This window comes from Ahaetulla prasina, chromosome 1 (genome assembly GCF_028640845.1).
Source record: "Ahaetulla prasina isolate Xishuangbanna chromosome 1, ASM2864084v1, whole genome shotgun sequence".
Classification (NCBI taxonomy): domain Eukaryota; kingdom Metazoa; phylum Chordata; class Lepidosauria; order Squamata; family Colubridae; genus Ahaetulla; species Ahaetulla prasina.
In genome coordinates, this window is record NC_080539.1 from 179,561,233 (window position 1) to 179,849,590 (window position 288,358).

Below are 288,358 nucleotides of genomic sequence, written 5' to 3' on the forward strand. Positions count from 1 at the left end.
CATGCATGGTGGAGTTGAGCTGGGGCAATGGCTGGAGTGCCAGCAGAGAGGGCTCTGTGTGCAACCTGAGGCACGCGTGCCATAGGTTCGCCATCACAGCTATATACCAATGACTGCACCTCAAAGGATCCCTGTTAAAGTACTGAAGTTTGAAGATGCAACAGTCATTGGACTTATTCGAGATGGTGATGAATCTGCATACAGATTGGAAGTTGAACAATTGGACCTGTGGTGCAGCCAGAACAATCATGAAATGAACACACTCAAAACTATAGAAATGATAATAGATTTTAGGAGAAGTCCTCCTATTCTACCACCTCTTACAATATTAGACAACACAATATCAACAATAGAGACCATCAAGGTTCTGGGTTCTATAATCTCCCAGGACTTGAAATGGACACCTAACATCAAAATGTCATAGAAAAGCACAAAAATAATGTTCTTCCTACACCAACTCAGAAAGCTCAGGCTGCCGAGGGAGTTGCTGATATAATTCTACAGAATCATTGAGTCTGTCGTTTGTACCTCCATAACTGTCTGTCTTATGCACTGGAGACAAATTCTTTGTGTGTCCAATCACTCTTAGCCAATAAAGAATTCTATGCTACGCTATGCTATTGTCGTGTCCCACTCCTCCTCTGACGGCCGGGTCTGGGAAGTCTGTCTCAAGCGTGGCCATGAAGCCTCTGCAGCTTTGCCAAATTCCTGTCAGAGTTCTCAGGGCAGGCAGGAATCCAAGGTGTGACTTCAGCAACCAGATTAGACTTTGCCTGACTCAGGGAATGCCAAAAAGCAGATCCTTTATATAGGCCATGGGGTGTGGCTCCATGACTCAGCACTTATCCAGGCCTGCCCCTCCCTTCCTTTTGCTGACGTTGCCTCTCCATTCTCCGGAAGCGGGGATCTGTCCACATTTTGTCCTCCTGCTCAGCTGCCGGCAATTCTAGCTCGTGGCTGGCTTCTTGCTCACACGCTGTGGTGGGGAGGTTTATGTGCTCAGTCTGTCCGGACATGGTGCCAGTGCTGGGGGTTGGAGGCATGTCAGGCCATTCTTCTTCACTATCAGTCTCTGGCTCAGATAACAGGAGATGGGAGGGGCCCAGCTGAGGAGAGGGGGGCGGGCGAGGCACAACAGCTATGCTGTGCTATGCTATGCTATCCTTCTAAATGTCAGGGTTCCAAGTAACACCCCCAATGAAAGAAAACTCAGAGGCTAGCAATTCCTCAAAGTTCCATTTTATTAGAAATGTCATATTGGCACAAGTGGGAAAACCTGAATCTGAGAGTTCCGGGTTTTCCCCACCCAAAAGAAAGTCAAAGATCCATCCCCTAAACCTACAAGTCCATCACATGGTCCAATGAATTCATCGTCCCAACTGGAAACAACCCCCAGTCACTCCCATCCAGGTGCAGGCTCATTCCTCTCTCCTTCCATCCATCTCATTTCCAGCTCCTTTCTTCCTTCCTCCCCTCCCATTCCTATCTCCTTCCTTCCATCCATCTTTCCATCTCATTCCCAACTCCCTCCCTCCTTCCGTCCTTCCTCCCCTCCCCTCTTGCAGTGTATTATGTGTCATTCAGCAAAAGTCTTAATACTTTGGCTTTGAAAAATCTTATTGTTACGGTTAGTATTTTGTTATAAATATTACAAGTAGTATTAAATGCTTGCCATCACGGGGTGGGCGGGAACAGGGACTTTTTTTTTTACAACCTATCTGGTCGAATAGGTTGTAAAAAAATGCTTTTAAAAGTAAAAAAAGGCTCTGACAATCAGGCAGCTCAGCTGTGATCGTCAGAACCTTTTTTTACCTTTTAAAAGCATTTTTTTACAACCTATTCGCCCAAATAGGTTGTAAAAATGCTTTTAAAAGTAAAAAAAAACTCTGAAGATCACGCAGCTCAGCTGTGAGCCTCGCCATGTACCCCCCCAAGACAGCTCTTTGGCCAAGCGCAGGTCTCCCTCCCCTGCCGCTAGCATCGGCCTTACCTTCTAGATCTTCCACGCGCCTCTGAAGAAAAGGCGATGGCGGTGGTAGGAGAGGGCAGTGGCAGCGGGGAGGGTGAAGCCAGTGGCCTCGGTGGTGGATTCAGGAGCTGCTGGCAGACGGGAGTGGACTCCCCGGCCCAGCAAGCTTCGCAGCCATGGAAAAAGCTGCTGCCATTGCTGCCATGTTCTTCGCGCATGCACATCCCATTGGACTTGCAAGGCAATGGGATGCGCATGCATGATGAACATGGCAGCAATGAACATGGCAGCTGGGATGAGTGAGCGGCGACTGGTTTGGGTGTGTGGCCAGCCAGCCATTACTACCGGTTCTGCGACTGGTGGCAAATTTTTACTACCGGTTCTCCCAAAGCGGTGCGAACCAGGAGCAACACACCACTGTTGTGGGATTAATAGCAGTTAGCCAGCACAAAATAAAATACACAAGGCGTATTGAATCCATTCCAGTCTCCATCTCTTTAAATGTAAGAATAGAAGATGCTAAGATCTCACATTGTAGGATATCCTTTACATGTTAAAGAAGGCCTAATGTGAAGGATGGGACATGTAATGGCATCTCAATATTGCTCACATTTTATGAAAACAGAAACTAACCAACCTTCAATTATTCTGAAAAAGCCAACCAGGATCACATCAGGAAATCTTGGGGAATGACGGTGCAGGCAAGTTTAGAAGTTAAAAATATCCAAGATATAATGGGAAAACCTGCCCAATTGCCAAGATGTGGACATGTTTGTGAAATTATAGTCAACTCATGGAATCTCTTAAGCCTCTGTTGCGTAAATAGAAACTCAACATAGATAGACAAGAAAACTGTATGCAAGAGGAAGATTTATTTATTTATGAGATTGGCATGGCCATCCAATTCAAACAGTTGCAATTCTGGGCAATGTATGTTGTTGTTAATTGCGAAGTCGTGTCCGACCCATCGCGACCCCATGGACAACATTCCTCCAGGCCTTCCTGTCCTCTACCATCCTCTGGAGTCCATTTAAACTCATGCCTACTGCTTCAGTGACTCCATCCAGCCACCTCGTTCTCTGTCGTCCCCTTCTTCTTTTGCCCTCAATCTTTCCCAGCATTAGGCGCTTCTCCAGTGAGTCCTTCTTTCTCATTAGGTGGCCAAAGTATTTCAGTTTCATCTTCAGGATCTGGCCTTCTAAAGAGCAGTTGATCGCTTCTAGAACTGACTTGTTTGTTCGCCTTGCAGTCCAAGGGACTCGCAGGAGTCTTCTCCAGCACCAGAGTTCAAAGGCCTCAATTCTTTGGCGATCAGCTTTTCTTATGGTCCAGCCTTCACAGCCATACATTGCAACTGGGAAAACCATAGCTTTCACTATACGCACTTTGGTTGGCAGGGTGCTGTCTCTGCTTTTTAGTACGCTGTCTAGATTTGCCATAGCTTTCCTCCCCAGGAGCAAGCGTCTTTTAATTTCTTGGCTGCAGTCCCCATCTGCGGTAATCTTGGAGTCCAGGAAAATAAAATCTGTCACTACCTCCATTTCTTCACCATCTATCTGCCAGGAATTGAAAGGGACGGATGCCATGATTTTAGTTTTCTTAATGTTGAGTTTCAAGCCAACTTTTGCACTCTCCTCCTTCACCCGCATCAAGAGACTCTTTAGTTCCTCTTCGCTTTCTGCCATTAGAGTGGTATCATGTGCATATCTGAGGTTGTTGATATTTCTTCCGGCAATCTTAATTCCAATTTTTGATTCATCTAGCCCCGCCTTTCTCATGATGTGTTCTGCATATAAGTTAAATAGGCAGGGTGATAGTATACAGCCTTGCCGGACTCCTTTCCCAATTTTGAACCAATCAGTGGTTCCGTGTCCAGTTCTCACTGTGGCTTCTTGACCCGCATACAGGTTTCTCAAGAGACAAATAAGATGGTCTGGTACTCCCATCTCTTTAAGAACTTGCCACAATTTGTTGTGATCCACACAATCAAAGGCTTTAGCATAGTCAATGAAGCAGAAGTAGATGTTTTTCTGGAACTCCCTAGCTTTCTCCATGATCCAGCGTATGTTGGCAATTTGATCTCTAGTTCCTCTGCCTCTATGAAATCCTGCCTGTACTTCTGGTAGTTCTCGATCCACATATTGCTGGAGCCTAGCTTGTAGGATTTTAAGCATAACCTTACTAGCATGTGAAATGAGTGCAATGGTGCGATAGTTTGAACATTCTTTGGCATTGCCTTTCTTTGGAATTGGAATGTAAACTGACCTTTTCCAATCCTGTGGCCATTGTTGAGTTTTCCAAATTTGCTGGCAAATTGAGTGTAGCACTTTTACTGCGTCGTCTTTTAAGATTTTGAATAGCTCAGCTGGAATACTGTCTCCTCCACTAGCTTTGTTGTTGCTCAGATTTCCTAAGGCCCATTTGATTTCACATTCTAGGATGTCTGGCTCAAGGTTAGTGACCACCCCATCGTGGTTATCAGGGATGTTAAGCTCATTCTTGTATAGTTCTTCTGTGTAATTTTGCCACCTCTTCTTAATCTCTTCTGCCTCTGTTAGGTCCCTGCCATTTTGGTCCTTTATCATGCCCACCTTTGCATGAAATGTTCCCTTCATATCTTCAATTTTCTTGAATAGATCTCTGGTCCTCCCTATTCTATTGTTTTCTTCTATTTCTTTGACTATTCATTTAAGAATGCATTCTTATCTCTTCTAGATATTCTCTGGAATTCTGCATTCAACTGGGTGTATCTTTCTCTTTCTCCCTTGCCTTTCGCTTCCCTTCTTTCCTCAGCTATTTGCAGAGCTTCCTCAGACAGCCATTTTGCTTTCTTGTATTTCTTTTTCTTTGGAATGGTTTTAGTTGCTACCTCTTGTACAATGTTGGGCAATGTATACTAAACAAAATTAAAATAACTATAAATAGGTGCTCAGCAACCCACAAATTATATTAGAACACTCTACCTGGGAACTCCAAAGATAAGCAGCTATGTCACGTTGTGCTAAATATTACCAAGGAAGGAACATCAGCCTTGCTTTTCGGCAGATACTTCTGTTATGCTAAAAATTGATTCATTTCCACATTTCAGCATTATTTGCCCCAATATTGTTTTTCCCATAGTTAAAGGAAAGGAATGATTAAAAACTAGATGGTAGACAATGACACTATCTCTCCGCACTCCAAGTCCCAAACAAACATATTTTTTTAGAATATCAAAGAATTTTATTGCAGAGGATGGTTTTTTTCACACATGCTCCTGTGAAATTAAAATATAAATTCAAAAGACATTGAAGGTCTAATAAAACACCAAAGGGTTGGATAGTCATGGTATTTTTCCTCCCTGTGGGTCTTTTAATGCTGATGATAGCTGATTATTGTCACAGAGCTTACAAATTAGATTTGAAAAGATATTTGGAAACACACAATAGGGGCTATTGAAGATTTAACTGTGGAAAAATACAAGCAGCACATCTTTTACAACAATGTAATGAAAGAGTGAACATGTGACTATTTCAAATGCATGGCAATCAACTTTTACTGTGCCAAGGTGAATGTTTTTCTAGTCTGCTTGTGTCTGTGGAAGACTATGACTCAATATCCAGCTCTCACATTTTCCTCTACATGATTGCAAAATGTTGATAATGGTCCTCTAGGTAGACATGCAGGTTTTAGTTCTAGTCCTATCTTGGTCACAAAGCCAGCTTGATGACCTTGGGCTAATTATTTTCTCTCAGCCTAGGAAGGAGGCACTGGCAAACCACTTCTGAAAAACCTTGCTAAGAAAACTACAGGGACTTGTCCAGGGACTTGTCCATAAACTACAGGGACTTGTCCATAAACAGAGGGATAGAATCAAGATCACGTGAAGTGTTAGTACCACTTTATAATGCTTTGGTAAGGCCACACCTGGAATATTGCATCCAGTTTTGGTCGCCACGATGTAAAAAAGATGTTGAGACTCTGGAGAGAGTGCAGAGAAGAGCAACAAAGATGATTGGGGGACTGGAGGCTAAAACATATGAAGAACGGTTGTAGGAACTGGGTATGTCTAGTTTAATGAAGAGAAGGACTAGGGGAGACATGATAGCTGTGTTCCAATATCTCAGGGGTTGCCACAAAGAAGAGGGAGTCGGGCTGTTCTCCAAAGCACCTGAGGGTAGAACAAGAAGCAATGGGTGGAAACTGATCAAAGAAAGAAGCAACTTAGAACTAAGGAGAAATTTCCTGACAGTTAGAACAATTAATAAGTGGAACGACTTGCCTCCAGAAGTTGTGAATGCTCCAACACTGGAAATTTTTAAGAAAATGTTGGATAACCATCTGACTGAGATGGTGTAGGGTTTCCTGCCTGGGCAGGGGGTTGGACTACAAGGCCTCCAAGGTCCCTTCCAACTCTGTTGTTATGTTATGTTATGTAGTCTCTGAGATTGGGAGATGATTGAATGAAACAAAGAGAGAGAAAGAGAGAGAGAGAAAAGGAAAGAGGGAGGGGGGAGGGAGGGGGGAAGAAAAAGAATCTGGGTGGTGTTTTTTTTTGGATCAACCATGTGTTGCTCCCTTGGTTGTAACAGGAATTGACCAACTAGTTTGTTGCCCAAAGCATGATGCTGTGGGATGAAAGAGAGCCTGGCCTAGTCACCCAGCCAGCTTTCATACCTAATGTGGGACTAGAAGTCTTTGTATCCCTGTTTCAGTCTAGTGCCTTAACCATTAGAGCAAATTGTCTCTCCCTCTCTCTCTCTATATATATACCGGTATATGAATATAAGATTTTAAAGTGATAATTAATCCATGGTATACTAGTGCCTGATCAAACCTATGTGTTACATACTTGTGCCTCTGGGAAAAACCTCTGATTACATGAGTAATTTCCATCCCCCAGTGCCTTTCACAATGAACAGCTCTCTAATCTCCTATAATTATGATGACCCTACTTTCTTGGAAAAAAAGTAAAGGACAACCTGAAAAAGGGACAAATCTGAAAAGCGGTTCATAACAGTGAAAAATGTAACCGTTTATATTTGTTACCTTTTCTTCACAAAGGAAAATTCAACAGCCAAGACAAGAAAAAACTGTGCAAAAACCCATATTCTAAGATAAGTACATTTGTTTTAAAAAGACAATTCCATTTCCGTGTTTTTCACAAGACTGTGTGCATTATTGAGGGGTTCCCTGTATGCTGTAAAAGTTAAAGGACGAAAATAAAGGACAAATGTTGGTTTTTGAGAAACAAATAAATTTAAAAGACTGCTTTCTGAAATACAGGACTTTCCTTTATAATAAAGGGTGTATGGTCACTATACTTATCATATACAGCTTGCCTCTATAAATCCCTCTCTACGGATGATTTCACCCCGCTAGGCCTCTGAACGCGAGAAGTCCAAGCATCCGAGGGTCGCCGTTTGGCGAACTCCTCAGCGGAGTGGTGCCGGGCCAGGTGACAGCGAACTTGCAGGTGTGCGATTCGACAGAAGGGACAGGTGAGGCACGGGGCGGGGCGCTCTCGCCGCGCGTGGCGGGTGGTGCAGGTGGCCGTTCCGAGCGTCCCTCGCCTTCCTGTCTTCGCGGACTGGGGAGCAACTGTCGGAAGGAGGGTGGGAGGAGTCGGTGTGCAGAGTAACGCAACGCGGCGCAGCGCAGCGCAGCTCAGACACCCGGGCTGCAGTGCAAGGCCCCTAGTACCCGCCGCATCCCTGCAAGAACTAGGGAGGGAGGTAGAGAGAGACGCTTGCCTCGCCTTTCTTTCTCCGGAACAAGCGCAGGTTTTGTCCAGAATCGCCGCTGCGCCTGGAGACGGTGGAAGAAACAGCCTTACAGTGAGACTGGAATGGAGCGCCTGGAGCGAGTCTCCATCCATCCGTCGCCCCGAGAGGAGATGGCGAGTCATCTGACTTGAAGCGCCCGTAATCCCGCTGCTTCTTTGGGGTACTTTTCAGTGAATGTTTGAACAATGAGTGTTTGCAACTCCGGTTACATTTCATTTGCCCCGGTGGCTTTGGAGACAACGCTTCGGAGAGCTTGCAGGCTTCTTTCCCCGGTCGCTCCTGAAGCCGGAGCAACACGCTCATTGCCGTTTGATCTCCCAAGCCTGTTTCAGTTCGCCCTCCCCGCCGCCCGCAATAAATTAGCTGCTGTTTGAAAGAAGACCTAGTCATGCTTGTCTGTTGCACATGGTCTTTGCTTGATTTCTTCCCGGCAGACTTCTTGTTCTGGGTGGGAGTGTGTGTGTGTGTGTGTATATGCGCGCGCGCGCGCGTGTGTTTTGTTTGTGTCTTGGATTTGTGGGCGGTGGTGACGTTATGCAGCTACATCTTCCAACTGCGATGAGTTGCTTACAAGTAGTTCTTGCAACGGTTTGGGATAATGAAGAATCTGGCAGCCCACAGAGTAAGTACGGAGAAACGGGGAAAACCCTCGTTTTCCTTTGGGCTGGACTGAGCGGAGAACTCAACCTGAGCGGATAAAACCTCCTTTCCCTCAGCTTCGCCGTGACGGGCAATTTAGTGGAAATCAGAATTCAGAGGCGAGAACTGTAAGGAGGCTTTGTAATCACAGGCAGGCGTGTTGGAGGAAATCCTTTCGAAGGGCCCTTGCTTAACTCATAGAATCATCTATTGCAATGTCATTCCTGTTGAAGACTACTTCAGCTTCAATCGCCACAATACAAGAGCAAACAATAGATTTAAACTTAATGTAAACCGCTTCAATCTTGATTGCAGAAAATATGACTTCTGTAACAGAGTTGTTAACATTTGGAACTCACTACCTGACTCTGTGGTCTCTTCTCAAAATCCCAAAAGCTTTAACCAAAAACTGTCTACAATTGACCTCACCCCATTCCTAAGAGGTCTGTAAGGGGCGTGCATAAGAGCAAAAGCGTGCCTATCGTTCCTGTCCTATTATTCCCTTTCATTATATCTAATTAATATAGTTATTACATACTTATCCTCATATATATGCTTATATATTATATAGTTGTTACATGTCAATGCTTATATATACTGTTGTGACAAAATAAATAAATAAATTTACTGCTCCTCAGAGCTGTGATAATTTCTACCCAGAATTATAAGAGAAGGACTTCTTGAATGACCCTGGTGAAGATGAGGGATGCAGCCTTGTTAGGAATTTTTCCTTCATCGTTCTTCCTTTTAGTTCATTAGCCACAGGAATGCCTACAAACAAGTCCCTGCAGTTTTCTTATCAAGATTTTAGAAGTGACTTGCCATTGTCTTCTTCACAGAACTGAGAGAGAGAGAGAGAGAGAGAGAGAGAGAGAGAGACTGACCGCTGACACTTAGAACTCACAATATCCTGATTTCTAGCCCTGTGCCTTAAGAACTACACTAAATTGGCAGTCTTGCATGTTAGTTGTTCATAGGGCCTTGGAAAATTCAATGACAGGGAAAATGGTAAGAGTTATTCCTTCCTTCCAACAAAATCCACAGCAAGCATAATTTAAACAGTTGTAATTGCTGCTGGTATGTTTTGGGGAACAACTGATAGTCAATGGAGTGATCTCAGCTAGCTAGGCATCCAACCTGGAATTGGAAATAAGTTGCCACCAAAGGAGTGGATTTGAGCTGAGAGAGGCAGCATCAGTTCATGTGCTCCTGTTTTTTGTTTTTTGTTTTGCTATCTGTATTAGAACTGAGTTGGTTCAAACATCTAGCTCCTGAGGAAATGAGTTTGGCTTCATCTTTACTGAATTCGGGGGACTTTTAATAACCTGCAATGTTTGGGGATATGTGGGGGATTTTTAAAAATATTGTGTTGGGATATTATTCGTTTTTTTAAAAGAACATGCTTAAATAATAGCATGGAGGTTACTCATGAACAGAAAGGCAATTTATTAATCCTATTAGTTAAATACAGTTATACTGTTCCTCTCTTTCGCGATTGTAGAAAACTACTGCTAGTTTTTCTGAATGACTTCTAGTAGTTTTTTGTTCTTTAGTATACAATCTAAACCTGAGTTCCCTGTTTGGTCCTGAATCTCTTATGGCTTATTTATGACTTGTTATTTTAAAATTATTTTTTAAAGTTTAATTTTTGTACTGTCTTTTCCTTAGTGTCTTTACAAGGTTTTGTAAAGCCTAGTAAAAATTTCCTTAGTATCTTTACAAGGCTTTGATGAAAGGATAAAAATATTTTAATTTTAAAAAATATAAAAAAGTATTACTGTCACATGGACAAAAAAATGTTTGTTTATGCTTCTGGCATTGACTCCAGACAGTTTAGTACCAAGTAATTCTTGTTTCTTACTCCCAATCTCTAGTGCAAAATGGACAAGCCTGAATGAAAATTCAGGAACAATCTTAATCTGCAGAGTCTAGATTGGAAAGTCATTAAAGTTCTGGAAAATGAAGCTTGAACTGTTTGGGTACCTGATGCGTAGTTCATATGAGCATGGAGCGTTACAAGAAAATGGATTCCTACTGTTCAGTAAATATGTTTATTTATTTGATTTATATCTTGCCTTTTATTTTGTGGGTCAAGGTAGCATACATATTGTAGGGTTCCTCCATTCTGTTTTTTCCCACAACAACAGTCTATGATTTAGGGTGGTCTAGGATGGTGTGACTGTTCCAAAGTTACCCAGGAAGCTTCTAGATTTGAGGATAGGCTAAGATCTGGTTCCTGCTCATAATTCATCACCTCAACTACTACGCCACAGTTCAGCTGGGATTAGTTTTTTACTTCCCAATGTAAACATTATTATTGATGGAAAAAGTGGACTATTAGACATAGAATACATGAAGCTATATTCCATATGTTTCTGTCTCAATTATCAAACAAATGACAAATAAGTAAAATTAGAAGAGAAAACATGGAGCCTTGTTGGAAGTTGAACATTTTGGGAGTTGACATTCCAAACAGCTGGAAAAATACTAGCTTGGGAAATGGGACTCTTCAGTACAATACAAAATTATATTCATCCAAATGGGAATTTTTCTTCTTGTGGTTGGGCAGTTTTGGGACAATAGGCATAGAGTTTGGCTTGGATATCTGAATTTCTTAATCCTTGAAAATTCTGCAATATTCTGTAAAACTTCTAGAATAGGATTTTCCCCACTATAAACAATTACCAGATAATTTGTGCATAGAAACATTCGGTAAAGAATGCTGAGGTTTTGCCATGGCAAATCAGTTGCTTTCTTGGTAGTTGTGGGTCTATGTTGAGGTAAAGTTGGTATAGTGGTTATGACATCAGGCCACAAAATGCGAGTTCTGATCATGCCTTGGGGACAAAGCCAGCTGGGTAACCTAAGCCAGTCACTTTTCCTCAGCTCTAGGAAGCAGACAAGGGCAAACCACTTCTGAAAACTTTGCCAAGATAATTGCAGACATTAGTCCAGGAAGTTGTCAAGAGTTAATAATGACTCAACATGATAGAGAGATATAGAGAGATAAATAATAGATTAGGTTAAATTAGATTAGTATAGATTGGGAGAGGGAGAGAGAGAGAGAGAGAGATAAAAAGTAAAGTTGAGATAGAGAGCATGCTTATTAAAAATTAGATGCTTTGCTGCTTCCCATTTGTTATACTGGTTCATAGTATAGACCTCACCTTCCTGTTCTCTGGAGACTCAGAATGAGTTTTACATAATCCAGTGATGAAATACAATTGAAAGTGAACCATTGCTCTCATTTGTATTTTTTGCAAATTCCATTTTTTTTACATTTACATCTCTTTTCTTGCATTTTTCAGAATCCTATTTTTTTCCCAGTTCTTGGGGTTGTTTATATTTGTTTTCTTTTTTCTTTTATTAAAAAGCATGAACTTATGTGAAAATTCTCTTCAGTGCTACCTCATCATGTTCATCATTCCCTGTCTCCCCAGAGGATATTTAATTGATATACACTATACTTGATCTTAGCTAAAAGACTGAGAAGCGATATAACCCTTATGAGCATATTTTCTTGCTATGTGGAAAAAAACCCATACATTTTGCAATGAGCTTGGTTGAGTCATCTGCCTACTTGCATTTCTTTTCTGAGCTACATAGGGGAAGGTTGATTCCTTCCTCAGCTGCAAGCGGTGCTGGGCTTTTCCTTATTTTCTTTTGCTGAAATTTCCTCTGCTGAATTTCAGTGGCTAAATGATGAAATATCATTGACACAATTTCCCATCACGTTGAAGTTGTTTTTTACAGAATTATTAAAAAAATGTCCTAAAATAAGCTGATTTTTAAAATGATCATACATCTAGAAAAAACAAATGGAAAGCTCCATCCTCAGTGTTAGGTGGCATTAATTATCAAAATGTTTCCCAACCCTGTTCACAGTCTAGGATTTGACTGTTGAACAACAAAACAGGTATGTTGTTTTCGTTTTTTGGCAAAGTCCAGCTCACTGATTATACAAGCTATGTGTTCAGAAACAAGGTTGGTCGATAGAGTTGAAATAAATGCTAGTTAGATTGAAGGAAATATATGTAATCCTATTTCCCCTTTTGGGGGAATAGAATATGAATTGACACACTTGTTGTATTCCCTGATCTGGCGACTCAGCTTGCAAAAGTGAATCCATCAGGCATTTTTATTGGCCTCCTAAACATTAAGCAAGTTTTTATTGTATAAGAATAATGCTCTTTTTCACTCAAAAGGAGGCAAAAAGATACTAAGCCATTCTAGATGGAGGTTTCCATCCTATATTCAAAATGCAAAGAGAGATGCAATTTATTATTCTTGGATTGCCAATTCATCATAATCTTAATACTTTTTCAAATTGTTCACTGTTTTTATATTACTGATTTAAAGCTTTTTTTATTATACGCCACTCAGAATTTGATGGGCAGCCATGTAAATAGGCTGCCTAAATAAATAGTATGTGTGTAAATATTTAATACCTGGGCATATGTGTGCCGATGTTGGAGAGCAACTGTCCCAGTTGGGAGGATGGCTCAAGCAGGGAATTAGTCTGGACTCATTACATAAAAACAAGAAGGCAGTGTCTGACTGCCCCTGAATTTCAAAGAATCTCCTCAGGCTGGCAGCTTTGACCCTTATCTAGTCTTTCCCAGACAAAGCTGCCAGCCTGGGGAGATTCCTTTGAAATAGGCCTAGAACAATAAAGTAGCTAGTTTGATGAACCTCTACATGTATAGCTCTGGTTTGTTCACACTTGACAACCCATAACTGTTAGGTTTTTACTGCTGGTTGCTAGGATAGTGAGGAGTCTTGAAGAGGTACTTTCCTTAGCTTGAAGCAACCATTCAAGAATTATTGACTGTTGAATCTCTTGATATTTACCAAATGTGTGACTGAGCAGCTATTTCAAGGGCTTTTTAATTATGTCCATGGATGCAAAAGTAAAATAGATATCTGAAACAAAGCAAAGAATGTTGAGAGAGAATACCTTCCTGTTTCAAGCAGAACCACTACTATTAATTGAATCCATCTTTTAGTCCAGCTTTTGGTGGCCTTGCAAAACAGGCACTCTTCTTACAAGTCTACTGGACAGTGGAATCCTTATTATGTAACCTAGATGCTTATGTGAAGGGCAGATCTGAAAATATCTTCCTGCATGTTAATTATTGAAATGGCCCATATATAATTGAGTGGTCATTGTCATTCAGATTCTGTTTTCAGGTGTCTGTGTGCACTTCTGATTGAAGGTATCTACATATCTAGAAAAGGAGTAGAACATAAACAGTTCAAATTGACTTTATTTTTCAAATCAAAATAAATAGAAAAAATTATCAGGTTGTCCAGTTTGCTGTTTATGGAGATTATTTTAGTCATGTTTATACTACTGATTTGAGAGTGACACATAAAAATAATAAAATATTTAGAATTCCTTATCAGGCAAAATTTTTCTAATTAAAATACTTTGTGGTGGATCATATATAAAAAGAAGAAATAGAGGAAAGCATTTATTACCTGAATTCAAATTTATTTTTCTCCTAGAGCTATTTTAAAAGTAGGAGAGAAAAATATTCCAGATCCCAATTTTAAAAATAGAGAACTGGTGACTGGAAATTTTGGGAACAGTTTAAAAATTAAAAAGGGATAAATTCTGAGCCACAAACATTAGCTTTCAGAATCTACGACAGAAGGAAAGAGAGGGGTGAATGATTATGACCTGCATAACTGTCCTTCCTTCTGATTAGCATGATGATAGCATGAAAATGTGTTGAAGAGACACAGATTGTATAAATATAGAACTCAGTTCTTTTTATGTAGAATGTTGATAATGTTCATTATTAAATAATTTTGCAGGAAAAATCAACATGTGTTTATTTAGAATCTCTATTATAGTATGGTAAAAAAAAAGAAAAAAAGGATACTTGAGATATTTAAAAAAACCTCGAGATTTAAAAAAAATTTCCCACACACTCCTAATTATGTACACCAGACAGTGTCCTTTCCTGCCTGGTTTTTTTTTTTTTTTTTGCATTTGAGTTACCAGGCAACTTGCATACAAATGCTGTTGTTTAGGACTGAGGCTGAAATACATGCACTCTAAACTGAATATAGCTTTTCAGCAAAATGCTACACCCACACAGAAAAGAAGAGAATAGAAGCTTTGTGGAAGTGGAACAGTAAATGCTGACCAAGGATTTTTCCCTCTGTAATGTTAATTGCCTTTTGCTTTGTTCATCATTGGCACATGACAGCTGAAATTAAGCAAGTTCTTATTTTCTAATACTGTAGCCTGGAATCTGGCATGAAGGAATCTGTGAGTTTTGTTAACTTTCTCTTATTTTCTGTTTATTAAAAAATTTATTTATAACACTGGCATTACAATGCTTATTATTAATTATTGTTGTTTGCTGTTGTTGCTGTAGTTGAAGTTTGTGTAACTGAAAAATTCATCTCGCTGGTACAGAACAAGGAGCATAAGGAATTTTGGATGCTTCAAGAATAAATAAAACATTTCATGGAACGGAAGGAAGGAAGGAAGGGAAAGAAAAAGAAAGGAAGGAAGGAAGGAAGAGAGAGAGAGAGAAAGAGAGGAGGGGAGGGAGGAAGAAAATACTTGGAATCCTGTTGAGATAAAAGCTCAGATATATTTATTTATTGCAAGGTAGAAGAAGTTGTACCTATTGGTAGACTGCAGCTTTCTTCAACTTATTGAGGATGGCTAGAGTCAAGTTGACAGGATGAGCTCAAAGCCAGTTTCATATGAAGAAACACATGTTAACCATCACTAGGTTATGAAAGTATATGAATCTGATAATGGATGAACACTCTAGATTTTATCTTATTGAGAAATGTGTTTGATGACCTGTTTGAACAAGTATTTGGTATGCAGTAATTCAGTAAAAAGTAAAGCCTTAGTCAAGTCGAGATTGACTTATATGGACACATCTGTTCAGTGTTCTTGTCATCATGCATTGCCTTCTTGCAGGACTTTTTCCTCCTGATTTCCTACTCTTGCCCAAAGTGGTTTCCCACTCAAGTGCTAGCTAGGCTATTCCTGTATAGTTTTCTGAATTGGTTAAAGTCTGTCAGGTGGTGTCACTACTGATTCAATAGTTATAGAAAGTACTGTATAATAGCCAATTTTTTCTCTTGTAAGTTATTAACTGTAGTAAAAGACTAAAGATAAGTTAGGTTGGCATAAGGAAAAAAAATAGCTTAGGTAATGGATGTTGAAAATAGATATTTCTGCTCAGAAAACAGAAAACTATCAAAAACATAGAATGTATTAGAGTTATATTAGTATATTACTTTAACGTCCCTCCATCCAGGGATGAAATGCTCCCAGTTCGGACCGATCGCCCAATCTGGTAGTGATGGCAGCGGGTGGTTCAAAGAGCTGGTAGCAAAAATCCCTGCCTCCCCCCATGCCCAGCTGAGCCGCGCGATCATCAGAGGTGTTTTTTTTTTTACTTTTAAAAGCATTTTTTTTTCTTCGGTCGAAAAAATGCTTTTAAAAGTTAAAAAAAAAGCCTCTGATGATCATGTGGCTCAGCTGGGATTGATTCTAAAGGATTATAAAGAACCCTTTAGAAGCATTTTTTCTACAGACTCTTCGCCCGAAGAGGTTGTAGAAAAAATGCTTTTAAAAGTTAAAAAAAAAAGTTGGCTACGCCCACCCAGTCATATTACCCCCACCACCATCAACCGACGACCACAGAACTGGTAGTAACAAATTTTACATTTCACCCCTGCCTCCATCAGTGTGCTGTGATTGGAAAACTATAGTAAACTGATTCCCTCCGATTAGAAGCAAGGTGTCATAGTACAAAGCCAGTTGGGTGACTTTTGGCCAGTCACACTCTCTTTATCCCACCCACCTGACTGGGTGGTTGTAGGGAAAGTAAGAGGAGGAAAATGTGTTGGATATGTTTGCTGCCTTGAGTTATTTGTAAAAATAATAACATCAGGATAAAAACAAAAAACCAAATCACTCTTTTTTTTCATCTTACCCTAGTGCCTTCCTTTTTGTGAAATTGGATCAGAATGCTACACCTTTGTGGTCTGGTCTGTTTTTCTATTTGTATCCAAATTGTTAATTGAATTTGGAGATGTCTCTGAAACGAACCATTAATTTGGGATAGAACTAAGCATAATGCATACTCAAATAAATAAGTAAATGTGATGTACAGGAACATTTAATTGAAGTTTCTTCAACTGTTTCATCTATTGTTTTGTCAGCAATGAGAGTACAAAGAGGGCAAGAAGAAAAATGGGAATTCCTTCTTGATTTCAGTCTATCTAGGGTAAAGCTAAGTGTATATAATTTGTTTTATGACACTGGTGTTTTCATAATATAAAAAGCCTCATAAGTATATGAGAAAAAGAGACAGATGGATGCTCTTTCAAATAAATGCTGCAAGACAGTCTCTGATTTTTTTAAACTCGGCTTTTAATTAGAGTTAACATGACTATTAAAATTCCCCATGGCATTTTTTTAATTTGAAGAGAGAAGAGTATAGCAGATGCAATCCTCTTAATCTGTATTTGAAAGCAAGTCTTCCCAACACTTTAGAAACTTTTAACATGTGGTCAAAATTGCATGCTCTGGGTCAGCCTCTGTATGTTATATATATATATATATTAGTAATCATGTTCATTTGTTTCGTTCCCTCCTTAAGATCAAACATGGGCCAAGTGAACTCGTGAGAAGAATGATCCAGGCAAAAATTGTCCCATATGCTATTATCCAAGAAGAATGTCCCATTGGTGCCAGTAGGTTTTCACATGTGTGTATATAGGTATGTAGGAAGATATTAATATTAATGGAAGAGATGTTGGAAATTGGGAGGAAGGAGTTGAGCTGAGCCTTCCCACTCAAGTGTTACTGTCCTGATGAAATTGAGGATCATCTGCATTTATTAAAGGTAGAAAACAGCATTGTTTCCCAAGCTCATTTAGTACAGTATCACATTTAATTTGTTTTTTAGTGCTGAATGAATGAAATTGGCTATATGGAAAGGGATCAGCATTACAAAGCTTTAAAACAAATGGATTAAAAAAAATCATTGTGGGATTTCCTTTAATGTATACAAGTAATATATGCTGAACTTTAAGACATGAAAGTAGAAAATCAGGCTAGCAGGTTAATAACACTTGTCTTGAAATAACTGAAAGTAATCTGAGTTATTTGTATTGAAGACTTTTTTAATTGGGAACGGTGAATTACAGTGTGATTGAAATAGATTATGTAGTCTTTTCCCATTTTAAGAAAGGTGGAATCGTTTTACTGAAATCTAATAATGAGATACTATTCAAAAAGTGAATGTTTCAGAAAGAAACTTCCAGAGAATGAGGTCAGTGTAAAAAGCACTGAGATAGAGGTAATACAAAACTCAAGAACAAGAATATCACACAACAATAAGATTAGCAGAAATATTATTTTCCAAACAAATGAACATATTTCTCTTTAAGTATTCCTCATGATTTTATGAAATACGTCCATATCATCTAGCATCATGCTTAAAACATAAGCTTTAGAAATACAAGAATCCGTCCTCCATACTTGCCATTGAGATATCTGGCATGTTCTATTACGTTATGTTTCTGAGACAGTCACATTAGTCATTGCTCCAGTCATTACTGGCTCTGAGATTCAATACATGGTTAGTAATCTATGCAGTTTTGTAAATAGGGAGTATTTGAAAAGTATTCAAAGTAGGACCTAGGATGTTGAATTCTACAGTGATTTACTTGCACTGAATGTGCTAAACTTGAGATTTCAATCTTCGTATGTTGTTTCATTTTAGCTAAACTTGTTCTTGACATTTAGGGATACAGCATTATTTTGGATAATTATTACATAATTACCACTATGTTGTTGTTGTTAGTTGCGAAATCGTGTCTGACCCATCGCGACCCCATGGACAACAGTCCTCCAGGCTTTCCTGTCCTCTACTATCCTCTGGAATCCATTTAAGCTCACGCCTATTGCCTCAGTGACTCCATCCAGCCACCTCGTTCTCTGTCGTCCCTTTCTTCTTTTGCCCTCAATCTTTCCCAGCATTAGGCTCTTCTCCAGTGAGTCCTTCCTTCCTCATTAGGTGGCCAAAATATTTGAGTTTCATCTTCAGGATCTGGCCTTCTAAACAGCAGTCAGGGTTGATCTCCTCTAGGACTGACTGGTTTGATCGCCTTGCAGTCCAAGGGACTCGCAAGAGTCTTCTCCAGCACCATAGTTCAAAGGCTTCAATTCTTTGGCACTCAGGCTTTCTTATGGTCCAACTTTCACAGCCATACATTGCAACTGGGAAAGCCATAGCCTTGACTATATGCACTTTTGTTGGCAGGGTGATGTCTCTGCTTTTTAGTATACTAATTACCACTATAATATCACTACAATTATTATGTAAGAATGGGAGATTGATGATATAAACCCCACTATCTTTTGGAAGTAATTTTTGGGGGTGGATGTGGAAATAATTTGGGGCTACTGTGTTTGAAGACCCCTTATACCTCTAGCATTATTCTCCTTATTCTCCTTATTACCCCTTATTCTCTGGCATTATTTTCTGATGGAAATACTTTGAATATACCTGCTGTTTTTCCCTAAACCAAACTTTAGGAATAACTAAGCTGCAGTACTTTTTTTTTTTTGTAGAATAGTCACAAATGCAAATGGTAGTGATTTTTTTGAAAATTTGTTTCTTAAAACTTTGTTGTGGGCTTCAAATTATACACTTCCCAAATACATAAATTTCACAATGATTGTAATGTATCCAAATATTCTTTTCAGAATCAAGTGACTTTTAAAAAATGGAATAACAGTGTTAATTTTGATTAATAAATGGAAATCAACTTGTGAAAATCAAGGAAGGCAGCTTGATTGTTCAATAAAATCCATTTATGTTCATTTAGGATATAAGCCTGTAATACAACACACCATAAAAGAGACCATTATAGATTAAGCATCATTTCTTTTTCTTTTTTTAAATGGAAGCTGGGAATGCAGTTTTTGAATCCTAATTGAGTCCCATCATACCATCCTTTTTGCCACCTTTTTTCTCCAGTTGTTTGTCCAAAGGGCTTGACTTTGATAGTTTCTCTAAACATGGTGACATATAGAGATTGTAAATATTTGCCTCTGTGTATTCTTCATTTTCCTTCTTATTAATATTGTTCACATTCTTATCACTTCAGGAATCATCTAAATGATGACGGCTATTCTGGAACGGATCAGCACCTTGTCCATCAGTGGACAACAACTCCGTCGACTTCCTCAGCTCCTAGAAGGCGGCTTTCCCAAGATGCCTTGCACAGTTAAAGAATCTGATGTACCCCAACTTTTCAGAGAACCCTATATCCAAGCTGGCTATCGCCCCACAGGTCAGGATTGGCGCTATTATTTCCTCAGCCTCTTCCAAAAACATAATGAGGTTGTTAATGTTTGGACTCACCTTCTGGCTGCTTTGGCAGTGCTGCTGAGATTTAATGTATTTGCTGAAGCAGAGGACTTGTCTCTGGAGATCCGCTCCTTACCTCTCTTCATCTTTGTCCTTTCCTCTGTTACATATCTCACGTGCAGCCTCTTAGCTCATCTCTTGCAGTCCAAGTCAGAGATATCACACTATACTTTCTATTTTGTGGATTATGTTGGAGTCAGCATCTATCAATATGGAAGCGCCCTGGCCCATTTCTACTACAGCTCCGACCAAGCCTGGTATGACAAGTTTTGGCTTTTCTTCTTGCCAGCAGCTGCTTTCTGTGGATGGCTCTCATGTGCTGGCTGTTGCTATGCCAAGTACCGCTACCGGCGCCCCTATCCCATCATGAGGAAAGTATGTCAGGTGATCCCAGCAGGATTGGCATTCATCTTGGACATCAGTCCCGTGGCCCATCGTATGATTATGTGCCACCTTGAAGGCTGTGAGGAGTTGGCTGCTTGGTATCACACCTTTCAGATACTTTTCTTCCTAGTCAGTGCTTATTTCTTTTCTTGTCCAGTTCCTGAAAAATATTTCCCTGGGTCCTGTGATATTGTTGGTCATGCCCATCAAATTTTTCACACCTTCCTTGCTATTTGCACACTCTCACAATTGGAAGCCATTTTTTTGGATTACAAGTACAGGCAAGATATCTTATTGAAGCGACATGGTTCTCTCTCCATCATCCTGTCTTGTGTCTCCTTTTTTGGCTTAGTTGCTTGCAGTGCTATCACTGCACTCCTATTGCAGCGCAAAATCAAGGAGGAACTGGCCATGAAGGCATCCTGAGAGACTGACACAGAAACAGGGTTCAGTCCTGGTGTGCTTGAAGAAAAGTAGGAAGAGGGAAGTTTATTCAAGTACTGTATATAAGTAAATTAACCAAGTGGTTTTTCTTTATAAATTATAATCAAGGAATTGATTACAGGCAGGCACTAATTTATTAAATATGCCTTATGCCCTAAACATTTTTACTAACTGTGCCTATTGCTGGGCAAAGGGCATTTTGGATACTTAATTGAAGGAAGATTTTTTAAAATGGTCTTTTATTTATTTACAAAAATTTTCATTATATGAAAGAGGATACTAATCACTAACTAGAAGAGTAGAGGATTGCCATAGACTAAAGCTCTTATCTCATTGGGAAATTGAAATTGTGTCTAGGTTATACTACTTCAGAATATAAACTAGAATGGGGTCACATAAAAGAAAAAGATTCCTTCACACGTTGGGTCAAAGTTCCTAATTTACTAGTTTACATGTAGGGAATTTTTTTTTCCATGTTAAATCATAAGACTCAGGCTGAAATGGTACAGAGTAGTCATAGGCTTATGACTTCAGTGATAATTAGAGCAAAAGATTATGGTGAAGGTTAACCATAGTTAGTTGATAATCTCATTTGGTCCGTTTCATTTTAGCTGTGGCCTTGATACCACTGATATGTATACAGCTCAAGTAGTGCTGAATCTTCCCCTGAGTTGTAAGCTTCAGAAATAGTATGGTGGTAGAATAACAGTCATAATTTGATAGTTGTCACCTGTTAATCATTCAAGCCCAGGTTAGCTGAAGCAAAGAAGGGTAGAATTCTCAAAGGTAGCAGAAGTTACTAGCCTCTTCATGAGTTGTTTTATGTTAATGAAGAAATAGTCATTTGAAAACACAGGAAAAACAGCCCTATCATTGCTATCAAAATAGGATGCTATTTTCAAGGTTTATAGTGCCGCTCAAAGGCACTATTTTATCATTTTAACACTGATTAGCAGCTATGACTATAAATAATATCTAGTGTTTTTCCTGTTTGTTGTTGATAAAGCCTCTTTTCTTTCTAATTAATTTCTGCATGCCTTCACTCATATTATTGTCAAAATATTAGTTTTCCTGGTTCTGTCTTGATTTTGGTTATCATCAAGTCACTCAAACAAAGCCATTCGGGACTTTTACAACCTGAATGTTATTCTGGCAACCAAGATAAGGGTACAGCACTTCTTCCCTATTTGAGCACCAAGTTAAATAATTAGAGAAAGAGCAGTTTGATTGTAAAAAAGTATTATATGGACAAGTACCATGCGATAGTACCAACAACACATTTTCCTAACCAGTTTTATTTATGCTTTTCATCACCAGGAGTCCAGTTGGGTTATGCTTTGAGTCTCTTGTGGTATTTAACTACTAAATTTTTATTTCCTCTCTTCCAAACACAAAACACCATATCCAAACAGAAATTGCAGCTATGGAATGTTTTATTTATTTAATGTTGTGAAATGTTATTTGCACATAGCAGACTAGCATATAATTGAAAGGTGTGTGCCAAACTTAGTTTCTGGTGGTGCTAGGAAGTGGAAATCATTTTGACATTCATGACAATGAGTAACCCCATTTGCAGTCTGGCAATGGTACACTCAGAATTCTAATTCTAATTTCCCATCTTATTCGCCTTAATATGCAGTATATCAGTTATCTAAGATATCCAGATTTACACCTACTCAAATTTTGGTGAAAATACTTAACATATAGGTACAAAGACAAGTGCAGTCCAAGCTGGATTCAACAAAAATAATTAATAATAGTTTTTTTAAGTATTAGAAATGGGTCCAGTCACAAGAAATTTAAACTATTTTCTGCTAACATAGACACTGAAATTTTTTGTTAAGAATATATAAACTATAGGAAGAAAATAAATAAGTCCATTAATTAAATCTGATTCTTAGTTATTTTATATCACCACCTAGTGGCATAATCAACTAAGATTTTTCTAATAGCTGGAATGGCTTTGAGAATTTTAATTAGGTTGCTACTCAGCAGAGATACTTTTCATTAAGATGTTTCTAACTAAAGTCAATAAACAGACTGCTTATTTTTTCGTAGAACATACATTATTCTTACTGTGAACTAATTTGCATTATTTTCTGTGACTTCATAAATGATATCTTTGTTTCACAGCAGTTCTCATTGAACATGTATTTCATACCTGTAACTTGGTTGCTTGCAAAGTGACATACATTAAAAAGTTTAAGCTACTCCAATTTAATCCATTGTAAAATGTGTACTGTAATCAGCATTAGTCAAACTGCTGAGATCCCTCAAATATAATTTTAAATATGAGAGCACTCTTAGAATGTATGGCTAGTTATTTAAGAAAAATTGCTGTGTACTAAGTTTCTTAAAATTGTCCTTCAGACTTTTTCGGATATCTGCCTCTGATAATTCCCAGGTCCTTTTACTGCTAGTTCTGTATATAAACAAAATGTGAATGTGTTATTATTAGAAACAAATGTGATGAATAAAAAGACTGGTTTTTAGCACGTTTTAAAGAGTTGGTTCAGAATGTATAGGAAAGGCATCTTTTCAATTAGTTAAAGCAACCATGTCTTGAAAATGGTTCAGGACCGATTTTGGCTACTTATGCTTGCACAACCACTTTCCTTTGTTCGCCCCAAGTCCAGTTATGCAGAGATCATATGGAGCACTCCTGAAGCAGCCACATGCCATTTTGAGAGACTTTAGAAAGCCTTACTGGTTTTACTAATTATTGTTTTTTCATTCCAAAGTGATATGATCTGGCTGGTTTTAGATTCTGGAGACTGAAGTCTAGAATACACAGAGAACAGTAGGTTGGGCACTGCTAGTCTAGTATTAATAACAATAATTGCAGATACAATCCAAATTATTATTAGAGTTCCACCATTATGAACATTTAATAAATTAGCCTTGCTATCTACAGGCTTATGCCTATTTTGCAGTTGTTAACTTCAGCTTTATTTGGATTTGACATCCAAACATTGTGATAGCAGACTTACGTTATTTCCAATACTTCAAATAATATGTGGTGATTTCAAGTGTGCCTTGGATGTTTATATCTTTCGGAGGCAGTTTTAAAAATATATATTTTAAGATAAGCATTATTTGTTACTAAAATGAAATAAGAGTTTTTTCTTTCTTTTTTAAAAAAATGTTAGCTTTAGAATTATATGAACAACTTCTGTATTAAATTCTTGAAATCTGCATTGTTGAGAACATTTGAAAAATTGTACAGTGTTATAAACGAAGTGTAGAATGGGAAGAGGATAAGTAAAGTTTTAAAAATTGATGTTTGTGAAATTTGTTTATATCAAAATGTTTATATATCAAAATATGGCTTCTGTATAATTTGCAAGATTAAGGGAGAGTGTTAGTAAAAATTGTTTGGAGAAAACCTTGATGCTTCTGCAGACATGGTCTGTATTTAATGCTTGTATGCCATTTCCATTCAAGATTCTAATAGATATAATTATTACAACACTGAGTACAAAGTAAATATTGCACTGTTTCCCCCTGTAGAGACCTCAGAAATCAAATCACAATCCATCAGAAAGTGTTAGAATTGAGTAAATATTCAGGTGAACGATAATGATGTTTCCCTTTTACATCAAACAATCTCACTGTATTTGTAATAACAGAATATTCTTGTGATTAAAACAACCAGGAATGATTGAATTAGTCTAGTTTAGAGATTTGCACAATGCACTGAATGTGCTAAACCATATTGGGTAGCTTTTTGCAGGACACTGAGCCATAAACTATATTTTAGCTTAACATGTTGTGGAAACCCACATCCAAAGTGCCTTCACATTTCACATAACATAACATAACATAACATCAGAGTTGGAAGGGACCTTGGAGGCCTTCTAGTCCAACCCCCTGCCCAGGCAGGAAACCCTACACCATCTCAGTCAGATGGTTATCCAACATTTTCTTAAAAATTTCCAGTGTTGGAGCATTCACAACTTCTGAAGGCAAGTTGTTCCACTTATTAATTGTTCTAACTGTCAGGAAATTTCTCCTTAGTTCTAAGTTGCTTCTTTCCTTGATCAGTTTCCACCCATTGCTTCTTGTTCTACCCTCAGGTGCTCTGGAGAACAGCCCGACTCCCACTTCTCTGTGGCAGCCCCTGAGATATTGGAACACTGCTATCATGTCTCCCCTAGTCCTTCTTTTTGTTAAACTAGACATACCCAGTTCCTGCAACCGTTCTTCATATGTTTTATCCTCCAGTCCCCTAATCATCTTTGTTGCTCTTCTCTGCACTCTTTCTAGAGTCTCAACATCTTTTTTACATCGTGGCGACCAAAACTGGATGCAATATTCCAAGTGTGGCCTTACCAAGGCATTATAAAGTGGTACTAGCACTTCACGTGATCTTGATTCTATCCTCTGTTTATGCAGCCCAGAACTGTGTTGGCTTTTTAACAGCTGCTGCACACTGCTGGCTCATATCTAGATGGTTATCCACTAGGACTCCAAGATCCCTCTCACAGGTACTACTATTGAGCAAGGTACCACATATACGGTACTGGTGCATTTTGTTTTTGGCCTAAATGTAGAACCTTACTTTTTCACTGTTGAATTTCATTTTGTTAGATAGCGCCCAATGTTCAAGTCTGTCAAGATCTTTCTGTAACTTGAGCCTATCTTCTGGAGTGTTGGCTATTCCTGCCAGCTTGGTGTCATCTGCAAATTTGATGAGTTCCCCATCTATCCCTCGTCCAAGTCATTGATGAAGATGTTGAAGAGTACTGGGCCTAAAACAGAGCCTTGGGGTACTCCACTGCATACTTCCTCCATGTGGATGTAGTTCCGTTGAGGACTACACGTTGAGTGCGGTTGGTCAGCCAGTTACGAATCCATCTGGTGGTGGTGCTGTCTAACCCACATTTTTCTACTTTATCTAGTAGTAGGTTATGGTCTACTTTATCAAATGCTTTACTGAAGTCCAAGTAAATTATATCAACAGCATTCCTCTGGTCTACTAATTTTGTCATTTTGTCAAAGAATGCGATAAGATTAGTCTGGCATGATCTGTTTTGACAAACCCATGTTGGCTTTTGGTTATTACTTTGTTTGCTTCTAGGTGTTCGTGATTCGTTGCTTGATTATCTTTTCCAGAATCTTCCCGGTATTGAGGTCAGACTGATAGGTCTGTAGTTTCCTGGATCTGTTTTTTCCTTTTTGAAGATGGGAACTACATCAGCTCTTTTCCAGTCCTCTGGCAGCTCCCCTGTGCTCCAGGATCTTTGAAAGATATAGTTCAGTGGTTCTGAGATCTCGCCTGCCAGTTCCTTCAGAACCTTGGGGTGTAATCCATCCGGTCCTGGTGATTTGAACACGTCTAGGGTAGACAGGTGTTCACTTACCATTTTCTTCCCTATTTTAACTTGTGTTTCTAATCTGTTTTTTGTAGTGCTGTTTTTGATAGGTTGGATTGTATTTTCCTTTTGTGTAAAGACAGATGCAAAATATGAGTTAAGTAGATCTGCTTTCTCCTGTTGCTTGTCATCTTCTTGCCACTTTCTCCCAGCAATGGGCCAATTGTTTCCTTGACTTTTTCTTGTTTTTAACATGTTGGAAGAAGCTTTTTATTATTTTTACTTTTGTCGCTAGCCTTTGTTCATTGTGAGCCTTAGCTTTCCTCACTTCATCTTTACAGGCTCGGCTATTTGCTGATATTCTGCCTTAGTTATTTGCCCTCTTTCCATTTTTTATATTTGTCCTTTTTGTCTTTCAATTTGTCAGATAGTTCTTTATGCATCCATGCTGGTTTCTTTTGTGATCTACTATTTTTCTTCTTCATTGGTATTGTGTTAGACTGTGCTTTTATAATCTCACTTTTCAAAATTTCCCAAGCTTCTTGAGCTGTTTTCCCCCTGAGGATTCTCATCCATTGAATCCTTCTCAAGATCTCTCTAAGTTTATTGAAATTAGCTCTTAAAGTCCAAGACTCTAGTTTGACTTTGTTCTACTACTTGTATTTGCTTAATGTTGAATTCCAATATTGCGTGGTCACTTGCCCCCAAGGTTCCTGTAGCTTCAACACCTTCTATCATTTCATCTCTGTTAGTGAGAATTAAGTCCAATATGGCTGACCCCCTTGTCGCCTTCTCTATTTTTTGGGAAACAAAGTTGTCTGCTAGGTTTGTTAGGAACCTGTTGGATTTTCCACTTGGTGCAGAGTTTGTTTCCCAGTTGATGTCAGGGTAGTTAAAATCCCCCATTACTACTGTGATGTGCTTCCTACATACCTTGGTTAGCTGACTAGCAAAAAGTTCATCTACTTCCTCTGTTTGGTTGGGTGGCCTATAGTATAGACCTATGGCAATATCGTTTTTCACCCCTTTTATATTGACCCACACATAATACCCACACATCTAATTTTGTAACAGGGCTATTGTAAGAGTTCAGTACATGTAATACATTAAAGACATAGATCTACTGTGGATAGGTTTTCTCACTAATTTTCCCCTAAGGTAAGTATGCTTAGATATGAAGCCTTTTCCCATCTAATTCCCAATTTCATAATTTTCATACCAAGATTTGCCCTTGAAAAAAATGTAAATTTTCTGCTAATTTTATCTTTTCATATTTTTCTCACTGAGTGGAATAATCATCCTATTCAACTTTATGCCTCTAAAAAACTACACAGATTTTTCATAAGTCATACAAATGATAATCCATATAGATATACTTTCTGTGACTCAAAATAACTTCCCTCTTAAAGTTTTATGAATCCTGTGGGACACACGATTGGTGTGCAAAAATATTATGTAACTGTTCTGCACAAATATTTTCCTGAACACTCATCTAACAGTGCTTTATCTTTTTTAAAACAACGGTTTTCTATCAACTTCGTTTTTTTCTTGAATACCTTTGAACATATTGCTGTGTGGACCAATAAGTGTGAATCTAAAGATAATGACAAAATGGGGGTGAGTTCTGAGAGTGGATCATGGAAGAAGGAAATGAACCTGCTATGCTCAATTAATATTTGAGATCTTATATCAGCCTGGACAAATGGTTGTTCAGTTCTTTCTTGAAAACCTTCAGTGATGATGCATCCACAACTCTGGGAGTCAAGCTGTTCTGCTGATTAATTGTTCTGTCAGAACTTTCTCCCTAGTTCCAGATTAGAGGTCTGGAGAAACTTCCTGATAGTAAGAACAATTAATCAATAGAACAGCTTGCCTCCTGGAGTTGTGGCTGCACCATTGCTGGATGTTTTCAAAAAAGGATTTGTCAACTATTTGTTCAAGTTACTTGCCTTCAGTGTTCTTGTATTTAATCTCTGCATAGAAGTCTTGATGCACGTTCTTCCAATCTTTCTGGTTTTGCTGTAAGGGCACCTCTTCACCATGCTTCTGGATTTTCTGATTTGGTTTGTTGCTTGTCATGTATGGATGTACACAGTTTCAAGAAAGCTGTTTGTAGTGTTTGAGTTTTCTAGGTTTTTTTTTTTTTGTAAATTGTGATTTTTATGGAGATGAACCTCAGTTTATAGCAATCCTGATTTAATCAAAGGATTCATGTTCAATAGAAAATATGCGTTTCACTCTCAAATTTCCAAAGTCTGTCCAGATATTACATCTTTAAATGTAAATTGATGCAAGGGATACAAATTATATTATCTAAATAATTGTGCAAATGACATACATTGATATTACTGTAATGGCATGCATTTAGATTTAGGTTTACAGACATCCCCTCCCCACAAATCATCCATTAATTCAAGTTTCACTATAGATAAATTATGGCATGGTAAATAGAAATTGTATACTATTCCAGCTGGGAAAGATTTCTGGTGTGTGAAGGGCAGGTTCAGATGCTACTCTCCTTATTTTCCAAAATGGTCTGTACCACCATGCAAACAAGAAATTAAGCAATGTTATTTTTTGCAAATTGCATCTGAAGAAAAAAAAAACATGGTAGAATATTGGAAGTGGGAAGGGAATACTGCATTGCATACAGCGGATAATCAGGAAGGCTGCTAGAGTTCTAAGAGAAATAACGTCTTCCTAATATATATTCACATTCTTACCGTCCTAATTACCCAGTTTTTAAACCCATGCACCTACTCTCCGCATGCGCCCGAGGTAAACTTTGCTGCATTGTAATAGGCTTAATCTCTCGTGTCAATCCTCTACATAAGATCAAAGCTGCAACTGCCGAACCACAAGAAAAGTAATTACAGTAAAACCAAATTTCAAGCCAGCCTGTTTATATTCAGACATTTCTTTTCCCTCAGTCTAGCGCTACTGACAGACGATACGACGGGGGTGGAGGGTGGGTGAGAATACAGCGACTCGAGCCAAACTCATTCGCGGGTTGATGAAAAGCGGCACCTAAACCTACCAACCGAGCTAAGCGCCTCGATCGCTACTGCGCAAGCGCTCTCAGAAAAAAAAATGAAAGCCCAACTGTTGATGGTTACCGAGGAAACAGCGTTGCTTAGTTACCCGTAGTAGCGGATCCGTCTCTTGCCAAGCCCTTCGCTGCTCGACCGTCCATCATGAGCCTTCAGCCGGTGCAAGGCTTGCCGCTTGTTCCGGGCTCGTCCTTTCGGGACCCGACGGTGAGGAAAATCTCCTTTTTTCTGTCCACATCACATTTCTTCCGAAATAGCTAGCGGTATGGCCCATTAGACTAAGCGTCTCCCAGAGTCCCCCCTGAGTCTTGCGGACTTGGTCAGCGACTCCAATTGACGCCATCCTTTAAGAGTGAGGTACTTCATAAATAATCCCACCTTCCTGTTATTGAATGTGACAGCTCTAGGTCTCTAAAAGGGCTTTCAAGCCATTTTGTAGCCATCTGTGTTTTTAAACCTGATAGCTCCAATGTTAGATGATTTCTTAACAAAAGTTACAGAAGGGTGATAACATTTTAAGAGAAAAACATTGAATAGCCTACTTCCTTTTCAGCTCTTACTACCAAATATTAAAATGATTGAATGTTAATGAATGTTTTTAATGAACAGAATAGAATTCTTTATTGGCCAAGTGTGATTGGACACACAAGGAATTTGACTTGGTTGTTTTCTTGCAGGCTCTATGGAGATTCTCAGTCATCCAAGTCATGGTTGTCTCAAAGCTTTTTTTCCTTTTTTTTTTTTTTCAAGAGGCAACTGGACTTTTTGGCTTTTCTTTGAAGATGTTTTGCTTGTCATCCAAGAAGCTTCTTCAACTCTATTTTCTTTTCTTGCAGATGTTTCATTATGTTGGGACTGATGATGTTACCTAGTTTGGGTAGTGAAATATCTGTAAGAAAACAACCAGAAAGCACCAAGAAATCCTCATACATCTCATTAAAATTTGCATCAATATGTTAAATGTAGTCTAAGAGTATTATTAAAGAGTATTACTAAAACATATTTTACTTCAATGTTCCTTTTAATTTTATTTTTTTCTAAATATAATCCTCATTAAAAAACATTTGAAACTCTATGATCCTGGAAAGTTTAAAATTGTTTTAGAGGTTGTGAACTATTATTATTAAAATAAAATTACATATTTTTGAGAAAAAATACCTTAATGTATTTTTAAAATTGTTACTATATGGGAGGGTCATAAATGAAATTTAGTTTTAAAGACAAATATATTTGAGACAAGGCAATTGAAAAATAAATGTGTTATTTTAGATACATCAGTCTGGTCAGCATTTGAGTCTGTATTTTTGTTGTTGTTCTGTAGAAAACTGCTTTTCATCGTTCCCAAACTCTAGATTTCAAGAATGGTTTTGCCTTTAAGAAACTTCCAACTGTGGGGATAGGTGGAAATCGGCTTTATGTAAACCAGTTGTCTCAAGCTGAACTTGATGAATTATCCAACAAGAGACCCACCTTAACTTATGGTGAACCTAAACAAGCCCCACCTTCAGATTTCATCCCAGCACATGTGGCTTTTGACAAAAAGGTATTTTCTCAAACATCTGATTTCAGGTACAGGTATTTATTGCAAAATTAAGTGTTTAAAATTAGCTGTTTATTTCTGATATCTATTTGTTAGCTCATAAAAATAGTCCATATAAAGAAACAAACTTTCTTGATATAATCATAGCTTCTTGAAAGACTGTCATTCTTCCCTTTTTATAATATAGAGAATTAAAAATGTCTTTCTCAGGCTCACTTCTTTTTATCTATTAACAGAAAATGACATTAAATATCTTGCTTTCCTTCACCATCATTATGTCTACTTTCCTCTATACTATTAAAAGTTTATTTACATGTTTTAAGGCTTTTAGTGTAGAGCCAGATTCAAGTACATCCTTTTCCTTGCAGCACATCTCTGGGCCAGTCATTCGGTTTAGCCTACTTCATGGAGACAGAATGGACCAATATATGAGCAACCTCCAAGTTATACTTTGGGGGGGGGGGGGTGGGGGGGATTGTAGGCAGTTTAAATTCTACAAAAATAAATGTTACAGTGCAGAATTTAATAAGCCATTAATGCTGTGTAAAAAGACTTCTGCTTCTACATTTAAAGTGACAATAAAGTTATTCTAAGTCTAAGTCCAGCATAAACACTTACAGAAAATTAAAACATGTTATGTTGGTTGTATTCTTGTCAGTCAAAAGTTACTTATATTTATACTTGCATTTATAGCTTTATCTTCCACAATTGTTTATTTATTTATTTATTTTGTCACAACAATATATGTAGGTATCATACAAAAAAGATTATATAGTATATAAACACATATATGAGTAAATATAAGGGGGTATAAGCATATATATATATAGGAAGAAGAAAAGAAAAACAATAGGACAGGAACGGTAGGCACGTTTGTGCGCTTATGCACCCCCCTTATGGTCCTCTTAGGAATGGGGTGAGGTCAATAGTAGAAAGTTTTTGGTTAAAGCTTTTAGGATTATGAGTCAGGTAAAGTATTCCAAGCACTGATGATTCTGTTATAGAAGTCATATTTTCTGCAATCTAGATTAAAGCGGTTGACATTAAGTTTAAATCTATTAGTTGCTTAGTATTATTGCAATTAAAGCTGAAGTAGTCTTTAACAGGAAGTACATTACAATAGATGATTCTGTGAGTTAAACTTAGGTCTTGTCGAAGGCGACGGAGGATACCATAGTATTAGCCATATTATTAGCTTGGTGTTAAATAGAAATTCCCTTGCTTCTATAAAGATAGTGCAGCTTTTTGTAAACTTACATTTAATATTAATCGAATATATAGTAATACATTCCTGTCATTTGATGATCTCACACAGCATCAAGTGGGTTTCCTGTCATTTTTATCATTAATATAATTTTCCTTATATAAGGGTTTGTTTGTTTTTTGCTAGGTGCTCAAATTTGATGGATACTTTCAAGAAGATGTCCCTATGTCTACAGAAGAGCATTTCCGCATTCGTCAAGTGGGCATTTATTACTACTTGGAAGATGATAGCATGTCTGTCATGGAGCCCATTGTTGAAAACTCAGGGATTCCTCAGGGCAAGTTCATCAAGAGACAGCGTTTGCCCAAAAATGATCGTGGGGATCATTATCATTGGAAAGATCTGAATCGAGGAATTAATATTACTATCTATGGCAAGACTTTCCGGATAGTTGACTGTGATCGATTCACCCAGGTACTGTAATCTTGATTGCTAATCTACAGCATTACAGTAATAAACTATTCCTACTGCAGTATTTAATATGGGGATAAAATTAAGTTTTAATTCTATAGTAAAATATGCAATTGGAGACAGAAATTTCCACCATAAGTAGCATTATGTATATGTGATTTGTTTTTACAATTATGAAACGTATTTTTACCCATTGCTACGTTATCAGCTGAGTTCTCATAATGGTTATTTTTTATTCTTGTACACTTTCACAGTAGTTTTAGTAATTTATTTCATTTACATTTGATTGAAATCTCTGTCTCTGTCTGCCTGTCCCTCTCTCTAGCTCTTGATAATAGAGGAGGTCTGTTTTGAGAATAAAAACAATGGGATCTCTCAAAAAGAGCTAAACTTCAGTTCATTCATAGAGTAACATTTTACTCAGCTTTACTAAGATTAATAAAGCCATGGCAGATATGGCAGTGTAGGGTTTTTGTTTTTTTTGCAAGTTCTGAAGTTTCTTACCTTATTTCAGTAACATGGGAAGACATTTTTAGTTTGTCCACCACAGATCGCAGTTTCGCCCCCAAATGCAACTTTAAGGCAGTCTTGCTTTAAGATTTCTTACTGTGCTTATTTGTATATTAACAGTGTGATTATTGCTTTACAGACTTTTTTGGAAAGCCAAGGAATTGAACTGAACCCTCCAGAGCGAATGATTTTTGATCCTTATATAGAGCTACGTAAAATGCCTCCACGTATGTATGTCACCCCCTCAGATTTTGATCAACTTAAGCAGTTTTTGGCATTTGACAAAAAGGTGAGCTTTAGGTTTGTTTCATATTACACATAACCTACTTTTTTGTGTATTCAAAACATTTTAAGCAGCAAACAAAATCTATTCCTCCCCCCCCCCCGAGAAAATAAATAAAATTAGAGTAAATAAAGCTGTGAACAAGTAAGTAGCGAGTATAATTGTAAAAGATACTTAAAATGGGAGAAAATTAAATTATAGGGGCTATATAATTTGCATATATTTAGAGCATGCCAGAGGAGATGCTAAGAAGTGTAGTAGTGAAACTCTGAGGGCCTCTTTGTCAGTGATAATAAAGCTATGTAATTGCTGAGTGAGTTTTCTACTTTTCATCTTCAAAGATAGTAAAGATATTTTTGGTGAAGTTTACAAGTCATTTTACTTGTAGTAAAATTTTATAAATAGTAAAATTACAAATAGTTTTCACTTAATGGCATTTGGTACTGACATTTCTGTTGCTAAATGAGGTCATAAAGTGCAATGTCACATGATTGTCCCACTTAGCAACAGAAATCCCAACACTCAGACGCCATTATTAAGCAAATCACTGTGGGTTGTTAAGCGAGGACATTACACGGTTGCCTTTTGTGACGTTCTGCTGACTTCCCCATTGACTTTGCTTGTAGGAAGTTGGCAAAGGTCACAAACTGGGGTGCTGCAGCGTAATTGCAAACCAGGTATCAAGCCTCCAGTTTATGATCACATGACTGTGGGAATGCAATGCTGTCCATGAGGATTGGTCATACCTACCACTCATTCAGTGCCATCATAAAGTTTGAATGGTCACTGAACAAATGCTTGTTAAATGAGGACCATCTGTATTCTTTTGTCTTCAAAATCATATGAACCTGTGCAGTTAATAAATTTAATCAATGGCTTGCTATTTTATGTTGTTTTGTTGCAGTTGCAATGTGACTCTTTTTTGTCTTAACTGTAACTGTAAGGAAGATAATGATTTTGTCCTCTTTATTAAGTTGTGATTCACTTTGATTGTGAGACATCATGCTTATACGAGAAAATTTCTGTTCTTCCATGAGGAGAATTAATCCTTCACATTTTTTTTCAGGTTCTTCGTTTTTTTGCCATTTGGGATGACACTTGGAACATGTTTGGTGAAAGCCGGAAATTTATTATCCACTACTACTTGGCAGATGACACAGTGGAAGTGCGGGAAGTTCATGAACGAAATGATGGCAGAGATCCTTTCCCAGTCCTGATAAGACGCCAGCGCCTACCCAAAACTTTTGTGGAGAAGAAAGGTACTAATTTTCTCTAGTTGACAATTCTAGGATAATATGTATATAAATAAAAAGCTTAGTGCCTTCCAGATCTTCATACAAATATTTTTAGGTATAATATGAATCTATTAACATTTGCTACTCAAAGCATAAACTTGGGAATCAACTGTAATGTTTTCAGCCAGGCTGATATACTAAAATTATTTTACTAATTTTAGTACATGAGTGCATTTATTCAGTTAGTCAGTCAGTCAGATGCACTATTGAAGTACTCATTTCTAATTATACTGTTTTATAAAGTATTGGAATGAATCCATGCTTGCCTTTCCTCAAGTTAATGCGGCTTTTTCAGATGCTGACTAAATGATATTTGGCATTATGTTCTCACAAGCTATGGAAATTAGGCCCATGATAATGCATAAAACTGATCGTCTTAAAAATGTGAGCAAGCCAAGGAAGGACTGCATTTTCCAGTGTCTAAATGTCTTCATTTGGAATAAATAGCAGCAATCTTACTAAACTGCCTTTTTTTCCCCCCAAGAAAACTTCCCAACCTGTGTGCTGGAGATTTCTGATCAGGAGGTCTTAGAATGGTTTACAGCTAAAGATTTTGCAGTTGGCAAACCCACTACTCTACTTGGACGTACTTTTTTCATCTATGACTGTGATGAGTTCACTCGACAATTCTATCAGGAAAAATTTGGCATCACTGACTTCCAGGCAGTTGATGTAAAGAAGCCACCTCCAGAGGAAATCAAACAGGTAAAGGGGAAAAACAAAGAAGAAACTGCAAAAGAGGCCAGTTTTTAATTAAAGGGCAAGGAAATGGAGGTCAGAACATGGAGTAGGACTGAGAGGAAGGACTGACAAGCAGTGGAAATGAGAGTTGCTAGGGAAATTCCAGAAAGCAAGTCAGTCTTCATAGACACAAAGAATAGAAGTACTAGGAAGCATCACTTACACTAAGTCAAAATATTACTGTTTGATGTTATTGTTTATTATTATTAATGGTATTGTTTACTGTTTGCCAATGGATAAAAGTTTCAAAATACACAGTAGAGAGTTTAATTTATTATTGTGACAAAGACTGCTTTTCAAATGTTATTATTTATTTAGAAATAATAAGTAAGAATGCAGTAAAAGTTAAAAACAGGTAGGAAGTGTCAGATATCAATTCAGTTAGACTATGTTTTTTATTATCCCTTCCTTCTCTTCTTTTCAAATGAAGAATGCTTTTTGCTATTTTTTACTCTCTCCAAATGCAGTTCTTCTAGATGGAAGAGTGATTGGAGATGAACATTTCGTTTGCATCTGTCCTTTAATAAAATTTCCAGATTTATTAGAAACTAAACAATTCTACATTGAATTGTTTTGTCAGTGACTAGAGAACTAAGATGAACAGAAACATGTCAATGCTATTTTCTAGGAACAGAATCTCCTAGTTATAAACTTAATGGTGTCTTACACATCCCATTTCTCCTTTTACTGATGCTTCACAATAGAGTACAGTAAGATTCTTTAAAAAATTATTTAAATTTTCTTTTAAATATTTTTTAAAACTTTAAAACATGTCATTTTACAATATTGCGAGTGAAGTTTCATGGTTCAGTATTGTACTTTTTTCTTGGCTTATTTTATGTACAGATAATTCCTCCCTACAATGGTTATGGTTTCCTTGAAGACTCTCTTCAAAACTGTTTCAGTTTGATTCCGCAACCCCCTAGAAAAAATATTATTAAAATGTTAGAGAATGACCACAAAATTTTGCGCTATGCTGTTCGAATGGTGAGTTGTCATGATTTACAGTTTTCAGAGTGATTATTGAGTTGGGGATTAGAAGTTCTTTTAATTTTACCTCCAGAGGTAAAGGTCCAAGGAGTAAAATTTCAGTGTAATAAGAAGTATTCATATATACGAGTGTTTAATTTAAACTTTTGATGACTTTGACAACCCGATGAAATTGCTGAAAGAAGATCAATCCATAATAATAATAATAAAAACTCTAACTCTATTTCTCGGAAGTCAATGAAAAATAAAAACAGATGTTAAAATATTATTATATCAGATAGTTTTTCAATTCAAAGCACTATGGATGCATAGAATCTGATTAAAACTGAGAATTTTCAAACTAGGGAGTAATGGGAAACATTACATATACAGTACAGGGGTGAAATGCTCCCGGTTTGGACTGGCTCGCCCGATCCGGTAGCGATCACGGCGGGTGGTTCGGAGAACCGGTAGCAAAAATCCCTAGCCCCGCACCCTGCCTCTGCTGAGCCGAGCCATGATGGGGTTTTTTTGTTCTTTGTTTTACTTTTAAAAGCAGTTTTTCTTCAGGCGAAAACATGCCTTTAAAAGTAAAAAAAAAAGCCTTTGAGGATCCCATGGCTCAGCTGAGATTGTCAGAACCCTTTAAGTTTTTTTTTTTAACAACCTCTTTGGCTGAAGAGGTTGAAAAAAAAATGGTTTTAAAAATTTATTTATTTATTTATTATTTATTTATTTATTTAATCATATTTATATACCGCCCTATCTCCCAAGGGACTCAGGGCGGTTTACAGGCACTAAAAAAACAGATAAATAGAATATAAATACAATATAAAACATTTAAAAAACTTATTCCAAAGCCCGTCCAATTAAAAATAGAAATAAAACCCAATTTAAAACCCAAAATTTAAAATCTAGCTCAGTCCTGCACAATTAAATAAGTATGTTTTAAGCCCGCGGCGGAAGGTCCGAAGGTCCGAAGGTCCGAAAGCTGACGAAGTCCGGGGGGTAGATCATTCCAGAGGGTGGGCTCTTCTGGTGATCCCAGCTGAGTTCCTCATTACCAGAACCTTAAAAAACATGTTTTCTACAAGATCTTCAGCCGAAGAGCTTGTAGAAAACCTCCTTTTAAGAGGTTCTGGGCTGTGATGAAGTACTTACCTAATTAGCTGTTCCTTTCCGGCTGGGAAAGCCATGCTTTACATCAGTTGCATTAGCTAGTGACTGAATCTGCCTGCTTAAAATCCACCTCCTCAGTCAGCAACTCATCTGCCTGCTTTGCTGGCTGAGGAACTCTGGGAATTGAAGTCTACAAACCTTAAAGTTACTAAGATTGGAGACCCCTGATCTAAAAAATATAAATAAAATAATAAAATAAAATATTAGTGCAGCTTTCTGAGATTTGGTGTGTTTCTGTAGTGTTTCACTCTAACTACACAAACACGCAAAATCTCACAAAGCTGTTTGTGGCATTTTGTGTGTGTGTGTGAGAGTCAATTGTGTTGTGTTTTGTGTGTGTGTAAAGTGTGAAAGTTTGTTTTTGAGCTTTTTGTGGCTGTGTGAGGTTCCTGCTTGTTGCAGCAGCCATTTTGGGTGAAGTGCAGCTGCTTTTACATTGTGTGTGAGTCAGTTGTGTTGTGTTGTGTGTGTGTAAAGTGTGAAAGTTGGTTTTTGGTACCTCTTATTGTTTTTTATACTTTATTATTTTTATTATTTATTGTTATTGGCCACGCCCACCCAGTCATCTGACCACCAAACCACGCCCACCAATTAAGCGGTAAGAACCGGTAGGGAAAATTTTTATATTTCACCCCTGATACAGTGTAGTTTGCCTTGGCTGGTTGAGGATATCTACTTAGTTCTCAGTTTAACTAATTACAGTCCTTTTTTGTTGCTTTCATTTCAGAACACCCAATCATTTTATTACTGTAAAATTGCATTTCAGAATATTTTCAGTAGTGAGCGCAACTGTAATGTGTATAAAACCAGAAACAAGATAAAAGATAGATATCCTATCAAAGGAATAAGTTTCCATTAAGTACTCAGGTCTGCCACACTGTATAGGAGCTTGATTAAATCATAAATTACACAGGATCCAGCAGTGTTATGTGGCTGTTAAATAGGTTAATGAAGTCTTAAGCTGCATTAACAGAATTATAAAGTCCAGAAAATTTGTTTAAATATTAAGAGAAATTTCTTATGACTCAGAGCTATTTAACAGGAACACAGTTTCCCTTTACTCAGAGGTGGTAGGATATCCTTCAATAGAGATATTTAAGCAGAAGTTAAATAGGCATCTTCATGGAGAATGATGTAAATGTAATTTGCTTTGAACAGAGAATACATGACTTCTGAGGTCATTAAACTATGATTTGAACAATTTAAATAATGATTCAATTGGCTATTCAGCTGCTTTTTACACAATGGATTAATTCAGTATGACTTGAGAATTCTGTGAGTTTCAGTACCTTCAAGAAGATGCTTCAAGAAGATGATTCTTGAAGATGATTCTTCAAGAAGAATGGGCGTGGATAAGAGCACAACAGTGCCTACCGTTCCTGTCCTATTGTTCCCTTCATTATATCAAATTAATATAGTTGATGCATATTTTTTTTACATATATATATATGTATATATATATATTCTTCAAGATATGTTGTTTTATCTATGACAATTGTTTGTGTATATTGTTGTGACAAAAAGAAAAAAAAAGATGTCATGTTGGGAATAGCCAAACATGAACAAGCCCTTTTAAGCACAGCATATTTTGCAGCTTACATTTGACCTTTAATCTGTCCAGGAATCCTCAAACCCTGATGATAGCAAGAGACATTTTGTTCTCTCCTATTGCCTCGCTACTGACATGATAAGCATTTATGAACCACCTGTGCGCAATTCAGGAATTATTGGTGGCAAATACCTATGCAAAACCAGAGTCCCAAAGCCAGGATCTTCTACAGACGATCCTGTATATTATGAACCTGCTGATTTAACCATAGGTGCTATGATAGAAGGTAAGTAGAAAGATGGAGTATAAATATTTTAGAAGCAAATATTTCGGCACATATTCATTTTTCATTCTATATTTTTTGCATAAGAAATAATGTTTTTTCTTTGTTAGAATTATTCAAAAGAATATAGCATAGAGAATTATGTAATTTGCAGCTAAAACAAGCTAGATAAATTTTCTCCAATTCCCCTTGCTTTCATTAGGCACTGTTGAGCTATTTGAGCCATAAAGGTCACAAGTGACATAACTTTTCAGGTTAGTTACAATCTGGGTTTTTGGAGAGGGATCTGACTTCAATATCCCTTGGAATGATAAAATGCCATTTTACTGACAAATAAAGCACTAAGAAATGGCAGAGATAAACATATTGTTAATCCTCTTACAGTTTATTCCTATAACTGTACACATTTTCCTCAGATCAGAATAGAAATCAAAATGTTGTAGAAAGTAACGGTAGTCACGTGGTTCTTGTCCTGTTTTGGCACATATGGCTAGCTTTTTTCAGATTTTCCTTCAGTTGCTTTGCAAAACAAAAAACAGGTTGTTGAGCTGCAAGTTTAGTTAAAACCTTTTACTTCTTGGACTGCAGGCTTGTTCTTCTAAGAAAATAGCCAGTCATCTATGGCAAGGGTAGTTCCATACCATCTTTTCCATTTATAGAGCTTCAAGGATTCCACCAATGCAATTCAATGGCATGTTAATACTTTCCAGATTTCTATTTTTCACGTTTTCCCTGCATTATTGAAAAGGTTTTAAATAAGAACATTATGCTATTGCTAGTCTTAAAGCACTTTTGCGTGCTTTTAAAAATCTCAAAATACTCAGCTTTGCCCCTCCACCAATGCTGCTACATTACCACTGGTGGTGCTGAGAATCTACAAGGCTAAAAAAATGTGCACCATCCACACCTCTGAAAATGTTGCACAAGTTTAATCTATATTTCTGGAAGAGGCAGACAGTTGGTCATGAAGATGACAGATTGTTTCTTTTATGCAGTGTTTGGCCACAGGTTCATTATTGTGGATGCAGATCATTATGTGTTGAATTATATGGAAAGCAATTTGGAAAGCTTCCCAGCATCGGTTGTGCAGTCTATGAGACATCATTTTGCACCCCGCATGGCAGCAATAGAGGAACTAAAGAGGTGAGTACTTGAAGAAAATATCCATAGAAAATATTCCATACCTAATATTAATTATGCTGATTCAGCAGTTGTTGGTCTGAGGATGATGGAAGATATTCCGTTTCCCTTTATCATAGACAATAAATCAATAGCTATTATCATTTACCTTCAAACATCACAAGTAGTTGCAGTTTCATAAAGAGGGGCTTACACTATGGACCCATTCCAGTTACCAGAGAATAGTATCAGGAAAGGGTACTTGCTTTCATCCTCCACCAAAGATGCACATGGTTGGTTATTGTGAGTAAAATAATGCTAGACATGATAAACTATTCACATTTTTTTCAAGTTCCTAGATGAGTTAACCATCCTTGTAGATGATGTTCAGTAAATAAATCTAAAATAATCAGTACTGAACCGTTTTATTTATGTCACTACTACTTGCGTGGAACGAGAAGTAACAGTTCTACTAGAGAAAAATTGGAATTGAATTTTAATTAAAAAAGACACAGAGGAAAAGAATGGTGATTTACCTGGCAGAGTAAAATCAAAATCTGCTGTTTAAAATCTGATAAATCTGTGACTTTTATGTTGAAATGGTTTATGATTTGTTTTCAGCCACCTAATTAGTAGGCTGATTAAAAATTTAGTAGGGTGGCCAGAGTGCATTGCAAATTGGGGTATTCATTGTTAGTGTAAAATGTGCCTGCATTACTGTGACATAGAAGTAAATCTTAAGAATGGCTTTTCTTTTGAACGGCAGATGATAAATTTTGTCCGTTTAGTTGTAAGTGCTAATATCTCCTCAGACCCCAATGCTATCCATAGAGAATGTGCCTAAGCATAATTAGATTAAAATACAGGTGATTGATCATAGTTTTAAGAAGCATTTCAAGATGCTTGAGTCTTGAGGACATCATATGACATCCTAGTTCTTTTCTCCCTCTAGGTTAGCTTCCAATGAGCCTGACCCGCAGGAACTAGCTGCATTATTGGAGCAGATTCAGGAACACATGAGGAGGCATAATTATCTGCCCGACAGCAGTATGCAGGAAGCTTTCCTTCAGCAAGATAAAGATGGCTCAGGGCTTCTAAACAAAGCAGAGTTCTTTGCTCTTTGTGACCATTTTAAAATACCAACTGATGACCCAATTTTCCAAAAGGTAAAAAGTATGAGCTGGCAATCTGTTCTTTCTGTAAGCCAAGGCTGATCAACAGTGAGAACAATGATAGAAATGTTCAAAAGGAGAAATAACTGTATTTAGGCTTTTGAATTTGGAAATACAGGTCACAGGGTATTACTAATGTATGGAGATACTAGTACATCTGTTCCTTCCATAATCCTACCCATATGACTCAGAAACTGTGATCAGTCTAAAATCATTGTGGCTATACATTTGCTTTCATTTCTTTCTTTATAGTCCCGATAAAAAAGACAATTGTGGCATAATACAGAATAGAATACAGAATAACAGAGTTGGAAGGGACCTTTGCGGTCTTCTAGTCCAACCCCCTGCCCAAGCAGGAGACTATACCATTGTGGACAAATGACTGTCCAATCTTTTCTTAAAAACCTCCAGTGTTAAATATTATATGCTCCTATATCATGGAGAGTTACAATCTGAAATGTATCTTTATATAGAGATTTCTTGCCAATTCATATTGTAATAGAATTTTTCTAAGTTTATCAAAGCAGTGGAAAGTTATTGCATATTTTCATATGTGCCACTTGCCCGGTTTCTGTTAGGATTTTTTGAGTGACAAATTTTAGAATTTAGAATGGTTTTTATTAACCATTTTCTGAAATCCTTTTATTTATTCACAATTTAAGTATTATTAAATGATATGCTATTGCAGTTAGCGTGTGGCATTCCATGTTTTTAAAAATTGATTTATCTTATTTGAGTCCCAGTACTGGTGATTTGTTATATGATAATTGTCATTTGCAGCATTAATTATTTAGCTAAAATGTTCCAAAGTCATTCCCAGATTGTTATGTACAAATAGGTATGATGGCAGAATTTCATTGCTAAGCAATGTAGTTCTAAAACTTAATAGCATGGGACCACATTGTTTAGCAGCAGCAATTCTGGCACTCGCCATTGCCATCATTAACTAAATTCCATTGGTCATTAGTCAAGGACCCATCCTAATCTCAGCTTGATCCCTTTCAGCCCCAAGCCTCAGTTCTTCCAAGGTAAGGGACTTCCTTCCCTACAAATCCTCCCAACTGCCTATTCCCCCAATCTCTGCCCTCTGGGTCAACCTGCACCCTGTATTGTGGGGTGGCAAGCAGCTTCAGAACCTCACAGTTGTGGGACTGCTTGCTATGTTGCAGCTCAGAGGCTGCAAGAAACCCCTGACCTGCAGTCTGGCCCAGCAATGTGATGCAAAGCCCCAGCTATCCCAAGAAGCCCCAGCCATCCCAGCTTAAGTGACCCTGCATTCACAAGTCCCTGGTGCTGTAGCTGAACTTTGCTGTCTTCCTGCTGCTGCTGCTGACACATGCTTGGCTACTTGAGTCCTTCTTGCCCAGACTGCAACTTGTGACATTGGGAAAAGCCTCATGTGGTCAGCAGCAACAACCTTGCAAAGGCCCGGCATGCTAGGTCAACAGTGGGAGCAAGAATATGATTATAAGTTCAGCTAAGGTGGTGGAGCCCACAGTGGCGGGAGCTGTGGAGAACATGGAGCCAAAAAGGCAGAAATGGGAAAGATAGGTGGATGATGGGTGTTAAAGTGTCCCTGCAGTTGTGTGGGTGGGCTGCTAAACACCTGAATTTTGATCACGGGTCAAAGGGGGCCCTGCAACAGCCATAACTTCAGAGACCGGATATAAATACTATTTGGTCCGCATTGCTGTAACTTCAAACAATCGTTGAATAAAATCATCATAACTCAAGAACAATCTGTATTTAACTTAATTGTACATGTTCATTACAAATCCTATCGTTATTCTTTTTCATTTCAATTTAAAAGATCATTGATTATCCCTGATTTTTTTCCCCACTTTAACAAGTATGCTACTTAGATATCAGATTTTATTTGAATAACAGGGACTTTGTTTGGATTTTGTAATAAATAATAGATTTGAAAATGAAATTTAAATGCGAGAAAGAAAGGTGATTAAAAAATATTCTCTGAGTAAAACTGCATTATTTCAGTACTTGGAAGGCAGCCAATTGTTTCCTTCTCCCAATAGCATATTATGTCTATGTTTTAATCCAGCAATTAAAAAAAAATTAGAAAAGAAAACAGCCTGACTTTTGTTTCTTTCTACTCTGAAGATTAGAAACAAAAGTCTTACTACTGAAGATTAACTGTACATTTTTTTTAATATAAGTTTTTTTAATATTGGTTTTAAATGTATTGTATTTATTCATTGTTGGTTTTATTTTTGGCTGTAAACCGCCCTGAGTCCTTCGGGAGAAGGGCGGTATAGAAATTAAATTATTACTATTACTATTACTATTACATGCTCTTAGGACATGTGGCAATTTTTAAAAAATGAAAGTACAGAATTTGCAACTTTTCACTGACTTCTCTCTCTCTCTTTTTGCAGCTTATTAAAATGTGTTCTCACGGGGAAAATCAGATAAGATACCCAGACTTCCTTAGAGCTTTCCAGTGTTGATTAGTTCAAAACTAGCAGTTACCAGCTGTACAAGATCAATTTCAATTAAAAACGCTAATTATTGAAAGCTGCTTTGGTATTCCTTCCTTTTTCTACCATAAACTCAACTTATCAGTTTCCAGATTACTTGATAAAAACAGTTTATCACAGATCTGATCCTTCTAGTAGAGTGAGGGTGGTTATCTCAATGCATATAATTATGGGTAGATCTTTATTGCCTGGGAAGCAAATGACACTTGTGGGATTCTGTGTCAATGTAACTATCCTTTAGTCTTTTAGTAATAGACCTACTTTATCAGTTATAAATAATATGCCTGTCTCCCACAGTATATCCCAGATGGTTCAGGCAGGCAGGGTTGGCGTGCTCTGGGTTCCATCTTTCAGGTCCCTGGAAATGTGCCTTCTCTGTAGCCTGTGCCTGTGCCTGTGCTCTGGAATGCGGTTCCCCCAAGATTTGTATGACTCCCACACTACTGACTCCAAATGTGTGGCTTTTCACTGAGGCCTTCAGTGAGTGCAACTGACACTCCTTTCCTTTCTTTGTTTCCATCCAGAATTTGGGTTGTTACTTGTTTTAAAATGTTTTTACAATTTGTAAATCATCCGGAGTTGCTGGGAGTCGGGTGGCATGTATATTAATTTTATTATAACAAATGCACAGAAACGTTAAATCCCTTAACCATTCATCTTATGCCCCAGTGAAGTTGAAAACATGTATTACAAGAACCTCAGGATTCAGAACTTTCCAGTCCCAAAAGTGGGAGGGGAAAACATTTAATGGCAGTCTGTTGTTAATATGCTTTCCTTCCAGTTGCCTGAAGCAAGTAAAATTATAAGCCTTTAAGAAAGGATAAAACTTACTTAAGTTTACATATAAGAACCAAGCAAGCTTTATCTTATATGTTTCAACAGAGACACTACACTTACTCTGTCCAGAATTTTCTTCTTTGGGACTTCTTACAATCTTAGCATATTCCATAGGAGTTTCAAACATGTTCAAATATTCTGATATTACTCAGCCAGGCAAGCAGGAAGCCTGCAGCAATGAATACTAAGCTGATTAGGAACCATGCTTGCATAGTTCATGGCGAAGAATAAATTCATAGTGAATGAGCAATGGTACTTTTCATCATTCTATGCCTTTTTTATTTCAGAAAAATAGTTGTATCACAGATTGCTTTCATAAAAGCACTTTAACAATAACAAAAAAATCATAAACAAATTGGATTTTTCAATGGTGGGAATAAAACGTTGAGAAAAAAAATCCACAAAAATTGTCCCTTCCCTCCCTGCAAACCAGGAGACAACAAGATTAAATTTAAATATGCAAAATTAGGCTTAGATTTGGTCCATAATTAGAATTACTAATGGGAAGAAACCCAGCCATGTACACTTCTAATATAACATTTTCTGCTCTATACTGTCATTTGTAGAACAATTATAATACTTAATTTCTGAAGAAGGTCAACAAAACAAAGCCCTTAGAAATAACCCTGATGTAGCTGTGGTTTCAGGATAATAAAGATTTCTTCTTCTTCTGGAAGACACAAAAGAATGTATAGAGGTAAACGGTTTTCCACTTAATAGTATCAGAAACAGAACAAAATCTTAATTTCAACCAGACTGACAGCAAATTATCTGCAACCTTTACAATGCATTTTACATAACATCTACAATTTGTTTAAAAAACAAAGCCTAAAAAAATAAAAATTGTATGGATAGGATATTTAATTATTTTGCTAGCTGCTTTATCCCATGGATATTTCAAAGAAAAGCAAACCATACACTATTTCCAAAATCACAAAGATTTACTACTTACTGAGCTTTGGAACGCTTAGTTAGATCTCAATATTGTGCTACATATCTATTGATCCATTTAGGCCAGGGATAAGCAAATTCATGCCCATTGCAACTTCTTGAACCCCATCATGCTCCCTAACTTTTTAAAAACAGTTTCAATTTTTTTTAAAATTAATAAAATTGGGAAGGTGGCATTCTTTAAAGTGAAGCACCAGCCTCCAGCATCTGTAACAAATAATACCTTGGGGCTAGTTCACCATTTGTTAAATGGGTATTTTGTGACCAACCATATCTAACCTGACACTCATTCTGCAAATATGCTCAGCATACGTTCTCAAAAGTTCAAACATACTTTGACCCAAAACATTTGCTTACCCTTGACCTAGAACAAGAAAGAAAGGAAAGGCACTATGAGGTTCTCCACACTTAATCCTATGTTAAAGGAAAAATAAATCCCAGAGCTAATGATGTTGCCCCCAACCCAAACAAATATAATTACATTATAGAGAACTACTTTTTCCATTTCTTTCCTTTAAGATGAGATCACTCACAACAAATCATAAATCGATACAACCTTTTTTAATTGAGTAGTGGGAGAAGCAGAGTATAGAGGAACTTTGTAGAGGAATTAAGATTCTTATTATTTAACTTAGAGTGAGGCTATGCTTACTCATACAAAGGCAACCTTAGGTTAAATCCCATTTGTGTTGGTGGGTTGTCTCTCTTTAGAGCCACACACAATATCTACTGAGACAGCAATTTGAAGCTGACCATTAGTGCTGGAGAGGAAAGGTAACTCCCCCTAAGTTATTTTCACTTGTATTGTAACACCAACATCTTTTATTTCAAGAATGAAAGCACCCAAAAGTAGAAGGCAATTCTCCATAAAAAGTGGCACAAATTGGTGATGTCTTATGCATGTGTAACTTTTGCTTAGAATTGCAGTTTCAATGACCGCATAGTGTTTTTTAAAGGCCCCGTTCCTAAATAATTACAAAACTAAGCATAACATCTAATTCTTGCAACAGACGCTGTGAAAGATGCTCAAAAGCAGTTCAAAAAGTTTTAGAACTACAATGACACATCCAAAATTAAACCCAAGAGCATCTACTCTGCTATGGAAATGTTTATGATGTTATGGATTGTTCCATATTACAAAAGAGATTCTTGCATCTAGAATAGTTCCAACAATTACACTCATCAAGCAACTACTTACGGTCAAAAAGGCATAAAAATTGAAGCAAAGCATCCAGCAAAAGCTGCCCCCTTTTTGAATAGCTAAACGAGTGCATATAATATATGTGAACTACAACAATACATATACAAAGAAAAACCAATATGAAAGATAAAAAGATTGGAAAGTCTATGTGATAATGTAAGGCACTTGCGCAAAATTGTACTACAATTGAAAACCTGGTGCTGGATGAAAGGAGTTGGACTAACTGGGTCAGAGTAAGGCCTGTTTGGAGGCTTTTCTGCAGCTTTCTAGAACTAGTTCTTTGGGAAACCTAAGTCTTTTGACTGAGCTTGGTGCAAAGTCAGAAAGCTCCATTTAACTAAGATCAGAATTAACAAAAAGCATAAGGCATTCCAATTTAGAACACTGATGTAAAGAATTGGTGTATAAGAAAGTCTACAAATTGCACATATATTTTGGGACCCCCAAAGCACTCCCAAAAAGATGCAAGTAAAATATTTGGCTAGATTTTTATTTTTTTTTGCATTTTGGTGGCTTGGGGAAAAAACTGAAAAGAGTGCAGTGAATTCATTATGTTTCCAGAGACTCAAAACACTTAAAAATCAGGGCAATTTTATTACACCCACTATTGCAAAATAATCATCAACATGCCACACAGGCCCAAGAGTGGTTCTTCTGGTCGTAGTAACCATACATATCTGCTTTGCAATAGTGGTGGGCTTTCTGTTAGGCGCAAGCAATAGAGTTACCACATTCACATATGCATGTAGGTTGGCCCACCCTATCTGACCTACTTAGCACCATCACTAACCTAGTTTACTCCTTCACTCCTGTATAAAAATGATACAGATGAGGTATATTTAGAACTCAGTAAGGAGTGACAGGCACAATATGGTATAGTTGATTTCAGCTCAGAAGGGCTCTGATCTGAACATTTCAAGATTTTGGTGGGAAGAAAAAAAATAGCTCTCTGTACAGTCTCAAGTAATGCCAAGCAGCATTAAAGTCCATTGCAAGAGAAGGATAAAAAGAGACATATGATTCTTCAGAGATACAAATATTGTAAGCAGTTTATAGTCTTCTTCACCTCTTAAACTCCCTCAAAATTTTACAGCTAAGCCATATCCCTGACTCATGAAACTTATCATTACTCATTAATCATGCACTGCTGTCTGCTAAGACTACTGCAGTAATCCCTCTTAACATTTGATCTAAATGCAAACCAGAGATGCTCTGGCAGGATGAAACTCATGGCTAATGTATTTGGTTTGGCAGATCTTAACTTATGCAGACCTACTTTAGACACAATAAAAGCATTCACAAAAATGAGTAGTTGGGTCAAATCCTGGGACACCCAACCACTAAGTATATATTCTATTGATTTCATTCAATCTATTAATGAAATAGATATTTCTATTCCAAATTATGGCAAAAGAGCATAGAAATTAAAACTTTCTTCTTTGTATTATTTGAAAAGCAAACAACATCATAAGATGATCCAGTTACACTAGGGCTTAAAACAAGACATAGTCATGAAGCAACTCTGCTGAATAAAGTATGCTTAAACATACACAAAGGAGAACAGAAGTCACTTTTCATTAAAACAAAAATAATTAAAGATGTACAAAGTAATTCGTGAACAACCCCTATTTTTTTATAGGTGCCAAATCAACTTAACTAAAAGAAATGTAGGAATGGGTGGCTTCCGAGGTAGGTTTCACTTTTTAATATCATCCACCAGCTTTACAAATTGTGCTCTCCCCTTTTGAGACATTATTCCTTCTCTCCCCTCCCCTATCTTTCATAATTGAACCTCATTGAACTTGCTAAGCAATTAGGAACTAAATTTCCTTCAATCTGAATAAAAACAATTTCTATAGTTTTAGAAACAAGAACACCAGGACAGGCATGGATTCAGAACCTATTAGATGCAACTTAGAAAAAGACGTGCTTGGGAAAACAAATGACAGGTTGCAATTCTACCACAATGAAATGGAATAAGCCTCTCTGAATTTGCTGGAATGTACTTTTGAGAAAATATGCGTAGAGTATATTTCATAGACAAAATATTACTAGTCTATGATTGGATGGTGTTAAACATGAATGACTCAAACAACAAGGCTACACTAGCACTTCCTTAAGGTCAGCAGATAAAATCTTCAACATGAAAGATATTATCCTCTTGTGAATGTATCACCGTCTTCTCTTCTTCACTAGTAAAAATGCCCTGAGCTCCTTTTTAAATGAATGGAGAAGCTTCTCCCTTCCCTCAAGATGCTATAGGCTGAGACTTCCTAGGCGATGAAGATGAAAATCATACTTCATTCATATTAAACTGACAGGACAAGTACATTCTCCTTTTTTTAAAAAGAAATTTCAGTTGTTTCTAAGAAAACATTAATTCTGTTTTAGGACCAGAAGAGAAAGATAAGAAAGAGGACCATATCTGTTCCAGTCTTCAGAAGGTAGTTAAAGCTACAAATGAAAGTTTAACTTTGAAAACTGAGCATGATAAATCACAAACAGATAAAAGTACCATCTGTATCTTTCTATCACGTTTTGAAAACCTGACATATCCTAACCATTTTACAAAGCTTACTGAATGTGTAACATTTCTTTCAAAACTTATCCTTGCAAGAGTGAATTTTTTTAGAGAAACAAGAATTTACAGTCCCCCAAATTGACTCTCAGAATCAAATTCCATCATGGGCTGAAGCTGTAATCTCTCCAAGCCAAAAAACAGATGTAAGGAAGTGGAGAAAAAAAGGCATGTTGGGAACAGGGTTCTAAAAAAACCAACAACACATTTCTAGGGGCATGAAAACAAGCAGAACTTTTTTTTTTTTTGAATTGCACAATACACAACAGGACAAGGAAAAGCTTTTGGTGTTCTTAAGCCTCTCTGTCAAGGATGAAGGCCTTTTGGTTATTGCAAAAAGAGACAGAGACAGAAAGACATGAGGATGCGGGAGGAGAGAAAGAGAGCTTGTTCACTCTGTGGGCACATCACTTGAGGTGGAGCATTGTGAGGACAGAAGAGAGGAAGGTGCTTCTTATTTCCAGAGTCCTCATTCTTGCACCTCTGTCTCCTCCTCAAACATCCCATGTCGGCTGTGCTTTGGCTCTATGGAGACTTGAGTTTCTTGTTCCGTGGTGAGGTACCGTTTTCTGCCTTTACTATTCCATTTTCATGGTAACCTGTAATGGAGAGTGGGGAAGGGGAATAATAATGAGAAATTTGTTTTAATAGATTGGTTTCTCTATCATGTTTTTTGAAAGAGAGACAGTGGTAGCTGATAAGAGTTAGATCATGGAAACACAGTCTTCTTCAGAAATGTCATGTCACCTCATTGCCCACTGCAGATTTCCCCCAACCTTGTGATCCCTGAATGTGTAGGACTGAATTCCCTAGAATCTTCAACTAGCAGAGCTACTGAGTGAAATCATAGTGAAAAAGGCTCCCTTGAATAACCCACAACACAATGAAGTAGACAGAAGTAGCATCACAGTATTTCTAGCATAGCAGGACCATTGATGCCACTGCTGAACCAAAAAGCTTGAGCCACCATAAGTTACTTATTTACATGTTTAATTCAATAAAATATTTGCATATTGATATGCAATATATTATTCATCACTGCCTTTTATATGTATAATAAAAGTAAATTAAACTATATAATTATTATTATTTATTAAAATTTTAATATATAATAATAATAATAATAATAATAATAATAATAATAATAATAATAATAATAATAATAATAATAATATTTTAATTTGTATACCGCCCTTCTCCCGAAGGACTCAGGGCGGTTAACAGCCAAATAAAAACAACAAACAAACATACAATACAAATAAAAACCATAACTAAAAAACTTATTTAAATTTGGCCCAACTATTAAAATACATTTAATACCCTAAAAAGCTAATTAAAAAATTAAAAACCCATAAGATCATCTAAAAATTCTATGCCAGTCCTGCGCGAAAAAATAGATACGTTTTAAGTTCACGGCGAAAGGAGAGCTGTCAAAGTCCAGGGGGAAGTTTGTTCCATAGGGTGGGAGCCCCCACAGAGAAGGCCCTTCCTCTGGGGCCGCCAGCCGATATTGCTTGGCTGACGGCACCTCAAGGACTCCCTCTCTGTGAGAGCGCACGGGTCGGTGGGAGGCACAAGGTGGCAGTAGGCGGTCCCGTAAGTAACCCGGTCCTAAGCCATGGAACGCTTTAAAGGTGGTAACCAATACCTTGAAGCGCACCCGGAAGACCACAGGCAGCCAGTGCAGTTTGCGCAGGATAGGATATTGCATATTCATGGAAATAATTCCATGAATGAAATGCACACACTTTGGTGCTGGATGACTAGGTGCAAGTCACAGAAGGTCCATTGCTTAAAGGAAACATTTCCTTTTCCCTGCTTCCAAATTTTTGATATTTTTTCCTATGTAGGAAACTCGGTTCTTGTATTTTTTCATTCTTATTAAATACTGTATTTTTCAGATTATAAGACGCACCAGTGTATAAGACACACCAAGATTTCAAAGAGGTAAGCAAGCAAAAAAACGTTTTTGCCTTCCCCGACCCCCAGGAGCACTTTGCAGGCCTCTCAAACCCTCTGTGTGCCCCATGTATGTGAAAAACAGGGGCGATTTTGCCCTCCCCAGCCCACAGGAGCACTCTGCAGGCCTCCCAAACCCTCTGCGTGCCCCATTTATGTGAAAAATGGGCCCTTTTTTTAGCAAAAATGGGGGCATTTTTGCCCTCCCCAGCCCACAGGCCTCCCAAAGCCTCTGTATGCCCTGTTTTTGCAAAAAACAGGATGCTCTGGGTGGGGCTTCTGGAAGCCAAAAGTAGCTGTAGTCGGTGTACAAGATGCACCAACATTTCCACCCTCTTTTAGGGGTGGAAAAAATGTGTCTTATACTCCGAAAAATATGGTACTTTTATTAAAGTATTTAATTAAAAATCCACTTCCCAATTTGTTATTTTAGCCCATCAACATTTAGCAATTGAACTGATTAATAAGAGGCATTCTGCAGCTTTAGTACATGGTCAATCGGGCCGGATGCTCACCAGATTCCCTTTTCATTGTCTTTACTTGCTGTTTGAAGTGGACAGTGGCTGGAACCCTTTTTCTAGTGTTCTGCTCATTCCAGTATTCACGCCAGCGTCGCAACTGGAAATGAATGAAGCGCCACATCATCCAGGCCTGTGAGAAACACACCAGAAGCAACACGCCCATCCTAGGAGGAGGCAAGAAAAACATGTTTGGAATAAGCACATTTGGATCTGGTCTGTTCTAGGGTGAGAATCATCACCTGCATGCAGTCACAGTTCCTTCAGGGGTGAGCCACGGGGGACCTGGGAAGCCCTGGTCACTCTTCCTCAATGATCACTTGATCTGTTAACTGAGAAACAGGGAAGAGATGGCTGTTCCTCTGCTGCTAATGGCAGGACCCAGTGACCCTATTTAGCATTACAACTTCCCCAGGGAACTAAGCATGGTCAGCAGGAGGGATGGTAAAGCTTTATTGCAAAAGTCAAGACCAATCCCACAAGTTACAGCAATTTAACTCTCTTGGAAATGGTTTTCTTTTTGGAACGACTTAAGGTGAGAGAAATTGAGGTTGGCAAATCCCAAGAAGCCGGGTCCTCTCTACAGTCTACTTGTACATTGGTAGGCATGATTTTTGTTTTGCTCTGCAACTATGCACAAAATCTTTAAAATATAATAGCATCTTTATTCAGATGCTTCATCACACAAGAAATCATCAAGCTTATTACTTTAAAATTGTTGTCTTCATTTACCTAAAACATGAGTTCTATAATAATATCATTTTATAATATATATCACAACTTTAAGCATATTCTTCACACCCATTTTTTAATGCAATAAAACTCCAGGAATATAACAAAATAGTGACCAATTAATTACTTTATGATTAGTCAATCACAGAAGATTGGGCTGGGCTATGGGAGACTTCATGCCCACCACTTTCTAGAATGAGTTCCTTACATGCCTTCTTATTAACATTAATCCTGGTTAAGCATTGTATCAAGGTTAATGCTACAAAGTAATTTCCCCCTAGCAGGATTGCTTTGTCCATCAGTTTTAAAACAGTGGTGAAGAGGGGATTCCTCAACAAAGGCCAATCCCTACCAACAATGGTGTCACTGTACTAGTTAACAACATTAAAGCCATCAAGGCAAGAGTTTTTACTAAAGAAATATGTACAGAAGCAGCAGCAATAATGCTGCTACTTTCCCCCAATCTATTTATCATGAGTAAGTAATGTGAATAATTTACATCTATTCTAAATGAACAGAGAGATGAAATGACAGTCTCTATTTTTTTTAATCATCAAGGCCCCAAGCCATCTTTCTTCAGCATCCAGAACTTATAAAGAACTTACCTGAAAAGCAAAGTGTTGAAGTTTCCTTTTTCAGGGTTAAATGCCTGGTTCTCCACTCGAGCCAGCCCAAAGCCAATGACCAGCACAGAAAGGGTGAGGGTGAAAAGTCGTGAGATGACAAAAACTACTGCCCATGCATTAAACCTTATGAAATTAAAAAAAAAATGATTCTTGCATTAAAATGTGTCATATTTCATTTTATAGCAACTGTCACTAAGATTGTCAAAGTAACCCGACTTCTGCATCAGGAGATCTGACATATCAATCACTAAGAATGCAGATCTTCTAGTAACATTAAAAGCTGAGATCAATCATCTCATTTTTGATAAACAGATTTGCATCAAGTATTGAATGTTTGAGACAAAAAAATTTGTCCATGTATTTCTTTATCCTCACAGATTGAAATCTACGGTTTTTCCTACTTAGTAAAAAAAGGAATTTTATTCCCACGCTAACAAGCCATCACATTCAAGTTATGTTAGCAGTAAAACATGATACAGCATATTAGAAAGGACAATCCAGCTCTAGGATTACAAAAAGTTTACTGGTGAATTTTAGAATTCTTTGGCCACATTATCCAAAGTTCATCCAAGAGCACTTACAACTTTTCATTGTTTTCATCTGTGAAATAAAAAAGGCGAGCCATGTGGAAGAGGAATTCAGCAACATACTGCAGCAGCAACAAGATTAGTCCCAGGCGTGTGAGGCTAGAGACAAGGAAGAAAAATGTTTCATGTTTTTTGAACTTTCTCCACAAAAACTCTATGAGTGAGCAAAACTAGGTATGGATGATGGACAGAAGTATTAATAAATCTTTATCTCACCCTTCCCCTACAAAATCCATCTATGAATCCTGATGTCTTTTATCAAATACCTGCAACTCCTAGGTGAAAATAATATGATATGTACAATAAGGACCAAAGCCTATGGCCATGATGGTGAACCTGTGGCACGCATGCCAGGCCTCTCTGCCGGCACACGAAACCTTGCCCCAGCTGAACTGTATATACATCCAACAGGAACAGGAAGTGCCTCATAGGAGCAGATAGAGATAAATCCTAGAGGCGCAGAAAATGCATCACTGAACAATGGAGATGAACGCTAGAGAGGAATAAAATGGCATACAAGGCAGACATAGCACCTGTAACAGGTGTAGGCATGCGGGGGGGGAGCAGGGGGTCCCAGGAGGCTTCAGGGAGGCCTGCTACGCCCAAAACGGGGCACTGGGGTGGTTGCGCGCACATGCGCAGGGGCGCATGTGCTCGCATGTAGTGCACACATGCGCAGCGGTTGTGTAATGCGCGCATTGTACTATGGGTGTGGGCATATGTGCGCACACTGTCGGCATGCAAGGAAAAAAAGGTTAGCTATCACTGGCCTATGGCATTTGTTTCCGAAAATACTTATATTTTACAAAATGTAAAAGATTGGGATTGGTCCAAATTCACTCAGAGACAGCTGTTGTGCCTAAATTGGGATTGGAACTCATAGTCTCCCCGTTAACCTGAAAGTAACAGAAAACAGAATAACAGAGTTGAAAGGGACTTGGAGGTCTTTTAGTCCAACCCCCTGCTTAGACAGGAAACCCTACCCTTCACTTGAGACAAATGGTTATTCAACATCTTCTTAAAAACTTCCAGTGTTGGAGCATTCACAACTTCTGGAGGCGAGTTGTTCAACTGATTAATTGTTCTAACTGTCAGGAAATTTCTCCTTAGTTCTAGGTTGTCTCCTTGATTAGTTTCCACCCATTGCTTCTTGTCCTATCCTCAGGTGCTTTGGAGAATAGCTTGACTCCCTCTTCTTTGTGGAAGCCCCTGAGATTGGAACACTGCTATCATGTCACCCCTAGTTCTTTCTTTTCATTAAACTAGGCATACCGAGTTCCTGCAACCGTTCTTCATATGTTTTAGCCTCCAGTCCCCTAATCATCTTTGTTGCTCTTCTCTGCACTCTTTCTAGAGTCTCCATATCTTTTTTACATCATGGCAACCAAAACTGGATGCAGAATTCCAAATGTGGCCTTACCAAGGCATTATAAAGTGGTATTAACACTTCACGTGATCTTGATTCTATCCCTCTGTTTATGCAGCCTAGAACTGTGTTGGCTTTTTTGGCAGCTGCTGCACACTGCTGGCTCATATTTAAATGGTTGTCCACTAGGACTCCAAGATCCGTCTCACAGTTACTACTATTGAGCAAGGTACCACATATACTGTAAAAGTGCTCGGTAACACTTACTTTAAGAGATATGCTCCTGATATATGCACTAGATAAAGGATGATGTATTGCAACTGACGTGGAATTTCTTCCTAGGAAATATGGAAAAGCCAGTGTTAATTTTAAGAATACAGGAAACTGGTTGTATATATCTGCATTATCTTAAATTGTTCCCAAGGCAACTGGGGATTAGAATCAGGATTATTCATAAGCATTACACAAATCCATTTTCAAAACCTTCTGTTCAACCTGATCCTGTAGCTGAGTGGAGGAGAATGATTCTGTCCGGCAGTTTGGTTTCTGTCTGAGCTACAGGAGCAGGGGAGCCAGCTCCTTGTATTTTCTGCCACACTGGCAGATGATGCATTTATTTAACCAACTTGCTAACGGACTAATATCAGGGGTCCCTGTTGTAGGTGGAGAAGTGGTCTTATATAGGGAAAGAACAGTTTTGTAATAGTGAATTTGGGGGTAATTATTTCAGCCTCTGAAACATATCTTAAAGTAAGAGTGAAGAGAAAGCTCCTTGAATTGGCACTCACCTTTCGCACCTTCTGGAAATATAATTCAGGCAATGTATGCAGCCAATAGGACAACTGACAAAGGTAGAAAAACTTAACCTGGAACCTAGAATGTAACAAATAATAGCACTGAGCAAACAGTTACTATAAATATTTCTTCTATTCTTCCTACTGTGTTATGAACATCCCTTTAGGAAGTAGCCTGCTGTGAAGTTGTTTTAGGAAACAGCAACAAATTTACTTTGGAATAGAACAACTATCCATCAATATGTAGCATCCTACAATAGTTGGTAATACCTATTCTACTCCCAAATAATTAAATTACCAAGCACTGGTGGTGTTATTTGCACCATAATTTCTTTCTATGATGAAAACAGAAGGGAAATGAGCTATTTTTGTTAATTGTATGCAATACCCCACTATATTTTGATTCCACATACAGAGAAGCACATATCCACATTATATTACTATGCTTTCTCTAGGAAGAGATGCAAGTTTCATGCTTGAACAGGTTGTTACCTATATAATGGGCATGAGCATGACATCATAAACAGGAATCACAACACTAGTGGCAGTCCAATTTTAATTCAATGCAATTGTTTGGTTCCTTATAGGATAAAAACTTTAGAAACCCAGTGGCTAAATATACTCACTTTCTCAAACTACACACTGAATCCAAAGGATATACATGTAGAATCAGGTGGCAACCAAGCATATTAATAATATTTAGCAGTAGGAATAATGAAAGATATTTATGTCCCAGAGACAAGTGCTAGCCAAGAGTCCTCAGACTAGGAAGATCTTACTTCTATTTTCTGTTCTGAGAATCTTATGGACAGGTTAAAATCTTTCTATGTATCTGTGGAATACTAAGTAACTTAATGACTTTAAAAACTAGCGGCTTATTTTGCTGCTGCCTCTACCCACAAAAGGAAGATTAAAGTCCTTTTAAGATGTTTAAAAATCCTTGAAGTATAAGGAGAAATAGTAAGAGCTTCAGATATGGTTGAGGACAACTTGGCTCACTGAATTTTAGGATTTAATGAAAGGCACATGGTTAGAAAAGACTGTTAAATCATATTTATTTCTGAACTAGGCTACACAAAAGGAAGTATACATTTCTCTCTTCACACAGAGTAATTTGTTTTGGAAAAATGTAATGCATGTTATGGTCCTTGGCTTCTGGTAAAATAATCACCAGAAAAAGTTACCAGAGTAATAACCAAACAAGGGAGGATTACAACTGGAAGACAACACCTGTAAAATTATTTGCTTGCACTATAACATAAAATTCTTAATTGGAACACTTTCTCCCTTGGAGTTAACATAAAGCATGATAAATTCTTGGAGGGTGAAGAAATGATATTAAAAAGCATATTAAGAAACTGCTTGCTTCTTCGTATGTGCATGACTTGTATTACTATCATTTTTAGATCAATGTCAAGAGTACCACCTTTTCTTTCCTTGCTGTATGCTCTTTGTGGAGCTATTGACAGTGCAATTTAAACGGAGAAGAACATACATGGGTAGAGTGAGCCCACTTCTCCATTTAGCCAATGGTGCTCTTCTTGCCATTTTGTGAAAAAACTAAAATAAACTTGAGAAAGAGAGAAAAGAGAAAACTCCAGTCTTACCCAGATACATCAAGTGTCTGTAATTGCCCTGTGTCATTATTCTGCCCAATACAACTCCTATTCCTCTCAGAAACATGAGGTGCCTCCTCACTGCTAGGTAGACTCTGCATCTCTTGGAGTTTGGGATGTCTTTGTTCTCCTTAAAAAAGCTAAGTTTGTACTTGCAATCTTGGGATTGTTCACACGAGGGAGCTATGAGATTGCTTTAGAAGCTATGAAGCCCTGAATGCCCTGTTTTTGCCACTATTACTCATTGCTGACCTCAGATAACAAAGAGGAAGGAAGTGGTTTTGTTCAGTTGTACAATGGTTATGCTGTGGCTCTCGTGAAAGGTTGAAATAAAAATTACCAAAGCATTAAATACTTACGGGAGATGAACATGAGGGTAGCTTTCCCACAGACTTTTGGGGTTTGATAAGTATCCTTCCTGGAGAGAGGAAGAAAATCAGAGGAGACACATAAGACAGCAGCCATCTTTGCTATAATGACCCTTGCACAAATTCTTATGGCTCATGATAAAGTAATCATCAGCAATCCTGATAATCCATCTAGCTGTTTTCGATTGGTTCTTATGAATTCTTCTCATAATCCTAAAAGCTTTAACCAAAAACTTTCTACTATTGACCTCACCCCATTCCTAAGAGGACCATAAGGGGCGTGCATAAGCGCACAAACGTGCCTACCGTTCCTGTCCTATTGTTTTTCTTTTCTTCTTCATATATATATATATATATATATATATATATATATATATATATATATATATATATATATATATATATATATATATATATATATATATACACACACACATATGCTTATACCTCCTTATATTTACTCATATATGTGTTTATATACTACATAATCTTTGTATGATACCTACATATATTGTTGTGACAAAATAAAATAAATAAAAAATAAAATAAACTGGTTTATAAGTTCTCACTTTTCCTCAGAGGCAGAGGTCCACAGACCAGGGGTGAAATCCACCAGGTACTGACAGGTTCTAGAGAACTGTTAGCAGAAATTTTGAGCACTTCAGAGAACTGGTAGTGGAAATTTTGATTACTTCGGAGAACCGGCAAATACCACCTCTGGCTGGCCCCAGAGTGGAGTGGGAATGGAGATTTTGATATATCCTTCCCCCTGGAGTGGGATGGGAATGGAGATTTTGCAGTATCCTTCCCCTGCCATGCCCACCAAACCACACCACGGCCACTAAGCCACACCCACAGAACTGGTAGTAAAAAAAAAATTGGATTTCACCACTGGCGCAGACTCAGGTGACAGAAGAACTTGTGGTCTCCACAAGTAGGCTGGGCTGCTCATGTGGGGTCCCTTCCTGGCTGCCCTCTTTTTCTTTTTCTTTTTAATTTATTTGCATTTATATCCCGCCCTTCTCTGAAGACTCAGAGCAGCTTACACTATGTTAGCAATAGTCTTCATCCTATTTGTATATTTATATGCAAAGTCAACTTATTGCCCCCAACAATCTGGGTCCTCGTTTTACCTACCTTATAAAGGATGGAAGGCTGAGTCAACCTTGGGCCTGGTGGGACTAGAACCTGCAGTAATTGCAAGCAGCTGCTGTTAATAACAGGCTGCATACTGTGGCAAGGGATCAAGGAAATTCTGGGAATCCCAAGGGCAAGATCCAGAACAGGAGTCTAGTATGTTGGCTAAGCTGGAGGAAGAGGAGGCAAGATGGAACTGGCTGTTGGCCTCAGAACCGATTGTTGCTTAATTGAGATAATATTCCTTCTGATATCCAAGTGGCTGGCAACTTATGTATCAAAAGCTAAAGAGCCTTCTGCAAAGGAAAATCAGTTGTAGATGAGGATTATAGCTATTCTTTTCTTTGAGAGCCCAGATAATTCCTATCACTGAATGGTTTAAAAGTAAAGTCACGTTGTTTAAAAGAAATGAGAAAGGTGAATCCATCTTGGGGAAGATTCAATGTACAGGCAGTCCTTGACTTACAAACATTGGCTAATAACCTTTTGAAGTTACTATGGCACTGAAAAAAAAGTGACTTATGACTGTTTTTCACACTTAGGATCACTGCAACATCCCCGTGATCATCTGATCAAAATCCGGACACTTGGCAACTAGCTTATATTTATGGTAGTTTCACTGTCCCGGGGTCATATGGTCACCATTGGTAACATTCCCACCTGGCTTCTAACAAGCAAAGAAAAGGGAACGGGGGAAGCCAGATTTGCTTAACAAACACATAATTCTGAAGTGATTCACTTAACAACTGTGGCAAAATAGTCCTAAAATGGGAGCAACTCGCTTAACAAATGTCTTGCTTAGCAATGGAAATTTTTGGCTCAATTGTAGTCATAAGTCGAGGACCATCCGTATTTTAAAACTTAGCTTTAGATTATAGTAACAATTTCCCGAGTTACTTTATAATCTTAATCACTCATATAAACAATGTGGTGGGAAGGAGTATCTGCAAAGGGTACAGGATACCTCCAAAGATGGGAATAATTATTATTCTCCTTTTCCCCCTACACTCTTTTTTCTCCATGATACTACGTATGCTACTTAAAAGGTTTAGATGAAAGATCTCCAAAGTTTTGGGCAACTTTGGAATTATGAGACCATTTTGAGAGTATCTTCATAATTCTGGAAAGGCTTTCCTATTCACAAAATGTATGCAATGAGGATAATGTCATTTGCAAAACATTTATTAAGATTCTGTCACCTCTCCTACAGCCCTCATCCCATTCTGCAAAATTTTCATTACTTTACCTTTTGCTGGACAGATATACATATTTCAGCAGAAAGCAATAGAACTCCAACTCCTATCACATTTTTGTTCTTCTCCATTATTATTATTTTAATCTACATTTTTATATATAACTCAAGGGGACTAACACTCCTACCTTCCAATTTCCCCATTAGAGTAACCCTGTGAAATGGGTTAGGCAGAGAGAATGAGTAACCCAAACTTAGCCAGAAGAATTTCATGCCTAATGCAAGTCTAGAACTCCCAGGCTCCTAGTTTCTAGGCCAGCACCTTGATGCTTCACCATTACACCAACCCATGTCTCTTGGAAAAACTTAATGACATTCTTGGAAGCAAAGATACTTTTCATGAATGAAGGCAAATATACTTGTCTCAGGATGTTGCAAGATCGAATCGGGATTGGTCACCCAGAACCTCCCATCTGGTGACTGACCCAGATTGGATTTTGTAAAGATACTTCTAGATTCTACTGCTTTGTTTTGCAACGTGTTACTTTTCCATTTCTTTTAATTTAAATATGTCAAAAGTAGTTATTTATTAAATGTTCCCAAAGAAGACCCAGCTCTATAAGGTTATTCCCCCCCCCCTTTATAATAGGCTACTCTACGCAATTCAGAGCTATTTCATGTTTGTAGAAGATGATCCAGAATATGATGTAGTTCAACGTGTTAACCCCTTCTGAGTTTTATCAGTTCAGCTCCCAACATATGGGTTTCTGGATATACTGCAACCCTAGAACATGTTCATTTAGGAACACAAAGTTGTTCCTGTTCCAAGCAACCCAACATATCAGCCTATTCTACAGGAAAATCCTACAACATTACACATTCTCATGTGAAATGCTTTGTACATCTCTCACATGTCAGATGGATTGGAAATCTGGTAGGCCCAAGGAAGAGGTTTGGAGGGACACTGGTGCCTTCAGGCATCGTTTTTAAGACCATTGTGTAAATTAATAATAGAGATGCCAGAAAAAGTAATCCAACCAAACAGGAAGGAATAAAGCAGTTTTTATTAATTGTGTGATCATCAATCATTTGTTCTGATAGCAAATAAGACTGTCACAGTAGCATTTTTCTAACAGATTACCATTGGAAACAAACAAAGGAGATGGCTGCTAATTGTAAGCCCTATTTTTGAGCAGCATCATATATCTGCTTGGAAACAGAGAAAGTGGGAATAGAAAAACCCAGTGTCATCTAGCAAAAGATTCACACACTCTTATGACCCTGTTCCTAAAAAGCAAAGATAGTAGGAGCTAAACACACTAGTACCTCTTTCTACCCTATATACATAGGTTTCTACCAGGGTAGAACAAAAACTAAAAAAAAAAGCAAAACCCAAAATAGATTGGAAATCTAGACACCAAATTATCCAGAAACCCATCTGCTGAGACCTGAATTTATAACCACAGAAGTGTTTAAAGAAGCAATCCAAATTTCTAATATTATGGCTGTATAACTCGCAGATTAACAGTTTTAACCAACAAGGCAACAAGAGGCCCTAGTTAAGACATCAAGGAATAAAAGTGAGGCATGTGGAAAGTGCAGAAAGGGAAAAGCTTGATTTACAAAAGCCACAAATTAAAGTAATTCAGCCTGTTTCCTTTCAAGGCAGATGGACTGGAAGGTGTGAGAAATGGAAGCAATGGGACAGACACTCCCACCTCCTTCATTTTGAAAAGGACTTTTGGAAGCTCAGCTGTTCCTCTCAAAAGCCTTGCTTCAACTAATTAAATCAACAATTACTATTATAAATTATTATTAAATCAGTAATAATAGCTGCTTTTAAAGTGGTTTTCCTAGCCATTGCTGAAAACATTTGCCAGTGTATTTACAGAGCATCAAATAATTAGTGAAAAGTTAGGAAAAGAAAGCAGAACAGGAAGATTTGCTTGTATTTATTTATTAACTTACAAAAACTTATACAGCCACCTAATTCATTCTCAGTGACTCCATAACTGTAACAAAATATCTATTATACACAACCCACATCAAGAAGATCAAGGAACTGAACCAAATGAGATTCCTATATCATTAATAATTGAAAGCATACTTGGTTCACAGCACTGTATTCAACATTTTGCACATTTGGACAGCACTTGAATATATAGTTCCTAATTCATTGGAATACTTGCTCACTCTTAAGCACAGGATGCAAACATAACTAAGATGGGGAAAAGATATGTTCATAAGATTTAAAACCAGTTGAATTTCATCTAACAATCTAATTTGGCACTTTTATGATAAGACGCGTGCAGCATTTGCATCCAAAGTAGAAGGTAACTCAGATCCAACACTGGCATGCTAATACCTCCTTAACATGAATGTTATATTTTTTGGGGACTAGTCTGCATACAAAATGGCATAGCTTCTTAAGGTCATTACCAGCAGGTAAAACTGGCGTGCCTATGATGAAGTACTTTTCTTGCTTTGGAACCAAATGCACACCTCTAAGAAAAAGAGTTTTAATTACGTTTTGAGGTACTAAAATTTATCAGAATATTCAAAGAGGACTACAATTCTTGATTAGTGTCCCCAGAATCTGCTTCATAATAGTGCCACCCTGTCAATGATATGACAATACTGGACTAATTTTGGAGTGGTGGGAATTTAACACTGAAACTTCCCTTGATATACTATCTGTTATGCTTTGAACTCATTCTTCACATTATCTTCCCCATATTCCTAAACTTGCAATTTCTGTCATGCTTTCTGCTGCTGCGGCGTTGCTTTTCTGCTTTACCGCTCTCTTTCCTCTAGTATTTAATATCTTTGATCTTACTCTCCACCTGCCACTTTGCTTCTTCCACTTTCTCCAGTCATGTACAACAGTTCCTGATATATTCCACAAAGTACAATCACTGACGCCAAAAAAGTTTAATGTTGATGCATCAAAATGATTTCTTCACATACTATTGCTGGGTGAGTTGAAAATATGTCTGCTTCCAACTTCTGAAAAACCATATATTGTGAGCTGTCCTGAATTAATTTAGATTTGGGTGGTACCTAAATTTAATTAAGTAAATAAAACCAAACCATGCAGGAGATGGACATTCTCCTCAAATTCATCCCTGTTCTGACACAGAGGATTATTTAAGCCTCTATACTGCATGCAAATCCTCATTCAGCATAGTTCTGCTAAGGATTTTTGACATTTACTGCAAGCTAAATTTAGGTCTAAAATACCATATTTGATACTAGGGGAAAAAGTCAAGTAATAACTACTGAAACAAAAGACCTACAGATCTGGAATATTTTCACTGGCTATGAAGAACTCCTTCAATCAATATATCACTGTATTGTTTTTATTGTTCTATAAATCATTCATTTTCTGATTAATGCTTTGAAAGATGAAAATTCAGTTTTTTCTAATCATGTCTTTAAAACTGGTATAGACTACAGCCTGTCACATTCTTTTTCTGCATAGATTAACAGCCACTAATGCAGAAAGAATGTGTGTAGTAGCACTCTTATTAGCAGAGTTTCGAGGAGAGGGGAGAGAGGAGAGGAGGAAATGGGGAGGGGGAGGGAGTGGGAATGAAGGAAGGAAAAATAGATTAAGGTAACTTACTGTTATTATTACATATAAGCACCAAACCATAGAGGCAAGATGAAATGCTACCAGCTGTCCAGATTCATTGAATTTGCTGTGCTTGACTTTGGAAAGATGAAGTCGACGGTTAATTTTCTAGGGAAAAAGAAGAAATCAATAAAAGCAGGAAAACCCCCCCACAAACATTCCACCCCACTACCCAGGAAAAAAAGCATGGAAAAAGCATGAACAGAGCTTGACTGATATGCATTGCACCAGCTCAGGAAAATCAAGTAAATGATCTGGAGATTGGGGGCGTCACAACTTTTGACCTGGATTATGATTCAGCATCTATTATTGCTGCTGGTCATTTTCCTTCCATGCAAAATGAAACAGGATTCCCCACTTATTCATCCCAGGCTTCCCAGAGACAGGAACAGAATTTTATGAAAGATTTTGGATCAGGATGCAAAGACAGGCATGTTCATCACGGGTGACAGTGGCAACTCTATTTCACTTGGAAATAAGCAGAAGCTGCTGGATATTTTAGTATTGTTTTTATATCACAAATTCCATTTCTAAATTGAACAGTGTGTTTTCTAGGCAACAAAAGTGTTAACATTTAAACATCCTCATAATCATGGTCATATCAACATACAAACATATAGTAGATGCTATCAATCATTGTTATAAAGTATACTACCTTCGATATTAGCATCAATTATAAAAGGTAAAGGTTCCCCTCGCACATACATGCTAGTTATTCTTGACTCTAGGGGGCGGTGCTCATCTCTGTTTCAAAGCCGAAGAGCCAGCGCTGTCCGAAGACGTCTCCGTGGTCATGTGGCCGGCATGACTCAACGCCAAAGGCGCACGGAACGCTGTAAACTTCCCACCAAAGGTGGTCCCTATTTTTCTACTTGCATTTCTTATGTGCTTTCGAACTGCTAGGCTGGCAGAAGCTGAGACAAACACAGGAGCTCACCCTGTTACGCAGCACTAGGGATTTGAACCACTGAATTGCCGACCTTTCAATCGACAAGCTCAGCGTCTTACCCACTAAGCCACCGCGTCCCATATAACATCAATTATGTAAGCATCAAAATGTTTACTAATCAATTTTTCTTTCTCATATAATCCATATAGCTTCTGGATGTTTTAAAATTGCCTCTAAGCAGTAACCAAACATACCAGAAGATGCTTGAAGCAGTTCACAAAGGTCTTTGCCTCCCTTTAACCAAACAAGCTATCTTTACTAGGGACCCATGGACAGGATGGAGAAAACAGGACACTGCAAACACCAGCTGTGACCAGAAATTCTCTCCCACCCACCATATGGGGTGGGGGAAGAGAGGAAAAGCTTTTCGACTCCCTCCAACAAGAAGGAACATGCCCAAAGAGAAAACTGACTTTACCCCAGGCAAGGAGAATGAAAGGAAGGAAAAAAGGAAAAAATCCAAAGGCCTGATAGGTTAAAAGGAAAAGTTTATATAATTCAAGAAGGGGAAAATTCACATCTGCCCACCTCATGCTCCAATGAAGTTCAATGCAAAACGAAAACTTTGAAGTTACTTTACAATCTCAGTTGTAACACAGGATTAGAAATGTGGGGGAAGGGGAGGTTGTGCCAAAGCTTCATGCACCTTAGGTTTTCTATTAAGCCCGAGCTAAGACTTACATCCAGTGCATATTCCTGCACCACAGCATGCAGAATGATTGCTATGAAGATGTAGAAGAGGATTGTAACCAAATCCTTCAGCCCGTAGTGATAGAGAACAATTTCACCATCTAAAGGAAAGGAAACAGGGAGTGGGGGAAACAGATAAAAATCAAAAAATTAAGCTGAGAAATCATTTAGGAACCGAAGCTTTTCAAGGCAGATACAAAGAAGCAGAACCAAAGAAGGAAAGAGCGAGTTTAACGCTGGCAAGAGATAGAAATTAAACCTGTGAATATTAATCAGTTTGGTTGCATAGGGGGCAACTATGAATCTGCACAGATTTGTCCTGTGCTCCCACTAGTTCAAAATGAAAATTCATTTGATCATTCAAGTTATCTACAAGTATTTGTATGTATAGGTAATCCTTGACTTACAACTACTGCTTTACTGATTGCTCAAAGTTACAATGGCAGTGAAAAAAGTGATTTATGGCCGTTTTCCACACTTATGATTGTGGCATTATCTCCATGGTCATGTGATCAAAATTCGGCCCCTATGCAACTGGCATGTATTGATGAGGGTTGCTGTATCCCAGGGTCATGTGATCAGCTTTTGCAACCTTCTGACAAGCAAAGTGAATGGGGAAGTCAGCTGCACTTAACCGTGGCAAGAAAAGTCATAAAATGGGGCAAAACTCACTTAAAATTGTCTTGCCTAGCAACAGAAATTTTGGGCCAAATTGTGGTTGTAAGTCTAAGATTACCTGTACATATCAGCAGGCACATATATCTGTTGTCAATCTCAGAACTCATTGTCTGTGCTACATAAGAATTATGACTCATTCTAGACTGAACGGCTTTAAGATACTGAACAGATGCATTCTAATTTCTTTTTTACATCTTTTTTTTTACAAAATTTACTAACTTTGACCCTGTGTTAGATCATTTTACAAGATGATTACAAGATGAATTTACTAACTTTGGCCCTGTGTTAGATCACTTTTCAAGATTTATAGAGGAAATGACTACAGTATTCATTATCTGAGGTACACATGAAGGCTTCATTGTTTAGAAGCTACTATGTTGGGAACTAGTAAATATGTAGTTCCAGCACATCTGGAAGGCTGATTATTTTACACATATGGAAATATTTTTATTTTAAGTTTCCTTGGTTCTGTATGTTTATACAAACCTATACATGTGAGCATGTGAATTCTTATGTTTGCCTATTAGATGCACAGTAAAGATGTTTACCCCACAATTAATAGAAAGCCAGTTTGTGGTTACAACCACATAGGTTTCGAGTTGAGTGAAACCTAAGCATGCTGACTACCAGGCAAGGTTTTCAATTCAACGGACTATATACTCTTACCTGCTGTCAGTACACTGACATTATACTGAGGTAAGATGAACAAGAAGGCAGTCTTGGCTGTAACCTGTGAAGATAAAATACATTTCTGGGTTAGCTTGTTTCATTTCAATATCATAATGACAATTCTTCTCATCTATCAGTTAAGCATCCTTTCAGGCAAAACCAGATTCTCAAGTGGCCTTAAAAGCTTTCATGAAAGAGGACAGTTATAATGAAACCTACAAATGATCAAGTTTTATATATATGCATACATACATATGTAGTCCTTGCTTTACAACCGTAATGAGCCTGAAATTACAATTGTAAGTCATGGTGATCATTAAGCAGGTCATCACTCGACTATGCCCAATTTTATGACCTTTTTTGGCACCCGTTGTTAAGCAAGCACCATGGTCAAAAAGTGAACACATTGTCCTCAACATGACTTTTTTTTTTTTTGCCAGAAACCAGAAGTAAACAGTTGATTCTGGCAAGAAATGTCATTAATTGTGGCTATGTGACAGTGGATGCTGCAAACATAAGACATAAATGTGGGCCAATGGCTGAGTGTCCCAAATGCAATCATGGGGGGTGGGGGAGGGGCAGCCATTGCATTTTTGAATTTAGGTCATAATTGCCTTTTGGAAGGAGGTCATTGCAACCGCTTGTAAGTCAAGGACTACATGTAGTAGAAACAAAATATAATTTTAGCCTTCACGATTTTATGTTGACATCTGAAATAATATAGATTCCTTGAACTATAGATTGTAAGAAATGTTTTTACAACCTTGATTCTCTGTCCTCCACCACTCTAATCTTTAGGAATGCCTGAGTATAACAACTGAACAGGAACTTCCTCTTCAGTATGTGGTTTGCTCCTCCATACAAATAATTATTGAATCATATCAGACTGGCTCTGTCCTAGAAACTAGCTTTTGGCCCGGAACTACTTTCCAGTAATTCGTTTTATTCAAAATGTTAGCTATATGTGGAATATTATTTAGGTATAGGTGGAATACAGGTCTTTTATATAAAAGTCTCTGAAATACATGCATTTCAAACCTAGCATGCTATATTGATAAATATTAGAAGAATTGAGTACTGCGTGGACCCACTGGTCTGATAATCTAGCAATATGAGGTATCAGAAGTTTCTCATCATTGTACATCATCTGAATTTATAATTATTGTCTAAAACTTGTGGTAAATACTGAACACCAATTCATTAAAATTTTAATAGATTTTAAATTAGTTTTATAGCTGCATAAAAGTTATTGAGTGAAAAGTCTGCAAATTGTTTATTTAATTTTATTTAATCAATCACAGAAGCACCTTAATTAAATTAAATCAACTTTGAAATTGATTTAAACTATTATATTTAACTACATTTCATGTATGTACAAGAAGACATCCCATTTACTAGTGGTATCCTTTATTCTCCTGCAAAATTTACACAAACAAACTTTATAATATTTATTGCAATGGATTAGCTATCCTGGCAATATTAGTCGAGTATTTCCATTACAGTCTGAAGGTCTGGAATGCAGTTCAACAGATAACTACAAGTTTCCAAATTCTTGATGGCTGCACTTCATTAATAAACATATCTCCACAACACAAGTACATTCTCCAGACTTCACCAACCTTACTTGAATCTAGGAGATAACAACTGTTATGATAAATTATTATGCTTATAACCATACAGATTCAATGCAACTGATCTGAATGTTCCCTTGAATCAAAGAAGAGACTTAGAAAGTTAAAATAACATAGCATATGAAGAGAATACTGGCCAAACTGTTTGAAGAAAGATAAGGGGAGACTACAAACCTGCCAAGTAAATGTCCCTGAAAAGAACTAATCACAAAACAAAACATTTGCTTTAGATAAATAGTACCAGTATTTAAGGGCTATCCTCAGCCAAAAAATACTTGCTTGCAAATGATAATTTTGTTGTGTGAAATTTTGGAAGCTTATCCCTAAAAGATGAAGTTGCACTTGTAAATATAATTCTTACTTCAAAGTTTCAAGAACCGACCTTTTTACAAGGAGAGGGGGAAACAAATTCAAAGGAGTTTTGAAACAAACTTGCACCTTTCCCCTTACAACTGAATAGGTCTCATCATCCTAGAAGCACTTATGTGCTTAGAATTTTAATCTCATCCAGTTAAAAATTAAGAAATTACATCTATTAGTGTTTTCCCAGTATGGGTCAAGAAAAGCCACAGCTCTCACTTCAGTCAAAATCTTGAGTAGCTTTGAGTAACTAGGCCCTGATTAAGCCCAACTCAAATCAGGCATTATTCTAAAGGGTGCAAACCAAATCATAAAGTCAGTATTGTTTGTTTGTTTATTTGTTTAAATTTGTTTGCCACCCATCTTGCTTGAAAACAACTCTGGGAAATTTACAACATTAAAAGCAATAAAACCATAAAAGATAAATATTTCTAATTTTAATAAAAATTACAATCCAAATGAAGTTGCAGTTAACAAATGGGGAGGGAGGAAGAAGGATGCTGGGGAGGGGGAGATGGGATTTTGTTGTAATTAATCAATCACAGAGGGGCCTCTGTGGCTCAGACTGGTAAGACAGTCTGTTATTAACACAGCTGCCTGCAATTACTGCAGGTTCTAGTCCCACCAGGCCCAAGGTTGACTCAGCCTTCCATCCTTTATAAGGTAGGTAAAATGAGGACCCAGATTGTTGTGGGGGCAATAAGTTGACTTTGTATATAATATACAAATAGGATGAAGACTATTGCTAACATAGTGTAAGCCGCCCTGAGTCTTTGGAGAAGGGCGGGATATAAATGCAAATAAAAAAAAAAATCATCTCCAGTGTAATACTTCTCTGTTGGGGCCCCAAGCCAACTGGTAGATCCAGGCTTTCAGGCCCTTACAGGTAGTTCACAATTTATGACTGGTAACTTGGTGGCCATTCAAAGTTACAATGGACTCTGCAAAGGTACTTAGAATCCAGTTCTGAAGTCCCAATGTACGTCCCCTGTGGTCACATGCTTACACTTTATGATTATTATTATTTTTTGCTGAAAACTGACATTAGCTTCTGTTTTTGGCAAAAATGTTCCATAACAAACAATATGTCCATTTTATGGCAATGGCATAACAACCATTGGCAATTATGGCAATTCACTTAACAACCATGGTGTTCACTTAAGAATTGCCAAAAACAGGTTATAAAATTGGGTCTCGTCTATTATAGTCCTAAATGTGGCTGCAATTTCATTAGTTTCAACTGAATTTAAACAGCCAAGGAAAATCCACAAATAAACTTGCCACCAAACAACTGGAAAAAATTCTACAACCTTTCCCCGCGAGCTTAAGACGTATCTATTTTTCCGCGCAGGACTGGCATAGAATTTTTAGATGTTTTTATGGGTTTTTTAATTTTTAATTAGTTTTTTTAGGATTTTAAATGTATTTTAAATTTGGGCCAAATTTGAATAAGTTTTTTAGCTGCTGTTTTATCTGTATTGTGTGTATTTGATTGTTGTTTTTATTTGGCTGTTCACCGCCCTGAGTCCTTCGGGAGAAGGGCGGTATACAAATTAAAATATTATTATTATTATTATTATTATTATTATTATTATTATTATTATTATTATTATTATTATTATTATTATTATTACAAGTGATATTTGCTCAACTGCCCACCTCTGTAGGCACATTCTTATTACCTGTATACTCCAGATAGTTCAACACCCAGAACTTCCCTGCCAGCATCACCATTGCTCAAATTTCAGCAGTTGAATGCCATACATCTGGAAGGTGTCTAGGCAGAGGAAAGACTGATCTACATATTTGGACCATATATAGAAAATGTGATAGAAGGTCAATGTTTTCTGTAAATAGAGCCTCAGCTTCCTATATTCGTTCAAGCTTCCTTTATTCAGGGAATAAAGCCAGTTTTGGGAGAACAAAACTTGTGACAGTACTGATAAGGAAATGTTGACTTCCACATGTTCAAAATTATGGAACAAATAACACAACAGAAGAAAAATGCAAACATAAGAAACAGCTTTTAACAGGAAAGAGATTTGTTTTATCTGTTACCAAGTGGCTACTACAAGAAGAGGAAATTTATATCATCTAAATATTAAACTAAACTCTCATAATTCTTTCTTATTGACCCTGCTGGAATGGGGCAAATGAGACACTATGACATTGTGTACCCAGGATAAAAGTTTCATAGCTTTCATCAATTTGGAAAGGAAGGGAAGGAAATGCAAGAAACTAGCCAGTTTAGATAGTCAGAAATGCTATTTTAAACCCAAGGAAGGATAAAAAAGCATATTTAGTTGTTTCAGCTATCTACCCGTACTAGAAAGAAAAAATGATCATCTGTGAGGAAGGTCATATTCTCTCAGATAGTTGAGGGACCTCATCTAGGAGTGAAGAAGAAATCAGAATCAAAATCAGAATAGAGCTGGAAGGGACCTTGGAGGTCTAGTTCAACCCCCTGCTCAAGCAGAAGACCCTATGCCATTTCAGACAAGTGGCTGTCCAATCACTTAAAAGCCTCCAGTGATGAAAAACCCACAACTTTTGAAGGCAAGCTGTTCCACTGGTTAATTGTTCTCACTGTCAGGAAGTTTCTCCTTAATTCCAGGTTGCTTTTCTCCTTTAGTTTCCATCAATTGACTCATATTTAAGTGATTGTCCACTAAGACTCCAAGATCCCTCTCACAGTTACTGTTTTTGAAAAGGGTTTCACCTAATCTGTACTTGTTTTTCCTGCCTAAGTGTAAAATCTTGCTTTTCTCCACATTAAATTTCATGTCAGTATCTTTTTGGATCCTGAGCTTGTCTTCTGAGGTGTTGGCTATTCCTGCCATCTTAGTGCCATTTGCAGTTTTGATGAGTTCTCCTTCTATTCCCTCATCTAAGTCATTTATGAAGATATTGAAGAATACTGGGCCTAAGACGGAGCCTTGTGATTAGATATGGAACTTGGCACTTACATTTGTTTTAACAGAGTGGTTTAAATATATTAGGAAATAGACTCAGTCAATATGGGGGCAATGACCCTACGACTGATGATTTGTGAGATTATGTTGATGTTTTGCACAGAACCCAAAGGTCATATGAGACTGCAGCCACTTTGTGCTGGTTGCATGCACACCTCCATGTTTCATTTCTGCTGGGTTTGCATATTCTGTAGGAATCCCCATTCCCCAGCACAATGGAGTTCAATACATAAAATGCAATTTAGGGGTGCTATCAGTACTGCAATAAAATGTGGCGGTAATCTTCTTTACATTTTATATTAATTGAAACTTTTTTCCTAGCAAAGATACAGACACATTTGAATGCACTGCAAAAGAAAAACATGACTAACATTTATTGAAACCTTTTGGTTAAATTGCTTGTGTGTATTTTTCACTTCCAAAGGTATTATTGTTTCTCATGATAAGAGACTTGAAACAGAGACCCACAGCTGCATCCAGTCAACTGTAAGAAACAGATACTTTGAAGAAGAAAAAAAGGAAAGAGGAAAATAATCCATTAGTCCATCACACTTATCAGGCCAACATTTCTCTTTGAAAACTACTCCATAATTAAATATTTTCTACTATTAGCCTTTTTTGTATATTTTTATTTTTTCAATGGACTGTTTCAAAAAATAGTAACATCACAAATGGAATAAAAAGCAGTCATTTCAAGGAGGACCAGCATACTTCTGAGTTCTCCTAATATTGCTGGGCTATTCCACATCTTCTGAAGTTCAGCCAACATTGAGGCACAAGGAAAATGTTGCGAGCCGAGTTGGATACTTGGGCTGTACACAAAGTGAAAACTGTGCTTTCCTCTATGATCCGATGAAACACAGTGTGGCTAAGGAAGCCAGTTGGACCATTTTTTGTTGATCATAGCCCAACCAAAGTGGAAGATAGATCATTTAGAAGATGAGGGGTTCCTAAATGTTTGCTATCATACTGCCATTTAATCTTAATGTATACAACTTCTCTAAAAATCCAAACACAAATGAACAATGAGAATAATATGATAACATTTTGGGAAATTTGTACATCCCTATTCTACAACATTAATTTTGAAGCTGAAAGGCTGCTTTGCTCAACCTCCCAGCTTATTAGCTCACTCAGTTACTTGCTGCATTCAAGGCCATGGCACCTCCTCAACTTTCTGCTGCCCTTTTGACAATGAGTAACTGGGACTTTTGGATAATGAATTTAGAAAAGGCTCATGGAAGGTTGATCTTGTATATGGTAACCACAGAAAGATTATTATATGCAAAAGGATGGAAAAGTACTGAAAAGCCCACAATGCATGAATGAATCGTGACAATGGCAGAAATGGCTAAACTGAACTACAGGAAGCCCCTGTTTAGTGACCATTCAAAGTTATGACAGCCCCCCCAAAGCTGGTTCCAGAGTTCCATGGTTGCTTATTCCTCCGCTGTCACATGACCATATTTTGGGCATTGGTAACAGGTTCACCTTTATGGCCTGTTGCAGTGTTCTGTGGTCATGTGATCATGATTTGTTTGGTGGGGAGGTTGCTGGTTTCCTGCAAAAATGCCCATAGGAATACATGGATTCACTTAATGACTGCCACATTCAGTTAATAAACACCATGTTCACTTAATAACTGCCACAAAAAACTAATAAAATTGCATCCAGTCATGTAGGTACCTTGATTTACAATTGTCAAGACTTAGGACAAAAACTTTAGGCTCCATTATAATTGTAAGTCAGGGCAAAAACAATAAGTACTTTTCTAAAAAAACTGGAAACCTTTTATAGACTGTTTACTAAAAGAAGAATAAAAGTGAAATGATGATTTAATGACTGAAAATGATTAGGATTAAATAAGGGGCTGAAGGGTTGTAAGCAATAGTTAATAGGAAGGAACATGATGGGTCTGTTAATATCTGTTAAAGAGCGATTTGGAAACAATTTAGTTTCTTTAGTTATCTCTCTTTTTTCTATTTTAACTTTTTCTTTGTACTTTTCTTTTTTTCTTTCTTTTTAAAAACGTACCTTACCTATGTGAAAAAAAAGGCATTAATGAAAATTATTTTTTAAAAAGACATGAGGAACTTCTCTGCCCAATTACATCATTTTGTCCCACTCAGTCAGATAAGGAGAGTACGATATGTTCTAGATCCCATCGATTAAAGATTTTGCGTGGCAGGATCCAGGAAGAGAACCTTCTCTGCTGCAGCAGAACATCTTATCCCCAGAGGTAAGGCAGGTTCCCACTCTCTTGGCCTTCCCAAAGAGAGTTAAGACCTGGGTCTGTCAACTGGTACGTCTCTCAAAAACTGATATGCAACCCTGTGGTAGTTGGTGACATGACGGTCACTTCCCCCGCCTTTTATTTATTTATTTTTTTTATTCAAAAAGTTTTACAAAAAATTTTCCCCTTTCCCCAACCCTCTCCTTCACAAACCCCTCCCCTCCCCTGGCTTCCCGGAACAAACACAAGGTATAGTTAAAAATAAAACAAACATATGCTAAAAAATTTTTTTCCCAAAACTATTATACCAATTCTCCCTCTCTAGCTCTGACTTCCTCCTTACATAACCAAATCCTTCAAAAATTAACAATAAACAGTAATAAAATATATAAATCAGTAGAACAAATTAATCCTAAAATATTTTAAAACCAGCTAAAGCATAAAAATCCAATCCAGTTCAGAGAATATCTCCTTATAGCTTCTATAACCATATAACCATATAATTTCCCCAAGTCTTTCTTACATAAGATCTTTCAAGAATATTCTATTTAAAATTCAATACAACAGATTATAAAATTTATAAAATTTCAATAGAGAAAATTACAATATTATTTAATTAATTACAATATCTATTCAACTTTAGTCCTTCCTCATCAAAATCCAGTATGTCCAAATATCTAGTCTCTTATAATCACAAATTGTCTTTCGGGACACTAATATTTTGTCTATTAATATTTTAAAAACCTTGTTTCAAAATAATACTTTTGTCTCTTGCCATTTTTTGGTGCATTAATCTCTGTCTTTCCTTCGTTGCTCCTTTTAAAAGTCAATCACAATATTTCCTAGTAATTCCTTATGTCCAGAAATCCAAAATTACTGCCGTATATTCCATCAGTCCAAAAGAGAACTCTTGGGAAACATTAAGCTTGTGAGTCTTTTCCATTTGAGGACAATCTCCTGTAGCACAAATTCAGGCAGCTCATCCAAACTATTTAAAGAAAACTTCTTTAGATCACCTTGTTTCTTCACGATCAAATCTTCATATTTATCCACTTTTATTTGTATGTCCTCCATTCCATTTTCCGAATAATTGCACTGGTTAATTTGCTCCAAACTCTCATCCAAAACATCCCCATTTTTATCAATTCGTATTTTGAATAATTAAATACATACTTTCTGTGTAGTCCTGTATAAAGTCACGAATCCATTCTTCTGAAAGAACCTCCATAACAAAATTCCTGCTGAGAATCCCCTTGTAAAGTACTTAAACAGCGTAATATAATCCAACAGTCCACAGTCAAACACAATAAGATAAAATCTCCATTCAGTTTCGATTCAACAGCAAAGCTCCCTTTGATGTATCGCTCTGCTTTCAGTTTCTCTAAAACGAAACTGAAGGGGGGGCGGAAGTCAGAAAATCAAAAATACTTGCAAACCAATAATTGTTCCTCCTCCGCCTGCTTTTCGTATCCACAAAAAGAAATCAATTGCTAGCAGAAGTGGACACCTTCCTCTTTTCCTGCTTTTTCAGGAGCACAGAGAATACTGGAGGTTGGGGGAGGGGTAAATAAGGGGATTCGACCGTTCAGGACTTTGTATTACAAAAACAAAGCCCCTAGGGGAATCTACCCAATTCCTCCCCCTTGCTCTGTCTCTCTCTTTCAACCAGAGAGAGAAATGAAGCCTGGATCAGTTGTTAAATCCGGCTTTTACCATATTCAATGCGGAGTGCCATAAATTAGCACCCAGCGAGAAAGGTGGCGCCACCCAGAAGCCTTCCCCCGCCTTTTAAATTTGTAATATTTTAATATTAACTTTGTTCTTAATACTCTTTTATTTTTGTTTTTTTTTATTTATGCCTTTATGCCACTTTTTATATTTTTTGTGGTAAATGGCTCAAAGTCACTTAGATGAGACAGGCAGTATAGAAATGTAGCAAGCAAGCAATCCTGTGACAAAAACAGAGAAAGAAATTGAATTGCTAGCTGTTGCAAAAACAAACCTAGCGTCAGCCCTATGAGGGAGACATGGAAAACTAAACTTGCTACTTTTATTAGATTGCTTTGATAATGGATCTTCCTTGGATCATCCTCCTCTCTGTGAAGGTCATCCTCTTTACACCCTGTCTACATCCAAGGAGACAAAGATAAGAATGAGATCCAGACTGAAAGTAATTTTGTGCCCCCCATTGGTCAGCTGAGGTAGAACTAACCATTAATGGCAGATGCAGTCAATAATCCTCTTTCTGTGGACAATCATTGTATATGAAGCATGGGAAGGATGAATAAGCCCGGTAGCTATACCCCTCATTATCACCTCCCTCCTCCTATCAAACATCCAGAAGAAAAAACTCCTGAAGTAGCAGGAAGCTTCAGAAGGCTCACCACTCATTCCAATGCTGCTGCATACTGAATGGGAACAACTTGGAGGGAGGAGAATCTACTGTTCATCTGAATTCAAACCAACTCCCTAACTGGCCAGGGAATGGTGTGTGTGTGTATTTGTGTGTGTGTGTCTTGCTTCTTTTCTCTGTAATCTCGGTCTTGGAAATTATGTGGGCTGAATGAAAAAAAATGACTATACCTTCATAACTTCAACTTAAATAATGATATTTTAATAAATGAAACAGAAAAATAATCCATGAAATGAGCTCTTTTGTTAACCTAAATTTATTTTTCCTCATAATCACAACCATTCACTATGTATGCACTTCTACTAACAATGAGCAAAATTCTTAAAGCTAAAACAAAGGAACTCAACAAAGTTCTAAAAGTTCTTTCCAACAGACGCCCACAAAATTATTCCTTCAGTTCTGGAAATGCTCAATGAAACAGTGGAAAGCTGTGTGGTGTTAAATCTGGACTGTATAGCAAACTTTGCAATTGCCTCAACTCATGACAAATATTGTGGCAAGCAATTTAATCATTACACATTGAACACATTGTTCAAAGCATAGTCACAAATACCCACTGCAAGCTTCCATTTCACAAAAAATAGTAGCACAACCTTTTTTCACAGCAACCCACCATCAACTGAAGCAAAAGAATCTATGCTAAAGAACATATCAAAGCTTGTAAAACAACAGCACCTGTTGATGACTTATAATGGTGGAGGCACTACTTTTCATTCATATCGTATAAATAGAGAGCTGATTTTGGAGGGAGGAGATTGTATGTGATCATATAATCTCATTCTTTAGGTGGAATGAGTTAAAAATGTTCCAAAATTTTTTGCATGAAATTATTTGAATAATTGAAGTATTTTTAAATCAGCTATTTGAAATAGCATTATTAGCTATTAATACTATTAATAGGTTGTTTTGATCCACACTCAAACAGAATAATACTAGCTGTAATAATGTATACTGCATTTTTCTGAATTGCAACGTGAGAAATATTTTATAGTTGAAATGATGTTGTAGAATATAAACCATCTTCATACAGCTGGTGTTAAAAAGTGAGATTCTGCAGAACTTCTATGCTCTTGAAACAAACAAAGCCTTTGTACAACATAGCCTCTTTTCCTCATGCTTCTCAAGTTCTTCTGTCTTTTCATCAGACAAAAGATGTTTGATATTTTCAAGAAAACCAAAGCCAAAAAGTAGAGGTATGAGAAGTTCCTTCAATTCATATACATTCTCTTTCCTTAAACTCTAGATTTCAGAGCAAAACTTTAGTCCAAATTAAGGCACCATGCCTGTTTCAAACATGGTTTCTGACTGGGGGGGCGGAGAATTATTATTTTCAAATATGTGTTGACAAATATAAATTTATATTTATACCACATGTATACCTAATTCTATTTATCTATGATATACTTGGGATAGCAAAGTGGTTAAAAGAGTGTATTTGGCTGATCTCCTTTGATAACTGTTTCTCCAAAAGATCCAAAAGATCAAAATTCACTATTCTGCCATTATAACCAATGGTATCAAAATTAATAGCTAAAGCATATGACAGTTTCTTTCCTGGAACCAGAAGCAGAAATAGAGATTTTGCAAGCTCATGTGTGGAATGAGGACTTGGGCTTAAGGAATCACAAGATAAAGGGTTTGTCCCTAGCTGTACAAAATAAATTTTATTCATTTGTACCTTTAGTAGATGTAATGACTGTCTTTATCTCAAGGGTCAAAGCACAATGGTTGTTCAAGAGAGGGGGAAAAAAAACCGAGAACACTAGGCCAAGAGGAGAACAGAGTTTGTTCTATGAAGAGAATGTGGGAAGGGTTTGAAGCCTTAGCAACACTTGGGTCAATTTCAGATGTTATCAACATCCCGTAAGCCAGAAGGACAGAAGAAAACAGATCCTTGGTATCCAGAGTTAAGAACAGTTATGTTCAAAACAAAGAATATTTTGCTGCTATAAAGCTGTACAAACGAAGAAGCAAGACAATAATTAATAAAGATCCAGTACAATGAAGGCAAACTCAGGGGATTCCTCATTCCCCAGTTTACTTAGTTTTGATTGCTAGAACAATACAAAAGCCACAAAAGTAAATACTGACAGAAAAAAAACCGAGAGCTGAGAGCGGCCCCAACAGTACTTTGATAAGGTGATCATTTTTGGAGACGGGAAAGCTTCCAAATTACGCAATTTTTTCCAGTGAAGGCTATATATCAATCACCTTATCAGTGGTCAGGTGGTGATTACACAGTCAAATACATATTTGCATAGCTCATAGACCACTTAATGTAATCAATAATGGAAAACAAAAGTGTAATTAAATTAATCAAATCAATAGAGAAAACAAAACACTTATGACTTGAGCTTTCTACAATAACTTGGTATATTATTCTGTAAGGACGGAAGTATATGATGCGTCCATTTTTTTAATGAAACAACTACATTATAAAACAAAAGGCCAAGAATTTATGAGTATAGAGTAAGTCTTGACTTACAATCACAGTTGAGCTCAAAATTTCTGTTAAGCAAAACATTTGTTAAGTGAGTTTGCCCCCATTGTACAACCTTTCTTGCCATGGTTGTTAAGCGAATCACAGTAGTTGTTAAATTAGTCAAACCGTTGTTAAGTGAATCTGGCTTCCCTATTGACTTTGCTTGTCAGAAGTTCAGGACTGCCTGTATTTCAGCTTGGCAAATGAGTCACATTTATGATGGTTGCAGAATTGTGTGGTGATCTTTTGCAACCTTCTGACAAGCAAAGTCAATGGGGAAGCCAAATTCACTTAACAACTATGTTACTAATTTAACAACTGCATTGATTCACCTAAGAACTATGGAAAGAAAGGTCATAAAATGGGGCAAAAGTCACTTAACAAATGTCTCACTTAGCAACAGAAATTTTGGACTCAGTTGTGGTCATACGTTGAGGACTACCTGTAGTGAATAGAACAAAGGACGATTTGCAAAGGCAAAAGGTTTAAAGAAATAAAATAAATTATATTGGTATGTATTACTTTTATGTTTCCTTTTCCTTTTTCTTACCTCCTGTTTTTCTAATGGTCTAGCATTTTTTATTTTTTTTAATGTGCTTTTTATGACATTGCTTCTTTGAAAGGATGTCAGGGATATATTCATTACAAAATGTTGGTGCACAGATCTCAGTTTAGCAGATGCTGGATATATTGTAATAGGCAAAGTCAATTGTAACTAAAATAGTATGAATGGTTTGCATCATTTTTATCAATTTACACTATTGGACTTAGCAACACAAATTGATGCAAATGATACGGTGCATATTTAACAATTAAACAAATGTACATTGTATCATTTCTACTAATTTGTGTTGTGACAGAAATTATGCAAAATGGACAGAAATATCAAAAATCTGAATTTAACAGACATTTGGGAGTAATGGTCATAACATTAATTGGTCTGTTGAACTGAGGATTTAGTGTATTTATTTAGAATTAATTCTGCTTCCATAAAGTATCTAACTGTATGGCTCAAAAGTTCTAGACATTTACAATATTTTTGTGATTTCAAATACAGTAAATTAAAATAATAGAGAAGTCTGATAAAGTAGAACCAATATCTGGAGAAGCCTTGAGTTTTAATTTATGTATAGTGCAGTTTTAAAGAAGGAAAGTATAAGTTATATCTATCTTTTATGCAACTTTTTGTGTTTAAAATATTTTGCAAGATTTGTTTCCTCATACATAAGTGTCAAGCAGGACAACATTCACCCATTACAGAATTGAGAAGCTTGAAATGAAATGTACTTTCATTTCTCAATGAAATGTTGCAGATTGTGTGGGGGGGACTCATTTTAAGCTAAGTGTTAGTAATTTATGTAGCAGAAAGAAAAGAGAAGCACCCCAGTATTTCTTGAGGCTCACCCACTTGACTTTTTGGCTTATTTAAACTGAGGGAATATTCCAAGATCAACAAACTACTAATTTTTGCTAAAGCAGTTACAAGATCAACAGCACCTTTCATTGACTGATTATGTGATTTATCACTGTACATTTTTCATAAGGAAACTTATTTACTTCCTTTAGAAGCACACAAGACAAAACTAATCAATATTCTAGTTCACAAAGAGAAAAAGTCCTTTAGAATCCTTAATGCTTTTTTTTTTTTTAAATAAAAAAAAAACCAGTTCACATAGTTTTCTGCACAGGATTTCAGAATGAATATCTTTGCCAGCTCAGTTTTCTCACTAATTAAAAGGATCCTGTTCTTCCCTTCCCGTTCAAACCATTAATGTTTCTGCCCACTGGTAATGGCTTGAGAGAGAGAAAGAGAGAGAGAGAGAGAGAGAGAGAGAGTGAGTAGAGATTTTTCTCCAAGTTGCAAGCTTAAAGCCATCTGTCTCTCCCCCTCCCTTCTCACCTCAGTTTGCTTTGAAACGTGGCACTGAGTTGCAAGGGATGGGGGGGGGGGAGTCTGCATGCATGTTAACTGTCAAGTTCTCAATCACAGACTCCACTGAGCCTCTCGCAGAGGGACTGTTGGCAGGAGCAGCCAGACTCCAGCCAGGATAGTCTGAAGGACCCAGGCTTGTGTCGCAACAGCCAGACCCCCCCCCTCCCTTGCCTGGAAAGCAGTGGGACAGCAAGCTGGGAAGCCGAAGGCGGAGCTCAGCATTCCTGACATTTCTGTGCAAAGTGGCAGCACTGCAAGGCAAAAGGCCTCGGTCTGCCTGGAGGGAGCGCTTGGAAGGAGCCCCAGTGAGGCAGAGGAGGGGGAGAGAAAGCCTCCATTCACAACTCTCCAAAATCTGGTTGCAGAGATGGAATTTGGGATGGTCTGAAGTTCAAAAAGAAGCCTTCCAGCTGTAGCCCCAAAAGGCGGGCCAGCACTAGCAGCAGATAAGAGCGGAGTTCAAGAAGGGAAATGAGAGGAAACAAAAGCTGAGGGAAATGTGCATTTGGTTTACAAAGAAGTGGCTGGAGGGGGGAAAAAAACAGAAAGCATAAGGAGGACGGTGTTGAAATTATTTGGGAAGTAAAGCAAGTCAGCCTTTCTTAAAGCCAAGTACTACTGGCCTTCTTCCCCCCCTCTCCCTGTGAAGGGAGTTTGCTGGGCTGGGGGGACCCGGAAGAACAAAACAAGCAATGAAGAGGAGGAAAAAAAGAATGGGGGAAAAAAGGCAGGATTAGGGTCACACTGCACTCTAAGGTAGAAGGACACAACCTCAGTTCCAGAAAGCCTTAGGGGCAAGTAACAGAAGGGGGGAAATTATGAAATCCGTTATGTGTGTATAATCACAGTACTTCTCTTTAAATGGAAATAAATTGAAATGAACATAAGATCCAGGCATTTCCTGGCCTCATCCACTATGTTTGCTCTCTTCCCAAAGTCAATGTGACTCATTTAACAAAATGAGCACCTCATGCAAAACTACAGTATAGGTTGGGTTGGGTTTTGGCTTAGCAAGTTGTGTGAACCCAGAAAATTGTGGGGTTTTTTGTGGAATCAAGATTAAAAAAACACAGCTTAGTTTAACCCGTTAGTAACTTCTATAGAAGGCCACCTGGGTCAATATAGATCCAGAAAATGCATCTGCTGCTTTCCAAACAACACAAATTTGAAAGATTAAAATTAGTCTGCCAGAGTTTTCCTACTTGTGCATACAGAGTATGGAAGAAATAAAGTTATTATATAGCCAGGGGTTTTAATTGCAACTTTACCAGCCTGCATAAGTGATAGTAGTATAATCCACACCATAGGTCTTTTGGCCCACATGACAAGAAGCCAGTTGAAGAAAAAAGGCTTTTCCCAGGACATCTGCCATTTTCTGGGTCAGTGCCCCCATCATTTTTTTTAACAAGCAAAAGACAATCATCCAGATGCCCTAATCCCATGAATCAAACAAGTAAATAGAGCAGACACCCCCCCCATCCCAGGCATTGGTTTCCTCCAATGAACCAGAGAATGCTGGGAGTCATAGCAGAACTTGGATGGCAGCAGGTATGGGAAGGAGATCAAGTACTAACATGCACACCTATGGGACCAGTGCCAGTATTGCAACAATGATCAGCATTCTTTCTTGGAAGGATAAAACAAATACATCTTGGATTTGCAAATGCTCCCAGACAACCCAGAAAAGAGCCAGCTCCAACTTCCACAACATGCATGCATCCAAGACATCTACCTCCAAGCCACAACTGAGTTGATTATATATGGAGAGCTGATAGTGTGGAGAGTTGATGTGTCTGACTCCAGACCGCACTTCAAGGGCATAGACAGGCTAACATTTTTCCTGAGTTCTTGTTGCTGACATGTTGTTTTAAAACATTTCTACCTCTGTGCATGATACACTCACACTTTTGTTCTCTCTATATAGAGAGTCTATATATAATCTATATAGTCTCTATATATTGTTGGTAAAGTGATTATTCTAATCATTTCAAGGAAAGAGATTGGCATAAACGGGAAATATCAGGTTTTTTAGCCAAACCGGAAAAATCAGGGCTCATGTTTCATGGTATGAACCATTCAATACTGTCTCTGATATAACCAAATATAAGCTGATAATATTATGGGATGGATGGATTTGGATGGAGGATGGGTTTTTGGTTTTTTTTCAAACTTTCAGGCCACAGGACTTGTTAATTCATATCTGTCTGTCTCTCTCCCAAAATCCCTGATCAAGAGGCAGTTACTCTCTGTAAATCTATCCTACCTCATAAGGTTCCTGTAGGAAAAGCTAGGAAGACAGAAAGTAATATAGACCAATTTTACCCCCTTAAAAGGGTTAAATTGGGGCAGGATAAGGGCAGGATAAAAATCTAATAAATATACTAAAATAAAAGTAATGTCTTTCCTTGCCCAAGGAGAGAAAGATCTAAATAGACTGTCAGTTAATTGCATCAGAGAGAGCTCATGAACACATCATATCAGTGGATCAGCAACTCTTTTATCTTTAAAAAAATCTCTTTTACTTTCATGCTTTGAGGACCGATTACTGAAATAAATCTTTTCATCCATATCAGTCCTAATCTTGCTTCCATGTCCTCCTGCCAAATTAATTAGGTATATTGATGTAAGGGACAGAGTCATTTTACTAGTAACTCTACAACTGTGTAATACTTTCTCCCATGACTGCAAAGTTTTAAACAGGTTTTTAAAAATCAATAGCTCAAAATAATGCTGTGCATAACTTTTCATTTCATTCACTAATAATTTTATAAAATAATTTTATTTGACATTTTGTTTTATATGAAATGCAATATTGCCATTTATATGAATATAATATTGCCATTAAATAAATCTAAGAGGCTCAATTTAAGGTTGCAAGGCATAAAATCCAAAAGAATGCTTTTTAATCCTTGTTGGTATTATACAACAGTACATGATAGAATACAATTCCTTAGATTGTAGGATACTAGTGCTATGGAGGTGATAATATCTAAATCAATTTCTGCTGCATTACCAATTTAAAGATCAGTACTAAATATTACATTACTAAAGAACATTCTCAGAATTTTCTGGATTCCAAAGAATATTGAGTGGGACTGATCCAAGTACATTAGACAGCAATAAAATAACAAGATCCAATAACTGAACTCAACCATAATAATCTTGATAATGTAAGGCTGTTGGCATCTCTGTTCTTATAATATAAATGGTGAGACATAAAACAAAGGTTCTAAAAGCACATACCAGCCGCATTTGCTTGCTACTAGTGATCACATATAAACAATGTTCTTAGAATCCCCCAGGGATGCCCAAAAAGAAAAATTAATGGAAGACAAGGATAATAATAATGTTGATGTATACAGATCTCCTGCCCAGATCCAGAAGAGATCAGTTAAAATAAATCCGTGTTCAGGTCGAGGTAGGGAAGATTGAAGTAACATACTATGAAGACTGAGTACAGTAGGCAAATGAGCAAAAGAAGCCTAGTCAAAATATGGTGTTGAAAAATCAGGGAGATGCTTGTAAAAGAATATTGAGAAAGAGTAACAAGTTGGGAACAAGTGTATATCTCTTAATGAAGAGTCATGCCTGGCTCAAGAAAGCTGCTGTTACAGAAAAAGGTGGAAATCAGAAAAATCCAGATCTTCCAGACAGATTTTTTTTTAATCAATCCTCTTTTAAATTTAAGGTTGTACAATTATTGTACATTATCCATTGCAGAAGTCAAAAGGGAAAAATGAAAAATGGACAAACAAAATTTAGTATGACACGGCATTTTCTATCTTTTTCAACCTAAATCTGCATTTCACAATTTCAGCAACTTTAAGATGTTTGTACTTCAACTCCCAGAATTCCCCAGCCAGCCAGCCAGCCAGCCAGCCAGCAAGACTAGACTGGACTGGACTAGATGACCTGAATAGAGAGAATACATCAAAATGGAATGCAGTCAGCCAGACCTTTGCTACAGCATGAGTCCCTCTTCTACACATTGCTAGAGAACAGAATTAAAGCAAACAAATAAAGGAGGTGGCCTGAAAGCTGGGATAAATCTTAATACTTTCAGTCCCTCCCTGTCACAGTATTGCACATAAATTATGAACAACGGGATTTATTTATTTATTTATTTGCACGGGAGTCATTTATTTCAGGATCAATTCTGAGCAATATTCTGAGCCAGGATTCTGAACAAAACGGATTCAGGTTTGTCCACATTCTAAAGGGAAAATGAGAACGTGTCTAGAGTCATCTCACTGCTTCTCAAGACCCTGGCTTCAGATGCATCTGATGCACATCCTGATTGGCAACTAGTCCTCATGCCTAACTTCCTCTGAATAACAGTTGTCAGGGAACATAAACAGAACAGTGTCATTCTACTCATGCCCTGCTGGTGAGCACTGACTGTGCTGAGGCTAGGATGCTAGACTAGGTTGGCCTGATCCAGCACAGCTCATAAGAGGAGCAGGAACCAGGTTCAAATTGCTCTACTGGGTAGTAGAGATACAGGAAAGAAGCCATTAAACATTTAAACGGATCTCAATTCCATGAATTTCTCTTGCTGAGTTATCATAACTTTAAAAAGATCTGTATCAGTTCTTTGCCCTTAGGCCAAGTACACTCTGCCTAATTCTGGCTCCTAGGATCCTGCCAAATAGTAGAAGGAAGAGCTGCTGCCTCTCTCTGGTAGTTCAATGTGAAGGGCTGAACACACACTCTATCCAGTCTTAACAGCTGTACTATGGGTAGGAGAGAGGAGCAGCTGCTTTTAGCCGTTTGCTTATTTGAGTAGACAGCTGTGCATTAGAGGCAATTGCCTCTACTGCCGCACACCCTCTCCGCATGGCAGCAAGAATAAATCTCTTCCCAATTGTTTTTTATTCAGGGAAAGAGGACAAAGACTAAGTGGGGTGCTGTGGATTCAGGTCTTCCTTGCTGCGCCTCCATAGTTCACTCACTTTGCTTGAGCAGGTGAACAAATCAATCCTTCCCCTCCACCTTCCACTTTTCCTCCAAAGAGAGAAAAGCTGTGGTTTGTATTTGTTTAAGTCAGGGGTCCCCAACCCCAGGTCCCTGGACTGGCACCGAGCCACAGCATGCCAGAAAACACAAACAAAACCCCATCTGGGGGATACAGGCAGTAGGTGAAACCACGCCCCCTCCAATACACAGAAAAAACTCTCTCCATGGAACTACTTCCCTGGTGCCCAAAAGGCTGGCGGCCACTGGTTTAACTGAGCCCTGAAAGAAGCCACCTTTTCCTCTCTCTCTTTCTTTGGGCACTAGGGCTATGTGGAGTTGATAGTTACGTTCACACAACCTGCTTCGTCAGTAAATTGACAAAGTTAAGGGAGAGCTATGTGCCCTCATCTTAAACTGTTTCCCTCCCCCGCTGCAAACTTATTCACTACTAGGGCCAGAAACTTTCAAACTGTTTTGGGATTTCCCCACCCCCCAAATTCAAAACAGAACCAATTCTGGTTCTAATAATCTGATGCTGATTATTAAACCACAAATGACCAGACTAAGGTTTTAACACATACATCTTTGTTGATCCCTTCTGGTGTTTAGTTTGTTGGGTGAACATGACCCATGTTCGCTTTTCACCCAAGGGCAAAAATCAGCAGAATCAGATGTTCTTGGCAACTGTCTCTCCTGCTTGTTTATCTAAATGGGCCTATGAGTAACAGAGATGGGTAAAATAAGCTGCTGCCAGTCCCTTCACTCCCCCTAACGGCACAGTATATGAGATTGAATGCTGTGGACAAAATGTTACTCCCCCAGCCTTCTGGAGAAAAAGAGCAAGCAAATGAAGACTAGTTGTTTTTCACAGTTGCAGCAACATGGCTTGCTCTGTCACCCTGGCTGGGAATCAGCCATGGAAATGGTCATCTGCACCATCCAAAAGGGGGCTGGTTTAGTTAGATTTCTGCAGCATATTGAGCCATAAACCAAGGTTTACAGAGCACAGCAACTGGGTTGGATCACAAACCACATCATGACTTAGTGCAATGCTAAATCCATTCATAGGGTGCCAACAACAGGTGTTCCTTACAACTGATGCTCTTCCACTCACCATGGAGCAGTAACCTCCACCATGCCAAACCCAAGCCAACCAAGGGGAAGATGGCAGCTCCTCTGATCTGAAACTCCACTGTCTGCTTTGGTAGGCGAAGAGAGTTGCTGAAGAGACAAACTTCCCAAGAAGCCCTCCTACTGAGAGTGACAACACATCAAGATTTGGTCTTGGTGGCAGTTGCCTAGAAAGGCTGGCACTCCATGAAAGGCTCTGAATCAGGACAGAGCAAAGATTTAAAGCTCGGGAGAAAGTTCGGAGAATAAAGGGAGCGAAAACCTCAGAATGGAAAGCGGATTTCCAGGCTAGATCTTCAAATCCAGGCAGCCAAGTTTAAACTCCAGGGGGCGGGAGGGCTCCCAAGCGGGAAGAATAAATAGCGGTGTAATTCTTTGGTTTAATACCGTATCATCCAGGAATGGAACCCGGGAGAGTAGATTGAGAGATAAGAGAGCGAGAAGGGAGAGATGTCCCAAGCGGGAAAGACAGAGGAAATGGGAAAAGCCTTCGCGGTGGAAGGAAATCGCTTGATACCTCCCGCCCCCGGAGCCAGGGGGAGCATTCATCCTGAGAACATGCAGCCGAAGAACCCGGCAGGAGGACCCCCTTTTCCCAAGGAGAAGGCGACTGGTATCCCCCCGGCAGGGGCTGCTCACCTCGAACATAAGCGAGATCAACACGCAGAGTACCAGGCAGAAGCCGATGTCAGCGTGGTTGTGGATGAGAAACTCCTGGCTGAAGAGCGGGTGGCTTTTCGCCCGCCTGCGGAACGCCATGGCCGGCAGGGACGCGAGCGAGCGGCCCGGCCCCACCGCCCTTGCCTCCGCCCAGCGCCGCCAACTTCTCCCGGGCCCCTGGACAACTTCGTGAGCAAGGCAGACCGGGGCCAGAACCCGACCCCCACCTTGCGCAGGCGCCGCTCTTGCCGGCTGGCTGGCTGGCTGGCTGCTCAGCCCCGCCTAGCTTAACCCTCTATCTGCCTGGCCGGGCTGAGGCGATCGGGCGAGTGATCGGGCCGGAGGCTCTGGTCCTCGAGCGGCGTGGCTGGAGACGCCGCCTCCTGCCAAAGTCCGGCCTTGCAGATTCTCCCAGACCAGGACCTCCCCTGCTGAAGCCCAGCCTACTTTCGTGGCACCATCCTTCCCGGGAGAGTTCCTACTGCCGGGGAGGCGAGCAAGCTTGGTGGACGGGGAATCTCTGACCACGGTTAAAAGAACCCGCAGTTCCATCTAGACTCTACTGGACGGTAGCTGTTGACATAGCAGCTCGTTAGGGGTGCATGGTGAAAACAAAAAAGGGGATTCAAAAGTTTCAGTGTCTGAGATTTGGGTGTGTAGGGAGACAGTCCAATTCTACTCAGGTTTTATACTGCAGTTAATTGTCGTCGAGCTTATTTCCAAATGTACATGATTAGTGTGCCTCCCCAAAGTGAACTATACATATTTTCCCGTTGTCGCCCTGTTTTTTTTAAAAAAAACTTCTTGGGGTGTCTGTTAACTTTACCTCAAACTACCTTAATAAAACATAGATAAATAAGCTATTTTTACTGTATAGAGATCTTCCCCATAACTATCCAAGTTGCTCTGGATAGCAAATTGAGTGGCTTATATATGTCATAAATAAATGTAAGTAAAAAAGGCTAATCAGCCAGATAATGTGCCACACAGATAGGGCCTTAGGAGTTAGCTTCCCATGTCGAAAACCGATATAACTTATTTGTTAAAAGGAAAGGGCTTTCTTTTAAAGGTAGTAATGAGCACACATACAACAAATATCTGAATTATTATTTTTTCCTTGTTCTGTTGTTACACTATTACAACCACTGTAATAGTGTAACAACACCCTAGCTACATGGCTCAGTGGTTAAGACTCTGAGCTTGTTGATCAGAAAGGTTGGCGGTTCGAATCTCTAGTATAGGTCTCCCGCGTGAACAGGGGGTTGGACTAGATGACCTCCAAGGTCCCTTCTAACTCGGTTACTGTTATCTGCCTACCTTCAATAGAGCCTTCTATAATATCTCTGCTCCTAATAATTCTTGAGTTAAGCACTGTTAGTCATGCTGCTCTCTGCTCAAGACAGCAAATAAGGGGGAAATCTTGAAACTAAGGAGAGGGATGAAAACAGGATCACCTTTGAATAGAGACAAGCAAAAAAACACAGAATATCATTAAGAATTCATAAAGTTAATTTTGCACTATAAGGATAAACTTCACTTACCAATCAACTTGCTTAGTGACCATTCAAATTTATAATGGTGCTGGAAAAAGAAACTTTATGACCAGTCCTTGGATTTATGACTTTTTCAGCATCTGTGCAGTCACATGATTTCTATTTGCCTACTTCATAAGGGGCTTCTAACAAGCAGAGTCAATGGCAAAGCTGGCAGTAAATTCGCAAGTCACAATAATATGACATCTCACTTAATGATAATTTGCATAAAGGTGGCGGTAGAAATGACCATCGAAGTCACATGATGTCTCATTGACTGTGTCACTTAGCGACAGAATAGTTGGTCCCTGTGGTTGTTAAACAAGGTCTGTAATTCCATCTTCTGAAAAAAAATCAGGGTGGCTTACATGAGTCTTGTCAATAGAACAGAATTCTTTATTGGCCAAGTGTGATTGGACACACAAGGAATTTGTCTTGGTGCATACGCTCTCAGTGTACATAAAAAGACAAGATACATTCATCAAGAATCATAAGGTACAACACTTAATGATAGTCATAGGGAACAAGTAAGTAATCAAATCATATTAGGAAACAGTCAATATAAATCATAAGGATACCAGCAACAAGGTTACAGTCATACAGTCATAAGTGGGAGGAGATGGGTGATAGGAATGATGAGAAGATTAATAGTAGTGCAGATTTAGTAAATAGTTGAGGGTATTATTTGTTTAGCAGAGTGATGGAGTTCGGGGAAAAAACTGTTCTCGTATCTAGTTGTTCTTTTTTTTTTATTTCTTTTGTCACAACAGAATACACAAACAATTGTCATAGATAAAACATATTTTGAAGAAAATATACATATATGTATAAAAATATGCATCAACTATATCAATTTGATATGATGAAGGGGTTCTGGTGTGCAATGCTCTATAGCATCATTTTGAGGGTAGGAGTTGAAACAGTTTATGTCCAGGATGTGAGGGGTCTGCAGAGTTAAATGTTTGATGTATGTATCTTTTAACCTATTTATTATGATGATTTGTCCTGCGGCAGTTACTCTCTTTCAGGGGGCCCAAAATAGGAGGAGGGAATATACAATGGCTTGAACTCTTAAATAAAGTACAGGGTATAAACAAAAGCAGACAAATAAACCAATCTCCTTGCAGTCCAAATCATAGTTTAGATATTCTCTTCTAATGAAAGTGAAACTATAGTTTGAACTCTCTTACAGTTTCATGGCAGGAGGAAATTACTAAATTTAGAAATGGGCAGTTTACACCTGTCTAATATGTAGTGAGTTTTTTTGAAAAGTTTTCTGAGATTTAAATTCCACTCTGCATTGAGGCTTCCTTAATGTGTGCAGAGTGCAGTGCAGTCCTTAAATATTTATTCAGCAGTACGTTGTTGTTTTTTAAAAAAAAACTTAATTTCTTTGTACATTTGTGCCATGCCAGGCAAAAGGTGGAGGAAGTGGGAGGGAAATGTGACACTGGAATGGCATATGGTGGCAGATCAAGGTTGGCAGACATCTCAGTGGCTTTGCAGTTGCTCATGACTTGACCAATGCTTTTTGAATATTTTTTTCCCTTTTAAAGATTTATAATTTTTTTAAAAAAATAATTGGAGGGAGGGAAGACTGAGGTTCACATCCTTGGTGCTCTTGTTTTTTCTCTGCATAACCACACAAATAAAAAAAGCAGATGAAGATACTGTGGTTGGAATTTGGTTGCCACTCTGCCTCCTGTCTCTATGGCCAGTTGTCTAAAGATGTTTTACCTTAATCACACTTTAATCAACGGTGTGGTTCAGATGTCATGATTGTCCTGAATTCCATTTTGGTGACTATTATGATTTCAGAAATCCAAGCTTGTGCGTCAGAGCAACTAATAGAAGAACAAATGATTTTCATTATTTTTTATTAATACAGCTTTTAAATATCTATTATTTCCTTGTCTTGATTTTGAATCTAGGTGTTTCCAAAGTAATTTGGAAGGCATAATTGAACAAGCAGAGAGAGAATTAAGGTACCTCCCCAGATCCTAGATTTACATTCTGACAATGGAACAGCTGAGCTTGCTATATTGCTATCACTTAACTTCCATTTTCCATAAAAGGAACTAATGCTGGATTAGCTTTCTCTGTCATGGGACTGGCAGAAATTAGTTGCTGTTTTGTGAGTGTGTTTCTTTCTCTTAATGTTTTCCCAAAAACATCTGAAGTTCTAGAATTATTTTTTTTTTAATCTTCCTTGGAAATGCACATATGTTTTAAGTCCCTAAAGCTTATGTGATTCAGCAAAAAGGAAGAGACTGAAACAATCTGTTGGGCTGAGTTACATTCAACATTCCTGGTCTATTACGTGTCAGCCTGCTCCTACATGGAATTGGGGGAGTTTGTCTTTCAAAACTTGCTTCAATAGAGACATTTTACCATTGATAGTCTTTTACATTTCCCGAAACATGACAAAGAGAACAGAGGACCCAAAGGATTATATTTTCAAAATTATATGTAGATATGCAAGACTGCAGACATAACAAAAGGCTCAGGAGCTGTTGTGGAAAGAAAATCAACTGCTAGATAAAGGAGAGAACAGCAACTCCAAACTCCAAACTCAAGTATCAAGAAATACAGGAGAATTCTTCAACCAGCTATAAAGCCTGCTTTCTCAGCATTTACCGCCACTGATTTCTGCAGGAATTACTTTTAAGAAACAATTGGGATACAGTGCTAAAGCAGCTTAATGTATTTACAGTTGAATCCAACATTTCCACGCAAAAAGTACCACTATATTTTATGACATCAGGCTACAAAAATGTTTAGAACTGTAACTTTACCCATTTTCTATCCTCAAGTTAAACACATTCCTAGCATAAATAGGCAGAAAAATTCTCTCTTTAAGAAAAATTGGAAAAAAACAGATCCACGGTTTTCATTCATTTGGTTTATTAATCCAAAGAGACAAAATAATAGTAAATCATTGTCTTAAAATTCCATAGAGAAATAGAGGATACAGCTAAAATAAGCTGAAATGCTGTTGTATTTCTGTATCATATTAGACATCTGGGTTGTGACAGTGATTTCACCAGAGGGAAAGTCATATTTTTTAATTGATTTGGAAAATATCACAAGAGAATTAGTCCCTTCGAGCCTCTTATTTGATTGCTTTTACCTGACTGCTCTTTAGAAGGCCAGATCCTGAAGATGAAATACTTTGGCCACCTAATGAGAAGGAAGGACTCACTGGAGAAGAGCCTAATGCTGGGAAAGATTGAGGGCAAAAGAAGAAGGGGACGACAAAGAACGAGGTGGCTGGATGGAGTCACTGAAGCAGTAGGCATGAGTTTAAATGGACTCCAGAGGATGGTAGAGGACAGGAAGGCCGGGAGGAATGTTGTCCATGGGGTCGCGATGGGTCGGACACGACTTTGCAACTAACAACAACAACTATATCCGTGATGGTGAACCTATGGCACATGTGCCAGAGGTGGCATCCAGCGTCCTCTCTGTGGGCATGCAAGCCGTCGCTTCAGCTCAGCTCTGCTGTGCAAGCATGCGCACCTCCCATTGGTCAGCTAGTCTTCGGGTCCCTGCTGTGCATGCAGAGGGGTGTGCGTGCCTGCTTGGGGGTGTGTGTGCATGCATGGGGCCACACACGCATTGCACTTGGGGGTTTGGGCGCATGTGAGTGCATTCACGCACACACTTTGGGCACTCGGTCCAGAAAAGGTTAGCAATCATTGTACTATATTGTCAAAAAAGAGAGGGAAAATATACCACTAAAGTACTTCATCAGATCCTGCCATCCTACTTTGGAATGATTACTTACGGTGGTGACTACCCTCTGACAATTCCTGGGAAGAGTAGCACATTGTTTGTTTATTTTCTTTGTTTATTTTGGTTCGTTTGTTTGTTGATTTGTGCCTTTGAGTCAGGGATGACTGTGGTTTGTCATTGCCTTCTTGCTAAGGCTGAGAATGAGTGACTGCCCAAGATCACCCAACTGGCTTTGTGACCAAAACATGGTTAGAACTCACGGCCTCTGTCTTAACCCACCTTTATCTCTGTTATATTAAGAAACTGTTCACAAGGTCCATTATTTGCCCCAATCCAGGAGGGATTTAAAAGACATACCAAACCAGGAGAGACATATGAAAACTCCAGACCTTCATCTGAGAAATGATTGAGTTTTGAGCTTTTGCATGCTAGATTAGACATTTCAAAGCCACTTATTTCAAAACCTGAACAGTGACCTACAATATTTCAGTTTTTTTAAGGATAGTTTCACTAACCCCAGTTTTATATACAACGGCATAGCTTATATGATTCTCAAATATTTATGCAGAATATGTTGCTATTATAGATTAGAGGTTTTTGATGTTTAGCATTTGTTACGGCAATTAGTAGGCAATTAGTTGTTTTAATAAGAGTTACTTACCCTATTATGATTATAATCTGTAGATGCAGGATTATTTTAGCTCCAAGAAACCCTGTACTGAATTGCCATTCAAAAAAAGAATTTCTGTGAGTTACAGTAATCCTATGTCTAGAGATATTATAACTTACATTTAAAGACCTACAAGCCAGGACCAGTTCCCAAACAAACTGACCTTTTCCCAGAACCTTTCTTAGATGCATCTAATTGAAATCTGAGGAGTATTACCCAAATAGTAGCATCTTCATGCTGTGTAAATTACTCTGTACACCCACTGAAATGGATTATTATATACTGCTAATGTACCATGTATCTACATTTGGAAAATAATGCTGAAAGGCAATTCTATCTTAGACTCTACAGTCTAAGATTTCATTTCTCTTTCCTCATCACATTTTTGTTTTAACCCCAGGACTGGTCAGAATAAGTTGGTGCTTGGTAGACATCCCATCCCATGCCCTTTGTCTGATAGTTTACCAACATCAGAAAGAGTCAGCCTCAGAAAGGTGGAGGAAGTGGGAGGGAAATGTGATACTGGAATTTATCCAATAAAGTTTACTCTCTGATCAAAAGGAAAAAGGGATCAAACACAATTTTATTCCCTGGTATAATCAGCCTCTCTTGGAAAAAATGTGGGAGAAAAATGATGTGAAAAATGAGTGCCACCTATTGGTAGAAACACAGATGATAAATTCCAGAAATCAGCCAATCAAATGCAGCACAAATAGTAGTAATTGTACATAACAATGAATGGCATTTATTTCACCAACATAAAACAGTCAGTTCTTTTTATTCTTTGATGCTTACTTCCATAATCACAAGCATTGCTTTAGACTGCTTATTCTTCTTTCATTGGTGCCATGACCAGCAGAGTTCTTACTGCTTATATTTTCTAATGTCTTCAGCATCATCAACACAGCAGTTCCCCATCCCATTGTTGCATCGACCAACATAGACTTCGACAGGATGGCAGAGGGTATGTCTGCAAACCCCCTTTAGTCTTCTACATCGCCCGGTGCCTTCAAAGAAAACAGGAGGACTTGTGAATTTTGTATTTCCTTTTCTAATTTCCTGCTTTTAATGTCTTTGGCTTAGTATTTTTAAATCCTTTTCTACATTTTGATATTGTTGCTAATCAGAAAGGAACTGCTTAACAGGAATGTACATCTGAATTAATTTTTCTAGCGCTCCTATGCAGAAGAGATGTTATGAAACTTGAGAATACATATGCATATATGTACACTGATAAAGAAGATTAATAATTAGATTTCTAAGTAAGAAAAAAAATGTAAGGAAGGATTTAAAAAAAATTAGTAAGCCAATACCCTTGCAACTATCAAATATAGACAAAACCAGAAAATAATATGCAGAAATTAATTAACATTTTCATTCTGACTGATATTACCAATTATTTGTAATATCTAGTAATTGATTGCATTGGGAAGTCCATATAATTTTATTTTATCACAGAATGATGCAGTTAGTTTTAGAGTACATAGCCATGTTCTATACATCTTCATGTCCAATACTTTGTAATGGAGCACCATTTGTATGAATACAAATTATATGTATAATTGGTTTCCATTTGCAGTTTCCTTACCTGTACAGAAATCACTACAGGTAGTCCTTGACTTAGCACCCATTGTTTAACGACCCCTCAAAGTTACAACAGACTCCTCCCCCCAAAGGTATTAATATTAATCCAGTTTCAAAATTATGACACTGCCCCTCCCTGCAGTCACATGGCCGTATTTTGGATGCTTGGCAACCACTCCGCACTTGTAGTCGTTTGTAGCAGCCAGAAGTCACATGCCCGTAATTTATGATGGTTTGCCAGAAACTGGTGTTTACTTCCAGTTTCCAGTAAAACCCACCCCTTAGCAAATGATGGATTCACTGAACAACCATGACATTCATTCTATGGTTGAGGAATTCATTTTTCAACCGCTTTATTGATTGCCAGGCTCAATTATAGCAATAGCACTTAGACTTATATACCACTCCATAGTGCTTTGCAGCACTCTCTGAGCGGTTTATAACATCGGTATATTGCCTCTAACAATCTGCATCCTCATTTTATTGACCTTAGAAGGATGGAAGGCTGAGTCAACCTTGAGCCAGTCAGGATTGAACTCCAGGGGGCAGAGTTAGCCTGCAATACTGCATTCTACCATCAATTATAGTTGTAACTTGAAGACTCCCTACTAAGAATCTTTGGTATTACCTAACAGTTCAAATATTGTTGGTTTTTTTTAATGTAACAGCTTCCACATTCAGTTCAGTGAACTGAGCAAAGAATAATACACGTTCACACATGAAGCTTGGACTGTATGTTGCTCTTGAATATTTCTTCCAATTGTCACACTGTATTTTCTTCATCATCTGCCTCTAACCATTTTCTAGGATAAGTGATATAGCTTTACACAACTATGGTTCGTTACAATTACAATTACAGTTTAAAGTTCTAGTCTTATATACATCTCCTGGAAACAATTCCTATGGAAAGAAAATGTGTATGTAACTGGTTAGAAATTGTACAGAAATTTCACTGAGAAATACTCAGTTTAGAATTTAGAGTGAAATCGCATTGAACAATTGTTTAATTAGAACAAATTATCTAAATATTTCATCTAAATAAAACCTGAGAGTTAAAAATGGGAAAAAAATAATTTTGATTGCCTTCTAATGCAAACATGCATTTTTACAGTCTACAGAATGAATCCCACACATACTAGGCACAGAATAGATGGCAAATAAAATTAAAACAAATTAAAACTTGGAAATAATCATTCCTGTTTTTTTAACTGTCATAAAACACAAGTCAGTAGATAAAATAATGAAAAAGGAAATGTCTCCAAAAGGAAATATCTGAGAAATATTGGCATTCTTACCTGATTTGTCCAGGTACACTGAATGGAACAAGAAAAAGATAAGTAGAAAAACATAAAAAATCTTCATGCTGACTGAGGAATAACTGGGATTGGTATGTCACTAGAGAAAAGAAAAATTAAAACAATATAAGGACCCAATAGAGATAAAACATTTCACTACATTATTTGTATTTTAAGAACTTTCCTCAGGCTGAGTTTGATTTGTTTTTTTTGTTTGTTTGCAACCAAATGGATAGTCTGGGATTTTCTCACTGTACTTTCTCATGAAACATCGATTTCTGAAAAAATCTTTATTGCTAGTGGAAAAGTGTAACAGAATCTTAAAACCCTATCCAAGTAGATCTGCCAAATAACTCATAATTATGGCAGAGTTACTCTGAGTTTCTTTCTCATGGTCTCCTCCTCTGCTGGATTCAGGATTCTTCAATAACAGCCCTATTTCAACCCATAACTGTCTTGCTGTCTCAGTTGGACTACAGAGAAAGGACTCAGTCAACTCTGACTTAGGGGAGTTGGAGTACTGGGCCTAAGATGGAGCCTTGTGGTACCCCACTGCTTACTTCTCTCCATGTGAATATAGTACCATTAAGGACTACACAATGAGTATGGGTTTTCAGCCAGCTACAAATCCATCTGGTGATGATGTTATCTATTTCACATTTGTCTAGCTTACCATAAAGTAGATTGTGGTCTATTTTGTCAAATGCCTTACTGAAATCTAAGTATACTATGTCCACAGCATTTCACTAGTCTACTAATTTAGTGACTTTATCAAATAATGAAATAAGATTGGTTTGGCATGATCTGTTTTTAACAAACCTGTGCTGGCTACATGTTTCTACTTGTTCGCAGATCTGTTTTTTGATTATATTTTCCAGGATCTTCCCAGGTATTGATGTTAGACTGATTTTAGATTGAGGAAGCTTCAAGCACCTAATCATCTAAGGCTGATCAACCCAACAATCACCAGGAACAGTTGTTCCCCTCTTGCCCCTTCATATCCCCCCCACATCCAAAGATAATGAATTGGAACTGGAAAAACCACCTAACCCCCAGAACATCCTATATGCAACAGAATGCATAGCAACAGTGTTTTTACCATTTGTCTTTACATGTCAGATACTGTATGTTCCCAGCTTTAATTAAATCCACCAAATTGAACTCTATTTAAGAACAGCTGCTAGTTGACTTTGAGCCATGGCTGACAATCTATTCACAATGCTGATAATTTTGGACTGTGTTCCAATGACATGTCTAACAAATACATTCAACTATGGATACTGGAAATTCTTTACAGGTAAGTTTTCAGGAGTTTTGGGGACTGCTAAAAACTGTGTGTGTGATTGCACACTTGCCTGCTGCTGGTCACATTTGCATTATTTAAAGTAAAGCCTTGCAAATGAACTCTTTTTCATGGTGTAGAACAGGAGTAAGAAGCAATAAAGTATCAGAAGGCTGAGTAATATTTACTTCCTTCTCAGTGCCCCTAAGTGAAACTTTACCATATTGGGGAGGGATATGTTCTATCACCACTTCTGAAGAAAAATGTAACCTCCGTTATCCATATATGAAAATATGAGGGAAATTATCTTGGTCTTCAGCACAAGAAGCAAAATGCCAGTTTTATTTTTGATGGCTGCATATACCAACCTTCAGTTTGGTATGAGTAATATATTGTTAAATAACAACATGTGGTTGGTTATGATAATTTTGGAATTAAGCAGCTGCAACTGCCATAGGGTAGAGAAAACCATGGTTGAGGATGTGCAGCTTACAAATAACTGATACAGGTACTACTGATGCATTACTGAAAGTCACAGTCTAATGAAAACCGGGATGTTCAAAAACTTATATGTAAGTATGGTACCTGAGGTCTACTTTGAAATTGGTCAATGCAATTATATCTTCAATATGATTACAACAACTACCTGATTAGCATTTGATTATTTAATCCATGGTCCTGTTGATGAAAGACAACTCCCAGCATTCTTTACCACTGGCTATAGTAGTCCTTAAGTTGCCAAAGTATTCTCTAATTCGGGAACATTTGGAAAACCACAAGTTCTCTACCCTAATTTAATGTTATCATGCAAAAAGTTCCTTTTTATCAAATCCATACCAAAAAAAAGTGAAATGGCCAATTGAGCAATTGAGCTGGCAACTGAGCTGGCTGAGGAATTTGAAGTCTACAAGTCTTAAAAGTTGCCAAGGTTGGAGACCCCTGCTTTAGAAGCTGCATCATGCTATTCATGGCTTAACTCAATGCTCTCTCTGTATGTGTTGAACTTCAACCCACAGAATTCCCAGCCAATACAGCCTTTAAGAATGGGGTTTGAAGCAGGAGTGAAATCTAAAAATTTTCCCTACCGGTTCTGTGGGCGTGGCTTAATTGGTGGGTGTGGCTTGGTAGTCAGGTGACTGAATGGGTATGGTCAATAATAATAAATAATAAAAATAATAAAGTATACAAAACTTGGGAGGCCCCCGTCTACCTTCTTTAAAAATAGAGGCCCCAGTCTACCAGTTGCCTTTTACTGAGAGGCCCCGGTCTACCAAGTGCCTTTTTTTGGCAGGCACAGGTCTATCTTCTTTAAAAATAGAGGCACTGGTCTACTAGCTGCCTACAGCACTGATCAGCTATAGTGCGGTCTTTTGAAATGCCACGGCAGTCATTTAAGGCCATTTGCAGCTATATCACCACTGAGAGCTTCAGGGACAGAGAGGAGGAACAGCAAGGGATGGGCATTGGGGGAGGGGGCAGGGATTTTTGCTACCGGTTCTCCAAACTACCTGCCCCAATCGCTACCGGATCACATGATCCGGTCTGAACCAGGAGCATTTCACCCCTGGTTTGAAGTCCTCTCAAGCACACCAGGCTGGGAAAGACTGGCTTCAATATACAGAGGTTTTTGTTGCCTTTAGTTCTGGGGGTATTTTAGCATATTTTCAAAGGAAATATCACTCATGAGGCCAGAGCTTGCTTGGGGGAACTTGTTTCAACAAAGTGGCTTAGTAGGAAAATCTCAGCTGGCTTCCGGATTACTTAGACTGAAGCATATTACAAATATATGGATATGAATATACATCTGCCAATGAAATAAAGTAAAGCTTGATTCAGGAAAATAGAAATATATAGTTCTGGAGAGATTCAAAAGTATATTTTTTCAGGTATTCGAAAGTAGGAAAACAGGGAGTAAACATTCTAGAACAAATGAGTGACTGACTACTTTTAATTAAGTGGGAAAGTGTCCACAATTTATTGAAAAATAAAAAGCAACTCATCTCACATATGGCAAACTTTCTTTTCTTGTATCTCCTTTCTACCTCTTTTCCATGTTTGGTGTATGTATAGCCAAATCTTATTTATCACTATTCATTAATACATTCCAGTGAATTTGGTAGCTCCCCCGCCCAAAAAAAAAAGCTTCTCGGCAGATTTCACTGATTGAATAGTTTCTAAAAGTTGGGAAATTGTGGGTAATTTCCAGTTTGATTGGCACCCAACAAACAGTAGTCATTCCCTATATCCATATCATACATGCCACTCAGTTCAGCTGGGAAAAAATATAGCTTAAGGTTTATTTATTAAACACCAGCAAACTTTAAAAAAACAATTAACTGACAAAACCCAGATAAAAGGCAGTGAAAAAAGAGAGAGACACGAGTCACAAGCAGCAATTTATATTATTCCATCTATCATTATATATCAAAAGGCTTCATAGAGTAGCTTTTAGTTGTTCCAATTTTAATTCAAGAGCACAGCAATAGCAGAACAGAGATGGAAAGCAGAACATATGGTCACCTCTCTTCCACTCTATATCATTAAAGAAAGAATTTGATGGATGGGCACGAAATATTCAACATTACTGTTGAATATAATTCTCATCACCCCAATCATCAAGGCCAACTATGCCATCTTATAATGAAGGCACATGTAATCTAAAATGTCTGAAAATCCTGTAACACATTTGGACAATACCTAAGGAGCACCATCAAAAGCAATTAAATACAGCGGGTAATATCATATAGGAGTGACCTATGAGTGAGTTGGACAGCTATATAAATTAGTTTAATACAGTTGGACAGCTATATACATTTGTTTAATTAATAAAATCAATAAACATGAAACTTTACCTGATTTTTCCTGGTGATGAATCTATAAAAATAGGCTGTTCCCCAGCAAGATGAAATTGGAGTCTTTGTGGTATTTATAAAAATATATCCCACCCTTCAAGAGCAGCCACCAGCTTCTGCCACTAGTCTCAGTTTGGCCTCCAATGGATGCAGAATAGAACTTTCAGAGAGCAGCCCTGTGACATCATCATTTGTGACATTCCAGGCAAGGCTTTAAATAAGTCCCTCCCTGGCTGCCTGCACCAGAGGATTTGCTCATTTTAATGTTCTATATTTAATCTTTATTTATAATCCAAAAGGTAGGGAACATTATGTATCATTTCAGCAAATGGAGGAAATGTTGTTGTTTTTATTTCTAGAGCAAAAGATGTATTTGAACAATAAATACATAAAATAGGGCAGTAAAATAGGGCAAGCTATTGAAATGCCTTAATCTAGTTTTTTTTAATGTTGCTTTCTATAACTACACTGTGATTGTAAACCAACAATTTAAATTATAAGCATATTCTTGTTCTTTAATGTCATATTTCATTAATATACATATAAATATTATGTTTATTTTTTTTCTTGCATATGTCCATTGAACTAGAACCAATTAGTATATTCTCTGCAGACAAATATCAATTTGAATTGTATGAATTTGAATAATGCAATCATATCGTGGGATTCATTAATTACATTAATCAAGACCTACCTCTATATAGCAATTGACAAGGTGGTTGTAAACTCCCATAAACCAATAAAGAATTATGTCTCCATAAGGATTGAAAGCTAACAGGATGAAGCAGTGTTTGGTGCTCTAAGAACAGTTTTTCTCCAAGCCCAAGTTTCGTAAAATATTCAAATAATAAACGAGAGGTTATTCATCCATGTACTTGATTCTACTAAAAAATTGTCCAAATGGCTTCTAACATTTCCAATAAGGAAGTGCTATAATATCTATTCCTTTTTTCAACTGATTTTTGATGATAAGAAAGAAGATGGAAAATGTTATAGGAATTGTACAAATGAAAAATGGTACCCATGGCATTTTGATTAGCACACTAATTAAACATTACTTGGATCTCATGATTATTAAGAGGATACCTAACTGTCATATAAACTCTACTTAAAGAGTACTAATTAATGGTTCCTTATCATAGGGAAGGAAAGTATCAAGTGGAAACCTTCATTTTAATTCTAGGGCCTATTTTCCTCAAAAAATTTAATAGCATCTTGAACAAGGGAACCAAAGAAATGCTGATGAAATTTATACTTGATACAAGATCATCAGAAGATTCCAGACTATGCAGGAGATATGACACAAATTGGGTGGAATAAACAATATCCTGGAATACATAAATAAAATTCAAACTTTTTTTAAATAATGGGCTGAAAACAATAGAATGAAATTTAACAGTGACAAATGCAAAGCGATACAAATGTACAAAACTTTCTCACTATATCAGAAATATAGTGGTGCTTATGAATAATAAGTTCTGATTTTTCCGACACTACTCAATTTTCAGTTTTTTCAGATTTTCCTGTGGGATGGGTATCCTCAGTTTAATAGAATAGAATAGAATAGAATTTTATTGGCCAAGTGTGATTGGACACACAAGGAATTTGTCTTGGTGCATATGCTCTCAGTGTACATAAAAGAAAAGATACGTTCATCAAGGTACATAAAAGAAAAGATACGTTCATCAAGGTAACAAGAGGTAACTGTTAAATTTTATTTCCTTCCAGCAATCTATAAAACTTGAATATGGGGAGAAGAAGATAAGCCAAAAAGAAAATACATTTCTAATCATTGTCAGGCAAACTAACCCCCTGATTTTTGTTATAGATGTTTGATTGCATGTCAGATGATTGACTGATCTTTCACCCTTCTCTTCCCACTTCCTCCAGACAGCTTGATTTCCCAAGAAGCCCACCCAACAAGATTTCTACTTCTACAGCCAGGGAGCACTACCTCCCTGAGTATCTGAAAATACTCAGGCTTGGCAAAGTTTTTCTAAACGGGATTCAAAACCTTTAGTTCTTTCCTGAACACATCTCTAAGTTGGAGTGCACGTCCATCGGACTCCGTCCATGTTAAGCAAACGTCATGGGTTTTATTTCGTTTCCTAAAAGTATATTGCTCTTAAAGAAAATAAATAGTCACAAGGCAAACTTCTTAGCTTCTCTGGAAGGGGGAACTTAGTTACCTTCAGAATTTTCCATACCATACATTCAGAGTATTCTGAGTATTCAGTAGCTGACTTTTCTATTCAGCAGTGAGGCTTGTTGGGAGGGGAAAAGATGGCACAGAATACACCAATCACTCCCCTGAAACACAATCACATTAAATTGTGTAAATGGGACAAAACCGTCCGGCTTCATTGTTGAGGTGTGGAGAAGGTAGGCCTGAGACTAGGGAAATTTACTTTATTTTTTGGAGTATAAAACACTCCGGACTATAAGATGCACCTACCTTTTTTGGTGAGGAAAACAAGAAAAAGAAATCTGTCTCTGCGTCCCAGAAATTTTGCCTCCTTGCAGCAAACAGTAAATAGCCTGCTTTACTTTCATTTTTGTTTTCAGCATAGCTTGATTAGCACCAAAAAAAAAAAAAAAAGTTCTGCTCCCAGCAATTTACCTCCTTGCAGCAAGCAGCAGAGGCCCGTGTAGCAATAGGCAACAGCAATCCCTGCAGCCTGGAACAGCTGAGAGTCAGGGACAATCAACTTGTGCTAATTAGGCTGTGCTGAAGCTGAAATGGGCTGTTTCTTTTTGCTACTTGCTGCAAGGAGGTAAATTGCTGGGAAGCAGAGGCCAAAGGGTGGGGGCCAATTCAGTGTATAAGATGCACCCAAATTTTCATCCCCTTTTGGGGGGGGGGAGATATGTCTTATACTCTGAAAAATACGGTATGTTGACATATTTTTCTCCTAACCTGACTTTCCAATCATTATGGAGGCATTATTTAGATGAAAATATTATACATTTCTATGCTGTCTCAAATCAGAGATATATTTCTGATTTCCAATATTTTCATAATCCAAATGATTTCCTCTGGGTAACTACACCATGCGATTGAATCTTTCTGAGAATGTTTAAGAATGACAAATGCAGTGCAGAACTTGCCACCTATATGATGTTCCAAGCAAATCAACTTAGCTTTCTGAGCACAGCTACTGTATATTGGAAGTCTCTTTTTTCCCATGACATGGATACAGTTTTGCGCTTTGTGCACATGCAAGTTTGTTACCTGTTTCAACTATTTGGAAACAGCATGTTTGCCAGTTTATGAAGGGTATTGTTCACAGAAAATGGCAAATGGTGCTGCATTTAAAAAATGTTCTGCATTTACTGCTCTGTTCTTGGATTCTGTGAATTGGATGAAGAGCTCATTGATGCTCAGGAGGACTTTAAAATTATTTGACTTTCTGTATTACAATTCCCATCATAAGGTATTGAGAAATCACAAGGATATATTTCACAGAAATAATGGACGTTTCCTTTCTTGAATTGTAAGTCATCTGCTTTTTGTGGAATATGAGGAACTGGGTAGTTCTGCTTGATCAAGCATAGTGAAGTAATATGTTCTGATTTTCCTTTCCTTTTTCCCATATAATATTCCCACACTACTGACTTCCATAACTGATTCAGTCTCAGTTGTTTGTTTGACTTATATTACATCTTTAGTTCAGAAGTGTGACAACAACCACTGAAATAAGGTAGGGTGAGAAAGAGTAGTCAATGAGCTTTTATCACTGACTATGGTGTAGTAGAATCAGTTACTAATCACCTGTATTCAGAGGTGGTATTCAGCTAGTTCAGCCTGATTCAAGCAAACCAGTAGCGGAAATCGCGGGTGGCCCACCTGCCCCAGCTCTATGCTGTCATATTTAGGCACGTTTTTGAGGCCAGGTGCAAGCCCGGAAGGCACGCACACAAGCAAAGTGCATGTGCGGAAGGCCGGGCGCATGCACAGAGGTGACACGCTGCAAATTCTCTTCCTCCTTGCCCATCTTTTTATTTTATAAAAAGATTAACAGAATTACAGAGTTGGAAGGAACTTGAAGGTCTTCTAGTCTAACCTCCTACTCAAGCAGGAGATCCTATACCATTCCAGACAACTGTCCAATCTCTTTTTAAAAACCTCCAGTGATGGAGAGCATTCACAACTTTTGAAGGCAAAATGTTCCACTGACTAATTGTCAGAAATCAGCAAATTTTTCTTTAGTTCTAGGTTAGCTCTCTCTTTGATAAGTTTCCATCCATAACCTCTTGTCCTGCTTTTCAGTACTTTAATGAATAGGTTGACGTCTTCTTCTCTGTGGCAGTCCCTTAGATATTGGAAGGCTGCTATTATGTCAACCCCAGTCCTTCTCTTTGTTAAAGAAACTACCCAGTTTCTGCAGCTGTTCTTCATATGTTTTAGCCTACAATCCCCTTATCATCTTTGTGCTCTTCTCTGCACTCTTTCTAGGGTCTCAACATCTATTTGTATCATGGTGACTGTTAAGTTTGGGTATTGACGAGGCAGGAGACCAGGTTAGTGACAACAGCTCTTTAATAATTGGTGACCCAGCAAAACTCTGGAGAAAAACCTCTCCTTATATACACTTCAGCCTGAGGCTGCATCCAATCAGAGACGAGATATTTCCCGCCTAAAACTCCCGCCAAAACTTACAGTAATACATTACACTCCTTCCCTCCCAGAAGGCACTTTGCCAATATTTGCATACTACTTCTCTACGTAGTCCTGCAGGTACGTGGGGCGTCTCCTGACTCTCCCGGACCTGCGCAGTTCACTTTCTGGAGTTGAGTCGAGCGTGCCGGAGGGACTTTTTGTTCCTCTGAGCTCCTCCTCCCGGCCATCCGGCCCTGGATTATTCGCCGGCTCGGGCCTGCTGTCCTCTAGAGGGACCGGAGGGTGTCGCTGGACCTCGCCTGACTCAGATAAGTCTCTGTTTGGTTCTTTGCTTACGATTTCTGTGTGTTCTCGGCTCCAGTCAGCTGTGGGGTTAATTAAATCATAGTCAGGGCTGGTTTCGCCTGATTCTGCCTTATCGCTCAATCTGTTTCTTAATTGATCTATGTGGCGCCTCCAGACTCTGCCATCGTCCAGTTCCACTAGATAAGATTTGGGGCCCGTTTTGTCTATTACTATCCCCCTCTTCCAGTTTGGGCCGTCGCTGTAATTATGTGCCCATACTGAGTCTCCTATGCTTAACTCCCGGATTCTATCTGATTTTGTTTTGAACCCGTCCTGTACGTAGTTCGGGTGTAGCCGGTCTAGCGGGCACCGTAGCTTCCGCCCCATTAATAGCTCGGATGGGCTGCGGGCGGTGGCCACACAGGGGTCCTGTGTTGACGGTTAGGAATGCGCCGATTTGTGCCTGCCAATCGCCGGGCCGCTTCGTGATAGCGCTTCTTCGCACTCCGAACAAAACGTTCAGCAAGGCCGCTCGACGCAGGGTGGAACGGCGCTGAGAGGGCATGTCGTATGCCCTCTTCAGCCAGGTACCCCTCAAATAATGCTGCGGTGAACTGTGGGCCGTTATCGGACACGAGGGTGTCCGGTAGCCCGTGCGTGGCGAACAGGTGTTTTAGTGCTGAGATGACAGCTCCGCGTTGTGGATTTCATTAGGATGATCTCCAGCCTTTTGGAGAATGCATCCACCACAATTAGAAATGTTTGGCCGTGGAAGGGCCCGGCAAAATCAATGTGTATGCGGGACCAAGGGCCTTGGGGTTTCTCCCACTCCAAAACTGGGGCCGAGGTGGTAGTGGTCTGATTCCTGACATACTTGGCATCGGCCAACCCTGTCACTGATTTCCTGTCCATTAGGGGCCACCAGACATAGCTCCTAGCCAAACCCTTCATCCTCACAATTCCTGGGTGACCTCATGCAGGAGTTCCAGAACTTTTTCCTCAGTTTCTGGGACTACCACCCTATCCCCCAGAGCAGGCACCCCTTGCACAGACAATTCCCTTTTTCTTTACAAATTCCTTGAAACGTCGCCCGCGCAGCGGCCATCCCTTTGAACCCAACCGATTACAGTCCTCAAAACAACGTCCCGGTAGGAGGCCCGAGCCACTTCCTGCGATGTGACTGGCCCCAACCCAAAGAGTCAATTAGTAGAACGGTGTGCCCGGGTGGGTCCTCGATTTCTGGCAATGGGCATCTGCTCAATGCGTCCGCATGCCCCAGCTCCTTTCCAGGCCGATGCTGCAGCTTGTAGGAGTATGCGCCAAGAAGATAGTCCATCTGGTCAGCCTAGGTGAGAGTGCTACTGGCGTTGGGCGGTCGCCAGCCAGTAACCCCAATAGCGGTCTGTGATCAGTGACAATTTCAAATCTCGCCCAAAACGTATTCATGAAATTTTTCACCCTGACACTATTGCGAGAGCCTCCTATCTAGCTGGCTGTAATTCCTCTCAGCCGGGACATCGCTCGTGAATAGAATGCTATAGGGCTTCAGTGCCGTTTGGGAGTCTGTGGCTAAGTACAGCTCCTACCCCATAGGGAGATGCATCACATACCAATACTAACGGCAGTCTGTTGTTGTATTGTATTAACAGGCTTTCACCTGATAGCAAGTCTTTGACTGCCTCAAATGCCCTATTCTCTGGCTTTCCCAAGACCAAACAGAGTTTTTCCAAGCAATTTATGTAACGGTTCAGCAACGGTTGCCTTGTTCCTTAGAAATACTGCATAAAAGTTTACCAGACCCAGGAAAGCCTGAAGCTCTGTCTTGTTTTTGGGTGCTGGGGCTCTCTTTATCGCTTGACTTTGCTCTCAGTGGGTGAATTCCTTCTTGTCTATCCTATAGCCCAAAACTCAACAGACTCGACCCCAATCTGGCATTTTTTGCTTTGACTTTTAATCCTGCCGACCTAAAATGGCCAAAACTTTCCTTAATCGCTTCCCCAGTTCTTTAAATCTTCCCTGATACCAACACATCATCGAATAGGGCACGACTCCTGGTAGCCCTTGTAGGAGTCGCTCCATCAAATTTTGGAATAGCCCAGGGCCACACTCACCCGAACTGTAACCGAGTGCATTTAAAGGCACCTCGGTGCGTTACAATGGTCTGGGCTTCAGCTGTGCTAGCATCTACTGGTAGTTGTTGGTAGGCTTGTGCCAAGTCTAATTTGGCGAAAACTTGTCCGTGCCCTAGTGAGTGCAATAAGTGTTGCACTACTGGAACTGGGTAGGCGCTTTTGCAATGCTTTGTTCAAGGTAGCTTTGTAGTCTGCACAAATTCTTATGGACCCGTCTGGTTTTATAGGGTGACGATTGGCGTCTCCCATTTGGCATGGTCAACTGGCACTAGTATCCCTGGCTGACTAATTTATCTAACTCTTTGTCGATTTTAGGTTTGAGTGCAAAGGAACCCTCCTTGCCTTTAACCTAATGGGAGCTATTTGGGGTCTAAATTGAAAGAGATAGGGGTCCCCTTGTACTTGCCTAGGCGGTCCTCGAATACCTCTGCGAATTCCTCCATTAGGGCATTTTGCAGGTCGCATCCGTTCCGGTGGATGCCAGTCACCCCCATACCCAATGCCCGGAACCAGTCCAGTCCCAGCAAGCTAGGCAAGGTTCCCTCGACTAACGTGATGGGCAGGGTCTTCTTGTGCCGTCCGTACTCTACCCAGACGGTCGTTGTCCCTCGAACAGGGATGCGATTGCCTTGGTAATCTTGCACCCGGAGCCGTTGTTTTTGTAGCTTGCGCTTGGCGATGTGCGGCAAGGCTTTCACAAAAGTGTCCCAGGACATAATTGTGATTGCTGATCCTGTGTCTACTTCCAGTTGGCACGGCACGCCTTCAATTTTCGGGTTCGTGAAGATCTTTTCTTCGACGTGGGTAGCTGCGTGGTCTATGGTGATAGTCATTCTGTTTGCTTCGCTCTTTCTTTCCTGGCCAATCGCTGGTCGCCTCGCCGATCCTGCGCCCTGATTGGCTGGTTTGAAATTTCGCGGACTGTGGGTTTGCATTTCTGACTCAGAGCCGCTCTGATTGGCCGATTTGAATTTTCGGCGGGAAGGTTGGGGTGCTCGGCAGACTTGAGCCAGGTGCCCCTTCCTCTCACACCGCCGGCAAATAGCGTCCCTGAACTTACATCTTTGGCGCTGATGTCGCCCCCCGCAACTTCCGCATTCCTCCGGGTCTTCCCTTGTCGATTTTCCGGTGTAGTGGACGTCTTCCTCCTCTTCGCTGGTTGACTCACGATAGGTTTCTTCGTGGTGGACTGAGCTCGGCTTTGCGCCCGCCATCGTCGTGAGTCGCTTTTGTAAGGTGTCTGCTGCATGGGTGGACATCTCATGGGCTCTGGCTTCGTCCAGAGCGTTTGCCAATGTCAGGTTGCTCTTGGCTAGCAACCGTCTTCTCAAACGGATGTCTCTGACCCCCCGTATAAGTTGTTCCAGCAGCTCTTCGTCCAGATCGCGGTACTCGCAATGCTTGGAGGCTTGTCTCAGGGCTGCCATGTAGTCGCTGATGGACTCGCCTTCTTGTTGCCTGCGCTCTCCAAACTCGTACCGTCGAACGTATTTGGACGGGGCTGGTGCGAAATGATTCTTCAGGAGGGACTGAAGGGTCTGCCACGATACGGATTGTAGTGGGGTTGGTTCCGCCAGGGCTTCTGCGACGGCGATGACCGCGGACCCACAGTGGCTTAGGAAGTAAGCCCGTTTGCGGTTGTCGGAGACTCCCTGTAGTTCGTTTGCCTCCAGGAAACTTTCGAAGCGGGTCATATATATTCCCCACTTTTCCTGGGCAGGGTCAAACGGAGCGGGTGGCGTGTAGCCGGTCATCGCTGCATTCGCCATCTCCTTGCTGGGTTTGATTCTCGTAGTGAGTTCAGCTCTGTTCTGGTGCTCTGCCTCAAGATCCCATCCTCGTCGCCAATGTTAAGTTTGGGTATTGACGAGGCAGGAGACCAGGTTAGTGACAACAGCTCTTTAATATAGTGTGACCCAGCAAAACTCTGGAGAAAACCTCTCCTTATATACACTTCAGCCTGAGGCTGCATCCAATCAGAGACGAGATATTTCCCGCCTAAAACTCCCGCCAAAACTTACAGTAATACATTACAGTGACCAAAACTGTATACAATATTCCAAGTGTGGTTTCACCAGGGCAACATAAAGTGGCACTAACATCTCATGTAACCTCAAATACAAAAGATAAAGATTACAAAAAGTAAACAAATATTGAAATAAGAAAAACAATTAAAAAAACCTCAAAATGACTAAATGATATTTTATACTTTTTCAATTTCTCAAAATAATTCTGTTACCGTCCAGGATTGCAATACTTTTGTCTCCTTCATCGAAAGGGGAATATCACAACCAGGCTATCCTTTTACACAATAGTAGATATAATTACAGTTAATCCTGGCGTATTTGATACTGGGCCAATGATTGTTAAATAGACCCCATAGAGTTTCTTATTATATTAGAAAGGATGTCAAAATTTGTGGTTATCATTAGATTTGCCATTAGATGGCAGTAGCACTTCTCACTCAATGAGCAAAACAGTCACGCTCAAATACAAGGCATTGGTAGAATGCCTGATTATGCACACTGATGTTTCTCAAACTTGGCAACTTTAAGATACATAGACTTCATGTCCTTGAAGTTTTCAACCACCTGTTTGAAGAAGGTGGAGAAACATTGCCCTAAACAGAGAAGCTCAACTGATGGAACTGAGCCAGGTATTCTGATCAAACTTAGCCTATGTCCTAATTTGAAAATGAGATAAAGTATTTGAGGGAGTGAAGACATTGGGAGAAAGCACAGCTGCACCTACAGAGGAATTCTTATTGACTCTGGCCAAGACAGATTTGTAAGAATATTTTTTAGTTTGAGGTTTTAAAAGTGTACAGTTTCCCAAATCCATAGATAACCAAAGTTGTAGCTAAGTTGGGAATCAAAGCAATATTGCAGAAAACAATCACAAACTATTCTCTATAATGATCAAGAAGACTACATGGATTTATCTATAAACTCACCCCTGAACTTTAAAGAAGGTTTTTTTCCACCGTGATACATCAACAAAACCATGTTGGCTTCCATCACAGCAGAATTATGATTTGGCCAAGTAAGAACAAGGAAAATATGGAAGAAGGGTAAAAAATGTCAGAATGGCAACAAGCAGTTTGACTCAGAATTAGTTGAAAAAGGGTTATTTGTTCCCTAACAAAGAAACTTATTTGCTCATTTCAACTTGGCTTTGAGAACCAATGAAGAATTGGTTGTGGAACTGGTGAAGCCTACACCAACCAACCAAAATAAATTTAACATAACGTAACATAATAGAGTTGGAAGGGACCTTGGAGGTCTTCTAGTCCAACCCCCTGCCGAGGCAGGAAACCCTATACCATTTCAGACAAATAGCTATCCAACATTTTCTTAAAAATTTCCAGTGTTGGAACATTCACAACTTCTGCAGGCAAGTTGTTCCAGCAGCTCTTCGTCCAGATCGCGGTACTCGCAATGCTTGGAGGCTTGTCTCAGGGCTGCCATGTAGTCGCTGATAGACTCGCCTTCTTGTTGCCTGCGCCTCCAAACTCGCATCCGAACGTATTTGGACGGGCTGGTGCGAAATGATTCTTCAGGAGGGTCTGAAGGGTCTGCCACGACACGGATTGTAGCGGTGTTGGCTCCGCCAGGGCTTCTGCGACGGCGATGACTGCGACCCACAGTGGCTTAGGAAGTAAGCCCGTTTGCGGTTGTCGGAGACTCCTGTAGCTCGCTTGCCTCCAGGAAACTTTCAAACGGGTCATATATATTCCCCATGTCTCCTGGGCAGGGTCAAACGGAGTGGGTGGCGTGTAGCCGGTCATCGCTGCATTCGCCATCTCCTTGCTGGGTTTGATTCTCGTAGTGAGTTCAGCTCTGTTCTGGTGCTCTGCCTCAAGATCCCACCTTCGTCGCCAATGTTAAGTTTGGGTATTGACGAGGCAGGAGACCAGGTTAGTGACAACAGCTCTTTAATAATTGGTGACCCAGCAAAACTCTGGAGAAAAACCTCTCCTTATATACACTTCAGCCTGAGGCTGCATCCAATCAGAGACGAGATATTTCCCGCCTAAAACTCCCGCCAAAACTTACAGTAATACATTACAGTGACCAAAACTGTATACAATATTCCAAGTGTGGTTTCACCAGGGCAACATAAAGTGGCACTAACATCTCATGTAACCTCGAATACAAAAGATAAAGATTACAAAAAGTAAACAAATATTGAAATAAGAAAAACAATTAATAAAAAAACCTCACAATGACTAAATGATATTTTATACTTTTGGGAGGGCTTATTTTTTTTGGGGGTATTTAGCTCAAGATATCCTCAAAAGCCCGATTGGGCTTATCACCAGGGGATATCTTATTTTCAGAGCAACAGGGTAGTTAGGGAATTGGTCCTCTCATGTCATGCTAGTTCACTATTATGCCATTTAAATGTTCTACTATTAAATATTCTTGAAAACAGTTTCACATGCAAGTGTCCAGCTCTTTAGTGAGAGACCATAATAGAATGAGAGCAAAGAAGGCTATCTAATGGTCAGAGCACATTTGAGAGTTCACATCAGCTTGGAACAGCCATTTAGAACCTCCCATCCATTTCTGATCATCTGACACTGCTACTAATGTAATGTCCAGTATGGTAAAGCTTAATATAATTCGTACATCCTGTGGCTGTTGTGGTTGCTTTTAGACAAATGAAGAATATAGAATTTTAACACTTTTCTAACTAATGACAATTTAAACTGTCTAACTAATAGGCTGGGCATAAGTTAGAGGCAACATTATGGGGATATGTCAGAAAAAGAAGATACAAAGCATATTTGTACCATGGTTTGGTAAACATGAGAAAAGACCAATTTGATTCTCCTCCAAATGAATCAGGGTAGTGACAACAGCTCTTTAATATAGGTGAACCCAGCAACAGGCTGGGCGAAAACCTCTCCTTTTATATAGTTCTGTTGAGGTTTTGACCAATCAACAGCGTGCTGATTTCCCGCTCAAATATTTAAAGGTACAGCATTAATACATAACACTCCTCCCCTCCCAGAAAACACTTTACCTCTATTTACATAAATATTTACATGTTATTTTTCGACGTAGTCACGCAAATAACCTGGGCGTCTCCTAGTCCTTTCTGACCTGCGGTTCAGTTCTGGGTGGTGTTTTGAGCTGGTCGGAGGGGCTGTTTTCTCCTCCCAGCTCTTTCTCTGGGCCAACGGCTCCGGATTGTTGGCCGACTCTTTTCTTGGCCATCGGGCCTTGGATTACTTTTCAATTTCCTGCCGCTTCCTCGGGAACCTGATGGCGTCGCTGGAACTCAGGGACCTCAGCTAAGTCTTGCGCCTCCCCCGGGTCATTGTTGGCTGTGGAATCAAATTGGTATTGATCATGATATGTTTCATTTGGTTCAGTTTGGTCGGTTATTCGTTTCCTTAACTGATCTATGTGGCGCCTCCACACTCTGTTGTCGGGTAGTTCTACCACGTATGATTTTGGTCCAGTTACTTTAATTATTTGTCCTGTGAGCCAACTAGGGCCGTCCCCATAGTTTCGGGCCCACACCTGGTCGCCTATGCTCATTTCCCTGGTCTTTTCTAGTTTTCCTTTGTAACCCTCTGGTGTGTAATGGGGATTCAAACGGTCCAGTGGGCACCGGAGTTTCCGTCCCATTAGCAATTCGGCTGGGCTTTTCCCGGTGGCCGTGCTTGGGGTTCTGTGCTGGATTGCTAGGAAAAAGTCTATTTTTGTTTGCCAGTCACCTGGCTTTAGCCTGGACAATGCCTCCTTAGCGCTCCGGACGGAACGCTCTGCAAGGCCATTCGACGCAGGGTGGAAAGGCGCAGAGAGGGCATGTCGGATGCCTTCCTCTGCCAGGTATTCTTCAAACTGGGCTGCCGTGAATTGAGGCCCATTGTCGGACACCAGAGTGTCCGGCAATCCGTGATTCTTGAATAGGTGGCGCAGGGTTGCGATTACTGTTTCGGCCGTAGTGGATTTCATGAGTATGACCTCCAACCATTTTGAAAATGCATCCACAACTATTAGGAATGTTTGGCCGTGAAAAGGGCCAGCAAAATCAATGTGGATTCTTGACCAGGGCCCTTGGGGCTTTTCCCATTCTCTGACTGGGGCCGATGGGGGTAGAGGTCTGGATTCTTGGCAAGCCTGACATTTCCCTACCCTTTCAGCAATCTCTGTGTCCATAAGTGGCCACCATACATAGCTTCTGGCTAACCCCTTCATCCTTACGATCCCTGGGTGACCCTCGTGGAGGAGGTCCAATACCTTTCCCCTTAACTTTTCAGGAATTATTACACGATCACCCCATAACAGACACCCCCCTTGAGCTGAGAGCTCATCTCGTTTTTTGACAAATTCTTTGAACCTTTACGCGCAGCTGGACACCCTCTCTGTACCCAACCGAGTACAGTCCTTAACACAATGTCCGGTATGATGCCGAGCCACTTCCTTAGATGTGACTGGGCCAGAGTCAAGGAGTCAATAAGTAGGATGGGTGTCCCTGGGTGGGGTCTTGGTCGCCCCAGGTAATGGGCATCGGCTTAATCGTCTGCATGCCCACTTCTTTTCCTGGTCGATGTTGCAGCTTGTACGAATAAGCGGCTAAGAATATAGTCCATCGGGTCAATCGCGGCGAAAGTGCCACAGGCGTTGGCATCGCCAGCCAGTATTCCTAGTAACAGTCTGTGGTCAGTCACGATTTGAAATTCGCCCAAATACATACTCGTGGAATTTCTTGACCCTGATACAATGGCTAGTGCTTCTTTGTCTAACTGGCTGTAGTTCCTCTCTGGGGAGGACATCGTTCTCGAATAGAGCGCTATAGGGGCTTCTGTACCGTTTGGAAGTCTATGGCTGAGTACAGCCCCACCGCATAAGGAGGCGTAAAACTAACACTAGGGGTAATGAATCGTGATATTGGATGAGCAGGCTATCACTTGAGAGCAGGTTCTTTACTGCTTCAAAAGCCCTATTTTCCGACTTTCCCAAGACCAAACAGTATTTTTCCCTAAGAGCCTATGCAGCGGTTCCATAGCAGTTGCTTTGTTCTTTAAAAGACCCGTAAAAATTAACCAATCCAGGAATGCCTGCAGCTCTGCTTTGTTTTTGGGCGCTGGAGCCTTCTAATTGCCTTAACCTTGCTCTCAGTAGGGTGAATTCCTTTCTTGTCTATCCGGTAGCCCAAGAAATGATTCGACCCGATCTGGCATTTGTTTGTCTTGACTTTTAACCCGGCTGTCCGGAAAATGCTCAAGACCTTTCTTAACCGCTCCCCCAGTTCCTCCATGTTTTCCCCTGAAATTAGGACATCATCGAAGTAAGGAACTACCCCTGGGAGCCCCTGCAGTAGTCGTTCCATCAGGTTTTGGAACAGCCCTGGTGCCACACTGACCCCCAATTGTAATCGGGTGCACCTGAGGGGACCCCTGTGCGTCCACAATCGTTTGGGCTTGGGCTGTGCGGGCGTCTACTGGCAGTTGTTGGTAGGCCTGGGCCAAGTCTAACTTTGCAAAGACTTGCCCTTGCCCCAAAGAGTGCAATAAGTGTTGCACTACGGGAACCGGGTAAGCGCTTTTCTGTAAGGCTTTGTTAAGCGTCGCCTTGTAGTCAGCGCAAATTCTAATTGACCCGTCCGGTTTTATGGGGGTGACGATTGGCGTCTCCCACCTTGCGTGATCGACTGGCACCAAGATCCCTTGATTTATGAGCTTATCCAGCTCCTTATCAATTTTTGGTTTTAGGGCAAAGGACTCTCCTCGCCTTAAGCCTAATGGGGCTACCTGGGGTCTAAGTTGAAGGAAATAGGGGTCCCTTTGTACTTGCCCAGGCAGTCCTTGAAGACATCTTGAACTCGTTAAAGAGAATGTCTTTCAGGTTACAGTCACTTGGTAGATGCCAGTCACTCCCATGCCCAGGGCACGAAACCAGTCTAGCCCCAACAGACTGGGCAGAGTTCCTTCGGCGATCGTGATGGGCAGGGTCTTTTATGTGGACCATACTCGACTCGACGGAGGTGGTCCTCGAACAGGGATGCGATTCCCTGGTAGTCGTGCACTCGTGGCCGTTGTGCTTGCAGGTGGCGCGCGACGGACGGCAGCGACTTCGCCAGAGTGTCCCAGGACATGATGGTGATCGCTGATCCCGTGTCCACTTCAAGCCTGCACCGTACTCCCTCGATCTTGGGCTTTGTGAAAATCTTCTTTCCACTTTGGTTGGTAGCGGCCTATAATGACAGTCGTTTGGTTAGACTTCGCCTTTCTTGTTTGAACCAATCGCGGGCCGCCTTTCCGGTTCCGCGTTTTGATTGGCCGATTTGAATTTTCGGCGGGAAGGTTGGGCCGCTCTGCAGACCTGAGCTAAGTGCCCTTTCTTCCCACACCGCCGGCATGTTGCGTCTTTAAACCTACAGCGTTGGCGCTGATGCTGCCCTCCGCAGCTTCCGCACTCGTCACGGTCCTCAAAGTCGCGTTTCTCAGTCCGGCAGACCCCTTCGTCCTCCTCGCCCTCACCGTCGGATTCGGACTGAATCTCCTCCTGGTGTACTGGCGTTGGCTTTGAGCTCGCCTTGGATTGAAGAGGCTTTTGCAGGGTCTCTGCTGCTTTAGTAGACATTTCGTGTGCTCTGGCTTCGTCCAGGGCGTTGGCTAGTGTCAGGTTGCTCTTGGCTAGCAGCCGTCGCCGTAGACGGATGTCCTTGACCCCTCGGACGAGTTGTTCGAGTAGCACCTCGTCTAGGTCTCGGTATCCGCAGTCCTTGGACGCTCTTCTTAAGGCGGCCATATAGTCACCGATGGACTCGCCCTCCATCTGTCTACGTTCTCCGAATTCAAACCGCTGCACGTATTTGGACGGCGTCGGCGCGAAATGGTTCTTCAGCAAAGTCTGCAGAGTCGGCCACGATACCGATTGTATCGGCGTTGGCTCTGCCAGGGCTTCCGCAATCTCGATGACCTCCGGCCCACAATGGCTTAAGAAGTAAGCCCGTTTGCGGTTATCCGGGATCCCCTGTAGTTCGTTGGCTTCTAGAAAGCTTTCGAAACGGGTCATATACGTTCCCCATTTCTCCTTGACCGGGTTGTACGGTGCGGGTGGCGTGTTTGCCATTTCCGCGTTTCTGCCCTGAATTTGCTGGGTTCGGAACTATCGTGCCTCAGCTCGGTTCTGGTTCTCCTTAGCCTCGAGATCCCATCCTCGTCGCCAATGTTAAGTTCGGGAAGTAACGAGGCTGGAGACCAGGGTAGTGACAACAGCTCTTTAATATAGGGTGAACCCAGCAACAGGCTGGGCGAAAACCCTCTCCTTTTATATAGTTCTGTTGGAGGTTTTGACCAATCAGCAACGTGCTGATTTCCCGCTCAAATATTTAAAGGTACAGCATTAATACATAACAGTGACTTTGGACCAATCATTCTATCTCAGACCACAATGGCAGGCTCATATAAAAAGCCAGTTGATCAATTTCTGTCACAGCCAATAAAACTGTCTTGATTTGGGGGGGAGGGGAAGGATTCTGCAGGTGTGGGAAAATGCTAGAAAGAAAAAACAATCAATTTAAAAATGCATCATAAGTAACTTGTCCAAAAAGCCACCAAAGGTCAATGCTTATTTCAAGTTTCATACAGGAATCTCTTTCACTGAAAAAATTGTGAACTTATTAAATGTATTGTGTATATTAGAACAGATGAAGCAATATAACAGTATATCTAAAATACAGACAGTTTATGTGTTTAATTGATAGAAATGTGCATGTGGTTATCATACCTGAAACCATAATTAAATATGCAACCACGTATGTAAATTAAGTGCTATCAATATAGCATCTTTCAATAGCTGTTGATACTGGAGCTTTTTCTTGAAAAACAAACTTGTGTCTTAGAAACTTAGAAAGGGAAAATGAGGACATAAATTTAACCTCCTGCCAAATTTCTGATTGATGGCATATTATTTATTTAATTTTAGGATTAGGGTTTTAGTTATAGTTTTGAAATTCACTTTAAGTTCTATCATGACTTAGCTAAAGTGTTAAACTTGTCTCTTTTACATTTAAACAATGTGGTTGGAGATCTTCCAATTATGCTAGCAAAGAAGCTATAAAAATGTAGACCATAATCTAGTCACAGAGAAAAGTGAGTAATGGATAGTAAGTAAATATAAAGACTGTATATTCTTTCAAATCCAGAGTAAATTCAACATATTTTATCTTGTTACAAATCACTGTTGGAATGTTCTACGGAGATACTGTATATTACTAAGTTGTAATTCTCATTGCATCAAAAACACTTGAATGTTTTTATTCTTTACACAGTACATGGTATGAAGGGTTTCTGTGCACCTGGCCCAGGTTGCTTACTCATTTTATTGGTAGCTGTAAAAGGGGATAAGTAGTAATATTATTTTGTACTTTTAATTACACACATTTGAGTTTCCTGCAGAAATTCCTGTATGGCTTAATTTCTGAGACAATGATACCTTTGTATAAACTGAAATATTATATGTACAGAATAGAATACTATTGCCATTTAGGACTTTCGTATCACTACGTGATTCTTATTATAGGCAATAATGCATATATTTAGGATTTGTTTTAGAAATGATTCCTAGTTCTGTACCAAGGAAAGAAAATAGAAGAACTTCTTGCTAGATATGTTTATAAAAACTGTTTATAAAATCGAAACAAGGAATCTCAGATATAATGTTAGCTCTTGCAGTTTATAGAGTATCAGTAGCACCATACTAATCTATTGTGGCAAAAGCTATAACCTGAAAAACTAACAACTTTTTGCTAACATGAGTTTTGGTGGACTGAAGTGTGTGCTAGCACATGCGTCACCTGATTCCAAAATATGATTCGGCTTTTCAAATATCCCATAGAATTTATTTTATCCCATAGAAATATAGTGCTGTTGAATGCTGGCAGCTCATTAAAGCATTCTACTCCTTCTGAAATAGTTTCTCATTTTTTTTATTATTAAGGTTATGCGTGCATGTGGGTATTTAATAAATCAAGAAGAGAACAGTGAACCGAGTGACTTTTAAGAATTCTATAAAAGGCAGACAGCCTTATTGAATTATGAAGAAACAAGACAATGCATCCAATCAGCATTCAATTTGGCAAATAATATCCCTATCATGCGGAGGAAGTTGACTTAATGCCACAGGGGAAATTTTGATTTGTTTTGTGGCATATTTGTACATAGCCTTAATACAACATTATCTTCTTATCATTTTATCATTACTTGCAGAAGCCCTCCCAAATAATACAATTGACTTGAGGAGAGAATTAATCTCATTCTGGGGGAAGTCACAATGCCAGATTTTAACCTGGTGACACATCAGCAGTATGTAGGATATCTCACACTCATTGTTGAACACAGACATTTAAAAAATGAGAAGCAAAGTGTACACTCCCACATATCTACATCACTTATATAACATGAACTGTAGTGCCTTTGGATTGAATATGGTTACTGATTAAGCACGCCTGAGGTAATGTATATATCCTGTATTTTATTCTGGCTGTACACCGCCCTGAGTCCTTCGGGAGAAGGGCGGTATAAAAATTTAATAAAATAAAATAAATAAATAAAATAAATGTTGCTTGGTTACCTTGGGCTGCCCATAGACCAGCATGTCCACAGAAGCTGGAAAGTCCATTAGAATCACAATGCAATTTCTGCCTCTTAGGTCTGTGTATGCAACTTCTCAATCCATATGTAGAAGGCTTGGAGTTTGGGTTAATGTTGCAATGCATATTTTGCTGTTTCTTCCCCCCAAAGTCCTTGTGGGTGCCAGTGCCTGTATATGCTGCAGTTGTTGCAGTCTCTGAAATTAGTCCTTCCTGAAATTTCAATCACACACCAAAAAAGGACACTGATTCAAGTGTCCTTTGTTCAATCAATTAAATCAACCACATTACTAATCAAGTATGTAAGGGTAACATTTTATTGGCTATATTTAAAATCAAACCATGCTGTTTCTCTAACATTAAAGAGGGAAAAAGCCATAGACAAAGATGGTTCAATTCAGCTAAAATTACTAAGTTACAATCTAAAACTACTTATTTTCAATTCAACTACCGTATATACTCGAGTATAAGCCGACCCGAATATAAGCCGAGGCACCTAATTTTACCACAAAAAACTGGGAAAAACTATTGACTCGAGTATAAGCCGAGGGTGGGAAATGAGGCAGCTACTGGTCAATGTAAAAAATAAAGATAGAGCCAAGTAAAATAACATGAATATTTATTTGAACGAAAAACAATAAAAGTGCAAAAGGGGGAAGGAGGATTCCCAGCTCTAAACAAAGGGAAATCCCGGAATGCCAGCGCGAAAGGCGGTGCTCGCGTTCCTCCTCATTGCTCAAAAGCCCCAACATGATATTGGAATTGGATGCCATTATATACCTGCTGAGGGGATAATTTGAATAACTTGAAAGATATAAAAGCTCTAAACATATTTGTTTAAAAATCTAAAATCTATACTTAAAATAAATGAATATAAAGTAATAAAGTTCTTTAAAGTTGTAATTCACTTTGCTGCTGAAAAAGAAAGGAAGCTTAACACCTTAAATGGTATTTATTAACTGAAATATCATCAAATCAAATATATAATGAGGTATATTATAATGACCTTTGTTTTCAGAAAGAAGCATGATGGAAGTTTTTCAATAAAGGGAAATATAGAAAAACTTAGTGTCATGCTCATATATCATCTTTACAGATGTTGTTAACACTATACTATGGCAGCATATGATGGTACAATGTTTCAATCAATTTCAGGATGAAAAACTCATCAATGAGGAGGAGGAGTATAATTTATTAACCTTGTATGATATCAGTTTCTCAAGGACTCTAGAAGGACCCGAGGAAGAAATCTCTGCCCCCTCCCCACTTTCCCTTTCCAACCCAGCCTTCCAAGGGGACCCGAGAGGAAGAAATCTCTGCCCCTCCCACTTTCCCTTTCCAACCCAGCCTTCCAAGGGGACCTTTGAGGAGAAATCTCTGCCCCTCCCACTTTCCCTTTCCAAGGCAGCCTTCCAAGAGGACCTCTCGAAAAGAGCTTTCTCCTGGTCGTTTACCACCACCATACCCTCCACGCCCGGCCATCCTAGGCTGGGTTAGAAACAAGGAGGGGGAAGTTCAAGGACCACATCGATGGCACGGGCTCAGATTGCCGGCTGGGGGTGATGGGCGCTGCAGTGCGATCTCGGGAGAGACTAGGGGGGAAGAAAGAATGACTGTTTCCCCACCCTAGGATTGGGAAAACATTGACCCCCCTTAGTTGCGGGAGAAGGTTGCGCTTCAAAGCGGTCGCCTCCATCCATCAATCCATCCTTCCTTCCTTCCTTCCTTCCATCCTTTTTTTTCCCAGCGAGCGGTGCGTGTGTGTGACATGCAAGCAAGTCGTCTCACGGGGCATGTGAACTGGGTATGTCTAGTTTAGGGGTGACATGATAGGAACATTCCAATATCTCAGGGGCTGCCACAAAGAAGGGGGAATCAAACTATTCTCCAAAGCACCTGAGGGCAGGACAAGAAGCATGGGTGGAAACTAATCAAGGAGAGAAGCAACCTAGAACTAAGGAGAAATTTCCTGACAGTTAGAACAATTAACCAGTGGAACAACTTGCCTCCAGAAGTTGTGAATGCTCTAACACTGGAAGTTTTTAAGAAGATATTGGATAAGCATTTGAAGTGGTATAAGGTTTCCTGCGTAAGCAGGGGTTAGACTAGAAGACCTCCAAGGTCCCTTCCAACTCTATTATTCTGTTTTTTTGTTCTGTTTTCTTTCTAATCTATCTATCTATCTATCTATCTATCTATCTATCTATCTATCTATCTATCTATCTATCTATCTATCTATCTATCTATCTAATTAGCTAGCTAGCTAGCTATCATTATCTCGCTTCAAAAGACAAAACCTAAACACGAAGTTGTAGCTGAATAGCCCTACATAATTTAGCTTTTTCCAAGCTGGTGATTTCCAAAGGCTTTGAAATGCGACTTTCCTCATCCTCTGCCAGGATAAGCTGATGTGCTCAGAAGGCTGGGAATGGTGGCATTTCCCTACATTTCTTGTGGGCAGAAGGTGGACCCCTATGTTTCCTTGAAAACACCTCCCAATATTTATTAGAGTGACTTCTCTCCCCAGAAGAAAGGTCTGGCTGTTTAACAATCCCGTCAGCTAAATCCTATCGAGTCAAAGGGCCAGTCAATGGGGCTAGGATGAATTCTGGGTCACCAGGGACCCTTTTTGTGCCGTTCCCCAACCAGGCGGGCCAAGCAGCCGCTCTTTAGCGGCTCTGGAATGGATGTTGAGGTAACCCGAAGAGGCAGCCTCTTTTCAACTCCCCGCCCCTTTTTAAGCGCGTCCTGCGGGCGGCGACAGGGCCGCGGACACCAAAAGCGCCCGTTCTTCTCCGCTCTTTTATTTTATTTTAGTATTCAATCGGCAGCAGAGGCTCGAGCCTTCTGGGCGCCGGGAAAAGGAGCCGAGGAGCTGCAGCAGCGTTGCAAGAGAGCCGAAAAGAGGGGTGGGGGAGAAGCAAAAAGAAGAAGAAGCAGCAAGCTTTCCAGCCGACTTGGTGTGGCGCGAGAATCCGATCCACCGCCTCCTTCCCCGGCCGACAGGGCTGAACTGCAGCTGCACCACCACTTCCCAAAACAGATTTCCAGACTTGGAAGCAGCCCGCCACGAAAGGAGGAGGAGGAGGAGGAGGAGGAGGAGGCGGCGGCGCGGCTGCTCCTGCTGCTGTTCGCTCTCCGCCCCTTCCAGCGCCTTGGCGCAGGCGAGAGAGAGCAGAGAAAGGAACGCGCCGTCCGACCGGCTGTGTGTGTGTTTGTGGTGGGGTCTCGTCCCAGCCACCCACCACTCGCTCCCTTTCCCTCTTGGGCGTGGGCTGATCTTAAAGCCGCGCTGTCGGCGGGGCCGTCGCCTCCTCCTCTTCCTCCACGCTCGCTCCTCTTGCCGCCCCTCAACCCCCATCCCCACCCTCTCCGCGTGAAGGTCACCTCCTCCTCTTCCAGGCGGCGGCGGCGGCTCAGCGGGCGCCACAGCGGCAGCTCCGCTTCCTCCCACCTTCCTCCTTGCTAAAGGGCCAGTCGGCTCCCCGCCCGCCCGCGCGGGACCGAGCCAAGCGGTCGCAGTCAGCGAGCGGTGAAAGCGACATGCCGGCGCCACTCCGCTTTCACCGTTCGGCTGGACTGCGACCGGCTTCCTCACAATAACTCCGCCAGGCTGTGCGCGAAGAAACCATTTAAAGCCCAACTTCTGAAGCACGGAGGAGAAGAAGAAATGTTTTGAAAAGCAGGAAGTGGTAGAGAGCTATAAACAACTCTCAAATTACATTCTGGCAGGATTTTGATTTATTTGGAATGTTATGATGTCAATGCTAGAACTGAAGATTTGTTTTAGCTTGGCATTCCTTTATTTCTAAACGACACAGGCAGAAAAGCTAGAAAAAGAAATAATTTATTTTACTCACAAATTTACTAACTTTAGGAGGAAGGTAGAACCAAGAGCCAGCAATGTGCTGAAAATGGTAAGATAATATAAAAGATGTTAATAGATATTGCTAAAGGTGACTCCTTAACCTGTTTTTTTCATAAATCTCAAGATCATAATGTTGGATAACATAGGCTCCAGTCATATATAGCATTTAGGACATTATCCCCAACTTCAGAAAGAGAATCAAATTACTCTTCTGGCTTTTCCTCTTGGCCTCCAAGGGTACCACTTTAATCAGAAAATTTGGACTTTCTAAAGCCTTGAAACAGATGTGCAGCAGAAGATGCCAAGGACTTGAATACAAATTGGAAGAAATTTTGTACCAGTTCTTCAGCACAAAGAAATGTTTTGAAAAGCAGGAAGTGGTAGAGAGCTATAAACAACTCTCAAATTACATTCTGGCAGGATTTTGATTTATTTGGAATGTTATGATGTCAATGCTAGAACTGAAGATTTGTTTTAGCTTGGCATTCCTTTATTTCTAAACGACACAGGCAGAAAAGCTAGAAAAAGAAATAATTTATTTTACTCACAAATTTACTAACTTTAGGAGGAAGGTAGAACCAAGAGCCAGCAATGTGCTGAAAATGGTAAGATAATATAAAAGATGTTAATAGATATTGCTAAAGGTGACTCCTTAACCTGTTTTTTTCATAAATCTCAAGATCATAATGTTGGATAACATAGGCTCCAGTCATATATAGCATTTAGGACATTATCCCCAACTTCAGAAAGAGAATCAAATTACTCTTCTGGCTTTTCCTCTTGGCCTCCAAGGGTACCACTTTAATCAGAAAATTTGGACTTTCTAAAGCCTTGAAACAGATGTGCAGCAGAAGATGCCAAGGACTTGAATACAAATTGGAAGAAATTTTGTACCAGTTCTTCAGCACAAAGAAATGTTTTGAAAAGCAGGAAGTGGTAGAGAGCTATAAACAACTCTCAAATTACATTCTGGCAGGATTTTGATTTATTTGGAATGTTATGATGTCAATGCTAGAACTGAAGATTTGTTTTAGCTTGGCATTCCTTTATTTCTAAACGACACAGGCAGAAAAGCTAGAAAAAGAAATAATTTATTTTACTCACAAATTTACTAACTTTAGGAGGAAGGTAGAACCAAGAGCCAGCAATGTGCTGAAAATGGTAAGATAATATAAAAGATGTTAATAGATATTGCTAAAGGTGACTCCTTAACCTGTTTTTTTCATAAATCTCAAGATCATAATGTTGGATAACATAGGCTCCAGTCATATATAGCATTTAGGACATTATCCCCAACTTCAGAAAGAGAATCAAATTACTCTTCTGGCTTTTCCTCTTGGCCTCCAAGGGTACCACTTTAATCAGAAAATTTGGACTTTCTAAAGCCTTGAAACAGATGTGCAGCAGAAGATGCCAAGGACTTGAATACAAATTGGAAGAAATTTTGTACCAGTTCTTCAGCACAAAGAAATGTTTTGAAAAGCAGGAAGTGGTAGAGAGCTATAAACAACTCTCAAATTACATTCTGGCAGGATTTTGATTTATTTGGAATGTTATGATGTCAATGCTAGAACTGAAGATTTGTTTTTAGCTTGGCATTCCTTTATTTTATCTGATTTATATCCCATTATACTCTAGGGGCTCATTTTAGCTTTGGGTAGTTTTTCCGTGAACCTTTCTGAGTTGTTGACTTGAAACGTTCACCCATCTTTGAATCCGCAAAAAAATATAGAGCCATAAAATTTGCTGCTGCTCCATTGCCTCTGTTTTGAGTCTTTACCAAATAGTGCTAGCTTAATTATGTAAGTAATAAGCAAAATGACTAATTGATTCCAGATGCTCTTCCTCTTTAACATGTGACAAATCTGGGGTGAAATGCTCCCGGTTTGGACTGGATCACCCAATCCGGTAGCGATGGTGGCGGGTGGTTCGGAGAACTGGTAGTAAAAATCCCTGCCCCCCCCATGCCCAGCTGAGCCGTGTGATCATCAGAAGTTTTGGGTTTTTTACTTTTAAAAGCATTTTTTCTTAGGCTGAAAAAATGCTTTTAAAAGTAAAAAAAAGCCTCTGATGATCGCGCGGTTCAGCTGGGATTGTCAGAGCCTTTTAAAAGCATTTTTTCTACAATCTCTTTGGCCGAAGAGGGTGTAAAAATGCTTTTAAAAGGCTCTGATGATCCCAGCTGAGTTGCCTGATCGTCAGAGCCTTTTAAAAGCATTTAGAAGTAGAAAAATGCTTTTAAAAGTAAAAAAAAAAGTTGGCCACGCCCACCCAGTCACATTACCCCCTACCAAGCCACGCCCACAGAACCAGTAGTAACAAATTTTACATTTCACCAGTGTGACAAACTGATCATAGTGCCTAAGTAGGAATGAGGTGGATCTGTCAACAGGATTCTACTCACCATTTCCAGATTCCTTCCTGGTCCTCTTCTTTTGTGCCTTATTTTGTTATAATCCCAGTTCAATAAAAATAATACTTTAAAGCAGCGGTTCTCAACCTGTGGGTTGCGACCCCATTGGGGGTCGAATGACGATTTGCCAGGGGTTGCCTAAGACCATCGGAAATATGGGAAGTATACTTGCAAGTCGAAGAATTGTGAATTCGGCTTCAGGCGCAATGAATTAAAAAAAGAGACATCTTTGCTCTGATGTCTCCCTCTCAAGCCAGCTGCAATCACTCCCAATCGCTAGCCTAATCTGGCTTCAGGCACGATAAACTTAATAGGGGAGGAGTCTCCGCTTTAATGCCTTCGTCCTCAAGGCAATCGCAAGCAGTTCAGATCGCTAGCCAATATGGCTTCAGGCGCGATAAATTCAAAAAAACAGTTTGCCGCTTTTTTCCCCCTTCTGCGGCTGCTGAGGTGCACTGAGATCGCTGCCTAAAAAAATAATAATTTTACGGTTGGGGTCACCACATTGTGGGGAATTGTATTAAAGGGGTCACAGCACTATAAAGGTTGAAAACCACTGCTTTAAAGAAACAGATAGGTGTCAGAGTCACACTCACAAGCAGTACTTTTATCTAGAATGTACCTTCTTTTCTTTATGTGTGTAATAAATGCTGGCATACAGATGCTTGAGTGTTCTAGAAGATACGTGTTTCCCCTAAAATAAGACCCTATCTTATATTTTTTTGAACCCAAAAATAAGTGCTTGGCCTTATTTTTGGAGAGGTCTTATTATTCTGGGGCACATGGAGCAAGACAGAGCTCCTCTTGCCATCTTAACTGATTTCCAGCTCTGTCTCCCTAACCCTAACCAGAGGAAATGGTGGGGACTGACTGCGCATGTGGTTAAATATTTTTGGGGAGGGCTTATTTTTTTTGGGGGGGGTATTTTAGCGCATATCCTCAAAAGCCCGATTGGGCTTATCACCAGGGGATATCTTATTTTCAGAGCAACAGGGTAGTTAGGGAATTGGTCCTCTCATGTCATGCTAGTTCACTATTATGCCATTTAAATGTTCCACTATTAAATATTCTTGAAAACAGTTTCACATGCAAGTGTCCAGCTCTTTAGTGAGAGACCATAATAGAATGAGAGCAAAGAAGGCTATCTAATGGTCAGAGCACATTTGAGAGTTCACATCAGCTTGGAACAGCCATTTAGAACCTCCCATCCATTTCTGATCATCTGACACTGCTACTAATGTAATGTCCAGTATGGTAAAGCTTAATATAATTCGTACATCCTGTGGCTGTTGTGGTTGCTTTTAGACAAATGAAGAATATAGAATTTTAACACTTTTCTAACTAATGACAATTTAAACTGTCTAACTAATAGGCTGGGCATAAGTTAGAGGCAACATTATGGGGATATGTCAGAAAAAGAAGATACAAAGCATATTTGTACCATGGTTTGGTAAACATGAGAAAAGACCAATTTGATTCTCCTCCAAATGAATGGATTTCAACTCTGGAATTTCCTAGCCAACATGGCCATTGTTAAGAATTCTAAACGTTGAAATTCACAAATCTGAAGAGAAATCTGAAGGATGGTGCAAACTGATTCAGAGGATAAATAAGACTAAACAAGTAGAATGTTTATTATAAACAGGCCATTTGTTTAAAAATGCATTGAGAGCTAGTCTGGCCTACTAGTTAAGGCACCAGGCTGGAAACTATGAGACTGGGAGTTCTAGTGCTGCTTTATCACGAAAGCTGTCTGGGTGACCTTGGACCAATCATTCTATCTCAGACCACAATGGCAAGCTCATATAAAAAGCCAGTTGATCAATTTCTGTCACAGCCAATAAAACTGTCTTGATTTGGGGGGGAGGGGAAGGATTCTGCAGGTGTGGGAAAATGCTAGAAAGAAAAAACAATCAATTTAAAAATGCATCATAAGTAACTTGTCCAAAAAGCCACCAAAGGTCAATGCTTATTTCAAGTTTCATACAGGAATCTCTTTCACTGAAAAAATTGTGAACTTATTAAATGTATTGTGTATATTAGAACAGATGAAGCAATATAACAGTATATCTAAAATACAGACAGTTTATGTGTTTAATTGATAGAAATGTGCATGTGGTTATCATACCTGAAACCATAATTAAATATGCAACCACGTATGTAAATTAAGTGCTATCAATATAGCATCTTTCAATAGCTGTTGATACTGGAGCTTTTTCTTGAAAAACAAACTTGTGTCTTAGAAACTTAGAAAGGGAAAATGAGGACATAAATTTAACCTCCTGCCAAATTTCTGATTGATGGCATATTATTTATTTAATTTTAGGATTAGGGTTTTAGTTATAGTTTTGAAATTCACTTTAAGTTCTATCATGACTTAGCTAAAGTGTTAAACTTGTCTCTTTTACATTTAAACAATGTGGTTGGAGATCTTCCAATTATGCTAGCAAAGAAGCTATAAAAATGTAGACCATAATCTAGTCACAGAGAAAAGTGAGTAATGGATAGTAAGTAAATATAAAGACTGTATATTCTTTCAAATCCAGAGTAAATTCAACATATTTTATCTTGTTACAAATCACTGTTGGAATGTTCTACGGAGATACTGTATATTACTAAGTTGTAATTCTCATTGCATCAAAAACACTTGAATGTTTTTATTCTTTACACAGTACATGGTATGAAGGGTTTCTGTGCACCTGGCCCAGGTTGCTTACTCATTTTATTGGTAGCTGTAAAAGGGGATAAGTAGTAATATTATTTTGTACTTTTAATTACACACATTTGAGTTTCCTGCAGAAATTCCTGTATGGCTTAATTTCTGAGACAATGATACCTTTGTATAAACTGAAATATTATATGTACAGAATAGAATACTATTGCCATTTAGGACTTTCGTATCACTATGTGATTCTTATTATAGGCAATAATGCATATATTTAGGATTTGTTTTAGAAATGATTCCTAGTTCTGTACCAAGGAAAGAAAATAGAAGAACTTCTTGCTAGATATGTTTATAAAAACTGTTTATAAAATCGAAACAAGGAATCTCAGATATAATATTAGCTCTTGCAGTTTATAGAGTATCAGTAGCACCATACTAATCTATTGTGGCAAAAGCTATAACCTGAAAAACTAACAACTTTTTGCTAACATGAGTTTTGGTGGACTGAAGTGTGTGCCAGCACATGCGTCACCTGATTCCAAAATATGATTCGGCTTTTCAAATATCCCATAGAATTTATTTTATCCCATAGAAATATAGTGCTGTTGAATGCTGGCAGCTCATTAAAGCATTCTACTCCTTCTGAAATAGTTTCTCATTTTTTTTATTATTAAGGTTATGCGTGCATGTGGGTATTTAATAAATCAAGAAGAGAACAGTGAACCGAGTGACTTTTAAGAATTCTATAAAAGGCAGACAGCCTTATTGAATTATGAAGAAACAAGACAATGCATCCAATCAGCATTCAATTTGGCAAATAATATCCCTATCATGCGGAGGAAGTTGACTTAATGCCACAGGGGAAATTTTGATTTGTTTTGTGGCATATTTGTACATAGCCTTAATACAACATTATCTTCTTATCATTTTATCATTACTTGCAGAAGCCCTCCCAAATAATACAATTGACTTGAGGAGAGAATTAATCTCATTCTGGGGGAAGTCACAATGCCAGATTTTAACCTGGTGACACATCAGCAGTATGTAGGATATCTCACACTCATTGTTGAACACAGACATTTAAAAAATGAGAAGCAAAGTGTACACTCCCACATATCTACATCACTTATATAACATGAACTGTAGTGCCTTTGGATTGAATATGGTTACTGATTAAGCACGCCTGAGGTAATGTATATATCCTGTATTTTATTCTGGCTGTACACCGCCCTGAGTCCTTCGGGAGAAGGGCGGTATAAAATTTAATAAAATAAATAAATAAATAAATAAATGTTGCTTGGTTACCTTGGGCTGCCCATAGACCAGCATGTCCACAGAAGCTGGAAAGTCCATTAGAATCACAATGCAATTTCTGCCTCTTAGGTCTGTGTATGCAACTTCTCAATCCATATGTAGAAGGCTTGGAGTTTGGGTTAATGTTGCAATGCATATTTTGCTGTTTCTTCCCCCCAAAGTCCTTGTGGGTGCCAGTGCCTGTATATGCTGCAGTTGTTGCAGTCTCTGAAATTAGTCCTTCCTGAAATTTCAATCACACACCAAAAAAGGACACTGATTCAAGTGTCCTTTGTTCAATCAATTAAATCAACCACATTACTAATCAAGTATGTAAGGGTAACATTTTATTGGCTATATTTAAAATCAAACCATGCTGTTTCTCTAACATTAAAGAGGGAAAAAGCCATAGACAAAGATGGTTCAATTCAGCTAAAATTACTAAGTTACAATCTAAAACTACTTATTTTCAATTCAACTAATATTACATTGAAGTAAAATGTCAATGTGTCACTTTATTTAAATTAATTTGCCTACTTTTTGAATAATGTTCAAAGATGTTTAGCCTTTACAATAATAAGAAATTGAGAAAAATGGTGGCTGACAAAAACTCTTCTCTGTTCAATGTTGTTTATATTGACTATAAAGCCTCAGAAGGAGACAGCACCTAACTGATTTAATTTGTGTTGATCTCAGAAGCATGGGTACATCTAGGAATGCTTTCTTCCAGGAATTTATTTTATTCCCAGTCTAGCCAAATGCAGTGGTTTCCACATGCAAGTATTTACTAAGGTTAGAAACTAGGAGACTATGAATTCTAGTCCCACCTTAGAGACAAAGCCAGTTGGATGACCTTCTGCTCTCTCAACCCTAGGAAGAAGGCAAAGGCAAACCACTTCTGAAAAACCTCAACCAAAAAACTGCAGGGACTTGTCCAGATGGTTGGCAGGAGTCAACACTCACCTACACCAAGGTCTACACAAAACCATGTGGCCACTGCATTTTGAATCAATCATAGTGCTTTGAACCAATAATAGTGATTTATTTTAAAATATTGTTACAAAGAATACAGTCAGATAATACGTGTGAACGTATTAAAAATAATATGAAAGAAATATCTCAGGTATGGCAAAAACTCCAGCAATGAACGAAACTAACTAGCATATTTTATTCCCCTGCTTGTTCGTCCTCCCCAAATATGGATTTTGGGAAAAAAATATTTGCATGTATTTAAAATATGTATTTAAAAACTTACTAAGAGTGGTTACTTTTAAAGGGTATATATTATGGGTAGCTAGGTTTTTAAAAATCTACATTGGTTATATATAAAACTCTAAATTAGGCAAAAGTGCAAACAGTAGCAAAATACAAGCTTTCAACATATATTGGAAAAAAAAACACCAAAATTTGATGGAACAAAATAACACATAGGATTGTGCATATTCAGACATATTCATATTTTTCATCTTAATTAATAACCCTGCAATCTTGTCTTAATTATTTAGTATATGCTTTTCTGTACATAAAATAAAAATTCAAAAGGAAAGCAGATGTTAGAAAGAAGATGCAATTCCAGAGGCATCTTTTTCTCTTGTACAAATACCATCAGAAAACGTAACCAGCTCTGTCCTCACTGAGAAGGGAGGCAGTTTTCATTGAAACAACCTATCGTTTCAAAGTACATTTCTTTTTACAAACTTTAGCTGTGACTAACAGAGCTGGGAAGGAATTTCTGTGTTCAGAGTTGCTTTCATCAGGGTAGCTTTTTTCCCCTTTGGTCTTCTGTAGAGAGATAAGAAAGACAGAGTCATTTGGGTCAAATTTATCAGAAGAGCAGGCCTGTCACTGAGAGTTTTCTGTTACAGACTTTAAGTCAGGGTTTTAAAGTTCTATTCCCAATTCTGGAATTTGCACGTGTCCAAAGTACATTTCTGGTGACATGAAATAACTACAAGTGATGTATATAATATGGAAGTTCCAAGACTCTTATCAATCCATTCAGTGTTATGCAGCATGTACACTATGAAGTTCTCTTTCTCTCTCTCTCCACTTATTTGCTTATATATTTGCAGAGTTTCCATGTGATCATAACTTCACCTCTCTAGGCCCTTTATAAAAGAAAATCTAAAAAACCCAACGTCATTATAACTCATAAAACAACTGTAACATCTAAATGAGTTCCCTGCCCATTTGATAAGAAGTGTAGATGCTAATCTCCAATTGGAAAAGCCAAATATTAACTCCTTTCTAAAGGGGGATGAAAGTCGGGGCAAGCTGGACCTTGGCGGGAACCATTCCAGGAAGTCACGGTACCACCTGATAGTTGTTCTAGCCCCAACTCCTTTCACCTCATGAACCAGAGGAATCTGGAAGATCCCCTTCCAAGTAGACCAGCCAGATTCAAATGGGAAGAAATAGGGCCCCTTCATGAAAAAAGTGAGGGAAGATTTCATAAATAACCTTAAACTAAATTTGAATGTTTCATGGCCTTCCACAAATTCTGAGGTTCTGCAGCCTTCCTGTATGATTTTTCCATTTCTGACCTTATCCCTAGTCTGGTATTTCTTTCCTATTTTCTAACATGTTCCATCTTCATTGGCATAGAGGCTAAATTCAAATTTCATAAAAGGAAAACTCCCCCGTTATCATAGGTTTCTGAGTCACAGTACTTGCATGAATTTTTCTGCTCTTTGCTTTTGGTAGAAACACCCTATAAGAAGTTTCCAGTCTTTTTTCTTTCTTTCAGAATTACATCTATGGCAAGACTGAAAGCATAGTAATTTAGTTTTTGTCTTGGCTCCTGGAAAAAGAAGTTACAGAAAATGAAACTGCACCTGCCCAAATCCCATTCAGTCTAGCCGTTCTGGATTATTCTCCCCACATGTCAAAGTAGGTGAAGTCTGTCTTAGAAGCCATGCCTTCTCTACTTCTGTGAAGTGTAGGATGAATGTTCTTATCAGTCCAGAGCAGTTGTCTAACAGATGTTCATTCTATGCAGTAGGAGTAGTACTGGCACAATCATCATGAACTTCTTGCAAATAGTCTCCTTTGCAGTATATATCAGACGTATGTATTTAATATTTGTTTGAGAGGCAGGACCATCTTGAAGAGGGTTCTGAAAGTTCATCAGAGCAATCTAGTTTCAAACTCTAAGTATCCACTGAAAGCTTTCAAGAATTAGGTAAACTAGACAGGTTTATTTTTATCTAGCTGTTATCTACATTGTTTGTCTGAACATACAGCTCCCTATTTCCTCCCAGGAGATGAGAAAAATGCCTAAATCACTGATTTCACTTTCCTGAGATGGACCATTGATCCTGAAATACCACTACTGCTACTGTCATACTTTTTTTTTCCTTAGGGGAAGGGGTTGTTTCTCTAGATTAGAACTGAATATGGCCTACAGAAATCTGGGGATTTAATTTAATTATTAAATTAATATTAATTTAAATTTATTTAAAATTTAATTAAAATTTAAATTTAATTAATTAAATAAAATTTAAAATTAATTTAAAATTAAATCAATTTAATTTAATTATAACAATTTACACCAGAAACAAATGTATGTGTATCATGAATGCAGTTCTGCTATTTTTCTATTTATGATGCCCACGGAGGCTGTCAACAATAACACCAGGTTAAAAGCTGGTAGCAAGAAAATAAATATTGTCGTAATAAAAGAAAACTTGTTTCTGTCTGAATTCAAACCAGCAAAATTTTGCTACTTGAACTCCCAAGACCCTCCTATGATAATGGGCTGCAGCAGAGATTAGGAGCCAAAACTGGAAGAAAGCAAGAAAGGAACTTTAATTGTAAAGCTGGCTGTTGTGTTTGCATATAGAATAGAATAGAATAGAATTTTTATTGGCCAAGTGTGATTGGACACACAAGGAATTTGTCTTGGTGCATATTTATTTATTTATTTATTTATTTATTTATTTATTTATTTATTTATTTATTTATTGAATTTTTATACCGCCCTTCTCCCGAAGGACTCAGGGCGGTGTACAGCCGGTGTATGCTCTCAGTGTACATAAAAGAAAAGATACGTTCATCAAGGTACAACATTTACAACACATATAACTGCACTTTAATGCTTTAACTTGGTAAACACCATAATGTTTTTGAAAAATTATACTTAAAACAGAATAGTGGCTGCTTTGACAATCTGTGTGAAGAAGAGAATGGAATCAAGCCATATGCATAACCAATTCAATTAATCGTCTGACAGGTGATGTGAAGTTGTTTAATTTGGGTAGTTAATGGCTCAGTGGTTCAGTGCATTTCTTCTGATTGGGCAATAAATTTAACTGCTGAAATTAAAGCAGTTATGGAGGGCAATGACCAAGGATTGAAAGGAAGGGGTTGTCCCTGCTTAGTGATACTTGCCAATTGGAGCAGAGGCATTAACTAACATTTACTGGTTGTCATCTCTTTTCCCATCACAAAGTGGAAAACATTTAGTTTTGAGGCAAAGCAAGAAAGCCTCAGTTGCATTTGCTGCAGACTGGGGAAGCATTGAGCATGTCATGCATTCCTGTTATCTTGAAAGGGTGAGTAGCTTCTGCTTATGCTGGGGCAAGCAAGAAGGGCTGACCAGCCTATTGGGAGGATGGAATAAATGGAAACATTTCTGGAAACTGGACTGAAAAGAAACTAAAATAGATTTTAACTCCTAAGTAGCTTTGGGATTTAGAGATAGTTTAATAAAGTGATAGACTGGGAGTGGGGAGGTTTAGTCCTAGTCCTACTTAGTCATAGAAGCCAATGGGAACTCTCTGGGCCAATCCCTCTCTCTCTCTCAGCCCTAGGAAGAAGGCAAGGTCAGCCAATTTCAAAAATGTTGGAGGGAAAACCACATTAATTTGTCTATACAGTCACAAGGAATCAAGATTGATCTGAAGGGGCAGGGAGGGTGATATGGGGTCGGGGTGGGTGGGAGGAGAACACTTTAGAATTATTGCGCAAATAGCAGCAGAAATGCCCTTGACCTGGTATGTTATTCAACTTCTACCAGCCTGTGGATGAATTGGCAGACAAAAGAAGTTTTGTTAACTATCTGAAGGATTACAACATGAATTTGGTTATTATATGCCGCTCCCATGGCAGTTAGAAGCCTTGCAGTTTTATTGATCCTATTAAAAGAGAAAAGCTGAAGCTGAGAGGCCCACGTAACTGGCAAGTCATTACGTGTGTGCCTCTTCAGATGAAAAAAAAAAAACACAGGTGAATCCAGAGAGTCATGTGTTTCATATTTCAATTCTCCATTAATTTGTTTCATAAGAGTAATTTTATCTCTTCCAAAGCAATAGAAACCAGGTTCGTCAGTCAAAGATGAGAGGGGGGTTTTTTGGTTGTTGTTTTTTTGTCATGCATCTACACTAGAGACTTGTTAGTTGCTATTAGCTCTAGCAGAGATCATCCATCAGAATGGGGCTTAGTGGTTGGCTGTGTGAAATTGAAAGCCCATGGTGCAGGACCCCTCTTCATACACACCCTGCATTAAAATTCAGTCATCCCATTTTGAGGTTAATACTATTATTTCCTACTCTTCTACCAATTAATGGTGCTGGTATAAATCTTTGCTCTGGGAAGGTGGAGGTGAACTAAAGGTCAGTTGAGAGAAGAGAACCCTCAACAATATGTCTATGAGAAATGTCAGGTTTGCAAACATGTCCTTTCATTTCCTGAGACTTTAATTCATCCCTACCAAGAATTTATATATAGCATACACACAGACTCTCATTGCCTGTTTAGTTGCAATGTGTTATAATGCAAATTCTTTTTTATTTATTTATTTACATTTATATCCCGCCCTTCTCCGAAGACTCAGGGCGGCTTACATTGTGTAAGGCAATAGTCTCATCCTATTTGTATATTTATATACAAAGTCAACTTATTGCCCCCCCAACAATCTGGGTCCTCATTTTACCTACCTTATAAAGGATGGAAGGCTGAGTCAACCTTGGGCCTGGTGGGACTCGAGCCTGCAGTAATTGCAAGCAGCTGTGTTTAATAACAGGCTATCTTACAGCCTGAGCCACCCACAGCCCTTTTGTTCTGTCCCTTTTGTCAGTGTGTTGCAACACTGCAGGCAAGTATGTAAGTGATGGAGTTTACATTGAGTTGAACCTTTTGTCCTTTTGATGAAACATCCAGCTTCAACACATGTTTCCATGTCTAAACAATTAATATGACTAATAAGGCAAATAGTGGATAGTTTGCTAATAAAGGATCGCCTTCCCTTCCTATTACCATCTGTGATCATCTTTCTTTTATCTGAAATGAACAAGTATGCAAAGCATTATATAATTCAGTGGGCAAAGAATTTTGGATATAATATAACACATGTGGGAAAACATATGGACAGAAGTTTTTAAATTTACACTAAATTATAATTTAAAAGAAAATTTTTATAAAATGATGTACTGTTGGTATCTAAGACTAGACAAATTGTCAAGAATGTATAAAGATATAAAGGAATGTTGAAAATGTAATGGTAAAGAAGGAACATTTTGCCATTTATGGTGGACATGTGACAAAGCAAAGAAATATTGGAGTAGGATTCACATCTTAATACAGAAGATTCTTAAAGTGAATATAAAGATAAGACCACAGACTTTTCTTTTAGGCTTAATGAATAAGGAACTTGAAAAAAAAATTGAACTTTAATATTATATGTGTTGACATCAGCAAGAATACTTTATGCACAGAAATGGAAGGATACTTTGGTTCCCACAATGGAAGAATGGCTGCAAAATTCGATAGAGTGAGCAGAGATGGCTAAATTGACTGCTTTGATTAAAGAAAAGTGTTATGTACCATATAAGAAGTGAGCTATAGGCTTCACTCAGGTCCTCCAAAATGGCAGGAAAATACTTAAAGCGGATTGGTTAAGCTGTCTGAAAGCCCTCTATAAAAGAGGACACTGCCAGACAAGCAAGTTGTTGGGTTGTACTGGCCTACTAATAAAGAGCTGTTGTTACTGAAAGAGCTGTGTCCGTCTCTTCCATCATCCGATCTAACAAAAAGAATACAATTAATTTTGTTTCTATTTGGAACAAGTTTTGGATTTTGTGTCTGAGGTGGAAAACATGAAACTTTGATTTTAAGTTTTACTAATTAGATTGGCTTGTTGTTATAGAATTATAACAATAGTTGTTATAAAATTATGACTTGAAAAATTAGAACAAGGAAAAAACACCAAGAGCTCAAAAAGAGGAGCAGAGGCCCTCTAGTCTTGGAACACAATCCAAATACAGCTAGTCCTCGGGTTGCGACAATTCACTTAGCAATGACTCCTCCAAAAGTATTTATGTCACAGTCCTTAAGTTACAATTGTTGCCGCACCATGACAGTTATTCACCCTTACCACCGACCGCAGACTAGAGACACTGCAATATTCCCTCTGCCCATTCCCCTCCCTCCAGGGATCTAACAGGCACTGGCACTGCTATGCTAGCCCACCGGCTCCTCCCCACCCCATTATTGATCACTCACTTACCTTCTGAATATCCAGAGTTCCAGAACAGGCTGACCATGTGAGAATCTTTGAAGAAGAAGATTAATCGTCCGTTTTCCTGAAACTGCAGTAGATGAATTTATATAAACAAAGATGAAGGAAAGGAGATTTCTCTATATATGACAGAACTATTGTATAGTTAGTTCACTTTTTATTAGTTTTGTTTGTTAAATATTTGCCTGAATCTATGAGGATCTGTAAAAGTGTAGCATGGCTGCTTAGCTAAGAAATACTGGATATTCACATTCTACTTTCTATGCCAAAACATGTTTCACGTCTGTTTTCCATTCAGGTCCTATTGTAATTCTATGAAGAAATAAATTAGGAAAACAGTCTTACACTCCTTTTCATTACTCATCAGTCTGTAACCTCTTTGCTTTTTTTTTTGGAAAACACACAAGTTTCTTACTTATGATGTGGATGATTTGCCAAAGAACTCCCTTCAAAAAGCAACCACTTTGATAAGCTTTAAAATAACAGAATAGAATAACAGAATAACAGAGTTGGGAGAGATCCTGAGGTCTTCTAGTTCAATCCCTGCATGAGTAGGAAACCCTATACCATTTTGGACAAATGGCTGTCCAATCTTTTCTTAAAAACCTCCACTGATGGAGTATCCACATGATGTTGGTAGCAACAATTGTATTGGCAGCAGCAAAACTCTGTCCTTTTCAGTGGAAGATTGCAAAATACAGTTGCAGCATTGCTAATCTCTCTTTATTACAACATATTTGAAAACCCTTAAAAGACAGAAGAAATTAGTACCATGAATTTTTTTTATATTATTTCATAAATATAAATCCTAAACGCCTTTCCATTCACTTTAAAAGGAACTGATTTTTCCAGACTCTTTTTGCAACATTCATTAGTCATTAAAGAACAGACCTATTCTTGAATACAGCTCATCCGTCTGGAACCCTCACCACATCTCTGACATAAATACAATAGAAAGAGTCCAGAAATATTTTACTAGAAGAGTTCTTCACTCCTCCGAAAACAACAAAATACCTTATACCAACAGACTTGAAATCCTGGGATTAGAAAATTTACAACTCCGTCGACTTCGACATGACCTGTGTTTAACACACAAAATCATCTATTGCAATATTCTTCCTATAAAAGACTACTTCAGCTTCAATCGCAATATTACAAGAGCAAAAAATAGATTCAAGCTAAATGTCAACCGCTTCAAACTTGATTGCAGAAAATATGACTTCTGTAACAGAGTTGTTAATGCTTGGAACTCATTACCTGACTCCATAGTCTCTACTCAAAATCCCAAAATCTTCAACCAAAAACTGTCTACTATACCCCATTTCTAAGAGGGCTATAAGGGGCATGCATAAGAGCACAAAAGTGCTTACCATTCCTGTCCTATTGTTCCCTTCATCATATCAAATTGATATAGTTGATGCATATTTTTATACATATATGTATATTTTCTTCAAAATATGTTGTTTTATCTATGACAATTGTTTATGTATACTGCTGTGACAAAAAGAAATAAAAAAAATAATAATAAAAAAGCTGACCCTCCAAATTATATTCTAGGTCAAAAGGAAATACTGGAGTTGATCTTGAGACTTTACTGTTGTCATACTGCCTACAACTACTCAACTTATATCTGGGGTATCTAGAGACTTATAAGGTCAGTTTAGACCTTAACTTAGTTTGTGTGTGTGTTTATTTTATTTTATTTTTATTTTATTTGCATTTATATCCCGCCCTTCTCCAAAGACTCAGGGTGACTTACACTATGTTAAGCAATAGTCTTCATCCATTTGTATATTATATACAAAGTCAACTTATTGCCCCCAACAATCTGGGTCCTCATTTTACCTACCTTATAAAGGATGGAAGGCTGAGTCAACCTTGGGCCTAGTGGGGCTTGAACCTGCAGTAATTGCAAGCAGTTGCTGTTAATAACAGACCGTCTTACCAGTCTGAGCCACAGAGGCCCCTTTGAGGTGGTAGTGGTTCAAAAATGACTAACAATTCACAATGGCCCTACAGCATTAGGCAAACTCCTTTGGTCATCCTAACTCTGCTAGAAAATTTGTTATTCCTCCAGATTTTACTACTAAGGTGTACTACTAAGGTGTAGAAATCAGGAATGGATTTTTGTGGGCAAGACTCTAAAAACCTTTCAATGTGATAGTTCAACAAGTTCCTATGTTTTCAGGATCACTCAAACTGTTCCATAGATCTTTAAGAAAGATTATCTAACAAAGTAACTATATTGTATTAAGAACAGCAGATATGGAACTCACGCAACATACTGTTTTACGTAAAACAGATCTGTAATTCTAGTGTTTACCATTATACTTTGAAAATCCTTCTTATCTTTCCTGCAAATGAAACAAATTCCACATTCAATGATCCCGTCAGTTAAGAAATAACATCTAGCAAGACCCAGGAATTGTGCCTTCTCTGTCATAGGACTTCTGCTCTGGAATAATATCCTCCCAGAGATCCACATGGCTCCTATCCTGATGGCATTCAGAAAGCTATTGAAAACCTGTTCTAAGCCTTGGGAAAGTTGATGGTTGAGCCCTTGTTGATTTTTTTTTAAAAAAATCCTTATATGTCTATTTGTGGGTATCTCATGAATTATTTTTATTTTACTGTTTTGTTCTTTTTAATTGTAAGTCACAGTTATTAGGAGTCAGTAGTTTCTAAACTGATTAAATAAATAACCACTTTTTAGTTCAAATTTGATAATCTTACCAGTTTTTGGGTCTTAGTCTAATATGATAAGAGGTGCACATCAGAGTCAGCTAAATTGAAAACCATTCTGCATGAGTTTGGATAGATTAGGTTCTAGCCTGAAACAATGAGTGTATTTTGAAAACACATGTACCATGAATCTTTTATATGGATCTTTTTAATGATTTGGGACAGTAGAGGAGAACCAGGATGAGGAGTTCGCCATATATATATATATATCACAGGACTATTCTAACGTTAGTTTGCTTTTTATTCAATGTGATTTCCAGGAGTAGAATTTTTTTTTTTTAAAAAAAGTGGTGCTTGAATTGAATTGTAGAGCTCTGTGAAAATATAGCACTGATTGTTTAAATTGAGCAATGGGAATATTTAAATCCTTCTTTTTCTGCCGTTTATTCCCCATCTGAATTCTACTCATAAGTAATAAATAAATAAATAATTAAAAAAACCCTGTTCTACACCGCTTTCCATTAAACATAATAATCAGTAACCATGCTATCTATTCTTTAGAAAACATGTGGATTTGTTACTTAGAGTGTGTCATTTCCAAAGTAACTTCTTTTCTTTGCTAACACCCTGAAATTATACAAGGGTCCTAGCTTGGACCAACTTTTCATTTATTTCATTTCATTTCATTTATTTGATTTTTATACCGCCCTTCTCCCGAAGGACTCAGGGCGGTGTACAGGCAAATAAAAACAGACAAGACAATAATCTATAAAATGCAAAATTAAAAAACTTATTATAATGTGCCTAAAATTTTAAAATATATAGAAATTAAAACCCCGTTTAAAATTAATAATAAAACTATACAATCCGTAAAATTTAAGCCAGCCCCACGCGAATAAAAAGATGCGTCTTCAGTTCGCGGCGAAAGGTCTGAAGGTCAGGTATTTGGCGTAAACCCGGGGGAAGTTCGTTCCAGAGTGTGGGAGCCCCCACAGAGAAGGACCTTCCTGGGGCCGCCAGCCGACATTGCTTGGCGGACGGCACCTGAGAAGTCCCTCTGTGAGAGCGTACGGGTCGGTGGGAGGCATATGGTAACAGTAGGCGGTCCCGTAAGTACCCAGGCCCTAAGCCATGGAGCGCTTTAAAGGTCATAACTAAAACCTTAAAGTGCACCCGAAAAGCGACAGGCAACCAGTGCAGTCTGCGCAGGAGGGGTGTTACGTGGGAGGTGCGAGATCCTCCCTCTATCACCCGCGCAGCTGCATTCTGGACTAGCTGAAGCCTTCGGGTGCACCTTAAGGGGAGCCCCATGTAGAGAGCATTACAGTAATCCAAGCGAGAGGTAACGAGTGCATGAGTGACTGTGCACAAGGCATCTCGATCAAGGAAGGGGCGCAACTGCCGAACCAGGCGAACCTGGTGGAAGGCCCCCCTGGAGACGGCCGTCAAATGGTCTTCAAATGACAGCCGATCATCCAGGAGGACACCTAAGTTGCGCACCCTATCCTTTGGGGCCAATAACTCGCCTCCAACAGTCAGCTGCAGCTGCAGCTGACTGAATCGAGATGCCGGCATCCACAGCCACTCCGTCTTGGAGGGATTGAGCTTGAGCCTGTTTCTCCCCATCCAGACCCGTACGGCTTCCAAGCACCGGGACAGCACTTTGACAACTTCATTGGGGTGACCTGGGGTGGAGAAGTACAGCTGAGTGTCATCAGCGTACTGATGGTACTTCACCCCAAAGCCACTGATGATCTCACCCAAAGGCTTCATGTAGATGTTGAACAGAAGGCGAGAGAATCGACCCCGCGGCACACCACAAGTGAGGGCCCTCGCGGCCGACCTCTGCCCCCCTGTCAACACCGTCTGCGGCCGGTCGGAGAGATAGGAGGAGAACCACCGATAAACGGTGCCTCCCACTCCCAATCCCCCCAGCCGGCGCAGCAAGATACCATGGTCGATGGTATCAAAAGCCGCTGAGAGGTCTAATAGGACCAGGGCAGAGGAATAACCCCTGTCCCTGGCCCTCCAGAGATCATCCACCAATGCGACCAAAGCTGTCTCCGTGCTGTAACCGGGTCGGAAGCCGGACTGGAACGGGTCTAGATAGACGGATTCTTCCAGGTATTGGGGTAGCTGACGCGCCACAGCACTCTCTACAACCTTCGCAACAAAGCGAAGGTTGGAGACTGGCCGATAGTTTCCCAAAATAGCCGGGTTTTTTATGTGATGTTCCATTTTCATAATAATTAATTCTCCTCTGTTCAAATAAAGGGGTCTTTATTTGATCCTCACCCTTCCCATATAAATACCTTTCTTGTATAGTATCACATTTGATCCATTAATCTGAACCTTGATCTCTTGAGATAAGTCAATGATATGAAAAAAGAAAGTTGTCAATATTTGTTAAAACAAAAGAATTTGAAATGCCTAGAATAAAAAAAGTCTCACTGTCTGTTTATTTGAAATTAATAATGAGACTACTTGATTTCTAGTTACTGTCTAGGCTGCTGATTCTAACTCAATTCAGACTTGTCAAATGAAGCAACCTACAAAATAATGTAAAGCAGAGTGCTATTCAAATTGAACAAATTCATGGGATCTTTGCTCAGCCATATTATAAATGTTTATTCATTTTAAAACATTCCACAAAAATACTGAATAACAGAGTTGAAAGGGACCTTGGAGGTCTTCTAGTCCAAACCCCTGCTCAAGCAGGAAACCCTGTACCATTTCAGGCAAATGGCTGTCCAGTCTCTTCTTAAAAATCTTTAGTGATGGAGTACCCACAAGTTCTGGAGGCAATTCGTTCCACTGATTAATTGTTCCTACTGTTAGGAAATGTCTCCTTAGTTCTAAATTGCTTTTCTCCTTGATTAGTTTCCATCCATTGCCTCCTATCCTGCCTTCAAGTGCTTTGGAGAGTAGCTTGACTCCCTCTTCTTTGTGGTAGCCCCTTAGATTTTGGAACACTGCTATCATGTCACCCCTAGTCAGTGGTGGGATTCAAATACTTTATTTATTTATTTATTTAATTAGATTTAACAACCGGTTCTCTGCCCTAATGGGTAGGCGTGGCTCGGTGGTCATGTGACCGTGTGGGCATGGCCAACTCAACGTCACTCACATTGATGGGCGCTTCGCCTTAGCTGTTACAATGTAATAAGGGTTAACCGGAGAGGTGGTTTCTGTAAGCAGGGCAATAAAGATTAGGCTAGAAACACAACCAGAATGTTTCCTTCCTGCCTTCCTTACAGGATTAGCCCTTTAAAGTGAAAAAAAAAAAGATTTCTTCCAACAACTGGTTCTCCAAACTCCTTCAAAAGTTAACAACCGGTTCTCCCGAATAGGTGTGAACTGGCTGAATCCCACCACTGCCCCTAGTCCTTCTTTTCACTAAACTAGACATACCTAATTCCTGCAACCATTCTTCATATGTTTTAGCTTCAAAATATTTTAAAAGAACTGGTTCAAATATTATTTCCATTGTAATCAGTCTTATTTTATATTTATGTCTATATTTCTGTACACTTGCATATTAAAAAATAAAAAAGGAAGCTTACACTTTTTAAAAAGTGTTATCTGTCTGTAGTAGTACATTTTTGTCTTATCTTTGAAAACATATGGTTGTGGACACAATGTGTAGCTTTAACACTATTGAAAGACTTTTTGGAATTTGCACTTAGACACAAATTTATGTATTAATTTAATTTGTTACATATTTTAAATAAGATGTGTGAGAAAGTATTCAAACATATGATATTCAAACAATACAAGTTGGATTCATTTGATTTGTTTGATCATTTCCTTGCATTATATAGATATAAACATTTCTATTCTGGGAAACTTTTGAAGAAATGGATATAAATCTTAAAGATGAATAAGAAAAAAGTTTTCTGAGCAGGAACCATTTAGTAAATGTAAGTACCTCCTTCAGTAGGCTTGACATTTTACAAGCAGGAGGTTATGCTATGTCATTATGATGCAACCCAGCTTAAAACAAACAGCAAGTTGTTGGAGTTGTCCTTATCATTCTTTGCCAAACTCCAGCAAGGATGCCCCGTTCAAATTCTTTCTCCACCAATATGCGGATCAGGTTCCCTGTTCTTGCCATTCTTTTACAAGTGATCATTATTATTTTATTTGGAATATTTGTGAGATATCAACCAGCGGACAGACGGAGTGAGCCAATCAATATAGGATTGTATCCAAGTAAGTGGCACCATTGGTTAATAAGCTATAGCAATCTGGTAAAAGTTAGCTGCCTTTTGGGATTTCCTAACACTGTGCATAACTTAATTAGGAGCTTCTTGTACTCTCATTCACTGTGTACTTTGTGCATCCTATTGGAGGCAAAAGTCTCATTCAAATGCTAAAGTTTCCCTCTGAGGCAAGCATGTCATTCTGAATAAGTGGCACAGTGCAAAATAATGCTTACATACAAATATGAAATACTCTAATGAGAAAATCTTGGTACAGATGTGATGCTTTTGCGATTTTGTTGTTAGCTAACTAGCCACTTGACATGTTCTTTCTGAATATGTCTTAACTTCCCGTTTCTAGGAAGTTCACAGAATTTTATGAATGGATATATGTTGGAATTTGAATTTCTCTGACATCTCATAGCTTGCCTTGGACTCCTATCTTCCACGTACTCAGAGACATCTGCTGACTTGCAGATTAAAACGGCAAAGATATTTTACCAGGGATTAACTGTCCCATGTCTTTCTGGCACATTGGTCAGAATGGGGGAATTCTTTATTTCTGAAACTGTAAGATCCACAAATGAATTCTTAAAAATTATATTGAAGGAGCTTCATGCTACTGTAGTCTGGCACCATGTCTATGTATTAATGTATGCCAGAGGTCTTCAAACTTGGCAGCTTTAAGACTTGTGGACTTCAACTCCCAGAATTCTGGGAGTTGAAGTCCACAAGTCTTAAAGTTGCCACGTTTGAAGACCTCTGACGTATGCCATTAGTCATTAAACATGGTCGGATAAATATTTACCTACATTTAGGGCTAATGTTCTAGGATGCTTTGTATATGTTTTTAAGATATTACTACTCAGATTTATTATTATTGTTGTCTTTGTTGAATGGGGATTCATTCTGTGAAGAAGGATGAACCTACTTATAGTTGGTACAATTCTCTTTTGAATGGAAGGAACAGCACTTAAACCATGTGTAGGCAAACTGCCCTTTGAGTCAATCTATGTGGTTTGCTTGGCAGCAAGGCATAAATAGTTTGCCGCTGTCTTCTTCTAAGCCTATTTTCAGTCTTCGGTTGTCCTCAGAAGTGGGTTCTACTTACCTCCGCTACTGGTTCGCAAGGGGAGCGCTCACGCTTCTGCGGACTGAACCGGGAGCAACCCACCACTGGTTGTCCTACTGATTTCCCAATCAAATATGAAAAAAGTCTGACTCTGCTTAGTTTTTCAGCTAAAGTTGGCCAAGTTTAATTAATTAAACCAAAACAGTAATCTAATTAGGACATGCTCCCATTGATCCAGGAACAAACAAAAAACTAAATTACCACATTTTTAGAGGAAATGTTTTTCAATTCCCTCACTTCTGTATGTGATATAGTAGTTTCAGACATCACCGGCCAACCATGGAATAATAAATCTTATGCATCTAACATACCTAGATTGGGATTTAGGTTGCAATTTTTATATGAAATGAGACATTCCATGTATCAAACCCAGAACTATTTTTTTTCTGTTTGATAGTGGCTTACCAGGATCTCAACTCAAACCTTTCTTTTAATTTCTTGCTATTTATGCCTTCTAATTGAAGAAACAATAGATAGAAGATATGTTCTTCTGTTTTAAAATATATGTTCTGTCATCCCTCCCACCTTCCATTCATTTATATCCAGTTCTCATACTGCCTGGACAAATCTCTGAGTTTTGCAGTTCTCTTGGAAAGGTTTGCTATTCCCTTTTCCTTAGGCCTGAGATAAAGTGACTCGTCCAAACTCACTCAGCTGGCTTAGTGTCTAAGGCAAGACTAGAACTCATGGTCTCCCAGTTTTTTTAACCTGAAGTTTGAACCTCTAACACCAAACTGGCTACTAAATATAGACCTCCCAAATTCATTATTTTTAAAATGATTGTTTAAAAAAAATGGAAGTGTTATTTTTGCATTAATATATGCATGACTCTTCCAAGAACCAAATGACCTCAGATCCAGACAAGTTTCACTCTATGTGGTAATGGTTGCTTAAGACTTGTCTTATCATCAAGACTTTATCTACAAACCATCTTGGAATTTCCTGGAATATTATTACACACACACACATGAAAAACATAATTTGATAATTTCTAATAAAGAAAACAGTACATTTTTGATATTAAGGCATATTCTTTAAAGCCACTGCATCCATCTCCCTCTCTTTCTCTTAAATATAATAAATATTGCTTCCTTTTCTATGGTGTTTACAGTACATACAATGACGTCTCTTTTTTTGTATGTGTTTAGATTGCCTAAACCAGGGGTCTCCAACCTTGGCAACTTTAAGACTCCTGGACTGCAACTCCCAGAATTCCTCATCCAGTTTTGCTTCTTGGAGTTGAATTCCATGAGTCTTAAAATTGCCAAGGTTGGAGACCCCTGGTCTAAACTATTATCTAAATACTTTGCAATGCAGATAATTATGATGACTAATTGCCATTATGTGAAACTGCACACCTTAGTGAGAATTTGGTATGAGCCTACAAGTGTTACAAACATGCAGAAATGAGACATTTCTGGAAGAAATGAGAAATTGTGAACAACTACCTGCCTTCAAAAAAATATGAGCCCTCAAATTGTTAAACAATCATCATAGTTAACAAATAAAGAAAAAAGAAAGTGTCCAGTAATTTAAAACAAATTTTCTTCATTCAAATCTTTTAGCTGATTCTTCAACAAATTTTATTGAAAGCAAGCCCGACTGATTTTTTTTTCTTTTTGCCTCTCACCTTTAAAAAAAAAGCTCTCTTCAGTTAATTGCAAAAACATATGTAATACAGTGGCTGCAATAAAGTTCATGCAAGGCTAAAAAGGATAAAATTAAGCTAAACAGTTAAATACAGGATGCAGGAAAAGGACTCCTCAAAGACAAAACGTAAAAGCGGAGAAGTAGATCATGATATAAGCTGATTTTGGAAGGTACTGTGGTAGACTTGACTGCAGAAAGAAGAAGTGGATGATTTGAGGATTTGAACATCCACGACAGAGAGTGATTGCAGATGCTTCCTCCTGGGCATCGGAATCTCTTCAAATTTGGGGACAAGTGGAATCTGAGAGAATGGTGATTCATAGAGATGCTTGAATATATTAGAGCAACTTGACAGAAGGAGATGTGAATGGAAAAGAATACTGGATATGAAGTTACTTTGTCAAGACCAAGCACAGGAAGAATAAATAGGTTTGGTGGGGTTGGATGCTGAGGATGAGAAGAAATTAGGCATCCCTATATGTTACCTAAAAATAGGAGGTGTACGGGAGTAAGGAAGTAGGAGAAATAGTATTGAGGTAGTGATGAAAGGATAATTTGGGAAGCAGAAATGTCATTCTAAAGAAGAGTGCATTGAAACTTGAGGCCAATCAATGCTTCTAATTTTCTAGATCTCATCTTGGCAACAAGATAGTGGGGATTTAGTGAACTCTGAATTCCAACTCTGCCTAATTTGATAATATCTCCTTGTCTTGGGTTTGAGGGCAAACCTAGTACGTATACAGAGCCTGGATAGGTGAGGAGGAGGTGTCATACTATCTGAAATGTGTTCATCTGGTTACCAGGCACTGAACCAGCCATGATTTTAGGAAAAAGAAGGCTGGATAATTATCAGTTGTCCACACTGATCTGGGATAGGTCAAATTGTATGCTGCCTTACTAAATAAATACATAAAAATAGATATGTAAATAACTGGCTGTAAATTCTTACTCACAAGCTTAGCCTCAAGGAACAAGTTGAGGGTGTTACTATTCCACTGGCTTTATTGCTGCACAGCTTCATTCCTGCCTGAGCTGCTGAACCTCATCATAGGGCTGGCATTGAAGTGCCCACCCTATTGGTTTTGGGAGACATCTTGAGGGATGAGTTCAGATGTCTCATGGCTACTATGAACTTACAAACCTTGTCTTCCATGATCATGAGCTCAGATGATGATGGGATCAACATATTTCAGAGTAACTGAAATGTGGCAGGAGACATTTTTCTCAATCCCTTGTCATAATCTGATCATTCTCCAGTTTACCTGTCAGCCAGTGCCAATGACCTCCATAGGAAGGATGGACCCATTTGATTGGCCCACCCCAGGCGCATAGTGGGGTGGCTTTGCAAAGGTTACTTGGGGATTATTTCAAGGTCTGCTCACTGTACCAAGAAAACACAGTGGTTTATCAAAGAGATCCAGAATATGAAACTGCAGAAGAGATTATAAAGCTCCACCCTACATTGATGCTGATGAAGATGAACGTGACTGAACATGCAGAAGAGCTCAGATTCTAGTCTACATTATAGCAAGAAAAGCAGTGGAGTGAGGTTTCTTCCCCTTATTGTATTTAGTAAAGTTAATCTGGCAGAAAATCAGGCCAAAAATTGAGTACTGGGCCGCTGCTGTAATGAATTCATACACAACCGAAAGGATGAAAGTGCTTATATTCATTCACAGTTGAATGTTAGCTGGAGGAGAGTTGGCAGAAGCCTTATTTGATGAGTTTATCTGGAATTGCTTTGACTCTATGGTTCCTAAAGGAATGGATAAGTTTAGTGTCCTGTTTGGTGTACCACTTCTAAATTACACCCCTACTTTCACCTGTTTGGGGAAAACCTCCAGAAAAGTTACATGAAACCGGGTTCAAGTAGTGCTTAATGCATTCTTGATGAAGATGATTGTGTCACCAGTCAGTAGTGCATTCCCTCCTCAAGAAGCTATTGTTATGGCAACTGAAGAAATATATAACTGATGAAAATTTGAGTTTGAGAAGATGGACTGTAATTTGAGAAATGGACTTATGAAATTTGAAGGAATATACAAGTGAGAAAAAAAATTGAATTTGAGAAGATGGATTAATTTTAAAAATGAACTGTAAGAAGAAGTAATATGTAAAGTTGGTATTGCTTCTTTTCTTTTTATTATTCTTTCCTATCTCTTTATTTTTATTGTGAGGGGATCTAAAGTTTTAAATTTTTAAAGGTGGGAGGTTATGTATATTTTGTATACTTTAGCTTGTGATTGTTGGTCATAATACCCAGTATTTGCTCTGGGAAGTCTGGGGGAGGGGAGGAGGGGGAAAGGGGAAATGATACATGGATTGATTATTAATGTACAGTAATTTTGAAGATATGAAATTAAAATTTAAAATGATATTGGGGATGCTCGACTGCCATTTCAGAAAGAAAAGGAGAGAGTAGAAGGAGGGAAGAAAGTAGGTAGGAAAGAGTAGAGAAGGAGGAGGCGAAAAAGAAGGTAAGATAGGGTAAGAAGGGAGGAGTGGAGAAGGAGGAGAGGAAGTAGTAAAGTGAAGGAGATGAAGGATGTGAAAGTAGTAGAGGGTAGAGAGGGAGGTTGTGAAGAAAAGAAGTGGCAATCGGGCAGGCCTGATTCAGTAATAAATAAAAATTAATGATTAATGATGGATAATAGTTTGTACATAAATATGATGTTGGAAAATGGAAATAAAAATTATTTATAAAAAAAAAAGAAGAAGAAGAAGCTATTGTTCAAACCTATTTTTCTGCATAACCAGTAGCCAGTCTTGAATCTTCTTTTCTGAAGAAAATTTGTTGAGAACGTAATGAGGTTGCAACTGCAGAAAGCCCTGGATGAAATGGATTATGTATATCCTTTCAGTAGAGGTTATGTTCCAGGCATGGGATGGAAATCACATGGGTCACCTTTGTACTTGATTTTGGTGGGGCCACAATATTCCTTTTTGCAATCAGTGACTTCTTGGATTCATGGCCCCATGCACTCTACATAAGACTGCCTTTGAAGATCATTCAGCTTGTCCAGTTGGTTATGCATACTTTTATTATTTATTTATTTATTTATTTATTTATTTATTTATTTATTTATTTATTTTATTTTGTCACAACAGCATATATAAGCATAAGCATGTAATAACTATATTAATTGGATATAATGAAAGGAAACAATAGGACAGGAACAGTAGGCACGTTTGTGCTCTTATGCACGCCCCTTACAGACCTCTTAGGAATGGGGTGAGGTCAATAGTAGACAGTTTTTGGTTAAAGCTTTGGGGATTTTGGGAAGAGACCACAAAGTCAGGTAGTGTATTCCAAGTATTAACAACTCTGTTACTGAAGTCATATTTTCTGCAATCAAGATTGGAGCGGTTAACATTAAGCTTAAATCTATTGTGTGCTCGTGTGTTGTTGTGATTGAAGCTGAAGTAGTCAGGAAGGACATTGTAATAGATGATTCTATGAGTTAAACTTAGGTCCTGTCGAAGGTGGCGGAGTTCTAAATTTTCTAAACCCAGGATTTAAGTCTGGTGGCATAAGGTATTTTGTTGTATTCAGAGGAGTGGAGAACTCTTCTTGTAAAATATTTCTAGACACATTTAATTGTATTGATGTCTGAAATGTGGTATGGGTTAGGTCTATAAGTGTTAGGTCATTGTTGGTGCGGTTGGGGAATGTCGGGTATGAGCCATTACTGTTAACAAAGACTGAGCATTCAGTTTTGTAATACTACAGGAGTTGCATTGGTTGCTGATTAGCTTGGGGTACAATTCAAACTGCTGATTACCGTTTTTAAAGCCCTATGTGGTTCAAGGCCTGGATATCTCTGAGAGCACCTCAGAGATGGATTGAGGCTGCTTATCTAGTGAGAAGGCTTGCTGAGGGTCTCAGAACTTAAGGAATGTCCAGACTGCTTTTCTCCTATGAAACTTTTTGAAGAACCTGAAGAGTTGCCCTTCATTTGTTGTTACAGAAATGGCTAGTTTATACTATTAGGGAAAAAAGTTCGATATTAATGCTTTATGCAACACCTTTTTTTCCTTTTTCCTTCTCTTCTTCATGTCTCTTTTCCCCCTTCCTCTCCTCTCTGTATCCTACTATTTGCTTTGTATTTTTGTATTTTATTCTATAAAATAATAAAATGTTAAAATGAAAGAGGGGCCCTTCAGAGGAGCATTTGTGGATAACATGAAAGGACACAGTACCCCAGAGATGCTCTGACCTTAGATGTTTTTTTTTATTTAATTTTGTCATAACAATATAGGAAAAGAACAATAGGACAGGAATGGTAGGCACGTTTGTGCTCTTATGCACGCCCCTTAAAGTCCTCTTAGGAATGGGGTGAGGTCAACAGTGGATAGATTTTGGTTAAAGCTTTTGGGGTTATGAGAAGAGACAACAGAATCAGGTAATGCATTCCAAGCACAGATAATTCTGTTACAGAAATCATATTTTCTGCAATCCAAATTGGAGCAGTTGACATTAAGTTTAAATCTATTGGTAGCTCTTGTATTATTGCAGTTGAAACTGAAGTAGTCTTTAACAGGAAGTACATTACAATAGATGATTCTATGAGCTAAACCCAGGTCCTGTCGAAGGCGACGGAGTTCCAAGTTTTCTAAACCCAGGATTTCAAGTCTGGTGGGATAAGGTATTTTGTTGGTTACGGAGGAGTGGAGAACACTTCTCGTCAAATACCTCTGGACACGTTCAATTGTATTGATGTCAGAAATGTGGCATGGGTTCCAGACAGGCGAGCTGTAATCAAGAATTGGCCTAGCAAAAGTTTTATATGCTCTGGTCAGTAGTGTGGTGTTTTTGTTGTTAGTTATTCCTTATATTTCTTTTCTTACTGCTATAATTGTATTCTTTCTTTCTCTCTTCCTCGTCCTTTTTCTCTCTGTGTATGTATGTTTGCATGTGTATAGAGTCACTCAGAGTCTTTGAATTGGAATAGCATATAAATCGGAATAATACAATACCATCGGCTGGCTCCAGTTATGATTTAATTTCTCTTATGTAAATCAAATAGCAGGAGGCGGGCATAGAATGGAGAGAAAAGAGGATAGCTCTGGGAATGTTTCAAACATTTCACTCAACCAGAAGGGAAAGAAGGCAGGAATGATGTTTGAAATCAAGACAGCAGAAAGTTCTGGTAGCAGGAAGACTACTTATGACATTAAAAAAAAGCCACCGAAGGGAAGACAGATTTTGTGCAAAGAACTTCTGAGCATCAGTTAACAGCTTGGCCAATATGGAACATGAGAAGCTGGATGAGGGAATCTCCCAGTGCTTTTTGATGGCTTGGAGGGTCAAGAAGAGGAGAAGTTGAGAGAAGCAGTTTGAAGACTAGAAAAAAGGAGTCTGATGGGAGAGAGGGAGGAGAAGTATTACCCAAGACTTTGTCTCAAGGCAATTACAGTGAGCTTATTTGCCAAGGGAGCAGTTACAGTTGGGCTGTTTAAACTTGTAATGACCTTTAAAAATATTCTGCATCTCTCAGGTGGCTCATTCAATAGCCCAATGTGTTTAAGGTTGTTTCTGTTACTCTTCATTGCCTGTTTGCTGTTTCTTAATAAATAAAATTCTACCAGGTTCTCACTTGAATATGGCTTTTCCCTCTTACTCAATACCTTTAAAAGGCAGAGAAATTGCTCTTATTGCTCTTAAATTTCAGCCAGTTAAGACCACCTACCCTCTTTCAGGATAATCCGTTCCATTCTACACACACCCCCATTTGCTCCTGAAACTATCAGCACTACATAGCCACTGAATGGAATGGCTTCTTAAGAGAGATTTTTTAATGGATGAGGAAAGGCACTTTGTGAACATTTGTGCTACATAAGCAACCTCCCCCCTCCTTCCCTTCTTCCCTTCTTTCTTCCTTCCTTCCTTCCTTCCTTCCTTCCTTCCTTCCTTCCTTCCTTCCTTCCTTCCTTTCTTTCTTTCTTTCTTTCTTTCTTTCTTTCTTTCTTTCTTTCTTTCTCTCTCCCTTCCTCCCTCCCTCCCTCCCTCCCTCCCTCCCTCCCTTTTTTGATAATGTTACCAGAAATTTTAAAACTTTTAAAACTTGGAAAAATTGGCAGGGCAAAAAACCCAAGAATTAAATTAAAATTATTACGGGATGCAAAAGAAAGAGGGGGATTCGGCCTACCAGCTTTAGTTTGGGTAAGTGATTGCCTCACCTCAAAAATAGAAGATTGTTGACACTAGAAGGACATGATCTCCAAATAGGATGGCACACTATCATCTGGGAAGAGAAGTACAAAGTCCACCAGTACTTCCAAAGGCTCTATATTAGGAGGGCGCTTTTAGATATTTGGATTAAAACCAAAAGAAGCAATTATATAGAGATCCCTAACTGGATATTGATAGTAGAAATGCTGACATATACTAATTTTCTTAAAGCAGGAGGGGCTGTTACATATAAAGAATTATTAAATGTGAAAGGAATAAATCAAGGAATAAGTTAAAGGAAGAAGGAATTGAATTAGAATGGTTGGTATATTTACAAATACAGTCTAAATTTATGAAGGATAAAAAAGTGGGATATAAAATTAGAATCATCAGAATTGTTTAAAATTTTATTAAGTATGGAGGGAAAGGCCATAAAAAATCGTACCGTTTTTTTATTAGAACAAGCATGTCATGTTCTAATCGTACTATTAGAACAAGACATGCTTGAAGAACAAGTTAAGGAGACTATGATAACTTGGAGTAAATGTTTTGGGTACAGTATTGATCTGGATAATTGGCAAAATCTTTGGGGAAAATATATCAAAATTACACTGGCAGCTTCTTACAAAGAAAACCTGTATAAAATGTTTTACAGGTGGCATTTTCCACCCACAAGATTGGCAAAATTGGTAAAAAAATATTCTCCAATTTGTTGGAAATGTGAGGTGGAGTTAGGGTCATATTATCATATGTGGTGGGAATGCCCAAAAGCAAAAAGCAAATAAGGAGCTGGGTAGAAGAGATGCTAATGGTCAAAATAGAGGTCAAGCAGAATTTTTCTTATTGGGCATGGTGGATGACAAATATGACAAATATAACATTGCATATACTAACTGTGGCAAGATTAGCATTTGTTCAAAAATGGAAGTGTAAAGAAATACTCTCAGAAGAAGTAATATGTAAAATTTTCAGCTGTGCAGAGATGGACAGACTCACTTTAGAACTCAAAGACAAAAGTGAATCAAGGTACTATGAAGTATGACTGGCTAGACAAGAGGAAGAATGAACGTCTGGAAATGTATATATAAATGTATATTGAACTTGTGAGTGTAATATAGGTTTATTAAATATGTGTATAGCTGTAGAGGAAGTAATACATTGTATACCTGATATATAATGAAGTAGGAGCTATGTAAATTTGTATATAGATTGAGGAATATATGACTTATTAACATGAATTTGATGCAAATGTTAGAAACCAGAGATGTCGAGCAATGTCCAATATTTTTGTTTTTTAAACTAATAAAATATTTAATAAAAATAAATAAATAAATAGTTGATTAGAGATAAAACTATAATTATATTTAATTTAAATAAAAGTAAATTGAATGACAAAAAAAGAAAGAAAGAAAAGAAAAATTGGAATGAAGTTGCCAGGAGAAACTTATTTACTGATGCTGCCTATTATAAATTTTTTGTCATAATTTTTTTCCCCTAGTCTTTCAGGATGTTCATGTGATGATATTTATTGGGTTTGGTTTCCTGATGACCTTCCTGAAAAAATATGGCTTCAGCAGTGTTGGCATCAACTTGCTCATTGCTGCCTTGGGCCTTCAGTGGGGCATCCTCTTACAAGGATTTTGGCACATGGTATCGAATAGTGTCAATAATACCATTGAAAGGTAAGAAGTATACCCTGGGAAGCACAAGTGACTTGAATATTAAGATTGGTTACCAAGAGTTTCCTACAAGTGAATTTCTAATAGAATTCCCAGAAATTTGACTGATTTTAAATCTATATTCACTGCTTTTCTTTCACGATGTTCAGGAGCAGACTAGACATGATAACAGGTTTTTTTTCTGCGGCTGTTTCACCTCACCTTTTTCCAAATTTTCCTTGTAATGTCTTCTGCAGTATAGTATTAGCAATAGCACTTAGACTTATATACTGCTTCGTAGCACTTTATAGCCCTCTCTAAGTGGTTTACAGAGTCAGCGTATTGCCCACAACAATTTGGGTCCTCATTTTACTAACTCAGAAGGATGGAAGGCTGAGTCATCCTTGAGCCAGTAAGGATCAAACCCCTGGCAGTGGGCAGAGTCAGCCTGCAATACTGCATTCTAACTACTGTGCTATCACAGCTCTTAAAATGTAAATTTCAAGGCAAAGAAGCACTTTATAAGAGAAATACAGAAAGAGAATAAAAAGAGAAAGAAGGCAGTTCTGTACTTCTTATAATAACTGGTTTTGGCACCCAAACTTTTTTATGGTCAAATTGCTCATTATTTGTTCAGAAGGTATTGTTTACACATCTTCTTATATCTTTAATACACCATCAGATAATAAATAGGAGCAATAGCAGGGGTGAAATGCTCCTGGTTTGGACCGGATCGCCCGGACCAGAGAACCAGTAGCAAAAATCCCTGCCCCCTCCCCATGCCCAGCTCAGCCGCGCGATCATCAGAGGTTTTTTTTTTTTAACTTTTAAAAGCATTTTTTCTTCGGCCAAAAAATGCTTTTAAAAGTTTAAAAAAACCACCCTCTGATGATCACACAGCTCAGCTGGGATCATCAGAGACTCTTTGGCCGAAGAGGTTGTAGAAAAAAATGCTTTTAAAAGTTAAAAAATAAAAAGTTGGCCACGCCCACCCAGGCACATTACCCCCCCCAAGCCACGCCCACAGAACCAGTAATAACAAATTTTACATTTCACCACTGAGCAAGAGTACTCATCCTAAGAATAAGATCCTATGCTCTTAGCAATGCGCTCAGCAATGATACTGAGTCAACAACTGTTTTTAATTTGGATTCAGACCTGGAACTCCTTCATCTAGTTCTTGAGAAAGCTGACATCTAAGGCCACAATCAGAAAATAAAGCAGTGTAAAGCCAGCTAGAGCCAGCAAGCTCGACTTAAGGAGCATCCTGCTAATTGAAGTAACGGAAGATATGTAGGATGCCCCCGGGGCTTGGAAAAGTAACTAGCACAGTATTGACTCAGCAGGGTTTTCATGATTCTCTGTCTTCGAATACACAATTATAAAACTTTCCTGAAAGCAGAATTCATTCATTAAGTTTTAGCACCTCTTTTCTTTCTTTCTTTCTACCTCCTGTTGAGTTTACTTTTATGTCAATCAATATATTCAGTCAATGAACAGCAAAGATACAAAATTTTGAGAAAATAAGAATGGATTTATTATGACCTTAAAACAAATAAAAGCAGAAATTCACGAAGCCAGGATAACTATTTTAAATAAAAAACATGTGCATCTTTATGTGCTTTATTAATAGTCGCTATGTAAATACACATATAACCTATATGTTTTTATTTTTTCTCATTAAATCGAAAGTATGATAAATGCAGACTTCAGCACAGCAGCTGTCCTGATCTCATTTGGAGCCATCCTGGGGAAAACAAGTCCAGTTCAGATGCTGATTTTAACAATGTTTGAAATTACTATATTTGTATGCAATGAGCATCTTGTGGTGAACGTGCTACAGGTAGGAATTTTCTGGCTTCTATTTTACTGTGATCTACATGTCATTTTATAAAGGACCCTGTCTTCTAGGTCACTTTTTTATTTTTGGTATGCTGGGCTTTAAGACCTTCTCTGACAATGTCTACCTTGTCTGTCTTGCTTTGGAAGAACATTTTGATTTGAGTGCTGCATTATATTTCCATGAAATAGAAATGCTCAGTTCTGAAAAATTGTACGGGTCTTTTGTCTTTTTTCCCCATGCAGAAAAAAAATCAGCTTTAATGAAAAGCAAACCCCATTGGGTGAAAATTAATCAGTAAGAGGGAGATGAAAATTAAAAGTCCACCAGGTCTATTCCACTCTAGATTAGGGACCACCAGACAGGGTTTTTTTTTTTTATCCAGGATCTATTTCCATACCATAACAGAATGCATTAAGAAAGAATCAACATTTCCGCAGAGAAAATTAAAGAAACAGATCTCTTCTTTAGAAATCTGCCCTCTCCATGCCAAGTGTTTCCAGCAAGAGAAGGCACCTCCAACAAATCCAAGAAATGGATGACTCTAGAATTTGCTCTAGAATATAGACTCTAGAATATAGAATAGAAGGGGACGACAGAGAACGAGGTGGCTGGATGGAGTCACTGAAGCAGTAGGCATGAGTTTAAATTGACTCCAGAGGATGGTAGAGGACAGGAAGGCCTGGAGGAACGTTGTCCATGGGGTTGCGATGGGTTGGACATGACTTCGCAACTAATAACAAGAATTTGCTAAGTAATTCCTAACCCATCTTCTCTCAGGAACAGCCAGCCAATACATCTCCCAGTTTATTTACTTATCAAATTTATATCATCTCACAAATGTGACCCTGTGCAGCATAGAATAAAACAAACAGAATAAATCTAAAACAACAATTTAAAATAATTCAACATAAATATAAATAAGATCGTGGGAGAAACTTACACACATACAACCATTTCCTGGTTGCCATTGGTCAGTTTCATCCATGAAAATCTTCCTGTTGGTTTTCCTATTCTAAAAGGTAATACTGAGTTCAGAAGCAATGTGTGGCTGAATACACTAAGCTGTATGCAAGCGGAATTGGATTGCCCTCTGCTTTCTCTGCTTTGTAAGTATCCAGAGGGCATTCAGATGACCATCTTAAATCCAGTCCCTTCTGAGCCAGGACAAGACAAAACAATGCCGAACATATGAGGTTGCTTGAAGTAGAGGTGAAATTTATTTCTAATAGCACAATATAGGAAAAGTACCAGATCAGCAATCGGAAGTGGACCCTGAGTCCTCCCCCACACCCCCATAAGTTCCTTATATAGGAAAACTTGCCTTTGTTCTATGAAGAACATGCCTTCGACGTGACTTGAGCTTAACTCATAGAATCATCTGCTACAATGTCCTTCCTGTTGAAGACTACTTCAGCTTCAATCGCAACAATACACGAGCCCACAATAGATTCAAGCTTAATGTGAACCGCTCCAATCTTGATTGCAGAAAATATGACTTCAGTAACAGAGTTGTTAATGCCTGGAATGCAATACCGGACTCTCTGGTCTCTTCCCAAAATCCCCAAAGCTTTAACCAAATACTATTTACTATTGACCTCACCCCATTCCTAAGAGGTCTGGAAGGGGCGTGCATAAGAGCACCAGTGTGCCTACCGCTCCTGTCCAAATGTTCCCTTTAATTATATCCAATTTGTATAATTTACATACTTATGTTTATATATATACATATAAACATATATAGGAAGAGTACCAGATCAGCAATTGGAAGTGGACACCCTAGTCCTCCCCAACACCCCCGTAAGTTCCTTATATAGGAAAACTTGCCTTTGTTCTATGAAGAACATGCCTTCGACATGACCTGGGCTTAACTCATAGAATCATCTGTTACAATGTCCTTCCTGTTGAAGACTACTTCAGCTTCAATTGCAACAATACACGAGCACACAACAGATTTAAGCTTAATGTGAACCGCTCCAATCTTGATTGCAGAAAATATGACTTCAGAAACAGAGTTGTTAATGCCTGGAATGCACTACCTGACACTGTGGTCTCTTCCCAAAGTCCCCAAAGCTTTAACCAAAAACTATCTACTATTGACCTCACCCCATTCCTAAGAGGTCTGTAAGTGGCGTGCATAAGAGCACCAACCTGCCTACCGTTCCTGTCCTAATGTTCCTTTAATTATATCAATTTGTATAATTTACATACTTATGTTTATATATATGCTTATATATACTGTTGTGACAAAATAAATAAAGATAGGCAGAGCAAACCTGCCCTTTAGAAATTGACTGGTTCTCCAAAGGGAATCATTCTAGGGTCAGGTGCCCTGCTGAGTTTTATTTATTTATTTATTTATTTATTTATTTATTTATTTGATTTGATTTTATACCGCCCTTCTCCCGAAGGACTCAGAGGCGGTGTACAGGCATAATAAAACCGACAATACAATATACAAGTTTAAAATACGATTTAAAAACTTATTTAAATTAGCCCAATGATTAAAATTTACCATACTAAAAACCCGTTTAAAATTAATAAATTTAACATTAAAATCCCAATTTAAGCCAGCCAGCGGATAAAAGATGAGTCTTGAGTTCGCGATGAAATGTCCGAAGGTCAGGTATTTGGCGTAAACCGGGAAGCTCGTTCCAGAGTGTGGAGCCCCCACAGAAGGCCCTTCCCTGGGGCCGCCAGCCGACATTGTTTGGCGGACGGCACCCTGAGAAGTCCCTCTCTATGGGGCGTATGGGTCAGTGGGGCGTGTGGTAACAGCAGGCGGTCCCGTAAGTACCCAGGTCCTAAGCCATGGAGCGATTTAAAGGTCATAACCAACACCTTAAAGTGCACCCGGAAGGCCACAGGCAGCCAGTGCAGTCTGCGCAGGAGGCGGTGTTACATGGGAGCTACGCGTAGCTCCTCTATAACCAGCAGCTGCATTCTGGACTAACTGAAGCCTCCGAGCGCACTTCAAGGGGCCCATGTAGAGAGCATTACAGTAATCAGCGAGAGGTAGCAGGCGCATGAGTGACTGTGCATAAGGCATCCCGATCAAGGAAGGCGCAACTGCGAACCAGGCGAACCTGGTGGAAGGCCCTCCTGGAGCGGCCGTCAAATGGTCTTCAAGCGACAGCCGATCATCCAGGAGGACACCCAAGTTGCACCCTATCCTTTGGGGCCAGTAACTCGCCTCCAACAGCCAGCGCGGCTGCAGCTGACTGAATCGGGTGCCGGCATCCACAGCCACTCCGTCTTGGAGGATTAAGCTTGAGCCTGTTTCTCCCCATCCAGACCCGTACAGCTTCCAAACACGGGACAGCACTTCAACAACTTCATTGGGGTGGTCCGGGTGGAAAAGTACAGCTGGGTGTCGTCAGCGTACTGCTGGTATCTCACCCGAAACCACTGATGATCTCACCCAGCGGCTTCATGTAGATGTTGAACAGCAGGCGAGAGAATCGACCCTGTGGGACCCCACAAGTGAGGCCCCTCGCGGTCGACCTCTGCCCCCTGTCAACACCGTCTGCGACCGGTCAGAGAGATAGGAGGAGAACCACCGATATCGGTGCCTCCCTCCCAATCCCCCAACGGCGCAGCAGGATACCATGATCGATGGTATCGAGCGCGCTGAGAGGTCTAATAGGACCAGGGCAGAGGAATATCCCTGTCCCTGGCCCTCCAGAGATCATCCACCAATGCGACCAAAGCTGTCTCCGTGCTGTATCCGGGTCGGAAGCGGACTGGAGCAGGTCTAGATAGACATCTTCATCCAGGTGTTGGGGCAGCTGTCGCGCCACGGCACTCTCTACAACCGCAACAAAGCGAAGGTTGGAACTGGGCGATAATTACCCAAAATAGCTGGGTCCAAAGAGGGCTTCTTAAGGAGGGTCTCACCACCGCCTCTTTCAAGGCGGCAGGAAAACCCGTCCAACAAAAGCGTTGATAATCCTCTGGAGCCAGCCTCGTGTCACCGCCTGAGTGGCCAGTACCAGCCAGGAAGGACACGGGTCCAGTAAACATGTCGTGCCGTGAAGCCTCCCCAACAACCTGTCACGTCCTCGGGAGCCACAGGGTCAAACTCATCCCAAATGTGCTCAACAAGGCGTGCCTCCTCTCCCTCGCTTGGATCATCCCAAATTCGGTCCAGACCGTCCCTCAGCTGGCGATTTTATCGTATAGATAACCACTAAACTCCTCGGCTCGTCCCTGCAAAGGTCATCCGCACCTCCTGATGTGGGAAGGCGGGTCACCCAGCTGGGCGGCGGGCGGTTATCTGCCGACGCAATGAGGGTGGGCGTAGGGCGCCTCGCTTCCCTCATTGCCACTAGGTAGGTCCTAGAATAGGTCTAACTAGTGTCCGATCAACTTGCGACTGGACCTCCAGGTGCTCTCTAGGCGTCTTCTCCGGCGTTTCATCTCCCTCAGCCCCTCGGAGAACCAAGGGGCCGGACGAGATCTACGCCGGGTCAGAGGCCGCAAAGGCGCGACACGGTCCAGGGCCCCGGCCGCTTAGGAATGGTCCTCTTAGGAATGGGGTGAGGTCAATAGTAGAAAGTTTTTGGTTAAAGCTTTTAGGATTATGGGAAGAGACCACAGAGTCAGGTAAAGTATTCCAAGCACTGATGATTCTGTTGCAGAAGTCATATTTTCTGCAATCTAGATTAAAGCGGTTTACATTAAGTTAAAATCTATTGGTTGCCCTTCTATTATTGCAATTAAAGCTGAAGTAGTCTTTGACAGGAAGGACATTACAATAGATGATTCTGTGAGTTAAACTTAGGTCTTGTCGAAGGCGACGGAGTTCCAAGTTTTCTAAGCCTAGGATTTCAAGTCTGGTGGGATAAGGTATTTTGTTGTTTTCAGAGGAATGGAGAACTCTTCTTGTAAAATATTTCTGGACACGTTCAATTGTATTGATGTCAGAGATGTGGTGAGGGTTCCAAACAGGTGAGCTGTATTCTAGGATTGGTCTAGCAAATGTTTTATATGCTCTGGTTAGTAGTGTGGTGTTTTGGAAAAGAAGCTACATAAAATTAGGTTTACAACTCTTAGAGCTTTTTTGCTATGTAGTTGCAGTGGGCTTTGGCACTTAGATCATTTGACATGAAAACTCCAAGGTCTTTAACGGGATGGGGTCGTCTGTAAGGTAATGTCCATCTAGTATGTACTTAGTTTTAGGGTTCTTTTTCCTATATGTAAGACTGAGCATTTGCTGGTTGAAATTTGGAGCTGCCAATTTTAGACCAAGCGGTTAGATGGTCAAGGTCGTTTTGAATGATAGAAGTGTTGTCTGTGGTGTTAAATAGTTTGACATCGTCAGCAAAGAGAACACAATTACTTGAGATATGGTCACAAAGATCATTAATGTATAGAATAAAGAGTGTTGGTCCAAGGACGCTGCCTTGAGGAACGCCACTCTTGACAGGAACAGGATTTGATAAAGCATTGCCAATTTTGACCACTTGTTGTCTGTTAGACAGAAAAGCAGATATCCATTTGTGGAGGGGTCCTGAGATGCCATAGGATGTTAGTTTAAGGAGAAGTTTATTGTGTACTACTGAGTCAAAAGCTTTGCAGAAGTCTATGTAGATTGCATCTATTGATTTGCCTTGATCTAGATTTCAAGTCCATATGATTTTGCAGTGGAGAAATTGTAAGTTACATGATAACTTTTTCCTGAAACCAAATTGTTTGTTGGAGAGTAGGTTGTTAGTTTCTAAGTGTGAGGTAATGGATTGGTTGATGATAGATTCCATGACTTTGCAGGTGACGCAGCAAAGGGAGATCGGTCTGTAGTTTTCGACTAAGCTGGGGTCTCCTTTTTTGAAGATGGGGATGACTGTGGCTAGTGACCAAAATTTGGGAAGAGAACTGGTAGTGAAAGCTTTATCAAAGATAATACTTAGGGGTTCAGCTATATTAATGGAAAGTTTTTTTAAGAAATATGCACATAGTCCATCGGGTCCAATAGAAAGCGATGGTTTTAAGTTGTGAAGAGCTTTACCAACATTGTCTTCTGTGAAATCTATATGAGTTAAATCATGTAGTTTTCCACTTATTTTCTGCTCAATTAGCATTATACATAGAAGTGGCAGTCTCATAGAGGAAAGGATCTTTTGTTTATTAATGGCTGAAATCTCTGGCATCCCGAAAGGAATGTTACCTGAATGGGCTGCTGCCTTTGATCAATTTCAGCCTCTTCGTCAACTTTGTTACCTTTTGTTTTAGTATAATTTCTCATCTTTAGCTTTGTGGCTGTGAGATTGGGACTGAGGAATAAGAGAAGACTGAATGTCAGGGAAGACTGGGGAATGGGACAGATGTTTGCCAAAGACCATGAACTGAACAAAAGTCAGAGTCTTGGGATCAGAGCTCCAGACACCAAACACAGGCACCAAATCTTTGTATCCATCTTTATTATCTTGCTGTGCCACAAGATTCCTCTCCTCAAATCCACAACTTTCCATGACTACAGAGATCCTGGGAAAAACGAATTTGGGGAAATCGAAAGACACAGCATGGATTCCTTATTCGCCCAACAAATAATGAATTTCACTCCTGCAAGTTCAGGTAGTGATAACACCAAGACCACTCCCACTAACTGGGCAAACCACTAGAACAGTGATGGCTAACCTTTTTGCCATCGTGTGCCAGGACGGAGGGTGTGGGGGGGGTTGCGTGCATGCATGCCCACACCCATAATTCTATGCACTTCTCCCTGCGCATGTATGCACGACCCACCCCCCCCGCTCTCCCCGCTCCTGGCATGCAATGGCCCGGTAAGCCCGTTTTTCTCTCTTTCTCTTTTCTCACTCCAGAGCCTTTCTAGAAGTCTGGGGAGGGTGAAAATGGCCTTCCCCACCCCCCGGAGGTCCTTTGGAGGCTGAAAATGGCCTGCTTGCCAACTTCCAGTGGGACTGGAAGGCCCATTTTTTGGTGGGACTGGAAGTTGGCAAATGGGCCATTTTCGGCCTCTGGAAGACCTCCATGGGGGATGCTGTTTTTGTCCTCCCCAGACTCCTAGAGAGGCCCTGGAGGCTGGGGACACCAAAAAATGGGCCTTCCAGTCCCACCAGAAGTTGGCAAATGGGCTGTTTTCGACTTTCAGAGGACCGCCAGGGGGTGGGGGATGGGGAAGGCCATTTCGCCCTCCCCAGAATCCTAGAGCCAGGTGTGAGAGAAAAACGGGCCTTCCCCACCACCACCCCGAAGCGCTCTGGAGGCAGGAAACAGCCTTTTTCCCTACTTCTGGTGGGTCCAGAAGGCCCAAAAATCAGCTGGCCGGCATGTGCATGCGCACTGGAGTTGAGATCATGTGCCCACTGATATGGCTATGCATGCCACCTGTGGCACACATGCCACAGGTTCACCACACGGTACTAGAATATAAAATGTGAGCAAACCCCACCCCCTACTAGTAACATCATCATACTGATGATGTTACTTAGTTTGGATAATGAAAGGTCTGCAAGACAACAGCCAAGCTTATTGCCAAGATTTATAATTACTAGAGGAGGTTTTTGTTGCATGTACTGTTGTCTCCAGAAAAATAATCTGCAACAGAAAATAGTGCATATTCCCTCCCCCCAAGCTGAATAAATTAATTGAATTGCTTCAACGTGGTAAGCCCAATCAAATATTTCAAACATTTCAGTTTAATTTCAATTAATCTCCATCTGGTTTTTTCCCCCTATTCAATCATATCCAATTCTTGGAGATTGCTTGGACAAATCTCTATTTTTCTTGGCAAGGTTTTTCAGAAGTGATTTGCCATTGCCTTCTTCCTAGAGCTGAGAGAAAATGACAGGCCCAAGTTAATTATAATAATAATAATAACAACAACAACAACAACAACAAAAACAACAGAGTTGGAAGGGACCTTGGAGGCCTTCTAGTCCAACCCCCTGCCCAAGCAGGAAACCCTACACTATCTCAGACAGATCACCCAGCTAACTTTGTGCACAAGCTGGGTTTAGATCTCATGTCCCCCCAATTTCTAGCCAAATTGGCTTTCCCAAGTTTGATATTTTCTGGATAGCTTATGTCCATTCAAAGCAGAAATACAGGTCTGATCTTTAATTTTAACTGTTAGCTTTCATAATTTTTAACAGACAGAACACTGGCCTATCTAACAAAATGGAATTCAATGGTGAGAAAAGTAAAGTTTTACACTTAGGCAAGAAAAAACAGATACACAGGTACAGATTAGGTGGGACCTGACTCAATAGCAGTAATTGCAAGAGGGATCTTAATGTCCTAGTGGACTTAAATATGAGCCAGCAGTGTGCTGCAGCTGCCAAAAAAGCCAGTGCAATCCTAAACTGCATTAACAGTGGGATAGAATCATGATCACATGCAGTGTTAATACCATTTTATAAGGCCTTGGTAAGTCACAATTGGAATGTTGTGCCCAGTTTTGGTCACCATAATATCAAAAAGATGTTGGGACTCTGGAAACAGTGCAGAGAACAAAAACCAAGATGGTTAGAGGCTGGAGGCTTAAACATAAGGAAGAATGGTTGTAGGAATCGGATAAGTCTAGTCTAATGAAAAGAAGAACTACTGTGTTTTCCCGAAAATAAGACCCTGTCTTATATTTTTTTGAACCTGTAATGAGCACTTGGTGTTATTGTCATATGATCAAAAGCCCGATTGGGCTTATTATCAGGGGATGTCTTATTTTGGGAGAAACAGGGTAAGGGTGACATGATAAAAATGATAAAAATGTTACAATATTTCAGGGATTATCACGAAGAAGAGGGGGTCAACCTATTTTCCAAAGTGCCAGAAGGCAAGACAAGAAACATTGCATGAGAAGCAACCAAGGAGAAAAGCAACCTAGAACTAAGGAGAAATTTCCTGACAGTTAGAACAATTAATCAATGAAATGCCTTGCCTTCAGAAGCTGTGGATGCTCCATCACTGGAGGTTTTTAAGAAGAGATCGGACAGTCATTTGTCCAGAGTGGTGTAGGGTGTCCTGTTAGAAGACCTTCAAGGTCCCTTCCAACTCTGTTATTCTCTTATTCATTTAAGTTATTCCAGTAATTTCAGTGACCTAAAGATGGCACCAATGCTCTATCATGAACCTATTAACTACCTTTAACATGCCAAATCTGATAAAGAAAAAAATAACAATTTAACTTACTAAAGAAGGACCTTGTAAACTGTACAGCTATAATCTAATATCCAAAACCAGCTCTTGGCATTAAGCATAGTAGGAGAAAAGAAGCAAATTCTACATACCTTTTTACATAATTGTTCTGGTATAGTGACATCACTGCTTCAAACACTGACACACAGATGCAAAGACATATTTGTTTATTAAAATCCGTATATGCATCTATCCAGAGTCATTGACTGGGTGGCTATAGAAATGGAATAAATAAATATGTAAAAATGTGCTAGTGTGCATTTACTTATTTATTTAAATTAAAACGTGCTGTTTGTTTGGAAGGCTATGGTGGAATGGTGATTCATTGCAGCTAAGTGCTAAAGAAGCTCACACTAATATTTTGCAGGCCACAGATACAGGAGCATCCATGACTATACATGCTTTTGGAGCTTATTTTGGGTTGGCTGTAGCCAGAATGCTCTACCGGCCGGGCTTGAAAAATGGACATCCTAAAGAAGGTTCTGTTTACCATTCAGACCTATTTGCTATGATTGGTGAGTGAGCACTTCATTGTTTGGTAAATTCCATGGGGCTGTTTTTAGCTAATTAATTAACTTGTTTTTTTAATAACATTTTAATAAGAATCTTGAACTGATCAACAAATCACAAAATAAAAATGACTGCAATAGAAACAATCAAATATAAATCAATTAAAAGCAGCTCTTTGTGCTGAAATGTTGGTAGAATGAAGTGAAGAGGGAAGGAAAGCCTCCCATCCAACTATAGGCCTCAGTTGCTACTTCTATGGAGTATTGCCTCATTGCGGGGGGCGGGAGGGGGGAGGTTCATGCACCCCATGCATTTGTGTATATAGGTGATGTTTTTCTGAACCTTACCTCTTTTCTTCTAGTCAGACAAGTTATTCATTCTAGAGGCCTTTGATCCTAAATGAGACATTGGCACTTAATAAGTGATCTCAAAGTAACTTTGACTCAGATTCCTTATCGTCTGGATGTTGTGTTAAAGATTGAAAACATGACATGTAATGTAAGCAGAAAAATTTCCCCCAAACGCTGTAAAAGTGAAATATTACTCAAACTGTTTATATTTACAGCAGGAACTCAAAGCTGCTTTGCCTCTTCATTTATATATGCCCAATTTCAAGTGATACAGGTAGTCCTCAGGTTATGACTGATCATTTAGCAACCATTCAAATGTATCATCAGGGGCTATTTACAACTCAGATTCAAATTTCCAATGGTTCCCCCCATAATCACATGACCAAACTTCAGGTGTTCAGCAACCAAGCTATATTTATGGCCAATTGCAACATCCTGCAGTCACATAACTGCTTTACAGCTGTTATGCTAAAAACTAGCATTTACTTCCATTTTTTAGCAAAACTGCAGCCATAATGAACCACTGGTTTGCTTAACAACCACATCATTTGTTTAACAACTGCAGCATTTGTTTCACGGCCATGGCATTCCCTTAATGATTGTCACAAAAGAAGTCATAAAATTGGGTTGCTCACACAACCAAACCGTTTACAACCATCACAACTCACAAATATGATGGGCGAGCTCCGTTACATAAATCAAGGACTATCTGAACCTGTCATATTTGGTGTAGTGGATAAGGACCAGGCTAAATGCCTTGAGTCTGTGAGTTCTTATCCTGCCTTAAGCACAAAGCTAGCTGGGTGACCTTGAGTCAATTCCTCTTTCTCAGCCCTAAGAAGCAGGTGAGGGGAACCACTTCCAAAATAGCTAGGCAGTTGCCAGGAATCAAGACTGACACATTTTCTTTTTCAGGTACTCTTTTCCTTTGGCTTTTTTGGCCCAGTTTTAACTCAGCCATTGCAAAATCAGCAGAGGAGCAACAGAGGGCAATCATGAACACATACTTCTCTTTAGCAGCATGCACCGTCACCACATTTGCTTTCTCTATTCTGGTTGAACACCGAGGCAAATTGGACATGGTAAGCATTGCCTTGAACTCCGGTGACAGAGGTCTACTTGAACTAACCAACGTGCTTTACAGCAGAATAATACAGTTTCTCAAAAGATTGCTACATCTTATTAATCCAAGCCAAACTGTTCCAACTTGAAGTTTATAAAAGCATATAAGAACATATGTCTTCTACAAAAATACTCTGTGGCACACTAGGCTCAAAAACTAATTAGTTATACGTTAAGGATTTGCTAATGTGTTGATAGAGATCTGGGCACTTTGAAAATCATTTGGAGGAAGTGCTTCAGATCTTGCATAAGTAGAGCATCTTTCTCCTGGAGAGCCTGAAAAAAAATATGTCTGCTCTAAATGTGGCATTAATTATGCACTATTTGATAATTTGAATAATTAAAGCAAATCTTTTTCATAGCTTATGCAAGCTTGAAAAAAAAGTGCACTTTAATGACTAGCAGGCAAGTATTGTGCTTCCATGTGGTTTAAACTATTTCTTCCGAAACTATCCTAGAGGTTCAAACTTCAGCTGGATAATCATATGTACGGTATTTATAGACGTTCTCCATTACAAATACTATGATGAAATTCTGCAGGAGGTTATTTTAAAGATAAATTTAGAAACTCTGATTTAAATAGTTTCTTAGAGCACAAAAAGTTTAAAAAATTTCTTAAATGAGTCCTTATTTCTCGTTTGTGTCATTTTGTACAAGTCACATTTAAACAATTTTTCACTTTCCCCTCCCTCACTTACATCCCAAGCATAAAATAGCTTTCTAACTACATTTTCTCTCAGAACACTAATTTCTGAAAATATCATCTTCAAAACAGACAGAAACATGAGCATTTGAGAAGTGCCTAAAAACAACAAAAACAAACAGCACCTGCTTGAGCAAATAAGTTTCAGTCTGCACATTGGATCAGGATGTGCAATATAAAATTATAATGACCAAATTCTTTAAGTATACTTACTGATGACATTTTTTTTTTTTTGCAAAATATTGCCATTGTCAATATAAATCTTTCCAGTCCTTAAGATTGGTCTATGTGGATGCTTCTGTAATACATCACATACAGGGTCTTCTTGGTGATGGCACCTTAATTCTTGATTGCTTTCTGAAGGAGGTTCAAGCAACTGTTTCCACTCTTGTTTTGAGATTACTGAACTTCAATTGAAGGTAGTTTCTGCCGTTTTAATTTGTTATTTCTCATTTTATTTCTACTGTACATTTGTTTTCTGTGCTGTTTATTTCAAGTAGTGTTTTATTGTTATTTTATGGTGACCCTGTTGTTTTCAAACCTCTTTGTAAAAGAATGGACTTACAGAATTTAAATAATCAAAAAGGAAGAATTTAGCCATGCTTTGATTATCACATAATGTAGTTGTCAACTCTGCTTGATTTGGCTTGGTGCCTCACAGGCATCCTGCCATTAAAGGCTGGAAGGTGGGGGGAGAAGAGGATGAAAGGAGAAGAGGATGAAAGGGGAATAAATAAAACTGCGTGTATCATTGATGGGAAAACAAGACGGGGGTGGGGGAATGACAGGTGCAGCATCCCACAGCCAGGCACTCTGAGAGATATGTGGATTACCCCCAAACATCTCAGTGTTCTCAAAATGACATGGCAAACTCCAGTTAACTAGAAATGCACTCATCACAGTGGGAGAGATGGGCTTTGGGTGAACCTTTATTTTTTATTTTTTTGTATCTTGTGAGCGCAGCAGAATTCAGAGCTAGCTTGATTTTACTGCAGCCTACACCTTTAGTAAAAGAACTCTTTGCTTTAACCAAATGGAGTCAAGGGCAGGTCTTGACATTGTATTGGGGCAGGTCTGACAGTAGTGCTCTTGTACTTCAATAACAAGGATCATAATAGTGGCTACCCTGCAATTACATACAGTACATTTGATTGATTGATTCTATACCATCAACTCAGGATTGATTCTTAGTGACCATACAGATATCACAGGCATATGAATATTTGATGTGTGATGTCACACAGATATCACAGGAATAGGAATAGCCAAATTCCAATAACCACTGATTCCAAATCAACAGGATTGTTATCACAATGATATCACTTGGATAATGAGATTTCCCAATATGGAAAGTAGAATTCTTATTGATTCCATTGTTGTTTAGCAAGCATTTCTTCCCGTAGAGAATGAGAAACAATGAACAGGGTGAAATTGTTTCTTTACCCAAAAATTAAAAGTACCATGACCCTACTTTTCATTATTTTAATTCTGTGCATATTTAACATATATGAAACTCCCAGGTTTCATTTATAAGAGTTAAATCAGAAAACAAATTATATAAGGTTGATGACCCATTGCCAAGAAGAGAGCATGTATTCATAGATTTTAAACTAGTGGCAGGTCATATATTCTGTATAGATCAGTTCCAGGCTGCTTTTCTAATAAATGAAACTTGATCAGTAGAAATACAGATTTGTGGTTCTGGAGAGCCATGGCTTGGTCTGGGTCTGATAAGGCAGTGTTCTTATGTATCTTATTTCAAGGGTCATACATGGAGGCCATCATGAACTGCTGCACAATTCCTATGGTACACTCAGATCATTTAAAGCAAATTGATATCCTGTGCTTCAGCCAAAAATCCTTTCCCTTGGCATTAGAGATCTCCTCTTACTGGTCATATTTTATGTCTCCTGCAGGTACACATTCAAAATGCCACCTTGGCAGGTGGTGTTGCTGTGGGTTCATGTGCTGACTTGGACATCTTGCCTGTTGGGGCTTTATTAATTGGTAGCATAGCAGGAATCATCTCAGTTCTTGGATATAAGTATTTATCTGTGAGTATTTTTTTGTAAAGAAAAGTAATTCTACTACAGCTTCCACTATCTAGCAAACTCCATTTTCTATATTTCTAGTATCCTAAGCTATCTTCATTAGAATTCCGGGAGTTGTAATCTACTACTGGAATACCTTGTTAGGGAAGGTTTAGCTAATAGATACCAGCATATGGTTGCATGATAGTTGCATATGGGTGTTAAGGAATCTCCTGCAAATTGCCTTTCTCTTTCCTCCAAGTTCCCAGGATCTATGAGATTTCCATCATAGGAAGCAAGCTGTATCAGGGACAGAGACCTCCACACAGAGAAGGGCTACTTTCAAGACACACTTGATAGATGGCTTCTTCAGCAAGGATTTTCTGCCACCTTGGGTGGGAAAGGCAAAACATATACTGGATTAGGCTATCTTAAATATAGCCCTGAGCTATATTGGCATTATGGGGAATGATTGCATTTGGAAATATATAAGTAGCTAGTGCAACCAATATCTTTGAATTGTAGTTATACGTAATATTATACTATGCACTTTCAATCAGAAAGAAGTCTGTGGAAGACCTTGATTCCTGTCTGTTTAAGTGAGACTGAGTGTTGGGTTCTAAGTCTATTCTATTATTGCAGTGAAAGCCAGAATACTTGCATCCTGTCCCATCTGTTTATAGGACAGCAGACTCAAATCAATGTTTAAAGAAACTGCATTGCAATATACCATACATATATTTTATAAAACATGCTAGCTTGTGTAGAATGGAAAGTGAAAAAGAAGACGAGCAAGCTTTATTTTCTTTTAATGGTTATTATAAAATAACCTTTTGTTCTCTTCTAGCCATTGCTGGCCTCGAAGCTGAAAATTCAAGACACCTGTGGTGTCCATAATCTACATGGTTTACCTGGGCTATTGGGAGGGATTGCAAGTATCATTGCAGCTGCTGTGCAGGTTGACAAGTAAGTAACTTGCAGGTTAGCAAGTAAGTTTTTTTTTAAATTGTATTTTACTGTCATTTAACTGACTAGACAGATTTATAGATGACTTTGAAAGAGACTTTCTCACCAAGTAGATTGCAAAAATATTTCATTTGGCAATAGATCTTAAACAGTTTTTCTCTGCCAGTAAAACAAACTTTATAACAAGATTGATAACGACGCCTTGGCAAAGCCATAGAACAAGACTCAAAGAAATCAAACTCTCCAACCACAAAAGAATAAATAAGTTGGGTTGGTAACCTGTTTATTGTTTAAGCGGCCAGTCAGGGGTACTGTAATTTGACCAAGCTCTAGGCCAGTGTTGCCCAAATTTAGCAACTTTAAGAATAGAATAGAATAGAATAGAATAGAATTTTTATTGGCCAAGTGTGATTGGAATTTGTCTTGGTGCATATGCTCTCAGTGTACATAAAAAGAAAAGATACGTTCATCAAGGTACAACATTTACAACACAATTGTTGGTCAATATATCAATATAAATCATAAGGATTGCCAGCAACAAGTTACAGTCATACAGTCATAAGTGGAAAGAGATCGGTGATGGGAACTATGAGAAGATTAATAGTAGTGCAGATTCAGTAAATAGTTTGACAGTGTTGATGGAATTATTTGTTTAGCAGAGTGATGGCCTTTGGGAAAAAACTGTTCTTGTGTCTAGTTGTTCTAGTGTGCAGTGCTCTATAGCGTCGTTTTGAGGGTAGGAGTTGAAACAGTTTATATCCAGGATGCGAGGGGTCTGTAAATATTTTCACGGCCCTCTTCTTGATTCGTGCAGTATACAGGTCCTCAATGGAAGGCAGATTGGTAGCAATTATTTTTTCTGCAGTTCTAATTATCCTCTGAAGTCTGTGTTTTTCTTGTTGGGTTGCAGAACCGAACCAGACAGTTATGGAGGTGCAAATGACAGACTCAATAATTGACTTCAACTCCCAGAATTCCCCAACCACAATGGCTGTCTAGGGAATTCTGGAAGTTGAGGTCCACTCATCTTAAAGTTGCTAAAGTTGGGAAGCATCGCGGTAGGTCATTAATCATTTAGTAACATCAGCACAGCAATATCTGTCAGTCCTTTGGGCAGGAGGGGAACTGAAACTATATGAGGCCCCGAGGAATAAAAAATAGAATAGAATAGAATAGAATAGAATAGAATAGAATAGAATAGAATAGAATAGAATAAAAAAATTTATTGGCCAAGTGTGATTGGACACACAAGGAATTTGTCTTGGTGCATATGCTCTCAGTGTACATAAAAGAAACGATACCTTCATCAAGGTACAACATTTACAACACAATTGTTGGTCAATATATCAATATAAATCATAAGGATTGCCATGGTAGGAATGATGGTAGGAAGAGGAAAGTAGAAATGAAAGAAAGTCCCTTGTGATTTGCATTCCTTTCCCATTCATCAGCCTTGCTCATGCAGCATGTTTTTAGAGGAGTATAAAACATTTGAATGGGCTGTTTTGCACTGCACACTGGCAGAAGCGAAGTAGCTCTCTGCAAAGGGTTAAAGCGGATGCACCTTCAAAGTCTTTCCTAGTAGTCTGTGTGTGGTATGCACTTCCACAGCTGTTTGTTGCTGGGTTAGGTAGAAGTGACTTTTGTGTGTACACATACATCTGAACAACCAGATATAGTTGTCAAAGAAGTCTGCATGATGTTTTCAGATGACACAAAGTTCATTTGTTCTCTTTACAGTGTATCGGTCGGGATGCAAGCTGCTGCTCTAGGCTGCTCTGTTGCAATTGCTATGGTAGGAGGAGCATTTACAGGTCAGTAAAATAAAGACATCTCCAGGAAATGGGGAACTTCATGCAGATCACAACTTCTGTACGTTAAAGGATGGATAAAATGCAGGCTTGTAGTATCTTCAAAAAACTGAATAAGAATTTGCAGAACTGTTCAGTGGTGGGATTCAGCCAGTTTGCACCAGTTCAGGTGACCTGGTTGTTAATTACCCCACCTTCTGCTATCAAAGTGGATCCTGGGCACTGCGCTGCAATGGAGAAACAGGCAATGGAAGCCATTTTCCTTCTTTCTTCTCCCTGCTCCTCCTCCTTCCTTTATGCTGGCCACTCCGTTGGCTGTTTCTTCATTGCAGCACAGTGCCCAGGATCCACTTTGATAGCAAGAGGGGAAAAATAATTTGCCTAAACTAACCCCTCAGTCTCCCCTACATTGGGCCCATCTTTGATCATGCTGCCAACTTAATTCCTTGCCCCTCTCACTTTTGCCTGCAGAATGACCAACACCCCCTGCAGACAACTTCACTGGGAGGCTGGAGTCCCTCTCTCCTTTTCCCTCAATTCTTCACCTTCCCACAGGAGCTCTTGGGAGCATTAACTCCTTGTCTCTATGGTAACACCCCCCTCCTCATTCTTTTGAAACCTCACCTCTTAAAGGAGTCATCCAGAAGAATAGAATAGAGTAGAATTTTTTTTATTGGCCAAGTGTGATTGGACACACAAGGAATTTGTCTTGGTGCATATGCTCTCAGTGTACATAAAAGAAAAGATATGTTCATCAAGGTACAACATTTACAACACAATTGATGATCAATATATCAATATAAATCATAAGGATTGCCAGCAACAAGTTATAGTCATACAGTCATAAGTGGAAAGAGATTGGTGATGGGAACTATGAAACGATTAATAGTAGTGCAGATTCAGTAAATAGTCTGACAGTGTTGAGGGAATTATTTGTTTAGCAGAGTGATGGCCTTGGAAAAACTGTTCTTGTGTCTAGTTGTTCTGGTGTGCAGTGCTCTATAGCGTCGTTTTGAGGGTAGGAGTTGAAACAGTTTATGTCCAGGATGCGAGGGATCTGCAAATATTTTCACGGCCCTCTTGCAGTATACAGGTCACCCTTGACAGTTAGAACAATCAATAAGTGGAACAACTTGCCTGCAGAAGTTGTGAACGCTCCAACACTGGAAATTTTTAAGAAAATGTTGGATAGCCATTTGTCTGAAATGGTGTAGGGTTTCCTGCCTCGGCAGGGGATTGGACTAGATCGGCAGGGGATTGGACTAGAAGACCTCCAAGGTCCCTTCCAACTCTGTTATTATGTTATGTTAAACAGCCTTTTGGCAAAGGGTGGTAATTTAGCAACCAGTTCACTCAGGGTTAAGTTGGCCATCGCGGGAGGCTCGTCGCACATGTGCAGCGGGGTTGGAGGGTGGGGATAGGCACGTCAGCCAACCTGATCCTAGGCAAACCGGTTCTTAAATTATTTGAACCCCAACACTGGAACAATTCCTTCTTAGGTGTTTATTTAATGAAGTAACATGCTATTACAATTAGTGTATTTTTTTTTTTAGAAAAATACAGCATCATTTGCCAGAGTAGAATACAGTTGCTCCTCTGTTTTCTGTATTTTATGCAATCTTTGTTTACCTTATTTTAGAGAATGTTCCCACTGATAACCTTCAGTGTATTTTTTCTTCATGATACAGGATTAATAGTCAGCTTGCCTTTCCTGGGACAGCCACCTGATCAGAACTGCTATGATGACTCTGTATATTGGGAGGTAGGGCACATTTCAAACAATAGAGAAGAACTGCAATCTGTGGCAACATATACACATTTTTTTCCCACTAGGATGTCTGTTAGCTTCGGATTTTTATCACATAGAATAGCATTTTATCACCTGATACATAGAATTGATTCCAGATTTTGTTTTGCTGAATCCAGAATTGGAAAGATGAAGAGTTGCTTATATTAGGATCAACTATATAGTTCTGTTCTTTTCACAGCTTTGCTAAGGTTATTCTGGGCTGAAAACAATGTGATGAGCCAATTTTTAAAAATGTTTTTACTGTCATATCATATTCATCCAGGTTTCGACAGCACAGATGTGATACTATAAATCTTTTTTAATCAATGCTTTTCTTTCTCCCTCTCTCTTTTTCTCTCTCTTCTAGTATATGTTTCCCCTCAATTTCAGAGTCCTCTTATTATTTTCCTTACTATTCTGTCCTATTGTGCATTTCATGGTTTTTCCAACTGTTTCTCTCTCCCTCCCATTGTCTTATTATTCTGTTTTATTTCAGAAACCCATTTCTTAATATTTTTTTTTCCATTTCTCACACAACTATATTTCAAAACATGCACATCATCTTATTTACATACACACACAGACCTGAATAAATGAACACACTGGCTTCCCTACAGCTGCAAACTACATTTTTACATTTCAAATGTATCATGAAGAGGTGGCGGTGGGTGTTAAATGTTTCTTCTCTGTATACCAAGTGCCATGTCAGGTCCTGTTTTCCTCCTACTGCTACTAGTACTACTTTTCTTCCTCCTTCTCCTCAACTACAGAAACATTTATTTATTTATTTATTTTGTCACACAGTATATATAAGCATAAGCATGAAATAATTATACAATATATAAGCATATATATATAAGTATGCGTATGTAATAACTATATTAACTGGATATAACGAAAGGAAACAATAGGACAGGAACGGTAGGCACGCTTGTGTTCTTCCTCACATCACATAAATGATGTGAGGAACAGGATATGGAGTTTGTTGTCTTTCAGTATTCTTGCTCTCCTTTTTTTCTGTACTTCCTCATTCCTGATCTTGCTGAATTCATCAACAATGGCACATGTGGCTTGATGCCATCTGTCATCAAGTAATCTATATGATTTTGCAGCATAAAACTCTGCTCTAGATGATGATCAGCTGTTTCTCTCTGGATAAAACAGACTTATGTCACCAGTAGTATGATACTATCAGGTTTTGGGATGAGGTAAAATTTTGGCCTAGTTTTTTAATAAATATTTTAGAAATTGGGCTGTACTTTTACCAGTACAGAGAAAATAGCTTAATTACATCTTCTGGAGGCTTAACATAAGTATTTGCTGTTTAAATTGGTATATGTATTTTTTAAAACACAACTTTCCAACAATGTGGTTTTGGGAAACCAAGGGACATATAAACATGCAAAGAGGATCAGGGTTGCATAGTGCAATGGTTGTCTATCTCATTCTTGAGATGTTTCCAAAACTTGTTTAAGTTAATGCTTATTTCTAATGACAACCATGTTCCTACAGATGGATACAAAAGGGAGCAAAGGATGGGAAAGCATTTATTTAATCAATTTGACAAATGATCAGACTATATAGACCAGAAACATGAGAGGCAATTCTTCATCTGTATCATGAGTAATGGTACAACTATGGCTACTTTGATATTTTAAATCAACAACCTGGTATAAAAGAGATACAGTCCTACTGGGACATTTCCTCAGCAAATTCACATTTGATTAATTTGGGTTTATAAGGTAGAACAATGCAAGTTCCCAATGGATTATGTTTAGAGATTTAGTAATGCAGAGAGGGGGGGGAGGGGGGGAGAGAGACTCAAAAGCGTCAGTTAAATTCAGTTGGGGTAAAATCAGGTCAGATACTTAAATATCACCTACTTGTATAAATCTCTGTATGCTATTCCTTCTAGATTCCCATTCAAGGAGGAGCACCTCTGGGAAGCAATACAGATTATGAAGAGGATCCCAGCAAACTCACTGTAGAAGCATAGAAAGAATTATATAGGTGCATTTTTTCCCATATGAAGTTTTCAATGTCTGATAAAATATCCATCACATATGTTATTTTTTCTTTCTATTTTTATTATGTTGCTGAAAAATAAAGCCAGAAAATAGCCTTTTATGGACTTTTGCTGAATCCAGAATTGGAAAGATGAAGAGTTGCTTATATTAGGATCAACTATATAGTTCTCTTCTTTTCACAGCTTTGCTAAGGTTATTCTGGGCTGAAAACAATGTGATGAGCCAATTTTTAAAAATGTTTTTACTGTCATATCATGTTCATCCAGGTTTCAACAGCACAGATGTAGTACTATAGATCTTCTTTAATCAATTTTCTTTCTCCCTCTCTCTTTTTCTCTCTCTTCTAGTATATGTTTCCCCTCAATTTCAGAGTCCTCTTATTATTTTCCGTACCATTCTGTCCCATTGTGCATTTCATGGTTGTTCCAACTGTTTCTCTCTCCCTTCCATTGTCTTATTATTCTGTTTTATTTCAGAAACCCATTTCTTAATATATTTTTTTTCCATTTCTCACACTATATTTCAAAGCATGCATATCATCTTATTTACATACACACACAGACCTGAATAAATGAACACACTGGCTTCCCTACAGCTGCAAACTACATTTTTACATTTCAAATGTATCATGAAGGGGTGGCGGTGGGTGTTAAATGTTTCTTCTCTGTATACCAAGTGCCATGTCAGGTCCTGTTTTCCTCCTACTGCTACTAGTACTACTTTTCTTCCTCCTTCTCCTCAACTACAGAAACATTTATTTATTTATTTATTTTGTCACACAGTATATATAAGCATATATATATATATATATATATATATATATAAGCATATATATATAAGTATGAGTATGTAATAACTATATTAACTGGATATAACGAAAGGAAAGAATAGGACAGGAACGGTAGGCACGCTTGTGTTCTTCCTCACATCACATAAATGATGTGAGGAACAGGATATGGAGTTTGTTGTCTTTCAGTATTCTTGCTCTCCTTTTTTTCTGTACTTCCTCATTCCTGATCTTGCTGAATTCATCAACAATGGCACATGTGGCTTGATGCCATCTATCATCAAGTAATCTATATGATTTTGCAGCATAAAACTCTGCTCTAGATGATGATCAGCTGTTTCTCTCTGGATAAAACAGACTTATGTCACCAGTAGTATGATACTATCAGGTTTTGGGATGAGGTAAAATTTTGGCCTAGTTTTTTAATAAATATTTTAGAAATTGGGCTGTACTTTTACCAGTACAGAGAAAATAGCTTAATTACATCTTCTGGAGGCTTAACATAAGTATTTGCTGTTTAAATTGGTATATGTATTTTTTAAAACACAACTTTCCAACAATGTGGTTTTGGGAAACCAAGGGACATATAAACATGCAAAGAGGATCAGGGTTGCATAGTGCAATGGTTGTCTATCTCATTCTTGAGATGTTTCCAAAACTTGTTTAAGTTAATGCTTATTTCTAATGACAACCATGTTCCTACAGATGGATACAAAAGGGAGCAAAGGATGGGAAAGCATTTATTTAATCAATTTGACAAATGATCAGACTATATAGACCAGAAACATGAGAGGCAATTCTTCATCTGTATCATGAGTAATGATACAACTATGGCTACTTTGATATTTTAAATCAACAACCTGGTATAAAAGAGATACAGTCCTACTGGGACATTTCCTCAGCAAATTCACATTTGATTAATTTGGATTTATAAGGTAGAGCAATGCAAGTTCCCAATGGATTATGTCTAGAGATTTAGTAATGCAGAGGGGGTGGGGGAGGGAGGGAGAGAGACTCAAAAGCCTCAGTTAAATTCAGTTGGGGTAAAATCAGGTCAGATACTTAAATATCACCTACTTGTATAAATCTCTGTATGCTATTCCTTCTAGATTCCCATTCAAGGAGGAGCACCTCTGGGAAGCAATACAGATTATGAAGAGGATCCCAGCAAACTCACTGTAGAAGCATAGAAAGAATTATATAGGTGCATTTTTTCCCATATGAAGTTTTCAATGTCTGATAAAATATCCATCACATATGTTATTTTTTCTTTCTATTTTTATTATGTTGCTGAAAAATAAAGCCAGAAAATAGCCTTTTATGGACTTTTTGCTGAATATGGAAAATATGCTTGTAACCTTAGAGACACAGGATAAAGTCCAAATGCATCTATAACTGCTGTAAAGAAGATTAGAACTTATTTTTTAATATCTTGTCTTTTTCTCTTCTGTTTCTTTCCTTTCTCTTATTTTGTTTTCTTTATTCTTCAAATGTTGTTATTTTGTAAAAAAAAAACAAATTTCAATAAAAATTATTTTAAAATAAGAAAAGAGAAAAAAAGACAGAACAAACCAAAATCCTATATTTTTTCAGGCAAAATAATTCTGAGAATTATTTTGCAGCTCACACTGCATAACTTACTTTATGTATATTGCACTAAAATATTCATAGCTGGAGTGCAAAGTCCAGTGTTATTGCTAGAAAACTTTCTGCATCAACAGTCATTTCAAAACATGACCTTTAATCCATAAAAGTTTTCAGAGTTGCAACAGCACTGAATAACATGTGGTGGTGTAGCGGATTTTGCAGTATTTTGCAGATTAATTCTGCTGACTGCCAACTGCCAGCATTGTGGCAGTTTGAATCTCACTTAGCTCAAGGTTGACTCAGCCTTCCATCCTTCTGAGGTTGGTAAAATGAGGAGCCAGATTGTTGGGGGCAACATACAAATAGTTATAACTAAAAGCCAACATGGGCCAGAAGACAAGCTCAGGATTCAAAAAGAATCTTGATAGACTTGAACAATGGGTCCTATCCAACAAAATGAAATGTAATGTGGAGAGAAGCAAAGTTTTACACATAGGCAGGAAAAATCAAAGGTATGAGTACAGACTGGGCAAAGCCTGACTCAAAAACAGTAACTATAAGAGAGGCCTTGGATGCCTAGTGGACAATCACTTAAATATGAGCCAGCACAGTGGTGGGTTGCCCCCGATTCGGACCAGTTCTATAGAACCGGTAGTAAAACTGCCAGGAGGCTCTGCCCACCGACCCGGATGTCATTATAGGTGATCTGCACAGGCGCAGAAGCTCGGTGTGCATGCGATCCCATTGCAAATTGTAGTCAAAGTAAGTAGAACCCACCCCTGAGCCAGCAGTGTGGAGCAGCAGCTCAAAAAAGCTAATACAATCCTTGGTTTATAAACAGAAACATAGAATCAAAATCACATGAAGTATTAGTACTGCCTTATAAAGCTTTAGTAAGGCCACACCTGGAATACTGTATCTAGTTTTGCTTACCACATTACAAAAAGTTTTTGAGACTTTGGAGAAAGTGCAAAGAAGAGCAAATAAGATTATTAAAGGCCTGGAGACAAAAACATATGAAGAACAGTTGCAAGATTTGGGTTTGGCTAATCTAGAGAAAAGAAGGACTGGGGGGACATGATAGCAGTCTTCCAATTTTGAGGGGCTGCCACAAAGAAGAGGTGGTTATCTTATTTTCCAAAGCACCAGAAGGAAAGACAAGAAACAACGGATGGAAACTAATCAAGGAGAGAAGCAATCTGGAATTAAGGAGAAACTTCCTAATTGTGAGAATAATTAACCAGGGGAACTCCTTGGTGTCAGAAGTTGTGTGTGCTTTATCACTGGAGGTTTTTAAGAAGAGACTGGGCAGTCACTTGTCTGAAATGATATAGGGTCTCCTGCTTGAGTAGGGGGTTGTATTAAAAGACTTTGAAGGTCCCTTCTACCTCTATTCTGATTGTTTGATTGATTGATCCTTTAGACCTTGTTATTTTATTTGTGATGAGTTTAGTAATATTTTTTCAGCCTGCAAAATAGGGAGGGGTGTGATGAATTGCCCATAGATTTAAATGATGAAAGCAGGATTTTTGCAGAATGATAAAACAGTACTACTCTCATCAAAATGAGCAGTAAAAGTAGTATAAATAGTTTATTCTGTTGTTATGGGAGAATAAGTATCCAAAAGTCTCCCAATACCAGCAAAATTGTATTAATGCCAATTTAAAATATTTATACATTGCCTATGATGTAATGCATCCCAGTTTGATTTTTTTAAAAAAAATATTAAATATGGAATAAAATGCAACAAAGTAAAAGTACATAAAATGCAACAATAAATTAATATTAAATGGTCAACTGGAGTTGAGAAAAATTCAAGGGTAGGCACATTTTAAAAGTGTTTCAGGGAAAGTAAAAAAAAAAGGATAGTGTTCCCCAACATTCAGCATGTTTCTTTATATCAAATTATCTTGATCATCTTTTTGGCAAGTAGATGTATTTCCAAAAAAGCAAAGATATGCAGTCATCCACTATTTTTATGTTAAGGAATATTTATGGAGTTCATGCATGGCCCAGAGGCCATTACATAGATATCTGTAACTGGACAATTTCCTCTACTATCCCACCTCTAATAATACTGTGGTAAATTGAAGTCTAAATCTATGGAGAGCAATTAAGTTGGACCACCAATGAGTTCCACATATATCTTCTTCTCAGCAGATACACAATCTGCAATCTCTTGTGTAGGCCAAGGGATCTGTTTTGGATAAACCAAGTAATCTCTAAACATATAAGAAGTAAAACTGAATTGTTACTAATAACTCAGAAGTTTATATGAAAATGTATCGTCACACATACCATAGAGGAGGGATGTCAAATTCAAGGCCTGGGGGCTGGATCCGGCCTGCTTGGTGCTTAGATCTGGCCTGTGGGGCCTCCCTGGAAACAGTGAAGGACTGGCCTACAGTGCCTCTGCCAGAGAAAATGGAGCTTGGGAAGGCTGTGTGCGCCCCCACCCCCAAGCTCCATTTCACTGGCAGAGGGTTGCAGGAGGCCGTTGCAGCTGAAAACAGAGGTTGGGACCTTGTTTTCTCTGGCAGAGCACTTGGGCCGCCACAGGTGTCCCCGATATGAGTGATGCTGAGCTAGCGACACCCACCCTGGCCATGCCTACCCCAGCTCCCCAAGGTCAAACGCAATCCTGATGTGGCCCTCCATGAAATCGAGTTTGACATCCCTGTTGTAAAGCATGAGAGCACCTGTGTATCTACTGTAAGAAGGTGACAAGCAACAGGGAGAAAGCAGATCTACTTAACTCATTTTTTGCATCTGTCTTTACACAAAAGGAAAAAAACAACAATCCAACCTATCAAAAACAGCAACACAAAAAACAGATTAGGAACACAAGTTAAAATAGGGGAAAAAATGGTAAGTGAACATCTGTCTACCCTAGACGAGTTCAAATCACCAGGACCGGATGGATTACACCCCAGGGTTCTGAAGGAACTGGCAGACGAAATCTCAGAACCACTGAACTATATCTTTCAAAGATCCTGGAGCACAGGGGAACTGCCAGAGGACTGGAAAAGAGCTGATGTAGTTCCCATCTTCAAAAAAGGAAAAAAAACAGATCCAGGAAACTACAGACCTATCAGCCTGACCTCAATACCAGGGAAGATTCTGGAAAAGATAATCAAGCAACGAATCACCGAACACCTAGAAGCAAACAAAGTAATAACCAAAAGCCAACATGGGCCAGAAGACAAGCTCAGGATTCAAAAAGAATCTTGACAGACTTGAACATTGGGCGCTATCTAACAAAATGAAATTCAACAGTGAAAAAAGTAAGGTTCTACATTTAGGCCAAAAAATCAAAATGCACAGGTACCGGATATGTGGTACCTTGCTCAATAGCAGTAACTGTGAGAGGGATCTTGGAGTCCTAGTGGACAACCATTTAGATATGAGCCAGCACAGTGGTGGGTTGCCCCCGATTCGGACCAGTTCTATAGAACCGGTAGTAAAACTGCCAGGAGGCTCTGCCCACCGACCCGGATGTCATTATAGGTGATCTGCACAGGCGCAGAAGCTCGGTGTGCATGCGATCCCATTGCAAATTGTAGTCAAAGTAAGTAGAACCCACCCCTGAGCCAGCAGTGTGGAGCAGCAGCTCAAAAAAGCTAATACAATCCTTGGTTTATAAACAGAAACATAGAATCAAAATCACATGAAGTATTAGTACTGCCTTATAAAGCTTTAGTAAGGCCACACTTGGAATATTGCATTCAGTTTTGGTCGCCACGATGTAAAAAGATGTTGAGACTCTAGAAAGAGTGCAGAGAAGAGCAACAAAGATGATTAGGGACTGGAGGCTAAAACATATGAAGAACGGTTGCAGGAACTGGGTATGTCTAGTTTAATGAAAAGAAGGACTAGGGAGACATGATAGCAGTGTTCCAATATCTCAGGGTTGCCACAAAGAAGAGGAGTCAAACTATTCTCCAAAGCACCTGAGGGTAGAACAAGAAGCAATGGGTGGAAACTAATCAAGGAGAGAAGCAACTTAGAACTAAGGAGAAATTTCCTGACAGTTAGAACAATTAATAAGTGGAACAACTTGCCTGCAGAAGTTGTGAATGCTCCAACAATGGAAATTTTAAGAAAATGTTGGATAACCATTTGTCTGAAATGATATAGGGTGTCCTGCTTGAGCAGGGGATTGGACTAGAAGATCTCCAAGGTCCCTTCTAACTCTATTCTGATTGATTGATTGATTGATCCTTTAGACCTTGTTATTTTATTTGTGATGAGTTTAGTAATATTTTTTCAGCCTGCAAAATATGGAGGGGTGTGATGAATTGCCCATAGATTTAAATGATGAAAGCAGGATTTTTGCAGAATGATAAAACAGTACTACTCTCATCAAAATAAGCAGTAAAAGTAGTATAAATAGTTTATTCTGTTGTTATGGGAGAATGTATCCAAAAGTCTCCCAATACCAGCAAAATTGTATTAATGCCAATTTAAAATATTTATACATTGCCTATGATGTAATGCATCCCAGTTTGATTTTTTTTTAAAAAAATATTAAATATAGAATAAAATGCAACAAAGCAAAAGTACATAAAATGCAACAATAAATTAATATTAAATGGCCAACTGGAGTTGAGAAAAATTCAAGGGTAGGCACATTTTAAAAGTGTTTCAGGGAAAGTAAAAAAAAATGGATAGTGTTCCCCAACATTCAGCATGTTTCTTTATATGTATGACTATAACTTGTTGCTGGCAATCCTTATGATTTATATTGATATATTGATCATCAATTGTGTTGTAAATGTTGTACCTTGATGAACGTATCTTTTCTTTTATGTACACTGAGAGCATATGCACCAAGACAAATTCCTTGTGTGTCCAATCACACTTGGCCAATAAAATTCTATTCTATTCTATTCTATATCAAATTATCTTGATAATCTTTTTGGCAAGTAGATGTATTTCCAAAAAAGCAAAGAATTGCAGTCATCCACTATTTTTATGTTAAGGAATATTTATGGAGTTCATGCATGGCCCAGAGGCCATTACATAGATTTCTGTAACTGGACAATTTCCTCTACTTTCCCACCTCTAATAATACTGTGGTAAATTGAAGTCTAAATCTATGGAGAGCAATTAAGTTGGACCACCAATGAGTTCCACATATATCTTTTTCTCAGCAGATACACAATCTGCAATCTCTTGTGTAGGCCAAGGGATCTGTTTTGGATAAACCAAGTAGCCTCTAAACATATAAGAAGTAAAACTGAATTGTTACTAGATAACTCAGAAGTTTAATCCTCTGTCGTTGGAGCTTTTCAGTTGCCAGACACTGTCTCTGATCAAATTGTGTTGCAAATGTTCCATTAGAGTCGCTAAAGAACTCGCCTATTAAAAAGAAATGGGTTGGATGGTTCCTATTTCAATATTGTTCCTTTCTACACTTATGATTATGCTCCTTTTCAAAATGGGCAGCCCCTGGAAGAAGAGCTCCAAAGATTTTCCACCAGGACCCAGGCCTTTGCCTGTTATTGGAAACCTCCACATAATGGATCTGAAGAAACCTTATCAGACAATGTTAGAGGTAATTATTTTTTTATCCTTATGATTTATATTGATATATTGATCATCAATTGTGTTGTAAATGTTGTACCTTGATGAACGTATCTTTTCTTTTATGTACACTGAGAGCATATGCACCAAGACAAATTCCTTGTGTGTCCAATCACACTTGGCCAATAAAATTCTATTCTATTCTATTCTATATCAAATTATCTTGATAATCTTTTTGGCAAGTAGATGTATTTCCAAAAAAGCAAAGAATTGCAGTCATCCACTATTTTTATGTTAAGGAATATTTATGGAGTTCATGCATGGCCCAGAGGCCATTACATAGATTTCTGTAACTGGACAATTTCTCTACTTTCCCACCTCTAATAATACTGTGGTAAATTGAAGTCTAAATCTATGGAGAGCAATTAAGTTGGACCACCAATGAGTTCATATATATCTTTTCTCAGCAGATACACAATCTGCAATCTCTTGTGTAGGCCAAGGGATCTGTTTTGGATAAACCAAGTAGCCTCTAAACATATAAGAAGTAAAACTGAATTGTTACTAGATAACTCAGGAGTTTAATCCTCTGTCGTTGGAGCTTTTCAGTTGGCAGACACTGTCTCTGATCAAATTGTGTTGCAAATGTTCCATTAGAGTCGCTAAAGAACTCGCCTATTAAAAAGAAATGGGTTGGATGGTTCCTATTTCAATATTGTTCCTGTCTACACTTATCATTATGCTCCTTTTCAAAATGGGCAGCCCCTGGAAGAAGAGCTCCAAAGATTTTCCACCAGGACCCAGGCCTTTGCCTGTTTTTGGAAACCTCCACATAATGGATCTGAAGAAACCTTACCAGACAATGTTAGAGGTAATTATTTTTTTATCCTTTTCATTGAAGGGCAAAATTGCAGCATTCTGTAACTTTTGTAAGCCATGGAAATGAAAGCTTGCTCCGACCAAAGAGAAGTGGGAGAAGAATGGAATGCTCTTATTAAACCGAATGGCTCATGCCATTCTCTCCAGATATCACCTAGATCAATGATAGGAAACTTGTGTCTATCAATTTCTTGATAATCTTTTTGGCAAGTAGATGTATTTCCAAAAAAGCAAAGAATTGCAGTCATCCACTATTTTTATGTTAAGGAATATTTATGGAGTTCATGCATGGCCCAGAGGCCATTACATAGATTTCTGTAACTGGACAATTTCCTCTACTTTCCCACCTCTAATAATACTGTGGTAAATTGAAGTCTAAATCTATGGAGAGCAATTAAGTTGGACCACCAATGAGTTCCACATATATCTTTTTCTCAGCAGATACACAATCTGCAATCTCTTGTGTAGGCCAAGGGATCTGTTTTGGATAAACCAAGTAGCCTCTAAACATATAAGAAGTAAAACTGAATTGTTACTAGATAACTCAGAAGTTTATATGAAAATGTATCGTCACACATACTGTAGAGGACGGATGTCAAATTCAAGGCCTGGGGGCTGGATCCGGCCTGCTTGGTGCTTAGATCTGGCCTGTGGGGCCTCCCTGGAAACAGTGAAGGACTGGCCTACAGTGCCTCTGCCAGAGAAAATGGAGCTTGGGAAGGCTGCGTGCGCCCCCACCCCCAAGCTCCATTTCACTGGCAGAGGGTTGCAGGAGGCTGTTGCAGCTGAAAACAGAGGTTTGTACCTTGTTTTCTCTGGCAGAGCACTTGGGCCTCAACAGGTGTCCCCGATATGAGTGATGCTGAGCTAGCAACACCCACCCTGGCCATGCCTACCCCAGCTCCCCAAGGTCAAACGCAATCCTGATGTGGCCCTCCATGAAATCGAGTTTGACACCCCTGCTGTAAAGCATGAGAGCGCCTGTGTATCTACTGTAAGAAGGTGACAAGCAACAGGGAGAAAGCAGATTAACTCATTTTTTGCATCTGTCTTTACACAAAAGGAAAAAAACAACAATCCAACCTATCAAAACAGTATGGACCCATATTCAAAATCCAACTGGGACTCCAGAAAATAGTGGTGCTAACAGGATATGAGACTGTAAAGGAAGCTCTGGTGGATAAGGCTGATGTGTTTGCTGAGAGGGCCCCTTTCCCCATATTTGATGAGATTTCAAAGGGTTTTGGTGAGGACCTTCATTTCGTGTCAATACAATTTGCAAACATATGATCATTGTACAATAGAGACTTTGTACCAAAGATATCACAGAAGCAATGCAAATTAGAACTAACTGACATTGGGAAAATGGACAAAGTGTGGGACTGGTATTCATAACACAGAAAGTGACCTCAATGGTTCTGCTGTATTCTTAAGAAAGAATTTAGAATGCTTTGTAGTACAATGAAGATTCCAATCAGAGATTAATAACAACAACAACAATAATAATTTAATTTGTATACCGCCCTTCTCCTGAAGGACTCAGGGCGGTTAACAGCCAAGTAAAACGACAATAAATAGACACAATACAAGTAAAACAATAATTAAAAAACTTATTCAATGCCCAACAAAATAATATACTTCAAACAATTAAAAAATTAGAGACTAACCTACAGAATAACCCATTAAATTCTCAACTACAAGAACAACTGATTCTCTATAAACACAAACTCAATTTAGTTGAGCAAGAAGAACTGGTCAGAAATCTGAAAGCAACCAAACAAATACACTTTGAACAAGCAAATAAACCAGGAAGATGGCTCTCTTATAAACTCAAAAAAAAGAGAGAGAAAAGAACCATCTACCAATTACAAGATGAAAACGGAGAAAACCAATATAAAATAGAAAAGAAAAAAGAGATTGCACATAAATATTTTGAAGATCTCTATAAGAAAGAAAAAATAGATGAGGAGCAAATTAGGAACTATCTAAGGGAAAAAAGAACTCGAGAAATAAAAGATGAACTGAAAGAAATGCTGACTAAGGATATAACTATGATGGAATTAAATCAAGCAATTAGATCCCAGAAAAGTAGTAAAACACCAGGCCCTGATGGTTTTCCAGCAGAATTCTATAAGACAATAGAAGAACAAATAGGACCAATAATGGTTGATTTATTTAATGAGGTATTAACATCAGCTAAAATGCCGGATACATGGAGGGAAACACTAATTTCGCTAATCCCGAAGGAGGATACGGATCCTAGGCTGATACAAAATTATAGACCAATCTCTCTGTTAAATGTAGATTATAAAATATTTGCTACTATTATCGCCAATAGATTAAAGAAAATTTTGAATGATTATATACACTCAGACCAAAATGGATTCCTTCCAGACAGACAAAATTAGAAACAATTTAAGAATAATTATGGATAGTTTGGAATACTATGAAGCTCACCCAGAGAAACAGGTAGCCCTTGTTTTCTTGGACGCCCAAAAAGCATTTGACAATCTCAATTGGCAATTTATGATTCAACAAGTATATGATATGAATTTTGGCACCAAATTTGAGAATATTATAACAGCAATATATTCGATACAAAAAGCAAAAATTATAATCAATGGAGAAAATACCCAAACTTTAAATATAGAAAAAGGAGTTCGACAAGGCTGCCCCCTATCCCCTCTGCTCTTCATACTTTCATTAGAAGTATTACTAGAACGAATTAGACAAAATCCAGAAATAAAAGGATTGAAAATCAGAAGTGAAGAATATAAACTGCAAGCATTTGCAGATGATTTGGCTTTTATCATTGAAGAACCACTAGAGAGAGGACAAGCACTAATTAAGGAATTAGAAAGATATGGAACTGTAGCAGGGCTGAAAATTAATAGACAGAAAACAAAACTTCTACCAAAAAATTTAACAGAACCACAAACAATAGAACTGGAAAGATCACTTGGACTTCAAACAACAAGAAAAATCAAATACTTAGGGATATGGTTGTCAGCACATTGCAAAGCAATAAAGGAGAATAATTACAACAAATTATTACAAGAAACAAAAAAAGATTTAGAATTGTGGAAGAAGATGCAGCTGTCACTATTAGGAAGAATAGCAGCCGAAAGATGTCTATACTACCAAAATTCCTATATTTGTTTCAGACTGTTCCAGTCAAATTAGAAAAGACCTTTTTTAATGACCTTAATAAAACAATTGGAAAATTTATTTGGCAGGGGAAAAAACCTAGAATAAAAATGAAATATTTACAAGATATGAAGAGCAGAGGAGGATTCGGATTACCAAATTGGGAATTATATTATAGTGCAGCAACACTAGTTTGGTTAAAAGACTGGATCAATTTAAAGAATAAAAGAATACTAACTATAGAAGGCCACGACCTACAGAGAGGGTGGCATGCCTTTCTGTGGGAAACAGGCCATATGAAACAAAAGTATTTCCACAGACATTTGATTAGAGATTCCCTAATAAACAATTGGATCAAAGTTAAAAAGAAACACTATATAAAAATCCCAATCTGGCTATCCACAATGGAAGCAATGATTCACCCAAATAATTTAGATTTGAATAAAATGCTAAAATATAAAGATCTATTAGATATTCATGGAAAATTAAAAACACTACAGGACCTCCAAGAACAAGGACTACGGGTTGACTGGTGGGCCTATCTTCAGTTACAAAATCGATACAAACAAGATATAAAAGAATATGGAATATATCTTAAACCACAGCAATTAGATAAAATTTTACTAGGGCCAGACAAAAAAAATATTACCCAAATTTATAAATATTTGCTAGAAGTAGAATTGGAAGAAGAAGTAGTGAAAGGATGTATGATCGCATGGGGTCAAAATATTGGACATAATATAAATTTATCAGATTGGGAGAAAATATGGAACAGAAATTATAAACTAACCAAATCAGCAGCATACAAAGAAAATGCATATAAAATGTTCTATAGGTGGCACCTGCCCCCTTCGAGATTAGCGAAAATGTATCCCAAAATGTCTCCCATATGCTGGAAATGTAAAAAAAAAAGAGGAACATATTACCATATGTGGTGGTCTTGCCCAAGCACGTAAATATTGGTTAAAAATTAAAAAGTGGCTACAAGAAATCACGAATGAACAATTGGATCTAGAACCCGAACTTTTTTTATTGGGGATCTTTAAAAAAAAATACGTGAAGAGTATAAAATATTTAATACTACATATATTAACTGCTGCTAGGATGGCCTTCGCTCAATGTTGGAAACAGCCATGTGTGCCCACAGAGAGACTTATTGTACAAAAGATTATGAATTGCGCAGAAATGGACAAACTAACTTTGAGTCTGAAGGATAAGGAGACATCAGTATTTTATGGTATATGGGAACGGTGGTATGGATGGATGGAAAGGAGATAGGAATATTTAGTTACTAAACATAATCAATAGATAAAATAAGAACACAAATATGTATAATTTAATGTTTGTCATTATTGCATGGATTATTATTAGATGAAAAACACCACAAATAAGCTGTTAAATGATATAAGCCTTTTTTTCCCTTTTTTTTATGCTTTTAATGTAAAAAAGTTTAATAAAGTTTAATAATAAAATTTAAAAAAAAAACTTATTCAAATTTGGTCCCAAATTAAGATACATTTAAAACCATAAAACCCAATTAAAATTAAAAACCCAATAATAAAATCTAAAAATTCTATGCCTGTCCTGCGTGGAAAAATAGGTATGTCTTCAGCTCGCGGCGGAAGGTCTAAAGGATTGAGAGATTCTAAGATGAAAACACCTAAATGAGAACCAAAGAATCAGCTTGTATTAATTATCTGCAAGGGAGCATTCAGTACTCTAATATGGAGGCTGCTTGGATCAAGGACAGCCACTTTAGAGCTCTTAGTTAAGTTTCTCAAATGTTGAGTTGAATGTGACCCCAATCCATATTTCTTACAAGCACTAATTACAAAAAACAAAGGGAAATATGGCTCTGCTAAGATTTAGTGCTGTTTGTTAGATATTCTGGAATGATATTGTATATTCAATAGAATAAACAATTGAATAAACATTATATTGTGGAATGAATATACACATGGGGTTGGTTTTTAAAAGATATATTTCTTTAAATATTTTTCTTTAAATATTTAAATATTTCTTTATATATTTTCTTTATATCTTTATATCTTTATATATTTTCTTTAAAAAGTGACTAGCTAGTTCTCTGAATTGACTAGCCAGGTCTCTGTGATCACTCTGTTAAGTGGATTTCTTCCTCAAAATCTTCCTCTAATGATTATTAGGATATTTTGGTGGCAGAGTTATTTATCTTTTTGCCATGCATGATTTAGATCAGTGTTTTCTAAACAAGCCAACTTTTGGATGTATAGATTTCATTTCACAGAATTGGATGGGGAATTCTGGGAGAGGAAGTCCATATAGTTTAACATTGCCAAGGTTGAGAAATACTGATTTAGGCAAACTCTAAGGCAACAAGACTTGGAAATTAGCTAAGTATTTAAAAAATGTTCCTTGGGTTTTGGAAGATCCAGAGGGATGATGGTAGGAAGTGCATTTCTTCACCATCAATTGAAATTTTGCATACTTTTGTTTTTCAGGAATAGTTTTTTCCCATGGTGAGAACTGGAGAGTGATGAGGCGATTTATGTTAACCACCTTACGGGACTATGGGATGGGTAAGAGGTCTATGGAAAGCAGAATAGCTGAAGAGTGCAGTTTCCTGGTAAAGAAGTTTGAATCTTATAAAGGTGAGCTGGTGTTTCTTCTGGGGCTCAAGAACTTATCTATCTTATGTTATCTTGAAGGGGTTGAGGTTCCTGCATGACATACTCCAAACTTCCAAACCGTAGCTCTTTTTAAATAGTTTTTATTCAACAGTTTTTACAATGCTAAAAGATAATAAAAACTCAAATCAGGAAAAAAAATAGAAAATAGAAGAAAGCGCAAAGAGAGTGAGAGGAGAGAATGAGCGAGCAGAGAAGAAAAAGAAAAGAGATAGAAAAAAGAAAAGAATATTGAAAGAAGTGACTCCTGATCTTCCTTGCAACAATTACAGCAAAATTAATAGCTTCCTACTCCCTGTAGCAAGAGTGTCAAACTCAATTTCATTGAAGGCTGCATCAGGATTGTGTTTGACCTTAGGGCTGTGTGTGTGTGTGTGTGTGTGTGTGGACATGGCCAGCTGGACATCACTCATGTCAGGGATGCCTGTGGCGGCCTGAACACTCTGCCAGTGAAAACAGGCTCCTGAGTTCCATTTTTGGCTGCAACGGCCTACTGCAACCCTTTGCCAGTAAAGCAGAGCTCGCGAGGGCCACATGTGGCCTTCCAAGCTCCATTTTTGCTGGCAGAGGCACCATGTGCTGGTCCTTTGCTGTTTCCAGGGCAGCCCCACAGGCCAGATCTAAGTACCTTGTGGGCCGAATTTGGCCCCTGGGTCTTGAGTTTGACACCCCTGCCCTGTAAGAGTGCACACTGGTTCACTTCTTCCCTTAACATGCCCTTTCTTATCCATTCACAAATTCAAAACTCATTGTGATTTCTGTCCAAATATCAGCCAGATTGTTCTGTCTCTTTCCCCACTTCAGACCCACGAGCTGGCCTTCAGCCAGTGGATTCACGGCTCTTATCAGTCCTGGCAGAGAAATCACAGCTGCCTGCCAAAGTTCAAACAAATGACTCATGTAGGAAGACTTTCAGCTCTTTTTGAAATGGTTCAGCTAAACTTTTGCTTCCCGTGGAGTGAAAGTAGTCCCAAAGCTTCTTATATATCCTGTGGGGTGGGGCTCCTGCCCCACCCTTCCTTTTGATGATGACGCCTCTCTAATCTTCTGAAGCGCGGGTCAAGCCAAGCTTGATTATTATTATTATCAGCTGGGTCTGAAGGCGTAGCCTGGGGAAGAGAGGAATCAGGGGATGACGGCCTCATTACGTCCTCCAACTGGTCTGGTTCTGGCTCCTGGAGCTGAGCCAAAGGAATTGGTGCTCCCGAGGTAAGCCTTACCGGCCCTTCCCCCTCACTTTCGGAGTCACTTTCAGGCATGGGGCCAGGTTCAGGGGCTGGAGACACAATACTTCTGAATTTCAGAAGTTTATAAAAATATTGTTTTTAACCCTGATCAAACAAGTCAACTAAACAAGTCAATATTCAAACAAAACAAGTCAATATTCTTTTCTTTTTCTTCTAAGATTCTTAGTTTTTAAATAAAGTTGTTATCATAGGACTGAATCTCAATTTAATCTTTCTCCCGTCTAAAATATTTTTCAAGATTTTAGAAATCCTCTTTTGTAAATTTAAAACTAAACCCTTGCTGTTTTAATTTTTTGTTTGTCATTTGTACTTCCACTCTATCATCTCTGTTTTATAATCTTCCATTTTTTCATTTTCCAGCATTTCTTCATTATGTAGGATTTCTATCCCCTCTTTCTTCTCTTTTCTTTTTCCTTCTTGAAACATTAGTTTCTTATTTCTATGTCCACAGAGTCTCAGGATTCAGTCTTTAACTGTTTTCAATTAAACAATTTGTATTCTCACAAAAGTATTGTTTTGTTTTCTCAGTTTTTCAAAAAACCTTAACAAAAGTCATAATATTCCAAATTCATCTGGTCTTTTACATCATTTAAAACTTTGTCTGAAAGTTGCCTGCAATTGTCTGAAGGTTGAATCATTGTAACTGTACTATTTTTTTTGTTAGTTTGAGAGACGTTTCACTGCCCATCCAGGCAGCTTCATCAGTCAGAGGAAGGTAGTTAGGCAGAGAGTCATTGGAATGTACCAATTCTTGCTACACTAAACTTAGGGGTTTCCACCCTAAAGAGTGATGTAATTGGAGATTCACCTCTTTATCTATGCACATCAACAAATTTATAAGACCCTGAACTCTAGATTGATGCTAGAATCAAGCCAATGAAATATAAAGTTAATACTTATGCTAATTTTATTTTTATTATATTTTGATGAAATTCCACATTTGATGTCTAGGAAAACCATTTGAATTCAAAGGAATTATAACTGCAGCTGTTGGCAATATCATAGTATCCATTTTACTTGGGAAGCGATATGACTATGAAGATCCAAAATTTATTAAATTATTGACTTTGGCAACAGAAAATAACAGGCTTTTGGGAAGCACTCCAATGCAGGTAAATAACATTCATTTGAAAAGTATTAACAGCTCATTTATTGTATAAGAAAGGTAGTGTGCTTTATTCAGGATTCACTGCAAAAACATTTAAAAGTTTTAACAAACTGCTGCAGGTTTTCAGGTAGCCCTACAATGCAGGTAATGATTATTAATTTGTAAAGTATTAACAGCAAATTTATTGTATAGGAAAGGCAGGGTGAATTATTCAGGATTCACTGCAAAATCCAAAATCTAATGAGTAATATTGAAAACTTTTATGACGATTCAATTTTTTTTAAAAAAAATGGTACTGTCTTCCCATCATTCTTTCATTGAGTATACAAGTATGTATGGAGGCATGTCAAATGTATGGATAGTACATCCTACTTGCAGTGGAAACTTTGGTTCTACTACCTGGTGCAACTTTGGTTCTATTTCCCAATCAACTTACTGGAAAATAATAAGAACAAATGGATGAAAAATATATAAGTTAATGAGAACAATACAATATTAGCTAGAGGTATATACTTATATACCACTCCATAGTGCTTGAACATTCATAGTGTGCATTCATAGTGCTTGAACATTCATAGTGCTTGAACATTGCATAGTGTGCTAGAACATTCTGGGCAGTTTACAATATCAAGCACATTGCCTCCAACAATCTGAGTCCTTATTTTAGTGACCTCAGAAGGATGGAAGGCTAAGTCTACCTTGAAGGCTGTCAGAATCGAACTCCAGGCTATGTGCAGAGTTAGATTGCAAAACTGCATTCTAACTGCTGCACAATCATGGCTACATACATCTATGGCAGGCCTTCCAAAATTCTCCACCAAAGAAATTAAAAAGCCCATATCTACATTGTAATTGGTTTGTATTATTATGTTTTCTATTGTAATATATGAGCAGACATCATTTGGTAGGCCTATCAGAATCTATATTCTAGATATGTGACTTCTTTTTTTATATGTTTCAGCTATATAACATATTTCCTATGCTTGGCTATTTTTTTGCCACTCGTAAGAAAGTCCTGAATAACAGAAAGGAATTGTATGCTTTCATCAATGAAAACTTCATCCAATGTTTCAACAATCTGGATGAAAATGACGCAAGAAACTTTATTGATTCATATCTCATACAACAGCAACAGGTAATGAAATGTGCTAGAAATGGCAGCTGGAAGTTTTCCATTGAATTGCAGAAATGAATTTGTAAACGGAAACAAATGCAGTTGACAAGAATATTTATTATAGAAGACAACAAACTTAGCAAATTGGCAGTGGTCTCCAAAAATTGAGCAATCATTCATTTCCCCTGATTTTTAGCACTCTAATTTTGAAAAGTTTGTATTATGGTCAATAACCAGGACTACTGCAGTTACCAATTACCACTTAGCCTAATCTTCTTAGTACTTGATGACCCCAGGATAATAATAGTCTAGAACTCACAATTTCCTGCTTTTTACCTGCTGCCTTAACCACTACACCAAACTGGTTCTCTACTTACAGTTACACATACCTTGTGTAATGATTTATTTACATATATACATAATGTACAATCAGAGGTGAAATTCAGCAGGTTTTCGCAGGTTCTGGAGAAGCGGTAGTGGAAATTTTGAGTAGTTCAGAGAACCGGCAAATACCAGCTCTGGCTGGCCCCAGGAGTGGGGAGGGAAAGGGGATTTTGCAGTATCCTTCCCCCAGGAGTGGGGAGGGAATGGGGATTTTGCAGTAGCCTTCCCCTGCTGCGCCCACCAAACCAAACCACACCCACCAAGCCACGCAATGCCCACCAAGCCATGCCCACAGAACGAGTAGTAAGAAAAATTGAATTCCACCACTGCATACAATCCAGATATAGAAAGTGATAGTCATTCAGTCATTCACCAAACTGACCGATTCACTCACTCACTCACTTACTTGAGAGCGAAGGAATGGAATGAATCTTTTCCAATGATGGTTATAAAATTGAAGGTAATAAAAAATAAAAAATGTGTGTGGAAGTGTAACCTCCTAGGTAATAACTTTCATGTAGATAATTATTTATAAAGCTTCACACAGACATTAAATAGCATTAGAATAGAATGAGATTAACTTCAAAACTGAATAGCTTCTTTTACACTACACTATTAACCAGAGCATATAAAACATTTGCTAGACCAAGTTTTGAATACAGCTCGCCTGTCTGGAACCTATACCACATTTCAGACATCAATACAATTGAATGTGTCTAGAAATATTTTACAAGAAGAGTTCTCCACTACTCTGAATACCTTATGCCACCAGACTTGAAATCCTGGGTTTAGAAAATTTAAAACTCCACTGCCTTCAACATGACCTGAATTTAACTCATAGAATCATCTATTACAATGTCCTTCCTGTTGAAGACTACTTCAGCTTCAATCACAACAACACACGAGCACACAATAGATTTAAGCTTAATGTTAACCGCTCCAATCTTGATTGCAGAAAATATGACTTCAGTAACAGAGTTGTTAATACTTGGAATACACTACCTGACTTTGTGGTCTCTTCCCAAAACCCCCAAAGCTTTAACCAAAAACTGTCTAATATTGACCTCACCCCATTCCTAAGAGATCTGTAAGGGGCGTGCAGAAGAGCACAAGCATGCCTACCATTCCTGTCCTATTGTTTCCTTTCATTATATCCAATTAATATAGTTATTATATACTTATGTTTATATATGCTTATATATTGTTATTTCATTCTTATGCTTATATATATTGTGTGACAAAAATAAATAAATAAATAAATAAAAAATGAATTGGATCTGAGTACAGCCAAGAAGAAAGAGAGGTACCAAAGAAATATTATCCTCTATATAAACAACCACAGCACCATTTTGGAAACAAAGAGAAAACATTCCAAAAATTCTATTAAGGAGAATTAGAAAAAAAATACACTCTTCATGTAACTCTTGCAATAAGAGTTTTGATTGATTCAGTCTCCTATTTTTCCTGAACATGTATTGGAATTTTTTCAATCAGCTTCTTGTAAATATATTTGAAGCAGCACTGGCAACACCTTTTCAACCATTTTCCCTAAAAGAAGGAAACAAATAAATAGTTGGTAGTTTTTAAAAAACTCCAGTGTGAGTTTTTTAAAAAAATTGGTTACATTAACCTTTTTTTCAAGGCATTTGGCATTCATTACTCCTGTCAAGCTGTTTATAACATACTCTTTGCCCATGTAAAAAATCTCAACCTAGCAGAGACTAAGACTACAAAACATTATGAATTCAAAATGGTCTGAGTTGGGAACTATTTTAGCCTTTAACTTTGCATACTTCTAATGCATGCCATTTTATTACATCTTTTCACAAAGCAAATTGTAAAAAAATTCCAGATAAGGCTGCTTTGTCTTTGCAACGTGTCCTGGAGTGCACTCTTTTAGAACCACTTTTAAAACCAGTTCTTTCTTTTAATTCTAGGAAAGGAAGACTCAAAACAATGGATATTTCAACCATAAAAATCTAGAAGAGTCTGTGACGAGTCTATTTGTTGCTGGTGTGGATACGATAATGAGCACTTTATTTTGGGCCTTTACTCTAATGATGAAGTACCCTTTAATTCAGAGTAAGTGCTTTACAATTTGTCAGCTTCCATTATTTTAGCACATCTTGCTTTGAGGTAGGCAATATTAGTTACAGTAACTTTGGTAATGCCTGAATAAAGGGGGCAAAAAAGATAAATAATTCTATTTCCTATTTTGTGGACTGATCTGAATCATGTGTAAGGTCCTCCCCATTCAAGAAAGTAGGGACTTTTGAGACAGCAGCATTTTGAAAGGAACCTTTTATTGAAAGGGAGTGATTGCAAGACAAAAGCAAAGCAGGTTCTAAGGTCCCTTCGGGCAATTCTGTTAGGATAAAGGAGTAAGAAACTCCTCCTCTCAATCTGATGTTGAATGAGCCAATCCACAGGTGTGAAGATGTTGTGAAGACAAGGAGATAAGGGACTGTTCCCAGACACTTCTTTCAGGAGGCTTCAGAACTGAGGCAAAACAGATGGCCCTCCCCACCCCCATACATTCCCCAAAGGTAAATCAAAGTGCAGGGCAGATAGGTGTCAGAGCTAGATTATAAACTAAGGGATTACAGGATATGTAGGAAACAGCAAGAGGATAATAAGTGAGTAAATGATCCAGTGGCCCCTCCCCACAGAAATGGCAGTATCACGATAGGGATCTGACATCATGCATAAGCACAAATGGAACACCTGGCTACAGCACCTTAAAACAATTGCATCCTTTCGAGGGTTTGCATCCTTCTCTGTGCTCTGGACTATGCTATAGCTCTAGAACAGAGGTATCAAACCCGATTCCATTGAGGGCTGCATCAGAGTTGTGATTGAACTTGGGGAGCCAGGGTATGTGGCCGGGATGGGCATGGCCAGCTTCCTTCTCCTTCTCATTCCCATCTACCTCCCTCCCTCCATCTCTCTCTCTCCCCTCCCCCTTCTCTCCTTCTCCTTCCCATCTCCTTCCTCCCTCCCTCCCTCCCTCCCTCCCTCCCTCCCTTCCTTCCTTCCACAGGAAAACTATGATGGTACAAGAAGTCAGCATCTAAGGTCTCAATCTACAACTATTATATTATCTATAATATGTATAGCCTGGTCAAATCAGCAGAGACTCCAGTTAGGGCACATCTAGTGAATTTACTACACACCATCAGTTTCCAGAAGAAATCCTGCCCACTATACACATCATCACAATTTAATATTTCCAAGAGTTAGCACCATATCTAACACACTGAGGATATCTTACTGGATGTCATTGTTTATTACCTCAGAAAAAGTCCAAGAAGAAATAACAAACGTTGTTGGATATGCTCAGCCAAGAGCCGAACACCGAACAAAAATGCCTTACACAGATGCTGTAGTCCATGAAATTCAAAGATATGCTGATGTTGTTCCCTTAAATGTGCCACATGCAACTACAGTGGATGTTACTTTTAAGGGCTATTTCATTCCGAAGGTGATGTATCTGTATTGTTCTCTTTCTAGTCCTAGCTAGTTACATCCATTTATTACAGTACAACAATAAAGGATCTTCAAAAGCTTTCGTAGCTCTATTGCCACAGGCTCTATTAGTTTTAGGAATATAATAATATGGCATATTTGATTGTATTCAAACTCTATGCAGGTACAAGTTTGCGTACAGCTACAGTAAAATGTATGTTGTGTGGGGAAAGCTATGCTGGTCTAGGTAGCCAAAAATCAGTTTATATTACTGTAATTATCAAATAGGAATAAAAGTGTTTCTTAAGAATAATTAAGTGATGTTTCTCATACACCCTAATACATTTTCTGAGAATATATATTGAAAGTGAAGCCTTTTCCTTTTGCCATCCACGTGTAATGTGAGACTACGCTGTGTAAAGACTCCTTTATCCATGGAGGATAAGCACAGGAATAAAGACTCTGAAATCTTAATGTTTGAAAAGCATCCATATATTAAAAAGCTTTCTATTGCAGATACCTCATTCTCTATACATAGATGGGAACACAGGGAGAATGAAGAGTATATGGATTAAAGAAGTTTAAAAGTTCTGAATGTATCTTCCTAAAACTAAGAATTATGGAACTCAGTGGCATTTACTACTAAGGAAGCAAATGCAGATTTTTGTGCTTGCAATCCAACAAAAAAGCCCATATATACAGTATGCTGTTGATACCCAAGTTTATATTTTCACTCTTGGTGACCCAAGAGTGGTACCTAAAGGCTGTGAGGGACTAAATGGGGGACAACAGGCTTTGACCCTGGAAAAAATGAATGGCTTTGGGTATGCAGGGCTCCAGGATCCAGGGCTTTGTCATTTTTGATTCTGGATAGGGTGGCACTGCCAAGTTGTGAACAGAAAGATCCTGTTCACAACTTGGAGATTCTCCTGGACTTGCGACTCCTGCTGAAAAAACAGGTCACAGTTGCAGCTAGGAGAGCATTTGTACAACTTTGTGTTGTACCCCATTTGTGGCCTTCCCTGGATCAGGATTCCCTATGATCAGTCATTTAGTCCCCAGTCATCTCATGGTTGGACTGTTGTAATGCACTCTACATGGGGCTACCCTTGAAAAGCATTCAGAAGCTATAGTTGGTGCAGAGTACAGCAGCGTGAGTAGTTTTGGGAGCCCCAAGAATGTCCTCTCTGTGAGCTGCATTGGTTACCAGTCTGCTTCCCGGTATAATTCAAGGTGTTGATGATCACCTTTAAAGTCCTTCATAGCATGGGTACAGGCTACTTGAGGAACTGTCTCACTCCACTGGGTGTCAGGGTTCTGACCAATGCCCTAATTAAAACATGCTGAAGTTCAAAAGAAATCCAATTATTTATTAGAAGCGTCATGTTGGTACATACCAAGTGAAGCCAACTCTGACCTCACTTAATTCACATCTTGGCTCTGAGCCTGTTTCCCCTATCCCCCAAAGTGTGTCATCAGTCACATTCCCCAATTTCACGGGTTGTAGAAGTCACTCTCTCCGACCACTGTGGATCTCTGCTTTGACGTTTGCAAATTGGAACGTGCTTTGTTTTGACTGAGGTGCAAACTCCTCAATACAGCTACGAGGCTCGATTCCACATCTCCCTGCCTATGGCAACTCGAGAGCAGGTTGGGAAGGCTTCGCGAGTTGACACTGGGATTGGCCCATACCACCCATCCAGCAGAGGAGGCCTGCTGTGGTCCCATCAGCCTGATTATTCCAGCTGGTGGGATCTAGGCCTTCTCTGCTGTTGCTCCTGCCCTCTGGAACATCTTGCCCCGCCCGATGCGAGTTTGGCCCCAATCCTCCTATCTTTCCATAAGGGCCTAAAGATGTGGCTCTGCCAGTTGCCAGAGGAATAGCATGGTGAAGGTGGTTGATTGACTAATAACAGATCCAACCTCCCTGCATTCTGCCCCCACCCATGTGTCCTTAGGTTTTAAAGTCTGATTTTAATTATTTATGTTTTAATTGTATATGTAACTATAAGCCACCTAGAGTTATCCTATGGTAAGATAGCCAGCCAATAAATTTTATAAATAAATGAAATAAACAAATTAAATAAATATTTTTTTTAAAAAAATCAATTTTATTGTTGCAAGTAGAAACAAAGACCCAAAGAAGTTCAACAGTTCAAAGATCTGATTACAATTCAGATTACATGACTGGGCAGATTAGTGCCTCTGTGAACCACATTGAAAATCTCAGGATTATACAATAACATGGTGGGTTATGCACAATCTTGATTTCTACATCACCTATTGCTTTCTTTTTATAGGGCACCCATATCATTCCCTTGTTGACTTCTGTGCTGCATGATGAATCTCAATGGGAGAGACCTCATGAATTCTACCCTGAACATTTTCTCAACACTGAAGGAAAATTTGTCAAAAGAGATGCATTCATGCCTTTCTCTGCAGGTACCCATTTAATTTTTTTTAATTAAAAATGAATCAAATGATATTTAGTGTTTCTCCCTGATTAAAATCTTCCAGAGTGGCTAATAGTATAAGAGTTAATCCACAATACCATTTAGGTTTTATTTTGTTTTCAAGTCCCTGCTATCTTATAAATATAGAAATAGTCATAAATCATAATCACAATCATAATAATTACAACAATTTTATCAATTTATTTGTTCTTGACACAATACTTGACACACCAGAGATCCATTATAGTGGCAGCTCATCAGCCTTTCAGAGTTGGAATTATTATTCTTTATGATTAGTTCACAAGGCCTCAATTTTATAGCGAACTCTCAAACCAATATATCATGAGAAGGTGGAATAAAACGTTATTAACACAGCTAATAAATCTGTTTCTTGTTACAGGCCGGAGAGTATGTCCAGGTGAGACCCTTGCCAAAACAGAAATATTCATGTTCTTTACTAGTCTTCTGCAGAGATTCACCCTCCAACCAGCTCCTGGAATATCAACAGAAGACCTGGACATGACTCGTGCAGTTGGGCTTACGACACCTCCCAAGACTTACACATTATGTGCTCTATCACATTCATAAAAGTACATTCAATTGTACTTTTGTGAGTCATTCATGAGTCTCAATTGCTCAGCTGTATTGGTCTCTCTTAGAGCCTTTATTCCTTCTCTTCAACATTAAAGGTAGCACACGTGGTTCTTAAAATTAGTAGTAGACAAAGTATATATTTAAATTGGTCCTTAGTTATTGTATCAATCACTACATAAAGAACAATTAACAAACTGATCCAATGATTTCTTCCAAAAACTACATTAAACTACCTTCTTCCTGAGTAAAATGCTCAGAATGTCAGTTCTTGAATGATCATTGACATACTGGGAAACATTCCAGAAAGTTTTCCTCTTTGAACCAGATATAATGGTCATGCTCATAGTCACTCATGCACTACTTGTTCTTGTTTGGATCACTGCAATGCCTGACCCTACACCAGCTTGTCCTTGAAAACCACCTAGAAAATTTAACTGGATCAAAATGCAGCAGTACACAGGTTTGGAAGTCCCTTTCTTGCTGCACTGTTGCTGTGTGAATTTCTTTGTGAGGAAATTCAGGGTGCTGATTATCACTTTTAAAGCCCTAGATAGCAAGAACCAGTTTATTTGAGGGACTGCATCTTCTTGGGTATGTCTACCTATCCAGCTAGATCAGGGGTGTCAAACTCAAGGCCCGTGGGTCAGATCTGGCCCATGAAGTGCTCAGATATGGCCCGCAGGACCATCTTGGAAACAATGAAGAACTGGCCCATGGTGCCTCTACCAATGAAAATGGTGGTCAGGAGGGCTGTACGCAGCCCTCCCAGGCTATGTTTTTAATTGCGACAGCCTCTTGCAGCCCTCTGCCAGCAAAAACAGAGCCTTTTCCATCCCAGCGGAAAAATAAAGCCTTGATGAGTGATGTCAGGCTGGCCATTCCCATCCCAACCACACCCACCCCTTGGCCCCTCAAGGGCAAACACAACCCTGATGCGGCCCTCAATGACAGCCCTGAGCTAGATTGTATAGATTCTATGTCCATTCTATTTAATGTTATCGTCTGGTGAGACCTAAAAAGTGAGCCTTTTCCAAGAACTTCTGGATGACATCGCTGTGAGATCAGACACGAGGAGTGGGTTTCTGTGCTCCTGTGCTAAATTCTCCCTATTGGTGGGCTCTGAGAGGAGCCAAAGCCTCTCTATAGGGGAGGTGAAGCAAAGAGGGGTGCCCTGCAAGGTCACAGAGAGTTGCAACTCTCCTACCTGACCTGGGGTTTTACTTTCCCTCTCAGCCATGACAAGGAGAAGAGGCAACCTAAACATGGCTGCCACAAAGCTGGGGCAACTAAGGAACACCTATGATTGGTGCTGGAGCGGAGTTAGTGAAGAGTTATTGGAGCTGGGTGAGAAGATTCTCTTTTTTTTGCATTTGTAGAATGAGGACCCAGATTATTGGGGGGGCAATAAGTTGACTTTGTATATAAATATACAAATAGGATGAGACTATTGCCTTACACAATGTAAGCCGCCCTGAGTCTTCGGAGAAGGGCGGGATATAAATTCAAATTTTAAAAAAAAATTAGTCCCTAAGCTTAAAGGAAAAAAGAAGAAAGTTCAGAAAAAGAGACTCTTAGAGTTATCTTTTTTAAAGTGGTGAACAACCATAGAGAGAAAAATACTAGATTTGAATGAAAGGAACTGAAAGGAGAAAAGCTAAAGACCTTTTAACCAAGGAAAATTGGATTTTAAACTGGGTAGCATTGTTATGGAAAGGCATTATAAAATGCTGGAACTATGTATCTGAATTTATTCGAGTATTTAATTTTGTCTCTATAAACTGAATTAAATTTGGGTTTTAATGTATCATGCTTGAAACAACACTGAAATCTCTGTTGATGCTGCCATCTACTGGTGAATGGAATATACTACACCCCTACAAATCTAGGAAAATTATGACAGAAGAAACAAGCAACACCTTTTTAAAGGATTGTGGTGATACTAACTGTTCTATAATTAATTACTTTACTATTGTGAAAATAAGGAAGACATTTAAATAAAGTAAAGTGACTTTTGTTGTGCGGAAACTGCCTGGACTATTTAAATGGAATTGATTAATAACCCTGAGATGTAAAGAGCTATGACTATTGAACTCTTTGATGAGCAAAACTGGAACTGAATATATTGTTTGTGGCCCTGACTAAAAGTGGACTTATTAAACTAAGACAAGATGCTCTTTCAAGGTGAAATAAGTGAGATATCAAGAGAAATGGCGTAGATGTTTCAAAGCATTAGGGATACCATGACAAAGAACCACAGAGAGATAAAAGACTTAATCCAAGGTATAAGTGACAAAGTAGAATGAAGATCAAAGAGTCCAGGAAAGCGAGGAGGCGGTGGAAAGAATGGAGGAAAAAATAGGACAAATCACCAAATAAAACAAGTGAATGAGAATTTTTTTTTGAGAGATATAAAAATGGAACTGGAATTGGATAATCTGGAAGATGTTTTTGAAAGGGAGAAAGGGGTATGGGTGGATACCCTGGAGATCTGGCAACTTAGAAGGTAGATATGGGAAAAATATTTAGATGGAATAATGAAGATACAGATGTTGACAGAGACAAAGATCCAAAAGAGGAGTATTGGAGGAAAGTCAAAAAAACAAATAAGAATTGAAGTATAAAAACGGACAAAAGATGATGGATAGAATAGAACTGTTTTCTTTCTTTCTTCTTTTTTCTAATATAATGATGGCCTGATTAAAAACTAGAAATAGAGGTAGAAATAAGAATATACACTTTTATATAAAGGATTATATCTTAACATAAATAAATAGTAGAAATTATAAACACAAAGATGAAGAAGATCATGCAGTATTATAGTATGATAAGATGTGATAAAAAATGTAAAATGTTAAAAAATACTTGAGTAATAACTATGTATTGTATATAAATGAACATATTAGTTTAGTAACATATATAAGGGAACCACATTGTGATATAAAATGGAAAAAAACCTGCTTAATAAAAATTTAAAAAAAGAACTTAGGCTTAGATTTTTAAATTTAGAGGGGTTTTAAATTGATTTTAAATATTTATATTTTATATTTTATATTTTATATTTTATATTTATAGAATAAGTTTTTAAGGATTATTTTAATTTGTATATTGATATTGATGTTTTATATCGGATATGAACCGCCCTAGGTCCTTTGAGATGAGTGATATAAATTCGAATAATAAATAAATAAATAAATAAATAAACTATAGTGTATCATAAGATTTAGGATTTGGTTCACTTGGAACTTCAAAGATATATTTTTATATTGAAAAAGTATTGGAATTTCAAAATGTTGCATTGTTGTCTGTTCTCCTTTTTTCTGCTTTTTTTTGTTTCTGTTGTATTTTTTTCCTTTTATTCTCCCCACCCCCGGTTTCACCTAGACGTCTTTTTTATGTACATGAGATTTCTTAATAGGATTTTGTTGACTTACATTTACATCTGTTCATATATGTTCTCAAATGTAAAACATTTTTTAAAAAACTAATCTTTGAGACATAGCTGTGTTAGACAGATGGACTAAAGAAGGAGAGAATTAAAATTATACAAACATCTATAGATAAACAAAATCAGCTGCTTTCCAAATATGAGTTTGATCTTCCTTGCTTGCATTCCCAGTCTCCAAAGATGAATGTTACACATTTTAGAAATTGCATAACTTTTCCTAGACAAAACCTCTTTACAGCAGTAATAGCTGGGAGGGAAGAGTATATTAATTGTTTGTTAATAATGTTTGGTTAGGAAGTAATCAGGGGTGAAATGCTACCGGATTGGACCGGATCGGGCGAGTAGGTAGCGGAGTTTGGTTCTGGTTCGCAGATTCGGTAGCAATCGCTGGCTGGCCACGCCCCCGAACCAGTCCATGGCCCGCAGTCCAGGCTTCACAACACCAGAGCACCAGGAAGGCAGCTCGCCACCTGCTCGCCCTCGGGTCAGGGGCCGAAGCCCATTCCCCGAGGCCCCGGAGCCGCCGCCTTCCCCAACCAGGTCAGGGAATGCACCATTCCCCGACTCTGGCCTTTCCCCAGAGCTGCCGCCCGCTCTTCCTTCGCCCACTTGCTGCCCGCTCACCGCCTTTCCCCCTTCGCCTTTGGTCAGGGCCCAGGGATACCTCATTCCCCTGAGACCCCAGAACCACCCCCTGCTTGCCGCCTGCCTCAACCGGGTCGGGAATGCACCATTCCCCGACACCAGCCTTGTCCCGGAGCCGCCGCCCCCTCTTCCTTCGCCATGCAGCATATACTTACTTTCTTCCAGAGGCTGGCTGCCAGGAAAGGCAAGAGTCCAAAAGTTGGAGTCCCTCTCCTTGAATCTGCCACCACCATTGCTGCGTTTTCCATGCACCGACTGCATAAGCGCACACCCTTTTATTTCATTTATTTATCAGCGGCAGGTTGGGTATGCGCTTGCGCAGCCGGCGCATAGAACAAGGCGGCATATTCAAGGAGAGGAAATCTGGTAACTTTTGGATGCTTGCCTTTCCCAGCAGCCAGCCGCTGGAAGAAAGTAAGTATATGCCACATGGCAAAGGAAGAGCGGGCGGTGGCTCCGGGACGAGGGTGGTGTCGGGGATTGGTGCATTCCCCGACCTGGTTGAGGAAGCGGCGAGCAGGGGGCGACTCCGGGGCCTCAGGGAATGGGGCATCCCTGGGCCCCGGCCCCTGACCAAAGGTGAAGGGCGAGCAGGCGGTGAGCGGGCGGTGAGTGGGCGGCAGCTGTGGAGAAAGGCCAGAGTTGGGGAATGGTACATTCCCCGACCCCGTTGAGGCAGTTGGCGGCTCCGGGGCCTAGGTGAAGGGAGAACAGGTGGCGAGGGAAAGGGAAAAGAATTTTTTTATGCCTACTGGGTTCTGTGGGTGTGGTTTGGTGGGGGGGTTGTGACTGAGTGGGCATGGCTGTGAGTGACATTGAGTTGGCCACACCCACTCAGTCACAGGGCACACCCACCCACCAAGCCACACCCACGGAGTAGGTAGCAAAAAAATTTAGATTTCAACCCTGCAAGTAATAGAGCACTTTGCAAACAGCAGCACTGTAATCTTTGCTTACTCTTGGCTCTTTATTATGTCCATTTTTAAGCTCCTGATTAGATATGGAGCTTGTTGTTTCTGTTAAAGCAGCAAACTGTTAGAGATACTTTCTCTGTGTGTCTGAATAATGCTTGTTGCACACTTAGTTTTTTCTGCCTATTTTGTAGAATGAAATGCAACCCAGAAAAGTACCTAAAATACAAAATAAACTATAAATTAATATTCGGTAGTTATCTGAATATTAATTTATACAGTTTATGTTGTATTTTATGTACTTATCAGAATGTCTTCTAATAAGAGAAAGCTTGTTAGTGCTAATTGACATCCGGTCTGTCTCTTCGTGAACTCCAAACAACCATTTTTCTTATTAACTTCTTAAAATGTATGCCCCTTCTGTCATCAGACCTCATTTAAATTGGCACACATGTAACATGTTTGACTATACGCAGCTGATTTAATGTGCAAAGGAGGGGTTCCTTTTATCCTGTCCAATCAACTTTTCTCTTGCATTTTCTTTGATGTGTTATCTATAACATGGAATGTAAACTAAGGATCTGGGTTCCCTCTTTGAATGAGAGGAATCCTTTTTATCAGAATATTCTAATAAATTATAATTAAACAATCTTTCAGTCGGTCTGTCTGATTGGAAAATATGCATATTTGGCTTTTATTCCAATGAAAAAAAGAATTGCAATCAGCCACCGTTAAAAAATGTTTGCAAATATGTGTAACTGGGCAGTTTCCTCTACCACCCCACATCTGATACATCTATGTTAATTCTGCTTAGGAGAGTATGGAAATTGAAGCCTAAACGTATAAATCCAATGAGATCCACAGATATCTGCCTCTCAGCAGACAATAGACTGGCAATCTCTTTTTGCATAAACAAAGTACGCTCTAAACATAAAAGAAGCAAAACTGAGTAATTACTGGATAACTCTGAAGTTGGTCTGAAAATATATAGCCAGACATAAAGCATGAGAGTCCCTGCATATATAGGAAAAATATCAGAGAAAGATAAATGCAGAAGACATGACTTTCAAATGGCTCAAGTAAAGGAGCATTTTTCCCCTCATCCCTTTTTTTGGGACTTAACTGGTAAGGAGAAATCTCAATGTGTTCACAGTTCCATACCTGTAAAGAGTTAAATGGAGGAATGCCAAGAAAATTCTGGTATATCTCCAAAGTATCTTATTAACTATAGTTTAATCATTAGCAAGGATGACTGTGTGATACTTGGTCTGCCTTTCTAACCTTAAGGGGTCCATTCCTTCAATTAATCTTAGCTTTCAGCTTGAATCAAGAATTTTATTCTTCTATCTTATTTGGATCTTTCTATCTTATTTGACTATTGTGTGGCAAACTTTTTATTAGAACCACAAGAGAACTTGCCAATTAAGAGGAAATGGATTGGATTGTTTCTATTTCAATACTGTTCCTATCTACACTTATGATTATGCTCCTTTTCAAAATGGGCAACCCCTGGAAGAAGAGCTCCAAAGATTTTCCACCAGGACCCAGGCCTTTGCCTGTTGTTGGAAACCTTCACATAATGGATCTGAAGAAACCTTATCAGACAATGTTAGAGGTAAATTTTCCATCTTTTTGTTGCTGGGCAAAGTTGTAGCATTCTGTGACTTTTGTAGGTGAGGGAAATGACAACTTGCTCTGACCAAAGATAAATGAGAGAAGAATGGAATGCTCTTATTAAACCAAATGGTTCATTCATTCCCGACAAATAAAAGAATGTCCTATTCATTCTTTTTTTCTAATCTAATCCCTGAACCTAGATAGATAGGCATCAACAATATATATTACTATAGAAAGACAAAATGGATAGTTTTGAAATGAGGGCTTTGAAATGTGTGCAATAATGTTCAGTTCATGTTTGTTTGTTTGTTTGTTTGTTTTGTTTTGTTTACATTTATACCCCGCCCTTCTCCGAAGACTCAGGGCGGCTTACAGTGTATAAGGCAATAGTCTCATTCTATTTGTATATTTTTACAAAGTCAACTTATTGCCCCCCCAACAATCTGGGTCCTCATTTTACCTACCTTATAAAGGATGGAAGGCTGAGTCAACCTTGGGCCGGGCTCGAACCTGCAGTAATTGCAGGCTTTGTGTTCTTAATAACAGGCTTTTACCAGCCTGCGCTATTCACCGGCCCAAACAATTTGTTCAAACAAATACATGGTATAATTTTCAGTAAATACGTACACGCAAACAGCTGCAAAGTTTCTTGGGATTTGCGAACTTTTATCGTCAATTCATCCCCTCCTTTGCTCAAATTGCTTTGCCAATCACCAGCCTCTTAAAAACTAAAGGAGATACAAAATCCAAACCATCATTACCTCTCGAATGGTCAATGGAATGTCAAGCAGTGTTTGAAAAGTTGAAACGACTGTTTGCTGCTGCCCGACATGGATGTTCCTTTTTTGGTACAAGCAGATGCTAGTGATGTAGCGGTCGGAGCCGTTTTGCTCCAAAACAATGCTGATGGTAAACTACAACCTTGTGCTTTCACTTCTCGAAAATTGACTGAAACTGAAAGAAGGTGGGCTATTTGGGAGAAAGAAGCATTTGCAGTTCATTGGGCTCTTCGCACATGGAGACAATTCTTAGAAGGTTCTAACCATCCTTTTGAAGTTTGGACTGATCACAAAAATCTGGAAGCGCTAAAAAGTCCTAGAAAACTTTTGCCTAAACAAGCCCGCTGGGCTCAATATTTTAACTGTTTTAATTTCACCTTACATTACATTCCCGGGGGAAAGAACTTTTTGGCAGATGCTCTTTCATGTCTGCCCCAATAAAATGGTACACGCTCTGAGGTGGTTCGTCCAATACTTCCCATTCAGCAATTAGCAGCTCCGGCTATAACCCGAAGCCATACCAAAACCGAGACATCACTGCCAGATGAATTAACTAAGTTGTTTAAAGAAGCTTTGAACTCCAATGACTGGTTCTTGGCTCATTCACACGAATGCACGCTCCGTGATGGACTAGCTTGAATTGGAGCAAAACTATATGTTCCTCTATCACTCAGAAAAACCATCCTAAAACGATGCCATGATGCTAAAATGGCAGGACATTTTGGGTTTGTGAAAACCTTGCACCTTCTTAAAAGACAATTTTGGTGGCCAAGTCTTAAAAAGGACATTCAATCGTATATAGCAAGTTGCCCTGTTTGTGCATCATCTAAAAGGCCTCCAGGAAAACCTCCTGGATTACTTCAAACAGTAGCCTGGCCAGGAGCCCCATGGAAAGAAATATCCATGGATTTCATAGTGGAGCTACCCGAAAGTGCAGGCAATACTGTAATCTGGGTAGTCACAGACCTTTTCTCCAAAAAAGTCCATTTTATTCCATGTTCCAAAATACCCTCTTCAAAGACTCTGGCAAAGTTGTTTGTGCAACACATTTATAGACTCCATGGAGTTCCTGAACGCATCATCTCAGATCGAGGAGTTCAATTCATTTCTCAAATTTTGGAAAGAATTTTTGCGACTGATTGGCTCCGCCCAAGGATTAAGCTTCTCCCATCATCCCCAGACTAATGGAAGTTGTGAATGCTCAAACTCGGTACTAGAACAATATTTACATTGTTACATTAACTATCAACAAGACAATTGGGCAGACCTACTACCTTTTGCAGAAGTAGCCTACAATAACTCAATTCATAGTAGCACGGGATTTACTCCTTTTAAAGTAGCTTCAGGCCAAGACTTTGTTCCCATCTCAGAACTTCCAAAGGAAAAAACCACGGTTTCATCCTTGTCAGAATGGATAGATCAAATACAAAGCACATGGAAAATGACTCGTAAGACGATTGATGACGCCCACCGTGCACATAAAAAACAAGCAGATAAAAAACAAATACAAAGTTGGAGATAGAGTTTATCTCTCCACCAAATATTTACAAACCACTCAAAAATCTAAAAAACTGGGACCTAAGTATGTGGGACCTTTCCCCATAGTGAAAATCATCAACTCCATGACTGTACAACTAGAATTACCAAAAACACTTAGAAGAATTCACCCCGTTTTCCATGTGAGCTTGCTGAAACCAGAACACAGGTCTACTTTCCGTGCGAACCATACAACCCCTCCTATACCAATTCTCATAGAGGGCGAACAACATTTTGAAGTAAAAGAAATCTTAGATTCAAGAAAACATAGAAGTTAAATTCAATATCTTATTGCTTGGAAGCACTTCCCTTTGTCCCAAGCTGAATGGGTGAACAAGGAAGATGTTCGTGCTTCAGAAAAGATAGCACAATTCTATAAAAAATATCCTGACAAACCCTAACTTTTCTCTTTTTCTTTCTAGGACTAACGTCCTTGTTGCAGGAGGGCCGAATGTCAGCCTCCACTCCAATCCTCACATCCTTTTGTACTCTTTATATTCAGTAGTTAGATTGCATGGGGTTTTTATGTGTAATGTAAATAGCTCATGAATTCAGTTTAAGTAGAGAGGGCCCTTTAAGAGTGTCATCTGACATAGTTTGAATTCAACAGGAATGTTAGAATGTGCGCTTTCAACGGACATTGCATTCCTGAGATGATTTGCAGCCAGAGACCTGCGGAAGAAGATTACCACGGGGAGCCGAGAAGGAGCTGGCATTGGACCAAACCTGCTGACCTCTTGGGGGGAGGAGAGACAAACAATGGGATATGGAATGTTAGCCATATTTTGTCTCAGATTCAACTTTATACTGCTGCAATCATGATGTATTTAGTAAAAGTACTTTTCTTTATTTGCAAATGAAGTCAAGGTGTATTCTTTCCTAAATATAATCAGAGGCAGCCTGATTATATCGGTTGTTCTCTGCCCTAATGATTTCTTCCAATAACCAGTTTACCAAACTGCTCAGAAAGTTAACAACCGGTTCTCCTGAAGTGCTGCGAACTGGCTGAATCCCACTACTGACCTATACCTACCATAGTACTGCCTTATGTCTAAAGATATTTACCCACGTTGTAGGGCTGCAATACTTTTATCCTTCTCATCTTTTTTATTACCTTTTCCTATTGGCATTTTAATATTATATTACTTTGTTGCTTTTCATGTACACTGAGAACTTAAGCACTGGAGACAAATTCCTTCTGTATCCAATCACAATTGGCCAATAAAGTATTGTATTGTATTGTATTGTATTGTATTGTATTGTATTGTATTGTATTGTATTGTATTGTACTGTACTGTACTGTATTGTATTGTATTGTATTGTATTCCATTCCATTCCATTCCATTCCATTCCATTCCATTCCATTCCATTCCATTCCTGCTAGAAGGAAATGATTATGGTGCTGTGATCCATGAATATTCTGGTTCAAATACACTCTTAATAACTTATTTTCAGTTCATTTCAAAACATAGTTACTTCTATTGTGTATTACTGAAATCTACCATAGAATCTGCAGCAAAGTCTTATTACTTGGCCTGTATAAATGGTCTTTTTTCTTAGATAAATATTAAATAAATAAATATTTCTTAGATAAATAGATAAATATTTTTATTATTATAAACTTGTATTTTGATCTATGATATTTAAGTTATATTCTCATTGTGCTTTATAAAGAGTCACTTTTTTTGATTGCAGCTATCTCTCTCATACTTTCTTTTTTCCAGCTATCGAAACAGTATGGACCCGTGTTTAAAATCCAACTGGGACTCCAGAAAATAGTGGTGCTAACAGGCTATGAGACCATAAAGGAAGCTCTGGTGAATAAGGCTGATGTATTTGCTGAGAGGGCACCTGTCCCCATATTTGAGGAGTTTTCAGGGGGTTTTGGTGAGGATCTTCCTTTCATGTCAATAAAATTTGGAAACATATGACTCTACAATGGAGCATTTGTAACAAAGGTATCACAGGAGCAGAACAAATTAGAATTGACTGAAATTGGTTTTTAATTTAGAAATAACCAAACTTTTTCCAAAATAATAACTGAAAGAGATATAAAGGAACATAGGGAAAAATGAAAGTTTTTTTTTAAAATAAATAAATAAATAACTGTACATACCGTAGCAACAGAAAAAGGAAAAACCATGTCAGAAACTAAATATAGGAAGCAACTATAGAAAAATAATATAACAGAATAAGAGAATAACAAAGTTGGAAGGGACCTTGGAGGTCTTCTAGTCCAACCCCCTGTCTAGGCAGGAAATCCTACACTACTTCAGACAAATGGTTATCCAATATCTTCTTAAAAATTTCCAGTGTTGAAGCATTCACAACTTCTGGAGGCAAGTATAGTATAGCTCTTGCTAAGATTTAGTGTTGTTCGTTAGATAATTCTGTATATTCTGGAATAAACAATACCATAGGGTGGGTTTTTCAAAAATATGATGTATTTCTTTGCTATCTTAAAAATGTCACTAGCCAGTTTTCTACATTGGGATGGTATTTGAAATCATTCTGCAAAATGGGACCACAGACATCTTCCTCTAACAATTATCAGAATATTCTGGGACAGAATTACTTGGCTCTCTCCCAAGCATGAATTAGATCAGTGTTTCCATACACACCAACTTTAAGATATGCGTATTTCAACTTACAGAATTGGCTGGAGAATTCTAGGAGTTGAAGTACACACATTTTAAAGTTGAAAAGGTTGAGAAACTCTGACTTAGACAAACACTAAGGTAGCAATATTAGAAAACTTAATAAATGTTTAAGAAATGTTCCTTAGATTGGAAGAGCCAACTGGTAGGGAGTACCTTTCTTCACAATCAGTTGAAATTTTGCATATTCTTTGGTTTTTCAGGAGTAGCTTTTTCCCATGGTGAGAACTGGAAAGTGATGAGGCGTTTCATGTTAACCACATTACGGGACTATGGGATGGGTAAGAGGTCTATGGAAAGCAGAATAGCTGAAGAGTGCAGTTTCCTGGTAAAGAAGTTTGAATCTTACAAAGGTAAGTTGGTGTTTCTTCTGGAGCTCAAGAACTTATATATCTTATGTTATCTTGATGGGGTTGAGGTTCCTGCATGACATACTCCAAACTTCCAGAACTTTCGTTCTTTTTAAAAAGTTTTTACTAAAGAGTATTCACAATGCTGAAAGATAATAAAAACTCAAATCAGAAAAAAAAAAATAGAAAATAGAAAAAACACAAAATGCAAAGAGGAGAGAGAAAAGGATCAAAGAGAGACAATCTCTCAAGAAGAAGAATAAAAAATAAAAAACAAAGATAGAAAAAATATTATTTAAAGAAGGGGCTCATTTCTTGCAACAAATACAGGAAAAAAATTTTTTGTGAATGTTCAGACTTTAATAATATAATCATGATTTCTTTCATTTCTACTAATTCTTAAGTAGATAACTCCTTCCATTAGACTTTTTTACATTTTGTTTTGTTTCAAATTTTTTATTTTATACCATATAAAAATTCCATTTTCAATTAAACAGTGTGTTGTCTTGGTACAAATCGTTTTAGGAAATAATAATCACAATGTTTACAACCATATTCATTACATTAATATTGATGATAACAACAACAACACATCAAGAAATTACAGCTTCCTGCAATAACATCAGTGAAACTGCAAAAAACTGTACTACTCGGAACATTGTATATTTTAAGAAGTTACTTGGTTAAGAAGATGCTGGCAGCAGCCTATATCAACCGTTAGCACCAGTCAATGATATTTGTGACACATTTTTAAATGATCAGTTGACTGAGTTTCATGTTTAATGAATAAGAGATAATAATAATAATAACAACAACAACAATAATAATAATTAATAATTAATAATTAATTATTGGTGCCATGTCCAAGAATTTTACAAAACAACTGCAATTTCATTGCAGCTTCCTGCAATAACACCAGCGGCAGCTTCCTGCAATAACACCAGCGGAACTGCAAAAAACTGCTATTCGGAACATCATATATTTTAAGAAGATACTTGGTTGATACCTAGAGCACTGGCAGCAACCCATATCAACCATTAGGACTTGACTGAGTTTCATATGAATAAAAGAGATCTTATATCATTGATCTTTTTCATATATTTCCCTGTTTCTAGCTCCTGCTTTTGTTAGCTAACCATTGATAAAATAGGTTCCAGGTCAAAAAGTATTCAGTTTCTTTCTTTTCCTTAATTGTAAGTGGTAGTCTATCCATTTCTGCACATTCTAGTATTTTTTTAATCACATTTTCACCCGTTGGGATCTCTTCACTTTTCCATTGTTGTGCAAATACAATTCTAGCTGTAGTCAGTATATGTAAAATCAAATATGCATTCCCTTTATTATATTTATCCGGTAAAATGTCCAACAAGAATATTTCTGGTTTCAAATCAATATGTTGTTTTATCATTTTTTCCAACTATGTATGTATTTTTGTCCAATATTTTTTTTGCTTTTGGGCATGTCCACTACATATGATATTATGAACCAGATGTCTGATGGCATTTCCAACATTTTGCAGACTTATCCTTAAACATCTTTGCTAACCTTAAGGGCGCAAAATGCCATCTATAAAACATTTTACAAAGATTTTCTTTGTATGATGTAAACATTGTTAATTTATAATTTCTATCCCATAGTTTCTGCCATTTATCTAAGTCAATCAGATAGCCAGTTTTTAGCCCACACTATCATTGTCTCTTTTACTTGTTTATCTTCCATCTTAATACTTAACAAATAGCTATATATTTTCTTTATTAGTTTTTCATCTGTCCCTGTTAATATCTGATCTAATTCTGTTAATTCTTTATAAAAGCCATACATTTTAGCATCCTTCTCATATCTGGATTGTATCGGCACATATGACTCAATCCCTTGACCACTCAATTCTTGTTTAGTTTTAAATTTCCCCTTTTCATTCAAAATATCTTTATATCTAGTGATATTCTCCATATCAATAACATTTGGATGAATCAGTGCCTCCGTTATGGAGAGCCATTTTGTTTTTTCCATACCATAAAAAAGCATGCCAACCCAGTTGGAGATCATGTCCTTCCAATGTTAATAATCTCTTTTTTAAAAACAAGTTTTTTTTATTTTTTAAAAACAAAATAAAACATACAAATCTTTGTTGAAAAAGATATCGGTCGGGTACATATTCAAACATATTTCAAATTTCATCCTCTCATTATATCATTTATCCAATATTTTCCCCTATTCAAATGTTATGGTAGCCCTTTTGTTTTAAAATCTATTCCTTCCCTTTAGAATAGAATTTATTGGCCAAGTGTGATTAGACACACAAGGAATTTATCTTGGTGCATATGCTCTCAGTGTACATAAAAGAAAAGATACCTTCATCTAGGTACAACATTTACAACACAAATGATGGTAATAGGGTACAATTTATCCTGGAAAATATCTAGTCCCAAAATATCTCTAAAAATTTTCATATAGTCATCATCTATATTTTTCATAAATTCCATTTTCTCTTTGAAACATTTAGTATAGATCTAAAGGCAGTCATTATTATCCTTTCTTGAAGCAGTCATGCCATCACATCAACCTAACAATCTACAAGGGAATAATCCAATAGAGACTATTCAGTTCCTGCTATCATCCTCTGCCTCTAGAAATCACTATCTTATATCATTGCAAATCATAAGTAACATTATTTCTTTTAATCAAGAATCATTTTCTATAGTCTTTCCCTCATTCCCCAAAGTTTCCTTAAAAATTCTGTAATTATCATTCATGTTTTGCATAGTTACAATTATCTGACATAGATCGGAAGACAGCCTTTTAACATCCTTTCTAAGGCGGTCATGCAATCACATCAACCTAGCCATCTACATGGGAATAATCCTAAAATAAGAACTATTCAGTTCCTGCTATCTTCCTCTGTCTCTAGAGCCATCTATTAAAATTACAAATAAAAAATAACAATGTTTCTTTTAAAATTTCAGATCATCCAAAACAATTTCCCATATCCATCATTGCCCAAAATATCCTTAAAAATTCTATAATTCTCATTTGTAGTTTACATAAATCTTTTAGAACCTATAATATGAATCTAAAGACAGCCTTTTAACATCCTTTCTTGGGGCGGTTGTGCAATCACATCAACCTATCAATCTAAATGGGAGTGGTCCTAAGATCAAAACCACTCAGTTCCTGCTATCTTCCCTGCATCTAAAATCATTATTTAATATAATTACACAACATAAGTAATAGATATTTTTAAAGTTTCAAGACATCAAAAACAACTTTCTCCTTATTATTCTATTTAAATTTAAAATGAAAAAATCTTTCCTTGAGGATTGCTCTAATTCTTTAAGTTATTGCTGATTGTTAGATTCGGGCAATAACAAGGCAGGAGACCAGGATAGTGACAACAGCTCTTTACTATATGGTGAACCCAGCAGCCCGGGCTGGGAAAACCCTCTCTTTATACAGTTTATCCAGAGGCTTCATCCAATCAGCAACGTGCTTTTTTCCCGCTCAGTTTTCCCTCCAAAACTCTTAAAGATACATTACACTCCTTCCCTCCCAGAGAACACTTTACCAATATTTACATAGAATTAACATCTTATTTTTCTACGTAATCACGCAAGTAGACTGGGCGTCTCCTGACTCTTTCGGACCTGCGCAATTCATTTTCTGGGAGTGAGTCGAGCTGACCGGAGGGACTGTTTGTTCCTCTCAGCTCTTCCTCTAGGCCATCCGGCCCTGGATTATTTGCAGCGTCGTCCCTGCTGTCTTCAGGAGGAACCGGACCTCCTGGAACCCAGATAAGTCCCGCGTTTGCCCCGGGTTTGAGTCAGCTGTGGATTCAAACATTGGATAGTCAGGGCCTGTTTCGTCTGATTCTGCTTTACCGGTTATGCGTTTCCTTATTTGGTCTATGTGGCGCTTCCATACCCGGCCATCCTCTATTTCTACTAGATATGATTTTGGTCCTGTTATCTCTAGGATTTTTCCTGCTAACCAGGTCGGGCCCTCGCTGTAGTTGTGTGCCCACACTAGGTCGCCTACTGCCATCCCTCTTGTTTTACCGTGTGCCCCTTTGTAACCGTCTGGTGTGTAGTTTGGGTTTAAACGGTCCAGTGGGCACCTAAGCTTCCGACCCATTAATAGCTCTGCCGGGCTGCGGCCAGTTGTTACACAGGGGGTTCTGTGTTGGACTGCTAGGAATGTATCGATTTTTGTTTGCCAATCGCCTGGCCTGATTCTGGACAATGCTTCCTTTGCGCTCCGAACGAAAGGTTCTGCAAGGCCGTTCGTCGCAGGGTGGAAAGGCGCCGAGAGGACATGCCGGATGCCCTCCTCTGCCAAGTACCCCTCAAACTGGGTTGCCGTGAATTGCGGGCCGTTATCGGAGACTAAAGTGTCCGGCAACCCGTGGGTCACAAATAGGTGCCGTAGGACTGAAATCATGGCCTCGGCTGTCATGGATCTCATGAGAATGATTTCCAGCCATTTGGAGTAGGCATCGACTACTACCAGAAAGGTTTGGCCGTGGAAGGGGCTGGCAAAATCGATATGGATCCTAGACCAAGGGCCCTGGGGTCTCTCCCATTCCCGAATCGGGGCCGTTGGGGGTAGCGGTCTGGACTCCTGGCAGGCCTGGCATTTCCCTACCCTTTCAGCAATTTCCGTGTCCATTAAGGGCCACCACACATAGCTTCTCGCTAGACCCTTCATTCTCACGATCCCTGGGTGGCCTTCGTGAAGGATCTCCAATACCTTTTTCCTCAATTTCTCCGGGATTACCACTCGATCCCCCCATAGCAGGCACCCCCCTTGAGCTGAGAGTTCCCCACGTTTTTTCACAAATTCTTTAAAACGCTCGCCCGGCGCAGCGGGCCAACCTCTTTGTACCCAACCAATTACAGTCCTTATTGTAATGTCCTTGTACGAAGCCCGAGCCACCTCTTTGGATGTGACTGGGCCAGAGTCCAAAGAGTCAATTAGCAGAACTGGTATCCCCGGAGTGGGGTCTTCGATAGTCTCTGGTAACGGGCATCTGCTCAGGGCGTCCGCATGCCCTAATTCCTTCCCTGGCCGGTGTAGTAGTTTGTAGGAATACGCTGCTAAGAAGATAGTCCATCTGGTCAGTCTGGGCGAAAGTGCCACGGGCGTTGGGCGGTCGCCTGCCAACAGGCCTAGCAAAGGTCTATGGTCCGTGATGATTTCGAAATCACGACCAAATACATATTCATGGAATTTCTTTACTCCGGAGACTATAGCCAAAGCTTCCTTATCTAGCTGGCTATAATTTCTTTCAGCTGATGACATTGTTCGGGAGTAATATGCAATAGGGGCTTCTGTGCCATTTGGCAACCTGTGGCTGAGCACAGCCCCCACCCCATAGGGAGATGCATCACAGCTTAACACTAATGGCAGCGTGCCATTGTATTGGATAAGGAGGCTATCACTCGATAGGAGATTCTTTACCCCTTCGAATGCCCTCGCTTCCGCCTTTCCCCAAGACCATGCAGCCGTCTTTGCTAGTAATTTATGAAGCGGCTCGGCTACTGTAGCCTTATTTCTTAAAAATACCGCGTAGAAATTGACCAGACCTAAGAATGCCTGCAACTCCGTTTTGTTCTTTGGAACCGGGGCCTTCCTGATGGCCCGTACCTTGCTTCCAGTGGGGTGAATCCCTTCCCTGTCTATCCGGTAGCCTAGGAATTCCACAGATTCAACCCCGATCTGGCATTTGTTCAGTTTAACTGTGAGACCGGCAGACCGGAAAATGCCCAAAACTTTTCGCAGCCTTACCCCTAATTCCTCTAGATTCTCAGCGGATACCAGTACATCGTCAAAGTATGGTACCACCCCTGGTAGTCCCTGCAATAGCCGCTCCATTAGGTTCTGAAATAACCCTGGAGCCACACTAACCCCAAACTGTAGCCGGGTACACTTAAAAGCCCCTCTGTGAGTCACAATTGTCTGCGCTTCGGCTGTGTTGCTATCTACAGGCAGCTGTTGATAGGCTTGGGCCAAGTCTAGCTTGGCAAAAACCTGCCCTTGCCCCATTGAGTGCAGTAAGTGTTGTACCACCGACGGGTAAGCACTCTTGCAGCGCTTTGTTAAGCGTTGCCTTATAGTCAGCGCAAATCCGGACCGACCCGTCCGGTTTGACTGGGGTGACTATAGGGGTCTCCCACTTAGCATGGTCAACTGGCACTAGAATTCCCTGGTTTACTAGCTTGTCCAGTTCCCGGTCAATCCTGGGCTTTAGGGCGAACGGGACCCTCCTAGCCTTTAAACGAATAGGGGCAACTTGTGGGTCTAAGGCTCTGCGCATGCGCGAGGATGGCGGTTTACTAGAGGAGCTCGGATCGGCGTGGGGTGCTTTTCCTGAAATGGGGGACTCCTGATGACTTACCAGGCTGCTCCTGTCCCTCGGTGTGCTGCATCATCTACTTGGCAGCCGCAGGAGGTCTTTGGCCCTCTGGATGTCGGCAGCCAAGAACGGGCCGAGGGAAGAGGGGCGGACCGGTTGGTGGTGGCCATTTTTGGGGACGCGAGGGAGGCGAGGCCTGCTGCTGCCTGTGCTGATTGCAGGCCTCGATTGGCCTCCAGCCGATTCCAGCGGCGATGAGAATTGCCCGATTCCAGCTGGGGCATGGATTCGCCCGTTCGCCTGGTCGTGGGCCCGCCAGCTCCATCGGCGCTTTGTTGCGCCTGGCGAGGCCTTGTGGGCGCGGGCGCCCGTCAGCGGCGTCCAGTGTTCCAGCGGCCCCATCGGTTCCATCGGCGGCGGGCGTGGTGAGCCGTGGTCGGAGATGAGGCGGAGGCAAGGCTATGGTTTGGCTCCCTCTTCTGGCACTTTTGGCACATTACATCGTGCTTTGTTCATCTGCCTTTTGCTGTATGGCCTGCCTTCCTCCCCCCCCCCCCGACTTTTGACCATCAAAGCTGGGTCGTCAGGTATTTATACCCACGGTTCCTGGACTGGACTGGACTGGACTGGATTGGACTATGGACTATGAACAGACTGGACCCATTTCTACCTTATTAAGACCTTCTGTGAAACATTTTCCATAGGTTTACCATGGAGGCTGCCGGCCTGTTTACCTGGGCTTATCATCTTCATCTGGTTCCAGCTTTATTTGTCCTCTTTGACATCTGGACATCCGTTGGAGGATCCATCTTTTAACGTCTTACCATCTGGGATGTTACCATCTGCACCCTCACCGATTCGTACTTTTCTATGCGTTCGCTGCACATGAACTCTGCGCCTGCGGTGCCCCGCCTGCAGGAATGGCCCGTCCCACTACCAAGGGCCGGCCTCAATGACGGGTCTTGGGACCCACAGAGGTGGCATGCGAAGAGGAAGAGCCTTTGGGGTTTTTTAGATAGGGCATTTTTAAGGGGTGGGAGGGTTAGGGCGGGTGTTGGGGGTAGCCCGTCGGGAGGGAAACCAGTCCCTGCGCGCGCTCGTGGCGATTATTTAGTGGGTTCGGAGGTTATGGGGGGGGAATGTGTTCCTTTGTGAGGTGGTTCCATTTGCACGGTAAGTGGGAGGCAGATATGGCGGAAGGGGGATCATGTCGGTCTAGGGGTCACGCGTTCGATGTCTGCAAGCGATCGCGTGCCCGATCCTCTGACTTTTCCCGTTCCCGGATGGTCAAGACCCTCAGAGCCTGGGCCTTCGTCTCTTATGTTATACAACGCACGGTCCGTGACAGGCCCCCTAATACACGATCTTATCCAGGGGCGCGGATCTTATAGGCGTGATGGAGGAGACCTGGTTGGGCACTGAAGGGGCGTGCCCTGGTCGAAATGTGCCCACGGGTTTCCGTGCATTCCATCAGCCGAGGGCCCAGGGTAGGGGGGGTGGCGGTTGTTGCTATTAAAGAGAGTCTAGAGCCGAGGGAGACCACTGTACCTCAGATTGCGGGTGTGAATCCTCTTTGTGAGATGGGGTCATAGGTGTCAGATGGGCTTGCTGGTCACGTACCTGGCTCCTTGCTGCGTGACAGCTGCCTGCCTGAGCTCCTGGAGGTGCTTGCCGGGGTGGCAGTGGAGGCCCCCAAGCTTTTAGGCATGGGGGACTTTAACTTGCCATCTGCCGGGCTAAATCATCGACAGTGGCTCGGGAGTTCATGGCTTCCATGACGGCCTTGGACCTGACTCAAGTAGTTGATGGCCCCACTCACATCGGGGTGGCACTCTGGATCTTATTTTATCTCTGGTCAGTGGTTGAAGGATCTGGATTTGAGAGATGTAGTCATAGAACCTTTGTCATGGTCAGATCACTCTCTCCTTCGCCTGGACTTTCTGGCCGCCACTCAACCTATCAATCTAAATGGGAGTGGTCCTAAGATCAAAACCACTCAGTTCCTGCTATCTTCCTGCATCTAAAATCATTATTTAATATAATTACACAACATAAGTAATAGATATTTTAAAGTTTCAAGACATCAAAACAACTTTCTCCTTATTATTCTATTTAAATTTAAAATGAAAAATCTTTCCTTGAGGATTGCTCTAATTCTTTAAGTTATTGCTGATTGTTAGATTCGGGCAATAACAAGGCAGGAGACCAGGATAGTGACAACAGCTCTTTACTATATGGTGAACCCAGCAGCCGGGCTGGGAAAACCTCTCTTTATACAGTTTATCCAGAGGCTTTATCCAATCAGCAACGTACTTTTTCCCGCTCAGTTTTCCCTCCAAAACTCTTAAAGATACATTACACTCCTTCCCTCCCAGAGAACACTTTACCAATATTTACATAGAATTAACATCTTATTTTTCTACGTAATCACGCAAGTAGACTGGGCGTCTCCTGACTCTTTCGGACCTGCGCAATTCATTTTCTGGGAGTGAGTCGAGCTGACCGGAGGGACTGTTTGTTCCTCTCAGCTCTTCCTCTAGGCCATCCGGCCCTGGATTATTTGCAGCGTCGTCCCTGCTGTCTTCAGGAGGAACCGGACCTCCTGGAACCCAGATAAGTCCCGCGTTTGCCCCGGGTTTGAGTCAGCTGTGGATTCAAACATTGGATAGTCAGGGCCTGTTTCGTCTGATTCTGCTTTACCGGTTATGCGTTTCCTTATTTGGTCTATGTGGCGCTTCCATACCCGGCCATCCTCTATTTCTACTAGATATGATTTTGGTCCTGTTATCTCTAGGATTTTTCCTGCTAACCAGGTCGGGCCCTCGCTGTAGTTGTGTGCCCACACTAGGTCGCCTACTGCCATCCCTCTTGTTTTACCGTGTGCCCCTTTGTAACCGTCTGGTGTGTAGTTTGGGTTTAAACGGTCCAGTGGGCACCTAAGCTTCCGTCCCATTAGTAGCTCGGGCGGGCTGCGCCAGTTGTTACAGGGGTTCTGTGTTGGACTGCTAGGAATGTATCGATTTTGTTTGCCAATCGCCTGGCCTGATTCTGGACAATGCTTCCTTTGCGCTCCGAGCGAAAGGTTCTGCAAGGCCGTTAAATCGCAGGGTGGAAAGGCGCCGAGAGGACATGCCGGATGCCCTCCTCTGCCAAGTACCCCTCAAACTGGGTTGCCGTGAATTGCGGGCCGTTATCGGAGACTAAAGTGTCGGGCAACCCGTGGGTCACAAATAGGTGCCGTAGGACTGAAATCACGGCCTCGGCTGTCATGGATCTCATGAGAATGATTTCCAGCCATTTGGAGTAGGCATCGACTACTACCAGAAAGGTTTGGCCGTGGAAGGGGCTGGCAAAATCGATATGGATCCTAGACCAAGGGCCCTGGGGTCTCTCCCATTCCCGAATCGGGGCCGTTGGGGGTAGCGGTCTGGACTCCTGGCAGGCCTGGCATTTCCCTACCCTTTCAGCAATTTCCGTGTCCATTAAGGGCCACCACACATAGCTTCTCGCTAGACCCTTCATTCTCACGATCCCTGGGTGGCCTTCGTGAAGGATCTCCAATACCTTTTCCCTCAATTTCTCCGGGATTACCACTCGATCCCCCCATAGCAGGCACCCCCCTTGAGCTGAGAGTTCCCCACGTTTTTTCACAAATTCTTTAAAACGCTCGCCCGGCGCAGCGGGCCAACCTCTTTGTACCCAACCAATTACAGTCCTTATTGTAATGTCCTTGTACGAAGCCGAGCCACCTCTTTGGATGTGACTGGGCCAGAGTCCAAAGAGTCAATTAGCAGAACTGGTATCCCGGAGTGGGGTCTTGATAGTCTCTGGTAGCGGGCATCTGCTCAGGGCGTCCGCATGCCTAATTCCTTCCTGGCCGGTGTAGTAGTTTGTAGGAATCGCTGCTAAGAAGATAGTCCATCTGGTCAGTCTGGGCGAAAGTGCCACTGGCGTTGGGCGGTCGCCTGCCAACAGGCCTAGCAAAGGTCTATGGTCCGTGATGATTTCGAAATCACGACCAAATACATATTCATGGAATTTCTTTACTCCGGAGACTATAGCCAAGGCTTCCTTATCTAGCTGGCTATAATTTCTTTCAGCAGATGACATTGTTCGGGAGTAATATGCAATAGGGGCTTCTGTGCCATTTGGCAACCTGTGGCTGAGCACAGCCCCCACCCCATAGGGAGATGCATCACAGCTTAACACTAATGGCAGCGTGCCATTGTATTGGATAAGGAGGCTATCACTCGATAGGAGATTCTTTACCCCTTCGAATGCCCTAGCTTCCGCCTTTCCCCAAGACCATGCAGCCGTCTTTGCTAGTAATTTATGAAGCGGCTCGGCTACTGTTGCCTTATTTCTTAAAAATACCGCGTAGAAATTGACCAGACCTAAGAATGCCTGCAACTCCGTTTTGTTCTTTGGAACCGGGGCCTTCCTGATGGCCCGTACCTTGCTTCCAGTGGGGTGAATCCCTTCCCTGTCTATCCGGTAGCCTAGGAATTCCACAGATTCAACCCCGATCTGGCATTTGTTCAGTTTAACTGTGAGACCGGCAGACCGGAAAATGCCCAAAACTTTTCGCAGCCTTACCCCTAATTCCTCTAGATTCTCAGCGGATACCAGTACATCGTCAAAGTATGGTACCACCCCTGGTAGTCCCTGCAATAGCCGCTCCATTAGGTTCTGAAATAACCCTGGAGCCACACTAACCCCAAACTGTAACCGGGTACACTTAAAAGCCCCTCTGTGAGTCACAATTGTCTGCGCTTCGGCTGTGCTGCTATCTACAGGCAGCTGTTGATAGGCTTGGGCCAAGTCTAGCTTGGCAAAAACCTGCCCTTGCCCCATTGAGTGCAGTAAGTGCTGTACCACCGGACGGGTAAGCACTCTTTGCAACGCTTTGTTAAGCGTTGCCTTATAGACAGCGCAAATCCGGACCGACCCGTCCGGTTTGACTGGGGTGACTATAGGGTCTCCCACTTAGCATGGTCAACTGGCACTAGAATTCCCTGGTTTACTAGCTTGTCCAGTTCCCGGTCAATCCTGGGCTTTAGGTGACGGGACCCTCCTAGCCTTTAAGCGAATAGGGCAACTTGTGGGTCTAAGTTAAAAGAAATAGGGGTCCCCGTGTACTTGCCCAGGCAGTCTCTGAAAACGTCCCCAAATTCCTTCATGAGTGCGTCTTTGAGGTTGACTTCGTTTCTGAAGATTCCAGTCACTCCCATGCCCAATGCTCGGAACCAGTCCAGTCCCAACAAGCTTGGCAGGGTCCCATCGACTATGGTGATGGGCAGAGTTTTCTTGTATTGTCCATACTCGACGTGGACGGACGTTACCCCTCGAACAGGGATGCGATTCCCTTGGTAGTCTTGTACCTTTAAGTTCTGTGGTTTCAGCTTGCGCTTTGCGATGGCGGGTAAGGCTTTCACGAGAGTGTCCCAGGACATGATCGTGATCGCTGAGCCGGTGTCCACCTCCAATCGGCACGGCACCCCCTCAATCTTTGTTTTCGTAAAGATTTTTTTCTCTAGGCGTGTTGCTGCGTGACCCACTCTCACGGCAGTCTGATTCAACTTCGCGCCTTTTTTGAATTGACCAATCACGGGCCGCTTCGCCGTTCCCGCGCTCTGATTGGTCGGTTTGAATTTTTGGCGGGAAGGTTGGGGTGCTCGACAGACCTGTGCTATGTGCCCCTTCCTTTCGCACCGCCGACACGTTGCATCCTTAAATTTGCATTGTTGTCGTTGGTGTTGCCCTCCACAACTCGCGCAGTCACCCCGGTCTTCTTTCTCCGGCCTCCCGGTGTGGAAGACTCCTTCCTCCTCCTCACCGTCCGACTCGGCCTGGACCTCTTCATTGTGGACCGGGGTTGATTTCGCACCAGCCGTTGGTGCGACCTGCTTTTGTAGGGTTTCCGCCGCTTGGGTAGACATCTCATGAGCCCTGGCTTCATCCAAAGCGTTTGCCAGCGTTAAGTTGCTTTTGGACAGCAGCCGCCGTCGCAAACGGATGTCCCTGACCCCACGAATGAGTTGCTCCAGCAATGCCTCTTCCAAGTCTCGGTACTCGCAATGGTTCGTGGCTTTCCTCAGGGCTGCCATGTACACGCTGATGGACTCGCCCTCTTGCTGCCTACGCTCCCTGAATTCGTACCGTTGCACATACTTGGACGGCGTTGGTGCATAATGGGCTTTCAATACGTTCTGTAGAGTCTGCCACGGCACCGATTGTACCGGCGTTGGCTCCGCCAACGATTCTGCGGTGTCGAACACTTCTGGACCGCAGTGGCTCAGGAAATACGCTCGCTTCCTGTTGTCTGAGACTCCTTGAAGTTCGTTCGCCTCGAGGAAACACTCGAAACGAGCCATGTATGACCCCCATTTTTCCTTAGCTGGGTCGAATGGCGCTGGCGGTGTAGCTGGACATCGCTGCTTTCCGCCCTTGTTTGCTGGGTTCGCGTCTTCCTGGTGAATTCAGCTTTTTCCTGGCGCTCTAGCCTCGAGATCTCATCCTCGTCGCCAGTGTTAGATTCGGGCAATAACGAGGCAGGAGACCAGGATAGTGACAACAGCTCTTTACTATATGGTGAACCCAGCAGCCCGGGCTGGGAAAACCCTCTCTTTATATACAGTTTATCCAGAGGCTTCATCCAATCAGCAACGTGCTTTTTTCCCGCTCAGTTTTCCCTCCAAAACTCTTAAAGATACATTACACTGATACTTATATTATTAAAGCAATTACAGTCCACAGTTATCATCAAGTCTTTTATTTCAGATCATTTCAATTTCTTGCTTCTGCATTTCTTCTTCTGCCTTTAGATGTCAGTCTTTACACTGCAGTTGCCATCCACAATTAACAAAATTCCTTTTAAGGTCAAATAATTTGTTTCTGCCTTTCTTCTGCCTTTAGGTGTCAACCTTTATACTCTAGCAAAATGATAAAGTAGCAAACTCCTTTGTTTCAGTTTAATTCAATTTCTTATAATCCTTTATGTTCAAAATTTTAAAAATCAAAGAATCAAAGAATAAAAACACAATCCACTAAAGTCCATTTTTAAAGTCCTGCTCCAATCTGTTTTTTCTTTTTTCTTTCCAATTTAAAGCCACAGTCCTTTATCCCTTTTGTAGTGAAATTGAGCAAAATAGTACAGTAGCCATTTTGAAGCATTCCTTTGTTTCAGGTTGTTAGAATTTGTAACTTTCTTTCAGTCCCATAATTAGTTACATTGTAATCCTTTATAGTCAAACTTGTACAGAGTGAGGAGGATAAGATGAAATCAATCTGTCATTTTTAAAGCTTTAAAATCATAATCAAGTCCAATTTTTTCCCCTTCCTTTCCCTTCCCATCTCCATCTTTTAAAACTATCCAAAGTTAGTTAGCCAATTAAAACTTTTAAGGTTGTCAAAATCAGTTACAGATAAAATATTTAATTTGAAAAAATCTCCAAAATTAATTAAAACCTTTGAGATAGGTTCCAAATTCTCATTCCAGGTTTTAGGTGAATCTAATTTTCTTTAATTGTCTCCTTCCGTTTCCTTTTCCTGTTTCAATTAGCCATTATTCATGTTTTTTCTTAACCTGCTTTTGGCAAATTTGATTTCCATGCCTCTCATGAGCTGATGATCACTCACCCAGCTTTGGTATCCTTTTCAAAAAATTGCGCTTCCTCTCCTGCCCGATCTTTGTGGCCGTCTACGGCTTTGGGGCAGCTGATGTCGGTTGCCATTCCTCCCCAGCGGGTCGGGAAGACCGGAGCTGCAGGAGTTTGCTGCCTCCTGACAGCCCCAGCGGCTTCCCCATTCTTCGCTGCCCTTCAAGGCAGCTATGGTCCATGATGGACCCCCATTCCAGGGGAATCTCGGCGGTCACCCTGGAGTTATTAGGCGACCGGCGGTTCCGCGCAATGCTGTCCACGCCTCTTCTCAATGTTAATAATCTTTGTGTGCCAAACCAATCCATTTTTCACCCAAGTAAGTATTGAAGCCTGATAGTACAATTCCCAATCTGGCAGCCCAAAAACCCTCTGTTTTAGAATCTTGAAACATTTTCAAACTTATCCTTGCTTTTTCCCTTGCCAAATATATTTTAATATTGTTTTGTTTAATTCTTGAAATATGTTTTCCAGTTTTATTGGTATTGTTTGAAATAAATATAATAATTTCGCAAAATATTCATTTTATGGTAGCTTTTCTTACCATCAACAACAATTGAAGATTTTTCCACTTCTCTAAGTCCATTTTAATTTGTTGCACCAATTTATAATAATTTTCTTCTTTAATAGTTATATACCTTGCCATTAGTTGAATTCCTAAACATTTCTTGATTATCTGAATGCCTACCTTTCTTGTTAGTTCTTTTTTCTGTGTATCTATAATATTTTGGTTTTTTCTTTATTTATTTTCAGTCCTGCAACTTCACCATATTAAAAAAATACAAGAAAATTAAATACAGGAAAATTAATAGTGCCTCACTCCCTATGAGATTACATAATGGTTCACCACTTCCCATAGCTATCCTCCTTATCCATTTACAAATTCAAAACTCATTGTGATTTCTGTCCAAATGTCAGCAAAATGTCCATAAATGTTTCCAGAAGGGTTTTTTAAATCAATATTTTAACTCTGATCAAAGAAGTCAACTGATGCTAGAATCAAGGCAACAAAAATACAATGTTAGTCGTTATGATAGTTTTATATTATATTAACATTTTGGTGAAAATCCATATTTGTTGTCTAGGAAAACCATTTGAATTCAGAAGAATCATGAGTGCAGCTGTTGGACCCGTGCCCTCCTGGCTGGTGCTGGCCACTCAGGAGGTGACACGAGGCTGGCTCCAGGCGATTACGAGTGCCTCCTTGTTGGAGGGAGTCTTCCGCCGCCTTGAAAGAGGCGGTGGTGACCCCTCCTCAAGAAGCCCTCCTGGACCCGGCTGTCTTAGGTAATTATCGTCCGGTCTCCAACCCGCCCGGCGAAGGTTGTAGAGATATGGTGGCATATCAGTTTCCTCTGCACCTGGATGAAACTGTCTATCTAGACCCGTTCCAGTCCGGTTTCCGGCCCGGTTACAACGGAGGCGGCTTTGGTCGCATTGGTGGATGATCTCTGGAGGGCCAGGGATAGAGGTTGTTCCTCTGCCCTGGTCCTATTAGACCTCTCAGCGGCTTTCGATACCATCGACCATGGTATCTTGCTGCGCCGGTTGGGGATTGGGAGTGGGAGGCACCGTTTATCGGTGGTTCTCCTCCTATCTCTCGACCGGTATGAGACGGTGTTGACAGGGGGCAGAGGTCGGCCCCAGGCGCCTCACTTGTGGGGTGCCGCAGGGATTCTCTCGCCCTTCTGTTCAACATCTATATAAACCGCTGGGTGAGATCATCAGTGGCTTCGGTGTGAGGTACCAGCTGTCGCTGATGACACCCAGCTGTACTTTTCCACACTGGGCCACCCCAATGAAGCTATCAGTACTGTCCCGGTGTTTGGAGGCCGTACGGGTCTGGATGGGGAGAAACAGGCTCAAGCTCAATCCTCCAAGACTGAGTGGCTGTGGATGCCGGCATCCCGGTACAGTCAGCTGAGTCCTCGGCTGACTGTTGGGGCGAGTCATTGGCCCCGATGGAGAGGTGCGCAATCTGGGCGTTCTCCTGGATGAACGGCTGTCTTTTGAAGACCATTTGGCCGTCTCCAGGAGAGCTTTTCACCAGGTTCGCCTGGTGCGCCAGTTGCGCCTTTCTAGACCGGGATGCCTTATGCACGGTCACTCACGCCTCGTGACGTCTCGCCTGGATTACTGCAATGCTCTACATGGGGCTCCCTTGAGGGGCATCCGGAGGCTTCAGTTGGTCCAGAACGGCTGCGCTGGTGATAGAGGAGCCTCGGCTCCCGTGTTACACCTATCCTGCGCAGACTGCACTGGCTACCTGTGGCCTTCCGGGTGCGCTTCAAGGTGTTGGTGACAATCTTTAAAGCGCTCCATGGCATAGGGCCGGGCTATTTACGGGACCGCCTACTGCTTCCAAATACCTCTCACCACCCCGTGCGCTCCCACAGAGAGGGACTCCTCAGGGTGCCGTCAGTTAGGCAGTGCGTCCTGGCGACACCAGGGAAGGGCCTTCTCTGTGGGGCTCCCTCTGGAACGAACTCCCCCCAGGACTTCGTCAACTTCCGGACCTCCGAACCTTTCGTCGCGAGCTTAAAACGCACTTATTCATCTGCGCGGGACTGGATTAGATTTTAAAGTTATTGGTTTTAAGGGGTTTTTTATTATTTATATTGTTTTTAAATTAGGCAATAGAATAAGTTTTTTAATTGTTGTTTTTTAATTTGTATTTATATGTATTTTAACTGCCTGTGAACCGCCCTGAGTCCTTAGGGAGATAGGGCGGTATATAAATTTGAAAAATAATAAATAATAATAAATAAGTTAAAAGAAATAGGGGTCCCCGTGTACTTGCCCAGGCAGTCTCTGAAAACGTCCCCAAATTCCTTCATGAGTGCGTCTTTGAGGTTGACTTCGTTTCTGAAGATTCCAGTCACTCCCATGCCCAATGCTCGGAACCAGTCCAGTCCCAACAAGCTTGGCAGGGTCCCATCGACTATGGTGATGGGCAGAGTTTTCTTGTATTGTCCATACTCGACGTGGACGGTCGTTACCCCTCGAACAGGGATGCGATTCCCTTGGTAGTCTTGTACCTTTAAGTTCTGTGGTTTCAGCTTGCGCTTTGCGATGGCGGGTAAGGCTTTCACGAGAGTGTCCCAGGACATGATCGTGATCGCTGAGCCGGTGTCCACCTCCAATCGGCACGGCACCCCCTCAATCTTTGTTTTCGTAAAGATTTTTTTCTCTAGGCGTGTTGCTGCGTGACCCACTCTCATGGCAGTTTGATTCAACTTCGCGCCTTTTTTGAATTGACCAATCACGGGCCGCCCGCGTTCCAGCTCTGATTGGTCGGTTTGAATTTTTGGCGGGAAGGTTGGGGTGCTCGACAGACCTGTGCTATGTGCCCCTTCCTTTCGCACCGCCGACACGTTGCATCCTTAAATTTGCATTGTTGTCGTTGGTGTTGCCCTCCACAACTCGCGCAGTCACCCCGGTCTTCTTTCTCCGGCCTCCCGGTGTGGAAGACTCCTTCCTCCCCCTCACCGTCCGACTCGGCCTGGACCTCTTCATTGTGAACCGGGGTTAATTTCGCACCAGCCGTTGGTGCGACCTGCTTTTGTAGGGTTTCCGCCACTTGGGTAGACATCTCATGAGCCCTGGCTTCATCCAAAGCGTTTGCCAGTGTTAAGTTGCTTTTGGACAGCAGCCGCCGTCGCAAACAGATGTCCCTGACCCCACGAATGAGTTGCTCCAGCAATGCCTCTTCCAAGTCTCGGTACTCGCAATGGTTCGTGGCTTTCCTCAGGGCTGCCATGTACACGCTGATGGACTCGCCCTCTTGCTGCCTACGCTCCCTGAATTCGTACCGTTGCACATACTTGGACGGCGTTGGTGCATAATGGGCTTTCAATACGTTCTGTAGAGTCTGCCACGGCACCGATTGTACCGGCGTTGGCTCCGCCAACGATTCTGCGGTGTCGAACACTTCTGGACCGCAGTGGCTCAGGAAATACGCTCGCTTCCTGTTGTCTGAGACTCCTTGAAGTTCGTTCGCCTCGAGGAAACACTCGAAACGAGCCATGTATGACCCCCATTTTTCCTTAGCTGGGTCGAATGGCGCTGGCGGTGTGTAGCTGGACATCGCTGCTTTCCGCCCCTTGTTTGCTGGGTTCGCGTCTTCCTGGTGAATTCAGCTTTTTTCCTGGCGCTCCTAGCCTCGAGATCTCATCCTCGTCGCCAGTGTTAGATTCGGGCAATAACGAGGCAGGAGACCAGGATAGTGACAACAGCTCTTTACTATATGGTGAACCCAGCAGCCCGGGCTGGGAAAACCCTCTCTTTATATACAGTTTATCCAGAGGCTTCATCCAATCAGCAACGTGCTTTTTTCCCGCTCAGTTTTCCCTCCAAAACTCTTAAAGATACATTACACTGATACTTATATTATTAAAGCAATTACAGTCCACAGTTATCATCAAGTCTTTTATTTCAGATCATTTCAATTTCTTGCTTCTGCATTTCTTCTTCTGCCTTTAGATGTCAGTCTTTACACTGCAGTTGCCATCCACAATTAACAAAATTCCTTTTAAGGTCAAATAATTTGTTTCTGCCTTTCTTCTGCCTTTAGGTGTCAACCTTTATACTCTAGCAAAATGATAAAGTAGCAAACTCCTTTGTTTCAGTTTAATTCAATTTCTTATAATCCTTTATGTTCAAAATTTTAAAAATCAAAGAATCAAAGAATAAAAACACAATCCACTAAAGTCCATTTTTAAAGTCCTGCTCCAATCTGTTTTTTCTTTTTTCTTTCCAATTTAAAGCCACAGTCCTTTATCCCTTTTGTAGTGAAATTGAGCAAAATAGTACAGTAGCCATTTTGAAGCATTTCCTTTGTTTCAGGTTGTTAGAATTTGTAACTTTCTTTCAGTCCCATAATTAGTTACATTGTAATCCTTTATAGTCAAACTTGTACAGAGTGAGGAGGATAAGATGAAATCAATCTGTCATTTTTAAAGCTTTAAAATCATAATCAAGTCCAATTTTTTCCCCTTCCTTTCCCTTCCCATCTCCATCTTTTAAAACTATCCAAAGTTAGTTAGCCAATTAAAACTTTTAAGGTTGTCAAAATCAGTTACAGATAAAATATTTAATTTGAAAAAATCTCCAAAATTAATTAAAACCTTTGAGATAGGTTCCAAATTCTCATTCCAGGTTTTAGGTGAATCTAATTTTCTTTAATTGTCTCCTTCCGTTTCCTTTTCCTGTTTCAATTAGCCATTATTCATGTTTTTTCTTAACCTGCTTTTGGCAAATTTGATTTCCATGCCTCTCATGAGCTGATGATCACTCACCCAGCTTTGGTATCCTTTTCAAAAAATTGCGCTTCCTCTCCTGCCCGATCTTTGTGGCCGTCTACGGCTTTGGGGCAGCTGATGTCGGTTGCCATTCCTCCCCAGCGGGTCGGGGGGGAAAGACCGGAGCTGCAGGGAGTTTGCTGCCTCCCTGACAGCCCCAGCGGCTTCCCCATTCTTCGCTGCCCCTTCAAGGCAGCTATGGTCCGCGATGGACCCCCATTCCAGGGGGAATCTCGGCGGTCACCCTGGAGTTATTGGGGCGACCGACGGTTCCGCCGCAATGCTGTCCACGCCTCTTCTCAATGTTAATAATCTTTTGTGTGCCAAACCAATCCATTTTTTCACCCAAGTAAGTATTGAAGCCTGATAGTACAATTCCCAATCTGGCAGCCCAAAAAACCCTCTGTTTTTAGAATCTTGAAACATTTTCAAACTTATCCTTGCTTTTTTCCCTTGCCAAATATATTTTAATATTGTTTTGTTTAATTCTTCGAAATATGTTTTTCCAGTTTTATTGGTATTGTTTGAAATAAATATAATAATTTCGGCAAAATATTCATTTTTATGGTAGCTTTTCTTACCATCAACAACAATTGAAGATTTTTCCACTTCTCTAAGTCCATTTTAATTTGTTGCACCAATTTATAATAATTTTCTTCTTTAATAGTTATATACCTTGCCATTAGTTGAATTCCTAAACATTTCTTGATTATCTGAATGCCTACCTTTCTTGTTAGTTCTTTTTTCTGTGTATCTATAATATTTTGGTTTTTTCTTTATTTATTTTCAGTCCTGCAACTTCACCATATTAAAAAAATACAAGAAAATTAAATACAGGAAAATTAATAGTGCCTCACTCCCTATGAGATTACATAATGGTTCACCACTTCCCATAGCTATCCCTCCTTATCCATTTACAAATTCAAAACTCATTGTGATTTCTGTCCAAATGTCAGCAAAATGTCCATAAATGTTTCCAGAAGGGTTTTTTAAATCAATATTTTAACTCTGATCAAAGAAGTCAACTGATGCTAGAATCAAGGCAACAAAAATACAATGTTAGTCGTTATGATAGTTTTATATTATATTAACATTTTGGTGAAAATCCATATTTGTTGTCTAGGAAAACCATTTGAATTCAGAAGAATCATGAGTGCAGCTGTTGCCAATATCATAGTATCCATTTTACTTGAGAAGCGATATGACTATGAAGATTCAAGATTTATTAAATTAATGAACTTGGCAACAGAAAATGCCATGCTTGCGGGAAGCCCAGCAGTGCAGGTAATGATTATTCATCTGAAAAGCATTAGGAGCTCATTTAGTGGGTAGGCAAGGCAGTGTCCATTTTTCAGGATTCATTGCGAAATCCAGAATCTAATATAATATCGAAAAACTTTGTGATGATTCAAAATGTTTTTTTTTTAAAGTGACACAATATTTCCATTGTTCTTCCACTTGAGTATACAACTATGTAGGGAAGTATGTCAAATATTTATAGCCTATATCAAATGTTTCTTGCAATGGGAACTTGGTGCAACTCTGGTTCCATTTTTTTAAAAAAAAATTTAAAAATTTAAAATTTGTATTTTTCGAGTACATATTAGATAATATGTATGATATATAAGTATAAGCATTAATTGAATACATAAAATGAATACAATTTAAGTGAACATTAGGACAGGGACGGTAGGCACGCTGGTGCTCTTATGCACATCCCTTACAGACCTCTTAGGAATGGGGTGAGGTCAACAGTAGACAGTCTCAGGTTAAGGTTTTAAATTTAAAGTTAAAACTTTAAATTTCCCAGTCAATTTACAGAAGAAGTATAAGAACGACTAGCATCTAATTCAAATGTGTTTCAATCACTAAGAACAAATAGATGAAAATTTTATATGTTAATGAGAGCAACACAATATTAACTAGAGCTGTCTATGACAGGACCTCCAAAATTCCCCACCAAATTTGTAGTGGAAAAATTTCCTGGGCAATGCATATTGCAAGCCCTATCTTTCAGGAAAATTGAAAGGAAGTCTATCTCTGAATTGTAATTGCTCTATATTGTTATGTTTTTTGGTGTAATATATAAACAGATATCATTTGTAAAGTCTATCCAAAATGATATTCTAGATATGTGACTTCTTTATTATCTCTGTTATTTTGTATCTTACAGCTGTATAACATGTTTCCCATGTTTGGCTTCCTTTTTGGCGCTCGTAAGAAATTCCTGAAGAATGGAAGGGAAATGAATGCTTTTGTCAATGAAAACTTCATCCAATGTCTCAATAATCTGGACGAGAATGATACAAGAAACTTTATTGATTCATATCTTGTACAACAGCAACAGGTAATGAAATGTGCAGAAATGGAGCTTGAAGTTTTCCATAAACTTTTGCAAATGGAAGTACCTGCAATCGACAAGAATCCTTATTACAGGAAAAAGTAAACCTAGCAAATTGGTAAGGGTCTCCAAATATTGAGCAATCATTCACTTTGCCTAGTGTTCAGTACTCTTATTTTGAAAGTTTTGTATTATAGTCACTAACCAGCATTATTGCAGTCACTGATCACCACTTAGCCTAATCTTCCAACCGAGAACTCTAGGAAAATAATAATCCATAATAATCTTTTTATATATTTCTTGTACATTACAATGTTAGGACTCCCATAATGAATTCTTCCCCTATATGGATATAAATAAAGAAAAATTTGCTTTGAATGCCTACGAATTAGCACATATTTGAGGAGCATTATAGTTAATTATGATGAAGTTTTTGTTTTGATTCTTAGAAAATTTGCACAAAAAAGAGATAGCTGCATATAAAAAAAGTATTAATGGGGTAGTTGCAGTACCTCAATTGCAAAGAAAGTAATATACTGTATTTCAGGGAAAAAATGTAGGGTTTCTTTAAAAACTGATTTAAAACACAATAAAGAAATTATGAATATATTAAACATCGGCCAGATTTAGATTAATCCAACATCATTAACTTTGTACACTGCATTTCATTTAGGAAATGTCACTGGAGATGTAGAATGTTTGGGTGATGTGTTCTTGGCAAGATTTAGAAGTGGTTTGCCCTTGCCTGTTTACTAAAGCTGAGAGAGAATGACTGGCCAAGGTCACTCAGCTGGTTTCATGCCTAATGAAAAACTAGAACTAATGGTCTCCCAGCTTTGAGCCTGATGCCTTAATCACTACACTAAACTGGCTCTCTACTTACATATACACATACATTATGCATCAATTTAATTACTTACACACATACAATCCAGCTACAGAAACTGATACACTCACTCACTCAGACACACACTCAGAGAAGGCGTAGAATTAATCTTTTCCAATGATGATTATAACACTGAAGATTTAAAAAAAACCTCAGAAATGTGTGTGGAATTGTAACCTCTTGAATAATAACTCTCATGTGAATAATTATTTTTAAAATGTGTAGCAATCCCAAAATGGGAATGACAGTGTCAAATAGGATTTAAACTAGAACATTTTAGAACTCAAAAGGCACCTGTATTGAGAATGCATATTTGTAGAGTTCTATAAAGATTCTGTCAATAGGTAATGTCCATTAAATCTTAATGACCAGCAGACAAGATTACCCACTGCTATTCAGGTCTAAACCTTGGCTGATAGAAAGTTCACCAGCAAACACAAGAAATTGGCATAGGACCAGATTATTTACTGGACTGCCTGCTGCTACCAATAGCCTCCCATCGACCCGTGCGCTCCCATAGGGAGGGTCTCCTCAGGGTGCCGTCAGTCAAACAATGTCAACTGACGACCCCCAGGGGGAGGGTCTTCTCTGTGGGGGCTCCTGCTGTCTGGAATAAGCTGCCTCCGGGGATACGTCAACTCCCTGACCTCCGGACCTTTCGATGTGAGCTAAAGACCTTTTTGTTTTATCGCACAGGGCTGGCTTAATGTAGTTTTAATATGGGTTTTATTTAGTTTTAGTCTATTCTCAGCCTTATTGAATTAATTTTTTAAAAATGTTTTTAATTTTTGTGGAATTTTTTTTTAAATTTGGCTGTAAACCGCCCTGAGTCCTTCGGGAGAAGGGCGGTATATAAATTAAATTAATAAATAAATAAAATAAATAAATTGCAAACCTAGACTGATCTGACTTTGGAACATTTTCAGAATGGTTGAAAAAAACTGGTAAAGTCAGAACACTTTGGACTCAAAATGGATTACTTGAAAGCTTAAAACATTTTGCATGCTACTAGTGCAGGCCATTTAAATACCTTTTGGGCAAGTCAGATTTCCACTGAGGAAGAGTGGAAATTTGGCTTTTTAAAAAAATATCTGGACAGAAAGTTGCTGATTTGTTTAGGTGCAACTAGAGATTGCTTTAGAAAAGGCTGGATTTCTTTGTCCAGGAGCACTCTTTTAAAATTAATTTTAAAAGCAGGTTCTTCTTTTTTACCTCTAGGAAAGGAAGATCCAGAACAATGGTTATTTCCACCATAAAAATCTAGAAGAATCCGTGTCAAATCTATTCATGGCTGCTGTGGAAACAATCTCAAGCACACTATTTTGGGCCTTTACTCTAATGATGAAGTACCCTTTAATTCAGAGTAAGTGCTTTACAATTTGACAGCTTCCATTATTTCAGTATCTTGATTTAAGGTATACAGTGTTAAATGTGGAGTAACTACTGGATTTGAATAATATCTGAGTGAAGGAGGCAAAAAAGTCAAAGAATTCCATTTCCAATTTTGTGTAGTGACTTGAATCGTGCAGAAACACAAATGGAGAACCTGCCTTAAAGGAACTGCTGCTTTTTTATCCCTTTCTATACTCCAGAGCATGTTTTGGACACCAAATCCAAAGAATGGTGTAGTTCTAGAATTTAGTGAATAACATGTTATTAGTTACAACTGTAGAAAACTATGATGGTGCGAGACATTGGAGTCTATTATATTACTTACAATATGTAAAGCCCAGTAAGACTAACAGATTCTCCAGGCAGGGCACAACAAAGTCATAGCCACACAAACCCAAACCAGAATGATTTAAATCCCCAGCAAAAAATAACAATCTTCATAGGTACTCAATGGCTTAAGCTACTTTAGAACATTAATGCCTGCTGAAACTGCTTTTGCCCTGGCCAGCTCAGACTCAGAAGATGAGGAAAAGTTACAGGAGGGTCATCAGCCTGAGGGGATCCATCAACCCTTTTTCTGTTGGAAAATCTTTTTCATAATGAAATAAGACTTACCTTTGTGTCTGTGATTTTCATAGGCTGAGATAGGACAACTTTGACCATTTTATGAAATGTCAGTAGGTTAAGTGGCATTTATAGCTCCAAAGGAAATTTTTCCATAATGTGGGGTCTGCCACTCAGAAAGCCTGCTACCTGGTTCATCCTTCATGCACCAAACTGGATAGTCAGGTTGAATTCTGCCAGGGTGTTGTTTGATCTACCACAGTTTTTTTCTTCTTTTTGCAACCTTCTAGTCCTGTGATGGTGAACCTATGGCACTCATGCAGGTGGCATGCGGAGTCATATTGGTGGGCATGCGAACACTGTCTTAGTTTAGCTCTGGTGCGCATGTCAGCAAGCGGGCCATTTACGGCCTCCGAAGGGTCTCCATTAGGTTGGGGAAGGCCATTTTTGCCCTCCCCAGGCTCCAAGAAAGCCTCTGGGGCCCAAGGAGGACAAAAATGGCCCTACTGGGCCTACCATGCCATCATATGCCAAAAGTGGGGGGGCAGGGGGGCGTACGCTCATGCGTGGGAGGGTGCATTGAATTATGGGTGTGGGCACACTTGCACACTTTGCTAGAGAAACATCTGTCACTGCCTAGGACTGAATTGTCAATCATTGAGAGTGGGAGGTGTCTTCACCTCTAGGCCACTGCATTGCTCGATCTGATATATCACAGTACTATGTGTAAAAAGCACAGGAATCATATATACGATTAAAGCTTCTGACTTATTTTTCTCTGCATGTATCTTCTTTAATCTGAACTAGTGAATGTACTATTCCTCCTCAATTTCCAGGGAAAATTTGCATCTGCCATTGCAATTTAACATTGCCAAGAGTTAGCACCATAACCAACACAATGAGATTAACTTACTGGATGTCTTTGTTTATTATCTCAGAAAAAGTCCAAGAAGAAATAACAAACGTTGTTGGATATGCTCAGCCAAGAGCCGAACACCGAACAAAAATGCCATACACAAATGCTGTAGTCCATGAAGTTCAAAGATATGCTGATGTTGTTCCTTTAAACTTGCCACATGCAACTACAGTGGATGTTACCTTTAAGGGCTATTTCATTCCGAAGGTGTTATATCTGTATTGTTCTCTTTCTAGTCCTAGCTAGTTACATTCAGTCCATTTATTACAGTACGACAATAAAGGATCTTCAAAAGCTTTTGTAAATCTCTTGCCACAGACTCTATTAATTTTAGGAATATAATAATCTGGCATATTTGGTTTTATTCATATTATATGGAGGCACAAGCTTGCATATAGATAGAACAGGGTGTATGTTGCATAGGAGAGCTATATTAATCTATGACAGGCAAAAAAAGTCAGAGTTTATATCACTATAATGATCAAATAGGAGTGCAAGTTATTCTTAAGAATAATTAGGTGATGATGTTTCTCACAGATTCTAATACATTCTCAGAGAATACTGTATGTATTGACCCTTTTAATTTTGTCATCCACAACTGTGGTGAGTTGCTACTGGTTTGCCCCGGATCAGACGACCCACCTGCCCAGGTGTCTCTGTGCATGAGCAGAAGCATTGAGCGCACGAGTGAACCGGCAGCGGTCGAAATTGAAACCCATTACTGATCCACAAATAACATATGAGAATCTGTTGTGTAAGGACTCCTTTATCCATGAAGAATAAGCACTGGAATGAAGACTTTGAAGTCTTAATGTTTGAAAAGTTTCCTTGGATTAAAAAGGTTTCTACTGCATATTAGCACCCTAAGACTAAGGACTATGGAGCTCAGTGCTGTTTACTATCCAGTAAACATCCCCCCTCCCATTTGTAGTGCGGCCGGAAAGTCTTCTATAAATCCATTTTATGGTTGCAAACAGAAACAAAGGCATAATGTAGTTCAACAATTTAAAAATCTCTCTGTACAGTCCAGAGTAGGTGGTTGGGCAGATTAGTACCCTGTGTACCACATTGGAGATTTTAGGATTATAGAATAACTTGGTAGATGATATACCATCTTGATTTTTAAATCACCCATTGCTTTCTCTTTATAGGGCACCTATGTGATTCCCTTGCTGACTTCTGTGCTCCGTGATGAATCTCAGTGGGAGAGACCTCATGACTTCTACCCTGAACATTTTCTCAACACTGAAGGAAAATTTGTCAAAAGAGATGCATTCATGCCTTTCTCCGCAGGTAGCAGCTTGTTTTAAATCATAGTAAAATGAGATTCAGCTTTTCTCCTTGATTAAAATCTCCCAAAGTGGCTAGCAGGAGTAAAAGTTAATAGCAATAGTTTTTTAGCTGTTATTTTCCCAGGTCACTCCTAACTTAGAAATTTCCTGTGAGGAAGGTGATAATAATAGTATTAATAATAATTTGTTAAATTTATATGCTCACAGTTTAGAAAAAAATATAGCCAGAGGCATTAAAGGGCCTTGTATGTGCATGTGGACATCCCTACTTTTAATTTCATTTGCAGGGCATCCTAAGATTTTTAAAATAAATAATCACTCTGGGAAACAGAAATATTTACACCTTCTGTTTCAGCACTGCAATGTGATTCATGATATACTTCAGTTTCGCAGACTAATGATAGGGGTATTTTCAGTGGCAGTACATCAGTCTTTCAGAATTTGCATTATTCTTCAATCTCATTAGTCAGCATGATCTTGCTACATTCTAACCTCTCTTCTTGGGTTGGATTTGTTATTCTGAATTTTGCAGAACTCTCAAACCAATATGTCATGAGAAAGTGAAATAAAATACTGCTAGCAAAACTAATAAACCCAAATCCTCTGTTCTCTACTCCTTGTTACAGGTCAGAGAGTATGTCCAGGTGAGACCCTTGCCAAAACAGAAATATTCATGTTCTTTGCTAGTCTTCTGCAGAGATTCACCCTCCAGCCAGCTCCTGGAGTATCAACAGAAGACCTGGACATGACCCGTGAAGTTGGGTTTACCACACCTCCCAAGACTTACATATTATGTGCTCTACCACATTTCTAAAAACTAGGGATATTCAGAGACTCATGAGTCTGAATTGCTCAGCTGTGTCTGTCTCTCTTGGAGTCTTTCCCCCCCTGCAACATCTAGCTTTGGATATGGTCTTTTGGTGGCCTATATATATGCTGCCTCTTAAATGTTAAGAATACCACATATCTGAGTCCCATAAGATGTAGTAGACAAGGATAGATCAGAATTGGCCCTTAGTTGTTATAGCAATCACTACACAGGGACAATAAAAAAAACCCTGCCCTCTTGTTTTTGTATAATTTACATTTGTCTTTAAAGCATTAAAATCCTGTTTGCAGCTAAATCTATATGTTTAGATGAAAACCAATAAAGATCTGATTTGGACAAAGCATTTAAGTCCCAGCTGTATAGAAAATGTATTTTACTTTTTTTAAAAAAATATTTATTGTAATTCCAACATTTAAAAAACACAATACAAAAAGAAAAAAAGAAAAAAAAAGAAAAAAAGAAAAACAACATAATAAATCACAGCTGAGCTGCCTAATTGTCAGAGCCTAATTTTTTTTACTTTTAAAAGCAGTTTTTTTACAACCTATTTGGCTGAATAGATTGTAAAAAATGCTTTTAAAAGATTAAAAAAAAGTAAAAAAAAAGATTGCACACCACAGCTGATCATCCCCTGCCACACTTTTCTACTTACCCCATGCCACCTTTTGGCGTGCACTGTGCACACACACATGAGCACCTTGCATTTGGTAAGGTAGCACGCATGTGCAACCAGTGAACCAGTAGTAAACCAGTTCAGATTTCACCACTGCCCTGAAGTTCTTTCTTGTTACATTACTGCTGTGTGAGTTTCTTTCGGGGGGCAATTCAAGATGCTGCTTGTCACTTTTAAAGCCCTAGAACCAGGTTATTTGAGGGATTCATGGATTGTATATACCAGGGGTGTCAAACTCAAGGCCCAGGGGCCGGATCTGGCCCATGGGGTGCTTAGATCTGGTCCACAGGGCCACCCTGGAAATAGCAAAGGACTGGCCCGCGGTGCCTCTGCCAGTGAAACTGGAGTTTGCAAAGTGTGTGTGCAGCCCTCCTGAGCACCATTTTTGCTGGCAGAGGATTACAGGACACTGTCGCAGCCGAAAAGAGAGCTTGGGAGCCCGTTATCACAGGCAGAGCTCTAGGGCCACTACAGGCGCCCCCAACATGAGTGACGTCAAGCTGGCCATGCCTACCCAGACCATACCTACCTGTCCCTGAGGTCAAACACAACCTTGATGAGCCCCTCAAGGAAATCAATCCAGCTGGATTGTATATACTAGGGTGTCAAACTTGATTTCCTTGAGGGGCGCATCAGGGTGAAGGGCGCATAGAGTGAACCTAGAATGTCTGGTTCATTCTAGGTTCACTCTATTAAACATTGTCTTTTGGTGAGACCTTTTCCTACCTGAAATATGGAGGGCCTATACATCTCTTCTTTCTATAAGGCCTTGAAAACCTAGCTTTTCTCTAGATGTTGGGTCAGAAAAGCCAAGCCCCACCTTTTTTTTTTTTTGAGAGGAACTTAGATTTGTGATACAGTTTTAATTTTTTGGGTTACATTTCCCACCCCCAAACACCCCTCTAACAGGTACAATGTCAAACCTGAATTTTATTGGGGTGTGGGATTGTTTGTATCCTTGGGGATTCTGACATGAATTCAGTTTGACACAGTTTGAAGCTGAAGGGGTGGGGAGGGAGAGTCAAAGAGGATAGAGCCTTCAGCCAAAACAGCATAGCTAACAGATGAGTCAAGTACATTCCAACAGCTGGCCGACCGGAGGAAGAGGAGAAAAGTCACCCGGCAACCGGCTCTCATCTTGGTTGGACAATGCGACAGTTTGTTTTGGAAAATGAAAAAAAACTATTACTTATATTGTGGTGGAAATCATGGGAACTTTCAGTACTGGCTTTCCATCAGCAGTGCCAAGATGATGTATCTAAATAAATTTGTTCTTTGAGGAAATGCAACGCCGTGGAGTTTGATTTGTAATGGATGCATTACTTGGAGCCTGACATACAAGAGTCATGGTGGCACAGTGGTTAGAATGCAGTATTACAGGCTAACTCACTGTTCACTCCCGGAATTCAATTCTGAGCGGCTCAAGGTTGACTCAACCTTTCATCCTTTTGAGGTCAGTAAAATGAGAGGCCAGATTGTCGGGCAATATGCTAACTTTGTAAACCACTTAGAGAGGGCTGTAAAGCACCCTGAAGCGGTATGTAAGTTTAAGTGCTATTGCTATTGCTACGGAGCTCCACTAGACGAATTATTCACGAACAGATGGGTTAAAAGAAAGAGGTGTTAATATTATTTATGAGCAAACAATAGACATCTCTAAGCTGTTCTAGTTTTATAATTAGTGTATTAATTCAAAAGACAACCACTTATACACTCACCCATGGATAAAATCAGCTGCTTTTCAGATATTACTTCTATCTTTCTTGCTTTGCATCTCCAGCTTCTAAGTAAGCAAGTTGTCAGGCCTGGAAACCATACTAGGCTGTAGGTTTCCAGACGCTGCCACATTTCTCCCCTGAGGGGAAGAAGGGGGATTGATGGGTATGGTAACATTCTTCAAGCGGTCAAGGTCAGATTGTGTTCGCATCTGCAGAAGGAGTGGCAAGAAGAGGTTTCGAATAAAGTGGAAGAACGTTGGACCATGTGACCGGCAAAGGGGTTGGGGGGTGGGACTCTTGGGGTTTGTATAACTGAGAAAAGAATCCGGAAGTTTCAGTTTTGGAATTTCACTCATTGTCGTGTCCCACTCCTCCGCTGACGGCTGGGTCAGGGAAATCCGAATCAGGCTTGCCTCTGCAGCTCTGCCCAAAGTCCTAGCAAAGTCCTCAGAGCAGGCAGGAGACCAGTAAGTGACTTCAGCAAGATAAGTTCGACTTTTGCCTGACTCAGAGACTGCCAGAAAGTAGATCCTTTATATAGGCCATGGGGTGTGGCTCCATGACTCAGCACTCATTAAGGCCTGCCCCTCCCTTCCCTCTGTTGCCTCCGCCTATCCAATCTTCTGATGCGAGGATTACTCCAATCAGCTGTTGGGAATAAACCCTCCTCAGGCTCACATGCTGTGGAGGAGGGGGAGGGGTCTAGCTGCTCCGTTTGCCTGGGCATGGAGTCAGGGCTGGGGCCGGGAGCTTCTCCTTCTTCTGCAGTTTGTGTGGGCATGGAGCCAGGACTTGGGCCGGGAGGCATACATTCCTCAGTGTTCGGGAGCAGGTAAGAAGGCCCCGGCTGCTCTGAGGGCGGGCAAGACACAACACTCATCGTGTGCCAGTTTCCTTATGCTAGTAAAGAACTTTGAAAGACAATGGCTTCTGAGGTTGTTTTTTTTTGCAGAAGAGGTTTTCTGGAACCCTGACACTATTCCAAAACTAAAACTTTTACAACGGAATGCCGACAACAACCTTATGCCCTGCACGTACGTTTCTAAAAAACTGACAGACACTGAACGCAGATGGGCAGTTTGGGAAAAGGAAGCCTTTGCAGTGCGGTGGGCACTCCTCTCCTAGAGACACTTCCTTGAAGGGGGGAAGGAACCATTCGAGGTGTGGACGGATCACAAAAACCTTGAATACTTAAAAACCCCTCAAAAACTTTCTCCCAAACAAGTTCGATGGGCTCAGTTTTTCAAATGGTTCCAACCCTCAAATACATCCCCAGCGACCAAAATCTACTGGCTGACGCCCTATCTAGGAAACTGCAATTTGACAGCCAATGCAAAGAAGTAGTATATGCGATGATTCCCGATAGCGAACCAGCCAGCCAAGCACTTACTTGACCGCGACCACGCCGTAGTGCTAACATCCCACCAAATAAACTACTAGCGGAATTAAAATCGGCACTCGCTAACGATGCTTGGTTTAAAGAAAACTTGCCAGACCTCAGCTTAAGGGATGGACTACCCTGGAAGGGAACCAAGATTTATGTACCCGTCGTTATGCGGCTGGCTATGCTACAGAGAAGCCACGACTCTCGCCTAGGAGGTCACTTTGGGTTTTTGAAAACTCTCCACTTGGCTAGAAGGCAATTCTGGTGGCCAAAAATGAAATCAGATGTCAAAGACTATGTGTGGAGCTGTGCCACCTGCACCACCATGAAGTCCAGACCAGGGAAACCCCCTGGATTCCTACAACCCATGGCCGAACCCACAAGACCCTGGGGGGAGATTGTCATGGATTTCATTGTTGAACTCCCACCTAGTGGGGGAAATACAGTGATATGGACCGTAGTGGATTTGTTCTCTAAACAGGCTCACTTCACTGTGTGCAGTGGATTGCCATCAGCGAGAAAATTAGCAAAGCTCTTCGTGAAACACATCTACAGACTACATGGAGTTCCTAAAAGGATAATATCCGACAGGGATGTTCAATTCACGGCCAAGTTCTGGAGGGAGTTCCTACGGTCCATTGGGTCATCTCAAGGACTTAGTTCTGGGTTCCATCCTGAGACCAATGGTGAGGCTGAGAAATTGAACTCAATGGTGGAACAATACATACGGTGTTATGTAAATTACCAACAAGAGAACTGGTCCAATTTGTTGGCATTTGCAGAGGTCGCATATAATAATGCTGTACACAGCAGCACAGGGTTAACTCTTTTCAGATAACCACCGGCATGGACTTCATTTCAATGCCTGAACTCCCCGTGCTACCCCCCACTTCCGTTTCCCTAACGGACTGAATTCGTTGAAAAAAGAGTGGGAAAATACAAAAAAGGCCTTAACTGTAACAGGTCAAAAATATAAAGCCCAAGCTGACAAACACCATTCCCTTCAACCCCCTTTTCGCATTGGGGATAAAGTCTTTTTATCTGCTAAGTATCTGAGGTTGAGAATACCAAGCAGAAAATTTTGGGGCCCTTTCCCCATTGTAAAGATTATTAATCCCGTTACCGTCCAACTCAAACTCCCTCGAATATTGGGGAAAATACACCCGGTATTCCATAGCAGTTTATTAAAACCTGCTAGACAATCTGGACTGAGACCTCTACCTGCCGCCCCCACACCACCCTTGATAATCCAAGGTGAAACCCACTATGAGATCAAGAAAATCCTTGACTCTAGACTATACAGAGGTCAATTACAATATTTAGTCCACTGGAAGGGATATCCATTATCAAATCTACTTGGGTCAAAAGTTGGAAAGTAAATGTTGACAATTTGATTAAACAATTTCACGACACTTTCCCTGACAAACCTAAAAACCCACTTGGGGGGGGGTAGAGGGGGGTAGAAGGGAAGTGTGGACCACCGACACTCTTCTTTGTTTTCTTTTCTAGGATATAGCTTCCTATATAGCGCATTCTGGAATGAGCTTCCTCCGAGGTTACGATCACTCCCCAACCTCCAGGCCTTCCGACGCGAGCTCAAGACCTACTTGTTTCATCGCGCAGGGTTGGCCTAATTGGGTTATGGTTTTAAATTGGGATTTTATTATCGTTTTTAATAGTTTTAATGTGAGCCAAAATTTAATTAGATTTTTGTAGTATTTTTAATTTTTATTATGAATATTGTTTTATATTTGGCTGTAAACCGCCCTGAGTCCTTCGGGAGAAGGGCGGTATAGAAATTGAATTAATTAATTAAATAAATAAATAAATAAATTTTGCAAGGGGGGGACACTTCTCAGGCCTGGAAACCACACTAGGCCGTAGGTTTCCAGACGCTGCCGCATTTCTCCCCTGAGGGGAAGAAGGGGGATTGATGGGTATGGTAACATTCTTCAAGCGGTCAAGGTCGGATTGTGTTCACATCTGCAGAAGGAGTGGCAAGAAGAGGTTTTGAATAAAGTGGAAGAACGTTGGACCATGTGACCGGCAAAGGGGTTGGGGGGTGGGACTCTTGGGGTTTGTATAACTGAGAAAAGAATCTGGAAGTTTCAGTTTTGGAATTTCACTCATTGTGTACCAGTTTCCTTATGCTAGTAAAGAACTTTGAAAGACAATGGCTTCTGAGGTTTTTTTTTGCAGAAGAGGTTTTTCTGGAACCCTGACACAAGTTATACATTTTACAATCTTTTCCTAGATAAAACGTTTTTACAGCAATGGCTGAGAGGAAAGAATTTGTCAAGTGTTGTTAAACATGTTTAGTTAGTCAGTAATGGAGTCCTATACAACAATAGAGCAGTGATCTTTGCTCAATCTTGGCTTCTCTCTTAATGTATCATGTTCATGATTAAGCTCTTGATGTTTCTAATTAAAGTAGCAGCCTCTTGGAGGTATTGTGTATGTATGTGCTTGTGTTTAATGCTTGTCCACACAGTGTTTTTCTGATTCTTAAGTAGGATTATAATCATAAATTGACTTTGTAAAAAAAAAATATACAAATAGAATGAGACTATTGCCTTATACACTGTAAGCCGCCCTGAGTCTTCGGAGAAGGGCGGGATATAAATGTAAACAAAAAAAACAAAACAACCCCAATGTGGTGATTAACCATTCTGAGTGGGAGTGTTAATTGACATAGGATCCTGAAGTCCAGAAGTACTTTTCCATTAATTAGATTTCAGAACTCTAATCATTCATGATTTCAAGTAAAGAAAACTAAAGAAAAACTGAAAGAACAGAAAGGTGAATTATGACTGCTAGAATAATTATAGCAAATGTCCAGTCCCAGGCCATCACACTGAGGCGGTTGCAAAATTAACTGATAGGTTTTGTGAAATAAAGAAGCAAACAGCAAAGGAAATGTGAGCACAAATTTACGTGCGTCCACGCGGTCAACCCACACCCACACCCACAGTAGAGAAACAAGTCCCCTAAAATTCACCAGGCTTGTGATAAGAATTCCAGTTCAGAACAGCAGACACAACAGTGGAATTCCAAAAGTCCAAACATTGCAAAAGGGTCATCAGCTGGCAGATCTAGAGTAAAAGTCATGAGGTTTCAAACCAGGAATGAAGGTGCACTGAATGGATGAATGAAGCCAGTCATCCACAGAGGGGTTTGAGTTTGCTGTTTCTTGATAGTCAATGAATAATCCTTTCTTAAATAGAGTGCCTCTGTTCTGCTCTGCTCTTCATAGGATATGTCCTGAAGATGAGGATAGCTCAGACACTTCATCTTCAGGGACTCGTGGTAGCTGTGCCTGCTGCTTACCAGACAGCCCAACCCCATCTGTGTGTAACTCCTCAGGCCATGGTTTGAGCCACTAGAGAGCTTGTTTCCTCATTGTCTCTTGTGAGTCTGACAACGGCATGACTCAAGATAGAAAATAAAAGGGGCCACTTCCCAAAAATAGGTGACTGAAGCATCGCCCTCCTGCTCTATGCAGATGATGCTGTGATCCTCTCCAGAACACCAGTAGGCCTTAAAAGAGCCTTGCGAGCCCTTCTCCAGTACTGTAATTACAATAAACTGGACATAAAGTTTGAGAAAACAAAGATCATGGCCTTTGCAAAAAGGCCAAAATTTTATTCATGGTATCTAAATAAATGAATGAATGAATGAATGAATGAATGAATGACTGAATGAATGAATGAATGACAGAGAATGAGGTGGGTGGATGGAGTCACTGAAGCAGTAGGCGTGAGCTTAAATGGACTCCAGAGGATGGTAGAGGATAGGAAGGCCTGGAGGAACATTGTCCATGGGGTCACAATGGGTTGGACACAACTTCACAACTAACAACAACAAAAAATGGCAACAGAATAGAGCAGTAACCACCTTCAAATACCTGGGGGTGGTCATTCAGGCCAATGGTTCAAGAAAAGCACCTGGAGAATATGCAGCTGCCTTGGGCCAAAGATCAGCGAGCACCATTCTTAATTTTTTCTGCACAAAGGGAGGATATTATGTCCCTGCTGCTATTAAGCTTTTTGTGGCCAAGTCGCTAGCACAGCTCCTTTATGGGACCTTGTTTGGACTGTCAGCTTCATGTTTTACATTAAACACAGCTGCTTGCAATTACTGCAGGCTCGAGTCCCACCAGGCCCAAGGTTGATTCAGCCTTCCATCCTTTATAAGGTAGGTAAAATGAGGACCCAGATTGTTGGGGGGGCAATAAGTTGACTTTATATATAAATATACAAATAGAATGAGACTATTGCCTTACACAATGTAAGCCGCCCTGAGTCTTCAGAGAAGGGCGGGATATAAATGTAAAAAAAATAAAAACAAACCATCATTAGAAATAGTTCAATCCAAATTCATTAGATCAATTTTCCAGATGTGTCTCAAATGCACTTCTGCACCTGGAGACAGGATTGATAAAAGTCAAAGCAAGAATCTGTATAGCATCCTTAAATCTCTGGCTAAAGCTTAACTTCTTTCCACAGGGTCTTGCTCCGTTAATCCTCCAAAACAAATTCTCTTCATCATGGATCAAGGCTGTTGAGTCCAACCTTGCCAAATTAGGTTTTTCCCCAGCTTTAATACTCAAGATGGACTATGATCTAGCAAGACAAACCTTGTGGCAAAGGGTGGAGGATATTGAGAGTCAGGCGGACTTAGGAAAAGCTCCTGTTTCTGGCTCCAGATGCTGTTAGATATGTTGTTGCTCCTGCCAGCTATCTTAGTCAGATGGAATCAGCAAACCACCAGAAAGCATTTGCACTTGCACGGTTCCATGTGCTTCCATCAACCATTCTGTATGGCAAGTATAAAAGGATAACATTCATGGAAAGACTCTGTCCCTGTGGCTCAGGAGAGGTGGAGACCGTGGGTCATATGCTCCTTAGATGTTCCTTTTATACAGAGATTAGGGAAAAAAACATATTCTGCCAATAACTGCTAGGTATCCTGGTCTGACACTACCAGTCTTCAGTGGCTGCTTAAGGATGAACAGTCCATAACTACAGCGCAGGTGGCCAGATTCTGCACAGCAGCACTGGGGATTCATCGCAAATACGTGCCTTCTCCACCATAGTGATGTATATAAAAATTGTGGCTAACCCTTTGCACTGTTTAGTCATTTCCCTTTTAGCGTTGAACCCACAACGGGCCACACAGTTTAGGGATTGGAACTATCGTATAGTCAGACCATCTATACCTGACACTGGATTTTATTATAGATTTTGTTGTGTCTGCGCCCCCCGATCCGGCCCCCTGCCAGAAAGTGACTCGGAAAGTGAGGGGAAGGGCCATCAGGACTTACCTCTGGAGCACCGGCTTCCCTGGCTCAGCTCCAGGAGCCAGAGGCAGGCCAGGTGGAGGAGATAATGAAGCCTCCGTCCCCTGACTCTTCCTCCCCCAGGCCATGCCTCCAGACCCGGCTGATGGCAATCAGGCCTGGCTGGACCCTAGGTTTCGTAGGCAGGAGAGGCGGGAACAACAGAAGCAGGGGTAGGGCAGGCCTAGGAAGTGCTGAGTCATGGAGCCACACCCCACAGAGTATAAAGGCAGCCCTGGTTGCTCTTCTGCTCCGTGACGAGCAAAAATTGAGCTGAATTATTTGACTCGGGGAGAAGTGAGCTGAACTCTTTGCCTCTTGGAGATTTGAGCTGAACATTTGGCCTAGACTGCTGACTTCCTGGTTGCCTGGCAACCCCAAGATAAAAGGGAGACTTTGGCAAACAGCTGCAGATTCCCTGCCAGGACTGATAACAGCCGTGAACTCAATTACTGGCTTGTTTAGCCAACTTGCGTGGCTGAGGCCGGGAGGAGATTTAACAGATTTAGTTGTTATTTATTATCTTATACTAGAATTCTTAAGTGTATATATACTGAGTACTTTTATTTGTTCTGGTTTAAGACTGTAATAATAAATTGAATTGAAAAATTGAATTGAAATAAAAGGGAATTACGCTAAGGTTAAAGGGTTCAAAAGATTTAGGGAAATGTTGCAAGTTGCTTCTGTATTTAGATTTTTCATGCAAGCATTACTCAATTCATGTCTGAATACTACATTATTCATAATTGTACCCATTATAGCTGTTTGGTGAAAGTGAAGAGTATAGAAATGATAGTGAAGAAAATTGACTGATGAAGAAAAGCACAGCAGTCTTCTCCAGTCTACTTTTTTTGATGAAAACTTTTGGATAATCATCATAATAAAACAACCTGTTTAGACTACTACATAAGCCAGGAATTAGCAGTGACGCTTTTTATAAGGAGAGCGGAGAGGTAAGGAGAGAGAGAGAGAGAGAGAGAGGTTATCATTTTGCTGAAAAAACAACAAGGCAGGACTTTGACCACAACCCATGATGAATGGACCATAGGATTCCATCGGTTGGTCAGTCAACCTGCTAGACAATTTGGCTCTTAGCTGCTCATGTGATTTTTATTGTGCCAGGTGGTCATTAGCCCCTGATCTTCCAGTTCCAAATTCTAAGTGAATTCAATGCTTGCTAAACCTTGAAAAGGGAATCAAAATCTTCAATTGGCTCTCAGGTGGCTATACTATTATTTATTTATTTTTTGAAGCTGGGACAGATACTTCAACTTTCTTACCATATCTGCTATATTTCTCTCAGTGAATGTGGGCATGCCTTTTCATCCGTATGGGCTGTAAAAATATTTACAGACCCCTCACATCCTGGACATAAACTGTTTCAACTCCTATCCTCAAAATGACGCTATAGAGCACTGCACACCAGAACAACAAGACACAAGAATAGTTTTTTCCTGAATGCCATCACTCTGCTAAACAAATAATTCCCTCAACACTGTCAAACTATTTATTAAGTCTGCACTACTATTAATCTTGTCATCGTTCCCATCACCCATCTCCTTCCACTTATGACTGTATGACTGTAACTTTGTTGCTTGTATCCTTACTATTTATATTGATATTGATTGTTTCCTGATTGCTTATTTGTATCCTATGACTATCTTAAAATGTTGTATCATTAAATGTTAAATTTGTACCCTATGACTATCATTAAGTGTTGTAAGTGTTGTACCTTGATGAAGGTATCTTTTCTTTTATGTACACTAAGAGCATATGCACCAAGACAAATTACTTGTGTGCCAATAAAAAATTCTATTCTATTCTATTCTATTCTATTCTATTCTATTCTATTCTATTCTATTCTATTCTATTCTATTCTATATGAGATAATGGAAACAAATCTTGAAAGCTATAGAAAACTTTCAAACTATAGAAGCAGTTCAATAATGGATAAAGAGAAATGATATACTCCCTTTGTTGATATAGTCATGTCAACATGACAGTCATGTTTTAGAATGTCCTTGCCTTATGCCTTGGGTTTTGTAAAGCTATGACAACATTCAGATTTCCATATCAGTGATACAATTATATTTTCTGATTTAAGGTTCTCTTGACATTTCTTAGGAGATACCTGAAGTTGAGGTTAAGATCCATCTGAAGGGCAGAATAAGCAGCTGCTAGACAAAGATGCAGGGGTGAAATGCTCCCAGTTCGGACCGGACCATGCGATCCGGTAGCGATGGGGGCAGGTAGTTCGGAGAAATGGTAGCAAAAATCCCTGTGTCTCCCCCCCCCACCGCCCATGCCCACCCAATTGCCAGGTCCCCACTTGTCTACTTGGCAGCTTCCTGCTTCTCTCAGGCTCGCTCGCTTTTCCGGCCTTGCTTCAGCTGATGCAATCAATTGCATCAGCTAGCAACTGAATCTGCCTGCCTGCAATCCATCTCATCGGTGAGCAAGTCAATCTGCCTGCTTTTTCCCTTGAATTGGGTAAGTAAGGGGGGGAGCTTTAAAAAAATAGTTAATTGGGGGTTTTTTAGGAGTTTTTTTTTAAGACATAGTAATTTAAAGTTAAGGAAGTTTTAAAGTTAAGGAAGTTTTAAATTTAACTGCTTTTATCTAAAAATATAAATAAAATAAAATAAAATAATAAAATAAAATATTTGTGCAGCTTTCTGAGATTTGGTGGGTTTCTGTAGTGTTTCACTCTAACTACACAAACACACAAAATATCACAAAGCTGTATGTGGCATTGTGTGTGTGTGTGAGTCAGTTGTGTTGTGTTGTGTTGTGTGTGTGTAAAGTGTGAAAGTTGGTTTTTGGGCTTTTTGTGGCTGTGTGAGGTTCCTGCTTGTTGCAGGGGCCATTTTGGGTGAGGTGCAGCTGCTTTTACATTGTGTGTGAGTCAGTTGTGTTGTGTTGTGTTGTGTTGTGTGTGTGTAAAGTGTGAAAGTTGGTTTTTGGTACCTCTTATTGTTTTGTGTACTTTGTTTATTATTTTTATTATTTATTGTGATTGGCCACGCCCACATCTGACCACCAAGCCACGCTCACCAATTAAGCCACGCCCACAGAACCGGTAGGAAAAATTTTTAGATTTCAACCCTGCAAAGATGCCTGTGGTGATTGTGCTACTTCTGGAGAAGAGAGTCAAATGTCTTATCCAGAACAGCTGGGAAGTAAGGCCATGGCTTAGAGAATTGTATACAAATTTAAATAATAAATAAATAAATTGTGTGGTCAAGAAACGGAAGCCTTGGGACACTGGACATGACACATGAAAATTTACTTGGATCAAAATCAGTATTAATGCATTTTCACAAATCTTTCACAAGTTGAAGTTTAATAATTACGCAAATGAATTTCACAATGTTCTCTTTACTCAGCAATTAAATATTGTCAATAATCCTGGACATTGGCTTACTTATGGCCCAAATGACTAGGCAAGCTTTTTCATTTGGAGATTAAGATATCATCCATTTCAATTACAAAGTAACCCCATTCAAATAAAGGAAAACAAAGTACATCAAACAGGAAAGATAATGATTCACTGGAAACATATTTATAGTATCTCCATAGTAGTGCAACACTTTTAGGTATTTGTACAGGCATTATATTGCGCAGGAGCTATATTTGATCAAATTGTATTGCATTTTCCATTTTAAATACTACAGAAAGTATTTACTGAAAGAAAATGGATTGGACTCAACTTATTTCTATATCACTCTTCTTTATTCTTCTGACTGTATTCCTTTTGAAAACGAACAGTGCCTGGAATAACAACTCCCAAAATCTCCCACCAAGACCCAGAATTTTACCCTTTCTTGGAAATCTCCACATTATGGATATAAAAAGACCACACAGAACAATGCTAAAGGTAATGTGCTGAAATTACGACTGAAAACAACTAAACTGACAAGACAAAATTGGGTCAAGAGATTTTGGAGATATTCGGATTTTATGTTATTGTTTAATAGTGATTGTAACCATGCTATACTGTATTATGCATAGAATTACAAGATCTTGACAAGCTTAGTTATCCCTTTTGTGGACATAATCCTATCAATGGACAGATAAATTGAGAGAGGTTTTTGCTTGTTTTTTTAAAGGGGTAGGTGGGATTAATATCTTTTTCTTGAATCAGTGTTTGTAAATTTCAAGAGCTGGTAGAATAAAGTTGCTCCACTGCCTTTCAATGTATTAAAATGTACTTGGTTCCTACATTATGAATATTACGATTTGGAAGCAGAGATCTCTGGGAGGGAATGGGTAGGAAACACATTAAAATATATTCATGGCCATTAGAAATGAACAAATGCAGCAACAAATAGTCAACATTCTTCTTTTTCCCCCATGTTGATTATTAGCAAAAGACTTTTCCATGGCAATTTGACTGGAAGGTTTCATCATGTCTGTTAAAAGTTCAGCAAACTCAGGAAGGTGTAAGGTATTGAGATGTTATGGAGATGGTGGAGCACAATGCTGCTCTGCGCTGATGATCAATCCATTTGTTGGTTATAAATTGTGCCTGTTAAATCAGTGGTGGGTTTTAGCAGGTTCTGACCAATTCTGGACAACCAGTAGTGGAAATTTTGAGTAGTTTGGAGAACCGATAGTAAAAATTCTGACTGGCCCCACCCCATCTATTCTCTGCCTCCCAATTCCCAGCTGATTGGGAGGAAATGGGGATGTTACAGTATCCTTCCCCTGGTATGTCCACCAAGCCATGCCATGCCCACCAAGCCACACCCACAGAACCGGTAGTAAAAAAAAATTGAAATCCACCACTGTGTTAAATGTTTATGGTTCTTTATTTTATCCTTGGATTGCTGATTCAGTAAAGTATCTGAATCAGGAAGATGTTGATGGAACATGACAAAGAGCATTTTCTCCTTTGAGTCCACTCTAGAATAGATGATACCATTATAATTAAATAAGTAATTGTACTTATTGTACTTCATTGGTAAGAAAGGGAAAGGATTTTTGTACTTCCTATTATGGGCCATGTAGAAAATTTTCTTTCAAACTAAAAGTTGGAATGTTAACCATGATGACTGCCGATGCATTTGGGTTTGTGCTGATATCTCAGTTTCTGGAAGAGCATCAAGAATAATGATTCTCTCAGGCAATAAAGGATCACATTATTCTAGTCCCTCTCTCTCCCACTATCTTAATAAGATAATTTGCTACCTTATCTACCTAAACGGAAGGTCATTTTGAAAGTCAGATATGCTTACTAGAATTACTAGAATTCTAACTGACACTGATATATTGTCTCATTTTTTATTTATTTATTTATTTATATTTTATTTTATTTACATTTATACCCCGCCCTTCTCCAAAGACTCAGGGCGGCTTACACTATGTTAAGCAATAGTCTTCATCCTATTTGTATATTATATACAAAGTCAACTTATTGCCCCCAACAATCTGGGTCTTTATTTTACCTACCTTATAAAGGATAGAAGGCTGAGTCAACCTTGGGCCTGGTGGGACTTGAACCTGCAATAATTGCAGGCAGCTGTTGTTAATAACAGCCTGTTTAGCAGACTGCGCCATTCAAGGACCCACCTTCACCTTCTTATGATTTGGGATAGAAAACCATTAGATGAAAGCAAAGAGATACATAAATTAACTCATTTGGATTTTTATTGCCCCAATTGCAATCAATCAATCAATCAATCAATCAATAATAAATAAAAATTTTCAAGTCAGCTATAGTAGTCTACAAAGGACTAAACTGAATCCACAGCACTCTCAAATACATATAGCTCTTTCAGTTTAAAGCAAACAATCTCTGGATGGAAACGTTTATGAACAAAACAAAACTTTTAGCATTAAACAAGCATTTTCAAATACATGGCATTGCTTGTCCTAGTTTCAGTTTGAAATCTTATACATCCTAAGAGGAGACATTGTTCTGGGAAAAGAAGTAAACAGTTGATTGCTGATCAATTTCTATTTCAAAATATTGATTAATTGCATTTTGTAGGAAAGATACAACTTGAAAATTGAATATTCTTGCTACTAAATTAACTTTATATAAACTTCTCAATTTCTGTCATCTGGCAATTAAGAACTTAAAAATATTTGGAACCTACATAAGATCAGAAAGAATCTGGCAGCAACTGCAACTTTAATGGGCAGGCTCCATTCTGGTCATATGCAAAGGGCTACTTGTATAAACAAATATTCCATCAAGTTTCATGTCAATAGTAAGTCCTTTTCCTGCCTGGTTCCATGGAATTAAAGGCCAGTGATTACCTGTTTCTTAGAATAACCCAGGTCATAATCTATAAGGATGCTTTCATTTATTATTCACGTCTGGAGCCACTGATCATACCAACAGGCTAAAACATTGCAACACCATGATAACTAAGTTTCATTTGAAAGTGTCCAAAGGTCACTGAATATTTATACTTGTTAGATATACCATATATACAATAATAATCAAAATATTGCAAGTATTTGTGGATGGATTCTGAAATTATCAGGCAAAATTTCATCAGAGGTATCACTATCAACTGTTCTGGAAAGTTGCATTTCTTGAATATCTGATAGAGCAATATGAAGTTGACTTGTAAATCCATCAGAATACATATGTCTGTCTAAAGTCAATATATACTACATAATGTATTAAAATTTTTAATTTTCTGAGTTTTGAAAGCATTAATGCAAAGTGGAATGAGCTGAAGCCCTTGCTTAAACTAAAATATATTTATAACTGAATATGAAAACTTGATATAATTTCCAAATGCTGTATTGACATATGAATAGAATTTTTATCACAGGTTAGTTAGATATTGATTTCCCCCATTAGTTTCTACCTGTCTGTCATTTGAAACCACAAGGGCAGACATTTTTTGTAGGTTAAGATGCTACTAAGGGCTGAAAAAAAGGGACATGGTGGCTCAGGGTCTAGGATGTTGAGCTTGTCGATTGAAAGGTTGGCAGCTCAGTGGTTCGAATCCCTAGTGCTGCCATGTAATGGGGTGAGCTCCTGTTACTTGTCCCAGCTTCTGCCAACCTAGCAGTTTCGAAAGCCCGTAAAAGATGCAGGTAGAAAAAATAGGGACCACCTTTGGTGGGAAGGTAACAGCGTTCCATGCGCCTTTGGCATTGAGTCATGCCGGCCACATGACCAAAGAGACGTCTTTGGACAGCGTTGGCTCTTCGGTTTTGAAACGGAGATGAGCACCGCCCCCTAGTGTCGGCAACGACTAGCATGTATGTGTGAGGGGAACTTTTACCTTTACCTTTACCTTAAGGGCTGAAAAGTAGTGCTGGGTTCCACTGATAATTTGTAAATCCATGCACATAGCATAATAGAAAATTTATGAGAAGTGTTTTTTAAACCATACAGTTTTGTGCAATACAAAGCTCTAATAATTTATCCAGATGGAAGTTATTTATATGAATTTGTCCTGTAATAAATGTTGGATTTTACAGTATGAACTTATTTTAAGATTTGTCTCCTACAGTCTGACACATCAGGAATAATGCATCTAATTCTGGCTGCATACTTCAATTTTTCATTTGTGTCACCACTTCAATCAGTGGGCTTCCTGAATCCACCACCACCCCACTCTCTATAGTGCTTCTTGTTATTTTCTCCAATTTCTCCCCTTGTATCATATTCTCCACCATTCTCCCCAATTTCCCTCTACAAGCTGTACTGTGGTCCCTGCCCCAAATCTGTAGTTGTATATTTCTGCATAAGTTTATTGGATTGATCTGTTTTGCCACTTCCCATTCAACTTTCAAGAAGACATTCCTAGCAAGCATCTTTACTTTGTTCCAGATGATCTTTGGTTTCTGGTCCCTGAATAGCAAGTGTAGCACACAAGATGCTTTCAAACAATTTTTAAAAAGCATGATTTTATTCTTATATCTGTGAAACATGATTTGCATCTGATGTCTGTTACTTTGCATAAAGGGGTTTTCATGGTGATCTTCTCTTTTTTCCTCCTTGTGTTCAATTCTAGTTGTCAAAAGTATATGGCCCAGTCTTCAGGATTCAACTGGGATTCCAGAAAATAGTGGTATTGACTGGATACAAAACAGTGAAGGAAGCTCTTGTGAATCACGCTGATGCATTTGCAGAGAGGCCAAATATCCAGCTTTTTGATGAAATAAATGAAGGCTTTGGTAAGCTTTTCTCATTCTATGTATCAGCCAGTATACCTTGTCAATATCTGTCCAGAGCTGTGGAAAATAAAAAAAGTTAGCATGGAGATGGCATAGGAGGTTTGTGTTGGAGAACATAGGAGATAAGATAGAAACTAAGAGCCTGACTGCCCTAAGATAGGACCAAAAAGGAGAAAAAGAGAATTGAAGTCAATTTTGCAAATTTTCCTGATTTCTTTCAAATGCCCTTGGACAATCTGGTCTCCACACTGGATGGTTGGAAAAACAGTCCCTTTGTAAATAAGGGACTGTTTGTAATTTTCTGAGTTACAGAAAAGCTTTACGTGAAACTTCATATGCATTTCCCACACTAACTTTCTGACTCTGAACTATGCAAAAACAACTGCCATAAACATTCTCTTCATTATAAGGGCAGAAATCTTCAGTAGTGCAAATATGTCTTTCAGTTTTGCACTTTCTCTTTAGGTATCGTTTTTTCTCATGGGGAGAATTGGAAAGTGATGCGCCGCTTTACCTTATCTGCACTACGGGACTATGGAATGGGCAAGAGGACTATAGAGGATAAAATAATTGAAGAGTGCAGGGTCCTGATAAAGGCATTTGAGTCTTATGAAGGTGAGTTGATGTTTCCTTCTAATGATTCACCTGTAGTTAGACATTCAGAGATTTATTGCAGAAAAATTAACAGTCTGCCTCTAGAGCTACAGTACCAATGAAGTTCCTCAAATCCTATTTAATATTCCTTTGCCCAATATCTCCATGTTCTCCAGCTCTGGCTATCAGTTTCTTAGAGAAATGTACTGTGCCTAAGGTGGGAAAAATTTGGCATTGAAGAGTCTTTTAAAGCTGATGTTCTTTCATAGCCGAACATTGATTTTAATAACCTTGTTTAATTTTAATATTTGCTATATAGGACAACCCTTTGAGAATACAGCAATTATGAATTCCGCTGTTGGCAATATCATAATGTCCATTATACTCGGCAAGCGATATCAGTATGAAGACCCCACATTTCAAAGACTAATAAAGTTAGTTAATGAAAATGTCCGGCTTGCAGGAACCCCTCCTATCTTGGTAAATTATTTTTCAATTTTAAAAGGAGTTCATTGTATGTTCACTATGTTATCTTTAATGTAGTGTGGGATTCATAATAAATATTCCATGTGTTTTAAGGTGCACTATGACAGAAAAAGCCCTGATGTCTTATATACTATATGCAACTATTTCCCAGTATGAAATATGAATCGTTTTAGTAAAAATGCCTACATGGTCCACGTGAAAATTATTCAGGTTTCTTCATGACTCTTTTTATCCTTTTTGTATTTTTCAGTTCTATAACATGTTCCCCCAGTTTGGCTTTCTTTTTGGTGCTCGTAACAAATTTCTGAATAACAAAAAGGAATTGTTTGGTTTCATAAAGACCACTTTCATAGAACACCTCAAAGCTGTGGATGAAAATGACCAGAGGAGCTTTATTGATTCCTTTCTTGTCCGACAGGCAGAGGTAAGGAAGTGTTTTATGCCAGGAATTCCAAGGGGTGGTGGTGGTCCTTGGTACTCTCTGAGCTTGGTTGTTTTCTTGCAGATTTTTCATCACTAAACTTGGTAACTAGATAATTAGCACTGATTATGTTACCTAGTTTGGATAATGAAACTTCTGCAAGGAAAACAACCAATCTCAAAGAGCTTCCTCTCACTCTAAGTTTCCGCATGCCAATTAGCCGCTAACTTCAAATTGGAGAGTTTTTGAGCTTTAAAAGTTTTTTCTTTTTACCTGCAAGTAGGCCAATTGCAACTGGTAACAATACTCTGTTCTGATCTCACCTCCTGCACAATCTTCTTGTGTTGCAGTCCCCGACTTTGACAGCTTCTAATGGCTGCCTTTCCTGTCGTTGGGTTGAAGGCTGGATGCCGGTGCTGCAGGGAATTTGCAACTTCCCTGTTTGCACCGGCCAGTGCCTTCTTTCTTTGCTGTCCCTCCAGGGCAGCTACGGTTCATTGAGAACCCCCAGAACGGCAGGAATTTTGGCATTTACCCCAGAGCCCAAGGGCACACCGTCCCGTCATGACGTTGGCCACGCCACCCTCCTTTCTGCTATTTAGTTGATGTGAGTATACCGAATATGCTTAGGTAGACTATTTATATATTGCAGGAGAAGAAAAACAAAGCAGAAAGGTATTTTCATAATGAAAACCTAACTGCTATTGTGAATAACCTATTTGCTGCTGGGATGGAGACGACTTCAACCACATTGCGCTGGGCCATACTACTATTGATGAAATATCCTGACATTCAGAGTAAGCACTTTTTATTTGGTTGGATTTCAATATTCAAATATTTTGTTAAATTAAAATTAGTTACACTACAATTAAGTATAATGCAACAAAACATGTGATCTCAAAAAGTAAAATTTCATGGCTAACCATTGTGGTCAAACAAGGAGTAATGTGTTGAACGGTGTGGAATTTGTTCCCCCAGTTCCTTTGTTGTCTATGGACATCCTTTGTTACATGCAACATTCATTTAGCTAGCCCATTGAGAGAGAACCTCTGACAACGCATGTCAAAGGTGATATGCCGTGGGGTTTTGGGTGACATACCAATGTTTACTGACACCTGCGAAGTAATTTTGAAAGCATGCTCCATTCTTACAGAAGTGTTTGAGGCTGTGGAGACATGTGAGAATAAGGACCTGCTCTAGCATGGCCTCCAGAGCCTCTGAAATCAGATAAGAACAGGACATGCTTTTGCATGATTTGGGGAGTCTGTAGAACAGCTACTTCAAGAATAAAGGATTAAGGACTCCGCCTGGCTCCGTTGGTGATGGCGTCGGTCTTTTAGACCATCAGCCTTTGGACTACGTTAGAATCGCTAAGGCAGCGTAAATCAGCAGCCTAGCGATTTGGAAAATCTCCCCCCAAAATGCTGAGAAGCAGAAAAGAATATGCATTTCTGGTGGAGGAGCTTAAAAAAGGCAGATTGAATATAGATGGGATATCCCAGTGGGGATAATTGTGTATTATGCAGGAAAACCACATCGTGTTAATACAATTTGGAAAGCAAGAGACTTTTATGCTAATATATTGAAAGCTGGAAGCCCATTGTCACCAGAATCTAGAAGAAGGGACATTGAAGAAATAAGAAAAAGGGAAGCAATGAAGCATGCACAAGAACAAGTTGCAGTTATAGTTATGGAGGAAGATTCTTTACAAGTGTTGGATATATCTAAAGGGGGAGAAGTACCAAAAGAAGGAGTAAAAGAACAAAGGATGACGAGAGCAGCTACTAAACATAAGGAACAGGAAGTGGTAGAGGCTACTAAAACAAAAGCTGTGGGAGGAGCAACACCCAAAGAAAAAACGGAGTTACATTGGGTGTTCCAGCTTCCGACTGCCAAAAATGGCAACTAGTTTTTTATCCTGGAATGTTAATGGTTTAAATTCACCACAGAAAAGAAGAAAGATATTTCATTATTTGAAACAAATTAAAAATGATATAGTTTGTTTACATGAAACACATATTAGATCTTTGGACCAAAAATATTTGATTAACTCAAGGTTGGGTACACATTTCATTGCTTCAGCTTCAGAGAAAAAGAATGGCATTGTTGTTTACATAAAGAAGGACTTAATAGCGAAGCTAATTGAGACAGATAAACAAGGAAGATATATTGCAATTGAACTGTTATTGGAAGGGAAAAAGATACTTTTAGTTGGAGTATATGCTCCTAATCAACAACAATTTTTTTTTAAAATTCTTACATAATAAAATAATACAATGGGATTATAAATCATATATATTAATGGGTGATTGGAATGGAGTGTTGGATACCTGGAAAGATAAAAAAGGTTTACAGAATATTTCAAGTCATGCAAAATTGCCAAAGGCTTTTTTTGATATGATGGAAGACCTGGAATTAAGAGATGTTTGGCGTGAACATAATATGGAAGAGAAGGATTTTACTTTTTTCTCTGATAGACATCAATCTTTTTCTAGGATTGACTTTATACTAATTACCAATGATTTGTTCTTTAGGGTGAAGAGAACCAAGATATGTGCAAGAATTTTGTCTGATCATAGTCAGACAGGATTTAATTTGAATGGGGAAAGGGAAGAAAATTGTGGAGATTGAATGAAAATTTGTTTAAATATGAACAAAATGTAGAAGAGTGTAAAAAACAAATGAAATAATTTTTTATTATGAACATGCAAAAAGGCACATCTATTGAGATAGTTTGGGACACGAGCAAAGCTTTTATGAGAGGTGTACTTATACAAATGAACAATAAATACAGAAATAGGTTGCAAAAAAAAAGATTGGAGTTAGAGGAGGAAATTAGAAAGAAGGAACAGTTACTTATAAAGAATCCAGAAGACAAGAAAACAAAAGAATTAATAAATATCTTAAAAGGATTATATTTGAAAGAGATATGGTAAGGTATCTGGATTGACTACTGCAACGCTCTCTACATGGGGCTCCCCTTGAAGAGCACCCGGAGGCTCCAATTGGTTCAGAATGCGGCCGCGCGGGTTATAGAGGGAGCGACACGTGGCTCCCATATAACACCTCTCCTGTGTAGGCTGCACTGGCTTCTGGTGGTCTTCCGGGTGCAATTCAAGGTGTTGGTCACCACCTTTAAAGCGCTCCATGGCATAGGACCGGGTTATCTACGGGACCGCCTACTGCCACCAATAGCCTCCCATCGACCAGTGCGCTTCCATAGGGAGGGTCTTCTCAGGGTGCCATTGGCCAGACAATGTCGTCTGGCGACCCCCAGGGGGAGGGCTTCTCTGTGGGGCTCCAACCCTCTGGAACGAGCTACCACCAGGGATCCGCCAACTTCCTGATCTCCGGACCTTTCGACGCAAGCTGAAAACGTTCCTATTTCATCGTGCAGGACTGGCCTAATGGTTTTTAAATGGGGTTTTATTGGATTTTATAGTTTCTAGCCAAATTCAAATATTTGTCTTTTAAATTTGTTCTTAATTTTTGTATTTCATTGTTTTATCCTGGCTGTAAACCGCCCTGAGTCCTTTGGGAGAAGGGCGGTATAGAAATTAAATAAACTTAACTTAACTTAACTTAAATTGAATGAACAGAAGACTAAGATAATAACTAAAAATATGAATATCAAAACAAGAGGTGGTTACTTATAAAGAACTTCTTTTTGTAGAAAAGGGTAAGTTACAACTAAAATCCTTAAACAAACTTAGAGATGAAGGCATGAATTATACTTGGTTTCAGTATGGACAGTTGCAAGCTAGATGGAGATTAGATGGGAAAATTGGTATTATGCAAAATGAGGAAAATTTGGTAAAACAAATTAGAGATCAAGGTCAAATGCATATTAAGAGGTTGTACAATGTATTGATAGAAAGAGACTCAGAAACAGAATTAGTTAAGGATTGTATGATAAAATGGGCACAAAATATTCAACAACCTATAATGATGGAAACATGGGAAAAATATGGGTTAGAAATGTCAAATTTACACAAGCACAAAGTTTAAGAGAGAATTTTTATAAAATGTTTTATAGATGATACCTAGACCCTAAAAAATTGGCATGTATGTATCCGAATATGCAAGCCAAATGTTGGCGATGTGAATGTGTGGATGCTACTTATTTTCATATATGGTGGACTTGTAAAAAAATCAAAACATTTTGGATTAAAATATGGTGGATTATGCAGAATATTCTGAAAAAGAAGATAAAATTTACTCCACAGTTGTTTTTATTGGGTATAATTACAGACTGTACAGTTATAGAGACTAAGCTGATTCTAAATTTAATAACAGCAGCGAGACTTTTGGTTGCACAATACTGGAAGAGAGAAGATTTACCTACGATTGAAGAATGGACACTTAAAGTATCAAACTTAGCAGAAATGGAAAAAATCTCTGTGTATTTGAAAGAACATTCACAAGAAAAATATGTATTGGAGTGGAGAAGATGGATTGATTATGTTCAAAACAAGTATCGGACTAAAAAGTACCAAATAGTCTATGAATAATGTTACAAATGGTATATATTAATGTATATGTTTAAATGGGAAAGGGGAGTTAAGGTGGTGTTGGGACACCGTGTATATGAGGTAGATTTTTGTGGTATTTTAGCTTATGATTGATAAATGTTATACCCTGCATTTTGTTCTGGGAAGTCTCGGTGGGGGGGTTGGGGGGGAGAAAGAGGAGGGAGGGGGGAGGGGGGAGGGGGGAACGATGGTTTAAAAATTTGTTCTGTGTAAAACTTTTCCAATAAAAAAAAGAGAAAAGAATAAAGGATTAAGGATTCATGGAACTCAAGCTGCTCTGGGTAGGCCACAGGAGCCTGTCAACAGGTGGAAAAAAACCATATGAAGGTAAATGCCACACAGCAAATCCTGAGGTGCTAGGCCACAAGGACAATTGTGCCATTCCCCAATCCCCATGCTTAGAGAACAGCATGAGGTGGCCTGTTCGAGTATCAACATCGTTGTATTTCCATAAGATACTCATACCAGCAAAAATAAATTTTGCCCAACACTTGAAGAATTGTTTCTAGAAAGAAACAATTCTGACAATATCTGACTAGGAATTTAAATTTGGAGAATATGCAGCAATAGCAAAATTAACAGCATTTTAACTAAATTCAAGCAAAAATGTTTCCCTTATATAGAATATATTATGCAGCATGGCCATTTTTTTAAAAAAAAATCTTGGATGATGGCATCACATTTTTTAGAACTTTTCATGATACTTATTTTTCATAGTCAAATGATCCAAGGTACAAAATACAAAATTAAAACATTAACAAATATCTTATAATTGTTTTATTTTCCTAGATAAAGTCTATGAAGAAATTTCAAAAATCATTGGGTCTGCTCAGCCAAGGATTGAACATCGAGCAAAGATGCCTTATACTGATGCAGTTATCCATGAAGCTCAAAGATTTGCTGATATTGTTCCAGCAAATGTAGCACGAGCAACTACAGTGGATATAACTTTCAAAGGCTTTTTCATTCCAAAGGTGATTAGTCTCATATAAGTGCTTTGTTCATTCAGTGATGGTTAGTGTATATCAGCGGTGAAATCCAGCAGGTTCTGACAGGTTCTGGAGAACTGGCAGCGGAAATTTTGAGCAGTTCGGAGAACTGGCAAATACCACCCCTGACTGGCCCTAGAGTGGGGTGGGAATGGAGATTTTGCAATATCCTTCTCCCAGGAGTGGGGAGGGAATGATGGTTTTGCAGTATCCTTTCCCCTGCCACGGCCACCAAGCCACACCACACCCACCAAGTCACGGCCACAGAACTGGTAGTAAAAAAATTTGGACTTCACCCCTGGTGTATATCCTCTTAATTATTATGTCCAACCAGATCATCCTCTTGATATCTTTGATATCTATGTCATAAAAATTATCAGTGTTCAACATTTCTATATGTCTGAAACTTAACTGAGAAAGGGCAGCCATAGCATCACTTGGATCACCCAGGATGGAGATTTTCTTAATTTTCTTCGTTGTTGTTCAGATTGTTTTCAATCCCAGCAAATCTTTCTTCCATTTCTTTTTTTAACTATTGCAGTCATTTTTTAACCAAATTCTCCAAACAGTTTCTGTTTGAAAATAAATATGTTGAAATGCCCTTATCAGCAATTTGTTCTAGGATCCTTCTCCCAGTTTGGCAATTTTTCTTGTAGTTGCTATGATGTGAAAGTGGAAGTCTAACAGTTACTATGATGAGAATAAAGTAGACTTGTTTATTCTGTTCCCCCCGCTTTCTATTTTAAACTTTTTAGTCTCAGCTAGCTTTCCATAATCACAGTCAAGCAGTCTAGCTCAGGGATCTCCAACCTTGTCAACTTTAAGACTTGTGGACTTCAATTCCAGGAATACCTCAGGCAGCAAAGCTGGCTCAGGAATTCTGGGAGCTGAAGTCCACAAGTCTTAAAGTTGACAAGGTTGGAGACCCCTGGTCTAGCTCATAGTATTCTTATCGTCTTGTTTGGTAAAATCCACCATTATTGTCCTCATATATAAATAGCCAGCCTTCCCATGTTACTCTAATTAAGTTTATTTAATGTCAAAGACACTTTCATCAAAGAAAAAAAATACCTATTTTTAAAAATCACTATCCTTTACTGTTTGAGACTTTCTAATATCACAATATTAACAACCTAAGAGATGACTCTACACATGGACATCACCAGATGGTCAACACAAAAATCAGATTGACTATCTCCTCTGCAGCCAAGATGGAGAAGCTCTATACAGTTAGTAAAAACAAGACCAGGAGCTGACTGTGACTCAGATCATGAGCTTCTTCTTGCAAAATTTAGGCTTAAACTAAAGAAAGTAGGGAAAAGCACCAGGCCACTCAGGTATGAACTAAATCATACCCCTGATGAATGTACAGTAGAGATGACAAATAGATTTAAAGAATTAGATCTGATAGACAGAGTGCCTGAAGAACTATGGACGGAGGTTTGCAACATTGTACAAGAGGTAGCAACTAAAACCATTCCAAAGAAAAAGAAATGCAAGAAAGCAAAATGGCTGTCTGAGGAAGCTCTGCAAATAGCTGAGGAAAGAAGGGAAGCAAAAAGCAAGGGAGAAAGAGAAAGATACAACCAGTTGAATGCAGAATTCCAGAGAATAGCTAGAAGAGATAAGAATGCATTCTTAAATGAACAGTGCAAAGAAATAGAAGAAAACAATAGAATAGGGAGGACCAGAGATCTATTCAAGAAAATTGGAGATATGAAGGGAACGTTTCATGCAGAGATGGGCATGATAAAGGACCAAAATGGCAGGGCCTAACAGAGGCAGAAGAGATTAAGAAGAGGTGGCAAAATTACACAGAAGAACTATACAAGAATGAGCTTAACATCCCTGATAACCACAATGGGGTGGTCACTAACCTTGAGCCAGACATCCTAGAATGTGAAGTCAAATGGGCCTTAAGAAATCTGAGCAACAACAAAGCTAGTGGAGGAGACAGTATTCCAGCTGAGCTACTCAAAATCTTAAAAGACGACGCAGTAAAAGTGCTACACCCAATTTGCCAGCAAATTTGGAAAACTCAACAATGGCCACAGGATTGGAAAAGGTCAGTTTACATTCCAATTCCAAAGAAAGGCAATGCCAAAGAATGTTCAAACTATCACACTATTTCACTCATTTCACATGCTAGTAAGGTTATGCTTAAAATCCTACAAGCTAGGCTCCAGCAATATGTGGATCGAGAACTACCAGAAGTACAGGCAGGATTTCGTAGAGGCAGAGGAACTAGAGATCAAATTGCCAACATATGCTGGATCATGGAGAAAGCTAAGGAGTTCCAGAAAAACATCTACTTCTGTTTCATTGACTATGCTAAAGCCTTTGATTGTATGGATCACAACAAATTGTGGCAAGTTCTTAAAGAAATGGGAGTACCAGACCATCTTATTTGTCTCTTGAGAAACCTGTATGCGGGTCAAGAAGCCACAGTGAGAACTGGACACGGAACTACTGATTGGTTCAAAATTGGGAAAGGAGTCCGACAAGGCTGTATACTATCACCCTGCCTATTTAACTTATATGCAGAACACATCATGAGAAAGGCAGGTGTTGTGTCTTGCCCGCCCTCAGAGCAGCCGGGGCCTTCTTACCTGCTCCCGAACAATGAGGAATGTATGCCTCCCGGCCCAAGTCCTGGCTCCATGCCCACACAAACTGCAGAAGAAGGAGCATCTCCCGGCCCCAGCCCTGACTCCATGCCCAGGCAAACGGAGCAGCTAGACCCCTCCCCCTCCTCCACAGCATGTGAGCCTGAGGAGGTTTATTCTAACAGCTGCTGATTGGTGTGACCCTCGCATCAGAAGGCTGGATAGGCGGAGGCAACAGAAGGAAGGGAGGGGCAGGCCTTAATGAGTGCTGAGTCATGGAGCCACACCCCATGGCCTATATAAAGGATCTGCTTTCTGGCAGTCTCTGAGTCAGGCAAAAGTCGAACTTATCTTGCTGAAGTCACTTACTGGTCTCCTGCCTGCTCTGAGGACTTTGCTAGGACTTTGGGCAGAGCTGCAGAGGCAAGCCTGATTCGGATTTCCCTGACCCGGCCGTCAGCGGAGGAGTGGGACACGACAGCAGGGCTAGATAAATCAAAAATTGGAATTAAGATTGCCGGAAGAAATATCAACAACCTCAGATATGCAGATGATACCACTCTAATGGCAGAAAGCGAAGAGGAACTAAAGAGTCTCTTGATGCAGGTGAAGGAGGAGAGTGCAAAAGTTGGCTTGAAACTCAACATTAAGAAAACTAAAATCATGGCATCCATCCCTTTCAATTCCTGGCAGATAGATGGTGAAGAAATGGAGGTAGTGACAGATTTTATTTTCCTGGGCTCCAAGATCACCGCAGATGGGGACTGCAGCCAAGAAATTAAAGGTGCTTGCTTCTGGGGAGGAAAGCTATGGCAAATCTAGACAGCGGACTAAAAGCAGAGACATCACCCTGCCAACAAAAGTGCGTATAGTCAAAGCTATGGTTTTCCCAGTTGCAATGTATGGCTGTGAAGGTTGGACCATAAGAAAGGCTGAGCCAAAGAATTGAGGCCTTTGAACTCTGGTGCTGGAGAAGACTCCTGCGAGTCCCTTGGACTGCAAGGCGAACAAACAAGTCAGTTCTAGAGGAGATCAACCCTGACTGCCCTTTAGAAGGTCAGATCCTGAAGATGAAACTGAAATAATTTGGCCACCTAATGAGAAAGAAGGATTCACTGGAGAAGAGCCTAATGCTGGGAAAGATTGAGGGCAAAAGAAGAAGGGGACGGCAGAGAACGAGGTGGCTGGATGGAGTCACTGAAGCAGTAGGCATGAGTTTAAATGGACTCCAGAGGATGGTGGAGGACAGGAAGGCCTGGAGGAATGTTGTCGGACACAACTTCGCAACTAACAACAACTACAAATATCACAATCCTCTGGAGCTTTTTGCCTTTAAATTAAAAACCATTCAGATAGTGGTTTTCTTAATTTGTTTTCTTAATTTCAGAAAGATTCTTTTTGAGATTCTTTAATTCTCATTGCTCTTCAGAATATCTTTCTGAAGTTGTATGGCAATTAAACTGTAAAGTGATTAGGAAGGTGACACTTTGGCCAGTCAAATGTTCATAACAAGGCTGCAAAGTCATTTAGGGCACTATTATAAATACCAGTAAAGAAGAATATTTAGCTCAGGGTTGAAATGAGGGGTGCTTGGTACTCTCTGAGCTTGGTTGTTTTCTTGCAGAAGTCTCATTACCCTAAGTAGGTCATATCATTAGTGCTAGTAAGTAATGCTGTTTGCTGTCAGTTGACTGCAAACTGACAGCAAACAGCACTCCTTAATAGCACTGATGATGTTACCTATGAGGGTAATGAAATGTCTGCAAGAAAACAACCAAGTTCAGACCCCTCACTGTTATAAGTCCTTGATTCCAACGCTACTCAACCCATAATCGCCCCCAAGACATTAAATAACTGTAGGATTTTTTAGGGAGGAGCAGCTCTTCCGGAGCACACATTGATAATCCCCCAATTTCTCCTCCCTCTAAAGAAATTTTCTATCCGCCAAACCTGACTCCTAGCTATCAGGTCCACTGTTGGGCTGTTTCTGCAAAGCTATTCAAAGAGACATCTAACTGGTCGTAACAATTCACCTGGAAGGCGTTCCGTTTCCATCAGATTGGGAAATTTGTGAATTTGTAATGGCTTTTTAAGTTTTCATATTAACAAGTAAACCAAAGAGGAGTGCTAATTCTTTAATAATTCATTAATACCTGCAGGGCACACACATCATTCCCTTGCTGACTTCTGTGCTCCATGATGAATCTCAGTGGGAGAAACCTCATGAATTCTATCCTGAGCATTTTCTTGACTCTGAAGGAAACTTTGTGAAGAGGGATGCATTCATGCCTTTCTCTGCAGGTAACATCTTCTATCATATTTGTATACAGTGAATGAGAATTTCAATAACAACATTTTTTGTAAAGAAATCATCAGAATAATCCACTCAACATTCTAAAAGTGGCAAAAACTAAATAGGATGCTCAAGCTATTTTCAGGGATTCAGTATAGAAGAAACGTAGCGGAGGTTCATTTTTTAAGAACTACATTATTCCTATACGATTAATCTCTATTGTAAAATTTTGGATTAGTTCGTTTTCATGCATGTGATTTGTCATCTCTGAGCCACCATTTCATGGGAAGAAGTGCAAAATGTTATCGAAGAACCACTGAAGCCAGTTTCCACGTCTTTGTTCATTGTTCCAGGTCGGAGAATCTGCTTAGGTGAGACCCTTGCCAAAATGGAGCTCTTTCTGTTCTTTACCAGCCTCCTGCAGAGATTCACTTTCCAGCCACCCCCTGGAATATCAAAAGAAGACCTGGACTTGACACCAGCAATTGGGTTTACAGCTCCTCCTACGCCTTATAAGTTGTGTGCTCTGCCTCGTTCATAACATGAATCATAATATAGCTTCTACTTCCATATGTGTATTTGTGACTTTTTCAATCTTCTCGTCTAACCAGTCTCTTGGGAAATATGCTATGATTATTCATACATTTTAAAGTTTACATGCACTACTATTAATCGTCTCATAGTTCCCATCACCAATCTCTTTCCACTTATAACTGTATGACTATAACTTGTTGCTGGCAATCCTTATGATTTATATCGATATATTGAGCATCAATTGTGTTGTAAATGTTGTACCTTGATGAACATATCTTTTCTTTTATGTACACTGAGAGCATATGCACCAAGACAAATTCCTTGTGTGTCCAATCACACTTGGCCAATAAAATTCTATTCTATTCTATTCTATTCTATTCTATTCTATTCTATTCTATTCTATTCTACATGCCGCTTTGCAAAGCACAGTAAGAATGAATGAATGAATGAGATAAAAGCTAGTTTAAAAATGGATTTCAGTTCTTGTGACATTCCCTGTATATAATAAGCAATAGCTAATAATAGTAGTAGAAGAATAACAGGAGTCAGTAAAACAGCTTTGTGCAAAGATGGGTGGCACAATGGAAAACACGGTTGCTGGTCAAAGGTCATAGATTGGGAGAGATTAATATCAAGATAAAAGTTTTTCAAGGAGACTCTCCATCACTGCTACTGTTTGTTATTGCACTAATTCCTCTGTCAACACCACTGAATAACTCAGGCCATGGCTATCAAGCATGAAATACTCCACCTCCTTTACAAGGATGATCTGAAACTATATGGAAAAACACGATCTGAAATATAATTGTTGCTCAGCACTGTCCATATATACAGCCAATGTATTTGGACTGAACAGATGTACTAGTCTTATCATCAAACCAGGGGAAAATAGTTGAAACTGATGGAATCAAGTTGCCTTTGGAAATAATTTCAAAAGTTTGGATGAAGACAATCACTGCAAACTTCTGTGCATCTTTCAAGCTGACAACATCAAGCACACTGAAGCCAAGGAAAAAGGTTAGAAGTGAATACATCAAGAGGGTGAAGAATATCTTAAAGTTCAAACTCGGTGGGGGAAAAACCATGAAGGCAATTAACACCTGGACAGTTTCAATCATTAGATACACAGCTGGAATAATGAACTTGATTCAAGCAGAACAAAAATCCTTAGATAGGAAGATGCAATGACATTGAAAGACTATACTTACCAAGGAAAATAGATGGGCGTAAAATGTTCCAAGTAAACCATATGGTTGAAGAAATACAAAAAGACCATTAGAAAAATATCTGAAGGACAGTGAAAAAGATGCAAAAAAAGACTAAATTAAGAACAAAAAAGAAGCATGAGAAGACAAAGCATTACCTGGCCAGTAAAAAAAAAAAGAGCAAAACAAATAATAAAAGACCTTGGCAATGGCTAAGAGCAGGAAAGTTGAAGAAAGAGACTAAGGGGCTCATTGGCCTCACAAGACCAAGCCTTAAGAAAAAATGCATACAAAGCCAGAATAGAGAAGACAACAATAGATAGCAAGTGCTGCCTCTGCAACGAAGCTAAAGAAACAGTGGATCACCTGGTTAGCTGTTGCAAGATTGCACAGACTGACTACAAACAATGATGTCACAAAGTAGCAACAATGGTGCATTGGAAAATCTGCAAGAAATACAAGTTGTCTACAAGCAAGAACTTGTGGAACCACAAAATGAAGATGTTAAAGTGCTCTGGGACTTTCAAATTCAAACTGACAGGCACCTGCCATATAATGCCCCAGACTTAACAATTGTCAATAAGAAAGACAAAAAAGACTGGCTAGTGGACATGGCAGCAGCTACAGACAGCAGTATAGAAGGAACTGGAGAATATAAAAAAATACAAAGACTTGCAAATAGAAATAGAACAACTGTGGCAAAATAAAACAAAGTTAGTGCCAATAGTAATAGATATCTTGGGTGCAATCTCAAAACAATTTGAGCACCACTTGAACACCATCAGCATTGTCAAAATCACTATCAGTCAATTGTAAAAGGCAGCTTTATTCGGAAAGCTTACATCCTACAATACCTCTAACACCATCAAACATCAACATCTGCCTATTCCAGGTCCTTTGGAAAAACTTGATAGGTAGATAAAAATGCCAAATCCAATCTAAACATCTGGCTGTGCAACCAACAATAATAGAAATCAGTCAAACTGTGTCGTTAAGTTAATAAAAATGTCAGGTTAGGTGACAAACTGATCATTATGTAAAAAATATTAGTGAAAAAGAGACAAAATGTGTGAATTCAATAAAAAATATTTCTCTATAATTTCAAGTCATTAATGTTTTGATTTTCATGGAAAATATTATTTTAAAAATAATAAGGAAATCAATTCACATGTAACACTATTACCTTAATCATGGAATGTTATTTGAAAAATACATATGAAAAACAGAAAACTGTGTATTGTGAAATAATTTACATCAAAGAATAGTAATAAATCCAAGAGGACCTCGAATTGCCCTATGTGCTCTCAGGGGTGGAGCCACCCTGTCAGAAAAAACCCTGGAGAAATTGGATGACTTCATTGTAAAGATAAAGGTTCCCCTTGCACATATGTGCTAGTTGTTCCCAACTCTAGTCCATTCTAAACAAGATTACAGATTAACAGAGTTAGAAAGGACCTTGTAGGTTATCTAGTCCAACCCAAGTAGGAGACTCTGCACCATTTCTGCCAGATGGCAGTCCAGTCTCTTCTTGAAAGCTTCCAGTGATGAAGTTCCCACTTCTGAAGGCAAGCTTTTCCATTGGTTGACCGCTCATACGGTCAGAAAATTTCTCCTTATTTCCAGGTTGAATCTCTCCTTGTTCAGTTTCCATCCATTCTTCTTTGTCTTGCCTTCAGCTGCTTTGGAAAATAGGTTAACTCCCTCCTCTCTTTGGCAGCCCCTCAAATATTGGAACACTGCTATCTCTTCTGGTCCTTCTTTTCACTAGACTATCCATGCCCAGTTCCTGTAACTGTTCTTAATGGTGTAGCCTCCAGTCCCTTAATAATCTTGATTGCTCTTCTCTGCACTCTTTCTAGAGTCTCAACACCCATTTTTATAGTGTGGTGATCACAACGGGATGCAGAATTCTAGGTGTGGTCTTACTAAGGCTTTATACAGTGGTATTGGTCTCTCACTTAATCTTGATTGTATCCCTTTTAATGCAATTTAGGATTGCATTGCCTTTTTTGGCTGCCGCTGCACATTTTTGGCTCATATTTAATTGGTTGTCCACTAATACTCCAAGGTCCCTCTCACAGTTACTACTACTATTAAGCCTGGTTTCACCCAGTCTATATGTGTGCTTTTGGTTTCTCTTCCCTAAATGTCAGGCTTTACTTTTTTCTACACAGAATTTTATTTTGTTAGATAGGGCCCAGTGTGCAAGTCTGTCAAGATCCATCTGGATCTTGAGCCTACCATCTAGGGGAGATGAAAAGATACTGAGTAACAGTCTGCTCCAAAGGAGGAGCAATAGCATAGACTCATATTGCAGAATAGACTCATATTATTATTATTATTATAATGGAATAGCATATTGCAGCTCATCAATTGTTTGGTGAAGCTTGTATTTCTTAATGGATGCTGCAGATGTTGTTTTGGTGACCAAGCATTCTTGGAAATGGGGTAGACGGGGGACAGAGAGGACTTTCTCCTTCTTCTCAGTAACCTTGTCTCCAGCAGGCATAATCATAAGAAACAACAGTACGTAGTAAAACAATTGCATTGTATTATTGAATCTCAGCAGATACTATGTATGTGCTTATTGATCAGGTTACATACATGAAAAGGGGAATGGGGTTAGACCAGGGGTGAAATGCTCCCGGTTTGGACCGGATTGCGCGATCCGGTAGTGATGGGGGCAGGTAGTTTGGAGAACCAGTAGCAAAAATCCCTGCCCCCCTGCCCATGCCCACCCAGTTGCCCGGTTCCCACTTGCCTACTTGGCAGCTTCCTGCTTCTTTCGGTCTCACTCACTATTCCGGCCTTGCTTTGGCTGCTACAATCAATTGCATCAGCTAGCAATTGAATCTGCCTGCCTGCAATGCATCTCATCGGTGAGCAAGTCAATCTGCCTGCCTTGTCCCTTCAATTGGGTAAGTAACTGGGGGGGGGGGTGGAGCTTTAAAAAAATGGTTAATTGGGGGTTTTTTTAGGAGTTTTTTTTTTAGACATAGCAATTTAAAGTTAAGGAAGTTTTAAAGTTAAAGAAATTTTAAATTTAGCTGCTTTTATCTAAAAAATATAAATAAAATAAAATAATAAAATATTTACCGTATATACTCGAATATAAGCCGATCCGAGTATAAGCCGAGGTCCCCAATTTTACCCCAAAAAACTGGGGTAAACTGGGGACTCGAGTATAAGCCGAGGGTGGGAAATGAGGCAGCTACCGGTCGGGGAAACCCTCCCTCCCTCAGCCGAGAAGGCTGGCAGCTCCCCCGCCCCGCCCTCTCACTGCACCGGCAGGGCTTCCCCGCGCTAATGCAAAAGCCTGCCAAGTTTGCGCCATCCGGTATAATGTGAAAAAAAGAAGAAAAAAAAAACTCGAGTATAAGCCGTATATACTCGAGTATAAGCCGAGGGGACGTTTTTCAGCACAAAAAACGTGCTGAAAAACTCAGCTTATACTCGAGTATATACGGTATGCAGTTTTCTGAAATTTGGTGTGTTTCTGTAGTGTTTCACTCTAACTACACAAACACACAAAATCCCACAAAGCTGTGTGTGGCATTTTGTATGTGTGTGTGAGTCAGTTGTGTTGTGTTGTGTGTGTGTAAATTTATTTATTTATTTAATTAATTAATTAGATTTTTATACCGCCCTTCTCCCGAAGGACTCAGGGCGGTTCACAGCCAGATAAAATAACAATGAATAAATACAAAATAAAACAGTAATTAAAAAACTTATTAAATATGGCCCCTAGTTAAAATATATTTAAAACAGTAAAACCCACTAAACAAAATTTAAAACCAAATAAAAACGTCTAAAATTCTATGCCAGTCCTGCGCGAATAAATAAATATGTCTTCAGCTCACGGTGAAAGGTCCGAAGGTCAGGAAGTTGACGAAGTCCTGGGGGAAGTTTGTTCCAGAGGGTGGGAGCCCCCACAGAGAAGGCCCTTCCCCTGGGGGCCGCCAGCCGACATTGCTTGGCTGATGGTGCCCTGATGAGTCCATCCCTGTGAGAGCGCACGGGTCAATGGGAGGCAAACGGTAGCAGTAGGCGGTCCCGTAGGTAACCCAGTCATGGATCCATGGAGCGCTTTAAAGGTGGTAACCAACACCTTGAAGTGCACCCGAAAGACCATAGGCAGCCAGTGCAGCTTGCACAGGAGTGGTGTTACATGGGAGCCATGAATGGCTCCCTCTATCACCCGTACAGCTGCATTCTGAACCAACTGGAGCCTTTGGGTGCTCTTCAAGGGGAGCCCCATGTAGAGAGCATTGCAGTAGTCCAAGCGAAAGGTAACCGGAGCATGAGTGACTGTACATAAGGCATCCCGGTCCAGAAAGGGGCACAACTGGCAAATCAGGTGTACCTGATGAAAAGCTCTCCTATATATTGGTACATGTAACATGGTGAGTGCGTGCGTGCACCTCCACTTGCGCCCCAAAGGCTCTCTTCTTTCTTCCGTGAATAGAGCTGTGCTTGTGTGCCAACTTGCCACTCGGGCAACCTGGTTCCCCTCCCCACCAAGCCACCAGCTCCTGATACTCCAGTGACAGCAGAGGCTGAGTGGGACCATTGCGCTCTGCTCAGCTTCACTGACCCTCTCCAAGACTGCCTGCGCAGGACACCCGCTTTTTGAGTGTCGGACAGCCTCGGTGAGTCTGAAAGAGCGCAAGACCACACCCACAAAGGCTTCCCCTATCCGTGCCAAAAGCTGTTGCAAATGGGTGAAAGGCTTAGGGGTTCGGGGCAGGGGAAAGGGGCGATCTCGCACTGCTTCAGGCCTTCCGTCCCTTTGCAAAAGCTTTTGGAGTGGAGATGCCTTCGTACCCCAAAGGCTTCTCTTCTCTTCCCTCCTCTCTTGCATGACTGGCAGTACATCAGTCTTTGAGAATTTGTATTATTCTTCAATCTCATTAGTCAGCATGAACTTGCTACATTCTAACCTCTCTTCTTGGGTTGGATTTGTTATTCTGAATTTTACAGTGAACTCTCAAACCAATATGTCATGAGAAGGTGAAATAAAATACTGCTAGCAAAACTAATAAACCCAAATCCTCTGTTCTCTACTCCTTGTTACAGGTCAGAGAGTATGTCCAGGTGAGACCCTTGCCAAAACAGAAATATTCATGTTTTTTGCTAGTCTTCTGCAGAGATTCACCCTCCAGCCAGCTCCTGGAGTATCAACAGAAGACCTGGACATGACCCGTGAAGTTGGGTTTACCACACCTCCCAAGACTTACAAATTTAAGCTTAAAGTTTTGGGGGTTTGGGGAAGACACTACAGAGTCAGGTAGTGCATTCCAGGCATTGACCACTTTGTTACTGAAGTCATATTTTCTGCAATCAAGTTTAGAGCGCTTTACCATGAGTTTGTATCTATTATTTGCTTGTGTATTGTTGTGGTTGAAGCTGAAGTAGTCATTGACAGGTAGGCCACTGTGGTAGATAATTTTCTGTACTATGCTTAGGTCAGATTGAAGTTTGTGTAGTTCTAAATTGTCTAAGCCCAAAATTTGGAGTCTGGTGGCATAAGGTATTTTATTGGGAGCAGAGGAGTGGAGGACTCTTCTTGTGAAATAACTCTGGACTCTCTCGATTGTATTTATGTCCGATATACAGTGTGGGTTCCAGACAGATGAGCAATATTCAAGGATGAATCTTCTGGAGAAGAGAGTCAAATGTCTTATCCAGAACAGCTGGGAAGTAAAGCCATGGCTTAGAGAATTGTGTGGTCAAGAAACTGAAGCCTTGGGACACTGGACATGACACATGAAAATTTACTTGGATCAAAATCAGTATTAATGTATTTTCACAAATCTTTCAAAAGTTGAAGTTCAATAATTATGCAAATGAACTTCACAATGCTCTCTTTACTCAGCAAATAAATATTGTCCCCAATCATCATTGGTTTACTTATGGCCCAAATGACTAGGCAAACTTTTTCTTTTGGAGATTAAGATATCATCCATTTCATTTACAAAGTAACCCCATGCAAATAAAGGAAAACAAACTACATCAAACAGAAAAGATAATGATTCACTGGAAACGCATTTATAGTATCTCCATAGTACTGCAACAGTTTTAGGTATTTGTGCAGGCATTCTATTGCACAGGAACTATATTTGATCAAATTGTATTGCATTTTCCATTTTAAATACTACAGAAAGTATTTACTGAAAGAAAATGGATTGGACTCAACTTATTTCTATATCACTCTTCTTTATTCTTCTGACTGTATTCCTTTTGAAAACGAACAGTGCCTGGAATAACAACTCCCAAAATCTCCCACCAAGACCCAGAATTTTACCCTTTCTTGGAAATCTCCACATTATGGATATGAAAAGACCACACAGAACAATGCTAAAGGTAATGTGCTGAAATTATGACTGAAAACAAGTAAACCGACAAGACAAAATTGGGTCAAAAGATTTTAGAGATATTCTGATTTATGTTATTGTTTAATAGTGATTGTAACCGTGCTATACTGTATTATGCATAGAATTACAAGATCTTGACAAGCTTAGTTATCCCTTTTGTGGACATAATCCTATCAACGGACCGATAAATTGAGAGAGGTTTTTGGTTGTTTTTTTAAGGGGTAGATGGGATTAATATCTTTAATTAATTAATATGTTTAATTAATTTGATTAATTTAATTAATTAATATGTCAATGTTTGTGAATTTCAAGAAGTGGTAGAATAAAGTTGCTCCACTGCCTTTCAATGTATTAAAATGTACTTGGTTCCTACATTAGGAATACTATGATTTGGAAGCAGAGATCTCTGGAAGGAAATGGGTAGGAAACACATTAAAATATATTCATGGCCATTAGAAATGAACAAATGCAGCAACAAATAGTCAACATTCTTCTTTTTTCCACATGTTGATTATTAACAAAAGACTTTTCCATGGCAATTTGACTGGAAGGTTTCATCATGTCTGTTAAAAGTTCAATAAACTCAGGAAGGTGTAAGGTATTGAGATGTTATGGAGATGGTGGAGCACAATGCTGCTCTGCGCTGATGATCGATCCGTTTGTTGGTTATAAATTGTGCCTGTTAAATGTTTGAAATAAACACAGACTCTTTATAGTTCTTTATTTTATCCTTGGATTGCTGATTTAGTAAAGTATCTGAATCAGGAAGATGTTGATGGAACATGACAAAGAGCATTTTCTCCTTTGAGTCCACCCTAGAATGATGTTTCCCTTACAATGGAATGGCACAATTAAATAAGTAATTGTACTTATTGTACTTCATTGGTAAGGAAGGGAATGGCTTTTTGCACTTCCCATTATGGGCCATGTGGAAAATTTTCTTTCAGACTAAAAGTTGGAATGTTAACCATGATGACTGCCGATGCATTTGGGTTTGTGCTGATATCTCAGTTTCTGGAAGAGCACCAAGAATAATGATTCTCTCAGGCAGTGAAAGATCACATTATTCCAGTCCCTCTCTCTCCCACTATCTTAATAAGATAATTTGCTACCTTATCTACCTAAACGGAAGGTCATTTTGAAAATCAGATATGCTTACTAGAATTACGAGAATTCTAACCGACACTGATATATTGTCTCATTTCACCTTCTTATGATTTGGGATAGAAACAGAAGTATTCAGCAGGCTCTGACCAGTTCTGGAGAACTGGTTACAGAACTTTTGAGTAGTTTGGAGAACCAGTAAATACCATCTCTGACTGGTCCCACTCCCATCTATTCTCTGCCTCCCGAGTCCCAGCTGATCAGGAGGCAATGGGGATTTTGCAGTAACCTTCCCCTGGAGCAGTGGTGGGTTTCAATTTTTTTTTACAACTGGTTCTGTGGGTGTGGCTTGGTGGGTATGACATGGCTTGGTGGGCATGGCATAGTTGGTGTGGCAGGGGAAAAATACTGTAAAATCTCCATTCCCTCCCCAATCCAGGGGAAGGTTACTGCAAAGTCCCCATTTCCTCCTGATCAGCTGGGACTCGAGAGGCAGAGAATAGATGGGGGCGGGGCCAGTCAGAATTTTTACTATTGGTTCTCCAAACTACTCAAAATTTCCACTACCAGTTCTCCAGAACTGGTCAGAACTTGCTGAAACTCATCTCTGCCCTGGAGTGGGTAGGAAATGGAGATTTTACAGTATCCTTCCCCTGCCACACCCACCAAGCCACACCCATAGAACCGATAGTAAAAAAATTTGAATCCCACCACTAAAACCATTAGATGAAAGCAAAGAGATACAGAAATTAACTAATTTGGATTTTTATTGCCCCAATTGCAATCAATCAATCAATCAATCAATCATAAATAAATAAATAAATAAATAAATAAATATTTTCAAGTCAGCTATAGTAGTCTACAAAGGACTAAACTGAATCCACAGCACTCTCAAATACATATAGCTCTTTCAGTTTACAACAAACAATCTCTGGATGGAAAAGTTTATGAACAAAACAAAACAGGCATTTTCAAATACATGGCATTGTTTGTCCTAGTTTCAATTTGCAATCTTATACATCCTTAAGAGGAAACATTGTTCTGGGGAAAAAAGTAAACAGTTGATTACTGATCAACAACTGCTTCAAAATATTGATTAATTGCATTTTGTAGGAAAGATACAACTTGTCCACAAAATATTTACAGACCCCTCACATCCTGGACATAAACTGTTTCAACTCCTTCCCTCAAAATGACCCTATAGAGCACTGCACAGCAGAACAACTAGACACAAGAACAGTTTTTTTCTGAACACCATCACTCTTCTAAACAAATAATTCCCTCAACACTGTCAAACTATTTACTGGGTCTGCACTACTATTAATCTTCTCATTGTTCCCATTACTCATCTCCTCCCACTTATGACTGTATGATTGTAACTTTGTTGCTGGTATCCTTATGATTTATATTGACTGTTTCCTAATATGATTTGATTGCTTATTTGTACCCTATAACTATCATTAAGTGTTGTACCTTATGATTCTTGATGAACGTATCTTTTCTTTTATGTACACTGAGAGCATATGCACCAAGACAAATTCCTTGTGTGCCCAATCACACTTGGCCAATTAAAAATTCTATTCTATTCTATTGAGAATTGAATGTTCTTGCTACTAAATTCATTTTATATAAACTTCTCAATTTCTGTCATTGGCAATTAAGAACTTAGAAATATCTGGTTACATAAGATCAGAAAGAATCTGGCACCAACTGCAACTTTAATGGGCAGGCTCCATTCTGGTCATATCTAAAGGGCTACTTGTATAAACAAATATTCCATCCAAATTTCATGTCAATAGTAAGTCCTTTTCCTGCCTGGTTCCATGGAATTCTTAGAATAACCCAGCTCATAATCTATAAGGATGCTTTCATTTATTATTCACATCTGTAGCCACTGATAACACCAACAGGCTAAACATTGCAACACCACAATAACTCAGTTTTATTTGAAAGTGTCCAAAGGTCACTGAATATTTACACTTGTTAGATATACCATATATACAATAATAATCAAAATGTTGCAAGTATTTGTGGATGGATTCTGAAATTATCAGGCAAAATTTCATCAGAAATTTCACTATCAACTGTACTGGAAAGTTGCATTTCTTGAATATCTGATAGAGCAATATGAACTTGACTTGTAAATCCATCAGAATACATATGTCTGCCTAAAGTCAATATATACTACACAATGTATTAAAATCTTTAATTTTCTGAATTTTGGAAGCATTAATGCAAAGTGGAATGAGCTGAAGCCCTTGCTTAAACTAAAATGTATTTATAACTGAATATGAAAACTTGATATAATTTCCAAATGCTGTATTGACATATGAATAGAATTTTTATCACAGGTTAGTTAGATATTGATTCCCCCCGTTAATTTCTACCTGTCTGTCATTTGAAACCACAAGGGCAGACATTGAAAATAATGCCTTCCACTGATAATTTGTAAATCCATGCACATAATAATAGAAAATTTATGAGAAGTGTGTTTTAAACCACACAGTTTTGTGCAATACAAAGCTCTAATAATTTATCCAGATGGAAGTTATTTATATGAATTTGTCCTGTAATAAATGTTGGATTTTACTTTGTTCCAGCAGATCTTTGGTTTCTGGTCCCTGAACAGCAAGTGTAGCAAATAAGCAGGCCTGAGGAGAGGTGGGTGCAGCCGGTACATTGTTCATGGAGTTCAAAGAGGGCCCATGAAGGGAAATTTTAGAAATTTTTTTACAAAACCAATTTTTAAAAAAGAAAAACAATATTGGATATATACTTCATACTCTGCATTTTGTGTGTATAGCAAAGCCGCCTTGCGGCCTTGTTTGACATAACCTTTATTAATCTGAAACTCAGTGAACAGTTATTTATGTAATTTATTGAATTTTAATTTCATTTCTTATTTATTTAAGTTTGCAAGTTTAATTTCATTTCGCTTATGAATATATTTTATATTTCATTTCAGTTTATGGATGGCTATGAAATGTCATCACAAAATCTGGAGCTCAAAATGCAAGGAAAAACAGAATCATGATGAGATTAATAAAAAGGGGTGACAAACGCCTTTTCAATTTGGCGTTAAATGCAAAACAAGCAAAACTAACCAAAATGAAACTTTAAATTCAGAACAATGTGAGACAAATGCAGAACTGAAACAAAGGTCGCAATCTTACAAGGCCAGTTTGTATTTTCAAGAAAATACAAGTAAATTTTCAAGATTTAGATTTAGAGAAACAATTGAATGTTTTCATAAGCGCACAAACGTGCCTACCATTCCTGTCCTATTGTTTTTTTCTTCTTCTTCCTATATACATATATGCTTATACCTCCTTATATTTACCCATATATGTGTTTATATATTATATAATCTTTTGTATGATACCTACATATATTGTTATGACAAAATAAATAAATAAAATAAAATAAATGTTAGTGAGGAGAATACTTCACTGTCTACAGAATCTGGGCATGGCAGACATAGTGAAGAGAAGAATAAGTCAAATACTGGAATTGATATTGGATATCAATTCTCAATTGGATATAGAAAACTATGTTATTAAAGATCATACTGGCTTTCCTAAAACATTTCCCAAAGATATAGATAACCAGTTTTTCCCCGAAAGTATTCTAAGATTCTGAAGTTTAAATGGTGAAAAACACGAGCGAGATTGGCTTGTCTGGAGTAAAGTTAAGCAAGCATTATTTTGCTTTCATTGTCGATTATTTTGGAACAAGATTTGTTGCAGCATTAGCTCAGCATCGTTGCATCTATGGTTGCATCAACAAAAGGATGGTCAGCAACTAAAAAGTGGCAAAAATTATGTATTCGCATCCCAGAACATGAGAGAAGCAATAGTCATAGGCAGTGCTATCTGGCTTGGCAAGAGCTAGAAAGACTGCTGTCATCTGGCAAGGGCATTGACAGTCTATTGGAGGCATCAAGTGAAACAGAATCTGTCAAGTGGTACAACATTATGAAATGAATCATTTATTTATTTATTTATTTATTTATTTATTTATTTATTTATTTATTAGTTTGTCAAACATGTACAAGATAGCAGGTATGAATATGAACATGGACATGAACGAAGGAAATGAATATCAATAAATGGGGACAGTAGGACAGGGATGGTAGGCACGCTGGTGCGCTTTTGCATCCCCCCCTTTACAGACCTCTTAGGAATGGGGTGAGATCCACAGTAGACAGCTTAAGGTTGAAGCTGTGAGGGTTTGAGGATGTAACAATGGAGTTGGGTAGAGCATTCCAGGCGTTGACCACTCTGTTGCTAAAGTCATATTTTCTGCAATTGAGTTTGGAGCGGTTTACTTTGAGTTTGCATCGATTGTTTGCCTGTGAGGTTGAAGCTGAAGAAGTCATTGACAGGTAAGATCTTGTAGCAAACAATTTTGTGTACTATGCTTAGATCAGACCACAGGTGACGCAGTTCCAGATTGTCCAAGCCCAAAATTTCAAGCCTGGTGGTATAAGGGATTCTATTGAGAACAGAGGAATGGAGTACTCTTTTTGTGAAATACCTCTGGACCCGCTCAATAGTGTTGTCTGATATACAGTGTGGATTCCAGGCAGACGAGCTGTATTCAAGAATTGGCCTGGCAAAAGTTTTGTATGCCCTAGTCAGCAATACAATGTTACCGGAGAAGAAGCTTCACAAAATTAGGTTAACAATTATTAATGCCTTTTTGGCAATGCTGTTACAGTGAGCTCTGAGGCTTATATTGTTTGAGATGAATACTCCTAGGTCCTTGACAGAATGAGGGTTGTCTACAAGGTCATTTCTGCCCAACTTGTATTTGGTGTTCTGATTTTTATTGCCAATGTGTAGGACAGAGCATTTTTTAGTTGAGATTTGGAGTTGCCAAATGCGCGACCATTCTGACTCATGGTCAAAGTCCCTTTGTAGGGCTTTGTACACTTTGTATAATTGAAGTTTATACTATTCCTTGGTGAACGGGAGCTTGCTTTGCATGGCAGTTCCCAGTGGATTGGTGAAAAAGACAATGGAAATTTTCTGGGAGTCATAGAGTTGTCTCATTGGGATTCAATTCTAAAAGAAGATACGTTGCAAGTTAAAGAGTCACAAGAAAAGGGAGAATGACTTCAAGTACATTATCTCAGTGCCAATTCCCAAAACAAGTTAATTGCTGAATGTTCCTCACTTGTAAAGCAACACATGTTGGAGGACAGGAAAACTGCAAAGTATTTTGCTGTCATTTGATTCCATGCCAGATTCATCCCATGTTGGGATGAATTCCTGCCACTGTTGCCTCTGCAGAGCGCTCATTCAGCAAACTAAAGCTGATAAAAAATTATCTAAGATTGACTATGTCACAGGGGCAACTGGTAGATTTGGCAAGACTCAGTATTGAGTCTGATCTTGCAAAAAAAAATTGATTTTGATGATGTGATTCACAATTTTGCCAGGAAACAAGCTAGGAAAGCACCTTTGTTAAGCAGAATATAAATGCCATTATATCTCAACTATAACTGTTAATGAGCTTGTAATCAATCTAGTATTACATTCAATGCTTATGTATATTGTTTCATTATTGTTTATATACTAAACAATATTGTTTAGTATTATTGTTATTGTGTATTATTGTTTTTATTATCTTTTACAGAAGTACCTGTCCTCTTTTTAATATATTTGCAAGTAAGTTTGAATGTAATTAATAAACGTACAATTATGACATTATTGATTTATGTGTCCATGTGTAGGTGAGGGGGCCCATATTAGTCTTGTTCCAGCACTTAATAATCCTCTTGGTGGCCATGCACACAAGATGCTTTCAAACAATTAAAAAAAAGCATGATTTTATGCTTATATCTGTGAAACATGATTTGCATCTGATGTCTGTTACTTTGCATAAAGGGGTTTTCATGGTGATCTTCTCTTTTTTCCTCCTTGTGTTCAATTCTAGTTGTCAAAAGTATATGGCCCAGTCTTCAGGATTCAACTGGGATTCCAGAAAATAGTGGTATTGGCTGGATACAAAACAGTGAAGGAAGCTCTTGTGAATCACGCTGATGCATTTGCAGAGAGGCCAAATATCCAGCTTTCTGATGAAATAAATGAAGGCTTTGGTAAGCTTTTCTTAGTCTATGTATCAGGCAGTATACCTTGTCAATATCTGTCCAGAGCTGTGGAAAATAAAAAAAGTTAGTATGGAGATGGCATAGGAGGTTTGTGTTGGAGAACATAGGAGACAAGATAGAAACTAAGAGCCTGACTGCCCTAAGATAAACTGAAAAGGAGAAAAAGAGAATTGAAGTCAATTCTGCAAAGCTTTAACCTATACTTTTCCTGATTTTTTCCAACCGCCCTTGTGTTGTGGCCCGCCAGCTGGTAGCAGACTCGGATGATGAGGAGGTTGGGGAGGAACATGGGCCAGTTCTGGAGTCTGGGGACGGCTCTGATGGATGCTCTGCATCAGAAGCAGAGGTAGAGCCAGGGCCGTCTGAGATTTCCCAGCCACCGGAGAGGCAGCTGCCTTCAGAGGCGGAGAGAAGTGGGGAGGAAGAACAGCTGGGGCTTGTTCCAGATGCGCGTATACACAGAGCTGTTAGGAGAGGAGAACAACTGTGGACAAGGAATCAACTCAGGAAGAAAGGCACACGTGGATGCTGAATGGTCCCTCCTTGGTTGGGGAATAAATAGAAGGAAAGAGAAGGGGTGGTTGCAGGAGACAACTGTTCAGATTTCGGAATATTTGCTCATTGTGGTTCGTGCCTCAGAGACTGCTTGCCAGAACATAATTTAAAGCTTTGCAGCTGGAAGCTCCCAGCCTGGCAATTATCTCAAGGAACTGATAAGGTCTGTTATGGCAGTTAACTCTTTGAAGGATTATTGCCTGGACTTTTCAGTGTGTGAATGCCATTAATTCACAGGAGCTAAATAAAGAGGGATTTTTCTGGACAAGGAGTCTGTTTCTTATTTCTCCTAAGGATGGGTCAGAACACCTTGGACAATTTGGTTTCCACACTGGATGGTTGGAAAAACAGTCCCTTTGTAAATAAGGGACTGTTTGTAATTTTCTGAGTTACAGAAAAGCTTTACGTGAAACTTCATATGCATTTCCCACACTATCTTTCTGACTCTGAACTATGCAAAAACAACTCCCATAAACATTCTCTTCATTATAAGGGCAGAAATTTTCAGTAGCGCAAATATGTCTTTCAGTTTTGTACTTTCTCTTTAGGTATCCTTTTTTCTCATGGGGAGAATTGGAAAATGATGCGCCGCTTTATCTTATCTGCACTACGGGACTATGGAATGGGCAAGAGGACTATAGAGGATAAAATAATTGAAGAGTGCAGGGTCCTGATAAAGGCATTTGAGTCTTATGAAGGTGAGTTGATGTTTCCTTCTGATGATTCACCTGCAGCTAGACATTCAGAGATTTATTGCAGAAAAGTTAACAGTCTGCCTCTAGAGCTACAGTACCAATGAAGTTCCTCAAATCCTATTTAATATTCCTTTGCCCAATATCTCCATGTTCTCCAGCTCTGGCTATCAGTTTCTTAGAGAAATGTACTGTGCCTAAGGTGGGAAAACTTTGGCATTGAAGAGTCTTTTAAAGCTGATGTTCTTTCATAGCTGAACATTAATTTTAATAACTTTGTTTAATTTTAATATTTGCTATATAGGACAACCCTTTGAGAATACAGCAATTATGAATTCTGCTGTTGGCAATATCATAGTGTCCATTATACTCGGCAAGCGATATCAGTATGAAGACCCCACATTTCAAAGACTAATAAAGTTAGTTAATGAAAATGTCCGGCTTGCAGGAACCCCTCCTATCTTGGTAAATTATTTTTCAATTTTAAAAGGAGTTCTTTGTATGTTCACTATGTTATTTTTAATGTAGTATGGGATTTATAATAAATATTCCATGTGTTTTAAGGGGCACTATGACAGAAAAAGCCCTGATGTCTTATATACTATATGCAACTATTTCCCCCTATGAAATACGAATAAAAGGTAAGATAAAGGTTTATCTCGTACATATGTGCTAGTCATTCCTGACTCTAGGGGGCAGTGCTCATCTCCATTTCAAAACCGAAGAGCCAGCGCTGTCCGAAGACGTCTCCATGGTCATGTGGCCTGCATGACTAAACGCCAAAGGCACACGGAACGCTGTTACCTTCCCACCAAAGGTGGTCCCTATTTTTTCTATATGCATTTTTACATGCTTGCAAAACTGCTAGGTTGGCAGAAGCTGGGACAAGTAACGGGAGCTCACCCTGTTACACAGCAGCACTAGGAATTTGAACCACTGAACTGCCGACCTTTCAATCAACAAGCTCAGTGTCTTAGCCACTAAGCCACCGCATCCCCTATGAAATGTGAATCATTTTAGTAAAAATGCCTATATGGTCCACATGAAAATTATTCAGGTTTCTTCATGACTCTTTTTATCCTTTTTGTATTTTTCAGTTCTATAACATGTTCCCCCTGTTTGGCTTTCTTTTTGGTGCTCGTAACATACTTCTGAATAACAAAAAGGAATTGTTTGGTTTCATAAAGACCACTTTCATAGAACACCTCAAAGCTCTGGATGAAAATGACCAGAGGAGCTTTATTGATTCATTTCTTGTCCGACAGGCAGAGGTAAGGAAGTGTTTTATGCCAGGAATTCCAAGGGGTGGTGGTGGTCCTTGGTACTCTCTGAGCTTGGTTGTTTTCTTGCAGATTTTTCATC

General features: G+C 39.3%; 6 protein-coding genes and 2 long non-coding RNA genes across 17 annotated transcripts in view; 6 read left to right on the top strand and 2 right to left on the bottom strand.

Annotated features, from left to right (window-relative positions):
• Nucleotides 1-7,168: 7,168 nt before the first annotated feature.
• On the top strand, nt 7,169-44,744 carry EFHC1 (EF-hand domain containing 1). 8 transcript variants are annotated; one of them, XM_058182878.1, is made up of 15 exons: nt 7,169-7,449; nt 7,732-7,894; nt 10,248-10,414; nt 17,019-17,138; nt 19,537-19,722; nt 30,345-30,535; nt 31,923-32,210; nt 32,857-33,006; nt 34,067-34,259; nt 34,780-35,000; nt 35,883-36,023; nt 38,806-39,019; nt 40,012-40,159; nt 41,088-41,301; nt 43,701-44,744. In XM_058182878.1, the coding sequence occupies exons 5-15, from the start codon at nt 19,548-19,550 to the stop codon at nt 43,770-43,772; spliced, it is 2,007 nt and encodes a 668-aa protein (XP_058038861.1). In that variant the 5' UTR covers nt 7,169-7,449; nt 7,732-7,894; nt 10,248-10,414; nt 17,019-17,138; nt 19,537-19,547; the 3' UTR covers nt 43,773-44,744. The 8 variants fall into 8 exon arrangements, with proteins under 8 accessions (XP_058038861.1, XP_058038851.1, XP_058038872.1 ...); XM_058182868.1 differs by lacking the exon at nt 7,169-7,449 and having other exon boundaries at nt 7,607-7,894; XM_058182889.1 differs by lacking the exons at nt 7,169-7,449; nt 10,248-10,414 and having other exon boundaries at nt 7,607-7,894.
• Nucleotides 44,745-44,892: 148 nt separating this feature from the next.
• TRAM2 (translocation associated membrane protein 2) lies at nt 44,893-87,902 on the bottom strand. Its single transcript, XM_058182965.1, has 11 exons — nt 87,635-87,902; nt 66,882-66,945; nt 65,529-65,638; nt 63,890-64,006; nt 57,927-57,985; nt 55,946-56,030; nt 55,425-55,495; nt 53,786-53,890; nt 53,184-53,327; nt 51,844-52,013; nt 44,893-49,968 (listed from the first exon to the last, which is right to left on the bottom strand). Exons 1-11 carry the CDS (start codon nt 87,752-87,754, stop codon nt 49,895-49,897), a joined length of 1,119 nt encoding a protein of 372 aa, XP_058038948.1. The 5' UTR covers nt 87,755-87,902; the 3' UTR covers nt 44,893-49,894.
• A 206-nt stretch (nt 87,903-88,108) lies between these two features.
• On the top strand, nt 88,109-94,931 carry LOC131198393 (uncharacterized). The gene is made up of 3 exons (XR_009155070.1): nt 88,109-88,224; nt 91,119-91,172; nt 94,486-94,931. It is a non-coding gene; the product is annotated as an uncharacterized LOC131198393 (long non-coding RNA).
• Nucleotides 94,932-95,932: 1,001 nt separating this feature from the next.
• On the bottom strand, nt 95,933-100,628 carry LOC131198398 (uncharacterized). Its single transcript, XR_009155071.1, has 3 exons — nt 100,606-100,628; nt 96,472-96,571; nt 95,933-96,076 (listed from the first exon to the last, which is right to left on the bottom strand). It is a non-coding gene; the product is annotated as an uncharacterized LOC131198398 (long non-coding RNA).
• A 33,360-nt stretch (nt 100,629-133,988) lies between these two features.
• Nucleotides 133,989-176,914, top strand: RHAG (Rh associated glycoprotein). Of its 3 annotated transcripts, XR_009155066.1 has the most exons (11): nt 143,705-143,905; nt 154,348-154,531; nt 156,200-156,350; nt 165,871-166,018; nt 167,279-167,445; nt 170,105-170,242; nt 171,066-171,184; nt 172,925-172,998; nt 173,467-173,584; nt 174,684-174,757; nt 176,700-176,763. XR_009155066.1 is itself a non-coding variant. In XM_058182951.1 (10 exons), exons 2-10 carry the CDS (start codon nt 154,368-154,370, stop codon nt 176,778-176,780), a joined length of 1,116 nt encoding a protein of 371 aa, XP_058038934.1. In that variant the 5' UTR covers nt 133,989-134,048; nt 154,348-154,367; the 3' UTR covers nt 176,781-176,914. The 3 variants fall into 3 exon arrangements, 2 of the variants coding, with proteins under 2 accessions (XP_058038934.1, XP_058038922.1); XM_058182951.1 differs by lacking the exons at nt 143,705-143,905; nt 173,467-173,584 and adding an exon at nt 133,989-134,048 and having other exon boundaries at nt 176,700-176,914; XM_058182939.1 differs by lacking the exon at nt 173,467-173,584 and having other exon boundaries at nt 143,706-143,905; nt 176,700-176,914.
• Nucleotides 176,915-184,625: 7,711 nt separating this feature from the next.
• LOC131197538 (cytochrome P450 2K6-like) lies at nt 184,626-203,087 on the top strand. Its single transcript, XM_058181771.1, has 10 exons — nt 184,626-184,742; nt 185,474-185,582; nt 186,675-186,836; nt 191,218-191,367; nt 193,602-193,762; nt 194,720-194,893; nt 197,194-197,338; nt 198,553-198,737; nt 201,022-201,163; nt 201,575-203,087. The coding sequence occupies exons 1-10, from the start codon at nt 184,626-184,628 to the stop codon at nt 201,760-201,762; spliced, it is 1,533 nt and encodes a 510-aa protein (XP_058037754.1). The 3' UTR covers nt 201,763-203,087.
• A 4,994-nt stretch (nt 203,088-208,081) lies between these two features.
• Nucleotides 208,082-270,958, top strand: LOC131197596 (uncharacterized). The gene is made up of 18 exons (XM_058181890.1): nt 208,082-208,384; nt 212,426-212,588; nt 213,562-213,711; nt 234,139-234,299; nt 235,189-235,362; nt 237,461-237,605; nt 239,137-239,321; nt 240,266-240,407; nt 241,033-241,214; nt 254,040-254,225; nt 258,334-258,496; nt 258,962-259,111; nt 259,410-259,570; nt 259,827-260,000; nt 260,650-260,794; nt 265,319-265,503; nt 270,284-270,425; nt 270,771-270,958. The coding sequence occupies exons 1-18, from the start codon at nt 208,202-208,204 to the stop codon at nt 270,956-270,958; spliced, it is 2,979 nt and encodes a 992-aa protein (XP_058037873.1). The 5' UTR covers nt 208,082-208,201.
• Nucleotides 270,959-278,336: 7,378 nt separating this feature from the next.
• The window catches only part of LOC131198442 (cytochrome P450 2K6-like), an 18,010-nt gene continuing 7,988 nt past the window's right edge, over nt 278,337-288,358 (top strand). The window contains exons 1-5 of the mRNA XM_058183094.1: nt 278,337-278,519; nt 285,575-285,737; nt 286,853-287,002; nt 287,301-287,461; nt 288,094-288,267. Of these exons, the coding sequence (XP_058039077.1) occupies nt 278,337-278,519; nt 285,575-285,737; nt 286,853-287,002; nt 287,301-287,461; nt 288,094-288,267 (831 nt within the window). The remainder of the gene's footprint in view (nt 278,520-285,574; nt 285,738-286,852; nt 287,003-287,300; nt 287,462-288,093; nt 288,268-288,358) is intronic.

Excerpts from the sequence above, each read along its gene's own strand:
- EFHC1 (XM_058182878.1), top strand. The coding sequence starts at position 19,548 with ATGATGACGGCTATTCTGGAACGGATCAGCACCTTGTCCATCAGTGGA. Across the intron at positions 19,723-30,344 it reads AGCTGGCTATCGCCCCACAG|ATTTCAAGAATGGTTTTGCC; the intron begins GTCAGGATTGGC and ends CCCAAACTCTAG. Across the intron at positions 36,024-38,805 it reads TGCGCTATGCTGTTCGAATG|GAATCCTCAAACCCTGATGA; the intron begins GTGAGTTGTCAT and ends TAATCTGTCCAG.
- TRAM2 (XM_058182965.1), bottom strand. The coding sequence starts at position 87,754 with ATGGCGTTCCGCAGGCGGGCGAAAAGCCACCCGCTCTTCAGCCAGGAG. Across the intron at positions 65,639-66,881 it reads TGTCAGTGTACTGACAGCAG|ATGGTGAAATTGTTCTCTAT; the intron begins GTAAGAGTATAT and ends CCTTTCCTTTAG. Across the intron at positions 57,986-63,889 it reads GCTTATATGTAATAATAACA|GAAGGATACTTATCAAACCC; the intron begins GTAAGTTACCTT and ends TCCTCTCTCCAG.
- RHAG (XM_058182939.1), top strand. The coding sequence starts at position 143,749 with ATGCCCCGTTCAAATTCTTTCTCCACCAATATGCGGATCAGGTTCCCT. Across the intron at positions 166,019-167,278 it reads AGACCTATTTGCTATGATTG|GTACTCTTTTCCTTTGGCTT; the intron begins GTGAGTGAGCAC and ends TTTCTTTTTCAG. Across the intron at positions 171,185-172,924 it reads GCTGCTGTGCAGGTTGACAA|TGTATCGGTCGGGATGCAAG; the intron begins GTAAGTAACTTG and ends TTCTCTTTACAG.
- LOC131197538 (XM_058181771.1), top strand. The coding sequence starts at position 184,626 with ATGGGCAGCCCCTGGAAGAAGAGCTCCAAAGATTTTCCACCAGGACCC. Across the intron at positions 184,743-185,473 it reads CTTATCAGACAATGTTAGAG|CCCCTGGAAGAAGAGCTCCA; the intron begins GTAATTATTTTT and ends CAAAATGGGCAG. Across the intron at positions 198,738-201,021 it reads AGGGCTATTTCATTCCGAAG|GGCACCCATATCATTCCCTT; the intron begins GTGATGTATCTG and ends TTCTTTTTATAG.
- LOC131197596 (XM_058181890.1), top strand. The coding sequence starts at position 208,202 with ATGGATTGGATTGTTTCTATTTCAATACTGTTCCTATCTACACTTATG. Across the intron at positions 213,712-234,138 it reads GAAGTTTGAATCTTACAAAG|GAAAACCATTTGAATTCAGA; the intron begins GTAAGTTGGTGT and ends TTTGTTGTCTAG. Across the intron at positions 254,226-258,333 it reads CACACAGAACAATGCTAAAG|TTGTCAAAAGTATATGGCCC; the intron begins GTAATGTGCTGA and ends GTTCAATTCTAG.